Below are 283,994 nucleotides of genomic sequence, written 5' to 3' on the forward strand. Positions count from 1 at the left end.
ATTGGAAATTGAGTGAATGTCCTTCAATTGGGAAATGGCTCAGCAAACTGTGGTATATCTATGTCATGGAACACTGTTGTTCTATTAGAAACCAGGAGGAGGGGCGGCTATGTGGTGTAGTGGATAAAGCACTGGCCTTGGAGTCAGGAGTACCTGGGTTCAAATCCGGTCTCAGACACTTAATAATTACTTAGTTGTGTGGCCTTGGGCAAGCCACTTAACTCCATTTGCCTTGCAAAAACCTAAAAAAAAAAAAAAGAAACCAGGAGGGATGGAAATTCAAGGTAGCCTGGAGGGATTACTGATGCTGAGTGAGATGAACAGAACCACAAGAACATTGTACACCCTAACAGCAATATGGGGGTGATGATCAACCTTAATGGACTTGCTCATTCCATCAGTGCAACAATCAGGCACAATTTTGGGCAATCTGAAATGAAGAACACCATCTGTATCCAGAGAGACAATTGTGGGGTTTGAACAAAGACCAAAGACTATTACCTTTAATTAAAAAAAAAAACTTATGTAATTTTGCTATCTCTTATACTTTATTTTCCTTCCTTAAGGATATGATTTCTCTCCCATCACATTCAACTTACTTCAATGTATACCATGGAAACAATGTAAAGACTGACAGACTTCCTTCTGTGGGGGGTGAGGGGAGGGGAAGCAAGATTAGGGGGAAATTGTAAAATTCAAAATAAACAAAATATTTCTTTTATTAAAAAAAAAAGAAATTGTGTGTTACAAAACATCTCTGGAAAGATATACACTTCAAAATGATGAGATTATATTTCAAGGAGAAATTTGGGGTCTTCAAAAGCACTGTACAATTTCCCAAATGCAATTTAGCCCTATCTCTTTCCTCTACAATTGTCCATCCACATTGTATACTGAGATACCAATTGTATGGACAAACCATCCAACTGTATTTCATAATCTTAACAAATAGCCATCTTTCATCTAAAAAAGATCAGGAAAAGGGGCAGCTAGGTGGTGCAGTGGATACAGCACTGGCCTTGGAGTCAGGAGTACCTGAGTTCAAATCTGGCCTCAGACACTTAATAATTTCCTAGCTGTGTGGCCTTGGGCAAGCCACTTAAACCCATTGCCTTACAAAAAAAAAAATCCAGAAAAAAAGGGAAATGTTGTATTCCTTCCAGTCAGTTAATTAGTGGTCACGGAATCTAGGCTCTTGTCAAATGTAGGCACATGAAGTTTGAGAATATAATGGTAAGTAAGCCCAGGAAGAACCTATTTAGTATGATTCCCTAAATCCCCCTTTAACAAGGCTAAATATTAGATAAAGTGTATACTCTTGCCCGGAGTATTTGCCTTTCTCTCTTTTAATAGCACAAGAAGGATGATTTGTTTTACACTTGGGCTCCACCCTTGTACTTATTAAACTGGAGAGCTACAGGATGAGAGTACAAGAGAAATTAGAATTGAGGCCACAGAGAAAATGGCCAGTAACAGAAAGGAGAAGGGCAAAGAGGAAGGTTTGGAGAAGAAGCCTGAATAGCCTTAGAGAGCAGAATAGTGGAGTTTGGGGACTAAGGAGGAGGATCAAGGGACATAGAAGAACAAGGTTATGTAATTCAAAGTACTTATCCCTTCTTTGGGGGAATGGGACAGAGGGAATTCAATTCTAATCTATTTTATAAATCTAAAGGACTACATTGGCCCCTGGTGGGAAAGATCTATAAAAGAGGGAAGAATTATTATGGCTGTTTATGAGTTTGGTGCAATTCCTTCACCATCTGTTTATTGAGTTTAAAAAAATTGTGTTAGATTTGATGTTTTATTAGCCTGTCTTATGTGAGGGCTGGGTTTTACACCCTTAGAAAAAGAATCGCAGGGGATGGCTAGGTGGTGCAGTGGATAGAGCACTGACCCTGTAGTCAGGAGTACCTGAGTTCAAATCCAGCCTCAAACACTTAATAATTACCTAGCTCTGTGGCCTTGAGCAAGCCACTTCACCCCATTGCCTTGGAAAAAAAAAAAACAAAGAATCCCAGGATTTTTCCTCCTGTGTTTTCCTCTTCCTCATGGTCCATGATGCCAGCTGAGGTTGTAAGCACAATGAACCCAAACTGACAGGATGGTAGCAGATTATTCTGCCACTTTTCCAGATCTTTCAATTGAACATCAAATCTGGGGCTGTTTATGCTACACTTGTTTAATCTGCCTGTAAGGTTCACAACAATTTTTCCTGCTCTATGATCATCAATGATCTCAAATTGTCAATGTAACCATGCTTCATCATCACAGTTAAGAACCCCATGATTACTTTAGAGCATGGCCTAATGAGAACCTAGCGTTTTCCTCTCTTTTCTTCATTGTTGATGCTTTTGAGAGCTTCTGCCAGTATAATCATGCACACCGTGGTGGTGGCTCTGCAAGATAGTGGAAAGAGGGGTGACTAGGTGGTGCAGTGGATAGAGCACTAGTCCCAGAGTCAGGAGTACCTGAGTTCAAATCTGGTCTCAGACACTTGATAATTACCTAGCTGTGTGGCCTTGGGCAAGCCACTTAACCCCTTTTGCCTTGCAAAAACGAAAAAAAAAAAGATGGTGGAAAGAGCTGAGGGCTCCTTAAATTTTTTTTAATATTTTATTTGTTTTACAATTATATACAATAGTAGTTTCTGCCTATCATTTTATGTAAGGTTTTGAATTTTACAATTTCCCCCCCACCTTCCTTCCCTCCCCCATATCCCCACAGAAGGCAATCTGATAATCTTTACATTGTCTCCATGCTATACATTGATTGGGATTGAATGTGTTGAGAGAGAAATCATATCCTTGAGAAGAAAGTAAAATATTAGAGATAGCAAAATTATGTAGTACATAAGATACTTTTTTTTTTTTAAATGAAGGTAATATATACCTTGGTCTTTGTTTAAACTCCACAGTTCTTTCTCTGGATACAGATGGTATTCTCTGTTGCAGGTACTCTAAAATTGTCCCTGATTATTGCATTGATGGGGCTATTCAGGCTTCTCCAAACCCTCCTCTTTGCCCCTTTCTCCTCTCTATTACTGGCCATTTTTACTGTGGCTTCAATTCTAATTTCTCTTGTACTCTCATCCTGTAGCTCTCCATCAATGCAGTAAGCCCGTTAAGGTTGATCATCACCCCCAAATTGCTATTAGGTTGTACAATATTCCTCTGCCTCTGCTCATCTCCCAACTGGGGTTGTTCATACAAGCTGAGGCCTCTTTTTTTCCCAAATGGACATAGCTATGCCAAATCATTAATTCCCAGAAGAGCTGGTGAGACAGGAAAAGGTAGTGAATTTATTGTCCTACTAGGTGCCAGTCACTGGGCTAAAGGTTTGACAAATGTTATTTCATCTTACTCTCACAACAATCCTGGGAGGAAGGGGTCATTATTATCCATTTAACATTTGAGGAAACGGAGACAGACAGGTGATTTGCCCAGGGTCAAGATTATGAGGCAGGATTTGTCCTTGTTTTCCTCACTTCTGGAGGAAATGGGCAAAAAAAAAAATCTTAGTGAAAAAGACCGCAATATTAGGCCTCTGTATAAACACAGAATTTTGTTTTGGGGTCATAAATTATATAAGGAATGGAGTTAATTAAACAGCCTGTGCTCATGCAAAAAAGGGATGCTCAGTCAGAAACCTTGAGATAAGGCGCTGCCCTAGGAGCAAAAAATGCACTGAAGAACTACAATTCCCAGAAGGCAGTGCCCCACCCATCCGGAAGAACTCAGTCTCCCGGCGCCAAGCACTCCATCCCGCTAAGAGCCATGGGGATAAGTGTATAGAGAGGTGTGGGGAGGAGCCAGGGCCCGCTCGTGGCGCGCCCCGCGGCCGGAGTCTCCGGGGCCCGGGGGGAGGGCCGAGTCCCGGCCTCCCGCGTGACGGCACGGCGGCGGCGGAAGCCCGAGTGTGAATCTGCCGCGGTCCGGGGTCGCGTCTGCTCAGCGACGTTTCCTCCCGCGCGCGCTCGCCGGCCGAACTGGGTGGTCTGCCCTCGGAGCAGGGGAAAAATACCGCCGAGAGCTCCCTCCGCCGTCGCGCCAGCTATCGCGAGGGTACTCCGCCCCGCCTCCCTTTCCGCGGGGCCTGCTGGGAGCGCGGCGCGGCGGGGCGGGGCGGGCGGCTGCCGGGGGCGGCGGGGCTGGGCTCCGGCGGCCGCGCGCCGCGCTCTCGTCCGTCCTCCGGCTGACGTCGCCGGCCGACAGGTGCGGCGCTATGCGCCCCTCGCCCCGCATGCACCGGGGGCCCCTACTGGGTCGATGCCCCGGAGCCTCCGCCCTGCCACCCGCGGAGCCTCCTCGCCTTCTCCGGCTGGGTGCTCGTCGCCTTCGTCTTGGAAATCGGGTGAGCGGGAGGGGGAGGGGCGGGGCGCCTCGCGCACCCCGGGGTCAGGGGTCAGGGGTCAGGGCCCGGGCCGCCGGGGCTGTGGTGACTCGGCCCTGACCCGCGCCTCCTCTCCCCGCAGCCTGACCGAGGCCGCCGCCAGGGAGAAGCAGTCGGGTAGGTGAAGGGCCAGGGGCGCGGAGGTGGCCCCTGCCGGCCCTCCCTGGCCAGGACGGGCCAACGTGGGCCGGGGGGAGCAGGAGGGCGGGGCGCCCCCGGCAGGGCTGGGGGGAGGGAGAGCAGCCGTGCCCGGGGGGGGGGGTCTTTCTCCAGCCTTCACGCAGTGGAGCGGGCATTTTTCTCTTTTCCAGTGAGCACCTTGGTGTCCATGCCTTGCTGGTTGGTGGAGGATTTTGTGGTGGCCGAGGAGTGTGCCCCGTGTACTACCTTCCAGGCAGTGAGTGCCCCCCTTTATCTACGCAGGCACTCAGATCTCTCCCTCCCCCTCCCCTCTCTCTTTTGGAAGAAGTCATTCTGCCATCTTCCTGGGTATCTCCGAGCTTTAGGACTCAACAGCTGCCCCAAAGCCTTATTGACCCTTTTCCAGACTCATCTTAATTATTCCTTCTATTTATCCTTCCTTTCCACAGAAAACCACTCCTGAGTGCGGTACCACTGGCTTTGTAGAGAAGATCAGTTGTTCCCTGTCCAAGAGAGATGAGTTCAAAAGGTCAGTACTCCCTTACCTTCCCTTTGCCAAGGCCAGCTACTCGATTGGTGGCTGATTTGACAGATTGCTCTTCCTCTCCCTGTTCTTCCTCACCCCACTTTTCTCTTTTAATGGGTTTATTGGGATGGGAATAAAACTAAGAGGGGCTTAATCAAATATTGAGGATTGCACTACCGGCTGTGATAGACTGTTTCCCTGCTGTCTCAGCTGCCGCTCAGCAATGATGGAGCGACACCTGTTTTGGAAGTTTGAGGGGGCTGTGGTGGGAGTGGCTGCAGTCTTTGCCTGCCTGGTGATCCTTCGTCAGAGATCACTGGACCGAAAGGCCCTGGAAAAGGTTCGAAAACAGATTGAATCCATATAAACACCTTACCCTGACACTCAAGCCTTTTGCTCCAGGGGGGCCTGGTGGAGAAGGGTAACAGCTGGTCTGACTGGGGAGAAGGTTGTATGGGGTGACCCTGGCTCCTGGAACCCTATTCCTTCATCTTCTTCCCTTTGCCCTTCACCTTTTGTCTCCTTGATAATCAAAGAATAAAATAAAAACAACCCCACAACTATATTATTAGTTATGTTTTGCTTATTTGGGGGGGAGTGGGATCAGAATAAAGAAATAGATTGTGGGAAGCAGCTATGTCCCCAGTCTCCTTTCTCTCTATGGTTGGGGCCTGAATAAATTCATCTGTACACAAACTACCAGGAGATCCATAAAACCAAATAGAGGTTAAGTTTATAAATCAGAGATTTATTTTAAAGCAGCACTTCTTTCCTCTTACCCTTCCCCTTCCCCCCAAATTGCTCAGCTTAAAGGAGTTCAAATCCTTCACCTTGTTTGTGTATTATTATTTACACTGGGAGAATAATTTGCTGACTATATTATAGAACAGGAGAAGAGTACTACTTCACTTTCTCTAAAGCAACATCCTACTCCAGCCTGCTGCCATAGGGTTTGAAGACTGGTGGGGAGTAGTCAGGGGAATCTCAGACCTACAATTTGAATAATTTTTGTGGCAGCCTTCCAGGCCTTTTTCCAAATCTGCCTTACATCTCATCAGCATGCTGCACAATTCTCCCCTTCTCCCTGTGGCCCGGCTGTTTCCCACCCTCTTTAGGTACTGCCCCTGAGGAACCATTGGCACCCCTGTCTCCAGGCTGTGATACCAGGATCCTCAAGCTGTCAGGCACATCCCTATGAGTCAAGATGTTCCTGGAGATAACTGTGAAGAGTGAAGTAAAAGGTTAGGATGAGAATTTTCCTGGGCCCCATCCTGTTGCCCTTTGCTTGGCAAAGATGACCTTTCACCACCCACATTAATAGTTCCCACTGCACCTCACCTCCACTTGGCTTGTAAGTGTCAGGCCCAGTTGGCTGTTCCCTGTGAAAAGGGCTGAAGCTGGGAAAGATGATGAGGGTTAAGGAGAATATGAGGATCTAGCAAAAAAGAGAGACATTTAGTAAGCGGAGATCTGGCCTCAAAATGAGGGAGTAGAAGGAAGGAGAGGGGATGACAAATCTAGATGAATGGGGGGGGTGGCAAGAAGTGGGGGAGGGACCATTACCAGGACACAAGTGCTGGTCTGGGCAGCCTTGTTAGAGGTCTGAGCAATGAGTGCCTGTAGCTGTCGTAGTTGGGCCACTAAGGAGCTAGTAGGGGAGGAAAAAAGGCAGTATGTTTCTGGCCTCCAAGCATGGCAGGAATCACCTACATGCCCATGTTCTATCCCATGGGATCCCCACCACCACCTTTGTTCCACTCACACGTTGTGTCTCTCCAGTTCCTGCAGCTTTTTCTGCAGCTGCTGATTCTGCACTGAACAAGCAGCCACCCTGGGGTGAGGGGGAAAGAGACTTAGGAATGGGGATCACATAATACCAAACCAGGTGAGCAAGACATTGCACATTTCTTTAACTACATAATTAACAAAGTACTTAAGTTCCTTCCATTTACTAGGCATTGAAAATAGACAATACTGAAACAGTTCTTGCCCTCAAGGAACTTACATTCTTTGGGGAAAGAAAAGATCCCATATTAATATAAAGTAAAATACGAGGTGGTTTTGGAAGGGAGAGAACTATTTGGGGGAACCAGGAAGGACTGCTGGAAGTTAATGCTTGAGCTGAAATCTTTAAGGACATTAGTAATGCTAAGAGGCTGAGGTAAGGAGAATGGATTGTGTTCTACATTTAGCAGATAGTTCCAGTCTCTGCTTAGCTCTACCTTTCGAACTAAATGTCCCATGGGCATTTCAAACTCAGCACATCCAAAACAACTTTCTCCCAAACTCTCTCTCTGAACATACCCTGTTTTTGTCAGGCTTCACCAATAGTCTTTCAGGGCAGCTTTGAGTTAAATACAGGTGTAGGAATGAAGGCCATTGTGTCCTATATAGTGTAGAAAGGGGAAATATACAGCATACAGCAAAAAAGATAGGCTGGAACTAGGTTATAAGAGGCTAAAAATGCTGGAGGAGTTGTTTTCAATCCTAGAGGCTGTTGGAGCCATTTGCTTTCAGCTGTGGGGAACAGAGACTTGAGGCAGGGCCTAGGAGGCTGTTAGAAACATCCAGGTAAAAAGTTGAAGGTCCAGCATGAAGTGGTGTATAAGTGGATAAGGAGAAGTTAGCTGAGAAATGTGCAGAAACAAGGTCTGAGGAGTGGCTAGGTGGCGCAGTGGATAGAGCACTGGCCCTGGAGTCAGGAGTACCTGAGTTCAAATCTGGCCTCAGACACTTAATAATTGCCTAGCTGTGTGGCCTTGGGCAAGCCACTTAACCCCGTTTGCCTTGCAAAAAAAAAAAAGAAACAAGGTCTGACAACTGATGAGATTTGGGAGAAGGATGAGGAGTCATGGATGGATAATACCAAGATTATAAATCCAGGAGAATAAAAGAAAGATTATGCCTTTGACAGAAATAGGAAAGTTTGGAAGAGGGATTGGTTTGGAGAGAAGATGAAGAGTTCCGTTTTAATTATACTGAGTTTGAAATGTTTGTGGGACTTCCCTTTTAAAATGTCTGGTAGGCAGCAGATAGGGTGGGACTAGAGCTTGGGAGAGAGAGAGTAGAACTGGCTATATAGATGGAGGAGTCACCTGCACAGAGATGATAAACCCACAGTTCCCTAGTGAGAGAAAAACGAGCTTAGGGCATTGTCTTGGGATACACACATGATGAGAGGACACAATATGTATACTAACACAGCCAAAGGGTCTAAGGAATAGTCAGATATGAGAATGTAAATCTAGAGAAAATGGTATCCATGAGAAGGTGGCCAATGCTATCAACTGAGAGAGAAAGGATTAAGAGACCTTTACACGTGATAAATGAGAGATGACTGGTAATTGAGTAGAACACAATATGACTTGGCTCATATAATCTGTACCTTGGAACCAGGCTCACATTGGGATGTGACAAAATATCTACCTAGTCTCCAGACCATCTATGTATTCTTTCTTGCGTCTCCGGCTGTCCTGAGCAGACTGCTTGTTTCTGATTTTCCTCCGCACCTTCTTAAGGACTCTTTCCTCTGCCTGGGACCCAGAAAAACAGAACTTAATGCTGACTCTTAGCTCCAAAGTGTTCAGTAAAATGACTAGTACAGAGTGATAGGCCATTAATAATTGACTTAACAGGAGTTGAACCCTTACCTTTTCCCCACCATCCCCTGAGGTCCTGACTCCTCACGGGACATACTGAGGACTACACTGTCAAAGAAGTTACCTTGGTGAGGGGTAGGTGGTAGGGTAGAGATACCCCTTCCTGTCCCAACAGTCGCTTCTCCTCATCTGTCAAGAAAAGTGCTGGGCAGTGCAGCTAGTGGACAACAGAAGAGAGGGAGGAGTTGAGAAGGAGAATTTCCCCCAATAACATTCAGACTTTTTTACTTGCCCTTCCCCATCTGGAAATTCCAAACCAGAGGTAAAGGAAACAAAATTCAGAGTTTAGTGTGTGGGACTTGAGTAACATGGATCAGGAACTGGGGCCTAAATATTTGTAGTTCAGTTCATGTTAAAAGTCCTGGGAGTTCTCTGAACAATTCTCAAGACAAATCTTTCCAACAATTACCAAGGTACTGGGGGAGGAATAATATCTGGGAGGAGCATAGCTACTGAAATTATAGAGAAAGGGCAACAGAAAATGATAACGACTGAGGCAGACTCTAGACTCCAAATGCACTCCTTCTTTCCCAATGAGAAGGCAAGATGTCTCTTTTTTAGGGAACTTCCAATTCGGAGGCAATTTCAAGGTTCTTGAACTTGCAGTCGGGAGAAGTGAGTTTGAATCCTGCTTTTGAATAAATTGTGTGATTCTGGGCAAGTCCTTTAATTTTTCTGATTCTTAGTTTTCTCATCAACAAAATGGGGATATTTATCTTATTCTGTTTCATAGCCCTGGGAAGGACAGACTTATGGATGGTGACAGCTTCCAGGCAGTGGGAGGTGACAAGTATTGGGTCCAGAAAAGCTGTCTACCTCTAGTTCCTAGCTATAGCTATTCCTGAGGCAAAGACCTCCTTTACCATCTGGGATTTCCTTTATACTATATCTCAGTGAAAAGACTCTGGAGAAGGTATTAAGGGTCTTTTTGCCCAGGGTTTTCTGCAGCTATAGGCTCTGGAGAGAGGACCCTGAGCAGAGAAAATGAATGCTCCATTGCTCCCCAGGAAACCCCTTGATGGTGTCTTCCTGAAACTTAAGTGACTTTCCCAAGATCACCCCCATCAGGGGTGATGGGGCAGGATTTGAAGTCAAGGCTTCCTGAATGCAGGACCATTCCTCTAGTACTACTGATTTCTAAAATGCTTTAAAGGTTTACCATAGCCTTCTCTTCAAAGCAGCAGTGTGAAGTAAATGTGGTAAATATCCCCATTTTATTGATGAGAATCAAACAGTTTAATAAGTTAGAATCAGGATTCAAACCCAGTTCCCTCCTGACTACAAGTTCAAAGCCCTTGACAATATCTTTAAATTGGGAGTTCCCTAAGGGATGTACCATGTCTTGGTAAGGAGGTGGCATGCTGCTGGGGACTCCCCCAGGGCAGTCAGTAACTTTCATTATTGATTCTCAGTGGAACTTTGGGTAAGCCAATTAAACTCTTTCCTTATCTGTAAAATTAGAGATAATTGTATTTGCTCTGCTAATCTTATAATACTGTTGTAGAATTCAAATATCATAAGCCCTTTTGTAACATATAAAAATAAAGTGCAGTCCATTTACAAAATGTCATTCCTGGCTCTATTCCTATGGATCCAGAGGAACACTCAGACATTACCCCACATGCCTGGGCATCACTTTTCTGTGTCAGAGAAGGGAAAGTGGCCTGAGCTTTGGTCTCCTAAGTCGGTCTCTCCTTTAAGAAGGCAGGGGGACTTTATTATTTCTGTGGTGTCTGCCGGAAGCATTATCCTGCCTTACCCTTTACCTTTCCTAACCCCAGTTATGCTGGATCAATTCCCTGTTCAGTCCAGCTTGTTCTGGCAAGCATGATGGCTTTTCCTGAACTGACTGGGTAGGAGTCGGATCTCCTAACCATATCTCAGCCCAATCTCTTTCTCATCTTAAGTCAATCACTTCCACTATCTTATTTTTACAAACAGGTTTGGTCCTTGGTGCCTATCTTCAACCTCATTCCCCACACCTATCATACCTGACATCTACCTCATGTATCTCTTCTTTTTGCAGGTACCCAGTGTTTAAATGCTTTGTATTTGATATAGGGAGAGAGAAAGAAAACAGCCAAGAAGACTCACCAATGTCTCAGGAGGCACCAAGACTCCTGTTCCTATTCTGGGCTCTGGGTGGGCAGGGGGGCCAGCAGTAGGCTCACTGATGATGCAGCCATCAGGGATCAGCAAGGGGGGACTCCACTGACCTGAGCAAATGGACAAATAGAAGGCTAAGAGATGTGCAGACTTAGGGGAGTGGGGGAGAGATCTGTGAGGGAGAGGGAGGACCTGGGGCTAGAAGCAGACTTAGCTGTAAGAATTAAGAGAAGGGGCCTGGAGATATGCAGTCAGCTCTTTCTGGTATTGATTAGAGATGGGAAGGAAGGACCCAAGTTGGAGACCTAGAAATCTCTGTTGTACCCCACCACTGGCCAATTAATTAATCATAGTTATCAAGTGCCTTTTTTGAGTCAGGCACTAGAAGGTGCTGGGGATAAAAATAGAAAGAATAATGCAATGTCTGGTCAAAGACTTTACAATCTGATGGGGGAGCCAATGCTTTCATGAATAGATGGCTATATAATTAATACATTGTAGCTATATTAAGTAATTAAGCAGGAATAGCAGCAGCCATTGACAAGATGTAGGAAAAGCTTCTTAATAGGAGCTGTTGCTTGAGCTTCATCTTGAAGAAAGAATTTGAGGCAGAAGAGAGATGGGTCCATATAAAGATGTTGAGGGGAGGGACACAGTTTGCATTGTGCAGGAGAGAGGGTTAAGGTCAGGGTTTGATCAGTCTTAGTCAAGTCAGGAAGGGTGAGAGAGCACTAACCAAGCTGGATGGAGATGAGCCCAGAGCTGGCCTGCTCAGTTTCCCCTTGCAGTCCTTCCAGGGCCCCGGTCTCGTAGACAACCTCATAGAGGGCAGGAGGACTGAGAGCCATGGGGCCTGGGGGGCTGTCAGGACGACCAGGCTCCTCAGAGATACCACTGTCACTTCCTGGAGAAACTCTGGACTGGTAGACCTCATTGGGGTCAATGAGCAAGTTCAGGAAATCATCAGGTTCACTCTCCTGAAGGCCCTGGGACAGTGAAGGGGAGGCATACAGATGTAGAAATAAGAAATCTTTCTAAAGACTGCTCTGGATGCCTAATGTTACATTTTAGGGGGCTTTCTTCTGGAGATGGGGAGCAATAGGCCAATTCCTTCTTGGTCTGGAGAACCTACCTACCTGTGGGTCATTTTTGATGGGGGAGTTCTATTATGTTTTAACCTTTTCCTCTCTGGGCTGTACTACCCACTCCCATTTCCTGCTCCCCTTCCCAAACTATTTCTGTCCAGCCCTCATACTCACACAGCTGCTGCTCCCCTCTGGTTCCCAGCCTCCTGGTCTTGGATCATGCAGTCCAGCTCCCTCTGGCTCTTGGAATGAGGAAGGTCCTGCCAGCTCTGGGAAGGCCTGTATGCTTATATCTTCTGAAGGTTCCAACAAGATCTCCAGCAGTTCAGGGTCACTGAGTTCCATCCTCTTAATGTGGAGCAGTAGGAGAGAGGGTTAGAATCCTTTTCATCTGTTCTCTCCTTCTCCCCTCATCGCCCAGCCCTGGGGTGATTTCTCCCCTCCAGCCAGTCAACTTGTCCCCTTACCTGTTCACTTCTCTTGCCTCGTTTGCCTCTGGTGAAGCAGGACCCCTGAGCATTACCTCTTCTCTTCTGCTCCCTGGCAGGCCCCAACACTACTTTTTCTTTCATCCAGGATCTCACATCCTGGACCTGCCAACACCCAGCCCCGCCCCCCTCAGGAGCACGGGTAAGGGGGTGGTGGCCAGGAAAGAGATTCTCAGGACTGGGACCGGACGCTCAGAGGTGGCCTAATGCACGCACATCTTTTGGCCTCAGTTTCCTCTTCTGCCTCACAATCAGGACCTATCAAGCTGGGCGATACGATAGCTTCTGTTGTGTGTGTGCGTGTGTGTGGGGGGGCTCTCCTGATCCCCGGGGCAGGGAAATGCCTTCTCACCACCGGGAGGGAAGAGGAGGTTTCAGTGGGGTTTCAGCGTCCCACTTATTCTGGGATCCCTGTCCATCTTAAAAAGGTCGGTAGGCTTCCTGGTATCTCCTTTGGTTTCAAACAAACAAACAAACCACCACAAAAGCCACCTAGGACTTTGAGGGACGTCTTTCCCAGCCAATCGTGTCTCCCTACACTTACTTTTATTCACCCTTGTCTCCTCCGGGGTGACCAGAGGTAAACAGCCACGCCCCAGGAGGTTCTAATAGGCTTCTGGAAGGAGAACTCGGACCCAGGAGGTGGGAACACTTATTTGTCAGGAAGGAATTGGGTGCCGGGGAGGGAGAAGAGGCGGGGCCGGAGAAGCTGGAACGGAGCCCCGGAAAAGTTCGGGGGAGCCGGAGGAGGAGGAGGAGGAGGAGGGAAGGAGAAGAATCCTTCCCACGTGACCTAGTTTCAGCTATCCCTGGGGCAGAGGACTAACTTCTGTCTCGAGCCGCGGGACGTGCTGGGCTTGATCCGGGCACAACCTTACGCTCACTGGCCCGCTCCTCCTCCCGGGGAATCTGCGCTTTCTGCTTCTTAATAAACAAGAGGCTGGAACATAAATGTGGTCACTGGGTCGGGAACAGAGTTTTGGGAAATCCAAAATGGTAAATAATTCATTTATAAAGGGTTTGAGGAACATATTTCCATCTCTGATTTTTAATATGAGCGTTTCATGCTCGGCGGGATTCACTACAAGCATAAGAATGGATCCTTGCTGATTCAAGGATGGAAGTCATCCCCTTCCCCCGCTCTGAGACAAACAGTAGGTGGGAAGCTTGGGCTTTCCCCAAGGGTCTTTGAAAGTCTTTAAATAAGAAACAAACTCTCAGAGAATTTGTTTGGCAGGGAGAGGGTAGAAGGGCTGTCTAGAGCTTAAACTCATCAGTTTACATTCTGAAAATGATTCAGGAAGTGCTTTGGAAATCTTTGTGCTTTCTCATTTTCATGTGCTGCTCACCTTTAATACTCCAATTAAGGAATTTCTCAGATTGATGGAAAGCACCAAGTAGAGCTGCCATTCTGAAACGTTCCCTGGAGCCCTGGATGTGGTTCAGTGTTTCCATTTCAAAAGGGTAAAAGTGTAATTCCATTTAATAAGTATTTTGTGGCCCATATCCCAGATTTCACTCCTCCAGAAGAGGTGTGTCCAGAGAACTTGGCCACATATCTCCTCCCTGGAGGTACTCTTAGGAGTACCCATGAGGAGTCAAAGGGGATTCTGGAAAATCATGAGTTTAAGCCCAGCAATATATATGTACCTCCCTCTTTTCAGATTTGAAATTCATTTAAGATTTAAGTAGATTTTAGCAAGGGATATTTTCTAATGTACCTTATTTTAGTACAAAACATCTATAAGTCTGTCACATTCCCACAAAAACATAAAAGAGTCCATGGGGAAACTGAATTCAAGTCTAGAGAGAATGTTTGGCAGAGGCCATTCACAGCTGATGGTTGCTGAAGTCCCTCCCATTCTGGGAAGTCAAAGCCTAGGCTTCTCTTCACCCCACCCTGCTCCACACCCCCTCCCCTAACCATGGTTCTTCCTTAGGGTTGTGCCAGAGAGACAGGAACTCAGCTTCAGCCTCTGAACCCCTTCTTCATGTGTTTCATTTACAGATAATATCTGGAGCAGGGTTTCTGAACCTGGGGTCTAGAAACTTAAAAAAATGTATATTTTATGATTCCAAATAACTAATTTACTTTATAATACTATTAATTTTACAAAATTTAAAAACCTTATTATGAGATGGGGTCTATGGGCTTTACAAACTACCAAGAGTTCATATGTGGGTATGTTGGTAAATATTTTAACAATCTAGTTCTCTCAAAAATAAAGTTAATTTTTCATAAAAATTTCCCCATCATATTCTTAAATCTTGATAGCTCACAAAATGATAAACCATGCCCTAAGTTATAGCTCTTGATGATTTCTGAGGTGTAAATGCTAAGTAGAAATGCTCACACTAAAAAGTTAGCCATGAGCCCTTGGGAAATAGAGTTGGCTCCTGATATACCTCTGTCACCATAGCACAAACATGATTTAAGGATGCCTTTGCTAGGGCCTGGCCAATCTTTCGCAGAGTCCCAATCCAACTCACTCACTTTAAGAGTTAAGTAAGTAGTCAGCCTATCCTTTCAATTTACTATGGGGCCTACAGGTCTAAATTACTTGTGGTATTGGGTTTGTGGAGTACTTTTTTGTTTTGTTTTCTTTTTGCAATCTGGTGTTAAGTGGCTTGCCCAGGGTCATACATCTAGTGTCAGAGACCAAATGGGAATTCAGTCCTCAGGACTCCAGAGCCAGTCACCAAACTGCCCTGGATTAATTTACTTGTTAAAGATGGTATTCTAGGGGATAGGAAGTAAATATATACTTTAGATAAGACTTGGGATCTACTCTCAGAATTTACAACCCAGCTTGAGGAATACAGACAAATAAATAAAATTCAAATTAATCCTGAGAAGTGTGAAGTCTAAAGGAAGAAAAATTATTATAGACTTGGAAGGAGGAATAAGGGAGGCTTTGTAAAGGACAATGTATTTACTCTGGACTTTTAAAAATGGGGAAGGGCATCTCATTTGTATAGATAGCTTGGGCAAAGAAAGGGCAGGAAAAGGGAGGACTGCCTGGGAGATTAATATAAATATGAGGGAGTGACATATCAAGCAAACAAATAATTTAGCAAAATAAGATAAACTTGTCCATATATTCCCATAATTCTTCAGAGGATAGCTGCTTAATGTTTTATAGGTCTTATTCTTTGAATATATCATAGTTATCATTGTACCACTTAGGCAGGCTCAATTTTACAGGCTCATTCTTAATTTTCTGTTTATAAATGAATGGAAAAAACATTAAATGCTCAGCAAAGTATTTGTTACACACACACACACACACACACACACACACACACAAACACACAGACATATTTACCCCCTAGATATTGTCTAGGACAGTGGTGTCAAACTCAAATATAAACATAAATATAAACATATAAACTAAACCTAAAAAAGATTATTTTGTGGGCTGCATATTGTCTTAGAAAACTACATGTAGACATTATGTTTTATTGTATTTTTACTTATTTTAAGTATTTCCCAATTACATTTTTAATGTTAATTTATTTTTTCAATTGCATGCAAAGATAGTTTTCATTTTTTTTTTTTAGATTTTTTTTTGCAAGGCAATGGAGTTAAGTGTCTTGCCTAAGGCCATACAGCTAGGTATTTATTAAGTGTCTGAGGTCAGATTTGAACTCAGGTCCTCCTGATTCCAGGGCCGGTGCTCTATCCACTGTACCACCTAGCCACCCCCACAAAGATAGTTTTCAATATTCCTCCCCAATTACATTTTTTTGTTTGTTTTGGTAAGACAATGGGGTTAAGAGACTTTCCCAAGGTCATACATTAGTATCAAGTGACTGAAGCTGGTTTGGAACTCAGGTCCTCGTGATTTCAGGAATGGGGCTCTAACCATTGGACCATGTAACGGCCCTACAACATTTCCTAGTGCAGCCCCAACCAGATTAAAATGTAATGGGAGGGAGGGAGTTGGGCCATTCAGTGAATAGTATCACTAAAATGAACCCAGAACTAAGAATATAATTCAACAAATCACAAATTTGTGAAACCTAATAAATTTTTAGATAAAACTAATTCTAATTTGAATGAAAGGGAAAAGTATAAAGTTTGTAATCATTTGTTAGATGAAATAAATAGCCCAAGGGGCACTAGGTGGTACAGTGGATAGAGCACTGGCACTGGAGTCAGGAGGACCTGAGTTCAAATGTGACCTCAGACATTTAATAATTGCCTAGCTGTGTGACCATGTTAAGTCACTTAACCCCATTGCCCTAAATAAATAAATAAGAAGATTAAAAAAAAAAAAGAAAGAAATAGCACAGGAACAATCTATAAGATTTCCCATCTAAAAACATAAGATGTGGGGGCAGCTGTATTGGGTAGTGTTGCAAGCTGTATCTTTGACATTTCTACTCTAGGATATACTATTATGTCTGATGATTTGTAGGAAAATTTGGACATATTCTTTGCTTAATTACTTGTTTTATTGATATATCATTCCCTCATAATAAACTATCCATGCAGCTAGATGGCACAGTGAATAGGACCTGCTGGATTTAGTGTGGGGAAGACTAAGTTCAAATCTAGCCTTAAATACCTAGCTGTGTGACCCTTAAGACTTGAGACCCTATAGATATAAGTACTTTCTTCATTAACCTCATAGCCTTATCTATAAATTGAGGCTAATAATAGTACCTACCTCCCAGGGATGCTGTGAGCATCAAATGAGATTTTTTGTAAAACTCTGAGCAAACTATTGAAAACTGAAAAATAGGCTCAGAGGAGAAGGAATTAAGTATCTATGTGGGTTTGTTTTGGGTGAAGAAATCACCAACTCTGACTCAGAAGGGTAAGAAACTGCTTAAATTTAATTCACAGGTTATTGCAAAAGTGTACAAATACTACCAGAAGTGATCTTAGGCAAGTCACTTAACCCCATTGCCTTAAATAAATTAAAAAAAAAATAAATAGCCACAAGCTGAGCTTCAAGAACATCAAGGACAGCTAAGAGGGATGGAAGAATTTGAGTGATTATTTGAGGAATAACACTCCCCCAGAGCAAGCTAGCTTCACAGCAATACAAGCAGCATAAGTAGAAGACAAGATAAATAGTAGAGAAGGGTATAGAGAGGCAGGAGAGTTTGGGGGATGATGCTCCCATAGCAGGCTAGCCTACAAAGGCAGAGGAGCATCTCTACTGAAGAGGGAGCTGAGATTTTAAGGGAGATTTAGGGAGACAGGTGGGTGCTGGTAGCTCAGAGAAAAGAGATAAGGTAATAAGAAGTATGTAGATAAGAGGTGATAGATACCAGCTTGGAGGATAAAAATTCACTTTAAAAAATATAGAGACTCGGGTGGGGGTAGGGAAGTAAGATTGGAGGGAAAATTGTAAAACTCAAATAATATCTTTAATAAAAACAAAGTAACAGTCAAAAAAAATAGAGAGACTCTTCTGGGCAAAAAAAAAAAGTTTCTTTTGTCTTTTCTTGAGAGAAGGGCACATTCCAAGTCTCACAAAAGTACTAAAGATCAACAAGTTGACCTGAATTGACAATCAGGCAAAATTATATGGCATAATGCAATCCCTCCTCTTCCCTATCTTCCCTCTCTATTGACTCATTGGTTAGTCTTCAGAATTAAATTCTACTTGTGAAAATCTATTTGTGAAAACCCCAGCAACAAAGAAAAGAATGAAAGTTTTTCATGAAATATGTTACCTCACCATGCAGATGGTGAGAATAACCTTCAGGATTATAACTATCTTATTTTTTTTTTTTAGGGTTGTTTTTTTTTTTGCAAGGCAAATGGGGTTTAAGTGGCTTGCCCAAGGCCACACAGCTAGGTAATTATTAAGTGTCTGAAACCAGATTTGAACTCAGGTAGTCCTGACTCCAGGGCCAGTACTCTATCCACTGCACCACCTAGCCGCCCCTTGTAACTGTCTTATTGAATCAATGTAACTCCTCTTGGAACACAAGGTCCAGGAACAGTCTACTTATCATTAAACAAGAGGAGGCTTAGGAGCTTCTTTGGAATGCAAGGTTTTTCTCATGGGAAAAAATCTACTATCCTTCTAGTAATCAGCAAAAGTAGTCTTATCAAAAGTTAGGAGAGTGAGCCACCTTTTAGAATCTTAGGGACTTTCTTCTAGAAAGAGTTTAAGGATAATTGTTATTTTCTAAGATATAGAGAGAATTGAGTCATATTTTAAAAAAAAAGCCATTTCCCCAATTGACAAATGGTCAAAGGATATGCAAAAGAAATTTACACCTGAGGAGATCAAAGCAATCCATAGTAATATGAAAAATTGGTCTAAATCATTACTTATTAGAGAAATGCAAATTAAAGCTTCTCTGAGGTACCACCTCACACCTCTCAGACTGGCCAATATGATCAGAAAGGGTAATGATCGTTGGAAGTGTTGTGGGAAATCTGGGACACTTACATTCTTGCTGGAGCTGTGAACTCATCCAACCTTTCTGGAGAGAAATTTGGAACTATGCCCAAAGGGTAGCAAAAATGTGCATACCCTTTGATCCAGCAATACCACTACTGGGTCTATACCCTGAAGAGATGATGAAAAAGGGTAAAATTACTTGTACAAAAATATTCATAGTAACCCTGTTTGTGGTGACAAAGAATTGGAAATCAAGTAAATATCCTTCAATTGAGGAATGGCTTAGCAAACTGTGGTATATGTATGTCATGGAATACTATTGTTCTATTAGAAACCAGGAGGGATGGGAATTCAGGGAAACCTGGAGGGATTTGCATGAACTGATGCTGAGTGAGATGAGCAGGACCAGAAAAACACTGTACACTCTAACAGCAATATGAGGGCAGTGATCAACCTTGATGGACTTGCTCATTCCATCAATGCAACAATCAGGGACAATTTGGGGCTCTCTGCAATGGAGAATACCATCTATATCCAGAGAAACAACTGTGGAGTTTGAACAAAGACCAAGGACTATTAACTTTAATTTAGGGAAAAAACTGATATATTATTGTCTGATCTTGCTATCTCTTTTACTTTATGTTTCTTTCTTAAGGATATAATTTCTCTCTCATCACATTCAATTTGGATCAGTGTATACCATTGAAACAATAAAAAAACTGACAAATTGCCTTCTGTGGGGGGTGGGGGGAGGGAAGTAAGATTAGGGGAAAAATTGTAAAACCCAAAATAAATAAAATCTTTAAAAAAAAAGAATAATTGTTCTTTCTTTAATATTTCTTAACCCTAAGAAGATTTCACTAGGAATATTAAACCCTGAAATGGTTTTATTGGAAATATTCCACTCAATCCCTCTTCTTTCATATATATATATTGCATCTGAAGTCCTTTCACACTATCCTTGATACCCCTTCAGGTTTTATTCTCTCTTCCTGTCTACTTGGGACCCATCTTCTTGGAACCCCCGACCAAACAACCCATACACACAGATAGACACAATGGAGGAAGGTGAACTGGTCTGTTCTCTCTTTTCCCCTGGAAACATTCAATATCTTTCTGTATCTGCAGAGTCTATTCCAATCTCCAATTCAGACGATATGTTGAGATCTCCTCTTCTGTTTTAAACACAGTAGCTTATCTGATAGACTCATATTTTCATTATTAGATCATGAAATTCTAAAGCTATTAAATTCACATTTTGCCTTACTGTCACCTTGTTATACATTCTTTACTTTAACAAGAATACAACTTCATAACTGTTCACTTCATAAGTGAATGTGTTGAAAATTATCAATTAATTTGAGCTTATAACATTTACATTAGATGACCATCTTAGTACAAAGAGTGTCCAGCAAGTGTCATACAAATACCCTTAATCTCTTGCTCTTCATTAAAATAACTTAAGCACCCTTAACTAAAATAAATTCTTCTTTCTTCCCAAAAATGTTTCTTTTTTTTTAAAGGTTTTTGCAAGGCAAACGGGGTTAAGTGGATTGCTTAGGGCTATACAGCTAGGTAATTATTAAGTGTCTGAGGCTGGATTTGAACCTGGGTACTCCTGACTCCAGGGCCAGTGCTTTATCCACTATGCCACCTAGCCACTGCCCCCCAAATGTTTCTAACTAAACTTCTCCTGATGAAACAACTGACTTACATTCTCTTCTCAAAATAGAACTTCAAACTGCTACTGCACAGGAGTGTATCTTGAGATTATATAAACCTTCTTTATTCTTTTTACCCAAATATCCTTTTTTTTCTTAATAAATTCCCCTTTTGCTCCCATTTCCCTCCCAAGGTCGAGAGATAACAAATGGAAAAAAAAAACCCAAAGCCAGGCAAGTGCCCTGGAAAAAAGAAGCAGGGACAGGGAGGAGGGAGAGGAGGAGAAAGCATTCTGTCAACACAGAATCACAGTAAAGAAGCAGGAAAGAGAAAAAGTCAACAGCATTTTATCATTCTCTTCACTTTTCCCTTTTTACTTTGGATTTCTCCCCATTATTAAGTCTAGACCCTAGAGCTCTTAGCCTGCACTTCTGAACCCTTCTATCTTGTCCCTATGGCCTCTAACTGCTTGGACTTCTTTGGAATTTCTCTCTGTAAATTGTATTAAAATTGCTTGGGAGTATTTCTACCCCTGCCATTTTTTTGCTCCCATCAGACTCAATCTGCAGATTTGAGCTGTGTGAGAGCGACAAGGGTCAGGCCACCCAGGGTACACCTGGGCTTGTGTATACAACTTACAAACCGGTGGTGCCATCTGTGAATCTTCTTCTGTGGCAGGGTGTTTCCCTTTGTAGTGCTGCCTCCCGAGGTCCTTTGGCTTTCAATTTTGCTCAAACTAAGTCTCTCTTTGGGATTCTTCCCTCATTCCACAAGGGATCTGCCTGGGCACTAAATCACAGCTGCTGAGAATTTCCAGCATGGCACCCGCTTGTGTGTGTGTCCAAGAGAGCCTTAAGGAGGGGATTAATTTCCTGGCCAATGCACCAAACTGTGTGGGATAAAAATCCACTTAAAGAAATATAGAGACTCCTCTGAGCAAAAAAAAAAAAAAAAAGTTTATTTTGGCTTTTCTCAAAAGAAGGGCACACTCCAAGTCTCACAAAGGTAGTGAAGATCAAGGAGCTGCCCTGAATTGACAGTCAAGCAAGTTTATTGCAACTCTTCCCTATCTTCCCTTTCTGTCGACTCATTGTTAGTCTTCAGAGTTAAATTCTACTTGTAAAAACCCCAGCAACAAAGAAAAGAATGAATGGTTTTCATAAAATATATTACCTCACCATCCAGATGGTGAGAAGAATCTTCAGGATTATAACTATCTTATTGAAGCAATGTAACTCCTCTTGGAACACAAGGTCCAGGAACTGTCTACTTATCACACAAGAGGAGGCTTAGGAGCTTCTTTGGAATGCAAGGTTTTTCTCATGGGAAATGGAAAAAGTCTATTATCCTAGTAATCAGTAAAAGTAGTCTTATCAAAAGTTAGGAGAGTGAGCCACCTGTTTGGAATACAAGGGGCTTTCTTCTAGAAATAGTTTAAGAATAATTATTCTTTTTTTAATATTTCATAACCCTGAGAAGACTTCACTAGAAATATTAAACCCTGAAATGGTTTTATTGGGAATATTCCATTTACCAGTCTTAATCCTTTCAGGGTAAATTCAGGGGATCCATTGTTTTGTTGATAGAAGCTTGTTTTGTGCCTAGGAATAGGGATTTATGCCTAGTAGGGGTAAAGTACTTTACTAAAACAGTTTATGATCAGTGCTAAGGAAAACAGATAATAACTATAAAACATGTTTCTCTGTCTAAAATTTCCACTATTTTTTTTTTTTTGCAAGGCAAATGGGGTTAAGTGGCTTGCCCAAGGCCACAAGGCTAGGTAATTATAAAGTGTCTGAGGCGGGACTTGAACTCAGGTACTCCTGACTCCAGGGCCAATGCTCTATCCACTGCACCTAGCCACCCCTAAAATTTCCCCTATTTTAATAGGGTTCTGAAATCAGAAAATCCTCGGGAACTAAATTAGTCTGAATTAATCTTTTTGCCATGTCTTCACCTTAAATCATTATTTGACTTTTTTGAAAGATGTGCCCTAGGGGTGGCTAAGGTGTCAAAGTAGATAGAGCAACGGCCTTGTAGTCCAGAGTACCTGCGTTCAAATCTGATCTTAGACTCTTAATAATTACCTAGCCATGTGTCCTTGGGCAAGCCACTTAACCCCATCACCTTGAAAAAAAATCTAAAAAAAAAAAAAGATGGGCCCTGTTTGAGGCATGCTGAGATTATGGATCAAGTGTTCTTGTTGTAGTTACCTGCTTCAAATCAAACTGGATATTCCATAAGAAACTTTTTGGTTTTTTTGCAAGGCAATGGGGTTAAGTGACTTGTCCAAGGTCACACAGCTAGGTGATCATTAAGTGACTGAGGTAGTATTTGAACTCAGGTCCTCCCAACTGCAGGGTCAGTGATCTTTCTACTGTGTCACCTAGCTGCCCTGACCCATAAGAAACTTAAATGAAACATGTCCAAAAAAAGAACACATATTCCTCTTTCCTCTTCCAAACTTTCCTATTGCTTTCAAGGTTTTTTTGAATTTTTTTTTGAGGGGGGAGGGTTGGAGAAGCAGGTTAAGTGACTTGCCCAGGGTTATGCACCTAGTAAGTATAAAGTGTCTGAAGGCAATTTGAACTCAGATCCTTCTGACTCTGGAGCCACTGCTCTATCCATTGCTCCACCTGGCTGCTCCCTTTCCTATAATTGTTTACCCCATACCCTTTTTTGAAAAATTTGGGGTCTAAAAACAGTGTTTTATATACAATGGTTGTAGGTTTTTTTACTTGCATTTACCTCTTTTTGTGCTTGTTGTCTTTGTACTCATTGTTTCTCATGTTACAGGTATATTAGATTACATTTTTGACACATTTGGTCCACAAATGGCTCAGAAAAGATTTTTGTATAGTACTGAATTCAAGTTCAAAGTGATCCATTTTGTAAAAGTGAATTGAAATGATGCTGCTGAACATCACTTTGGTCCTCCTCCAACTGAGAAAACAATCTGAGACTGGCTACGGGAAGAAGAAAACCAACTGAAAATGCCCTGGCAGAAGACCATGAGAGGCAAGTCAGCCAAATGTCCTGATTTATAGAGGGAATTGAAGAGATGGATTGAAGAGCAAAGGACCATTGGAATTCTTGTGTCCACAAAGATTGTTCAGCATGAAGCCAGAAGAATTACTGATGAAAAAGACATGACTGATTTCAAAGGACAGAACTGGTGCTTCAGGTTCATGAAACAGAATGGACTAAGCATGTGTCCACACACCAGACTTGCCCAAAAGAAGCCCAAAAGCTTTAAGCAGAAGGTCCTTGAATTTCATGATGAATAAAACTTGAGTCCAATAACTTTATGTAATATATCTTTTCAAATTTCAGGCCCCCCCCCGAAAAAAACCAAAACCTAAAAAAAATAATAATAGGGGTGGCTAGGTGGCGTAGTGGATAAAGCACTGGCCCTGGAGTCAGGAGTACCCAGGTTCAAATCCAGTCTCAGACACTTAATAATTACCTAGCTATGTGGCCTTGGGGTCTTTTGCCTTGCAAAAAAAACCCCAAAAAAACAAAACCTCAAATTTCAGGCCCCCAAAATTAAGGTGCATCTTATACATCTTATATATGAGGAAATAGGGTACTTTCTTCTTTTTTTTTTTTTTGCAAGGCAATGGAATTAAGTGATTTGCCCAAGGTCAGACAGCTAGGTATTAAATGTTTGAGGTCTAATTTGAACTCAGGTCTTCCTAACTCTAGAGCTGTTTTTCTATCCTCTGTGCCACTAGCTGCCCCTCCCATTACTTTTTTTTTGCAAGACAATGGGGTTAAGTGACTTGACCAATGTCACACAGCTAAGGTAATTATTGTCTGAGGCAGATTTGAACTCAGGTCCTCTTGACTTTAGGACCAGTGCTCTATCCACTGGCCACCTAGCTGCACCCCACCCATTACTTTTTTTTTAAATAATTTTTTAAAAATTTTATTTAAGGCAATGAGTTCAAATGACTTGCCCAAGGTCACACAGCCAGGCAATTATTATATGTCTGAGGCCAGATTTGAACTTTGGTACTCCTGACTCTAGGGCCAGTGCTCTATAGCTGCACATCCCCACCCCATTCCTTTTTTTTTCTTTTTTAGATTTTTGCAAGGGAATGGTGTTAAGTGGCTTGCCCAAGGCCACACAGTCAGGTAATTATTAAGTGTCTGAGACTGGATTTGAACCTGGGTACTCCTGACTCCAGGGCCGAGTGCTTTATCCACTTCGCAGCCACCTAGCCGCCTCCCCCTGTTACCTTCTTTCTTTCTTTTTTTCCCTCCATTACTTTGAAAGGGAATTACCATCCTCCTGATCACTCAGGCTTAGAACCTCAACAACATTCAATTCTTTGTGAAATCTTGTGTGTACCTCCAAAATATTTCTCATATATCACCATCTCTTCCCTCACACAGCCATCAATCCATCAATCAACATTCTAGATCACAGCTAAGCAATTGGAATAAAAAGGCAAAAGAGAAGTCCCTCCTCAAGGAGCTCACAATCTAAAGGTTTTAAAGGTCAGTCTAATGCAGTCCTGGTACAGATAGATTCTCATCATCTCAAGCCTGGACTTTTACAATAGCTTTCTGATTGATTTTTCCACTTCAAATCATCCTTCACTGAGCTGCTGAAGTAAGTTTTCTAGAACAGGGTGACCACTGCACTCCACTATTCAATAAACTTCAGTAGCCTCCATTTATCAAATCTAAAATGCTGTTTGACTTTTAAATATTTTCACTGCTTGACCTCTTCTCATTTATCCAGTCTTCTTTCACTTTACTCCCTTACAACCTTATTCTGTAGTTCAGTCATGTCCGACTTTCTTTGTGACCCTGTTTAGGGTTTTCTTGGCAAAGATAGTGGATTGGTTAGCCAGTCCCTTCTTCATCTCATTTTCCAGATAAGGAAATGAGGCAAACAGGATTAATGACTTGCCCAGGGTCACATAGCTAGTAAGAGACTGAAGCCACATTTAGACTCAGGAAGATGTGGCTTCCTGATTTCAGCCCTGGGCTCTATCTACTTGCCCACATAAATTCTACAATCCAGCAATACTAGCCTTTCCCTTCTAGAAAAGGACATACCATCTCCTGACTCCACTTTTTCCTGATTGACCCTCATTCCAGAAATGCTCTCTCCCTCTTCAATTCTGCCTTTTGGCTTCTTTCAAATCTCTGTTCAAATCTTACTTTCTCAAGGGCAGGCCAGGTTCTTCCTTTCTACTGCTAGACCTTTCTCTATTAAGATAAGTATACCTTATCTTTTATGTAAATGTTAGGTAGCTCCTTAATAGTCAAACCCCCTAGACACTCACTAGTAGTTTGAAGGGGAGTGTTTCAATCTCTCTTATCTCACTCATTAGGTCATTTTAAACCTATGGTATGGTAATGGTAGGAAGGGAATTCAAACATGGGTTCAGACAGATTTACAGATTTTGCAAGCTAGTAAATCTTTCCGAGGAGGGGATTTCCTAACCTAGCTTTGCTTTTTCTCTGTGTCCCAAGACTTCTCGTGGTCAGGTCGTTTGACTAAAGACTTCCCTTTATTTTTCTGAGACCCACACTGATTTCTGAACTAGGCCTACCCAAAGAGTGCTTCCCACACGGAGGTGGGAAGATGGGGCTCTTGAATGAACAGTAATCTAGCAGTCTACTCCAAGCCTTCAATAAACGCTTGCTCTGTGTCTGGCAATTCTGCCAATCCCTCCTCCAAAAATAGGTCGAGTTGGGGTAGTGGAAGAGCACCACCTTTTCAGTAGGTCCTTTTAAAGAAAAAAAAAAGAGAACCGAACTTCCTCAGAGCTTCTGAGTGAGTAGTAAGGTGCGGAGACCTCCCAGGTGGAATATCAAGGGTCCCAGGAATCAATAAAGTAAGCTCCCAGGACTGTTTGGCCCCAGGTTTCTAGGTGGCTCCGCCCCCATCTCCCCCCCCCCGCTTAGCGGGTTTCTGATTGTTCCAGGGTAAAGTAACTCTTGGTCTTGCCCCGCCCCTGCCTCGCGCCCATTGGCCAGAGGAAGCCGAGTGCGGGGAAGTGGGGAGGGGGCGGGAATTCCCGGCTGGAGGCCGGAACGGAGCGGATACAATGTAGCGAGGCCCCTGCGAGGTGAGTGCTGGCTGCTTCAGGCCGTCCGGGCTCCCTGGAGCCCGCTGCCCCGGCTGCCCGCAGCCCCTCGGGAGAGGGATCTCGAGGCTCGCCCTCCCATTCTTCCTCTCTCCTCCGCTCGTCTCTCGCCTCCTCCCTCCCCCCACTCCCCACCCCCGGCCCAAGCCTGAGTCCCGGGACTCGCTTTAGCGGCCCCGAGCAGCTTCTCTGAGCTTCCAGGCCCCTCCCGCACTCTGGCCCACCCCACTGCTGGCCCCCTGGCAGTACCCTTGCGCTCTTCCTCCTTCCAACTCCTGTCACTCCCCCAACCCATCCTTTTCACTCAGACTCCCTAAGATGGGGAGAGGGAATCTGTCGATTCAGGATTTGGGGTGGTTGGGGGAAGCCTAACACCTAGATAAATTCTCCCCTACTTCGGGCTGACTGCTCTGTGGGACTACTCGCTTTCCCCCATCTCCATTCGTTTTCTTATCCCTGTTGTCCTCCAGGTTTTTGAACCTCTCTGTAGAGTGGACACTGGAGATAGGGCTTCTTTTGGGTTGTGACCTCTTTGTATGCTCCCTCTCATTTGGAAGCCCCAGGGGAAAGGGGATATAATTCCCTAGTGTGATGTTACATGTTTTGATCCCTTCCCCCATGCCTCAGTTTCCCCCTTTGCTGGGCCCCTGCAGAGGTCACGGGGAAGAATAAAGTCTAGGGGAGACAGGAATGTTCCTGGAAAAGGGGTGAGTCAGCTTGGTGTAGAGGTCAGGAAGGAACTGGGGTGGGGTGGGGTGGAGGGGTAGCACTCAGCTGACTTCCAGCTGCCCCTGTGCCTCTTCCAGTCTTCCTATTTCCACATATCTTTTACCAGGTCAAGGAATTTCACAGGTGTGGACAGGGATCTTAGGCACCCCCTGCTCTACAAATTACCCACTACCATGGTGCCCTGGGAAGAGCCAGAGCGACTGGTATGGCGCCCAGAAGCTGTGCCCGCTGTACCTGTGGGTCTAGAAGTAAAGATGGGTGCCTTGGTGGTGCTGCTGGTGCTTACCCTGTTTTGCAGCCTAGTGCCCATCTGTGTACTTCGGCGTCCCAGTGCCAACTTTGAGGCTTCAGGTAAGATTATTTCTCCGTCCTTCCCCCCAATGCCATGGCAGCCTTTAGGTTTAGTTTTGAGTGAAGGTGGATGGATTCTGGGAGCTACAAAAAGAGCGCTCTATGGTTCTAGGGTTCTTCTTGGTAGAAGATTGAGGGCTTGGAGGAGGGTATTGAGAGGGATAAGAACTTCTCTGGAGTGGCTGTGAGGATTCAAGTACTCTCAGAAATACAAGATTTCTGAGACTTTAGGCTAGGACTAGGTATATCAGCAATTGGAAAAAGACTTAAAAAATTGTTTCTCTCTGACCACCCTGACTCTTCCCTTAGCCTCCAGAAAGAAAATCCTGAGCCTGGTGAGCTGCTTTGCAGGTGGTGTTTTTCTGGCCACCTGTCTCTTGGACTTGCTTCCAGACTACCTGGCTGCCATAGATGAGGCCTTGAGTGCCCTTCGAATCACAGTGAGTACCCAGCACCAGGGGAAAGTGGTGATAGAGATGTGATTCTTGCTTTATGTTTTTGACCATATGAATTGCCCAAGTTTGTATGATCCTGTGACCTAATATAAAAACCCTGTCTCTAACATACATAAGACTTTTATATTTGTATTTGTTTAAAATCTTTGTTGTACACAGTTCCAGGAGTATAATATAATTATGACCTTTTGTGTATGTGACCCTTCAAGTTTGTAAATCATGCTTTTCTCTTTAGATGTCTTTATTACCTTTTCTACCAAAATGGCTAAGAGGACTGAGAAGGGAGAACTGAGGAAGGTTAGGAGGAGACCAGAAAGAAACTTCTAAGATATTAGGGGGTAAAGGGGGAAAAAAAAGCCCCAAACAGACAAAATCTAGGTTTGTGTCAAGGTGCGGAGGGGGAGGGGTGCAGAAAAAAATAGAAGACAAAAATCCTGTTATCCTTTCCTCTTACCTCCTCAGCAATCTGTCTTTTTAACTTATCTCTCCTTAGGCTTGTAAGCTTATTGCTACCCCCTTCCCCCTTTTCTTTCTTTCTTCCACAGCTTCAGTTCCCACTGCAGGAGTTCATTCTCGCCATGGGCTTTTTTCTGGTTCTGGTGATGGAGCAGATTGTGCTAGCCTACAAAGAGCAATCAGGGCCACTTCCGAGAGAAGAGACTAGAGCACTCCTGGGCACATCGGGCAGTACACCTCCTCACTGGCATGATGGACCCATGGCTGATGGAACTTCTACCCCTTCAGCCTTAAGGGCCTGTGTCCTGGTCTTCTCACTTTCCCTACACTCAGTATTTGAAGGGCTTGCTGTAGGGCTGCAGCGGGAGAGAGCCCGGGCAATGGAACTATGTCTGGCACTGCTCTTGCACAAAGGGGTACTAGCTGTCAGCTTGTCCCTTCGGCTGCTGCAGAGCCGACTTCGGGGTGGAGTGGTGGCCATTTGTGGGGTCCTTTTCTCCTGCATGACACCACTGGGTATTGGGCTGGGGGCTGCACTAGCTGAGTCAGCAGGACCTCTGCACCAGCTAGCACAGTCGGTGTTAGAAGGCATGGCAGCAGGTACCTTTCTTTATATCACTTTCCTGGAGATCTTGCCCCAGGAACTGGCTGCTTCTGAGCAAAGAATCCTCAAGGTCATCCTACTTCTGGCTGGTTTTGCCCTGCTCACTGGTCTGCTTTTTATTCGAGTTTAAATGACCTTTAAGGGATTGGGGGGGTGGGGGTGGATCAGATGCTCCCAGAGCAGCTTCAGAGAAGGGTAAATGGCAGCTTTGGGAGCTGAAAGTGCAATTGTTGGGGGGGAGGGGGGTAGAGTGCACTGGTGGGTCATTCTAGAGAATGACCAGTGGAATATGAGACAAAGAATGTGGGAGCTGTAGAGGGGAGAAAACCAGAAAAAACACTAGATAAGTCTACAAGACATGTGGACAGGTGATAGATACAAGTACTGAGACACTAAAGGGTAGAGTGGCTCATTAGGGAGTGAGGAGTGGAAAGGGAATCTGGAGCCCCTAGGGGTATATTGAGTCTATCCCATTCCTGTACTCTCCTGGAGAAGCCCTTTTTAATTTCTCCTGGCCCCTTCCCCTTCTCACTGATAGGGCACTGATGCCTGACCACCTCTACAGGTAAAGTTCCTTGCTCCTCCTATGAAGTGCCAAATTACCCCTTCCCCCCAGGCCTTTTCACAAAGCACATTGGTATTCAGCCTTGCCAGGCAGTTAAATGGGGACTTGCCGCCTGCTACTGATTTCCAGTGACCTTTCACCCTCCTTAAGTCTGGGGGTGAGTATCCAACTAACCTGGTGACCTTGCCCAGGCGCCAAAGGCTTAACTGCCTAAAACTCTTTTTGTACCAGAGAAACCCTGGAGACCTACTCCCAGGGGTATTTTTGGATGGGAGGGGAGGGAGGGATGGGATCAGGGGAGGGAGAGGGAAATGCTCTGTATAATCTATTTTACTAAACTGACGCTTCCGGGCTGAGCTTCCCGAATAAAAGGTGTTCCTAGAAGCCTGTCTTTGTGTCTTCCGTGGGGAAGGAGGGAGAGAGGGATGACCCCAAGACCAGCAAGCGCCGGAAGGGGGAAATGTAGAATCCACACTCCAGCGGTTTCCAGCTGTTACTCAACCCAAGTCTCTGGCCCCTGGATTGCTTTGGACCCCCTCCCTCCCACTCTCCATCCCGCCCCGCCTCCCTCCCGAGACCAGATTTTTCTTCCCTTATTCTTTCCTCCCCGTCCCCGCCCACATCCTCCCTTCTTCCCTCCTCTCGCCTTCCCCTCCCTTCCCCTTCCTTTCCCTTTTCCTCCTCCCCCTTCGCCTCTTCCCACTCTTTTGTGTAGGCTCGGAGCCAATTTAGAACTACCTTTCCCAGCATGCCCAGGGAAGAGGTGGGTTGGCGGGGAGAGCGATGAATCCAGGGCCCGGCGTCGCAGGTGCTTCTGGGAAATGAAGTCAGTCTCTGGCCTGCGCCTCCTGTCGCCAGCCGGGACACATCGCATAAACAAACTACTAGTCCCTGCGGCCCCCTCGCGGCGGGCAGGGGCGAGGCGGGGGTCGGGCTCGCGGTGCTCGCCGAGGAGACGGCGGTGGCGGCGGCGGCGGCGGCGGCGGCGGGAGGAGCCGGGCCCAGGGCCGGCGGCGGTGGCGGCTGAGATTGGGGGGGGGATCGGGGGGGGAGGGGGGAAGATGGCGGCATCGGGGGCGAATGGGCCCGGGCCGGGCTCGGGCTCAGGTTCAGGTTCGAGCTCGGCCTCGGCGGCGGCCTCGGCGGCCAACCCGCGCAAGTTCAGCGAGAAGATCGCGCTGCAGAAGCAGCGTCAGGCCGAAGAGACGGCGGCCTTCGAGGAGGTGATGATGGACATCGGCTCCACCCGGGTAAGGGGCGGCCGGCGGGCGGCCGGGCAAGCTGGGGCCGGATCCTAGGCGCGGATCTGGGGCGGGGGGGAGAGGAAACGGGGGGACAGCGAGGCCTGGGGATGCCGGGGAAGAGCCAAGCCCCGGGGTCCGTCCGACTGGGCATCTCCAGGGTGGGAAAGGAGGAAGTCCAGAGCAGGGCCGCCCGCGGGCACGGGGTGGGCACCGCGAGCCCGGGGTGGGCGCCGGGGAGGCTGGCCGGAGGAGTGGGGGTGGGCCCCACCAAGGGGGCCGATTGGAAGGCCGGGGCCCCCCGAGGCATCCCTTGAGTACTGGGGAGCCGCGGGAAGCGCGGACACCCCAGATCCCTCGGTGTCCGGCGGGTCAAAGGGCATGCACGGATAAAGTGGTCCTGCCGCCAGACTTGTCCGAGCATCTCCCTCACGAGTGGTCCCTCGGCCTGGCCCAGGTGACCACTAAAGCTTCCCATGGAGAAGTTCCCGAGGTGGGTGGTTTGGCTACCGAGGGACAGGAAGTCCCCTCCTCTGTCCCTTTGCTTCCTTTTTCAAATACTTCCTGTGGTTTCCCCGACTTGAAGGTGAGGTCCATCCATCGCTTAGGGGCTGGAGCTGAGTGTTCCATCCTCAGAGTCCTCAGGAGACTGAATCTTGGATGAGGGGAAAAGTTTGGCATGAGTGTCTGATGAGGCTTCAAGGTTTCTTGGATTTGGCCACCTCGTGAGACAAGAGATGGGTCTGTCCTGTAGGAAATCCAATCCCCAAATGGGTCAGAGAAAGGCTGGCCCCTCTGGGGAGGCTACTTCCTATTGGAATCTCTCAGGGTTCCTTGTTCCTGAGGGAAAGGTCTCAAGTGTGGGTTGTTTCAAGCCAGTGTATTATTCTACTTGGGGCACATTCTGAAATGTTCTGAAACATGAGGTGAGGACTTTGCATGACCTAATCGAGAAGTGGACAATGAGTTAGAGAGACAAAGGAAAGTCAGAAAATAAAAGCTCTACCTTTGTTAGCTTGCCTTTCTGTGTTTCTTTCCTATCTCTGAGCCTCTGGGGACCCTGTGGCCCTGGCCATGGAGAGTTGAGCTAGACAGAAGAAAGAACAGGCAAAGTAACTGGACCCTGTGAGGATTATAATCCTTAACTACACACCCTTCCGGGATCTGATCTCTGGATAATAGCATCAAGTGCTGTCCCCTGAACTGTGACCTCTGAGAAATGACAGAAGAATTGGGGGGGTAGATACTGCCCCAATAAACTCAGAGCTAAGTGTTTATTGCATCAGCTTGGTACCATAGCTTTCCATGTGGTCACTCTTTGAAAACCTTCACTTATCTTTCCACCAATAGGAACCCAAACCCTTACCAAGGTTTAGAGGGAATTGGTGGGCATTCAAGGGTAGAGTCTGGAATGGGAATACAAAACTCTCAGATTAAAGGGTTTAGAACTCAGCATGTTCTCTCAAAATCTGAGACAAGTTATGGAGAACAGCCCCAGCTGAGAGACTGGAGTACTTCTGTTTGGATAGCAAACACCACCTGGAGTCTTCTATAGCAGGGAGCTATGACCCAGAGAGAGGTCAGTGTAATCTCCACATATGGACTTCTGGATTTGGTGTGCTAAAAGAGGGGAGTAAAGTGAGGTTTGATGCTGCCTATCTTTTAGTGCCTGTGTATTTGGAGGAAGTTCCCAAGATCTTTTCCCCATTTCCTTCCTGGGCCATTCGTTCTATTTAGTCAGTGAGCAAAATACAGTAGTTGGCATCCCACAGTCTATTGAGAAGGGACATGAGGCAGAATTGTCTACTTTGCCTTTGGTATTGATATCAATAATTTCTAAGTAGACACGACTCATGCTAGAAATCCAGTCTTTGGGATCCTTGGGCACATCTTCAGAAGGTGGAAAAGCTGGGCTCATTGTTCTGCCCTAGGCTGACTGAAGACTGCCTTCCCCATTCCCACTTTCCAAGGCTAGGCCTCTCCTTGGCATTGTTCCAAAATTAGGGGCCTTAGGGCAGGCTTAGAGAGAGTCCCTTTAGTTTTATACTATTTTCCCAACCAAGAATGGATGCATAACAAATTTTAATTGAATTGCCCCAGACCTATGAGTTTAAGCTATATCTAGTATGCTCACAGATAGACAAGTGGCAGTATGGCCTTGCAGCTTTGACTCTCATCTGTGAGGAAGGACTGAGTCTGGTAGCACCATCTTTGTGCCATCTACTCTTGCCTGTCTCCCTTTCTGCCAATTAATCTTGGACTCATCTGGTTGGAAGAGCAGAGATGGCTAATGGGTCCCTTGGGGGCAGAGGGAGAGTCCATGTGACTAGCTTAGGGGCGCCTGGCATTCCTTTTGGGACTCATCTTGGGTTAATGCCAAATGGGGCAGGCCCTGCTGCAGACACTTAATACATGTTTATTTCCTCCCTCCCTTTCTTCCTCTCTTCCCCCCCACTTCCTTCCTCCCTCCCTCCCTTCTTTTCTTTCTTTCCCTTCTTTCTTCCTTCCCTCCTTATATTCTTCTGTCTGTCCATGTCTTCTTTCCTCTTTCCATTCTTTCCTTCATTCCTTCTCTTGTTCCTTCCTTCTTTCATTCTCTCCCTTTCTCCCTCCCATCCTCCTTCCTGGTGATGATTCTACGGATTAGTGCACTATGAAGAGTGATTGTTCTATAAAGTTATTAGGATAGGGAGGTGAGAGTTATAACTCTGTTGCCATTCTCTCCCAATTTTTTACCTCTAAACCATCCATCTGACAACTTAACCATATCAGTAAGATTTGGGACAGGGATAGTACTTGTAGGCCTTCTCTATAACTTCTAATAGTCCCATCTTTCTTTTATAGTTACAGGCACAGAAACTTCGATTAGCTCATACTCGAGGCCCCTATTATGGTGGCTCTCTGCCCAATGTTAATCAGATTGGCTGTAGCCTGGCAGAGTTCCAGGTGAGTGAGTGGGTACTAGGGTGAAAAGAGGGGAGGGGAAGAGCTAGGAATTACTGGAACAGAACAAGGAGAGGGAGCTGTGGTTTTCTTTTCCCACCCTTCCAGATCCCCTTTCCCTCACTACTATGTATATGTTGGCAGAACCCCCTCCATTCATCCTTGGATTCACGGAATACACGGCACCATGGTCTGGTGGAGAGGGTACAGCGGGATCCCCGAAGGATGATGTCTCCTTTACGCCGTTATGCCCGCCACATATCCTTTGGAGGATGGACAAGGGATGGGGTAGTAGCATGAGTTGGTTTTATAGAACTAGGGAAAAAACTTGATGTCAACTTGCCACTGTTCCCTTCTCATTCTCTTTAACTCTTGGGTAGTTCTTCATATCTAGTCTGCCTTTCCTACCACCAGCAATAGAGCATCAGTGTTTGTTCTACTTCATGCTAGAGGTCACTTAGTTCCTTCATCAGCTCAGCTAGATTCTCAGGCTGAAGGAACTTTGGGGAAAGAAGTGATCTCTTCCTAGCCCTTAACTATTCTTTCATTGTTTTCTTCGAGTTTGTCCTTCTGAAGGTCTATCTCTTTTCTCTCTGCAGTTTGATAGTTATCTCTTGTAGTGAAGAGGGCAGCATGTGCCCTTACTTTTTCCTTAACATGATGTTGTCCACATTGACAGTTCTCCTTATAGTCCAGCGTACTTATCTCCTCCTCCCGAATCCAGCTGGAGAAGGTGAATGTCCAGAGTGGGCTGAGCATAGGACCCATGTGGACTCCAAGCACCGACTCTACACTTCCACACCTGGGTCTGGAAAGGGCACAGGTTGGGGAGGAGAGGTCATTAGCATGTGCTGGATAAGAACTGGGACTGGAATTCTCCTGCTTTTAAAGAGGGGTTTGTGGGAGCTTGGTGGAGTGGGCGGGATCAGAGTCCAGTCTCACCCTTGTTGACACAAGAGTAGCAGAGTCTACCCCTCCTGCTGGGGTAGCACCAATGGGAGTGAGGGCCGTGCTGGGTGTGTGCTTGGGGGAGTGAGCAGATTTCCTGCCAAAGCCCGGGTCTTGCTAGATTCCTGCTCACTGTGCCCCCCACCTCCCAGTGACAGGTTGTTGGACTCTAGGTTATCCCCCAGTTTAACCTAGTACAGTGGATGACTCTCAGGCTTTCTTGGGACCTTTGGGGGTCAGATTATCGGAACAGATATGTTCTTTAGTGTCCCATCCACTCCCACGTCATCTTAACTGCCTCACACCCTCCAACCCCCTTTCCCTGCCCTCCTGACTGTTGTTTTTCCCTCTCAGAACAATGCCCTGGGGTAACTTCCCTGCTGAGAAGGGGCAGCTGTTCCGACTTCCATCTGCACTCAACAGGTGATGTCCCCGTTTCTCCCAATCTCTGTTTTGAGGCTCTGTCTTCTTCATTTCTACTTTTTTCCCTTCACCCCAGGGTCTTCCTCTCTGAACTGAGAGCCTTGACCTCAGATCCCTGTGGTTCTCTGGCCTAGCTCTTACCTCTGTCAGCCAGCTGGAGGGGTCCTGTCACCATGGGAACCATGCCAGCTTTAACCTGCTTCCCACAGGACAAGTTCAGACTCTGCCCTTCACACAAGTGTGATGAATCCCAATCCCCAGGACACATACCCAGGTCCCACACCGTCCACTGCCATGCCCAACCGCCGGGGTGGTAAGTGCCAGTGTCTTAGAGCAGGGGAAGCCTGAGAGTATGGGGATATGTTGAATGGAGGGATGGGAAAATAGATGGAAAAGACTTCATATCTAATGCTTTGGCCAACTGTAATCTCCTCCTTAACAGGTTTCCTAGATGGGGAAGCAGATTCAAAAGGTAAGTAGGCTTAATTTTACTTACTTCTATCGTATTTTTTTTATTTTAAAATCTTACATTATCAATTTCTTTTATTTTTACATCACCTTCATTTCCAAGGATCACTTCTTTTCTAGCTCTTCAAGTCACCTTTTATAAGAAAGACTAAAAAAGAAAAAGCAATTAAACAGACTTAACCAACTCGTTGAATTTGACAGTGAATGCAATATTCCATTTCCATAGTTTTCATTCTCTAAAGAGTTCATCTTCCCGACTGTCTTCCAGGGTCAAGCTTGCTCATTGTAATTGCAGAATGGCTCAGTTTCAATGGTTTGGTTCTTTCCATTGTATTTAATAATTTAATATTTTGTTATTTTTTTGGTTCTGCTTACTCCATATATTAGTTTAAATAAATCTTCTCATACTTTGAATTGATCTTAGCAATAATTTTTTTAATGATTAATTAGCATTCCATTTCTTTTTTTAAATTTTATTTATTTAAGGCAATGAGGTTAAGAGCGATTTGGCCAAGATCACACATCTAGTTGATTATTAAGTTTCTGAGGCCAGACTTGAATTCAGGTCTTCCTGACTCCAGGGCCAGTGCTCTATCCACTGCACCACCTAACTACTCCCAATAGTATTCCATTTCATTCATGTTTCACAATGTGACCATTCCCCAGTTAATGGTCACAGCTTTTTTTTTTTTTCTTAGTTCTTAACCTCTATAGAATATCTTGCTGTATGGTGAAGCTTTCTGTCTTTGACTTCTTTGGACATAGTAGAATCTCTGGTTCAAAGGTTATGGACATTTAAGTCATTTTTTATAGCACTATTCAGAATCATCTTCCAGGATAAAAGGACTAATTCACAGATTTCCCTAACAGTATTTTGGTGCTTTGTTCTTTCCAGAGCTGGGCATTGCAAATTAAAATGCTAAATTGAGGGGGGAGAATGTAAGATGTGGATCAAGTAAAGACCTTCCCTACCTGAGCCTCTTTCTTCCATGACTTCTTCCTTTCCCACTCTCCTCCCATCAGTCTTTGTCTTTCAAGTTCCTGCAGTCGAGGAGAACTTGTTGGATGACAAGCACTTGTTGAAGCCTTGGGATCCTAAGAAGGTAGGTATAGGATACACTGCTGCTGCTGCTTCCTTTCCTTCATTTGGGGCCATTATATCATAGAATCAAGTCCATATCCTGGTTCAGACATTTGCTACCTTGTTACTTGTGTTAGCCAGTCATTTCAACTCCATTTCCTCATCTCTAACATGGGCCTAATAAGTTGACTACCACATGGTAGTGTTGTGAGGAAAGCATTGAAAACCTCATGTAAATATGAGATGAATTGGACTGAATGTGAAGGTAAAAACTGGGCAGAGGACTCTAAAAAGGGCTTACCATATGTAGGTTCACCTCTTCTTTTCATGTTTCAATAGCTGTCTTCTTCCCGACCTCGATCCTGTGAAGTCCCTGGAATTAAGTAAGTGACTCTTCAGGGGTGTGCCTTCAAGAGATGGGAGGAAGAAGAGGAAGGTTCATAGTAATCTGTGACCACCCTCAGTTTGTCTTTTTTTCTTCTCCTAGCATCTTCCCATCCCCTGACCAGCCTGCCAATGTGCCCCTCCTGCCACCTACTCTAAATACTGGTGGCTCCCTTCCTGACCTCACCAATCTCCACTTTCCTTCACCACTGCCCACGCCTCTGGACCCAGAAGAGACAGCCTATCCCAGTCTGAGTGGGGGGAGCAGTACTTCCAACCTGACCCACACCATGACCCACCTGGGCATCAGTGGGGGCCTGGGTCTAGGCGTCAGCTGTGATGGGTCAGGTGAGTAATCACTCTTTTTCCTCCCACCCCTGCCTGCCAATTCTGGATAATACCAGGTCAGGGAATAGACCTGAGTATTCAGCCATGAGGGGCCAGTGTTTGGGGCACCTGGATACTGCTCAGTTTTAATCATCTAGACTGGCTTCGAAGTCGCTTCATCATGTGTGTCTCTGATTTGGTGAGACTTAGTGTGGCTCTATTCCTTAGAGCTTAACCCTTCTAATAGGAGTGGGACAAGGTGCTTGGTTCCCTACTAAGCAGGCACAGTTGGCAGAATGCCCTTTCACAATGTGGTCATTGTATTCTCACTTCCATTGTCTGATCACCTCCACTCATTCTGTATAGGGGCAGGGAGAAGGGGCTTGGTGCCCTTTGGTAATTTTGGCATCTCTGGTTTTTGTCTGTGCCCGCAGGACTTAATTCACCTCTCAACCACCCATCCCTGCAGTCTTCCCTTAGCAATCCCAACCTCCAGGCTTCCCTAAATAGTCCCCAGCCCCAGCTTCAGGGCTCCCATAGTCATCCCTCATTGCCTGCCTCCTCCTATGCCCGTCATAATATGCCTGCTACCTCCCTGGGCCACCCTTCACTCAGTGCCCCAGCCCTTTCCTCCACCTCATCTTCCTCTTCCCCTGCGCTGGGCGCCCCCCTGTACCCCACTCCCACCCCTGGGACCTCCCCCCGACACCGACGTGTGCCCCTCAGTCCCTTGAGCCTGCCCGTGGGTGGAGCTGATGCCAGACGGCCCCAGCAGCAGCTGCCCAAACAGTTCTCGCCAACAATGTCACCCACCTTGTCTTCCATCACTCAGGTATGCGTGGCTGCCTCCACCCTTCCCATCTTTGAGACTCCTGGGCTGGACTGCCCACCAGTCTCTTCCCTTCCTCCCCAGTCCTTTCTCCTTTCATATAGTATTTGCCTCCTACCCCTTTTTCCTTGTATACCTCTTGTATACCTGTCTACCATTTGCCTCGTATCTTTCTCTTTCAATTTACTCCCTCATCTGTTGTAGTTTCTATCCATTTCCCATCCCCCATCTCCTCCTTCAAACAATGCCTGTTTTCATTCCTGTCACTTTGCCCCTTCTCCTTTTCTCATACTCCTCTTACCTTTGCTACTCCTCTCTTGCTCTCATGTCATTCTTTTACTTTTTTCTTTACTATCCTGAGCCTCTTGTCTTTCCAGGCTGTATCTCTCTCTCTCCCTTTCCTATTCCATTTCTCTTCTTCCTTCTCCCTCTCTCCTTCCCTCCCTCATCCCCATTGCCTGGGCGGGGATGTGTGTGTGTCTGGTATGTGTGTTCCATGTTTCATCTCAACCCTGGCAGGGGATTAAGGGATAGATAATCCTTTCCTCTGCAGGCCCTTTGCCCTAGCACTCCCAAGGGCTTATTTCCCTCTGGGAAGGCAGTTTATATCTTCCCCCTTCCACAATTCTCTTGGTCCTTTCTGTACTCTGAGCTCCTTCCTGTAGAGAAGTCACTTGAAGGGTGACTCCCCTTCTTCTTTCTATTTAGGGTGTTCCCCTGGATACCAGTAAGCTGCCAGTTGACCAGCGACTACCCCCATATCCTTATAGCCCTCCTAGCCTACTTCTGCCTACCCAGCCACCAGTCACAAAGCCTCTACAGCAACAACCTCCACCTCCCCAGTCCTGTCCAGTCCAGTCACCAGGTGGACAAAGACATTATGGGGTACCATACCCACCTGTCTCCAGTGGGCAACAACCATATGCCCCGCCCACAGGAGACTTCAGCCTGGGGAATGTGAGTATCCTGACTTTTCTAGTTTGATAAGAGGAGGTTCAAGGGGTATCCTTTACACTATTAAGATTTCCAATCATTTCTGGGTGAATGGACCATATTAACTGTGCCTCCCCCTTCCCTTCCCACTCCCCTCTTGCTGATTAGCCACTTCTGTCAATTCCCCTCAGCTCTCTCTGCTCAGCTCACTCTTTGATGACTCCTGCTTTGACCAGTTTTCTTCCTGGCATGCACATTCTCTGTCTCAGCAGGTATGGTGCCTGGGTCCTATTCTGGTCCCATGCCCCCTGCCCTCACTCTGTTCTCTTGCTGTGTTCTCTGGCTCTGTATTTCCCCTGTGGACAGTTGGAATGATTGAGTAAATCTTTGGGAGTAGGGAGGGAGGAGGAGGAGCAGCCCCTTTCTGATAATATATTGTTGAGTGTCTCTGTCCATTTATCCCCCCAGCTAGAGCAATTCAGTATGGAGAGTCCATCAGGCAGCCTGACGCTGGACCCTTCTGGCTTCTCTGAGGGGCCAGGCTTCTCGGGGAATGATGAGCCAGGGGGTGGGGGGAGTGGCCCCCAAGACTCCCATGGCCTCAACCGCCAGAATCTCACCCATTGTGCCCGCCATGGTCCAGTGCCCAACATCATCCTCACAGGTGGGAGGATGATGGAGAAGACATAAGGGACTGGGTGGGACAAGGAATGGGCTGGGGTTGGTATGAAAGGTACCTGGAGAGGTCATAGTTCTGGCGTTCGGGGATGTCTAGCTTTCATCCTTCCTCTCCTCACAAGTGGTCCTGATTTTCACACCTCTGTCTGCTCAGGAGATTCCCCCCCTGGCTTCTCCAAGGAGATTGCAGCAGCTCTGGCAGGAGTACCTGGCTTTGAGGTGGCAGCAGCCGGATTAGGATTGGGGCTGGGGCTGGAAGATGACCTTCGAATGGAACCGCTGAGCCTTGATGGGCTGAACATGTTGAGCGACCCCTACGCTTTGCTGACTGACCCAGCTGTTGAGGACTCATTCCGAAGCGATCGATTACAGTGAGGGATATAGGACTGGGCACGGTGGCAGCACCCCACTTTTCTCCCATCTGCCCTCCTCCCGCTACCCTTTTCCCCCTCTCCCTGGCCAGTAGAGACTCCACTCTCTGCCCCCAGCCCTTTTTTCCCAATATGAATGAGACCAAGGGATCACAGGATTGTATACAGAGAAAGGGATGCCAGCTTCAATGCATGGCATCGGGGGCAGACCTGGAAGAGCACTAGGGAGGGCCTGAAGCACTTGTAACTTTGAACCGTCTTGTCTAGAGGTCAGAGCCTGTTGGATGTCAGGGGATGGAGGTGGGACTGGGTAGCAGGGCATGCCCAGGTGGTTGGGGAGGAGGTTGCAGTGCCGACCCCTTCCCACAATTTCCCCTTCCCCCTTTCAGGAGAGAGCCAGAGTGGATATTATTTTTTTTAAATATATTATATGTTAATTAAAAAAAACACATCAAAGCCATGGTGTATAACTGCTGTGGGGAGTGGGCAGAGCGCCTCTGAAATGGGTGGCGGGGCACGGGGTTAGTATAATCTCTCCTTTTGGCGCTTGTGTCGGGTTTGGGGACTTTGACTGGATATGGGCTCTAGGTCAGGATGCCACGGCCTGTGCTCACCCGGCCCGGCCGGCCCGGTTCCCTCTGCCCCGGGCGGCACGGGGGCCGGGCGGCACGGGGGGCCGGGCGGCACGGGGGGCCGGGCGGCACGGGGGCCCGGGCGGCACGGGGGCCGGGCGGCACGGGGGCCCGGGCGGCAGAGCTCCGGCCCGCCTCGGCCCGCAGGAGAAGACAAAGGCGCCGGTGTGCGCGGCCAGTCGGGGCCTGGGCCCGCCTGCGCGCCTTCTCCCCGAGGCCGCCTGATGGGGCCGGCGCGGGGCAGCGGGGCTGCGGGGCTCCCCGGGCCTCCCCGGGCCTCCCCCCGGGCGCCTCCTCGGCCCTCTGCAGCGCCGCTCCCCTCCTCCCTGCCCCTGCAGACCCGGGGGCGATGCCGGCGTTTCCCTCCATCTTTGGCTCTTCCTCTTTCCAGAAAAGGGAACTGAGATCCGCAGCCTGGGAGCAGGGTGGGGGCTGGGGCGCCCCGGGCGCCGGGCCCGGCCTGGCCGTCCTCCCGGCGGGGAGGCGGGGGCCGCGCGGCTGCAGGCGCCCTCCCAGCCGCCAGGGGGCGGGCTCCGGGCGGCCCGGCCGGGGGCGGGAGGAGCCTCGGGGTCAGCGCGTCTGCGGGGGGCGGCGCGGCGCGCGGGGGGTGTCGGCGGGCGGAGGGCGCGGGCGCGCGGAGCCGGGGCCGGAGCCGGGCAGCGGCGGGGCCGGGCCGAGGCCGGGCTGCGGGGTCACGCGGGCGGCCCGGGGGGAGCCCAGCTGTCGGCGCGCGATGTCCGGGGCCGGCTGAACATCCCCCCCGCGCCCGTCCTCCCGCCCCCTCCCCGCGGAGGGGGCGGGGAGGGGGGCCGGCCGCCCCCGGGAGCCCCGAGGCAGGTAGGTGGGAGGGGAGGGCGGGGAGGCGGCCCCCTGCCCCGCACATCTGGTTCCGCTTCCTCTCGCCTAGGGAAGTGAGAGTGGGAAGCCGGCCCGGCCCCTGCCCTCCCCTCGCAAGCACCTGCCCCCCGCTTCCCCCACTCGGGGACCCCCGTGCCCTCCCGGGCCGCTGGGGCGCAGCTCCTCATCACTCTCCTTTCCGGGGCTGGGGGTATGGGAACCGTGGGGGAGGGGGCCTGGATGGAGGAGGAGGGGGCGGGAGGAGAAGCGGGGTGCTGAGCAGGGGGTGCCCAGCCCCACTGCCCGGGCCACCTGAGGCCAGGCCTGCCGGGTGGTGAGAGGGTGAGGGAGCCAGCAGTGCCAGGTGGGAAGCTGAGCAGCTAAATTAGGATCCTGACGCTGCCAGCCTGTGGCCCCGCTTCCCAGGAGGGGGGCTGAGCTAAATTTAGCCATGGGGATGGGGGGAGCAGAGTAGCCGGGCCAGGTGACGAAGGAGCCAGGCAGGTCCTGTTTCTTTGACTCTGAGGTAAGGCTGGAGACAGATCTTCTGATGGGGGAGAAACACAGATGATGGAGGGTCAGCACTGCTGGAGCCTTGCTCACTGCCGGAATCACACTGTTCTGGGCCCCTCTGCAGTACTCCCTTCCCCCCAGCCCCCCCATATGTTGACTTCCGTCTGGCCCAGCTACAGCTTCCCCTTGGCTGTTTCAGGAAGTCACCTCCCTTCCCCTCTGATGCACCCCCCTCAGCCTGGCTATACTGCCACACTCTGAGCTACCATTCCCCAGGGCTCCCCAGGACCCCATCCGCTCTGCCAGGAACTCCTTCTCCCCTGGTACTGGGCTATGGAAACAGGTGAGTGGGACAGGCAAGGGACTCAGCCCGGGTGGGCCTGCTTCCAACCATGGACTTCGGGGGCAGAGGAAAAACCGAAACCCTCCTCGTGGTCCTCATGGGGCCTACAGAACCGAAAGGGATTTGGATGGGTTAGATAAGTAGAGTTAGCATGGGTTTTTGAGGAGGATGGAGTAGTCATTGTGATTTTGTAGCCCTGGTTCTTATGGGGAATTCAGAAGGGGGGGGTCACTTTGATAGCAGCACGTTAAAAGGATTGGAATACTGCCATGATATTAGTTAAGGTACCTTTAATAATTTTCCTGTGAAGTCAACATACTGCCGCAGCTACCCTGTATACCATCAGTGCTAAGCCCCAAAATAATCAAGGTTACTCTAATACCTGTGGTGGGGAGGCCCTTTAAGAAAGTATAAGATTACTTCTATACCAGGATGCCATAACCAGGGTTCGGGGGTGATGAGAGGAAATCAGGTATAGCGAGGGTAGCGGTGATGTCACTGTAATGTTACTTGAGGGGCTTGTTCCCCTTAAGGAGACTAGATAGGCTGTGAAGTCATGGTGATGTCATGAGTTGGAGAGTTCAGGATTGGTCAATCTACTGTGCTTCTCTGAGTGAGTATGGTAGGGGAATGAGAATGAGGATCATTTAGTTACCTCCTTCCTCGAATTCCATCCCTTACATCTCATACTCTTCCTTACTTTGTCCCTTCCAGATGTAGTAAGTGAAGGGGGGGCCATGGCAGAGGAGAGGCCCCCCCGGCTGGTGGATTACTTTGTGGTGGCTGGGCTGGCAGGGAGTGGAGGAGCAATACCTGAGGAAACCGGGGTCCCTGAGCCAGGGGGCCCCGTACGCCCCCCCCGTCCAGCAGAGCCCATCACAGATGTGGCCATCATTGCACAGGCTCTGGGAGAAAAGGTGCCCCAAGGCTATACTTGTATTCAAGCCTCAGCTAGTGGCCACCCCCTGGAACTCAGTGCTGGACTTCTAGGTGGCTCCCAGCCCACCATCTGCTATCGCAGAGGACGAGACAAACCTCCCCTTGTTGAGTTGGGGTGAGTAACCACTCTAGCCAGGAGCCTTGGAAGAGGGTAAATAGGGAGGTTGGGAATGGGGCATGACCAAAACAGTGTCTAAATGAAGTGACAGAGAAGAGTGAGGAGTGCAGTTTATGAGGGGAAAGGACAAAGGAAGGAAAGGATGGGGATGAAAGGTTTGAATGAGGAAGCAAGATGGATAGCAGAAGCAAATGGGATAGATGGAAGGGAGAGTGAGTTAAGAAAGATGGAGTCCACAGTTTGGTAGGTTAAGGGTATTGAAGATTCAGCAAGATTGGGGCATCTTTTTCCCTTTTCGTTTGCTGCTGATGGTTTTTTGTTGTTGTTTTTGGTTTTTTGGCAAGGCAGTAGGGTTAAGTGACTTGCCCAACGTCACACAGCCAGGTAATTATTAAGTGTCTGAGGTCAAATTTGAACTCAGGTCCTCCTGACTCCAGGGTCAATGCTCTATTCACTGAGCCACCTAGCTGCTCTAGCTGATGTTCTTTCTATTTAACTCACCAGGGTATTATATGAGGGGAAGGAACATCCTAAACCAGGTTTCCAGGTGCTGGAGACAACGCCCTATTGCCATTCTGCTAACCTGGCTCCTCCAGGCCCTGGGCATCCCCGCACCTACCTCACTTATCGACGGGCAGCTGAAGGGACAGGGCTGCATGCACTGGGGATCACTGATCTCTGTCTGATCCTGCCTAGCAAAGGCGAGGGAACTCCCCACACATACTGCCGCCTGCCTCGGAATCTCAATCCTGGCATGGTGAGTGGGGAGGGTAGAAACAACAGGTGGGCTAGGGTGGTAGAGCATGTCTTTAAGAGATGAAGACCCAGGTGGACTTGTGATGAGGTCGGGAGCTGAGGAGGCATCCTGACTTCTCAAGATCGGGGAATGAACATTTGAGAGCAGTTACCTTGGGGGCTAGAAATGTTGAGAACCAGAGAAATTGATAAATCTGGAGCAGGTTACAAGAGCCCCTTTCTCATCTGAAGTCTTCCTCTTGTCTGTCTTGTTCAGTGGGGCCCAGCTGTCTACTTGTGCTACAAGGTGGGCCTGGCAAAGGCTAATACTCTGGTCTATGAGGCAGGTTGGTAGCTAGTACTATTTTCATTCTCTCTACTCCCCTGTGTTCTCTTCTGCTCTTTTTTTTTTTGTGAAAGTCTGCGTACTGTTCCTGGGCCCTCTCCCTAAAACCAGGCTCTGCTTCCTCTCCCCCCACCCCCCCACCCCGCCACCCCATGTCTTTCCTCCACTGTGCCTGTAATGCTCATGTGTACTCTTCCCTGTTGGGACCTGGAAACACTTTTATGGATCTGACACTCTTTTTTTCTCATGTTTTACTTGGTACTCAGAGCTGCTAGGCCGGTACCCAGAGCAGGACAATGAGGCATTCCCACTGCCTGAGTCTGTGCCTGTCTTCTGCCTGCCTATGGGAGCCACTATTGAGTGTTGGCCTGCTCAAACCAAGTACCCAGTGCCCGTCTTTTCCACTTTTGTGCTCACAGGGGCTGCTGGTGACAAGGTAGGACAGAGGAGGAGGAGGAGAGGAGGGCACTGGGCTAGGGGTGACAAAGGGAGCTCCTCTGATGTTCTGCCCTCCCCCAAGGTGTATGGGGCAGCCCTGCAGTTCTATGAGGCGTTCCCACGGGCTCGGCTGTCAGAGTGGCAGGCGAAGGTTCTGGGACTGTTGAGTGCAGTGGATCGGGGCCGGGCACTGGGTGGCCGAGCTGTGCGAAGCCGCCGAGCTGTGGCGGTGCTGTCCCGATGGCCTGCCTTCTCTGCTTTCCATGCCTTCCTCACCTTCCTTTATCGATACTCTGTCTCTGGCCCCCACCGGTTACCCTTGGAAGCGTGAGTGCTGGCCCTCCTGGGGAGAGGGGTCAGAGGGAGGAGAGAAGGATGGGAGGGATTTGGGAAGTTAAAGGAGTTACTGAGCATGGGAAAGATATGTGGGGGAGGTGGATAATGGAAGTGGGAAAATAAAAGACAGGGAGGGAAAAGGAATATGAAAAAACTGGGAACCTAAGGGGAAATGGGTAGAGGGACTAGAGGATGGGATACAGATAAGGGAGATCCTGCTCCCTGACCTGCTCCCTTCTCCCCTCCACCTTTCCCAGGCACATCTCCCACTTCATGCACAATGTTCCCTTTCCCTCTCCTCAGAGACCCCGTATCCTGGTACAGGTGAGAGCTGGGGCTTGGCCTGGGGCAGGACAGTGGGGTTTTAATGGTTGCAGAATTCTCCCATCTGCTAATGGCTCTGTCTTCTGCACCCCCAGATGTCTCCCTATGACAACCTGCTCCTCTGTCAACCTGTTTCATCTCCCCTGCCTCTGAGGTATGAGCCCAAATGGGGAGAGAGTGGGTACTGGAATTCACATTGGGCACTACCCATTGGATAGGTAGACAGCACTGCAGACATCTCATTGCTATCCTTTCCTCCTGGGATTTGGCTGTTGTCTGAGGCTCTGGGGTGCTGTCCTTTTCTTGAAGCTGGTGTTAAGACATTTTTAGGGGATCTACTTGGTGACTTGCTGGGTTTGGGTTTTGGGCATTGCCTTGCAGTGGTGCCAGCTTCTTGCAACTGCTGCAAAGCCTGGGACCTGAGCTGGCAGTAACTCTGCTGATTGCTGTTCTTACTGAGCATAAACTTCTGGTTCATTCTCTTCGACCTGACCTGCTCACCAGTGTCTGTGAAGCCCTGGTCTCTGTGAGTCCCTTATCCTGCTTACCTTGGTCCCCAGAACTTTCCTTTGAACACTTCCTAGGATGCCTACTCTGGGGTTAAGTCATTCTGAGTCAAAACCTTCCCTTAAGCCATTGGACCCCTTTCAGGATTCCCCTCTGGTTTCCAACTCCCCTTCCTAAGACTTCACCCAGAGAACATATCCTCACTTGGCACCAATATCTATCAGATTCCTTGCCTGGATCCCTTCCCTCTACCTGGGACCCTGTTTCTAGAATTGTTTTCTCTCCCACTCCTTCAACCATTTTGGCCCTTTCCCTTGTTTGCCATTCTCTTTCCCTGGATCCCAGGGTTTACCCCTTCTCACCTCCTACCCCCCCCTGCCCCAGATGATCTTCCCATTGCACTGGCAGTGCCCCTACATCCCTCTCTGCCCACTGGTGCTGGCAGATGTGCTGAGTGCCCCTGTACCCTTCATCGTGGGCATCCACTCCAGCTACTTTGACCTGCATGACCCACCTGCTGATGTCATCTGCGTTGACCTTGACACCAACACGCTTTTCCAGTGAGAAGGATGGTGACTGTAACTTGAGGGTGGTGGGACTGGCAGATTAAAAGGTGCAGGCCTGGTGAGGGTGGGCTCAGAGCAGCTGATGTGAGGTGGGACCAACAAGGGCCCTGGCCCCCTTCCAGAAAATCAGCTTCAGCCACAGAGTTGGGGGCATTTTAGGAGAAGTAGTATGTGGATTCCATTCTCTTGTCTGCCATGTGCCTCACAGGACAGAAGAGAAGAAGCTTCTCTTGCCCAGGGCCCTTCCCCGCCGGCCATACAAAGTGCTGCTGAACACACTGACGACCCTCCACCAGCAGCTGGACCAGAGTGAGCATTACTGGGGACTTGCTACTGTTGTTGTTTGTGAGGCATGGTTATGGCTTAACATTTGAAAGGCTTGTGGAGGACTTGGAAATTATATGGGGATATTTAGGGAATCAAGAAATTGTCATGGAGGGAGTAAATAGACTTAAAAATTCATTTAGTAGGAGAGAGGATCAAAAACTAATAGAAGAGAATGTTTAAAAGTAACCAAATATGATGAAAAGATTGAGGGCATAGTTGGGGCAGTTAAAACTTTCATTTGAGGATAGTTTTCTATCCTGCTATTGGAGAGGAGGAGACTTAGTAGCTTGGACGTGGAAAGGTGGGAAGTGAGGCAGACATCCTGTTTTCCGTCCCTTCATTTCCTTGTCCCCCAGCATACACACGGCCCGAGGAGGAGGCCTCTCTGGAGTTTCTGCTGACTGACTATGAGGCAGTGTGTGGGAAACGGGCCCGGTTGGAGCGGGAAGTCCAAGGGGCCTTCCTTCGCTTTATGGCCTGCCTGCTTAAGGGCTATCGAACCTTCTTGCGACCACTCACCCAGGCACCCTCTGAGAGTGCTCGTGATGTTGACAACCTCTTCTTCCTGCAGGGTAAGAGTGCAGAGTTGTACCCACAGCAGCCCCTGGGGTTATTAGGGAAGGTGTCGGGGCTCAGAGATTAGAGATGGGCAGTGAGAGAGAAGCAGACAGGTAGTGGGGAGTGATAGGCTAATAGGGTATTTGGGAAGCTCCCAGTTTTGACTAGGGAGAAAAAACAACTTCTAAGAGTAAGAGAATAAGCCTAATGATCCATTTGCACAGAACTCTTGACCATCAGTACTGGTGTGATGGGAAATTAATGGGGAACAGAACATTTTGAGGAGCCTGAGGCTCACATTTGCACATTTGTATGAAATACTTTGCATTAAACTCATTTGAACTTCATAACAGCCCTGTGAAGTAGATGGTATTATTATCCCCATTTTATAGTTTAGAGAACCAAGGCTCGTACAACTAGTAAATGTTTGAAGCAGGATTTGAACCCAGGTCTTCCTTGTGGCAAGAGTACTGGATTTGGCATCAGTAGAGCCCTAGCTGGGTTCGAATCCTATCACCATCATAGGAGCTGGATAACTCTTGAGTAGTTCTTTTTTATCTGAGTTTCAACCCTTTTATCTACAAAGGGGGTATCCTAAAACCTGGCCTACTTACTTCACAGGATTGTTGTGAGGATCTAACTAGATCACCTTTGTAAAGGGCTTTGGAAACCTTCAAGTGCTACATAAATGTCAGCCGTCATTTAATCAATAAAGCATTTATTGCCATTAAAGCCTGCTATGTGCCAGAGGCCATGGTAGGCGCTGTAAGGGGAGTGGGGGAGGGAAATGGGAGGAGGGGAGGGAAGACAGTTTGAAGTCTATAGGAAGCAGATACAGGGTAATGTGGGACTGGGCAATGGTGCCAAGTTGCAAAGTAAATCCTTAGTCTTACTGTGCCAGGGAGGGGGTCCCAGATAGGCGTTAGTTGGGTAGAGCCAACGGAGAGTGCCCTTTGGAAATAGTTCCTGAAGTGTGGGCATCACTGAGTTACCTAATCACCTTCCTTTCCGCCCCTAGGCTTCCTAAAGTCCCGAGAACGCTCTAGTCACAAATTCTATGCTCAGCTACTCCACACGCAGATGTTCTCCCAGTTCATTGAGGAATGCTCCTTTGGCTCTTCCCGCCATGCTGCCTTGGAGTTCTTTGATTCATGTGTTGACAAGGTACCTCTCATCACTCCATCTGGATGTTTTCTCTTTGTGTCTGTGTATCCTCTTGTCCTCCAAGCTAGGTATTGCTCCACTTCCTCTTCAGTCTGTGGCTTTTTTGTTCCCAAGCTGTGTTTCTGCCCCTTCAATTTCCCCCAGACTTTTCCCAGTTCTTGTCTCTGTCTTCCTTGCCTTCTTCAACTTTATGTCCTCTTTCAGTGAGCCTTGTGTCCATCTCCATACCAATTCCCCTTTAGGTTCATCCAGAACAGGAGAAGCCAGAGCCTGTGCCCTTGGTGGAGTTGGAGGAGCCCTCAGGAAGTGAACTCACAGTCTTTATCACCCCTCCCGAGGAGCCTGTAGTGGCCGAGGGCACTGAATCTACTCCTTTATATTGGTAAGAGCCTTTTCTTCCTTTCCCCATCCCCACCCCTTCCTCCTTTAAATCCCCCTGCAAGCTTCCTTAGTCCCCATTGGCCATTCCCCACTCAAAGTGCTGTCCTTCCAGTTACGATGGGTTCCCTGAGCTTCGGGCTGAACTGTTTGAGTCCCCCCAAGAGCAACCTGGATTCTCTCCTGCCCCAGGGCCCTCTCGAAGTGCACCTAGTAGCCCTGCTCCACGGCGCACCAAACAGGTAAATGGTGTGTGTTAACTTGGGGGACCAGGGGCCAATCACTGACTCCCAGAAGCGTGTCTACTCTTCCCAATTCCTAGGTCAAATTAACCCTCTTCTGTGCTCTCCGCATTCCCTTCAACTTTTCTTTGGGATTCCAGATATTGTCTCTTCTCCCTGGGCAATCCAGTAACATCATCCATGTAGTCCCCAGCCTTTGGGAACTTGTCTGATCTGGAACTCTGACCAGGAACTCTAAGCAGGATGTTAAAGTGTCCTAGATCTCTGCACCCCATTGCTGATACTATTCTCATCCTGGTGCCCTGGCAGGAAATGAAGGTTGCCCAGAGAGTAGCCCAGAAGTCAGCAGCAGTGCCTGAGCTCTGGGCCCGATGTCTGCTGGGACACTGCTATGGGCTCTGGTTCCTGTGTTTACCTGCCTATGTTCAGTCTTCCTCTTCTCGAGTCCGGGCTCTCCATACTGCCTACCAGGTGCTTCGACAAATGGAAAGTCGAAAGGTGGTGTTGCCTGATGAGGTGGGCATCAGAAAAGGGGTATCAGGGCAGAGGGGAAAATGGCAGAGAGAAGAGAAAGAGGAACTGGGTTGACAAAGAATAGTGGGGGCCTATAGTGATGATAGGAAGAAATGGGGGGTGTACATGAGAGAGCAAAAGGAGGGTGACTCTGCTTAGGGGCACAGAAGACTCAGGCTTAGCACATGGTGGTAGGGAAAGGGAATTGGGAAAAGGAGAGGGCTGAGTGGGTTGATCTGAGACCCAGCTGAGGTTGGGCTGGCTGAGGCCTGGATTGGGCTTGAGTCGGGTCTCATCATCCTTTGTCCTACATGACTGTCCCCAGGTGTGTTACCGTGTCCTAATGCAGCTTTGCTCACACTATGGAGAACCTGTTCTGTCTGTACGTGTCATGCTAGACATGAGGAGGGCGGGCATTGTGCCCAACACTATCACCTATGGCTACTACAACAAGGTGCCTACTGCTGGGAATGAGGTCGGGGGGTTGGGGGAGACACAGACAGGCTAGGGAAGTCCATAAGCAGCTGCTGCCCTCAGCATCATGTTCTCTTCCATCCCCTGGAGGCTTTGCGTTCTCTCAAGAGGAGTCTGCTTGTTCATAGCTCTGCCCCACTTTGGGCAACAATACCCTAGACATGGGGTAGGGAAAGGATAGAATTTTCAATGTCATCCCAGACTGGCATGGTGGATATTTAGGGGCATGGAGGAGAGAGGGATCTGTCTCAGCATAATAGGGGCTTTGTCCTGCAGGCTGTACTAGAAAGCAAGTGGCCATCTGGCACTACAGGTGGCCGCCTCCGTTGGGCCAAGCTCCGGAATGTGGTCCTGGGAGCTGCGCAGTTTCGGCAGCCCCTTAGAGAGCGGAGGCAACAGGAACAGGCGTTGAGGAGGGCAAGAAGTTCACAGCCAGGTGGGTAGGGGGGCAGTAGTAAGGAGGGGAGACCAAAGGGGTCTGGGTAGGTCCAAGCTAGGGAAACTTGCATTTTGGCAGGAATCCATGGAAAGCTAGAAATCCTTGGTTTTGTTTGTGTGAGGGTTGGAAAGATTATTGCTTAGCAGGCACAATCATGAAAATGTATCTTCCCCATCTTAGGTCTGTGTGGTGGCAGTGATTGGGGGTGGGTGGCAGGGATCTTTGTCTTTCATCCTCAGACACTCTACCTACCTGAAGCTCTTTTGCAGAGCCCCGCCTGGAGCGGCCCTCCCCGACCCGTCCCCTTCATCGCCAGACCACCTGGGCAGGGCGAAGCTTTCGGGACCCAGCCTCTCCCACTGGGCGGCTGGTGAAGAGTGGTAGTCTGGGTAGTGCCCGAGGGGCACAGCCTTCTGTGGAGGCTGGTGTGGCACACAGTGAGTGCCAACATGTCCTTCTCACCCCACTTTGCTGATATTCCCTGCCTCAGGAGAAAGTAGGACCTTTTGTGGGTGGGAGGGTTAGTGCCAAATGGAATTTTGGGCATCATGGGTATTCATGTGCCCTAGGATTGTGTCTGTTCAGTGACAGGGACAACTTGGGGAGGGAACATCCCTCCCTTAGTAGTTTTGATGCTTAGAGGATGAGCACCATGCTCCCTGAACCCTTCTCTTTCCCTTAGTGATAGAGGCCCTGGGTGTCCTAGAGCCCCAGGGGTCCCCTTTGTCCTGGCATGATGGCAGCCTCTCTGATGTAAGCCTGGCAAGTGAAGATCCAACGCCTGGAGGCAGCCCTGGGGGATCAGGCATGGCTCTGAGTGCCCATTCAGCTGAGGCCCTAGATGGGCTGGGTGGGCAGGCACCCAAGGCTGGCAAACGGCAGGATGCAGTGGGTACTCCCCGGCGGGGAATAGGTGCCCGTCTACAGCAGCTGCTCACCCCCTCCCGTCGCAGCCCTGCCTCCCGTGCCCCTCCATCTGAGCTGCCCTCAGAGTTGGCCCTGCCAGCCCGTCGAAGTCCTATGGACAGTCTCCTGCGACCCCAGGAACGTCCAGGATCCACTGCCTCTGAGGTATCTATTCTCCAGGAAGGACCTGGGGGGAGAAGCCTTTGGGTTTGGGAAGAAGACCGCTTCCAGTAGTGTCTGAGGATGGGCCCTAAAGAACAGAACATCTTCTTGGGGCCACTAGCTGTGGCATAAGGAGATTCTGGCACCTCCTGGGGTGGGAAGATTGGGCCCTTAGTGTGTGGCTATCCTGAGGAGCCCTCCTACCAACCCCTGATTTTCTATGTAGAGCTCCACATCTCTGGGTAGTGAGTGGGATCTCTCCGAAAACTCCCTCAGCAGCCTCAGCATCCAGCGTTCCTCAGAGCGCCTTAGCGACACCCCTGCACTTTCACAGCCAGCCCCTGTTGAGGTAACATGCTGCAGGCAGGAGCAGCAGGTTTGGGAAATGGGAAGAATGGGAATCTTGAGGGGATCTGGGGCAGGAAATTAGGTTGGGGGGATTTGAGAAGGCAGGAAGGGGATGCTGAGGCCTGAAGATATTGATCAGGTGCCCTTTCATGTCCCCTGCAGATTCTTCTGTCTAGCTGTTCTCTATGCAGAGCTTGTGACTCCCTAGTGTATGATGAAGAGATCATGGCAGGCTGGGCCCCTGACGACTCCAATCTCAACACCACCTGCCCCTTCTGTTCGCGTCCTTTCGTGCCCTTGCTTAGTGTCCAGACCCTTGACTACAGGCCTCGGTATGTAAAGAGTCTAGGAGGATGGGGAGATGAATTGGGAGAGTTGGACAAGCCAGGAACTATTCTAAAATCCTTTTTATGTCTGCTTGGCAGTGACCTTCATAGTACACCCACCTCTGCAGGTGGCAGTAATAGAGATGCTCCCATCCCCGGGGGCCCTGGCCCTGTCCTCAGCAACCGACGACTCTGCCTTGCCCTAGATGACTCCTCTGTTTGTAATGGAGACACTGAGGTGAGGGTTGGGCTGGGGATAAGTCAGCGATAGGGGTGGACCCAGTGGGTAAGGGTTCATTTCTAAGTAGAAGAGGAAGTGAAACTGTGCTAGGGGACTTGGTTAAGGGATGGGTATGATGGCATTGTCTTTGAAAGCTTGCCAGAGAGAGGCATAATCCTAGGAGGAGGCACAGAGGTGACGATTTTTTTATTCCTCTTTGGGTCTGGTGGGCAGAGTGTTCCGAGGAAAGTGGAAGGTGGGGCATGGGCATACCTGAGTCCTCTGGTGCTACGCAAGGAGCTGGAGTCCCTGGTGGAGAATGAGGGCAGTGAGGTACTTGCATTACCCGAGCTTCCTGCCGCCCATCCCATCCTCTTCTGGAACTTGCTTTGGTACTTCCAACGGCTTCGACTGCCCAGCACCTTGCCTGGCCTCATTTTTGCTGCCTGTGATGGGCCTCCCCCAGCCCAGGTCAGTGCCCCTACAAGACCCTGAATTTCTGTCTCTTTGCCCCCTCCATTTTCTTGTCCTGTACTCTTTATCTTTTTCTTCCTTACTACCTAGTCTTCTGTCTCCCTATCATTTCATCTCACACCTTCAAACTACTGCCTACTCCTTTTGTTTCCCTGTTCCCCACCTCCCATCCCTCTGCCCCCTGTCTTCCAGGCCTGGCTCTAACCCTCCCCCCAACCCCCAGGCCCCGTCCCCTTGGCTGCCCTCAGAATCAGCTATGGTGCAGGTACGGCTGCTGTGGGATGTGCTGACTCCTGACCCTGACAGCTGTCCTCCCCTCTACGTCCTTTGGAGGGCTCATAGTGAGTTTGACGCCTGGGCAGGGTGTGGTATTTGGGAAATGAGGCATTATTGGGGGGGGAGGTCTTCTCCCCCTGCAGAAGGGCTTGGGATCCCAGTTTCCTTCTCTTCTTCTCCTGCTAGGCCAGATCCCTCATCGGGTGGCCTGGCCAGGCACAGCCCCTGCAGCTCTGAATCTTGCTCTGCTGGAGGCTGTGCTTCTCCATGTGGGATTCAATGAAGTACACAAAGCTGTTTCCCTTCTCCTGGACACGCTAGGCTCCCCTCCTGAGGGCCTGCATCTGCAGCGGTAACCCCCCCCCCATTTTTGTTGTAATGTCCATTAGGACATTCAGACAACCCTTCTTCAGATCCTCCCATTCTATCTCCCCCCAAGTCTTCTCCATCGCTAGATAGTCCCCCATAGACTCATGAACTCTAGAGCTGGAATGGCTCATCTGGTCCAGCCCTTTCATCTCCATACCTTGAGTGGTGAAGCATGACTAAGGTCACACAGGGAGGAGGCTGCTGAGCTCTCAGCCTGGGCTCCTCATTCCACAGAAATCAGCCTTATCTCACTACAGGCTTGCTCTTCCTGGGCAGCTTCCCCTACTTCCCTGCTCATTCACCTTTCACTTTTCTACCTCCAGAAGCATCTACCGAGAGATTCTATTCCTGACTATGGCTGCCCTGGGCAAGGACCATGTGGATATAGGTAATGGGGGAAGGGACAGAAGGAAAATAGGGAAAGGGAGCCAGGACATCTTGCATGGTTGAAAATTTCTGCACTGTGACGGTGCCTCAAAAGCTATCATGTTGGGATAAGTCAAATACCAGGTTCCAGACATACTGATGGGATATTTTGGGGATAGTATGAGGGCTTCAGTTTCCTGTCACCCTTAGGTATTTTGTTCACCTCTTCATATACCACCCTTCTCTCCTTTCCTCTGCTAGTGGCCTTTGACAAGAAGTACAAAGCAGCCTTCAATAAGCTGGCGAGCAGCTTGGGCAAAGAGGAGTTGCGGCGGCGGCGGGCACAGATGCCTACCCCAAAAGCCATCGACTGTCGCAAGTTTTTTGGGGCACCTTTGGAATGCTAGGACCTCTGGGTCTCCCATCCCAGCCTAAGGGATAGAGGAATCTCTGGGCAATGTGTTTCCTCTGCTCCCCAAGATTAGGGAGTATGCCAGGCAGAATGCCCAGTCTGTGGGCATCGTTTGGGGCAGGAGAGGTCACTGATACCAAAAGTCACAACTCCCCTTGTTTCTGACCCGCTTTTCTTGTGCTGTTGTGGGAGGAGAGTTGGCACAACTCTTCCTCTCCTGCCCTCCACAAATCCAGGTGCCTCCTTCCAAGGCATCCCTAGATCCATGTCCACCTGTCATTTTAGAAGTTTTTGTTTTAAAAAACAACTGGAAAGATTCAGAACTGCTGAGCCTCTGCCTTGGTCCTGGGGGTGTGTGTCACCTCCCCGCCCAGGTCAGAAATGCTCCCCTGGGCCCACCCCTGCCTTCTGCCACAATATTGATATTTTATTTTGTTATTTATTCTGGAGCCACATCAGCTGCCTCGATTTGGGGATCCCTGTTAAGATTGGAAAGGTGGGGAACTGAAACTTCTGGGCTTGTAATTGTATTCCCCTCCTCCTCTCCCTAAGGATGAGAACTCAGGGAGGCAGAAGCTTGGTTTCCCCATATACATTTTATGTCCCCACTTTGTCTCAGCTCCAGGAATTGGGGTGTTCTTCCCTCTTTTCCCTTCCTCCTCCCCTCCTTCCCGGGGCTGCTTTACCCACCCAGGGCCCTGATCTGTGCAATAACGATTGTCTTTGAGGTTTTGTTGGATGTAAATACAGTAAAAGCTGCTTCTCTCTTTTCTTTGCCGTCTATTCCTTCCTGTGTCCAGGGTTGGGGGAGAAGAGTTGGGGGTGACTACTTCCTGCAAGGTTCAGTTACCTGGTTATATTCTTAACAGGATTCCTGTCCTTGTCTTAAGTGCTAGTGAGCTTTGCTTCTTATGTCTTTCTTTACTAGAGGGAACCTCTCCTTTCTTGGGAACAGGGAAGGGAGTAAATCTAGCATTGCCCATGGTGGTGCCAGTCTGTGTGGCGCTTTCAATCCTTCCCACACAATCGCCCCCTTGTCACCTCCCCTCCCACTTCTTGTCCTACACAAAGGGACCATTCTCTTGGGTCCTTGAGCTCATCTCTATCCTCCTTTCCCCATTCCCACTTTATGTCCTCTCAACTTCCCTAGGACCTTCCCAGAAAGAATCCTTTTTCTGCTGCTATTCATTCTTGTATCTAGACTTTAGGAACAGTTCACCTCCTTTCCCTTCAAGCTTCCACCATCAAAGCACTGCAGTGGAAAGAAGGGAACCAGGGAAGAGCACACATGGATTCTGAATTTAGGCTCTCAAAAGAGCTGAAAATGAGACATCTATTATTTTCTGAATTTTTTGGGCCCATGTAGGAACCATCCTCCCTCCTTCCCCACGATAATGAAATCTGAAGCTAGAAGAGCCACAAAACCAGTTATTAAACTGAATTTGCCAACAAAACAAAGCAAAGTCTTTGGGGGGTAGTGGGGAGAAGTGTTAGGACATAACCACTTACAGAAGTCTCCAGACAGGAGAGAGTAAGCAGGATCTTCTAGAAACCAAGGGAGAAAACAAACCACCACTGAATATTGGGATCTTCTAAGTATGTCATCTTGACATCCTTTTCCAAATGTACTCTCCCATCCCCAAAGGGGCTTATTTCCTTGAATTTTTTTCTTCTTGCCAAGACAGAACTCCCATCTCTGAGGGAAGCCCTCACTATTAAAAAAAAAAATTCTTTCAAACTGTATACTTCAGCAACAAACATTACAAGTTTCCAAAAACTGGAGAATGCTGAACTTAGTTTTTTCAAAAGAAAAAAATGTTACAGTGGTAACAGAATTGCTATATCCCCTTCTGTACTTGTTGTTTTCTGGAATTTTAAACAATGCTTTGTTGATGCTTTTTCCATTGTTAATCACTATCCATTAAATGGCTTCTTTTTTTGTGGCAAGTCCTCCCTTCTACCCTTTACCTTTCTCCTAGGATCACTCCCCCAGCCAACCTCCCACATCCTGATCCTTTCTTCTTAGGACTTTTAGCTCCTCTTCCCACGGTATTCCCACAGAAACCACAGTGGTTAAGAGTGCCAGATCTGATGTTAGACACGAGTTCAAATCTTGCCTCACTAGCAAAAGACACAATATCCTAACCTCAGTTTCTTCATCTATAAAATTGGCATAAGAATAGCCCTACCTCAAAAAAAAATTATAAAAAAAAAAGAATAGCTCTCAGGTTTGTTGTGAGGATCAAATAAACTAGCATGTAAAGTACTATATAAACCATAATGTGCTGTATAAATGTTAGTAGTCATAGTGGCAGGATGATGGATATTGTTGTTCACCTCTATCTGAATCTTCATGACCCTCTTTGAGGTTTTCTTGACAAAGATATTGGAATGGTTTGCCTATTCCAGCTCATTTTACAGATAAGGAACTGAGGCAAACGGGCTAGTAAATATCTGAGATCAGTTTTGAACTCAGTCAAAATTAAGTCTGACTCCACTGTACCACCTAGCTGCCCTCCTATAAGGGATAGATCATTGAATTTGGTAGTTAAAAAATCTGCATTTAAGTCTTAGCTCTTAAGTGACCTTGAGCAAGTTCCAGTCTCCAGATCTTCATTTTACTCAACTGTAACATGTGAGAATTAAATGAGGTAATATAGCTAAAGAAGTTTTTAAGCTTTAAAGTACTATGGAAACGTGAACTATTTTAAAATTCAACAAATATTTACTGTATCCCTACTCTAACTAGTTCTGTGCTAGCTGCTAAGAGAATTCTAAAGACATTTTTCAGTTGAATCTGAGAGTCCATCACTTTGGATGATCCCCTCAATGTTGCAAATCACAGCTCTTCTGTGCCTTCTTGCCCTGTGTGACTATTGGCTGTTCCTTCCCAGAAGTTCACCACTAGGAATCCACTTAACAAAAGTTATGGCCTTATTTATTTTCTTATGATGTCATAAGGGTACCAGTGGAGTACACTGGCTGTCCACCTACACTGTCATCACTTGGCTCATCTTCCTTATTGTTTTGCTCTTCAAAATTCATTAGTTATATGTTGCAGTGTGCTCACTCTTGCCATGCAACTTTTCACTGCGTTACATGTGATTCTCGTTTTCACTTTTTTTTTTGGAGATGTAATCTCCCATGGTTTACATCCATATGACAACACTGGTAGAATGCTGGAACTAAAAAGAGGGCCTTCGTTTTTGGAAAGAAGCCAGTCACCAAAGAAGGTATATGACTGTCAGTCATATCATCAAGGAGTTTGCAAAATCTGCAAAATCTTCTAATTCTACTAATAATGATAATAATAATGGCATATCTGGTGTGCCAATAGCTATGCATACAACCTATAGCTGGTGTGTTTCTGGGACATCAAGAAACCTAGGAAACCAACAGACTATTATTCACTCATGTCTACAACCCTATAACCCCACAAGTAACTTCCATTTCCCAAACCATGAGGCCTATCAGTGAGCATTTGGAAAGGGAATTAGCAATCACTGAACCTGTATGGCTTCGTTAAGAACAGGTCATGCCAGACTAACCTCATTTCCTTTTTTGACAAGGTAATTAGACTGGTAGATCAGGAAAATGCTAAAGATAGAATATACATTGATTTATGTTTAAAATTATTTTTGTTTCATTAAATACTTCTCAATTACATGTAAAAAATTATAACAATTATTTTTTAAAATTTTGAGTTTCAAATTCTATCCTTACCCCCTTCCTTGAGAAGCTTTGATTCAGTTTATACTTGTGAGGTCATGCCAAAGATTCCTGTATTAGTCATGTTGTAAAAGAAAACACAAAAGAATAAAAGTACATTTTTTTAAAAGTATGCTTCAACGTATATTCAGACTTCACTAGTGTTCTTGCTAAAGGTGGATAGCATTTTATACCACAGGTCACTTGGAATTGTCTTAGATCTTTGTCTTGATCTGTATAGCTGTCTTTCACAGTTGATCATCTATATAATATTGCTATTACTATGTACAATGTTCTGATTCTGCTCACTTTTGTCCATTGTCCAAGAGTTCATATAAGTGTTCCCTTGTTTTCCTTGAAATCATTCTCATCATTTCTTATAGTACAGATTATATTCTATCATAATCATTTATGTATTCAACCATTCACAAATTGATAGGCATCTCCTCAATTTCCAGTTCTTTGCCACCACAAAAGGAGGTGCTACATAGTTTGTTGTAAAAACAGGTCCTTTTCCCTTTTTTGGTCCCTTGGAGATATAGTCCTGATACTATTGCTGGATTAAAGGGTATGTACAATTTTATAGCTTTTGGGCATCATTCCAAATTGTTCTCTAGTATGGACCACTTCACTAATCCACACACAGTGTCTTGATTTTTCTACATCTCTCCAATGTTTGTCATTTTCCTTCCTTCCATGTTAGCCAATCTGATAAGCATGAGACTGTATCTGAGTTTTCATTTGTATTTCACTAAAAAGTATTATTTTTTCATAAGACATAAGCTTTGATTTCTGAAAATTGCCTGTTTATATCCTCTGACCATTTATCAATTGCAGAATGGCTCTTATTTTTCTCAATTTGACTCAGTTCAATGTATATTTAAGAAATGAGGTTTTTATCAGAGAAATTTGTTGCAAAATTTTCCCCCAGCTTCCAGTTTTCCTTCTTATTTTGGTTGTATTAGCTTTGTGCAAAAGCTTTAATTTCCTGTACTCAGAATTATCTATTTTATTTTCTATAATTTCTAACTCTTATTTGGGTATAAACTCTAACTTTCCTTATAAATCTGAAAATTATATTTTTTCATGTTTCCTTAATTTATTTATGATATTACCCTTTATGCCTCATCTTGGTAGATAGTGTGGAATGCCGGTCTATGTCTAATTTCTGTCAAATTACTCTTCTTGGAGGGGCAGCTAGGTGGTACAGTGGATAGAGCACCAGCCCTGGAGTCAGGAGTACCTGAGTTCAAATCTGGCCTCAGACACTTAATAATTACCTAGCTGTGTGGCCTTGGGCAAGCCATTTAACCCATTGCCTTGCAAAAAACCTAAAAAAAAATTATTCTTCTTGGATCCTTGGGATAAGATTATTGTTATTATAGATTAGTATGGTAATTTACTATTGTCATACATTTATTTCAACAAGAGTATCTGATGTACTATTTCTCATGCTGTCCTTTTGGACAATAAGAAGAAAACATGGGCTAGATGCTAGTTACCAAGACTTGAAACTAGTTGAATAACCAGACAAAAAAAAGTAGTGATTAATAGAGAAGGGGTTCTTTAATGAATGACTCAGGAATCCTGTGCTTAACTCTTTTATCAGCGATTTGGATGAAGGCATGTTTTAGATTGGATTTGGTATGTGGTATGTTTATCAAATTTTCAGGTAACACACTGGAAGATAATAGGTTTCCAAAATAACCAAGGCTAGAATGGACAAAATTTAGTAAGATGAAATTTAAATCTTTCTTTTGGGTTTAAAGAAAAACAACACCCCCCCCCAAAAAAAACTTCATAAGTAAAAGGATGAAGATGGTATGACTAGACAATAGAATTGTGGAGAATCACAGATTTGAGAAGAACCTAAGAAGCCAGCTAGTCCTACCTATACCTGAACAATAATCCTTTTTGGCATATCTGACAGCCATAAATCTTTGCTTGAAGATTTCTTTAAGAGGGATCACACTATCTTCTGAAGCAACTCATTCCACTTTTGGATACAATTATAATTAGGAAGTTTTTTCTTACAGCAAAGCTTTATTTATTTCTGTATCTTTTACCTGTTTCTTATTCTATGATACTGAGGGTTATGTCTTATTTACTTCTCTCTCTTCACAGTCACTTTTTTAGTCCATTATCTCTCACCTAAACTATTCAGGTGTCCTCCTAACTGGGCTCCCTGTCTTGAGTCTCTTTATTCCAGCATATACTCCATATGCCTGCCCTGTAGTGATTTTTCCTCAAGTATACATTTGATCACATCATTCTTTACTCAATACCCTGGCTCCTTATTGCCTCTAGGAAATGATCTGCCTTTTTTGTGTTTGGCATTTAAAGTCTTTTACAACTTCATCCCAATTTATCTTTCTAGTCTCATTCTACCATCCTCTCTGTCCTTCTCACATTAGCACACTGTCTATCCCCCTATGCTCTGATGCTCTTCTACTTCCTGGCTTCCTTCATGACAACTCAAAGCCCACATCCTGGAAGAGGCCTTTCCTGATCCTTTACATCACTACTGTCTTCCTTCCTAGTTTCCCTTCCATTTACCTTGCATATGTTTTGTTTGCATGTTTACTGCATTATTAGAATGGAAGCTTTCTGGAATTTAATAAATTAACACGTGGGGATTGATTCTCATGGGTCATAATCTTCAGACCTTCACCTGCTTTGGATGTTCTTCAATTTATCAATGTTCTTCCTAAAATGTGATGCCTATAACTTTTTTTATTCTTTTTTCGGTTTTTGCAAGGCAAATGGGCTTAAGTGGCTTGCCCAAGGCCACACAGCTAGGTAATTGTTAAGTGTCTGAGATCAGATTTGAACCCAGGTACTCCTGACTCCAGGGCCGGTGCTTTATCCACTGCGCCACCTAGCCGCCCCATGATGCCTATAACTTGACTACATTATTCTAAATATGTTGTAACCTGAGCAGTCTACATCTGAACTAAGACTTGCTAGTGGTGGTGATGTTCAATCATTTTTAGTCGTGTTTGACTCTTCATGACCTCATTTGGGATTTTCTTGGCAAAGATACCGGAGTAGTTTGCCATTTGTTTCTCTGCCTCATTTTACAGGCAAAAAACTGAGGCAAAAAGTGTTAAGTGACTCACCCAGGAACATAACAGCTAGTAAATGTCTGAGGTTACATTTGAACACAGGAAGATGAGTCTTCCTGACTCCAGGATCATTACTCTATCTACTACTCTATCTATCTACTGTATCACCTGGAAGATAAAATTCCCATCAGTGAAGACTAAGCCAGAATTTGTATTTACTGGTGGCTAAATCATACTTTTGAATTCAGTCTTTTATAAACTCATGTCTTTCCCATCTGTGAAATTCATTTGAAGAAGATGGGAGGGGGACTTAATAACCTGGTAGCTGATAATGCAATCAAGGTTGAATTAAGAATGACAATATCCACTTAACCCCATTGCCTTGCAAAAAGAAAAAAAGAATGAAGATATCCACTTAACCCCATTGCCTTGCAAAAAAAAAAAAAGAATGACAATATCAAGTAAGAAGAGAAGTGATAATTCTGGTCTGACTGGCACCACATTCTGAAAGGACTTTGATAACCTTGAGAGCATGCAGAGGAGGGCAAAGAGCCTTGCCCAAGGCCACAAAACTAGGCAATTATTAAATGTCTGACACAGGATTGGTGCTCTATCCACTGCGCCACCTAGCTGCCCCTCAAATATGCTTTTTCCCCCCTGATACCATCACTACCGAGGTGCAGGCCCTCATCTCCCTTGCCTCTCCACTGCAATGTATCCATTTAAATCACTAAAGTGATTTTCCTAAAGCACAGGTCCCACCATGTCACACACCTCATTTCCTCTAATAAAAGTCACTTCCAGGATCAATTATGAATCCTCTATTGTATTCAAAACTTATCATGATACTGGGTACCTTCATGACCTTTTCATTCTCTTTACACTTTACTGGTTCCCTCTACAGTCCCCCAATCATTTTTTTTTTGCAGGGCAATGGAGTTAAGTGACTTATCCAAGGTCACACAGCTAGGTAATGATTAAGTGTCTGAGGCCAAATTTGAACTCAAGTCCTCCTGCCTCCAGGGCCAGTACTCTATCCACTGTGCCACCTAGCTGTGTCCCCCCCCCCCTTCCAATCATTTTTTTAGGTTTTTTTTTTTTTGCATCTCCCAATCATTTTTGATCTACTGCACTTTCTTTGCTGTTCTTGGAAGAACATACTCCATTTCCCCATTCTTTTTCTTCTTTCATTTAAAAAATATTTTTATCTCTTTATATATTTCTCACATGTAAAAAAATTTTAACATTTTTTAAAAATTTTGAGTTCTAAATTCTCTCCTTCCATATCCCCATCTTCTGACTCCAGGAATTTTCTCTGACTTTTCCCCTTTTCCAAAGAGGTTTTCCCTCCCTACATCTACCTCCCAGGGTAAAAATCTTGCCTTCAATAACAAACTAGTTTCAATTCCTCTTAATTTTACTACCCTCCCACAATCAATCAACATCTATTTATTTATTTTAGGTGAGGCAGCTGGGGTGGAGTGACTTGCCCAATATCACATAACTGGTAACTGTCAAGTGTCTGAAGCCAAATTTGAACTCTTGACTCTAGGACTGGTGCTTTATCCACCATGCCACCTTGCTGCCCATCAATTTTTACTATGTACAATCACCTCCTGGATGACATGGTCTTCAAGAGAAGACAAAAAACAAGTAGGTGTCTGGCTGGTTGTACCAAAGGCAGGGACAGCAAAAGGAGATAAAAAATAATCCCTATCCTTAAGGAGTTTGTAATCTAAAGGAAACTTCCCTTGGTTGATTATTGTGGATGTTCAGGTGTGTGTCCAACTCTTCATGAGCCTATTTGGAGTTTTCTTGACAAGAGATATTGAAATGGTTTGCCATTTCCTTCTCCAATTCATTTTACAAATGAAGAAACTGAGGCAAACAGCGTTTAGTGACTTGCCCAGGCTCTCACAGTAAGTGTCTGAGGCCAGATTTGAACTCAGAAAGAAACTTTCCTGACTTAAGGCCATATAATCTATTCACTATGCCACCTACCTACCTTAGTCTGTTGATTATTTCCTAATTACTATGTATGGAATATATGTGACATCTCATTAGATTGTGAACACCAAGATACCAGGGATTATTTTTTGCTTTTCTTTGTATCCCTTTGCATAGCACCTGAAGCATAGTAAACAATGTTTGAGTCTATTTCATTTTTTTTAGTTGTTTTTTTTGCAAGGCAGTGAGGTTAAGTGACTTGCCCAAGGCCACACAGCTAGGTCATTATTAAGTGTCTGAGGCCGGATTTGAACTCAGGTACTCCTGACTTCAGGGCTGGTGCTCTATCCATTGTGCCACCTAGCCACCCCAGTAAACAATGTTTGACTGAGACTTTTGGGGCAAAGGAACCTATGATATTTCTGAAGTGCTCTCTGGTGGATAGGATTAGAATTGTTCTGCTCTTCTTGAGAAGATTTTACTAGAAGCAATGAGGGGGAGCTAAAGAGAGGTTTGATACAAGGAAACACTTGTTCATAATTATAACTTTCTCAAAATGAAATGTTCTGCTTCAGGAGGTAGTGTGTTCCATCTCCAAGGTTCATCTTTGCATTTCAAGGAAGGTGCAGGATAGCTATTTGTCAGGAATGTCATAGACATCAGGTACTACTAGTTCAGGTACTAGTTGAAGTAGCTTAACTTTGAAGTAGGTTCTCTCAACTTTGATAAGCTTGAGTAGCATGTAGGATATTCAGCATTACCTTCTCATTAGTCACTTGCTTTCTTATATCCTTTCCTGCAGAACAGATTTGCTATTGAGCTATAGACCTACTGATATAAAGGTCTTCACTGACAGCACTTTTCATCATAATTTGTTTTTTTTTATCATGTTCTGATATAATTAGGTTTCCCTTACTTAAAGCAGAAGTTGTAATTGTTCAGTCATGTACAACTCTTTGTGATCCCATTTGGGGTTTTTCTTGGCAGAAATACTGGAATGGTTTGCTATTTCCTTCTCCAGCTCATTTTATAGATGAGGAAACAGGCAAATGGGGTTAGGTGACTTGCCCAGGATCACCCAGCTATTTAGTATTTGAGGCCAGATTCAGACTCTGCAAGATGAGTTTTCCTGACTCTAGACCCAGCACTCTATCCACTGTAACACCTAGCTGCAGCAGAGGACTCATCTACATTTATCTGAGAGGAAAAAGAATAGCTAAGAGGGGGGATTGACTATATAAGAAGGAATTTAATGGAATCAGGAGCAAATGTTAAAATTGGAACAATACTATTGGAAGTTAGGAATGAATGAGACTACTTTTGGGATAGATTTTGAATAAGAGTGCTTTGAGGAAAAGACAGGAACTCTTGGCAGGGTTATCTGTTTTAGGTAGCCCCTGGGGTAGGAATAGAGATTCCCTTTCCACATTCTATCTGTATTCTAGTTGTACAGATATTCATGAAGTATTAAAAAAACTTAGAGGAAGGCTTCCAGCACCATTTAGTTCCTTTATGGAGTGGAGCTAGGTGGCTCAGTAAGAGAGAGTTGCCAGGGCCTGAAATCAGAAAGATCTGGGTTCAAATTTGATCTTGGATACTTAATAGCTGAGTGAGTCACTTTTTTTGCCTCTTTCTTCTCATCTGTAAAAATGAGCCGGAGAAGGAGATGGCAAACCACTCTTGTATCTTTGCCAGGAAAACCCCACGGACTATATGGTCCACAGGTATGAAGAGTGACCGGAGTGAATTACTAAGCAATGACGACAACATGGAAGAATTGCATAAAATGTGTAGGTATGGGTGGGTTTCAATCTGGAAAAGATACCAACCACAATAAAACTCAAGCGTGGCAAAATGAAAAGGGTGTTGGATGTCGTGAGAGCCACATTTGAATCTGGATCCTGTCTTTGCCACTTACTACCCATGTGGTCTCCCAACAAATGAATCTCTCTGAGCATGCTTTCTCATCTTAAAAAGAAGCTTTAGCTGACCGGTTCGCTTCTTGAAGGTAGGGCCTGTTTTTTTTTTTTATTTAGTCTTTGCGTCCCCTGGCTTGTATACAGTAGGTGTCTATCACGTAACCGACGGTCGGGGTCTCTGCCGGCCTTGAACTCCACTTCACTAGACACAAATCCAAGTTGCGTTTTGGCTTGTTCCATTTAGATTTGCTCGTGATCCACTTCGGCTCCATTTCCTACCCAGTTCCGGCATTTAAAGCTGCCTCCCCTCTGCATCCCCAGCACCGGAGGCCAGTCATGGATGCTCATTACATCAGGGCTTTCCCGGGGTAGGGCCTGCGTGCCTTCCCTCTCATCCCGGGCTCCCCCCAGGCCGGGGCCCGGCCTGCTCCTCCGCACTGGGGGGAGAAGGCCCGCCGGTGGGGAGCCCCGCCGGGCGAGGGGCCGCTTCCTCCCGAGTCTCCCTCGCCCGGCCCACAAAGGGCGCAGCGGGGGGGCAGCGGCCTGGCCGAACACAAGAATAGCCAGGCGGCCGCGGCGGGAGGGGGAGCTGGCCACGCCCCGGTGGGGAAAGGGCCTGCTCCGGGGCCTAAAGGAAGCTCCGTCGGGGAGCGCCCGGCCGGCGTCGCGAGGGCCCCCCGCGTCGAAGCAACTCCCGGCTCCCCCGGGGCTCCGGGAACTTCCTCCGGCCTCGATCCTTACGGTGGGAAGAACGAAAGAGGGGGCAAAGGGGACCCCGGTTTTGGGGGAAACCAGCGTACGGCGGCTGCCTGGGGACCAAAAAGTCTCTGAGGGAAAGTTGCAGCCTGAAGCGATTTTTTGACCCCCGACACTTAATAGGCAGCAGAAGACCCGGATGTGTCTGGGGCTGGCTGAGGTACCCATTAACGCGCCCCCGCTAGACCATCCCCCTTTTCCACTTCTTATTAGACAAGATGTGCATCAATCACTATCAAGTTAGCCACTTACTGGCCGAGGGAGGGATCGGGGTCGGGGATCCTACCGTCCATTGGTATGCTCGAGAAGAGGAGGGCAGGACATTGGGTGCAGGTGGACCAATGGGCGTCGTGGCGTGTGGAGGAGGCGGGGTCGAAGCGCTTGGCAGCTGCCCAATCAGCGTCCTTGTTTGTGTGGTGCCGCCGCCGCCGCCGCCGGTGCCGCCGCCGCTGTCCCTGTCTGTACCGCAGTGTCTGCTCCGCCCGCCAGCCCGCCCCGGCCCGGCTCGGCCCGGCCCGCCCTCTCTTCTCCCCTTCCCCTCTCCCCGGCCTCGAACGCGGGGGCCTGGAGTCCATACTGCCGCCGCCTTTTCCTTTTTCGCCGCCTCCGTTGCCGCTCGAAGAGACGGACCGAGCCGGGAGTTCCGCCGCCACCGCCAGGTAAGGAGCCGCGGCCTAGGCCAGCCCGCCCGGGGGCGGTGAAGAGGGAGGGGAGGGAGGAAGGGAGGGAGGCAAGCGGAGGAGGGGGAGGGGTGAGGGATAGGTGGATGCGCTGGGGGAGGGGAGGCGGCCTCGAGCCGACGCCCGACCGCGCGCCCCCGCCTCGCGCCCCCTTTCTCCCACTCACCTCTCCCCGGCTCCCCCAGCCTCCTGGCCTCGCACCCCCGCTTCCCCGCGCTTCCTCGCCCCACCCCCTCCCCGCGCGCCCCCGTCTTTCACTTCATTCCCGCGCGTCCCCGGGCTCGCGCCCCCTCATTCCTTCTCCTCTTACTCCCCCTCCCCCCAACCTCGCGCCCCGTCTCTCCCTCCCCCTCCCCTGCTTCCCTCGGCGCCTCACGCCCGCCGCCCTCTTCCCCCTTTCCTGCCTCGCGCAGCCCCATTTTCAAAAAGCCTACCTAACCCCAGTCTTTCCCTGGGGGCAGGGGGGCGCCCCTCCTCTCGGTGCGCCGGGGGGATGGAGCCGGCGAGGCTCCTTGGAGGGTGGGGGTCACGGCCAATGGCTTATCTTCGCTTTTAGCGATTCCGAGAGGCCTCTGGGACCCCTTTCTTCATCTGTGTCACCCCCACCCCCACTCCGAAGCCGGGAGATCATCTGTTTCTTCTGTGCCAGCCGGGCCACCTTCCTGCACGGCCACCCAGGCCCAGGCACAGGGGGTCCCCACCCTTCCCATTTCTTGCGACCCCCCCCCCATTTTCCCCCCCTTCCCTCCTAAAGCAACCTGGATCCTCGTGGTACTTTTTTCTTTCCCCGTTCTTAATGAAACACACACATATATCATGTAATTGTGCACCCTTGGATGAGTATAGGTTCCTTGTGCTGTCTTACCGTGGGGCAGCCCTCCTTTTCCCTGGAGGTGCTGTAGCCTTTTGATCTCCCTCAGATACCAACTTCTCTCCAACCACAAGATGTCAGCTCTTAGGACTGGCACCGAGGTGAGGATGGAGGCGTTGATGGTGGGTGGCATGTGGAGGCTAGCTGAGCCATCCGCCTTTTCCTCTGCTGTCATCTCTGGGGAACCAGACAACCTCCTGAACATTTTCTGTCTTCCAGTAGAGGATCTTTTTCTTTCTTCTTTTTCCTTGAGGGATTCTGACTGGTTGTAGAACAACCTGAAGCAGAGGAGAAGACTAGTACACTGAGGGGGAAATGTACAGGAGGGATCTATAGTTGTTGGAAAAAGTTGTAACCTCAGTACACTAGTGTTCTAGGGGAGTGGGGGTGCTGATTACTTTTTTGATAGTATCTAATTGCAAATTATCTCTGACTCAGTTTTGACAGAAATAGTATTTGTGTAAGGGGGGTTGTAGCTAACCTGCTTAGAAGTTTGAGCTCAACTTTACTGTTCTTCTTGACGCTATGAATCCAGAACTTTTTCTAAGGTTTGACATTGATTTCGATTACTAAGGGAGATCATTGCTTTAAACTAGTACTTCAGTCATCTCAGGGATGAAAAAGAAGCTGCTTCTGAAGGTGTGCCCCCCAAATTACACTTAAAATGATATTTTTTTCTGTTGTGTGAACCCAGGCTACTATATATGCTGCCCAAGGATTAGTTTAGGGTATCAGTCCATAAACATTTTTTAAGCCCATTACTTTGGGCTAGGACTGTACTAAACTTTAGGTAGCTCATCTTGGACTTTTCAGTGTGGGCAGACAATGTTGTCAGTTGCATTAACCCAAAGGGGCCTCTTCATACCTGATGAATGGGGCATAGGTGTGTGTCCATCCGCACTTATAGTCTAGTAGCAATGATACTACTCTTGACACCATCAGTGAGAATGTTGTTTCTTGAGGACAGAAAGCCTTTGTTTTATCCCTAGTTTAACACTGTGTGGCATTTAAGTACTTTATATAATTATTGACTGACTGACTGCCTGGATAGAGGTGCTGAAGAGTAGGTATCAGAAGGCTGCCCCTGTGAGTTCAGTGACCCAGTTCCAAAGGAGGGAGGTGAGGTTGAAGGACCTTTGCCCTGCTCCAGACCTCTCCTGAAAACCCAGTCCGTAAGGAGAGAGTGACTCAAAGTTGACAACAGCATCCATCTTCATGACACTGTGGTATATATGTGGTGTGTGTTAACTTCCTGTTTAGAACTAGGCTGAATAAAATCTACATTCGAATACTTGTTTGGGAACAATGTTAATCAGACTTCTTGACCAATGATTTGGACCTGAGCTTTTAGCCTGAACTCAAGGTTCCATTTTGCCAGCTACCATGGTTGGGGGGTGGGGTGGGGTGGGGGCACAGCTGGAGGCTGGGGAGATGTGGGGAATTTGCTCTTCTGAACTTCTCAATCTTAAATCATACTTGGAAGCCTGTGTGCATTTTTTTTTCTTCTTGGCAAAGTTCCCGACATTTTTTGCCAGCGGATGGGCTGGGTATTCAGGTTGGATTTTGGTTCAAGAACAGCAGGACTGGAGAGGTGTTCTTAATAGTGTCAAATACTAGGGCTTCTAAGTTCATCTTGATGGGGGTGGGGGTGGGAGTGGGAATGGGGGGTGGGAGTGGGAAGGGATGGGATGCTAGCCTGCAGAGCTGTAGTAAGCCAGAGTTTCAGTTCAATTTACTGATATTCCCTTCCCCCAGAGGAATGTGTGTGTGTGTGTGTGTGTGTGTGTGTGTGTGTATTTGTGTAAGTGTATATATAGTTAGATATAGATATGTATACAGATTTCTCTCTGCATGTATATATGTGTGTATATATGTGTGTATGTGTATATATATATATGTATATGGAAGCAGCAGTTGTATTTTCCCTGGTTTCCAGACTCTGAAGCATATTCCATGTTAGCCACTCCATTGGGAGTCATACTGATGAGCAACCTTTTGCTCTCACACTCAGAAGGCTCTTGTTGCTTTGGCTTATTGAGAAAAGCCAAACCAGCTTAGGTTGATTATATCAGCTACTGGAGAAATACTGAGACTTGAGCCATAACTAAAACAGATTTTTTTCCCAGGTCCTTTGCAAGTACTGTACATCATTCCATATCAAAGCATAATAGCCAAACATTTTCTGAGATAGTTTGGAGGGAAAGGGAAAAAAATGAGACACACACCCAGATTGACTATAAATCTAGTTCCAGAGTAAAGCTGTCCACCTCTTACTCGGGAAAAATCCAACCTATCAGACAATGCCACACGAAGTTGCAGTTCCCCAGCTTTGGCTAAGCCTGGAAAAAAGATGCATAAGGAAGTTTTGCCCCTGCCTGCAAGGACTAGCTTTTGCAGGGAAATCTTCTGTGGATTATATTGGGAGGCAGTTAGTTCTTCAGGCTTCTATTTCACCTCCAGTTTATTCTCTGTGTTGTTTGCATGGTACTGATAATCAGGTTTTAATGACTTCCATGGAGCAAGTAGTTTCCCACTTTGGCCTAGTAGATAATGAGCTGCAAAAGAATCAGGTGTGCTTTAGAATTGCTCTCCTTTCTCTGTTCTTCACCTTCCATTCCTATCATAAAAACATTTCTACTTAGCCTAGATTCATCAGGTTTTTGTAAATGTGTTTTATCTTGCTAAGATCTGTTTCCTAGTACTCTCCCAATAATATTCTGATCCTTTTCTTCCCACTCCTGTCCCCTCCCCACAATAATTCTCTAATTCCCATCATTATTCTAGTCTTTTTCACCTGTTATCTCCTCAGACATTTTTATCTCTATATCCCTTATAGTTAGACCTTAATGGACTCTTTCCAGTTAAATTAACACCAAATGATTTAATGCTTTTAAGGGTTAAATTGCCAATCCTAAATCCTGAGGAAACTTGGTAATGTTTCTGTAACATTAGTCAAATAGTAACAGAGGAAACCATGAAAGCAAAGGATAGCACTATCTTCCTAACCCATTTCTTTCCTTTTCTTCAGATGAGTCAGTAGCTAGAATTCCATAGCTTTTGATTCTGTTTAGGTAACTATTGGATAGGTTATCTGACTAAGTTGCTCTAACAAGAGTGCTTTTAGTCCCTTAAGCAAAGCTTGTTGATTTCTACCTTTTTTGAAAAGAGAAAGTAGAACTTGTATTCTCCAAGGAAATGAGCTAAAATTGCCTCTGGATTTAGGTTAGACATCAGGATTATTTAAAACATAATGGGTTGAAATATGTTAATCTAGAGACAGGTTGTAGGTACTCTTGAACAGGACATATTTACGAAGAAGATGGTTGTCTATTTTAAAATGGGTTTTTATGTGGCTTATTGTGGAAATACAGAGATTTAGTTTATTATTTTCCAATCTGAAATAACTGAGATATATCAATATGCTTTGATGAACTCTCCTTCTTCTTTTGCATTAAACTGAACATTTCCCTCAAATCTGATCATAGCTTCTGCTCTACATAATTGATCAAATAATTGTCTTTTATGTATGAGGTGCTAGTGATACAAAGACAAAAATGAAATAATCCTGCCCTTAAGGAACTTAAATTCTATTGGAAGAGATGACACAAATATAATTAAGCATATATAAAATATATCCAAAATGAATACATGGTAATTTGGGGAAAGGAAAGATTAGCAGCTGGGGTGTTAAGAAAAGGCTTCATGTAGAAGATGGCACTTGATTTGAGTTTTGAAGGCGCCTAGGTTTTCAGAAACAAAGGTGAGGAGAAAAATACATTTTTAGGCATAAGGGACAGAGAGTCCATTCAAGGGAATGGAGATCAGTGATGACTGGGCAAATAATGAGGGGGGGGGAGGAATTGGAAGTATTGTTTTGGATGAACGCTAGGTTTTGGAGGACTGAGGCATAGAGAGATGATAATAGGTTATGATCAGATAAAGGATTTCAGAGTTCTTGAGCATAAAAGTAGAATACTTGGTGATTGTGAGATCAAGACTATGACCATCCCAATTTCTGGCTGAAGTAAAGTGGAAGAGAATAGGTAAGTAAGGTTCCTGTTCGCTTTTTCTTCTTTTTTGGTTCTTTTTTCTTTCTCTTTTTCCCTTAATTTCTCCTTTCATCACAGCCAGGGGTAGTCTTTTTAAAGACCTATTCTATCTATACCTATTTTGAGGTGTACTGTACCTCAGTCTTCTGTTGTATTTATCATATCATTATATGAAAAACATAATAAAATGTCAATCTAACAGACCAATTATAGAATACTATAATTTTACTTGTTCTTCAGGTTAGATTCTTAAATGTCCTGAAATGAGGGAACTGGCAATCTTTTGCAGATTGATTTTTTTTTTTTTTTAGGTTTTTTTGCCAGGCAAATGGGGTTAAGTGGCTCCCAAAGCCACACAGCTAGGTAATTATTAAGTGTCTGAGACTGGATTTGAACCCAGGTACTCCTGACTCCAGGGCTGGTGCTTTATCCACTGTGCCACCTAGCTGCCCAGCAGATTGATTTTCTAGAGTAACTTATGTATTGATGTTGAGACAGTTACCATCTTTAATTTAGAAGCTGTTTTGGGACCAGAGCTGCTATTTTGCCCCATGTATCTTTTGAGGGTATGTGGAGCGGCTTGGCTTTCCCTGGCCTCCATTCTTCATGAGTTCCCAGAGGACTAGCTGTAACTGAGCTTCTGCCCCACCTTCCTGCATCTGACACATTGGAGCCAGAGAATAAGGTTTCAACTTTGTGAGTGAACTTAGGAGCCTGAGCCAGGAACAACAAACCCTTCATTTCCGGAGACATGCTAGTGGCCCACTGTGAGGACTGAGAGCTACACTGCCCACCTGATAGTCTATATACCTTGAGGCAGACAGATCTGGGAATTGAGGGAAGGGGAGGTTTTAGATTTAACTTAAAATCCAAGATAATATAATTTTAAACAGAATCATCTATTATTTGTTGACATCTAATTTTGTTCATCTTTTAAAAGTTTTACATTTTATTTGCTGATGTTTGTCCCTAATTGTTAGCATCACTGTGACAGTTCTATAAGGAGGCACTGTAAACTTTTCTACCATAGGATAGAATGTAGTCCTTGAGCTCAGTTTTCTAACTATCTTGTTATTTCTGTGACTAGATTGCTGTGTGAATTGGAAGACATTGAACCCCCTTATTTTGTTACAGTCTATGGCACATGACAGGAGTTTCCTGGGATAGTAAAGCTACTTTGTGATGACAGTTTTATCTGGTTAGGGTGACTTCCCCGGTATTAACTGGTGTTTTGTATAATATTTCAATCACTGTATAATTCAGATAGTGGAGATTAATGTATAGAGATTTCATTAGACATTTTATTTATATTTTTAAAATATTTGTTGAGTTCCTCATTGAATTGAGGGCCAGATCCTATTTCTTTTCACTATATCAAATTAAATCAAAATATGTTTCTTGGATCATATTGAGATACAATAAATTTTATTCATCTGTGAATACCTTTTGACTGCTCCTTTGAGGAGAAAACAAAATGCTCGCTATTCATTAATATGGCTTGTATATGTGACTTTGGCTCAGATAATCCGAAGACTTCAGGAATATTGGGGAATTGAGTAAAGGTCCCATAGAAATGTATCCAATAAGCATAAATAATTGAGTTCAAATAGTCTTGAATGAGTTAGTCAACATTTGCTAAGCACCTGCTGTGTGATGGGGGTTGGTGATACAAAAAATGAAAAATAACTGTCCCTGACCTCAAGGAACTTACACTTTTTATAAGAAAACAAAATGTATACACAAAATAAATAGGTAGTTTCTAGAGGGTGATCAGGAAGGGCTTTTTAGGTATAAGGTGTTATCCCGTGAGCAGAACTTTGAAAGAATATGGAGATTTTAAGAGAAAGTTCAATCTAGCTATGAGAAATAGCCTCACTGTAAAATAGGGATAATATTACATAGTACTTCTCTACATCTTAGGGTTCTGAAGAATGTACTTTGTTAACCTTTAAAACATCATAGAGCGGCTAGATGGTGCAGTGGACAAAGCACCGTTCCTGGAGTCAGGAGTACCTGAGTTCAAATCTGGCCTCAGACACTTAATAATTACCTAGCTGTGTGGCCTTGGGCAAGCCACTTAGCCCCGTTGCCTTGCAAAAACTGTCAGTCATGCTCATGATTATTAACACTCTTGGAAAGCCTACTAGTCACTCTTATTTTGGGCCACCTGGCCAATGAATCCTCCCTCTCTTCACAAAAAAAATAAGGTTGAAGAATTTTGGAGGAGTAGTGGTAAAAGAATCAAAAGTCATTACTTCTAACAAAATGTTTCTTGATTGCCCTCCCTTTCCCCTCCCCAAGAGTAAAAGGATTGCTGCATGTAGAGGTATTACTTGCTGTGGATTGTGCTGATTATTTGGGAGGTTTCCTACTCCTTGAAGGTTGTCTCCTGTTGAATAGCACAGAATTCATGCCCTATTCAAAACAGACTATTTGGTGCAGAGGCCTCCAGTCACATGGGGCTGAGAACTGGGGCATTTGGGGCATCCATTGTTTCAATACTCCCATCTTTACTGGCTTTCTGAATATCCTTCCATATTCACACTAGAGGATAACATTAATTAGTTAAAGTCAACAAGCATTAAGCAAGTACTATGTGCCAGGCACTGTGCTAGGTGCTGAGGATGCAAAGAAAAGGAAAAAACAGGCCCTGTTCTTATGGAGCTGAAAAATCTAATGGAGGAGATTATGCAAAAGACTATGTACAAACCAGATATATATGGGAGGGAAGACCCTAAATTTAAGGAGCAGTGGGAAATGCTTCTTGTAGAAGAGGGAACTTTTGCTAAGATTTGAAGTAAACCAGGGAAGCTTTTTAGAGACTATCCAACTTGCAGTAGAAAATAAAGGACAAAGATCTGTAGTTTAAGTGTGAAGTCTGTACTCAATATAGTTTAGAGCCTTGAATACTCACTTTAAATCAGGATGGACATTTATGATTAATGGGAAAAAGGGAGGAAAAGGGGAGATGGGGAGGGGGAAGGAAGGAGAGATGGAAATTAGTAGTGGAACTATATTTATGGGCCTTGGTGCTTATCACTTCTGGATAAGTTAGAATGTTCTTATTTTTCACTGACACCTTTTAAAATAGAGACAATGAAAATAATAGCATCATAGTCTTAGAATTGGAAAGGAACCTTAGGTCATTCAATCAAGCCTATTACATGGATATCTGCAGCTTAATAATAGTTGTTCATATTTATATAATCCTTTAAGGTTTGCAAAGGCCTTTAACTTTTATCTTACTGGGTCCTCACAGCAATCCCATTGGATAAATGCTGTTATTATTACCCTTTTTTTACAGCTGAGAGCTCACAGAGGTTAAGTAATTTGCACAGACAATAAATTTCTGAGGTAGGATTTTGAAGGTAGCCCTTAAGTTTTGTGCTCTGTCCACTACTTCGACAGTTTATTATTCAATCTCTTCTTAAACAGTTAAAAGTGATGGGTAGCTTATCACTTTATGAGAGGTAATCAATACCATTTTTGTACTGATCATATTGTTAGATTTTTATTGTAATGAAATCTGTCTTCATTAGAATCGAATCTTATATATACTTTGCATCTTCAGACAACCAAAGTTTAATAATTAAACTTTTTTTCTCCCTTAGTCCCCCAAACCACATTATCTGAACTTTGAAATAAATATAATCAGAAGTATTTTGACACTTAGAAAATTAAAAAATTTTTAAAGGTAGTAATTTCTTTAGTTATAGAATCTATGATCCTTCTTGGGAAAGAAAAATTGAATTTGTGGTGACACTGCAGGTCAAGATAAATCTTGGGGTGGCTAGGTGGCGCAGTGGCCACTTAACGCCATTTGCCTTGCAAAACCCTTAAAAAAAACCCAAAACATCATAGAAGATAGATAAATCTTAAAGTTACTGTGGATGATTTGGTCTGGACACTGAAGGTTAATAGTCAATATTTTTATAGCTCTTAAAGGGAAGAAGGTGCTATTTTTGTTATTGTTATCATTATCTTCATATTAAAAGATGAGAAAATTGAAGCTGAACAGGGTTAAGTAACTCACAGTCACACAATTATTAAGTGGCTGAGACAGGAATTGAACTCATATCTTCCCTGATACTACAAGTCCTGAGTCCTTGTGTGATCTGGCTATTTGTTAGAATAGTGTAGAAAGAGGAGATAAAGGTTCTTAGAAGAGAGAATCAGGGTAAGCCTATGATCAGAAAGCCACTATACTCAAGAGACAGTCCTGAACCTAGGTTGTCTTGAATTCAAGACCAGTTTCTTTCTGGTTTTGAGCTTCCATTGAAGACTATCTTGTTGCCACATTATCCATTTCTTTTTAAGGAGTTTAAAATCTTCCATTGACTATCCAACTTTATGCTTGCAAAATTTTTAAACTTATTTTGAGAAATCTAATTATATATTTAATGAAAACTTCTGGGAATTTTACTTGTGATTTGTCATGTCCTGATGGACTTTTTTTTTTTTTTTTTAGGTTTTTTGCAAGGCAAATGGGGTTAAGTGGCTTGCCCAAGACCACACAGCTAGGTAATTATTAAGTGTCTCAGACTGGATTTGAACCCAGGTACTCCTGACTCCCAAGGCCGGTGCTCTATCCACTGCGCCGCCTAGCCTCCCCCTCTGATGGACTTTTTAAGAAAATCTTGCCCTCTCTTTTTCTCTGGGATACAACTCTCATCCTTTTTTCCTGCCCCAGAGATTTCAGTCTAGGAAATGTCAGTGATTCTCTGCAAATGTGGAAAACTTGAAAATCTTCTCATCCTTTGCTTGCTGGCAGAATTATTTTTTGAGTCATTATCACGTAGTAGAGAGTACACAGGACTGGGAATTAAAGCAAAATTTTGAATCTTGGCTCTACTAAGTTATCTATGTGACCTTGGAAAAATCACTTAAGTTAGTAGACCTCAGTTTACAAATTTTTTAAATGAGGAAGTTGGAACTAAAGTTCCTTTCCAGTACTAACATTCAGTAGTTGAGTGTATGAATGAGGCCAGTTAAATCCACAAGCAAGTTGCTGGGAAACTGAAATTGCTTGGCTAAGACTGGTTAGTTCATTTCTGGAATCCCTTTGTGCCCAGAAGATTTTTAAAGTAGGCTCTAACTAAGGATTTCAACAAAGCTTGGTCTTAAATCTTGACTTGATAAACCAAGATTCTTTTGCCTTGGCTACAGACTTTCAGTGGACAATGTCATTTACATCATGGAAATATTACCATTAGTAAGCTCTTTAAGCATCTATATATTACTGTGGTAATATCAAGTGAGAACTGAATCCTGATCAAAAAGTCCATAGCCTCATGGTGAAGATAAAACATAGACAGATAAATAGAACCAAATATTTAACACTTCTCAGATACTTTTATACTGAGCAAAGTTTAAGTGGAGTGAAGGTGAAGTTTTAATAAATAGATTAATGTTATATATTAGACTTAAATTTTTCTTAAACTGAGTTCTAAGCACCTGTTTAGCACCTTTTATAACTTGAATAGGTGAATCTCCTCTAAAGCACTCAGCCTTGCAAAGTCACATTCTCACAAATTCTAAAACGTTAATTACTGAAAGTCTAAGTTCTTTTTTTTAGGTTTTTTTTTTTTCAAGGCAAATGGGGTTAAGTGGCTTGCCCAAAACCACACAGCTTAAGTGTCTGAGACCGCATTTGAACCCAGGTACTCCTGACTTCAGGGCCAGTGCTTTATTCACTGCGCCACCTAGCCGTCCCAGGAAGTCTAAGTTCTACTAAATGTTTAAGGAAAATGTTATTACTATAAGAATAAGTTTCTGACCTGTGTGTGCAAATTTCTCGCTGGATGGCACCTTATCCTTTTAACTTAAACATGAAGGATTATACTTTTTCATTGAATTAATATATCATGCAATCTAGATTGGACATAGTTGATGGGACAGTAAGTTGGGTCCAACATTAAAATGGGAGAAAGACTAAGGACTAGATTGTATTTGGGAAATTGTACACTCTTTTTAATAATGCTGCTGTGTTCCCTGACATGAAAATCCACATTTTAAAAAATACTAATTGATTCATTTAGTCCTAGATGATTGGTTACAAATTTTGAAATATCAGTCTCCATAGAGTTAAAATTGTAAGTGACTGAAAGATCAGTATATGACTTTTTTGAGCAAGAAGGGATGAAAAAGGGATATCATTAAGAAAGAATGATTGGGGGGCCAACTAGGTGGTGCAGTGGATAGACCACCGGCCCTGGAGTCAGGAATACCTGAGTTCAAATCCAGCCTCAGACATTTAATAATTACCTAGCTGTGTGGACTTGGGCAAGCCACTTAACTCCAATGCCTTGCAAAAACCTTAAAAAGAAAAGGAATGATTGGAAAAAGAGGTGGGCCAGTCATGTTGTAAGATAATAGGGAAAACGGTTCAATGGTATCAGGAAATTTGAAAAAATACAGAGGAATGCTGTCAATTTACCGATTAGATCTTTTGTTGAATATCTGAAAAACATAGAGATAAAAACAAAATGGGAAGAAATAGATAGATTTTGATCTGATATTTAAAGAGCACAAATTGCTTGAAATATTGAAGTGGTCCAGAAAGCCATCACTTAAAGTTTAGTACTGCTTCTGAATTTGATGTTCTAGATGGCCTTGAATTTGAGGGTTGAAGTTGAAGTGAAGAGGAGGTAGCTTTCTGGTAATAGTTTCTGAAGTGAACTAATTTTTTTCAAACTTGAAATTGAGAAACTTACATGGCAGGTGATCAAACTTACCTAATTCTAGACAATCTCTATTGATTTCATTTACCATCTTTGCATTTAATTTCTAGAAATGAAATTACCAGATTGCCAGTTGTCAGATAGGCAGTATATCTATAGCCAGGTTTTTGGGAAGAGAGTATAAGCATCTAAAAACTTTTATTTTCAGATTTCCTTCTAAAATCACTAATCTAGCAAGTCAGTTCTTTGATTCTTGAATTTGCTTATATAAAAGGAATTTGACAGTTTTAGGGGGAACATCTGAACTCAGATTCTACTCTGTGGATTCAAAGACCAAAAAACCCCTAACCCAAAATGGTTCTTAACCTCAAGGAGATTATATTTCATTGAGGGAAATCTAGCAATAAATACAGATGAATAAATACAAAATTCAGTGATTTGGACAGACAATGAGAGACTCAATAGCTGGAGATGGCTTGTAAACTGAGCTTTTTTCTTTTTACAATTTTTTTTTTTGATCTTTTCTGTCTCTTACATCATCATGATTATCCCTAGTGTACTTTCCTCTCCCTTCCTGAAAACCTTCCCAATAGCCTTCCCAGTATAACGAGTCAGTCAGCACAAGTCATCCATACATTAAAAAAGCCTGAAAATATGTGTACTGTGTAGCTCCTGGGGGTTCTCTCACCTCCACAAAAGGAGGAGTTGGGAGTAACTTCTCATATCTCTTACAGTTAGGCTTGATCTTCATAATTTTGTTACATTTATTAAGCTGAATTTTCTAAGGGGCTAAGAATTCCAAGGAGGAGAAAGCATCTAGTGACTTAATGGTGAATTAGTTACAATTTTAGAAAGCAGGAGAGAAATAAAAATCCCTGGGATGTAATCTGCAATCTGTTTTCCTGTCACTGAATGAAATAGCAGCTTTATTAGGAAATAAAGAGGGGAGATACTTCTCAAAGAACCAGAAAATGATGACAGGGCTCTGTTTTAAATTAGAAAAATGACTTTGTTTGAACAATATTGCGGTGTTGTATTGTACTACAATGAACTAGGACTGGATTGGTAAATTCATAGTTAGCTTCCTAGTGAGGCGATTTCCTCTACCCATGAAGATTGACATCTTCTCTGCAGCATAAAGTCTTCCAGAGTTGACTGCAGTATTGAGAAATTAAAGTGCTTGTCCAGGATCACACAGCCAGAGGTGGAACTTGAACTCAGATCATTGTAGCAACAAAGCTCCTTGTCTGACCAATGTTGTTTTCTGTAATCTTACATGGCCAGTCATGTTAAATTCTTTACCTTAAGTTTATTTGTCCATCAAATGCCACCTTTTTTTTTTTTATAGTTTGTCATGTCATATCTTTTCAGAATTTGATAATCTGAGCATACTGCTAACGGTGAGAGAAAGCAAAGGGTAGGAGAATTGTACTCACAGCTAAAAACATATTCTTATTGTATTTAGCTCATTGGTAATTCTTATCTTCCTATTGTTGAAAATCACTGAAATTCCAAAGGTCTAGGAACTAGATACTGCTTGCTCTGTAATAGGTAGTGAGGACTCAGTTGCTGATTTAAGGAACAGGGCCTAGAGACTTTGTCCTGATGATGACCTTCTACTTCATTGTTTTGTTTTGTTTTCCTTCCCATTCCCTTTATATGTTCTTACTTTGATGAAGAATAAAGATGATTTACTTTAAATACTGAAACTTTTCACTGGTGGGTTTTCATTCATATTCCTCAGAGATAGCAAAATTTACTGTTTTGAATCAAGTAAAATGAACTTAAGATTTTGTTCTGATCCGTAAGGAGTAACTAGTCATTTATAAAAGGAGAGATAGATAAAAGCAAAGTTGAGTTGTTCCTTCTTTTGAAATTATAACAGCATTGGGTAGCTTTTACCATCATAGGAACTTGGAGTGGAGAAGGACTTTAGAGATCATGTAGTCCTACCCACTACTTTTTACAGATGGCAAAGCTGGAAAAACTCGCGCTTCCATTTCCCTGATCAGTGCTTTTGGTGCTTGATTACAGCACTGCCTCCATTTTATTTTTTGTTGGTTTTCGGGTTTGACTCTTGAATATTGTCAATTTGCTTCATAGTCAAGAAAACTTTGTCCTTCTGTGCTTATCTCAGCTCTCTAAAAGCTTTGGCTTACTTTGGTATTTCCTCCTGCACATTGGTCTAAAGATTTGCTACAGTGATGACCTTTATCTCTTCATGACTAGTTGACACAGATTTTTGGAAATGAAAAAGACTGAAAAATAATGACTATACCATCAAATTATATCTGGTAACTTGAAATAAATAAGACCTATGCTGAGTAAGGAAAGTACGGAAATGTTGAGAAGATCTGATTAAAAACCATAATGAACTTCAGAGTTCTGGTGTTTGTGATAAAAGTTTTTACTGATATTTTCTTACCTCATTTTGACTTAATAAAAAAAATGACTGCTAAACTTTTATGAAAAAGTGGTTAGATGGCACAGTGGATAAAGCACCAGCCCTGGAGTCAGGAGTACCTGAGTTCAAATTCCGCCTCTGACACAATAATTACCAAGCTTTGTGGCCTTGGGCAAGTCACTTTAACCCCATTTGCCTTGCAAAAACCTTAAAAAAAAAGAAGGCTAAGTCTCTTTCCCACTCCCATTATTGACATTTCCCCCAACTGTCCTGTTGAAATTACTTTTTTTTTTTTTTTTAAGATTTTGCAAGGCAGTGGGGTTAAGTGGCTTGCCCAAGGCCACAGGGCTAGGTAATTATTAAGTGTCTGAGGTCAGATTTGAATCCAGGTACTCCTGACTCCAAGGCCGGTGCTCTATCCACTGTACCACCTAGCTGCCCCGAAATTACTTTTCAATAGTAAATTATGGTTAGGTTTAATGTTAGTTTGTTCATAGTAAGCAGAGGAGGATATAATACCAATGATAGAAGAGAATCAACCTTAACAGGTTTTAATCCAGTTTTAATGGGAATTCTGATTGGTTAAATATACCATTATTTGGTATATTTATTACAAGCTACATGTAGTCACTATTGATAGTTGTGTTTTTTGAAAGGAAATTTTAGCTGATAAAATCAAATCAGCCAGATTCTGATTTTTTCAGGGGAATTTGAATTGTTGCTTATTCCCTTGTCAAAGAAGTTCAAATCAATAATTGGGAATTGTAACTGGAAAAAAATTTTGAAACAAGTTTCTCTGATAAAGGTCTCATTTCTCAAATATAGAGAAAAATAAGAGCCATTCCTCAATTGATACATGATCAAAAGATAGTAACAGTTTTCACATGAGATTATCAACGCTAGCTTAGCCAATTTAAAAAAGATGTTCTAATTTACTATAGATTGGAGAAGTGCAATTTTTTATACCTTATACCTATTAGATTAGCCAATAGGGCAGAAGAGGAAATGACAAATGTTGAAGGGGATCCAGGGAAAATGAGACATTAATGTATTATTGTTGGTGGAGTTGTGAACCTATTAAACCATTCTGTTGAGCAATTTGGAACTATGCCCAAAGGGCTATATAGAACCTTTAACCTAGCAATGCTGTTATTAGGTCTGTATTCCAAAAGAAATGAAAAACATAAAAGGAAAAGGACCTATATGTACAAAGATATTTATTGCAGCTCTTTTCTGGTGTCAAGGAATTGAAAGTTGAAATGCCCATCAGTTGGGGATTGAATGAATAAATTATGTGATTATGATGAAATGCTATTCTGTTATAAGAAATGATGAGCAGGATGCCTTCAGGAAAAACCTGGAAAGACATGAGCTAATGCAAAGTGAAATGTACTGTATACAGAGTGATAGCATATTGCGAGATGATCAACTGATCAACTGTTGGGGTGGCTAGGTGGTGCAGTGGATAACACCGGCCCTGGAGTCAGGAGTACCTGAGTTCAAATCCGGCCTCAGACACTTAATAATTACCTAGCTGTTTGGCCTTGGGCAAGCCACTTAAGCCCATTGCCTTGCAAAAACCTTAAAAAAAAAAAGATGATTAACTGTAAATAACTTAGCTTTTCTGAGCAATACAATGACCGAAGACAATTCTGGAGGACATATGATAAAGAATGCTATCCATCACCAAAGTACTGGTTGGAATACAGATTGAAGCATACTTTTTTAAAAATTTATTTTTATTGAAGATTCTTTTTGGGGGGAGGTAGAGGGGGTCTATGTTTTCTTACATAACAGGACTATTCTGGAAATGAATTGCATGGCTACAGATTTATAACCTGTATCAAATTCCCTGTTTTTTAAATGAAATGGGTGTGAGGCAGGAGGGAGAGAATTTGGAACTCAAAGTTTCATTTATTTTTTTTTTTTACAGGCACTTAACTATTTTATTTATTTATTTCTCCATCTACATGCAATGGTAGTTTTACAAATTTTTTTTCCCCAAAGTTTTGAGTTGCACATTTTTCTCCTTTCCCTCCCCTCTCCACCTGACAGAAAGCAATCTGATTTAGGATGTACTTTTATAACCATGTTAAACAATAGTTCCATATTGATTATGAACTCAAAATTTTAAAAATGAATCTTAAAAATCAACTTTTACATGTAACCAGGGAAAAATAAAATACCAAAAAAAAAATTTAAAAAAATCAAAGAAGTCCAAATCTAATTCTTTCTCTCTCCCTCCTCTATGTGAAGTACTCTTTTGCTTGTTATTAAAGTTCCTAATTCTAATTTAATGTTGGAAACTTGACAATTAAATACCTACTAGAGCAGTATGAATCCAAAATGGCAGTAGCTTATTTTTTCTTACTTCACAACAGTTTTCCACAAACTAATAACTGTACATAGAAATGGGATATTTAAATACACTGTTACTAAAATATCTTCTGATTTGAATTCAAGGACATCTATTTCAATAGTCTTTCTTGAATTTTTTCATGTATTAATTAGGCTAATGGTTAGGGTTTAGCCCTGGTTACTGGATCCAAACAGGAATGAAGATTTGTATTTATTGTAATGCAGTTGCCATTTTAAAAAAAGACATAAATACTGAATTTCTTTACAAGGAAAGTTCTTTTTTTTTTTGTATGTGGGGAAGATTAGAGGAATCTGGGCCAGTGATTTCAAAGAGGCAGGAAATTTCTGAAATAGAAACTAATACTGTCAGTTTTAGTGATGGTTACTCTGGGAGGTTGTGTCTTGCCTAGGGTCCCATGTGTCTGTTAGCCAGACTTGAAACCAGATCTACCTTACTCCAACATGGACTGCAGACCAAGCTCATTTTATAGATGAGGAAGCTAAGGCTAAGAGAAGTTGTGACTTACCAAGTTAATCAGTTAATGATTTGAGTACTTACCATGAGCTAGGTGCACTGTTCTAAGGACTAAAGGATACAAAGAAAGTTAAAAACCATCCCTGCCCTCATGGAGCTCACATTATAACGGGGGAGACAACAAGTTAACAACTATGTACAAGATGTGTACAGGGTATATATTTCAGAGGGAATGTACTAGTAATGAGGAAGAACCCGGAAAGACTTCTTGGGGAAGGTGAATTTTACCCAAGACTTGAAGAAAGCCAGAGAATTCAAGAGGCAGAGACAAGAAGGGAGAACATTCATGATGGACAATCACTGAAAATGCAGGGTCAGGAGATGGTTCAAGCAGGAGAGGTAGTGTCACTGGACTATAGTGAACATGGATGAGAGCAAGGTCTTAGAAGACTGAAATGGTCATTTTACTGGTCATTTACTTGGTCATGGTCACACCTATGTGTTAGGAAATAATTGCTTTGGTAACTGAGAGAACTTGAGGCATGGAGACCACCCAGAAAGCTCTTGAAAAATAATACAGGTATTAGATTGTTGAGGGCCTGCATCCCTGCATCATGATGATAGCAATTTCAGGGAGAGAAAGGGAGCTTTTATAGGAGGTGTTTTGGGAAGATAGAGTTGATAGAACTTGGAAATAGATTGTATATGGAAGGGTAAGGGTGAGAGTGAGAAGTTGAGAATGACACCCAAGTTTCAGCAAGGAAATTAAGATTAGAGGCTTTAAGATGAGCTTATTTTTGGACATATTGAGTTTAAGATGTCTACAGGAACATCCAGTTTGAGATGTTCAGAGTCATATAGGTAATAGCATATTGCAAGTTTTTAACTGTTGTACCAAGCTGCCTCCACCTTATTCTTAAGCAGAAACTTTCGCTTCACAGCTTTTTTTTTTTTTAAGAAAAATGTTGAATTTGCAGTTTCTTTGCAAGTATGTACTGCTCTTTTTGCTTCTATCCCTTTTGGTGAAATTAAGAGCAAAGAGGCAAATAATTTAGTAATCTGATATGCATTGCCTCCCTACTTTCCTTTCTACTGCCATCTTTCCTTTTTATTATTGGAGGCCGCTAGGTGGCACAGAGAGCTATATTCAGGAAGACCAGAGTTCCAGACTGGCCTCAGATACTTAATATCTGTGTGATTCTGGAAAAGTTATTTAACCTCTGGTTAACTGTAAAATGAGGATAATAATAGCACCTACTTCAAAGGGTTGTGAGGTTCAAATGTATTTTTTTTAGGTTTTTTTTTTTTTTTTTTTTTGCGAGGCAAATGGGGTTAAGTGGTTTGCCCAGGGCCACACAGCTAGGTAATTATTAAGTGTCTGAGACCGGATTTGAACCCAGGTACTCCTGACTCCAGGGCTGGTGCTTTATCTACTACGCCACCTAGCCGCCCCCCTCAAATGTATTCTTAAAGCTCTTAGCGCAGTGCCTGGCACATAGTAGATGCTACATAAATGATTATTCCTTTATTCAGTGAATGTTCAAGAAAGAATGAAATTATTTGAACCATCTTTAAAGCTACTGAAATTATGACTTAGACAAATAGTTCTTCAAAGAAAGCTCTTTAATCAACTACTAGCATATATGTATATTTAAAGAGCTAGTTTAGAAGGTCTCTTCTATAAAGACCTTTTAGCTAAGTTGCCTTAATAAGATTACCATGTTTATTAAAAATAATGAATGTAAACTATATAAAGGCATATTTCCTTAGACTCATAGACATGCCTAAGCAGGAGGTGATTAACATCTAAAAGCCATTGTATTTCATATCTAACCTGGATTATGTGAATATCTTTCTTCTTCCCCAAATCTTTGGCATTCCAGTATGAAGTTGCTTCAAACTACCATGACCCAGTTTTCTTGTTTTCCTATTGTTCTGGTTCATTCTCTTATCTCAGCTCTTATTGTAAAGACTGAAGAATCTAGAGCTTGTATGTATTTCATATCTCTTCTCATGTTAGGTACTCAGATACTTTTTTCTTTGTAGCTTGAGGACTTCTGAAGGACCTTATCTTGAGTCAAAGGTATGAAAGTGTCAAAGAAAGGGACCTTTAGGGACAACTAGGTGGTGCAGAGGATAGAGAGTCAGGAGTACCTGAGTTCAAATCTCACCTCAGACACTTAATTACCTAGCTGTGTGACCTTGGGCAAGTCACTTAACCCCAAAGAAAGGGACCTTTAGCAGATCCCTAATTGTGACCATTAAAACCAGTCCTTAGAAGAGTTTACAGACTAAAGACTAAATTTTCGGTGTATTATTAGACCTAGGGATACTATAAATATAAAATTGAAGGACTTTCTTTCATGTGTATTAAGATAGGTAAGAATTGTCCGTATTGTCACAGAGCTATACTTTAGTAGAATAGACAGACATGTAGACAAATGGATTCTTTTTTTTGGTTTTTAAGTGCACAACATTCTGCATTAAGTGCAGCATTCTATTTTAGAATATAAGCTCTTGTTTCATTTTATTGTCTCTTTGTTCCTAGCATGGTTCTTGGAACACTTTAGGCACTTAATAGATGCTTATTGATTATTAGTAGTTCATAAAAGGGAGGAGTGATTGCTTCTGGCTGATATTATCAGGGAAAGAGTTATGGAGTTCATAGAATTATTTAGAGCAGGGGTTCTTACCCTTTTTGGGTCTTGGTCCCCTTTTAAGAGTCTGGTAAAACCTAGGGACCATTTTTCAAATGAATACTATAAAACATAAAGGAATTCAAAGGAAACTAATTACAATGAAATACAATTAAAATATTTTTAATATAAAAGTTCAAAGAGCCTTCTTTATGTTATAATGACCTAATCAAATGTCTCTGAGTTTTGGCTGATAGGTAATTTCTTTTGACTGAGCTTAGGATTCTGGAAATTTTTATCAATGTGTACATAGATATTTCAGGTTTTTTTCTTGTTGAGGTGAAGAGAATTTAATGTTAGTAATGAGAACACATATTTTAGGGGGAAAAATTGAATTTTAATAAATCTTAAAGAATAGGTTTTAACTCCAGCAATTTTATGTGTGTGCATATGTATGTATGTTTGGATGTGTGTGTGTGTATATGAAAACTCAGATATTCCACATATCTTTCTCCCTTCCCAAATCATCATCACTTTATTTTTTTTTTTCTGCACTTTTCTCAGTAATGATTCATTTACAGGTATCTAAAGGATTGGTAACTGGAGGTCCTGTGACTTGATCTAAGATTGTCACATTTTGATGAAGTGAATCATGAACTTGTGCAGTCAGCAATTGTATTTCAGGTTGATGTCTCTTATCTCATTCACTGGATCTCAGTATAACCTGTTGAGAGCAGAAATCCATTGGGGTTATCTTAATCAAAGGGAAGCTTTATTGGGAGAATGAATTAGGATCATGAAAGGCCTTTGTTTTTTCCTGCTTCCTACCTTCTTACTTAGTAATGGGATTGAGTCTTTCAAGTATTGAATAGGACATGATTTTAGATAGGTGGTCCAAATGGGAGAGGTATATGACTTTACAGTGACCAGAGAAGAGTGTCCTTCAAATAGAAGTAGAAGATGCACTTAGGAGGGAGTAAATATTTATAGAGCACCTACACAGATATTGTACTAAGTACTTGACAAATATTGTCCCTTTTGATCCTCATAACAATCCTGTAGAATGGGTGCTGTTATTATCTCCATTTAATAATTGAGAAAACAAATAATTGAGCAAACAGGTCAAGTGAATTTCTCAGGGTCACACAACTAGTATATGTCTGAGGATGGATTTGAACTCAGGTCTTCCTGACTACAAAGAATCATTAACTCCAATTACCCCTTCCCCCAGTTTGTTTCTGGTAATGCAGAAAAGTATATTTTTAAAAAGATTAATTTTTATGTTCTGTAGTATCTCAAGCATTTTAGTTAATGGTTAATTTTATGTGAGGTTCCCTCTTCATCTTTTAGATTAGTTGTCATTGTAATTCTTTGGAAAATTAGCTCTGTTCTTAGTTCTGCTTTTGCATGTCTTTTGTCTTTCATAGGGAACCTTGGATGCAATTGATGAATGATAAAACATTTAAGTGTGCCTAGAATTGCAGTGAGCATTAAGAATACATATACCAGGAAGTAAGCCAGTCAAGTCCCTGCCCTCTAAGTGCTTACATTCTCTTGGGGGGAGATGGAGGAGACAACATATAAATAGGGGGAAGGAATGGGATCTTTCTGTTAGTAGTGTCTGAAAGAATTAATTTCCTGCCATTGCATTTTATACTTAGTTGATATTCCACTTGGTGCTAAGATTGGCCAGAGTAGATTGCCAACATAATCATGACTATCCTGGTGGATTACTCTGTGTATTTTCTTTTTTTCTTCTTCTAAAACATTGTTTAAATCATAGTGTGAAATATTTGGGATCCTAGAAGGCATCAGAACTTTTATTACATGCAGTAGGATTCCTCAGTTTTCTTTTGAGTTTCTGTACTTGAATTGACTCATGACATAACTGCATGATATAGAGACCATAGCTATAGCTGTTTCTTTACAAGGTATAGATTTAAAAAAGTTCAGCAGCCTGTTAGCTTGCTGAGATGATCTCTGACACTACATGCTGATGACATGTCAGTTTACTGTGAGAACTAGATTTTGTAGTGATTTAAAACTATATTAAGGGGCGGCTAGGTGGCGCAGTGGATAGAGCACCGGCCCTGGAGTCAGGAGTACCTGGGTCCAAATCCAGTCTCAGACACTTAATGATTACCTAGCTGTGTGACCTTGGGCAAACCACTTAACCCCATTTGTCTTGCAAAAACCTAAAAAAGAAACAAAAAAACGATATTAACCCCTCTAATATTAAAATACTTGGAAAAGCTTATTCTTGACAAATCATGTTGTCTTAATTATATCTAAGCATTTTATTTTAAAGGTTGTGTGAAAAGTGATTAATATTCAAAAACAGTACAACATTTAGTGTGCTTACACTGGCTAATGTGTTTGTGAATGTACTCTCTGGAATGGACCATGCATCCTTTACTTCGGTCAAACATGGAAACAAGTTTGGGTGAAAAGATTGCAAATAGAATTCTTTTGGAAATGTTGATGGGTGAAGACTGAAGGAAGAGGAGAGTAATTCCTTTTTCTTCAGAGATATTAATGTTTTTGTTATTTGATAACATGGCATTAGTTCTAGATTTAGAGATCTCTGAGAGTCTCATTAAGTGCCATTTTCTCTGACTGTTGTCATCACATTTACCACTCAAAGCTCAGCTTGGTGGTTGTAGATGCAAACTTTTTATTGCAGTTCAGTTTGAATTAATTTGCCACTGCCTAGTACTGGCTATTTTAAATATGTTCAGTGCCATTCTGTTTCTTTTTGTTTTTGTTTTTTAGGTTTTTGCAAGGCAAATCGGGTTAAGTGACTTGCCCAAGGCCACACAGCTAGGTAATCATTAAGTATCTGAGGCTGGATTTGAACTCAGGTACTCCTGACTCCAGGGCCGGTGCTCTATCCACTGCGCCACCTAGCCACCCCTCCACTGCACCACCTAGCCTCCTCCATTCTGTTTCTTACAGACCATTTTCTATAACATACTAGAGATAAATATTTTTCATGTGCAAACTTAAGTTTCCTTGAGGTGTATGGAATGTTGATTGTTTTCCTTACTTCCATGACCAAAAGACTATTTGGGAGAAAAACAAGGTATTTTCTTAGATATTTTGACTGGTACAGTGCTTTCTGAAGTTAAAGATAGTTGAGGAAGCTATATAATGTAGTACATTGGGTAGTAGAGAGCCTGGTCCCTGGAGCCAGGAAGACCTGACTCCAAATACAGTCTTAGCCACTTATTGGCTAAGTTTCCTAAACTGTAAAATAGAGATAATAATAGTACCCACCTCTCAGGCTTGTTGTGAGGATCAAATGTGAAATTTGTAAAACATTTATCTGTCACATAATATATATTGCTGTAGTTCATTAAGAGATCTTAGGAATTGTTGATTTCACCTTAATAAAATAAAACATTTTACAAAACCTAAGTTTTGTAAAGGTTTTGTTTCTTTTGGTAATAATGCAGGCTCTTGTAAAGTAAGGTGTTTCATATGGACTGAGATCTTTGCAAGGGCTTTCCAAAGCTGCTAGTAGATATCATAGACATAATGTTAAATGTTTAGGGTTCATCAAGTTTTAACCTTTACCTGAATCATGGATTCCCTTCTGCAAGAGGCTTTCATTTAACTCATACCTGAAAACCTCCAGAGAGCAGCAATTCATACTTTTTTTTTTTTGTATTTTGAACTGAAATCTTGTCTCCATGTAATTTGATCCTTTGGTACTAATTCTGCCTTCTCTAGCCAAATAGAATTTCATCCTTCTTGCACATAATATAGTCCTTAAGTTTGTCACAAACTCCAGAGACTTTTTCTTTTTCTTCAGGTTAAACTTGGTTCCTTCAGGAGATCTTTATATGAATGATAGAATTTTATCCCTTTACCATAATTCTTAGTTATCCTGCTGGACACACTTTAGCTTGTCAATCATCCTACTAATATATGGTTGCTAGAACTTAATATAATTATATGTATAACCCAGTATTATAGATATTATCTAACAAGAACAGAGTTCACTGGCAATGTAACTTCCCTTGGTCTGGAGACCATACTTTTATCACTGCAGCCCAAGATCACACTAGTTTTTCTGTCTGACATATGTAGTGTTGACATCTATTACTGAAAATCCCAAGATATTTTTTGTGTATCTGTTTAGCAGTGTTTACTATCTTATATTGGAGAAAGGATTTACATTTAATTCCTATTAAATTTCATCAAATCTTTACCTGGTTAATTTTTGGATCAGTTTTTGTTGCTTTATATAACTTTCCACACAGCCTGTCTTATGTGGTTTGTCAGCCAGAATTCCCAGCTCTGAGAGGAACATTGCTAGAATTATCTCCCACACCACTGAATTTGCAGTTAGGGACTCTCTCTACTCATCTACTTTTTAGTAAGCTTCAGGTTTCAGAGAGGGAAAAATATTTCCTCCTCACCTGAAGGTTTGGAGCTTTTGTCCTAGAGCATAAGGTAGAAAAATTAAGCTGAAAATAATTTCAAGACTAAGTCCCTCCAGAGAGCTCTGACCCTACTTCTAATAGATGAGTCCACTTGGGATCTGTATGTCTAGTGAGACGTATTTTCCTTGCCGTTTTGTAAAAAGATGATAGGAGGGTGTGAACTGTGGGAATGATTCAAGAAGAGGGACTGAGTTGAAATTTTTGCAGAGAAGGGATCTATTGTGATTACCTTGCTGAGAAAAAAAAATACCATTATAAAGTGACAAGTCATCAATACACTTATACAAGATTGGGGTACAGTCACCCAGAGTAGCATTGAGGGACAGGAAATAGCTGCCCAATAGGGCTTAGAATCTGTGGGGAATTCATCTTCTGAACATCAGTTATCCTAGCTAGCTGTGACTTTTCTCTCCAGTTCTTGGTAATCAGTAATAAAAGAAGAGGCTAGCTGGTCTCATGATTTTGGAATCATTGGTATTGCAAATACCTCTTGACCTTTGACTGTGGGAACTAAATAGTTAAAACACCATCCTTAGAAGGAAATCACTGGTCATGAATGAAGGCAAAGTTTGGCAAGATGCCAAAATAGACTGAGAGAAGTAGAGGGGGGTGGTGGCTAACTGACTTTTATACCACAAATGACTTTAAAAATTAAGAGATAATTCCTTGTCCTGAGGTTATAAACCGGCTGCAACTGGTTTTTCTCTCCTCCCCCCCCCTTGCCCCTGCTAGGCATCATGGGTAAAAGTAAGCATCCCCTGTTCCTTTTGTTTAATATAACAGTACGGCATGTGATTGGCAGGGCAGTGCCCGCTTGGAGACCGGGTTTGTTCAGGTCTCTCAAGGGGGCTGGCACACATGGGGCTACCCCAGTGCTACAGAGAGGGTTCCACATGCAAAAGAAAAGAGGGAGAAAAAGGAACTCCCCCCCCAAATAAACCAAACTCCTCTTTTCCCCACTCTTTTTTTTGGTTGATATTCCCTTATTTCTCAATTTTTCTGACTACTAGAGGAGGCGGCAGGAAAATGTGTACCTGTAAGTATTTTCAACTGTCCATTTTTTCTTTTTTCTTTTTTTTAAATAAAAAGCTGAAAATGAAGTCTCTAGTTATCCACAGCCCTATTCCTGCTATTAGTAGAGTGTGATGTATTGGGGTCTCTGAATAGGATTCAGAAATTAACACTATTGCTTTTGAAAATTTTCTGGCGGACTGATTTGTTTCCTCTACAAAGATCTTCTCTTTGCTTCAGCTCCTTGCCCCTCCCAGCTTCCTTTCAGTGTTTTGGTAGGGGTCCCTAGCTCCCAGTCTTCTTAAGCTGAAGCTTCCAAGAGAAGGCTGATACTAAGGGTTTTTTTTTTTTATATATTTCTTTTGTCTGTAGCAATGATGGGTTTTAGCTCCCCCCCATCCTCCCTCCCCCACCTTTTCTTTCTATGTCAGCTCCAACCCCTCTCTGTGAATGGAGTCAACCAGCTGACGAGGGTGAGTGCTGGCATGATGCCAGGGGCTGCAAAACGATGTGTATGCGCGTGTGTAAGTGTATACAGAGCACAAAGGGAAAGGCCTGCAGTCTAGGAAATCACGGGCTATTATATAAGGAAGCCTGCGTCATCTATGCTTGCTTGGACTGATGGTCGAGGGGAGAGGGAGGAGGATTGGAGCAAGCAAAACACTTTTTGCACCCCTCCTTTCCATCCCTTCTTAAAAAAAATTTCTGTTCAAGTTGAAAATGGCTTCTCTGACTGGGTGGTAGAGGTCATGTTCCCCATGGAAGTTAGCCTAGGGGATAGGGTGGGGAGGAGGACTAGGAGAGGTATAGGCAGCATGGCTTGTGAGTCTCTTCTTCCTGTTGTGTTAAGAGGTATATGTGCTCTGAAAAGAAGGCAGTGCCCTAAAGAGAATGCCTCCTAGATTTAACCAGCTGTAATTCATTAAGGAGGTTTTTTATTATTTTAACAGCAAACTGTTTCTAATAATTCAGCATTGTCAAAGCAGGAAGGAAAAACTTTAAGGAGAAGCAAAATACCAGATAGTAGAGAAAATAGTATCTATAGTTTTTCCTTCTTGTTAAAAATTATTTTTATTTTTATTTTTCAGTTTTTCCTTTTTAACCACCCCCCCTTTTTTTTTTGTTCTGTTGGGTATGGATATATAGAATTGCATTTTTTTTCAATGCCATCTGTTCTACAGAAAATTAGATTTGTACAAAAGGAAATTCAAATAACACTTGGCAGAAGAAAATTCAGAGGTTGCTCTGAACTTCTAGGCAATAGATCTGCTATATTTTGGGATTCTTGTTGGGCTGGTCATGCATGTCTTTAAAGTCCTGAAAGCATTTTCTGTTCCACCATGGTTAAGAATTGTTTTGTACCAGCATCCTATCACATCATTTGGAAGTTATAATTCTACCCAATTTACCATGATGCCTTTTTTTCTTCACTTCTCTTTATTTCCTAGATGGATATATGTGGAGTTTGTCGGGTGGAAATGAGAATTAAAGCGTGTTAATGAATAGAGGGGTCGTAACTTTACAGTTGGCTTTATGTGAGTACTCATTTTTATTTGGATCTGATCATTCAGAGCCATAGAACTAATTTGGGCTGGGAGTGGAGAAATAACTGTCAGTGGGAATGTGCTGAAATGACTTAGATTTATATTGTTTTTTTTTGCAAGGCAAATGGGGTTAAGTGGCTTGCCCAAGGCCACACAGCTAGGTAATTATTAAGTGTCTGAGGTTGGTTTTGAACTCAGGTACTCCTGACTCCAGGGCTGGTTGCTCCACCTAGCCACCCCATTTTTCAAGATGGAACTTACACTTTTTGAGTCTTTTTTTCACTAGAAAAGCACAATAGGAAGAACTGTCTTGGTTTAAACAACTTTTTATAAATGTATCTGATTTTTACTTCCTTCCTTGTTGAAGGGACCCTTTCAGATGTCTCTACTTGTTTGTTGCCTTTTGTTTAAAAATGCATTTAGGGTTACGCTTTCTTTAAAGATTGTAGGATTAGACCTGCCAGAGCTGCAGGCCTATTCTTCCCAAGCTGCCTGAACTTGTTTCCCATTCCTGTGCAGCAAAAGCCCACTCTTCCAAGTTACCTTTACAAATAAATTAAGTTGTTTCCCAGTCACTTGAATTCCATACTTTAGCAGGAAATGGCCAAACTGAAGAAAAATCTCTGCCAGAGTTGAGTAGCTGAGATTAAATAGCTTGGTATTCTCATAGAGCTGCATTGGTACTTCCCTCACTGTTAGAAGCCATAATTACCTTTTTGGGTTGATATTATCCTTTTATAGTATTGCATGGAAATGCTCTCAGTGGGAGCCAGCCATTTTGTATGTGCTTTGCTGAATCAAATTTTAATATTTATGTTGGTGTGTTTTCAATGTAAATGGAACAGAAGAGATGCTTATTTCATTCTTTCCAGTTTCTTTACTTTAATATTGTTCCCCCATACTGTTTTTGTTGTAGACTAGTGAGTTTAGAGGAACAAGTTCACTTTACAAACTTGATTTTGAATTTTTGTCCTCTTCCTATTTTTAATCAAGAATGGAGTTTTAGATGGTAGGTACTATTCAGAGACATGAGGAAAGACAGCTTTCTTTACTTATTCCATGTAAGGTTATTCCATGAAATTTACTGATAGCCATAGAATTTAAGAATTGTAAGAGACCTTGGAGGGTCCATACACAAATAAATCCCTACTTTAACATACCCAGCCAAGTGGCATTCACTATTACATCCCCAGGGAGGAGTAATGCATGAAGCAAACCATTCCTTTTTTGGATAGCTCTGATTGGCAGGAACTTTATCCTGACATCAAACCTAAATTGACCTATTTGCAAAATTTTATATTTATGCATTTTGAATATCATCATAATGGAAATCAGTCCACTACTCTAATTGGGGTTTCTTAACTTAGGATATTAACTTTTTTTTTTTTTAATAACTGTTGGGGTAGCTAGATGGCGCTGTGGATAGAGCACCAGTCCTGAAGACCTGAGTTCAAACGAAGTCTCAGACACTTAATAACTGTGATTCAGGGCAAGTAGGTCAGTCCCTACAAAAAAAGAAATAATATTTCAATATAATTGATTTTCTTTGTAATCATATGTGTTTTATGCATTTAAAAACCTTATTTTGAGCCTGGGTCCATAGACTTCATTTGACTCTCAAAGTAAAGCCTATGTCATTTAATCTCAATCTCTCTTTCTCCCTCTTCCTCCTCCCTTTCTCCACCCACCTCTGTTTTCTTTCAAGGTTCTTTCCAACTCTAAGTCTGTAATATTGTAGTCTAAGATTTGTAATTGTTGGTGGCTTATGGCAAGGCCTGCTCAATATGGGAAATGTGACCAAAGGATTTGTTGTATTGGGAGAACATAGTCTGAGTTTGAGAAAACAAAAATCAAAGGATTTCATCTGTTTTGCACATATAGACACTGGAACCAATAGAAATTAAGGCTTTCCCAAGAGTCTCACAAGTAATAAATAGAGATGACATTTGAATACAGATTCTTTGATTCCAAATCCAACATCCTTTCACCGTATCACAGTAAAATAGAGAAACAAAAGGACATGTCTCTTGTGCTGGTTTTTCTGTTTCAATGTTTTCCTTGTAATTTCCTTGAGCTAATCTCAGTATATGTTACTGGTTTTGATTTTGACTTTTCTACTTCTTTGTTAGAGAATTCAAGATTGTTTGTAAACCTTAAAATGCTATATAAAACTCATTTATATATAAAACCTGGGGGAAGTCAGGGTTTTTTATTTCTGTTTATTAAACCAAATATTTTATTGATATCTATTGTCTTTATATTCTTCTCATTCTTGGGATGGAGGTGGGACTCCTAAACTCTCTGAAACTTTCTTGTGATAAAGCAAAACCAGCAAAAACATCTGATACAATGACAGAATCTCAAAATATATACAAAATTCTAGTAGACTTCTGTTTCTACCATGATGAAGGAGCTATAGTTCATGAACTCTCACTGGTTTTCTGGTTATTCAGAGTTTGATGGACTTTAATTAATACATTGTAATAAATGCAATATTCTTTTGGTGTTGTTTAATTGAGTCAGTATCATTTCATACAAGTCTTTCCTTATTTCTTTTCAATTGTCATGCTTATCATTTCTTAATATACAGTAACATTCCATTCCATATACCAGAGTTTCTCAGCCATTCATCAATCAGTGCCCTATTTTATTTCCAGATCATTTCTGCTACAAAAAAAGTGTTAAAATGAATGTTTTGATATTTCCAAGCTGGTATCTAACACAATTGGACTAAATCACAACTTTGCCAAAAGTGTATTAATTTTCTTGTGTTCCCTCTTGACTCTTGCTTTATTTGTCCTCTCTACCATTTTATAGGGTATGAAGTGAAATCTAAGATTTTTTAAAAATGCATTTTTTAGTAAATTTTGGAGTATGTTATATGGTCATTAGTAACTTGAAATTTTTTTGAAAACTGTTCATATCTTATCTCATAACTTACCTCTTATGGTCTTTTCACTATACCCTAGCTGCCTTATAAATTGGATTAGGTTAAAATGAATCAGAGGAATTTGATCTACCTGGAGCGCCTGTGCTCCTGGGAAACCTGAGGAATGGGAATAAAGTTTTTGGTATATTCCCTGACAATTCCCATAGGTTGTGAAGATTTAAACATCTTTTTTGTGTAGATTTCTGTATGAGAACTATTGTTATAGTTCAGTTGTTCATTCATGTCAGAGTTTTTTTGGCAAAGATAGTTTTGCTATTTCCTTCTCCAATGGATTAAGAGGTTAAATGACTTACTTGCTGAGAGTCACATAACTAGTAAATGTTGCAGGTTGGATTTGCAGTTTGATTATCTTGACTTCAGGCCCAATCTTCCTGCCTTTTTGTAAAATACCTATGGATAGTAAGAGAGTAAGTTACATCAGTGTTCTTAAATAACTTTCAGTCTGTGTAGAAAGAAAAAACACAAGAGTAACAACATAGGGAGGTCTTAAAGAGCAAAATGAACAAGTGGGGTTAGAGTTAGATTTTTTTTTTTGGTAAGGCAAATGGGGTTAAGTGGCTTGCTCAAGGCCACACAGCTAGGTAATCATTAAGTGTCTGAGACCGGATTTGAACCCAGGTACTCCTGACTCCAAGGCCGGCGCTTTATCCACTACGCCACCTAGCTGCCTAGAGTTAGATTTTAGTAGTATTTTATTTTTTCCAATTACAAAAGCTAAAAATAGTTTCCAGCATTCATTTTTTTAAGATTTTCAGTTCCAAATTTTTCTCCTTCTCTGTCTTCCCTCACCCCTTTTCAAGACAGCAAACAATCTGATATGAATTACACATATTACACAAATATGTTAAATATATTTCCACATTAGTTATGATGTGAAAGGAAAATCAGAACAAAAGAAGAAAACCAGGAGAAAGAAAAAACAAACAAATGAAAATGGTATGCTTTGATTTGCCTTTAGACTTTATAGTTCTTTCTCTGAAAGTGGATAGCATTTTTCTACCATGAGTCGTTTGGAATTTTTAGAGCTAGATTTTAGAAGCAAGGGACATGAATTGATAGAAAGTGAAGGAGTTTAGGGAATGGGATGCTGCATATTGAGAAGATGGTGACATACATAAAAAAGGAGGAGAAAATAGAAAAGTTGCATGTAAAAGTGTGCAGATTTGGTTGCCTAGAACAAATGACAAATGAAGTTCTGGGAATGGAAGAGTTTGAAGGCCAGATTGAGTTTATATTTGATTCAACAGACAATAATGATCCACTGTACAAACTTTAAAAATTTTAAGCAACTGCGTAGGATAAGTAGTTGTAGAATAGGTCCGGCTGAAAAAGGAGGGTTCTAGAACTCCCATCTTCAGTACCTAGTTATGGACCTTGTAGATAAGCGATGGGTGGGGAACATCAGCTCTGCCACATGATAGTCTGCTGTTTCCATAGTAACTGAAGGTGGGATCAAAATTTAATAAATCTAGGAATTTTTTTTAGTATTTTTTTTTTTTTGTAGGTTTTTGCAAGGCAAATGGGGTTAAGTGGCTTGCCCAAGGCCACACAGCTAGGTAATTATTTAAGTGTTTGAGACTGGATTTGAACCCAGGTACTCCTGACTCCAGGGCTGGTGCTTTATCCACTGCACCATCTAGCCGCCCCTTAACTTTGGCTCTTAAAGGTGGGATGTTTGTTTAGAATCTTGGGCCCCCAAACAATAATATCTGAACAGTATACACTATATAATTTCTTTCATCAGTCATTAGTTTTTCATTTGGACAGGAAAAATTCTGATTGAAAAGAGATAAATCAAAGTAAATTTGTATTAAACCCTGACCCTAGCTCCTTTCTCTTGCAGTCTAGGAAGCTTTGGGGCAGCTTTGCCAATTTTTTGTCACTAGTTAGATATTAGGATTTTTGTTTCCAATGGAGTAGGGTGGTATTGCTTGTTTGTTTTTTAGATTTTTACCTGCTTATTTTCTCCTTTCCTTTATGGCTGAAGCACCCTGAGATCATAGGGACCCATCTTTCTGCCTTATAATGAAGAAGATAAATTTTTCCCCTTGATGATGCCATGTGCATTTCTTCCTTGTGCATAAGTCATTAATGTGATATGACTGAGGGAACTAGATACACTCCTCCCTCTTTTTTATATTTTTCACTCAGCAAATCACAAACCAATCTCTTGATTCCAAATAATGTTACTTCTAATACTCTATGGAAGCAGCCTCTAAAGTTTTATCCCCCAAAAGGTTGCAGTGAAAATGAATTGAAATATGTTTTATAGCGATTTGCTTTTCCTTAAGAGGACTTTGCCAGCATTGGAGGATTTTATTTCTCATTTTGAGGATATGGTATGTATGTGAAATGGAGAGGTTTGTTTTGTTTAAAAGTTGAGAGTGATGATGGGAGTGAAGAGGGGATGGTAGGAAATAAAACATTAGGTAGCAGGAAAGGAGGCTGAATCATATGGTTTAATTTTTATTTATTTAAGGCAATGGGGCTAAGTGCCTTGCCCAAAATCACACAGCTAGGTAATTATTAAGTGTCTGAGGTTGGGTTCGAACTCAGGACCTCCTGACTCCAGGGCCAATGTTCAATCCACTGCACCACCTTAGCTGCTTCATATGGTTTAGAAAGGATGCATGCTACATGAGACCACTGTATTATGATCTATACCTTGGACCTTATATTGTCAGCTATTTTTAGGGTGCCCCCTTTTTTTTTCAAGGGGTTGAAAGATGGAGTGGGAATAGGGAGGGAGTGGAATACAAGAATAGTTTTTAGGCCATCATGAGCAAGCACTAGCAGTCAGTGGTGCTTCTGTAAGCCAATTGTTTTTGTTCTCTTCCCCTCTCTCTGTCCCCCTCCCCAGGTGAGGAAGTTTTGATTTCAACTTGAGAAACTTAATAAGCTGTGTTATCCAGGCAAGTCACTTAACTTCTAGCTGTCTTATTAGTTTCCTATTCTATAAAACGGGGACAATAGCATCTACCTGGCATGGTGGTTGTTGGATCAAATGAGAAATTTGTAAGGCATTTTGCAAACCATAAAGTACTATTTAATGTTAATTGTTATTATTTATTAGATAATACGACTGAGACGGGGATTATTTTGGTAGGTGTATTTGTACATTAGAATGTATATTTGTAAAATTTTCATTAGGCTATCTGACTGTATCAATGAGAATCTTAACTGGACTCCCACTGAATTGATTGTTCCCATAGCAGGCCCTCTTCTGTAACATGGCTTTATTAAGTTGAGTGACTTGAGCTATGTGTATTTTTCTGACAGAATTCTACCATGACGTGTTTTTTTTAATTGATATTTTATTTTTCAAATTATATGCTTGTTTTTCATCATTCATCTGTTTACAGATTTGTAAGTTAAACATTTTTCTATCACCCTCTTTTCTCTCCCCCCACCTCCACGAACATTATGGTAAAAGTTGTACATGTACATTTGTGTTCAGCATATTTACATATTAGTCATTTTGTGCAAGAGGAATTAAGACTAAGGGAAAAGAAAGGAAACCATGATATAGAAAGGAAAAATATAAGAGAAGCTTTAGAAAAATGAACAATAGCATACATTCAGATTCTGTGGTATTTTTTTTTTTCCTTCTGAATGTGGATGGTATTGTCCATAACAGGTCTTCTAGGGTTGTCCTAGGTCTCTGAATTACTGAGAGGAGCTGCACTTATCATAATTGATAATCTCACAAAGTTGTTGTTAATATATATACAATATTCTCTTGGTTCTATTCCCTTTGCTCAGCATTAATTCATGCAATTCTTTCCATGTTTCTCTGAAGTCCAGCCACTCATGGTTTCTTATAGAACAATAGTACTCCGTAACATTCATATACCAAAACTTGTTCAGGCATTCCCCAATTGATGGGCATCCCTTGAATTTCTAATTCTTTGCCACTACAAAAAGAGCTGCTATGATTTTTTTTTTGAACATGTGTGACTTTTCTCAATTTTTATGATTACCTTTATTTTTTTTTTTTATTTTTTTGCAAGGCAAATGGGGTTAAGTGGCTTGCCCAAGGCCACATAGCTAGGTAATTATTAAGTGTCTGAGGTCAGATTTGAACTCAGGTACTCCTGACTCCAAGTCTGGTGCTTTATCCACTATGCCACCTAGGTGCCCTAATTTTTATGATTTCTTTTGAATGTATGCCTAGTATTGGTATTGCTGGGTCAAAGCATATAACCAGTTTTATTGCTCTTTGAGCATAATTCCAGATTGTTCTCAAGCGCACTATACAGTGTTAAAGAAATTTTCTGATGTCAGACAGCTAGACTTGTTCAGTGGTACTACAATTTCATCTCCCCCCAAAACCACAGTTTCTACTCTCAAAGTACAAAAAGCAATAGTTATCTACCAGAATACTCAGAGGTGGTTTACTTCTGTTTCCTATTTCAGGACAGCATTCTCTCTTCAAGTTGTTTCTAAACTCCAAAGTCTAGTGAATGCATCTTTGGTATAGAGGGTTTTTTATCTTAGAAGTAGAGTTGTAATAGACATCAGAGTTAAAAAATTATCTAGTCATTCCCCCCCCCCCCCCCCCCCCCCAGTATTTGTGCATGAAATTCATCTGCAGAATACTGGGACAATACCATGCTTTTAAATGAAGGACTGCTCTTATCTTTCAAAAAACTGTTGCTGCTAATGTTCTGACATAAAGGTCTTTGATAAGCATGTAATAAGCCCCTCTCAGCCTGTGGCTTGCTCTCTGTTGACAGGATCTAAAGGAAGAATAATAAATGTATACAATATACTCTTCCCTCTCAGAAGTTGTAGAAGCATCTGTCTCTTGGGAAAGTGTATGATAGAAAAATGTAGCTTATGTCAACATATACTTGCTATACAGACCTCTTATTTGCCTTAATACTTGAGTTATCCCAGAAAAGTTTTAAGGGCAAATGAAAACTTACTTAGCATTTAGTAGATTTTACCCGATAGGCAAAAAATCAGCCTATATTTCCTTAGAGGAAAATTAAAATAATCTTGTACCAATGTAATGACTTGAATTTTTTTAGCCAAAGGAAGGAAGGTTCTTGCAAATTGGAAATCTGATTTCTAGGAGCTCCAGCAAGCATGTCAGAACTAAGTTTTTGTATGTATGAAAGGCTAATTTGGAGGTTAGGTTCTTTAGGTTCTTTAAACTAAAGGACTATTTGATAATAGAGTGGAGATCCAGATTTTCAGAGCACTAATAAAATATGTGTGTTTTTTATATCATTATGTGACTTCTTACCAGTGAAGCAGGATAAGACCTGGTGAGACAAAGTAGTAATCACCAGGTCCTTCCTGTTTCCTTGATCATCTGGGATTTCAATTGATACTCATTCAATTCTATCCAAGTTTACCAGGGACTCACTATAAAAATTTTTTTAACCTAAATTCAAGACCACAAACTTGTGCCTCCCTACCTTTCCAACTTTTGTCTCACATTATTGTGGCTCACATTTATTTTATTCCTATCTCTGTGTTTTTTGCTCACACAATTCTGTGTGTATCTGGAGTGTTGTTTCTTTACTATTCCCTTTTCCCCCTTCAGCCCTCCCCCGCCCCAAAATCCTGCTGATCATTTAAGGTCATGATGAAAAGTGAAACTTTTCTCTAATCCCTTTGGTTGGAAATGATTTTTTTCTTCCTCAGACTTCACGTAGCACTTTGCCTTTATTTTATCATGTTCTATTTTAATATGTAATTAAATTGCATATTTATTGCATATTCTGAGATTGTAAGTTTTTGTATTTCCTTCAGCAGTTGAATATTGCTTTGTACCTAATAGTTATTGAATGTTCTTTCCACAGTGAAACAGCTTCTTTTGATCTCCCTCATTTGTTGCTAATAGAGGAGGGCAACTTATATATATTGTACTATATCTAATATACAGAAAATTAATATGATTGACAATTTCCAAAAGTCACTTTATATAAATCTATCCTTTCTCAGTAGTTCTGGGAAAGCTGTCATGTCGTACTTCTTGGAGAAATTTATGTTTTTTAAAAAAAATTTTGGGCGGAGCCAAGATGGCAGCATTTCCCAGGAACTTCTTTCCCCCAAAACTCCAAAAGCCATCAAATTATGACTCTAGGCAAAATTTAGAGGGGCAGAACCCACAGAAAGACTGAGTGATACATTTTCCCAGTCCAAGATAACTTAAGAAGTTAGAACACACTGTGGAAAAGGTGTGTTTCACCAGGACTGGGAGTTGGAATAGGCCCTAGTAGCAGCAGTGCAGCCTAAGAACAGCTTGAAGGGGTGGTGAGGGAATTCTGCCACACCAGAATGAGTGTGGAGTGAGGAGCACAGGTCACAGAACCTACAGTGATAATTGGGAGAAACCAGCCTGCACCTGCAGAGCACAGCCCACAAATGGTAAGGGGGTGGGGTTGGGGAATCTGCAGAAATTTCTCTGCTTCCTGGGGGCAGGACTCTGCTGTTTGCCCACACTCAGATCCAGGTTGCAGTTTGGGCTCCTCCTTACAGCTCCAGGGCAGAGGAGAGTGCTGTGGTCATCTACATATCAAAGCACAGGCAAGAGGGCATAAGACCTTGGAGGAATAAAGGTCCCAGTGGGGTGTCCAAAAAAAACCCCAGAGCCTTGGAAGTGCTGTAAATTAGTCTTGGGCGGAGGAAATGATTAAGCAACAGAAAAAGAAGAATCTGACAATAGAGAATTACTTTATTCCCATGGAAGATCAAAACACATACTCAGATGATGACAAAATTGAAGCTTCCATATCCAGAACCTCCAAGGGAAATAGAAAATGAGCTCAGACTATGGATGAGCTCAAAAAAGACTTTGAAAAGCAATTAAGGGAGATGGAGGAAAAATTGGGAGGAGAAATGAGAGCAATGTGGAAAAATCATGAAAACCAAATCAACAGCTTGGTGAAAGATATACAGAAAAATACTGAAGAAAATAATATGTTAAAAACCAGTTTAGGCTAAATGGTAGAAAGTGAAACAAAAGGCAAAGGAAGAGAAGAATGCCTTATAAAGCAGAATTGGCCAGCGGGAAAAGGAGATAAAAAAGCTTTCTGAAGAAAATTTCCTTCAATTGCAGAATGGAACTGAAGGAAGCTGATGACTTTGCAAGAAATCAGGAAGAAATAAAAATCTTCCAAAAAACCCCCCAAATTAGAAGAAAATGTGAAATATCTCATTGGAAAAACAACTGACCTCAAAACAGATCCAAAAGAAATAATTTAAAAATTATTGGGCTACCTGAAAGTCATGACCAGGAAAAGAGCCTAGACTTCACTTTTCAAGAAACAGCAAAATTGCCCTGAGATCCTAGAAGCAGAGCGTAAAATAGAAATCGAGGGAATTCATCAGTCATCTCCTGAAAGAGATCTCAAATGAAAAACTTCTAGGAACATTATAACCAAATTCCAAAATTCCCAAATCAAATGGAAAATTCTAAAAGCTGCCAGAAACAGTTCAACTACCAAGGCTCCATAGTCAGGATTACATGGGATCTGGCAGCATCTACATTAATGGCTCATAGGGATTGGAATATGATATTCTGTAAGGCAAAAGATCTTGGTTTACCACCAAGAATCAACTACCCAGCAAAACTGAACATCCTCTTTCAGGGGAAAAGATGGACTTTCAATGATACAGGGGACTTTCAGACTTTCCTATTGAAACAACCAGAGCTGAACAGAAAGTTTGATCTCCAAGTATAGGACTCTAGTGAACCATAGAGGAGGTGGACAAGAAGGACTAATTATAAGGAACTTAGTGATGTTGAACTGTTTGTCTTCCTGCATGGGAAGAAGATATTGATAACTCATATGAACTTTCTTATTTATAACAGCTGTTAGAAGGAGCAGACATAGGATATAGGAAGGAGCGGAATATAATGATATAATATAGAAAAAGATGGAGTCAATGGATGATAAAGAAAAGTACTGGGAGGAAGGGAAAGGAGAGGAAGAAGTTAAGAAATTACACATAAGTCAAGAAAAAGTTTTTTCAATGGAGTGAAAAGGCAGAAGGCAAGGGGGAATGAGTGAGCCTTCATTCTCATCAGAAATGGCTTAGAGAGGAAATAACATACTACACACTTAATAGGGTATAGAAATCTATCTTACCCTAGAGAAAAATGAGAAGAAAGGGGTGGGATAAGGGGGAATGGGGGGGAGAGAAGGGGGGAATAGGTGATAGAAGAGAGGGAAGATTGTGGGGGAGGGTACTCAGAACACACTTTTGGACACAGCCAGGATGAAAGGAGAGAGAATAAAATAAATGAAATTGGGAAGGAATGGAGTGGAGGGAAATACAGCTAGTAATAGCAACTGTGGGAAAAATATTGAAGCAACTTCTCTGGTGAACTTATAATAAAGAAAGCAACTCACCGCAGAGATAGAGCCATTGGAATCTGAACACAGGCTGAAGTACATTTTTTTTTTCTTTCACTATTCTTGAGATTTCTCATCTTCTTGGGAGGGGGGAGGAGGGTTTGTTTGCTCTTATAACAAAATTACAGATCCTTCACTGAAATTTTTTTTATTTAAGGCAGTGGGTTTAAGTGACTTTCTCCAAGGTCACACAACTAGGCAATTAATAAGTGTCTGAGGCTGAATTTGAAATCAGGTTCTCCTGATTCCAGGGCTGGTACTCTACTGTGTCCACCTAGCTGCCCCTCCTTGCAGAGATTTCCAAGAGAATCCACTTACTAAAACTGAAAATGAAGATAAGTGTAACTGTATACTCTCACCTCAGATAATTGGTTTTGAAGGAGGCAGTTATGTAGCTCTGTCTGCATAGACATCAATAGCACCTTATTTCCACCTATCTTGCCACCTAACCTCACCCAGATAAGAGAATATAAATCAAGCAAATTGGGTCAGCCTTGGGGTTTATTGTAGATCCTCTCTCAAAATCTTGAGTCCTCCCATAACATCTCAGGTACTATTCATCATTTTGCTTTCAATACTTACTGATTTTCCTATTCTTCTAGGTTCTAAAGTCCAGGACTGGGATTATTAATCTTTAGTTTATGAATAGGTTTTAGGAAGTCAGTGAAAATGGATGGGGAAAAATCTTTATTTTCACTAATTTCTAATTGAAGTTTAGCATTTCTTTCAATTATGAATGTAGGCAACATGATGTAGCAGTACCTAGTATGATAGTTATATTTCAATATGATTGGGTTCCTTTTTAATCTCATGTATTTTATTTTATATGTTTAAAAACATTTTTAGATGGATCCATAGGCTTCATGAGACCACCAGGAGTCTATGACACACAAAAAGTTAAGAGCCCTATCCTTCTTCCCTAAAGTCCTGTTCCAGTGATGTTAATGTGGAAGTATTCTTAATATTTGGTTCTAAAATATAAGCTCTAGTATATTTTTAAAAATAGATGTTATTGATTTTTTAAAGCACATCATAATACTTTCCGCTAATATTCCTCTTTCCTTTCCCCTCTACCTCCTAGAGAACCATGTACTATAACAAATAATATTTTTAAATACAAAAAGAAATAAAGGAAAAGAAAAAGAATCAGTATAACTTCTAATACATTAAAAAAGTCTGAAAATGTATTCAGTGTACAACAAACAGCTGCAAAGGAAAGAGTTGGGAACATCTTTTCATATCTTTCAGATATTTCAAGTTTGTTCTTTATAATTTTGCATTATTCTCTTGTTTTTTGTATATGTAGTTATTTTCATTTGCATTGTTGTAATTAACTGTTTTTATATTCTTGGTTTTGCTTACTTCATTCCATATCAGTTCATGTTGACTTTTTTCCATGTTTTCTGTATAATGCCATATTGCTTATAGTACAGTAATAATCCATTACATTCATGTACCACACTTTGTTTTGCCATTCCCCAATTGAAGGGCATGTATTTTGTTTCCACTTTTTTGCTGGAATGAAGAACTTTTCATGAATAGTAATTCTTTGTAATTCTTCAGATTCTTTTTCTCTCACAGATATGCCCATATCTCCCCAAGTCTCTAGCAAAATTTCTTTATTTCACCTATTGTTCTTTCTTTCTTTTTTTTAATTTATTTTTTATTCTCATTTTGTACAAATTTTTTTTACATTAATAAAATATACTTGTTTACAAGTAAACAAAATACCCCTCCCCCATGAATATAGATAGACTTGCTTGGGCGAAAAAAGTAAAGGGGAGAGAAAAAAAATTAAAATAAAAAAAAATAATAGTAATAATTGTAGGTATGGCCAGGTGGTGCAATGGACAAAGCACCAGCCCTGGAGCCACGAGCACCCGAGTCCATATCCAGCCTTGTAAACCCAGTAATCACCCAGCCATGTGACATGCAAGCCACTGGATCCCCACTGCCCTGCAAAAACCAAAAAGAAGAAAAAAAAAGACCCAAAATAAAATAAAATAGTAATAATAGTAGGGGTGGCTGGGTGGCAGCCAGAGCATTGGCCCTTGAGCCAGGAGCACCTGGGTTCGAATCCGGCCCCAGACACCCAAAGATCACTCTGCTATGTGGCCCCAGGCAGGCCACCCACCCCCACTTGCCCTGCACCCTCCCCCAAATAATAATAACAAAAAATGTGCTTCAGTTCCAACACCATCAACTCTGTCGTGAGTGGATCACATTCTTTATGATAAGTCCATCACAAAAGTTACTTCCATATTTTTCCAAAGTTGCCATTGCTGATTGCAACTCCCTCCTTTCTTCTTTCTCCACTACCATGTATTATATTTTCTCTCTCCTTTCACTCTGACTCTGCTGTAGGGTCGCTGAGTGGCGCAGCAGACAGATCCCTGGTCCTGGGGCCAAGAAGCCCTGAGCCCCCATACCACCCCTTAGGCCCAGAATCCACCTGACGCTATGGTCCTGGGCAGGCCATCCAATCCCAGCCCCTTGCAAGAAGTAAAAAAGAAAATGTGTTATATTTGACTACTGTCCCCCCATGGTCTATCCTCTCCTCCTTTATTCACATCCCCACCCCTTCCCCCTGCTCCCCCCTCCTTCTTACTCCAGTTGTCTATACCCTATTGAGTATATATGCTGTTTCCTCTCCTAGCCATCTCTGATGAGAGCAAAGGTTCCCTCATTCCCCCTTGCCTCCCCTCTTCCATATCATTGCAATAGCTCATTGTAATAAAAAGAAATCTTATTATGTGAAATATCTTGGATTATTCCCTGCTCCTTTTTCTTTCTCCCATTCCATTTCCCTTTTTTTCCTATTGACTCCATTTTTACACGATATTTTATCTTCGAATTCAGCTTTCTCCTGTGCTTTAACTATAAAAGCTCCCTCTACCTGCTCTATTAACTGAGATGGTTCATATGAATATTATCAGTATCATTTTTCTATACATGCAGTTCATCCTCATTAAGTCCCTCATATTTCCCCCCTCTCCTCCAATCTTCATGCTTCACCTGAGTCCTGTATCTGAAGATCAAACCTTCTGTTCAGCTCTGGCCATTCCAAAAGGAACCTTTGAAATTCCCCTGGTTCATTGAAAGTCCATCTTTTTCCCTGGAAGAGGACATTCAGACTTGCTGGGTAGTTCATTCTTGGCTGTGTTCTAAGCTCTTTTGCCTTCCGGTATTGTATTCCAAGCCCTACGGGCTTCCAATGTAGTTGGTGCTAAGTCCTGTGTGATCCTGACTGCAGCTCCACGATATTTGAACTGTGTCCTTCTGGCTGCTTGTAATATTTTCTTTTTGACTTGGGATTTCTGGAACTTGGCTATAATATTCCTGGGGGTTGGTTTTTTGGGATCTCTTTCTCGGGGCGGGGGGGATCAGTGGATTCTCTCCATTTCTATCTTGCCCTCTGCCTCTAGAATATCAGGGCAATTTTCCTGTAGTAATTCTTTGAAAATGATGTCAAGGCTCTTTTCCTGATCATGACTTTCAGGTATTCCAATAATTTTCAAATTATCTTTCCTATGTCTGTTTTCCATATCAGTTGTTTTTTCAGTGAGATATTTCACATTTTTCATTTTTTTGGTTTTGAAGTATTGATTCCTGATTTCTGGTAAATTCATCAATCTCCCTGAATTCTATTCTTTGTCTGAAGGATTTGTTCTCCTCAGAGTTTTCTTATCTCTTTTTCCATCTGGCCAATTTTGCTTTTTAAAGCATTCTTCTCCTCAATAACTTTTTGAACTATTTTATCCATTTGACCTAAGCTGGTTTTTAGCATGCTATTTTCTTCAGCATTTTTTTGGATTTCCTTGACTAAGCTGCTGACTTCATTTTCATGTTTTTCCTGCATCTCTCTCCTTTTTTTTTCCCAGTTTTTCTTCCAACTCCCTCATTTGATTTTCAAAGTCTTTTTTGAGCTCTGTCATAGCCTGAGCCCAATTTCTGTTTTTCTTGGAGTCTTTAGATGCAGGAGCTTGTACTTCCTCATCTTCAGACTGAGTATTTTGATCCTTCTTGGGCTCATTTGCAAAATATTTCTCAATAGTCTTCCTTTTGTTTCTTTGCTTGCTCATTTTCCCAGCCTGGGCCTGGTTTTGGGGTGCTTCCTGAGTTTTTGGGACACTCCCACAAGGGTCTCAGTGTGTGAGGCTCTGTCCTCCCTCCTGGTCTGTGAATGACCATAAGCACCTCCCTCTGCTATGGGGCTGAAGTGGAGGGGGCCCTGCTGTTCTATGGGGGGGCCTAGACTGGGATCAGGATCTGAATGTGGTCAGAGACCCAGAGTCCTATTCCAGGGGCAGAGGACCAAGTTCACAGTCTCTCTTCACTCCCCTCCCTCAGCTTCAAGTGTTCTCTCTGGCAGAGGTCCCCCGCTGTTCCCCCACTTTGTGCCTGGTGCTCCTCGGGGTGCAGCTCAGGAGACTCCCCCCGCTGCTGTGAGCTGGGGCTCCCAGCGCCCTGGGGCTGCTTCCAGGAGGCTGAAGTTCTTTGGCTCTGGCGGGCCGCCCCTCTGATCCCGGGGAGCAGAGCCTTTCTGCTCTTTTCCAGGTTACCTTGAGTAGGAGACCTGCCTCAATGGGTCCCTTTGTGGGTTCTGTCTCTTGAAAGTTTAGTTAGAGTCCTTAGTTTATGAGTTTTTATCAGAGAGCTCCTAAGACTAGATCCCTTCATGTTGCCATCTTGGCTCCGCCCCCCCATTGTTCTTTCAAGTTAACTAATTTACTTATGGCTCAACAATACATCCTTAAATTTATATAATACAATTTAGTTATTTTGTCTGGCTTATGGGAGCATAATTTTATTTTCAATTTTTTTCCAATCACAAAAAAGTGCTTCAAATTTTGAGATCTATTTGTGAACTTTGTCACTTTTGTCTCCTTGAAGTTTCTGCTTACTAGTGAGATCTGAGTTTATTTTCCTTATCTTAATGTTGTTCATTTTTTTATTGTATTTTTATTTTGTTCCAATTAGTTTTGAAAATTTTTATTTATTTATGTCAGTGGGGTTAGATGACTTCCCCAGGGTCACACAGCTAGGCAAATATTAAGTGTCTGGGGCCTGATTTGAATTCAGGTCCTCCTGACTCCAGGGCTGGTGGTCTACCTACTGCAGTACTTATCTGCTCTCCTCCCATTACATTTTAATCTGGTTCAGAAAGGACTTTGGAGTCTTTACCAGAAGGCACAGGGTGGGACCTTGAGTTTGATACCTCCCCTATAGTAGACATAGAATGTTGGAGGCAGAAAGGAACTTATAGAATCTCCAACTAAGCCTCCAAAATTTACTGAGGAGGAAGCTGATGTCTAGAGTGCTGATAGGTTCTGCTCAAACATGTGAAAGTCAATCAATGGCACAACTGTGCTTAATACCCAAGAAATTCAAATTCCTTCTGAATTCTGGAGTAAGGAAATCTGGGTTCAAAAGTGACCTCTGACACTACCTGCCTTATCTTGGGCAAGTGATTTAATTTCCCTGAGCCTCAATTTATAATTGTTTTAAAAGTTGAACAATTTTATGACTTCTCTCACATAATTCCAAATTGATTTCCACAGTGTACAAACCCTCTTTCTTCTTGATTCTGTATTCAGTCTCATGATGATCAGTAAGCTCACATGGATTCATCTTATCTTCTCTGTGCAATATTTCTCTTGAGGTCTCATCATCATGCTTTTAATCACTTTGTATCATACCAAGGATGGTTTCTGGAGTTATAATTGACCCTTCCTTCTCCATCATACACCATACCTCAGTTCGTTATCATATCCTGTTGATTCTATCTCCATAAAATCTTTTTTTTTAGTTTTTTTTGGCAAGGCAAATGGGGTTTAGTGGTTTGCCCAAGGCCACACAGCTAGGTTATTATTAAATGTCTGAGGTCGGATTTGAACTCAGGTACTCCTGACTCCAGGGCTGGTGCTCTATCCACTGCGCCACCTAGCGGCCCTCCATAAAATCTTTTAAATCAATTATCCATGATTTTATTTTAGTTCAAGGCTTCATCATTTCTTACCTGGACTTTTTATTAAATAATTTTAAAATCAGTGAGCTTCTGCCCTTGCTTCCTCCCACTTCCATCTTACCCTAAAGAGAAAGCAAAACAAACAAAAAACCCTGTTACAAAATCATTTATAACTGAGCCAAACAAATTAACACATTGGCCATGTCCAAAAAAAAATCTCAATCTGGTCTTTGCATTACCTGTCTGGATGTTTCCACATGAGGCTTCTGAAATTGTGGTTGGACATTTCATTGTTTAGAGTTTTTAAGTCCATCACATTCATATACCACAAAATTGTTCAGCCATTCTTCAATTGATGGGTATCCCTCTGTTTTCAAACCTTTGTTACCATAAAAACAATGCTATTAACAAAAAACTGCATACCCCTTGATCTAACCATACCACTATGGGTCTATATCCTGAAGAGGATATGTAAAAGGATAAAAATTTCACATGTACAAAAATTTTCATGGCAGCTCTTTTTGTAGTGGCAAAGAATTGAAAATTGTGATGTCCATCATTTGGGGAATGGCTGAACAAATTGTGGTATATGGATGTGATGGAACACTATATTGTGTGGGATTTCAGAAAAACCTGGAAAGATTTGCATGAATTGATGCTGAGTGAAATGAGCAGAACCAGAACATTATACCATACTAACAGCAACATGGGGTGATGATCAACCTTGATGAACTTGTTCATTTCAACAGTACAGTAATCAAAGACAATTTTAAAAGACTTGTGATGAAAAACTCTATCCATAGCCAGAGAAAGATCTGTGGAATTTAAATGAAAACCAAAGCTGATCATCTTAAGTTTTTAAAGGTTATCTTATGCAATATACCCCCCCCCCCAATGTTTTCATTCTTCTGTTTGGATTTAATTCATCTCTCACAACATGATCAATATGGATCTGTTATTTAGCATGGTTGTAAATGTAAAGCCTATATTAGATTGCTTTCTGTGAGGGAGAGGAAGGACAAAAAATGTAAAACTCAAAACATAGCGGAAAAAAATGATTGATAAAAACTACTGTTGCATGTAGTTGGAAAAACCAAATAAAATATTGGAACTTTATTTTTTATTTTAATTTTTTTAGGATTTTGCAAGGCAAATGGGGTTAAGTGGCTTACCCAAGGCTACATAGCTAGGTTAATTATTAAGTGTCTGAGGCTGGATTTGAATTCAGTACTCCTGACTCGAGGGCTGGTGCTTTATCCACTACGCCACCTAGCTGCCCCTATATTGAAACTTTAATAAAGCTACTTTAAATATTTTTGTACAGGTGATCTTTTCATCTTTCTTTGATCTTTTTGGGATATAACTCTAGTCCTGAGTCAAAGGTTATATATAGTTTAATAGCTTTTTAGACATAGTACCAAATTGCTTACAAAGTGGTTCGACCAGTTCACAGTGCCACCAAAAGTACATTGATATATCTATTTCTCCACAACCCCTTTTTATAAAAATAATTTCTGCTAGTTTAATAGATAAGAGATAGAACCTTGAGAATTTTAATTTGCACTTGTCTATTAAGTTTTAGGGCATTTTTTTAAAAATATGAGTACTGATAACCTGGAATTTTATCTCTGAAAATTACCTGTTCATAGCCTCTGACCAATGGAGAATGACTCTTATTCTTGTAAATTTGAATTCATTCCTTATATAGCTGTAAAAAAACAAAAACTTTATCAGAGAAGCATAATACAAAAAAGCCCCCCCCACCACTTTCCTTCTAATTTTAGCTGCATTAGTTTTATTTCTTTAGTAACTTTTATGTAATCAAAATTATCCATTTTATCTCTTGTGATCCTTTCTAGCTCTTGTCATTTTTTCCTTTTCTTGGTCATGTTGTTGCTTTCTATATCTTAAGTCATGTGCCCATTTGGGGCTTATTTTCCATATAATGTGAGGTGTTGATGTTTATCTAGTTTCTGTTAAACTGCTTTTCAATTTTCCAGAAGTTCTTGTTGAAATGTGAGTTCTTCTACACCCAAAGGACAACAAAAATGTGCATACCTTTGATCCATCAATACCACTACTGGATCTATACCCTGAAGAGATGATGAAAAAGGGTAAAAACATCACTTGTACAAAAATATTCATAGCAGCCCTGTTTGTGGTGGCAAAGAATTGGAAATCAAGTGAATGTTCTTCAATTGGGGAATGACTTAATAAACTGTGGTATATATATGTCATGGAACACTATTGTTCTATTAGAGACCAGGAGGGATGGGACTTCAGGGAAGCCTGGAAAAATTTGCATGAACTGATGCTGAATGAGATGAGCAGAACCATAAAAACACTGTATACCGTAACAGCAACATGGGGGCGATGATCAACCTTGATGGACTCGCTCATTCCATCAGTGCAACAATCAGGGACAATTTGGGGCTCTTCTGCAATGGAGAATACCATCTTTATCCATAGAAAGAACTGTGGAGTGTGAACAAAGACCAAGGACTATTACCTTTAATTTAGGGGAAATAAACTTACCTCATTGTCTGATCTTGCTATCTCTTATGCTTTGTGTTTCTTCCTTAAGGATATGATTTTTCTTTCATCACACTCAATGTAAAGACTGGCAAATTGCCTTCTGTGGGGGTTGCGGGGAGGGAAGTAAGATTGGGGAAAAATTATAAAACTCAAAAATCAAAATAAATAAAGTCTTTAATAATAAAAAAAAAGAAATGTGAGTTCTTACCCATTAGTTGGAATCTCTGGATTTATCAAACATCAAGTTTCTTTTGTTTTTATATATTATGTATGAAATCTATTCCACTGATAACCCTTTCTAATTTTTTTACTAGTACCAAATTGTTATTTCTTAAATTCTGTTTTATTTTTCATATCCAAATACTCTCCTATTTACCCTTTGCTCCAATGGAAAATAAAACAAAAACAAAAAGTCACAAGTCTGTCTATATACTGAGTCTTTCATCTTTCCATCTTGAGTTAAGTAGGATATTTCATTGTGAGTCTTCTGAGGAATTGTGATTGATCATTATGTTAAATCAGAGATCCCAAGTCCTTCAGACTTCTTTGTCTTTACATATTGTTGCTACTGTGTGTGTGTGTTTGTGTGTGTGTATGTATGTGTGTATATAGTTCTCCAGGTTCTGCTATTTACTTTTTTGTATTCATTCATATGTCTTCCTGAGTTTCTCTGAATCTGTCCGCCTTCATCATGTCTTACAGCACAGTAGTATTTCATCACATTCCTATACCATAATTTGTTTAGCCATTCCTCTTTTAACCCTCAAATTTTCAAATTTTTGTGCTTTAAATATTTTTTATATATATGGGTCCTTTTCCTCTTTCTTTGACCTCTTCAAAGTAGACATATTGCTGATTTTTTTTAATGATTTCAAATTGCTGTTTTCTGAGAGCCTCTCCAGCATTTATCATTTGCCTTTTTAAAAATATTTAAAACATTATATCCAATATGATACATTTGAGGTGGTATAGCAAATTGTTTTAGTGATTATTGCTGTATAGCATAATTTGAAATCTTCTACTGCTAGCTTGTTTTCCTGCTCACTCTCTTTTGAATTATTTCCCTTGAGATTCTTGATCATTTGTCCTTTCAAATGAATTTGGTTATTATTTTTTCTAACTATAAACCAGCCCTTTTGTAGTTTGATTAGTATGTCACTGAATAAAATAATTTGGGTACTGTTATGATTATTCTATTGGTTCCAGCCTACCCATAAACAATTTGTTTTGCCATTTAGAGCCATCTTTGTTTTGTAGTTGTATTTATAATAGTTGTTTTGTGTGTCTTGGCAAATGGTGTATTTTTTACTTTCTGTAGTTCTTTAAATGGAATTTCTATCTTCCAGCTGGATTTTTTTTGGTCCTATAGAATAATGCTGATAATTTATGTAGGTTTATTTTTATATTCTGCAACTTGTGGAAAGTATTATTTTAGTTTTTAGTTAACTCTAGGGCTTTCTCAGTGAAACATCAAATTGTCTGCAAAAAACAATAATTTTGTTTCTTCTTTCCTAGTCTTATTCCTTCAATTTCTTTTTGTGTTGTTAATAGCTCACATATCTAGCACTATATTGAATAGTAATGGTGAGGATAGTTTACTCCTTGTTTTACCCCTGTTCTTTTTGGAAAGACCTCTAAATTTATCTGCATTTCTGGATTATGTTGGTTCTTGGTTTTAGATAGCCATATCTAATATTATGTAAAAACCCTTTTATTCCTGTTTGTAATAGGAATGAATGTTGTATCTTATCAAAAAGCTTTTTCTGCATCTGTTTAATAATCATATAAGTATTTTTGGTTTTGTTATTAATATGGGCAATTATGTTTATAATTATATATATAATATATATAATATATAATTTCATACCCCCATTCAGTAAGTGAGCTTTGAATTCCTACTATAAATCCAATTGTTGTGTTGCTATAGTCTCTTTGCTAATATTTTATTTACAATTTTGCATTAATATTAATTAGGGATATTATTGTATAGTGTTCTTTATTTTGTTTTGCCTGGACTATTGCATTTGGATTCCCAGCTTTCCTTCTTTTCTGATACATTTTCCTTCTGGCTGCCAAAACGTTGACCTTTTTATTACAACCTTCCCACCCACGAAATCTTTAGTGACTCCATTTTGTTCTATGATAATGCAGATCCTCATTTTGGCTTTAAAATTTTCCAAACTCTTGCCCTTTAGCTTTTTTTCATATTCCTTCACATATTGTCCAACCTAATCAAACTGGCCAGGTTACTTTTTCATATATAAAAAATGCCTTTTTTCATCTCTGTACCTTTGTAAGTTACTTTGTCCTATCTGAAAAGTTTCTGTTCCCTTCCTCTCTAGTAGACCTCATAGGTTATTCCCCATATTCTACATGAAACCTTTCCTGATCCCCCCCCATTTAGTGCTTCTTTCATTTGAAATGCTTTTATATTAATCCGTATTTATTTATTTGCATCCATATTATATTTCTACTCTTATCCCCAATAGAATGCATTGTCTCTTGAGGGCAAATATTATTTTCTCTTTGTCTTTAGCCCTTTTACCCTGCATAGTTCAAGAACTGGGGAGAATCTTATATGATGAAATCACAGATCCTTGAAGCATAAAGTATATATTTTTTGCTATATGTAGAGGGTGACATCTTAAGAGCTTTATACCTAAAATCAAAATCGGTAAGTATTTGTGTATAATCTCTTGGCTTTCCTTTCACTCATCAGACCACATCTTTTCAGTTTCTTTTCTTCATTTAGGTCATATTCTCTAGTTGTAGGTATCGAGCAAGGCTCTATCTGTCCTTAGCCCCCCTTTTTTCTTCCATCCTATTTTACTTGTTAATCTCTTTAACTTCCATGGATTTAATTATCTCTATGCTGATGATTCTCAGATCTCCCTATCTCTGTTAGCTTCCAGTCTCACTTTTTTTTTAAGGTTTTTGCAAGGCAAATGGATTTAAGTGGCTTGCCCATGGTCACACAGCTAGGTAATTATTAAGTGTCTGAGGTCACATTTGAACTCAGGTACTCCTGACTGCAGGGCTGGTGCTCTATCCACTGCACCACTTAGCTGCCCCCCAGTCCTCACTTCTTTAACTGCCTTTCAGATATCTTGAACTAAATGTCTAGTAAAACAATACTGAACTCGTTATCTTTCTCCTTAAATCTACTCTACCTTCTAACTTTTCTATTAATGTAGAGTGCAATTCCCTCAATCCCTTAGACTCAAAAAAATCTAGCTGTTATCCTTTCTCACTGTATCTTAGCTTCCTTATCCAATCTTTTGCCAAGACAGCAATTTCACCTTGTAACATTTCTCACATATATCTCCTTTTCTCCTCTTGATACTGCCATCACTCTGGCATAGGCCTCATCATTGCATATAGAAACTATTGTAAATAGCTTGCTGATGGATCTGCCTGCCTTAAGTCTTATTCCCACTTCATTCAACCACCAAAGTGATTTTCCTAAAGTGCATTTCCCAGCATTTCATACCCCCTATTCAGTAAGCTCCAGTGATTCCCTATTGTTTCCAGTATCAAATATGGAATCCTGTGCTTGGCATACAAAGCCCTTCATAACATTGCCCTCTCCTACCTTTCCAGTTTTCTTACACTTATTTATCACCATGCACTCTTCAATCCAGTGACACTAACCTGGCTGTTTCATGGACACCGTGCTTTCTCACTACCATGATTTGTTTCAGTTTCTAACAAAAATGTCATCTATAGCATGTTTTTCCCAAACCCTCTGAATTCTAAAGTCTTCCCTATTTATTCCATATTTAGCTTGTTTGTATATATTTGCTTTCTTCAAGACCTAAATAAAATCCCATCTTTTACAAGAAGTTTTTTCTGACCCCTTATAATTCTTCTGTTAATTAACTCTATTTGTCCTAAAGTAGCTAACATTTACATAGTGTTTACTGTGTGCCAAACTTTCTGCTAAGTGCTTTCCAATTTATACACATTTGGTTGTTTGTTGTCTCCCCTATTAGATTGTGAGGTCCTTTAAGGCAGATACTGTCTGTTGGCTCTTTTTGTATCCCTTGTGCTTAGCTTAATAATCGCTATTGACTCACTGAGTTTAATATGTACATCTTGGAAACCAAACCTTTCTCAGAGATTTTTGGCACAAAACCTTTTTTTCCCCCTGTTAGACTACTTCTTTATCATAGGTGCATTAATTTTGTTTGTGCAGAAGCTTTTCAATTTCATGTAATAGGTTATCTATTTTGCTTCTTGTAATAATAACCTCTATCTTTTGTTTGGTTAGAACTACTTCTGCCCATTGTTGTGAAAGATATATGATCTTTTCTTTTTTTTTTAATGATAGGATCTTTATTGTGGGATAAAAGAATCAGTCTAATCTAAATTGCAGCCAGACTTTTCCAGTTTTTGTTGAATAGCTTTTTCCTAATTGATATTTTCTTATGTATTGAAATACTAGGTAATTGAGATATTATTTATGATTCTCATTTATCTTATTTTAGATTTATATTTATTTTCTAACCAGTCCCAAATGTTTTGATGACTGCTGCTTTATAATATAGTGGGAGCTATTGTGAGAAAAGTAGACTAATTGTGCATTGAGATGAGAATTATTAGTATTTGAAAGCAATTTTAAAGTACACACATAAAATGAATAAGATGTCCATAGCTTTGGATTCAGAAATTCTACTATTAAGGTACCCCAAGGAGGACTTTGATTAAAAAAATATATATATATTGCCAGAATAACCACACTTCTTGTTATAGCCCAGAATTGAAACAAAGTAGATGCCCATCAATTGGAAAATGACTAGGCAAATTGTGGTACATGAATGTAATATGGAATACTATTGTGTTTTAAGTGGAGAATACCAAAAGCCTGGAAAGACTTATGAACTGATGCAGAGTGGAGCTAAGAAAACAATATGCACAGTGACTAAAATAATCCAAATGGAACTTAGAAATAACAACACAATCAAATGAATAATGTCCCGAAATTACAAAAACAGATCTAACTTCAGAGAAGAGTTTTACCTTCATCCCCAGCTTTTGCAAAGCTAGTGTGGTATATTTCACCTATTTTCAGCCTTACAGTGTTTATTCTTTGGCCTTTTTTTACATGACATTATGTCCCAACAGTATTATTATTAATAAATCTCATTAACCTGTAAGCCAGTCTTGAAACTCTTATTTTATCAGTACTCTCTGCTCTGCAATTGGAAGGCAGACAAGCTGCAGAACTTCTATTGGTATGGTCCTCAGAACACTCCTTATTTCCCACCAGGTGCATTGCTTTGGGACTTCTTTATGTCCCCAGATCTTCCCTCCCATCTTTTCTTTTAAAGCTTCCCCCCCCCTTTTTTCTTTTTTTTACACGACACTATTTATTTATTTTTGTACAAACGATGTTTTTTTTATACATTACTAAAATATTTTTATTTAAGAGTAAACATAATACCCCCTTCCCCCTAAGGCTTTATTTTGTATGTACTCTGCTTATTATCTTGAAGCTATCTCCTTGTAGACTGCAACTGTGTGCTTTTTTAATTTGTGTTTGTATCACCATTGTGCATAGTACATAGTAGGCATTTAAAATTTTTTTTTATTATTGATCAGTTTTACTAATATTCTTTTTTATTTAAAAAAATATTTTTTGTTATGTAGGATAGTCCTGGAGAGTAAGGGAAGAATACTGGAGGAAGTTTATAAAAAGCAAGTTCTGTAAAATCTTAAGAATTTTAAAGTTATTTTAATGATTCAGTTTTGGAAATGAAGAACTAAGCTAGGTTGTTGGTATCTGTGAGAATGGAAAGAAGGGTGTATGTACAAGAAGATGTTGTAAAGGTAGAAATGATGATTTTATAACTGATTGTATATGTAGGGTGAGCAGGAGTGAGAAGTTGAGGATAGTGACACTTAGACTTCCAGCCTAGGAGACTTAGAGGATAATAAGGATCTCAGCAGTAATAGGGAAGTTCAGAAGAGGGAAGCATTTTGAGGAAAAGATAATGATCTAAATTTAGAACATGTTGAATTTGAGATGCCTATGGAGCATCCAGTTTGAGATGTCCTAAAAGGCAGTTATAGATGCAGATCTGGGACCTGGAGAGAACTTCCTCTGGGAATCACCTGCATAGAGATGATAATTGAACCCGTGGGATATGATGAAGTAAGATAAAATTAAAAGGAGAAGAGGTTCTAGGACTGAGCCTTGAAGGACCTAATCAAGATGAAGCGGGTATGACATGGAGGAAAAAACCTACAAAGGAAACTGAGAAGTAGCAGTCAGACATGTAGAAAGAACAACCAGGATAACGTGATCAGCAGAATCAAATAATGTAGAGAGGTCAAACAAGAATAATAAAAGTGAGGAAAATCCTTTTAGATTAAGCCATTAAGAGAATAATATCCTTAACTTCAGCAAGAACAATTTTTATTGGATGATGAAGTGGCAAGATAGATTGAAGAATGTTTTTAAAAGTGTGAGAGAAGCAGAAGGGGAGGCATTAAGTGTGTAGAGGATTTTCTCAAGAGTTTAGTTGAGAAAAGGAAGAAAGATAGGAAGAATAAGTAACAGGAATGATAGAAACTTCTGTCTCCAAAGTTGCCAGTGATCTCTTAATTCCCAATTCTTATGGCCTTTTCTTTATCTTCATTCTTGACCTCTCCAGCCTTTGGCTGGCAAACACCCTCTTCTTGATATTCTGTTCTCTAGGTTTTCATAGTATTCCTTTCACCAGCATTTACCTCTATCTGACCTTACCCCCTCAGCCTCCTTGAATCTTTTTAAACAATATTATTAAATACTTTAAAATTTTTAAAAATTTGTTAATCACTTTTAACATTCTTTTTTAAATTTAAATTTTAAGTTTTTAATTTTAAATTTTAAGTTCCAGATTCTCTCCCCTGCCTCACCCACTGAGAAGGCAAGCATTATTGTATCAGTTACACATATGAAAGCATGTAAAACATTATACTTTTAGCCATATTATTAAAGAAAAGAAAGGGGCAGCTAGGTGGTGCAATGAATAGAGTACCAATCCTTAAGTCAGGAGGACCTGAGTTCAAATAGGAGTTCAGAATTAATACTTTCTTAACTCTGTGACCTTGGGCAAGTCATTTAACCCCATTGCCTTGCCCCCCCCCCCAAAAAAAAAGTAAAGAAAATGAGAAAATTATACTTAAGTTTGTACCCAGAATTGATCAGTTCTCTCTCTGGAAGTAGATAGCATTTTTTTCCATCATGAGTCCTTTGGATCATTGATCAAAGTAATCTCATTGTTACAACATTGCTGTTATTATACACAATGATCTCTCACTTCTTCTCACTTTGTATCAGTTCATATATATTTTGCCATGTCTTTCTGAAACCCCCCCCCTTTGTCATTTCTTATAGTATAATAGTACTCCATCACAATCATTCCACAACTTATTTAACTATTTTCAAATAAGGAGCATTCCCTTAATCTCAAGTCTTTGCTACCACAAAAAGCTGCTATAAATATTTTTTTGTACATATAAATCCTTTCCTTTTTTAAAAAACTCTTTTTTTTGGAAATAGATCTGGTAGTGCTATTGCTGGGTCAGAGGGTATATACAGTTTTGTACAATCCTTTGCACGTAGTTCCCAAAATTGATCTTTAGAATAGTTGGGCTAGTTTGATATACCACATATACCACAGGTCATTAGTGTATCTAGTTTTCATCCTCTTCTCCAGAATTTGTCCTTTATAGTTATGAGGTAGTATCTCATAATTATTTCAATTTGCCTTTCTTTAATCAATAGTGATTTAGTGCATTTTTTATATGACTATAGATTGCTTTGATTTCTTCTGAAAATTGCCTGTTTAAATCCTTTGATCATTTATCAATTGGGGAATGGCTTATATTTTTATAAATTGACTCTGTTCTAATCTTTATTTGAAAAATTAAGCCTTTGTTGGGAAAACTTAATTGTCCATAATACTTGTTAGCAAAATGCAGTTTCCCTAATTATCTCTTTTAAGTAGGTCTATTTTTGCATTTGCTTTGAGATTATGATCGCTTATTTTACTGCTGAAACATTGGATTCTTTTCCAGCCCTTTATTTTAACTTTTTTGTTTTTCTTTTTTCTTTTGTATATATTTTGCTGAATTCTGATTTCTTTTAATTTTTTTAATTTTTTTTTAGTTTTACAATTCCCCCCAATCTCGCTTCCTTCCCCCCAACCCTCCACAGAATGCTGTCTGAGAGTCTTTACATTGTTTCCATGATATACATTGATCAAAATTTTAATGTGTTGAGGGAGTAATCATATCCTTAAGTAAAAAATAAAATATGAGAGATAGCAAAATTACATAATAAAGATAGGGCGGCTAGGTGGCGCAGTGGATAGAGCACTGGCCTTGGAGTCAGGAGTACCTGGGTTCAAATCTGGCCTCAGACACTTAATAATAATTACCTAGCTGTGTGGCCTTGGGCAATCCACTTAACCCCATTTGCCTTGCAAAAACCTAAAAAAAAAAAATTAAAGATAATAGTCTTTGGTCCATAATTCTTTCTTTGAATACAGATGGTATTCTCCAGCGCACATACCTAAAATTGTTGTCCTGATGAAATGAGCAAATTCATTAAGGCTGATCATCAATCCCATGTTGCTGTTAGGGTATACAGTGTTCTGGTTCTGCTCATTTCACTCAGCATCAGTTTAGCAAATCCTTCCAGGCTTCTCTAAATTCCCATCCCTCCAATACCCCCTCCCCCCATAAATATAGACTTGCTTGAGCGATAAAGTAAAGGGGAGAGAAAAAAATTAAAATTAAAAAAAATAATAGTAATAATTGTAGGTATGGCCAGGTGGCACAGTGGGCGAAGCACCAGCCCTGGAGCCACTAGCCCCCGAGCCCACATCCAGCCCCATAGACCCAACAATCACCCAGCCGTGTGACATGCAAGCCACCCAATCCCCACTGCCCTGCAAAAACCAAAAAGAAGGAAAAAAAAGACCCAAAATAAAATAAAATAGTAATAATAGTAGGGGTGGCTGGGTGGTGGACAGAGCATTGTCCTTGAGCCAGGAGCACCTGTGTCCAAATCCGGCCTCAGACAACCAGCGATCACCCTGCCATGCGTCTCCAGGCAGGCCACCCAGCCCCATTTGCCCTGCACCCTCCCCCAAATAATAATAATAAAAAATGTGCTTCAGTCTTTGTTCCAACACCAACAACTCTGTCATGGGTGGATCACAGTCTTTATGGTAAGTCCATCGCAAAAGTTATTTCCATATTTTGCCACTGTTGCTATTGCTGATTGCAACTCCCTCCTTTCTTCTTTCTCTACTACCATGTACTATATTTTCTCTCTCCTTTCACTCTGACTCTGCTGTAGGGCAGCTGAGTGGTGCGTGCAGCAGACAGATCCCTGGTCCTGGGACCAAGAGGCCCTGAGCCCCCATACCACCCCTTAGGCCTAGCATCCACCTGGCCCTATGGTCCTGGACAGGCCATCCAATCCCAGCCCCTTGCAAGAAGTAAAAAAAGAAAATGTGTTATATCTGACTACTCTCTCCCCCATAGTCCATCCTCTCCTCCTTTATTCACATCCCCACCCCTTCCCCCTGCTCCCCCCTCCTTCTTACTCCACATGCCTATACCCCATTGAGTATATATGCTGTTTCCTAGCCACCTCTGATGAGAGCAAAGGTTCCTTCATTCCCCCTTGCCTCCCCACTTTCATATCATTGCAATAGCTCATTGTAATAAAGAAAAATCTTATTATATGAAATATCTTGGACTATTCCCCCTCTCCTTTTTCTTTCTCCCATTACATTTCCCTTTTTTCTATTGACTCCATTTTTACATCATATTTTATCTTCGAATTCAGCTTTCTCCTGTGCTTCAACTATAAAAGCCCCCTCTACCTGCTCTATTAACTGAGAAGGTTCATATGAGTATTATCAGTGTCATTTTTCTATGCAGGAATACATGCAGTTCATCATCATTAAGTCCCTCATATTTTCCCCTTCTCCTCCAATCTCTATGCTTCACCTGAGTCCTGTACCTGAAGATCAAACCTTCTGTTCAGCTCTGGCCATTCCAACAGGAACATTTGAAATTCCCCTGGTTCATTGAAAGTCCATCTTTTTCCCCTAGAAGAGGACATTCAAGTTTTTCTGGGTAGTTGATTCTTGGTTGCATTCCAAGCTCTTTTGCATTCCAGTATATTATATTCCAAGCCCTATAAGCTTTTAATGTAGTTGGTGCTAAGTCCTGTGTGATCCTGACTGCAGCTCCACGATATTTGAATTGTGTCCTTCTGGCTGCTTGTAATATTTTCTCTTTGACTTGGGAGTTCTGGAACTTGGCTATAATATTCCTAGGGGTTGGTTGTTTGGGATCTCTTTCTCGGGGGGATCGGTGGATTCTCTTCATTTCTATTTTGCCCTCTGTTTCTAGAATATCAGGGCAATTTTCCTGTAGTAATTCTTTGAAAATGATGTCAAGGCTCTTTTCCTGATCATGACTTTCAGGTATTCCAATAATTTTTAAATTATCTTTCCTAAGTCTATTTTCCATATCAGTTGTTTTTTCAGTGAGTTATTTCACATTTTCTTCTAATTTTTCATTTTTTTGGTTTTGAAGTATTGATTCCTGATTTCTGGTAAATTCAGCAATCTCCCTGAGTTCTATTCTTTGTCTGAATGATTTGTTTTCCTCAGAGAGCTTTCTTATCTCTTTTTTCCATCTGGCCAATTCTGCTTTTTAAAGCATTCTTCACCTCAATAACTTTTTGAACTGTTTGTCCATTTGACCTAAGCTGGTTTTTTGCATGCTATTTTCTTCAGCATTTTTTTGGATTTCCTTGACTAAGTTGCTGGCTTCATTTTCATATTTTTCCTGCATCTCTCTCCTTTTTTTTCCCCCAGTTTTTCTTCTAACTCCCTCATTTTATTTTCAAAGTCTTTTTTGAGCTCTGTCATAGCCTGAGCCCAATTTCTGTTTTTCTTGGAGTCTTTAGATGCAGGAGCTTGTGCTTCCTCATCTTCAGACTGAGTATTTTGATCCTTCTTGGGCTCATTTGCAAAATATTTCTCAATGGTGTTCCTCTTATTTCTCTGCTTGCTCATTTTCCCAGCCTGGGCCTGGTTTTGGGGTGCTTCCTGAGCTTTTGGGACACTCCCACAAGGATCTTAGTGTGTGAGTCTCTCTCCTCCCTCCTGGTCTGTGAATGACCATAAGCACCGCACTCTGACACGGGGCTGAAGTGGAGGGGGCCCTGCTGTTCTATGGGGGGGGGCTAGACTGTGATCAGGATCTGAATGTGGTCATAGCCCCAGAGTCCTGTTCCAGAGGCAGAGGATAGAGCTTTGCAGTCTCTCTTCATTCCCCTCTCTCAGCTCGTTGGGCTCGTGTCCTGGGGGCTCCTGCTTACTGGCTCTGCCTGCTTCTGTTTCTGGATCTGGGCTGCAGAAAGACCACGCTGCTGGCTGTGTGCCCTGAGGGCTGCTTGCTCTGGCAGAGGTCCCCTGCTGTTCCCCCACTTTGTGCCCAGTGCTCCCCGGAGTGTAGCTCCAGAGACTCCCCCGCTACTGTGAGCTGCGGCTGCCAGCGCCCTGGGGCTGCCTCTGGGAGGCTGAAGTTCTTTTGCTCTGGTGGGCTGCTCCTCCAGCCCCGGGGAGCAGAGCCTTTCTGCTCTTTTCCAGGTTACCTTGAGTAGGAGAACTGCCTCACTGGGTCCCTCTGTGGGTTCTGTCTCTTGAAAGTTTAGTTAGAGTCCTTAGTTTATAAGTTTTATCAGAGAGTGCCTAAGTCTTGATCCTTTCTTGTCGCCATCTTGGCTCTGCCCCCCCCTCCTGGTTTCTAATAGAACAATAGTGTTCCATAACATACCTAAAGCACAATTTGTTCAGCCATTCCTCAATTGATAGACATTCATTCAGTTTCCAATTCTTTGCCACCACAAACAGGGCTGCTATGAATATTTTTATATAAGTGATGTTTTTACCCTTTTTCATGATCTCTTATCATGGGAATAGATCCAGTAGTGGTATTGCTGGATCAAAGGGTATATGCACATTTTTATTGTCCTTTGGGCTTATGAATTCTGGTTTCTGATCCATTTTTCTGTCTACCATTTTGTGGTGGAGCTCATCGCATTCCCATTTACCATTATGATTACTAACTGTGTATTTCCCTCCATCTCCTTTTGTTCTTTTCTATCTTCAGCCTGTCCCTTATCAACAGTCTATTTTGCCTTCATTAATTCACCCTCCCTTCTGTCAACCCCATCTCCCTGCCCCTTTTATCCTTATCCTCTTCTCTTTCCCTATTGGGTAAGTTAAATTTCTATACATATCTGAGTATACACACACACACACACACACACACACAAAATATATATGGTATTCTCTCTTTGAACCATTTCTAACAAGAGTGAGGTTCCCATATTACCCACCATCCCCCACTCCATTTTCTCTTCCACTGTAAAAGTTCTTTCTTGAGTGCCACTTTTATGTGAGAAAATTGTCCCCATTCTCTCCTTCTCCCCTTTTCTTAGGTGCATCTCTCTCACTCCTTTATTTTTTTAAGATCATTCCAACAAAATTGACTCATACTCTCTCCATAAAAAAATTTATTTAGCATTTTTTCCTCCATTCATATGTAAAAGCAATTTTTAATAATTTGTTTTTAAAATTCTGAGTTCCAAATTAGCTCCTTTCCTCCCTCTCTACTCCCCTTTATTGAGAGGGCAATTAATTTGTTATAGGTTGTACACATGCAAAACATTTCCATATTAGTCATATTGTGAAAGGACACATCCAATTTATTCTTTCATTCCCCAGTTGATAGGCCATCTTCTCAATTTCCATCTCCCTGCTACCAGGGACTTGTACTTGATGTTGAACTAGATGTGGGTCCTTTTCTTTTTTTGTACATAAACTCCTTTAAACTATCCTAATAGTGATAAAGTTCTTAGAAGTTAAATATATCATCTTCCCATATAGGTGTATAAACAGTTTAACTTTTTTAAAATCCCTTATGTTTACTCTTTCATGTTTACAGTTTTATTTTCTCTTCTGTCTTCTCTTGGAATGTCAGATTTTCTATTTGGCCTTGGGTGTTTTCACCAGGAATAGTTGAAAGTCCTCTGTTTCATTAAATAATCCATTTTCTTTTCCCTTGAAGGAGATTACATGTAGTTTTACTGGGTAGGTTATTCTTAGTTACTCCTTTGCTTTCTGGAATATCATATTTCAAGCCCTTCACTCCTTTAATGTGGAAGTTGCTAAATCTTGTATGATTCTGACTGTGACTGCACAATATTTGAATTGTTTCTTTCTGGCTGTATAAAGTAGTTTTTTTCTTTCAGCTTTTTGTTTATTTGATTATTATTACAATATTGGGAAAGTAAACATAACTCCCCCCCCCCATAAAAAACATAGAGAAACCTCAAGAGAAAGGAAGGGGGTGAAGTGTACTTCAGTTTGTGTTCAGATTCTATTGACTCTGTCTCCAAGTTGCCTTCTTTATTATAAGTCCATCAGAGAAGTGGCTACAATATTTTTTCCCACAGTTGCTAGTACTAGCTGTATTTCCCTGCATTGACTTCCTCCCCACTCCCATTTATTCTGTTCTCTCTCCTTTCATCCTATCCTTTCTCAGAAGTGTTGCATCTGACTACCCTCTCCTGTGGTCTTCCCCCCTCTTCTGTCACCTACTCCCCCCCCCCCCTTCCCTGCCCCCTTTTTCCCATCCCTTTTTTCTCTTTTTTTCTCTAGGGTAAAATAGATTTGTATGAAATAGTTTTTCTTTGACTTGGAAGCTCTAGAATTTGACTATAATAATTACTGGGAGTTTTAATTTCCTGATCTCTTTTTAGTAGGTGAGTGGTAGATTCTTTCAATTTACATTTTACCCTCTAGTTCTAATAGATTGCCACAATTTTCCTTTACAGTTTCTTGAAATTTAATGTCTAGGTGGTGTAGTGGATAAAGCACCGGCCTTGTAGTCAGGAGTACCCGGGTTCAAATCCAGTCTCAGACACTTACTAATTGCCTAACTGTGTGGCCTTGGGCAAGCCACTTAACCCCATTTGCCTTGCAAAAACCTAAAAAAAAAAAAGAATAAAATAAAAGAAATATAATGTCTAGGTTCTTTTAATGTGACCCTTAAGTAGACCAGTAATTATTCTAATTCATTTTGAACTTAAATATAAAAAGAATGTTTCCATGTATACAGCTCAACATAGAGGATTCAATTTAAACCATGAATTTCCATTTTATATTGTTTATTCAAAAAACTCAGCTATGTAATAATACTACACATTGTTTTCAAAGTTACCTGCTTTTCTGTGCTTCTAATAATTCTTTTGTTCTCTATGTGTTTTTTTTCTCCCTCCTTCCTTACCCTGCCCCTTAAGAACTCTACAATTACATACAGAGAGAGAGAGAGAGAGAGAGAGAGAGAGAGAGAGAGAGAGTGATTGTTTGTGTGTTTGTTTGTGTGTGTGTATGTGTGTGTGTGACAGAGAGAGAAACCATGCTATACATACTCCTTTTTATTCTTTCTCTGGAAGAGAGTAATATCTGCATTAGGTCTTTTGAAGTTGCTTTGAATATTTAAGATACTCAAGATTAATGAGTCAATCAGAGTGTTCATATAGTTCTTAGGACAATATTTCTTATTCATATAGTTCATAGGACAATATTTCTGTTAACTGTGTACAATATTCTCTTGGTACTGCTCATTTTTACTTTTCATTATTTTATGGGTTTCCTTGATTTTCTCAAGTGAACCAACTCCTTTTTAATAACACAAGAATGTTCTCTTGCAGTATTCTGTAACACAACTTAATGTTTAGTCAGTCCCCAATTGAAAGGGTTTTTTTTAGTCAATCTGATAGTGTAAAATGGTATCTCAAAATTGTTTTGATTTTCATTCCTCTAATCAGTAATGATTTAGAGCATTTAAAAAAAAATTTTTTGCCAGTTACATGTTTTTTGTTTAGTTTTTGTAAGGCAATAAGGTTAAGTGGCTTGGCTAAGGCCACACAGCTAGGCAATTAGTAAGTGTCTGAGGCCGGATTTGAACTCGGGTACTCCTGACTCCAGGGCTGGTTCTCTATCCACTGTGCCACCTAGCCACCCCCCCACATGTTTTTTTTTTTTAATCAATCATTATTCCAACTCCATCCATAGATGGTTGTCAGCATTCGTTTTTCTGGTAAGATTTTTAGTTCTATATCTCTCCCTTCTTTATAATAGGTTATACAAATATAACTATGTTAAACATATTTCCATTTTAATCATGTTGTGAAAGAATAGTCAGAATAAAATCTCCATTTACATATTTTTTTTCTTTTGCAAGGCAGTGGGGTTAAGTGACTTGTTCAGGGTCACATAGGTAATTAAAGTGTCTTAGGTCAAATTTGAACTCGGGTCCCCCTGACTCCAGGGTCTGTGATCTTTCCATTGTGCCACCTAGCACCCCCAATTACATATGAAAACAATTTTTACCATTTTTAAAAAAGTTTTTGACTTCCGAATTATATTCCTTTCTCTTCTACTCCCCTCTCCTTAAGATGCTAAGCAGTTTGAATAGTTTATACTTGTGTAATCTTGTAAAACATTTCCATATTAGTCATTTTGTACAAGAAGACTCAAAAAACGAAAGGACATAGTAAAGAAACTGAAAAAACAGTTCATTTCAGTCTGTTCAGATAATAACAGTTCTTTCTCTAAAGGTGGTTAGCATTGTTATTATCATGAGTCCTTTGGGATTGTCTTAGAACATTGTATTGCTGAGAATAGCTAAGTCATTCAAACTTCATTATATAATATTGTGGTTAATGTGTACACTGCTCTCTTGGTTCTGCTCAATTCACTTTGCATCAGCTCTTGTAATCTTTTTTTCAGATTTTTCTGAAATCATCCTGCTTGTCTTTTTTAATATCACAATAATAATCCATCACAATCATATTCCCCAACTTGTTTAGCCATATCCCAATTGATGGACATACCCTCATTTTCCAATTCTTTGTCACCACAAAAAGAACTGCTATAAAAACTTTTGTACAAGCAGGTCTTTTCCTCTTTCCCCCTCATCCCTTTTTAAAAATGTCTTTTGGATACAAACCTCACAGTGTTATTGCTGGGTCAAAGGGTGTGCAGTTTTGTAGGCCTTTGGATATAGTTTCAAATTGTTCCTCAGAATGGTTGGATCAGTTCACAGCTACACTAATAGTGTGTTAATGTCCCCTTCAAATTTTTCCACATTCCCTCCAAAATTTTTCATTTTTTCTTTTCTTATGGGTATGAAGCAGTACCTTGGTTGTTTTAATTTATATTTCTCTAGTCAAAAGAGATTTAGAACATTTTTTATATGATAATATATAGCTTTGATTTCTTCCTCTGAAATCTGCCTGTTCATGTCTTTTGACCACTAATCAATTGGAGAATGGCTTCTGTTTTTATAAATTTGACTCACTTCTCTATATATTTGAAAAATGAGACTTTATCAGAGAAATTTAACCATAAAGTTATTTTCCCAGTATTCTGTTTTTCTTCCAATTTTAGTTGCATTGGTTTTGCTTGTATAAAAACAAGGACATTCTGTATACTCACAATTACTTATTTTACATATTGTAATGCCCTCCGTATCATGTTTGACCCTGCTCTTTTCCATAGCTCTAACAGGTAAACCATTCCATATTTTGCTAATTTACTTATAGTATCACCATAATTCATATTCATATTCATTCTAATTCATATAACCTATTTTGACCATATCTTGGTATATAGTATAAGATGTTGGTCTGTACCTCGTTCCTGCCATATTTTTTTCTAGTTTTCCCCTGGTTTTTGTCCTCAAAGCTTGAATCTTTGGATTTATCATACACTAGATTACTATGGTCATTTACTACAATTTATTGTGTACCCATTCTATTCCATTGATCCACTATTCTGTTTCTTAGCCAGTACCCAAATGTTTTGATAATTACTGCTTTGTAATACAATTTGAGTTCTGGTACAGCTAGATACCTTATTTTACATTTTGTTTCAGGAAAGCCATAAGTAGACTTGACAAGATTAATAACAAAACCAAAAAAAATTAATTACAATTGCAATAGATAAAAATAATTCTTTTGACAAAATACAATACCAATTCCTTTTTTTGAATTATAAAGATTGTATTTGAGTCTTACAAATTTCCCCCAATCTTACTTCCCCCCACCCCCTGCAGAAGGCAATTTGCCAGTCTTTACATTGTTTCCATACTATACATTGATCTAAGTTGAATGTGTTGAGACAGAAATCATATCCTTAAGGAAAAAAAAATAAAATATAAGAAATAATAAAATTACATAGTAAGATTACTTTTTTTTCAAATTAAAGGTAATATCTTTGGTTTTCATTCAAACTCCACAATTCTTAACTCTGAATACAGATGTTATTCTCCAATGGAGATATCCCAAAATTGTCCCTGATTGTTGCACTTGTTGGAATGAGCAAGTCAGCTAAGATTGATCATCAACCCCATGTTGTTAATTATGGTGTGCAGCAGTGTTGTTCTGGTTCTGCTTATCTCACTCAGCATCAGTTCATGCAAATTCCTCCAGGCTTCTCTGAATTCTCATCCCTCCTGATTTCTAATAGAACAGTAGTGTTCCATAATGTATATATATACCATAGTTTGTTCAGTCATTCCTTACTTGATGTACATTCACTCAATTTCCAATTCTTTGCCACCACAAACAGCTGCTATGAATATTTTTGTACAAGTGATGTTTTTACCCTTTTTCATGATCTCATCAGGGTATATATCCACTAGTGGTATTGCTGGATCAAAGGGTATGCACATTTTTATTGCCCTTTGGGAGTACTTCTAAATTGCCCTCTAGAAACACTGGATGAGTTCATAGCTCCACCACCAACAATGTATTAGTGTCCCAGATTTCCCACATCCCTTCCAACATTGATCATTGCCCTTTCTGGTTATATTGGCCAGTCTGAGAGGTATGAGGTGGCATCTCAGAGCTGCTTCAATTTAATAATTAGTGATTTAGAGCAATTTTTTATATGACTATAGATTGCTTTGATATCCTCATCTATAAATTGCCTCTGCATATCCTTTGACTTTGTCAGTTGGGGAATGGCTTGTTTTTATGTACAAATTTGACTCTGTTTTCTATATTATAAATTAATCCTTTGTTCAGAAATACTAGTTGTAAAAATTGTTCCCAATTTACTGCATTTCTTTTGATCTTGGTTACAATGGTTTTGTCTGTGCAAAAGCTTTTTAATTTAATGTAATCACTCTTCGGTTGTCTGTAAGGTGCTTGGTTCTTTGGAAGCTAAGGCCACTTTGAGGTGAATTCACTTCAAACAAGTCTCCTCATCCATCTCCCAAAATGGCCTTCTCTGAACTCGCTTGCATCTATTCCTCCCTCATGCTTCACAGTGATGAAGTTGTGGTCATGGAAGATAAAATTAATGCCCTCATTAAAGCAGCAGGTGTGAATGTTGAACCATTCTGGCCTGGATTATTTGCAAAGACTCTGTCCAATGTCAATATTGGAAGTCTCATCTATCATGTAGGAGTTGGTGGACCTGCCCCAGCAGCTGGTGGTGCTGCCCCTATAGGAGTTGGTGGACCTGCCCCAGCAGCTGGAGGTGCTGCTCCAGCTGAAGAGAAGAAGAAAGAGGAAGCAAAAAAACAAGAATCTGAGGAGTTTTGGTCTCTTTGACTAAATATTTTTTGTAACATTAAATAAAAAGCTCAATTCAACTAAAAAAATTTAATGTAATCAAAATTATCTAGTTTATTTTATTTTTTAAAAAGATTTTATTTATTTTTCCCCTAATTTTACTTCCCTCCCCATGCCCCCCATCTAGTTTATTTTTATTTTTTTTAGATTTTTGTGAGGCAAATGGGGTTAAGTGGCTTCATCTAGTTTATTTTTAATGATGTTCTCCATCTCTTCCTTGGTCATAAACTGCTTCCCTTTCCATAGAACTGACAGGTAAACTATTCCTTCATCTCCTGGTTTGCTTACAATATTGTCTTTTATGTTTAAATCCTGTATCCATTTTGATCTTATCTTGGTATAGGGTGTGAGATATTGGTCTAATCCAAGTTTCTGCCATACTAACTTCCAATTTTCCCAACAGTTTTTATCAAAGAGAGAGTTTTTATTCCAAAAGCTGGACTCTTTGGGTTTATCAAACAGCAAATTACTATAATCATTTCCTGCTATTGCATCTAGTCTATTCCACTGATCCACAACTCTAGTTCTTAGCCAATACCAGACAGTTTTGATGACTGATGCTTAATTTTAGATCTGATAGGGCTAAGGGAATGTTTTAAGGATTTACCTAGATTGTTGACTGTAATCTTTCATCTTGGTTCCATCCCTTCCTTTGTTGAATCTTTAGCTAGATCACACACATCAGATAGGTGATCCCCATGATGCCCTCTCGGGTCTTCTTTTCTTCTCTTTCTATGTTATTTCACTTGGTGATCTCATCAGCTCACATATATTCAAGTATCATTTCTGTATCCTCTCTCTTGATCTCCATTCCTTTTTAACCAGTTGCCTCTTAGGTACTTCAAACTTGATGTCTGCCCAGTAGATATCTTAAACTTAGTATGTCCAAAACTGAACTCATTTCTTTCCCCCCAAAACTTTCCCCTCTTCCTAACTTCCTTTTACTATTGACATCACCATTCTCCTAGTTAATCAGGTTTGCAACCATGCTGTATTATTCTCAACCCCTCATTCTGTGTCATCCTTCATATCCATCCAGTAAGTTGTCAGATTCTATCATTTCTACCTTCATAACATTTCTCATGTACATACCCTTCTCTCCTATGATAACTGTCACCATCCTATTGTAGGCTTTTATAACCTAATGCCTGGAGTGATTGGTATTCCTGTTTGTCCATGCCTTTACTATCCATTCTCCACTGAAATATCAAGTTGATTTTCCTAAAGTACACATATGACCAGCTTTCCTCCATATTAAATAGATCTAATGGTTTCCTATCACCTCCATGATCAAATATGAAATCTTCTAACTTTTATAGCTGTTTATAAACTAATCCCTTCCTTACCTTTATAGTCTTTTACATTCCTTGATACTCTTCCATCCAGGGAAACTACCCTCCTTGTTCCTCAGACATCTCCCAATTCCTATCATTTTCACTGGTTCTGTTACGCCTGTAATAATTTTTTTTCTCCATCTCAGCTAAATTCCCATTTTTTTTATAAGAAGCCTTTTTCGAACCTTAATATTCGTGTTTTCCTTTTAAGATTATTTCTAAATTTCCATATATGTATCTTGTTGGTACAAAGATGTTTCCATATTTCTCCTCTAATAGGATGTGTGCCCTTTAGATCTGAAATTTTTTCTTACTTAAGTAAGCCCAACCATTAACATAGTGTCTGACACATAGGAAACAATAAATATTTTTTGACTTGTAGATGGTATTAAGTTGATGTATGTAGAGATAGTTTAGCCTTGCCATGGAGGAGAGTCACCTTTTCGCCTGTGACCTGATTGAAAAAGGAAATAGTAGCAGGAATGTGTCACATATGACATGAGAAAGAAGCAATAAAAAAATAGTTCAGTAAGTAGACAGACAGGCCTAGAGCCCAGAAAACTCATCTTTGTAAGTTTAAATTTGGCCTCAGAAACTTACTATCTATGTGATCCTGGGCAAGTCCTTTAACCCTGTTTGCCTCAGTTTCCTCATTTATAAAAATGAGCTGGAGAAGGAAATGGCAAACCACTCTAGTATCATTGCCACAAAAACTCCAGGTGGGGTCATGGAAGAGTTGGACATAAGTGAAATAATTGAACAGTAAACAGCAATTTGGCAAATTACTTCACTGTATTTAACCACCAGAAACTGTACAAGATAAATTAAATGCTTATTACCAATTAGAGCTCAAGGTCACAGAGGCAGGAACCCAAGTATAGAGTAACATTGCCATCTTGTGGCCTTTAAGACTCCTGTAGGCAAAGAGCTTTAAAATCATGTATTTTCACAACTCTAAGATATAAACATGATGGTAATAACTTACATTTGTTTGTGTTTAAAAGTTTGTGAATTAATTTCCTCGAAGTCATCCTATGATCTTAGAAGTATAAATATTGTAATTCCAACTTTACATATAAGGAAATTGAGGTTTAGAGATTAATTTACTTTCCTGTGGTTACAAAATCTAGTATTCTGATTCAATACACTAACAAGAGTATTGGATATAAAGTCAGGACCTGGGTTTAGATTTCAGCTGTTAATAAACTTGGGTAAGTTAACTTCTCTGAGCATCATTTTCCTTAACTATAAAATAAGATTGGGGAGTCAAGATGTTGGCGTGAAGGCAGAAATTCCCAGAGACTTGTTCCCAAAAAACACCTAAAGCTGTCAAATTATGACTCTAGCCAAAATTTAGAGGGGCAGAACCCACAGAAAGACTGAGTGATTTAATTTCCCAGTCCAAGACAACTTAGAAGATCTCTGGGACAGGTCTGTTCCACTGGGACTAGAGGTTGGAAAGAGCCACAGCACAGCCAGGCCAGGTGCCTGGGTCTCTGGCAGAGGGGGCAGTTTTATCATCAGGAAAAGCTGAAAGGGGTGGTGAGAACTCTGATGGCACCAGAGTGAATGCAGAGCAGAGCTCCAGCCTCAGAGCAGTCCTTTGGTGAGAACCTGCAGTGGGGGTTGGCAGAGTCACCTAGCACATCCAGAGCTCTCAACCCATAGATGGTAAGGGGTGGGTCAGGGGAGACTGCAGAGTTCTCTCTGCTTTCCCTGGGGCACAGGACTCAGTTGTTTACCCACACTCAGATCCAGGTTGCAGTCTGGGCCCCCACAATACCACCATAGCCAAGTAGGGAACCTTCTCACAGTTCCAGGATGGAGGGGAGGGCCTGAACACAGGCAGGAGAGCACTCAGAGCCTCTCATAAGACCTTGGAGGAATTAAGGTCCCCTTAAACCCTCCAAAACCTTGGAAGTGCAGTAAATCAGTTATAGGCTGAGGAAATGGGCCAACAACAGAAAAAGAAAAATCAGGGGGGCAGCTAGGTGGCGTAGTGGATAAAGCACCAGCCTTGGAGTCAGGAGTACCTGGGTTCGAATCTGGTCTCAGACACTTAAAAAAAAATTACCTAGCTGTGTGGCCTTGGGCAAGCCACTTAACCCCATTTGCCTTGCAAAAGAAAAAGAAAAATCAGACCACAGAAAATTACTTTGGTTCTGTGGAGGATCAAAATACATACTCAGGTGATGACAAAATCGAAGCTTCTGTATCCAAAGCCTCCAAGAGAAATAGAAACTGGGCTTAGGCCATGGATGAACTTAAAAAAGACTTTGAAAAGCAATTAAGGGAGGTAGAGGAGAAAGGAGAGCAATGCAGATAAATCATGAAAACCAAGTCAGCAACTTGGTTAAAGAAATATAAAAAAATACTGAAGAAAATAACATTAAAAACCAGGTTAGGCCAAATGGAAAAAGCAACACAAAAAAGGCAAATGAAGAGAAGAATATCTTAAAAAGCAGAATTAGCCAGTTGGAAAAGGAGATTAAAAAAAGCTCTCCGAAGAAAATAACTCCTTCAAATGCAGAATGAGACCAAGGGAAGCTGATGACTTTGTGAGAACTCAGGAAGACATAAAGCTATACCAAAAAGAAAAAACAGACCAAAACAGAAATTAGAGGAAAATGTGAAATATCTCATTGGAAAAACAACTGACCTCGAAAATAGATCCAGGAGAGGTCATTTAAAGATTATTGGATCACCTGAAAGTCATGACCAGGAAAAGAGCCTAGACTCCATTTTTTCAAGAAATAATACAGCAAAATTGCCCTGAGATCCTAGAAGCAAAGGATAAAATAGAAATTGAGGGAATTCACCGATCACCCCCCTGAAAGAGATCCCAAAAGAAAAACTTTCAGTAACATTATAGCCAAGCTCCCAAACTCTCAAGTCAAAGAGAACTGCCAGAAAAAATCAATTCAACTACCGTGGCTCTATGGTCAGGATTACACAAGATCTGGCAGCATTTACATTAAGGGCTTGTAGGACTTGGAATATGATATTCTGGAAGACAAAAGATCTTGGTTTACAACCGAGAATCAACTACCCAGAAAAACTGAACATCCTCTTTCAGGGGAAAAGGTTCACAACGGAGAATCAACTTCTCAGCAAAACTGATCCTTTTTCAGGGGAAAAGATAGACTTTCAATGAAATGGGGGACTTTTCAAACTTTACTATTGAAGCAACCAGAGCTGAACAGAAAATTTTATCTCCAAGTACAGTACTTAAGTGAACCATAGAGGGGATAGATAAGGATGACTGATTATGAGGAACTTAATGATGTTGAACTGCTTGTCTTCCTGCATGGGAAGAAGATATTGATAACTCATATGAACTTTCTCATTTATAAGAGCTGTTAGAAGGAGCATATATAGACAGGACATAGGAAGGAGCGGAATATAATGGTATAATATAGTAAAAAGATGGAGTCAATGGGTGATAAAGGAAAGTACTGGGAGGAAGGGAAAGGAGATGAAGAAACAGCTAAGAAATTTCACATAAGAGTCAAGAAAAAGCTTTTTTCAATGGAGTGAAAAGGGGGGAATGAGTGAGCCTTCATTCTCATCAGAAATGGCTCAGAGAGGAAATAATATACACACTTTATAGGATGAGGAAATCTATCTTACCCTAGAGAAAAATGAGAGTAAAGGGATGGGATAAGGGAGAATGGGAGGAGAGAGATGGGGAGGGAGTAGGTGATAGAGGAGAGGGAAGATCATGGGAGAGGGTTCTCAAATACAACACACTTCTGAACAGGGACAGGATGAAAGGAGAGAGAGTGAATGGAATAGATGAGATTGGGGAGGAATAGAGTGGAGGGCAAATACAACTAGTGAAAGCAGCTGTGGGAAAAATATTGAAGCGACTTCTCTGGTGGCTATGATGGGGAAGGCAACTCATCCTAGAGACAGAGTCTTTGGAATTTGAACACAGACTGAAATACACTTTTTTTTCCCCCTCTCACTATTTTTTTTAAGGTTTTTGCAAGGCATTGGGGTTAAGTGGCTTGCCCAAGGCCACACAACTAGGTAATTATTACGTGTCTGAGTCTGGATTTGAACTCAGATTCTCCTGACACCAGGACTGCCACCTAGCAGCCTCCCCCCACTTCATCTTTTTTTGGGGGAGGTAGGTTCATGATTACTCTCACAACAAGATTATTGTAGTAATATAAATTTAAAAAAAGAAAATAAGATTGGACTAGATGACTTTGAACAACCCTTTGAGATCAATTCTGTATTCTCTTGGTTCCAGGCACCTTTTTTGTTTTTTCACTGAGGACACATGGTTCCCCACCTCTGTCCAGTAGATAAGATTTTATCATTTTTGTAGTTCTGTACGAAACCAGAAACTGGATGGTAGTGCACACTTATAATCCCTGCAATTTATGGAAGCTGATGTTGGATTGCTTGAGTTTTTGAGCAGTAGTAGAGCCAAGGCTAATTAAGTGTCTGAACATTGCACCAGTGCTGTGAGGCCTTGAGAGGCAGGTGGCAGGGCACCAGGCTGCTTAAGGAAAAGCTTACCAGACCAGATTAGAAACAGAGCAGTGGGGTTGGGCCTATAAGTGGCTACTGTACTTCTAGCCCAGGCCAAATAGAAAGATATACCCCACTCTTCCTCATTCCACCTCCTTAAACCTCTCTTCCTCACCCCATTTTGTGTGGTCAGCTTCATTCAGCACAGATTCTGTGCTGGTCCCCAGGTCATTCTCCCTTTTTTCTCAAACATGTTCATACTCTTCTCTGTCTAACATTCTACTAGGAGATTTATCATGCATCTTGATTTCTTAAATACTTTATTTCTTAATCTCTAATCCATTGAACTATTCATTCATTCTCCCTTTTCCACCCAGAAGAAAGGACATAACCTTGATCTCATCATGTCTTAACAGAGTTCTATTTCCAAGTGGAAGAATTTTGAATCTACTATTATTTCTTCTTTCCCTATGTCTTATTCCTCTTAAATCAATTCTTCATCCAAACCATGACTCCTAGTCTCTAACTCTGCTCTGACTTCACTTTCCTTTTTTCTTTTCTTTTTTTAAGGTTTTTGCAAGGCAAATGGGTTTAAGTGGCTTGCCCAGGGCCACACAGCTAGGTAATTATTAGGTGTCTGAGACTGGATTTGAACCCAGGTACTCCTGACTCCAAGGCCTGTGCTTTATCCACTACGCCACCTAAGCCACCCCTCCTTTTTATCTTAGTGACTATCTTCTATTCTTGAATGTCTTAACCCATTGTCTTATCTTCTTATTTCTTAGACTTTTCCAAATTCCAACCCTGATTATTCCCTCCATCTGCTCTCTCTTCTGCTTAATCACTGAACAATATCATGAAATCATACCAACTGGGTCACTTCAAACTTCTTATCCTTTACTGCAACAAGACAGTGCTTTTATTCTTCTCTAACCATATCCAGTACTCTCCCCACAAAAGCTGTCCCTCCTTAAGTGTTCCCTTCCATCCACTCCCTTTCCCTTACCTAACACTTTACTGGAAAAATAGAGGCCATTCAGTGCCCTATGTGCCATCTTATGTTCTCATGATATTATTCCTACTTTTCTCTTCCCTTTATTCCAATCTCTGTTGAAGAGGTAACAATCCCTCTACTTTTGTACCCTTGATCCTATACCCTTCTCAGCTCTTCTAATTGTAAGATTGCCCTCATAATCCTCACCTCACACTTCTCTCTTTTCTTTCATCTTCTTTTTACTTCCTTATTGTTTGCTCCCTACAAACTTGCCCAGGTCCCCCATCATTTTACTATGTGTAAAGAACCATGCTAAGCACTGGAGATACTAAAAGAGGCAAAAAATAATTTAAAGGTGCTCACAGTCTTGGGATGGGAACAAACAAAAATATGGAACTTTCCTCAATTGATAAATAGTCAAAGGATAGAACAAATAGTTTTCAGATGAAGAAATCAAAGCTATCTATAGGTAAATGAAGAAGTGATCTAAATTACTTTTTTTTTTTTTTTTTAGGTTTTTGCAAGGCAAATGGTGTTAAGTGGCTTGCCCAAGGCCACACAGTTAGGTAATTACTAAGTGTCTGAGACTGGATTTGAACCCAGGTACTCCTGACTTCAGGGCCAGTGCTTTATCCACTAGTCACCTAGCTGCCCCTTCTAAATTACTTTTGATTAGAGAAATGCAAATAAAAACAACTGAGGTATTGCCTCAGATCGGCTAATATAACAAAAAAAGGAAAATGAAAACTGTTGGAGAAGATAGGGGGTGGGGGAATGGGACACTAACTCACTGTTGGTGGAGTTGTGAACTAATTCAACTATTCTGAAGAGTAATTTCAAACTATGTCCAAAGAACAACCAAATTGTTCATACCCTTTGATTTAGCTATATCCCATTAGGTCTATATCCCCAAGACATCATAAAAAAGGGCAAAGGACCGATGTGTGCAAAAATATTTATAGCAACCCTTTTCATGTTGGCAAAATATTGAGAAATAATGGAACAAGCTGTGGTATGTGAATGGAATGGAATATTGTGCAGTAAGAAATGGCAAACAGGCTGAGTTTAGAAAAACCTGGAGAGTCTCATACAAACTTTTGCAAAGTGAAAAGAGTAAAACCAGGAAAACATTGTATACAGTATTAGCAAAATTGTGTGATGATCAACCATGGATGACATGACTCCTCTCAGCAACACAATGACCTAAGACAAGCACAAAGGACTCACAAAAGAAAATACTATACATATCCAGATAAAGAACTGATGGAGTCTAAATGCATATTAAGGCATATTCTTTTTACTTTCTTCTCTTTCATTTTCTCCCCCTTTTGATCTGTTTCTTTCACAACTGTGACTCACATGGAAATTTGTTTTACATGATAGCACATGCATAACCTATATCAAATTGCCTGCCATTTTAGGGAGGGAGAAAAATTTGAAACTCAAAATTTTGTGAAAATGAATGTTAAAAATTGTCTTGATATGATACTGGGAAAAAATAAAATACATGGGGGCAGCTAGGTTGCGCAGTGGATAAAGCATGGGTCCTGGAGTCAGGAATACCTGAGTTTAAGTCAAGCCTCAGACACTTGTTGATTACCTAGCTGTGTGGCCTTGGGCATGCCACTTAACTCCATTTGCCTTGCAAAAATGAAAAATAAAAAATAAATACAATACAAACATGGATAAATGGGAAATAATTAACAGAGGGTAGGCATTCTAATTAAGAGTGGTTGGGAATGACTTTTGGTAGAAGGTAGGGGGTTTAGGTGGGATTTGAGGGAAGCCAGGAGGGTGAGATGAGGTGGTGATGGTGCTAGTTTTCTTTGGGGGTTTTCTTGGCAAAGATAGTGCTGTAGTTTGTCATTTCCTTCTCTTCTTCATTTTACAGAGGAACTGAGGCAAATGTGGTTAAGTGACTCGCCCAAGGTCGCACAGCTAGTGTCCGAGATTGGTTTTGAAGAGGGTAGCAAAATAGAAAGTAAAATCCAATAACATGTTGTTTATAAGATATATATTTATATACTCATTTCATGTAGAAGTAAAATGAGGCCTGCCTTTGTTCAAATCTGACCTCCGGACACTTCGTAGCTGTATGACACAGGACAAGTTATTTTCTCTCTCTCTCTCTACCTCAGTTTTATTCATCTGTAAAATGGGGACTTATAATAGCATTCCCAGGGTTGTTATGAGGATCAAACGAAAGAATTGTAAAATACTTAGGACAACGTCTAGCACATGTTAAGGGCTACATAAATGCCAGCTATTGTTTTTATTAGTATCCTCTATTATACTTCATCTGGACTCACTGAAGCATAAGTAATAGTCATTCAGCAATCATTTATTAAGCACTTAACTATGCTAGATCCTATGCTAAATGTTAATGATACAACAAAAGGAACAATAACAGTGCTTACTCTTAAGGAACTCTGGCTAATGGGGTTGATATAATCTAATATAAGAAAACAACAAAACCAGACTTGATTAAGAGATAGAAATAAAAAATGCTGAAAGAAGTACCAGAGAATTAATATCAATTGAATTAGTATCAATACTTAACATGTATGTACTGAACTGAACATTTAAAAAACTGAAAAAGTTGCAGGGGAAAATAGACTACAAAATTGTAACAGTAGGGGGCACCTCAATATAGCCCTGTCAGTTCTCCCAGATCCCCCATTTAAAAAGGATTCCCATCTTTTCATTTTTGTATGGCTACATTCCTCTGGATTTCATCATGTCTCCTTTCTGGCTACTTTTTTTTTTCTTTTTTGCAAGACAATGGGGTTAAGTGGCTTCCTCAAGGCCACACAGCTAAGTATATGTCCCCTTTCTGGGTAACACATCTTTTCTCTCTCCCCTTGGGCCCCCCCCCAACTTCCTTTTATGTATTATCTTTTATTAGATTGTGAGTTGCTTGAGGGTAGGATTTTCTTTTACCTTTCTTTGTATTTCTAGTGCTTTAGCACAGTGCCTGATACATTGTTGTTATTATTCACTCATTTTCTTTCATATCCCATTCTTCTGTGACCTCCTTTGGAGTTTTCTTGGCAAAGATTCTAGAGTGATTTGCCATTTCCTTCTCCAGCTCATTTTATAGACCAGGAAATTGAAGCAGTCTAGCACATAATTGGTGCTAAATAAATAAATATTTATTGACTTACTTGGTAACCTGAACAAATCTAATTTTTAAAAAAGACTATTAAACAGTTAAGAAGTTATGGTCCTAAAGAGAAATTTCAAGAAGTTAAGTACAAAAAAAAAGTTAGATATAATGGTTCTATGGTATTTACTTGATGATAGTGCAAAGGAAAACACATCTTGTTTAAAAAAATTTGCCTTGTATAAGGATCTAAAAACCTTTCAGATATAGAAAATCAGAATTTACTCTTTCCTTTACTCTTTTTTTTTAAGGGTTTTGCAAGGCAAATGAGGTTAAGTGGGTTTGCCCAAGGCCACACAGCTAGGTATTAAGTGTTCTGGGTTCGGATTTGAACCCAGGTACTCCTGACTCCAAGGCTGTTGCTTTATCCACTATGCCACCTAGCCGCCCCTCTTTCCTTTATTCTTGCTATGATGAAGTTGTTTTTATTCAGTAAAGAACCATTGAAGAAAGGATTAAAAATTAATTAGAAACTTAAGCCTGAGGAATCAGTGGGTCAAAAAATGAATTACAGAAGAATTATAGAAGCAATAGGTGATTTTATCAAAGAAAATTACAATAATGAGCTGGCATACTGAAATTTATGGGTAACAGGCAAAGCATTCTTTTTTTGGGGGGGGGGAGTCACAAGGCAGTGGGGTTAAATGATTTGTCCAAGGTAAAACAGCTAAGTATTAGGTGTCTGAGTCATATTTGAACTCAGATCCTCCTAATTCCAACGCTGATTATCTACTGCACTGCCTAGCTAATCCCAAAGTATTCTTTATAGGTGAACAACAGATCAATTAATGTAGTATTCAAACATCTTTTACAAACCTTAGAAACCCCCCCCCCAAAAAAATTAAAAATAACAAACACTAAAGTAGACATTCTGTTGGTTAAAGAAGAGAATAAAGAAACTGGGGGGGGGGGCAGCCATTGAATTGTAAAGGTACAATTACTCTTTGACAAAAATAATGTAATAGAGGAATCTGATTTTAAAAAGAGAAAGGAAAACCAAACTGCCAGTATCAAAAAATTAAGAAGCAAAACTCAAAAGAAATATTAATTAAAAGAACTGTTAAAATCAGTTTGCCTCAGTATAAGCCAATGAAACTAATAGCATAAATGAAATAGAAGAATATTTAGAAAAAGGTGAGGCATCAACATTAATAGAATAGAGAATTTAAGTAACCCATTCTCAGAAAAAAATTAAATAATCCATAAATTAATTCCCAAAGGAATCCCATGAATTTACAAGCTAATTTTGTCACATTCCCCCCAAAAGCTAATGCATTATTAAATATTACTTTTTATATTATAATTCTCTCTATATTATACTTTAATAGTAAATATTACTTAAATATTTTCAAAAGTGATGAAAAGAAATCCTATTAAGTTCCTTCTATGATGCAAATATGGTCTTGATATCTAAAGTAAAGAGAATTAAAACAAAACCATAGACTAGTAGTATCTCTGGTGAATAAACACACTTATTTTTTGTGCTTCAGCCTATATTCAGATACCAGCAGCTCTGTTTTTAGGAAGGATAGCATTCCTTATCATAAGCCCATCAGAGAAATTGCTTCAATATTTTTTTTCCCCACAGTTGCTATTGCTAGCTGTATTTCCCTCCATTCTATTTCCCCTAACCCCTATTTATTCTATTCTTTCTCTCCCCTTTCCTTTCACCCTGTCCCTCCTCAAAATTGTGCTGTATCTGACTACCCTCTCCCATGACCTTCCCTCTCTTCCAGCAACCACCCACCTCCCCCATTTCGTTTTTCCTATCTCTTTCCCCTCCTGTTTTCCTCTAGGGTACCCTAAAGTTAGATTTCTATATCCAATTGAGTGTGCGCGATATTCCTCTCTGAGCCACTTCCGATGAGAGCGAAGGCTTACTCACTCTCCCTCAATTTCCCCTTCTTCCACTCCATTGCAAAAGCTTTTTCTTGTCTCTTTTATGCAAAATAACTTAGCCCATTCTACCTCTCCTTTAACTTTCTCCCAGTACATTCCTTTTACACCTATTAACTCCATTTTTCTAATATATTAAACTTCAAATTCAGCTCTCTCCTGTGCCTTGTCTATCTATGCTCCCTCTAAGTACCCTAATAAAAATGAGAACTTTCATATGAGTTATTATCATCTTCCCATGCAGAAATACAAGCAATTCTACATCAAGTCACTCATAATTTGCCCTTCCTGTCCTCCCTCTCCATGTTTCACCTGAGTCCTGTACTTGAATATCAAACTTTCTGTTCAGCTCTGGTTATTTCATCAGGAAAGTTTAAACATCCCCTATTTCTTTGAATGTCAATCTTTTCCCCGAAAAGAGGATGTTCAATTTTGCTGGATGATTGATTCTCCATTGTAATCCATTTTCTTTTGCCTTTAGGAATATCATGTTCCAAAAAAAACTCCTAAAAAAAATAGATAAAAGGGGCGGCTAGGTGGCGTAGTGGATAAAGCACCGGCCTTGGAGTCAGGAGTACCTGGGTTCAAATCTGGCGTCAGACACTTAATAATTACTTAGCTGTGTGGCAGTGGGCAAGCCACTTAACCCCATTTGCCTTGCAAAAAAACCCCTAAAAAAATAAATAAATAAAAGGAATATCATATTCCTAACCCTACAAGCCCTTAATATAACCATTGCTAAATCCTGTGTTATCCCAACTGTGGCTCCACAGTATTTGAATTGTTTCTTTCTTGCTGCTTGTAATATTTTCTCCTTGACTTGGGAGTTCTGGAATTTAACTGTACTATTCCTGAGAGTTATTATTTTGGGACCTCTTTCAGGAGGTCAATTCCTTCAATTTCTGTTTTACTCCCTGCTCTAGGATATCAGAAACTTAACTTTTTTATATTCTGAGTATTTTGATCCTGCATAGGCCAAAGTAATTGTCTATGGTTGGATTTTTTTTTCTTTCGTTGTTTACTCATTTCCCCAGCCTATGACAGGATTTGAACTCTTTGCATCCTCCACCCTGGAAGCATTGCCCCACCTTAACACTGTCCCAAAGTTTTGAGGGTTTTTGTAGCTGTTTTCTGGTGATACCCTCCGGAGATCTCAATTCTAGCAGAGACTGACTGCTTTCCTGGCTTGTTCTCTGTTTTGTTGATGACCACAAACATTTTCCTCCTAGAATTGTGAGGAGGGTCCCTGCTCCTCTTATGGCAGTGAAGGGTACCTATCTTATGTTTTTACCCATTGACATCTGTTCTTCCATATAACTTGCCCTGTTTGACTGTTGGCTGTCTTGTGTGCCTCTTTCTCTTATTTTGAAACAATTTCTTTTAACTTTTACTTTAATTGTATTGGTTTTATTTGTGGAAAAACTTAATTTTATTTAATAAAAACAGTCCTTTTAATCATATATTTATGGAATGTATATGGAACTTTATATATATATATTGTGAAGTTTCAGTCTGAATTTAATTTGTGACACAATGCTTTTCCCAGAATTTTTTGTAATTGAATATTTATCCCACCTTGGAATTTATTGAGCACTACTTTAGGTCTTATTTGTTTCTGCAAATTATATGACTAATCTGCTGACTCATTTTCTGGATTTTATTGTTTTTGTTAACAAGAACCAAAAAGTTTTGATAATCACAGACTTTTGATATTAGTTTGAAAGCTGCTACTGCTAAGGTCCCTTTTCCCCCACCAACTCTTCTCCAATACTGTTCTTGATATTTATGACCTTTTTGTTCTTCCAGATGGGTTTTTTTTTTCCATATAAATGAATGCTTTGGTAGTTCAATTGGTATGGTATTGAATAAGTAAACTTTAGGTATCACAGGGCAAAAGGACTGTTGGATTGTGGCAAGGAGTATTCCAGTCCTCAAGGATTAAGGGCTGAAACCAAGCACCAGAAAGAGATCCTAGAGGATTCCTGAACAATCCCTGAGTGTTGAAACAAATACTATCTCACTGCTTAGTCACCCTGGACTCAGTGCTAGATCATAGATCCAAGGTGGAGAGGCATGAAATAAGTATGGGCCCTGACTGTGAAACTATGTGGCTCTGCATCCAGTAGCAAAACAGGGGAGTTGGTAGTTCACTTGCACTGAATTTGGAGAGTGTTCCAACAGGCCAATAGTGGATGTGTCTAGTAGTAGGCTTCTGAAACTCTGAACCAGAAGCAAGCCAATAGAAGTGAACCTTAGTCAAGAAATTGCTAAACTCAGACTAGGAGGGGCAATGAACAGATTTTTCCCCTGAGTTTTACACAGTTTGGGAGCACTGAATGCTTGCAGGCCACCAAGTCAAAGATGTGAAAGCAATAGGACGTAAGATAATAGATGTCTGACCAGACATTTCTCAACAACCCCCTTTCCACTCCCAGCATTAAGTCCAAAGTCAAGAAATAATCTGAAAGAATAAACAAACAAAAAATAATCTAACCATAAAGAGTTATGACAACAGGAAGAGAATGACTTGAAAAATTTTATAAGCAAAACCTCAGAGACAGTCCAGAAAGAATTTCTAAAGAATAAGAATTTAAGGAGCTAAAAATATTTGTAAATACTTAAAGGAGAGCATTAGAGGGAAGAATGGGAAAAGAGAAAAGAGCTAGGAAAGAAAAACATGAATAGGGAATTAACACTTTAGAAAAACTTTCCTGAAGAAAATGACTCTTTGAAAATTAAAGCTGTTCAAATAGAAACTTATAACTATGAAATATTAAGAAATAATAAAACAAAGTGAAAGACTGGAGGGGGAAATAAAAGACAATATGGAATACTTCATAAGAAAAACAACTGACCTGGAAGATTGAGTAAGGAGGGATAAAATTAACAATCAGCTGTCTACCTCGAAAGCCATAAACACAAAAAGACCCTAGAGATCATAGTTCAAGAAATATCCAAAGAAAACTGTCCAGATATCTTGGAACCATCAATTTCTAAAAGAAACCGCAAAATGAAAATTCCCAGGAATATTATTGCCAAAATCCAAGGGTGGTCCCAGGTCAAGGAGAAAATAATGCAGGTAGTCATTAAAAAAAGAACTCAAAGGAGTACAATAGGATCACAAAAGATTCATCAGCCACCCAACCTAAAGGAGTAAAGAACTTGGAACATGATTTTTCAGAAGGTAAAAGTTACAATTAAAAATAACTTACCACCAAAGCTGAGTATAATTCTACAGGAGTGAATTGACTTTTAATGAAATGGAAGATTCCAAGGAATTTTGATGAAAAGACCAAAGCTAAGTAGAGAATATGACCTGGAAACACTGGAGTTAAGAGAACTATAAATAGGTAAATGTGAGTGAGAAATTATAATGGACTAAACAAGGTTAAACTATTTACATTCTTATATAGTAATACATGTAATCCATCAGAACTTTTTTCTCCCTCGCCAAGGTTTATAGAGAATTTAATTAGAACCTCTGGGTATGATTCTCCAAATTAGACTGGAATGAATGGATTAGAAAAATGTACTAGGAGAGGGAGAAAAGAGAAATGAAGAATGATGAAAATTATCTCACAAAATGGGTGTGCAAAAAAAAAGTTTGTACTGCTACAAGAAGGGGACAGTGGAGGACACTGAAACCTTACTTTAGGGACAGCTAGGTGGTGCAGTGGATAGAGCACTGGCCCTGGAGTCAGGAGTACCTGAGTTCAAATCCGACCTCAGACACTTAATAATACCTAGCTGTGTGGCCTTGGGCAAGCCACTTAACTCCCTTTGCCTTGCAAAAAAACCCCAAAACAACAACAACAACAACAACAACAACAACAACAACAAAAAAGAAACCTTACTTTAATCTGCTTGAAAGAGAAGTAAAATATACATATACATACAGTTGAATATAAAAATATAACTTAATCAAGAAAATAAGTGCATACAAATCTCATTACACTTTACTTTATTGTACAATGTAGATGTTTTTGACAAATTGAAAATTTGTGGCAACACTGTCAAGCAAGTCTTAGCAGTGCTATTTTTCCAACAGCATATGTTCATATCCTGTCTGTATCAAATTTTGTTGGTTCTCACAAAATTTCATACATTTTCATTATTATTGCTGTTATTATATTATCTATTATAGTGATCAGTGATCACTATTATATTAGCTTTGGAATACCATAAACCACACCACTATAAGATGGCAAACTTAATAGATAAAACATTGTTTATGTTCAGACTACTCCATCAGCCTGTTGTTCCCCTATTTCCCTCTCCTCAGGCATCCCTAATCCTCAAGACAATATTGAAACTAAGCCAGTCAATAACCCTACAATGGCCTTAAGAGTTCAAGTGAAAGGAAGAGTTCAATAGGTGAAGCAAATATTACAGTAATCTTATTTTAATAAATTGCCATAGCTACCCCGACCTCTCGAAACCACCAGCCTGACCAGTCAGTAGTTATCAACATTAAGGTAGTACCCTTTACCAACTTGCTTCTATACTTTTTAACATGTTATTTTCAGCCATATTATTAAATGCCTTCAACAAAAATGAACATGGCCTCAAGGTCAGCTACAGCAAGGCTGCAATCCAAGACCAAAGTGAGGGAGTGTTGGTGCATGATCATCACTTTGCAGATTAATGTGCACTCGGTGAAGCCTATGAAGCTGAGATGCAAGAAGTATGGATCATTTCTCTGCTGCTTGTGCTCATATTGGTGTAACAATTAACAAGAAAACACAAGTGCTCCATCAGCCAACACCACACCATCTATATGCGGAACCATCGATTACGACAAATGGAGAAGTTTTGAGTATTGTGGACAACTTCACTTACCTTGGCAGTGTCCTTTCCATGGAGGTACACATTGATAATGATGTTGAACCTTGCATTGCCAGAGTGAGCTCAGTATTTGGAAGGCTCCAAAAGAAAGTATGGGAGAGTTAAGGTATTAGATTAACTACCAAACTGAAGGTCTACAGTGCCATGTGCTGATGTCATTGCTATGTAGCTGCAAAACCTGGACACTCTACCACTGCAATGTCAGGAAACTGAATTGTTTCCATTTAAATTATCTTAGGAAGGTTCTGAAGATTACCAGGCAGAAGATACCAGACACTGAGGGTGCTTTCTCAAGCTAAACTGCCAGCATTCCAACATTACTACAGAGAATGCAACTACAATGGTCTGTGCATAGCACATTGTTAGAATGCCAGATGTATGCTTGCCAAAAAAACTGTTTTATGGAGAAGTCACACAGGGCAAGTGCTCAGAAAGGGGGTCAGAAGAAGCACTACTGAGACACCCTGGAGGTCTCATTGAAGAACTTTAGAATAGAATTGATTGTACAGCCTGGGAGACACTGGCATAGGACAACTGAGTATGGTGTGCCTGCATCAGTGAGGGTGCTGCACTCTGAAGAAGGCAGAATTGAAGCTGCTCAAAGAAAACATGACATACCTAAGTTTAGAGTACCCACCCCAGGTGTTCACGTGGACCATTTGTGCCAAACCTTGTGGTAGTGCATTCCAAGCTCATATTGGTCTGATCAGCCACAGTCGGACACACTGTAATTTGTCTCAAACATACTGATGTCATTTTGGTCTTCTTCAATAATGAAAGACAAAAACCGAAACTCCAGATCAGCTATAAAATCATGACTTGCTGAAAGCTCGGGTGATAGTTAGCATTTTTAAGCAATGAAATATTTTAAAATTAAATATTGTACATTTTTAAAGAAATGACACCATTGTACACTTAAAAGGCTATGGTATAGTGTAAACATAGCTTTTTATATGGAATAGAAAATCAAAAAGTGTGATTTGCTCATTGCAGAGTTCTGGAACTGAACCTGCAGCATCTCCAAGTTATGCCTGTGGGAGGGGAAAAGATTTAAGGAAAATAAAAGGGAGGCTAGATTAAGGGAAGAACCAATAAGAAGCAATACAGACTCTCAAGGGGGAGGGTGAAAGGAGAATAAGTATAAAAAAAAGATATAGGGAAGTACACAGTAATCAGAACGCAATGTGAGTGGAATGAACCCATCCATAAAAAAAAAGAGAATATCAGAATAGATTAAAAGCTGAAATCCATCAAATTTTTTTTTAACAAGAAATAGAACTTTGACAAAAAGCTTTTGCAATGGAGTGGAAGGGGGGGGAAGGTGAGGAGCAATGAGTGAGCCTTCATCCTCATCAGAAATCACTTAAATAGGAAATAAGATACACACTCAATAGGATAAAGAAATTTGTCTTATCTTAAATCTGGCTGTGGGAGAGGGGGGGTGTAAGCTGATAGAAGAAAGGAAAGATCATGGGAGAGGGTAATTAGATACAATGTATTTTTGAGGATGGACAAAGTGAAAGGAGAGGGAATAGAATAAATGGGAGTGGGGAGGAATAGAGTGGAAGGAAATAGGGTTAGCAATAGCAACTGTGGGGGGAAAAATATTGAAGCAACTTCTCTGATAGACTTTGGATAAAGAATTCGATTCATCCCAAAGAGAGAGTTGATGGTATCTGGACATTGACTAAAGTACATTTTTTTCTTTTTCTCTTGCTTTTTTTATTCCTAAGGTTTCTCTAGCTTTGTGGGAGAAGGGGATATTGTTTATTTTTATAACAATACTACTGAAGTAATATGAAAATAAATATTTAAAAAAACAAGAAATACACTTTGAAAGGGATATATAAAGACTTAAAATAATGGGCTTAAGTAAAATTTATTATGCTTCAACTAAGGTTAAAAAAACAGCTAGGACCCATAATCTCAAAAAAAGCTCAGGCAGCCTTATTTTGCTAAATCATACCACAGATTATGAGTTAATATCTATGCTTAATGCACTTGCCCAAGGTCACACAGCTAGGTAACTAATAAGTGTCTGAGGTCATATTTGAACTCAGGTCCTCCTGACTCTGGGGCCAGTACTCTATCCACTACACCACCTAGCTGCCCCTGGATCAAAATTCTTAAAGAAAAAGTTAAACAAGTTACAAGAAGAAATAATAAAACTATTATTGTTGGGAACCCCAAATTATTCCTGTCAGATCTAGTTAAATTGATTTACCTCCCAAAAATAAATAAGAAGGAAGTTAAGGACCTGAATAAAACAGAATTTAGAAAAGTTAGATCTAATAGACTTCTGTAGAATGTTGAATGGGAATAGAAGAGTATAGTTATTTCTTAGATGTCTGTTTGACATATTCACAAAAATTGACCATCTATTAGGGCCTAAAAATCTCACAGACAAATGCAGAAGTATTAAATCCATTTTTTACTTACCATAAAATTACATTTAATAAAAGACTTTTAAAGCATAGATTAAAAATTATTTGGAAATTAAATAACTTAATCTTATACAATGGGTTAGACATAGACAAATAAGAGAAACAATCAGCAATTTCACAGAAAATAATGACATTGAGACATCAAAAATTTATGGAATGTAGACAAAACAGTATTTAATAGAATAGTGAGAGAGCAGATAAATGTATTGAGTGTACAAATAGAAAAAACAGAAAACCAGCAAATTAAAAAGTCCTATTTAAGCACCAAAATAAGAATCCTGAAAGTCAAAGGAGAGATTAATAAAATTAAAGGTAAAAACAAAAACAAAACATTGAGTTAATAAATAAAAATAGCTATTTTTTCCAAAACCCAATAAAAATAGGTAAGGCATTAGTTAATTTGATTGAGAAAAAACAAATCCAAATTAATAGTATCAAAAATGAAAAAGGTAAATTCTTAATAAAGAAAAAATAAAAGCAATTATTAGGAGTTATTTCATCCAACTATAGGCAATAAAACTGACAAGCTAAATGAAATTGAAGAATATATTTAAAAATATAAATTACCTAGATTAACAAAACAAATAGAATACTTAACCCTCTTTTAGAATAAGCTAAACACATCGTAATGAATTCATAAAAGCTAAAAAAGAATCCTCATTCAGATGGATTTACAAGGGAATTTAAATAAAGTATTAGCAAGAAGGCTACAAGAGCATATCCCAAAGATCATATTCTATGACCAGACTGGATGCAGGGCTGGATCAATATGTGAACAGCTATAAGCATGCAATTATTAATATATTGTTATTAATATAAAATAACTACAAAAATTGTAATTATTTCAGTAGATGCAGGAAAAATTCAAAATACAAAAGTCTTTCCCATTAAAAGCACTAGAAAACAGAAATATAAATGAAACTATTCTTAAAATAATAAATAGTATCTAAAACCACAAACAAATATCTGTAATGGGGATAAATTAGATGCTTTTTCATTAAGATCAGAAGTAAAGTATACAAAAATATTCATAGCAGCCCTGTTTGTGGTGGCAAAGAATTTGGAAATTAAGTGAATGTCTTTTAATTGAGGAATGGCTTAACAAACTGTGGTATATGTATGTGATGGAACACTATTGTTTTATTAGAAACCAGGAGGGATGGGATTTCAAAGAAGCCTGGAAGGTTTTGTATGAGCTGATGCTGAGCAAGATGAGCAGAAACAGAAGAACATTGTACACCCGAACAGCACTATAAGGGTGATGGTCAACTTTAATGGACTTGTTCATTCTATCAGTGCAACAATCAGGCACAATTTGGGGTTATCTGTGGTGGAGAACACTCATCTGTATCCAGAGAAACACTTTTAGTTTTAATCTATCTTATTAACAATTTTTCCATAACTTTTTTTTTTAAAGTCTAGACATTCAAAACAATAAATGAAACCCTGGTTTAAAGCAAAAAAAAAAAGATCAGAAGTGAGGGAAAGATGTCCATTATTAACATTACTTTTCAGTATTACAGTAGAATTGTTAAACACATACCCAAAATAAAGGAATAGCCATAGGCAACAAGTTTTGAAACAAAACTTTTTTTCAGGTACTCATCATTTTACAGAAACTAGAGAGAATTGGAAAATAATATTTCAGAAACTAAATATAGACCAACATCTCATAACCTGCATACAAATCACTGTAAGTTCAAAATGGATACTTGGTTTAGACATAGAGAATAACTTTATAACATTAGAGAAGCTTGGGAAAAATAATTAACTATCCAGATCTATGGATAGGGAAAGATTTCATGATCAGACTAGACAGGTTCACAGGAGGTAAAATGGATAATTTTGATTGTATAAAAGTAGAAAGTTTTACTCAATTTGGATCAACATACAACATGGAAACAAAGTAAAGACTGACAAATTGCTTTCTGTGTGGGGGTGGGGGAGGGAAGTAAGATGGGGAAAAATTGTAAAACTCAAAATCTTTAATAGTAGTGGGAAAAAACAGTAAAAAGTTTTTGAACAGATAAAACTAGCATAGCTAAAGTTAGAAGAGAAGCAGAAAACTGAGTTTCTCTAATGTAGGTCTTATTTCTTAGATATATGAGGAACTTGGTCATCTGTACAAGAAAAAGTCATTCCCTAATTGAGAAATGAGCAAAGGATATGAATGAACATGCTATCAAAAATTATATTTTAAAATGCTCAAATATCACTAATTAGAGAAATGCATATTATATCTATCCCATACCTTTCAGATTGACTAAGATGACACAAAAAGAAAATGACAAAATTCTAGAGAGGTTATAGCAAAATGGGAATAATATGTACTGTTGGTGGAGTTATGAACTTGTCTAACCATTCTGAATGTTTATGCAGAACTGTGTCCAAAAACTATTAAACCTTTTGATCCAGCAGTACTGCTGCTACAAGATTTTAAACCCCAAAGAGATCAGAAAAGAATCCTTATGTACAAGTTTATGTATAACAGCTCTTTATGATGGCAAGAATTGGAAACAAAGTAGATGCTCATCAATTTGTGGAATCATTCACTAAGTTATGGAATGTAATAGGATACTGTTGTAGCATAAAAAATGATCAAGGAATGTTTTGTGGAAACATGGAAAGACTTGTTTAAACTGATGCAAAATGAAGTGAACAGAACTCGAAGAATAGTTTTTGGATGAACATCATAAAGACAACTCTGAAAGACTAGGAATTCTGATCAGCACAATAATCAGTCAGGTTTCCAAAGGTCCTATGATGAAACATACTAACTACTGCCAGATAAGAGAACTGATGGACAACCACCACAAAAAAAAAAACTTGACCTCAAAGAATGTTTAATAAGAAAACACCACCTATTCCTTTGAAGAGTTAAGAGTTCCAGAGCTGTGAAAAATAGTCATATTGAATATTGTATATATTGTCAAATTTTTTTTTTAGCTTACTGTTTGGTTTTGATAATTTTTTTATATTTTTTTCTTTAAGCAACATAAAAACAAGTATCATTGAATTTTTTAGAAAATAAGAATATGAATAGATTTTGTTTATTGACAAATTTTATTTTGTTTTTAGTAAGCAAAAGTCTGACCTCTCCTTATCCTTATCCCTTATCCTCCCGTTTTATTCCTATAAAAATTAAAGGACATTTGAGAATTAAAATAAAGAGAAACAAAAAAAATCCTTGTTGAAGCAAGGCAAATTTCTGCATTGGCCATCTCTTTTCCTTCCCCATCTCCCCCATGTTGTTCTCCCCTATGTCTTCATTAGTCACCTGAAATCATGGATGGTTATTACATTGATCAAAGTTCTGTCATTCAAAGTTGTCTTTATAATATTGCTATATATACATTTTTCTTCTAGTTTTCATCAGTTCATATATGTCTACCTAGTTGGGTTTTTTTTTGAAGCTATCCCCATTATCAATTCTTATGACACAATAGTATTCTTTTACAATTATATCCCATAAGTTGTGGCTATTCCCAATTTGATGGATAGCCCCTCATTTTGCAAATATTTGCCACTGCAAAAAAAAAGGTTAGAAATATTTTTAGTTTGTTTTGCTTAATACTAGTCCCCCCCCCATCTACCTTCCCTCAAATTCTCCCTTCCCTCAAATTCTCCCTTCTCCAATTTCTCTCTTATCTCTCTGCCCTTGTAGGGGGTTGTTTTTACTAAACTTTAACCAATTCAGATGACTGTATGGTTCAAGTGTTAACCACTCTCACTTGTGTAGTCTACTTTCTCACCTTAATTATGAGATAATTTTCCCTAACATTCTTCTCCCTCCCCTCCCCCACCACAAGTTTTTTCCTATACCCCCCTTTCCATTCTTTTAAGATCAAGACTTATAGAACCTTCCCAATTTTTTTATCTAGACTCCTTTTCCTCAATGATATTCAGAATGTAAGAAATTTATCCTTGTTTAGATCCTTATGATTGTCTTTTTATTTTTCTCTTCTTTGTACTTCTCAGTTTCTGATAGTTGTTTTTTGTGTTTTCACCACAGATACTTGAAAGACCTTTATTTCATTAAAGACCCATCCCCCCCATAAGATTAAACTCAGTTTTGCTGAGTAAGTTATTCTTGGCTTTAAACTTATATACTTTGCCTTTTAGGATACTATATTCCAATCTTTCCTTCATACTAAATTATGCATGATCCTAATTGACTTTTCAGTACTTGAATTTTATTTTTCTGTTTATAGTAATTATTCTTTGGTCCTGATTTTGGATATAATCATGGAACTTTTCATTTGGGGATTTTTATTTATTTTTTTAGGTTTTTGCAAGACAAATGGGGTTAAGTGGTTTGCCCAAGGCCACACAGCTAGGTAATTATTAAGTGTCTGAGACCGGATTTGAACCCAGGTACTCCTGACTCCAGGGCCAGTGCTTTATCCACTATGCCACCTAGCCACCCTATTTGGGGATTTCTCTCAGGAGATGGAACAGAATTCTTTCTAAATATACTTTGCCCTCTGGTTCTAAGAGAAATCGGCACTTTTCTAAAGATTTGAAATGTGTCTAGGTTTTTTTATTTTTTTTTGCAGGAAAGTGGTGTTGGTTTATTGCAGTCCTCATATTTTCTCACAGTATGTGTTCAGGTCAGTTTTGGGGTTTGGGGTTGATTATGAAATACCTTACATTTTCTTTTTTTTTCCCTCCAGTATTTTGTTTTAATATTGCCTGTTTTCTAATGGAATCTAGCTTTTATTTGATCCATTCCAATTTTCAGGGAGTTTTTTGCTTGGACAATATTTGTTTATTTGATTTCTGATCCTTGCTCCTGTGGCTCTCATTTCTTTTCCAGTTTTCCCTTTGGTGCTCTCATTTCATTGATAAAAAAAAAAAATATTAACTCATTTTTAAAACTCTTGCTTCATCTCTAGGAATTTTAGTTGAATTTGTATATAACCTGTATTTTTCTTTGAGCTTTTGCTTATAAATTTTTTTTGTCACTCTTTTCTTCTGGATTTGTGTTAAATGACTCTATCACTTTAATCATTTTTTTGGTTATATTCTAATTTTGTTTCCTTCTTTATTTGTTGTTTTGTTTTTTTTTAGTTTTTGCAAGGCAGTGGGGTTAAGTGATTTGCTCAAGATCACACAGCTAGGTAATTTATTGAGCTTTGAGGCCTGATTTGAACTCAGGTCCTCCTGACCCCAGGGCCAGTTCTCAATCCACCTAGCTGCTCCTGTTTCCTTCTTCAGACTTAATGTTGCACTTATAAAAATATTTTGTTTTTCCAACTATATGTAAGTAGTTTTAACCAATCTTTTTTTTAGGGTTTTTTTTTTGTTTTTGTTTTTGTTTTTTAGCAAGGCAAATGGTTTTAAGTGGCTTGCCCAAGGCCACACAGCTAGGTAATTATTAAATGTCTGAGGCCGGATTTGAACTCAGGTGCTCCTGACTCCAGGGCCGGTGCTCTATCTACTGTGTCACCTAGCTGCCCCATTAACCATTCATTTTTTTTGAAAGGTTTTGAGTTATACGTTTTTCTTCCTTCCCTCCCTCCGACAGAAAACAGTTTGATCATTTATAACCATGCTAAACATGATTTAGATTCATGTTGATCATGTTGTGAAAGAAGAATCAGATCCAAATGGAAGAAAACATTAAAGAGGAAAAAAAATGACAATATAAAAGACAACTTTTAAAAATTAAAGATAATAAGCTACAGTCTTCATTTAAAACTCCACAGTTCTTTCTCAGGATATGAATGGTATTTTCCATCACAAGGCTTTTAAAATTGTCTGATTATTGTATTGCTGAAATGAACAAGTCCATCATGGTTGGTCATCACCCAGTGTTGTTAGTATTCTTCTGATTCTGCTGATTCCACTCAGCACCAATTCATGCAAGTCTTTCCAAACTTTTCTGAAATCCATCCTTCATGATTTCTTATAGAATAGTAGTGTTCCATTATATCCACATACCACAATTTGTTTAGTCATTCCTCAGTTGATGGGCATCCCTTCAATTGCCAATTCTTTGACACTACAAAAAGAGCAGCTCCCTTTCTCATGATCTCTTCAGATACAGATTCAGAAGTAGTATTGCTGTATAAAAGGGTATGAACATTTTTATTGTCCTTTGGGCATAATTTCAAATTGCTCTCCAGAAAGGTTGGATTGGTTCACAAATCCATCAGCAAACAATACATTAGTGTTCCAGTTTTCCCATATTCCCTCCAACATTGATCGTTTACCTTTCTAGTCATATTGACTAATTTGAGAGGTATGAGGTGGTACCTTAGAGATGTTTTAATTTGCATTTCTTGAATCAATAATGATTTATAGCAGGGCTGTCTAACTTTACTTTTAAAAGTTTTTATTGAAACAGTAGACAGTATATTTTGATTTGCCATTTTAGTGAGAGCTCTGTGGTAGCTTGATGTAGTTTACTAAAGCATTTAGTAAACCCACAGGGACCATATACAGTTGCACTATGGCAACATATGACCTACAGGTGCATTTTGGACAGCCCTGATTTTAGAGCATTAATGTTGTAGTACTTTCTTTTGTTTTAATATTTTGTTTATTTGTTTTTTCAATTAATGTTGTACTTCTAATGAGAATGTCTGGACTGGTTCTATTGCTAATTTCTTGGAATGTTGAGAATTCTATTATTCTGGTATCTCAGGAAGTGCTCTCATTCTGGATAAAGTCTGATCATAGACCTCCTTGATCTGAACTCTACAAGTACCTGACCTGAATTTGTTCTAAGTAATAGGTGTGTGGGCTTGTCCTATTTGGAGTTCCAGTAGACAGTTGCTAAATTCAAACACTAATATCCAGTTAGAAAACTATTGGTTCAGAATGATAGACCTGTAGGTTTTGGTCTGAGATTCCTATCCTGTAACTACTGACTACATACTATCAGTTGGAACTGACACCCTTCTCCACTTGTGGAGTCTGAGTCACATGGTTGCTGCTTGCTTCTGAATTTGCTTTTGCTTGGTTACTTGACCTAAAGCTTGTGACCTTTCCTTATCCTTGGTTGAAGGTCCCTTCAGTTTGCCCTGTATCTGTGACTCAAAACTAAATGACAAAGTTCCCATTTGGTACCTGTTCCTGTACCTATATAAATATAGTCTGAATATAGGACCATCACTTTCCACCATACATAGCTTTACACTGACCTGGAATGTTCCAAACACTGCATCCTGTCTGGACCCTACCCATTGTCCTAAGATTTCTCTTAACCAGGGCTAGAAAACTGTCACTGATTTCCCCCATCCACCCACCCTAATCAGAATTAGATTTGGAACATTTTCTAGGTCTCTTTGGAGGAATTTTATTGTTAGATTTCTCCTTGCTGCTTCACTATTTTGGTCCACCACTTAATATGCCATAATAAAACAACTTTGAGGTTCCACTTCATCCCTCCATAAAATTGGCAAAGATAGCAAAAAAGGTAAATTGCTGTAGGGACTACAGGGAAATAGGCACAGGATTGTATTCATGATGGATCTGTGTAGTCTTAAGGTATCCTGGAAAGCAGTTTGGAACTATGTCCAAGAAGCCAATATTAACTATCCAAAGCCTATGATACAACAACACTAATAGACATACCCCAAAGAGATCAAAGAGAAAGGTATAGGTATACTAATATTTTTAGCAGCTCTTTTCTAGTAACAATGAAGTAAGGTGCTCATTATTTGGGAATTAGCTACTGAAAAAATTCTAATATAGGAATAGAATAAAATACTATTGTTTGATAAGAAATGACAGAAAAAAATGATGGTTTCTGGGAAATCTAGGAAGACTTTTATGAATGGAGAGTAAAGAGAGGTAAATTGAAAGAATAATTTATACAATAAGTAACATTGTATAATTTATTCAATAACATTGTAAAGACAGAAAACTTTGAAAGACTTAGGAACTCTAATCAGTGCAATGACAAACCATGATTCCAAAGTATTGATGGTAAAACATGCTACCACCTTCTGACAGAGAAGTTGTAGATTCAGTATGTTGAATGAGATTTAATTTTGAAACATAATTAACATGAGATTTTGTTTTCCTTGGCTGCATATTGGTTACAGCGGATTTGCTTTTTCCTTTTCCTATTGTTTTTTTTTTTTCCTTTCACATCTTGAGGGGAACATTTGGGAGAAAAAGAAAATACTTTCCTTCAGTAAAGTATGAATGCAGGCTCTCTATTCAAGAAAGAGGTGCTTTTGTCTGCTTGAAAAGAGAGAAGTGAGAATTTGGAACAGCTGCTGTGGAAAGTGGAATAGTGAATCAATTAGGAAATAATAAAATGTTTGCATTGCTGTGTTGACAGCCCAGTTGAGATTAGATAACATAAATTTGTAGTCATCCTTGACTCCTTACTCTCTCCCTGCATATCCAATCAGTTGCCATGTCTACTTTCACTTCTCTTTTATACATCCCCTTCCTTTCCACTCAATCAGCAAGTCCTTGTCACCTCACACTTGGACTGTTGCTATATAGTGTTCTGATTGATCTTCCTTCAATTTCTACCCAGTCTGATCCATCTTCTGCTTAGCTGTCACAACAGTCTTCTTTGGTGTATATTTTTTCATACCATTCAATATCCTATTTGGTTTTTCAAAACCCTTCATAACCTGATCCCTTCCTACCTTTCTAGTCATTAAATCCATGCAACACTGACTTTATTGCTGTTTCTTTGATATAGCATTCCACTTCCCAATTCCATACTTTCCCCTCCTTGCCTCCACACTTTGACTTTCTTTAGGACAGATTGGCAGCTAGTTGGGCACAGTGGATAGAGCACTGGCCCCAGAGTCAGGAGGACCTGAGTTCAAATGTGGCCTCAGACACTTAATAAATGACTAGTTATGTGACCTTGAGTAAGTCACTTAACTACATTGCCTTAAATAATTTTTTTAAAAAAAGACAGATTGGATACTACCTGAGTTAGGGTTTAATGCATAGTGAAAAGCTTGTATGACAAAAGATACAAAGGAATTTCTGAGTTCGTGAATATAGAAATGGAACACCTATGGGTGATGGCAAAGTCGAGGATATGGTGATCACTATATTTAGCTGAGTTAGAGTGGAGGAGGGAGTAAGTCATAGAAGTAGTTAAAGTAGAGGACTAAGTGATATTAGTATTTGATTTGATTGAGGAACTGAGAAGTTGGAATATTTGAGAAATTAATGTGTAAAATGAATTCATTGAAAAAGGAAGGAAAATGTCCTGGAAATTGGTAGATTATAGTCACCAGGATCTGGATTCATTGGTAAATTTGGACAGCATGAGCCTCAAGAGAAGGAGAAATTGCTTAGTGAACATGATAGTAGGTGAGTCTAGAAGTAGCTGTGCAAGGAAGTATTCTATTTGCCTCAATATGATCAATGACAACAAGAGGGTATGAGAAGTGTTTGCCAGTACAATATTAAAGTCTCTCTAGTTAGCCTTACCTGTTATCAGGAGGGAGCTAATTCTCATTTATTGCTAACACATGGAAGGGGCAAGAAAGGGAGAGATTTAATATCAAAAGAAGTTTATTGATTTTTAGAGCAGTCATTACAAAAGAGCATATTGGAAAGGGATGATTGTGATCTAGAATAGGATTTTGAAGGACTAGAATTGAAGTAGTCGATAAGACTATGGAAATAACTAGTTGGACTGATTATTGTTCCCCCAAACACAATCTGTGCTTTTTGTACTTTGTGACTGCTGAATTTGTTCCATATCCTTAGTATGTCCTTCATTAATATGGCCCTCCTTATTTTTATCTGCTCAATTCATAGTCCATTTTATCTTCTTAAAGCTCAAATCTATCACCTCTAAAATTTACTTATATACTCTTCTTTGTATCTTTGTATATGTTATCTATTTGTAAGCTCTGTGAAGGTGAGAGACAATGTCTTAAGCAAATTCTTGGTTTCCTTGGTTTAGTTCATTATCAGTGTATACTGAAGATGCTTCTGTTAATTGAATGAAAAAATGTTAGAAGTCCCTCAAAGCTCTCTGATTCTTCAGTGAACCACTATCTCTGTAAACCAAATAAGAGATAGATGACTAGCTTGTTTTCTGTTTCTTATACCAGACATTCTATTTTCTATCTCTCTGTGTCTTTATTACTCCCATATTTCCCAGGCCTGAAATTATTTCTTCCTTGTCTCTACTTGTTAGAAGCTCCAGACTCATTTAAGGCAGTATTCAAGGCCTTTTTTTTTTTTTTAAAGGATTTTGCAAGGCAAATGGGGTTAAGTGGCTTGCCCAAGGCCACACAGCTAGGTAATTATTAAGTATCTGAGACCAGATTTGAACCCAAGTAACTCCTGACTCCAGGACCCGTGCTTTATCCACTGGGCTACCTAGCCGCCCAATATTCAAGGCCATTTTGCATAGGACAGAGAGAGCTACTGTAGGATCATCTAGGTGCTTATCCTAGCTCCAATACATGTTTTCTTTGTGACCCTGAACATATTATTTAACTTATAGTGCTCTAGGCAACTAAATCAAAGGTTCTATAGGTTAAGATTAGGTTTCTAGGTATATGTGGGATTGGATGGGGGGGGAATTACATCTTTATTTTTATTAATCTTTGTTTTTAAAAGATTGAAAATTGATAGTGAATTTTTTTTAAAATAGATCTATAGGTTTCAACCAGAATGCCAAAGGGAATATGAAACCTGTTTTAAGACTCTTAAGTTGAAGAAAAGATGCTAGACATTTGCTAGTAGAGTAATTTCTTCATCAGTGTACTTCAATATTTCCTGAATTCCTAGACCTAGGCCCTGTCCCTATCTTTAGATTTCTGTGGACTTGTTTCTTTCTGATAAAGGTAAACTACTAGAAGGTTGGTATTTCATTTTTATCTTTATATCTTCAGTGCTTAGTGTATGCCCTTAATGATACAGGGCACTTTAAAGCTTGTAGAATGAATGATGAATGATTACAGAGTTTGAGCTGAAAAAAGTTTCAGCAGCTAAAATGTATGTAGCCCATTGGAATTTTAGACAATTCCAATTACTAGGAAGTTTTTCTGTACATCATGCCTTTCAGCAACTTCTATCCATTGCTCCCAAACAAAGCTAATGTTCTTTTTTGATGATACTTTAGATACTCAACTGTCATATTTCCCCTGTATCTACTTAAGATGTGATCTAACCAGAAGGGTAAAATACAATACTGCATCACTTCCCTAGTCATGGCAACTGTACTTTTTGCAGTGTAACTGAAGGTAGCATTAGTTTTCTCTGACTACCATACATATATACTACCATACATGTTGTTGACTCATGCTGAACTTGAATTTTCCTAAAAAAACAAAATATTTTTCAAATGAATTATGTTCTTTCCCATCTTATACTTCTGAAATTGATTTCTTGAACCAAACATAAAGCTTTACATTTATTTCTCTTATTCCTATTTCTGGTTCCTGATCCTATCTTCCAAAATGTTACACAAATTTGATCAATGCATTGTTGTGACCTTATCAGTAAGTACAAAACCCCCTATGGGAGACCATTGACCTCAGCATCAAACTATAACTACTTTTCTGAACTGGCCAGTTTATACTCTCTTTGACTGTACTATAATCTAGCTTCGATTTCTATCTTTTCTGTAAGAATAGCATACTTTTTACTTTTTTTTAAATCTGTATTTTCTTTCACACCATGACAAATATGGAAAGGTTTTTGCATGGATTACAGTTTTATAGTTTATCTAGATCTTTATGTTTTTGCAAGGCAAATGGAGTTAAGTGGCTTGCCCAAGGCCACACAGCTAGGTAATTATTAAGTGTCTGAGACTGGATTTGAACCCAGGTACTCCTGACTCCAGGGCCGGTGCTTTATCCACTGCGCCACCTAGCTGCCCCATTTATCTAGATCTTAACAAAGCATTTGACAAAATTTGTCATGCAATCTTTTTTTCAGATTTATTCATTTATATGTGTATTACATATATGTATACACACCTATCAAATTACTTGCCATCTCAGTGAAGAATGTTAAGAACTTTTTATATGTAATTGGAAAAACAATAAAGGCCATGTCTGATAACATAAGTTTTAGCACCAATGAAACCCTTTTTTACAGGATTGGGTCATGGTTTTATATGCATTTTCTATTATCCATACATGTATTATAGTTGTCTTTAAAAAAAAAATAAGTCCATTGATTAGTTCATTAGTCATTAACAATATTGAAGTCTCTCTAGTTAGCCTTACCTTATTCTTCCTTAACAGAATAAGTTTTTTGTCTTTCAGTTTGATTTTTAAGAGTTTCCTCTTAGGTCATCACATCTTATTTATATATAATTTGGTTTCATGGGATCCTACCTCTTTTCTTTAAATTTTTTGAGATTTGTTCTCCCAAAGTCCAAGATTCATGTCAAACTATACCCAACTTTATTCTTGTCACCAATCTCTTTGTCTTATTTACTAACTACAGTATTCTAATTACCAGCTTTTACACTGCCCTTATCCTTTATTTTATTTCTCTGCATAGGATGGACAGAATGACAGAAGATGCTCTTCGCCTGAATCTGTTGAAGCGAAGCCTGGACCAGGCAGATGAACGTGATGATGTCCTGGCAAAGAGACTCAAGATGGAAGGACATGAGGCCATGGAGCGATTAAAAATGTTAGCACTGCTCAAAAGGAAGGACCTGGCAGGCATTGAGATGTCCCATGAATTACCTACCAAACAGGATGGTGGCGGAGGTGGCAAGGGCTATGAGGAGAAACTTAATGGGAACCTGAGGCCACATGGTGATAATAGGACTGCTGGACGGCCAGGCAAGGAGAACATCAATGATGAGCCTGTGGACATGAGTGCTAGGAGAAGGTAGGGCTCAGTCTAACTTTTTCTAGCAAAGAGTTTATCCTATCAGAGGTTTTACAAAAGGATAAGTGTAGTTCATAGAGAAAAGAGGGTATTTTTTCATTCCAATCAAGGCAGGAATTTTTTTGCTACTTTTGCTTATTAGTCACTTGAGGGATAGAGAGAAATGTATATTACCTACACCTATACATGAAGTACTTTATCCTCCCAATAAGTTTTAAAGCAGTGATCTTGTGTTATAGCTAATAGACCTGTCTTGATTCTACTCTTGTTTGGTGATGAGATCAAAGGGAATTAAATCTTGAGTTACTCCTAAACACCTGTAGTCCAGTGCTAATTTATGAGACTTCCTTTTAAGATTTCCAAACTAAGCATATGACTTATTCAACCAGATAATTTAGCTAAAGTGAAATCTTCACTTGCGTCAGTTTTAAGTTGTGCATGTAGAGTTCTGCCAACTCACCAAGAAGGTTAGGACTAGCTAGCTAGTCCTAGCTTTTCTTAGGACTTCTAGGAAGTTATCTTCATGAGGTAATTTCCTCCTTTTCTCTAGCTAGTCATTCAAGAGAAAGTACAAGAAGAATGGCGTGTACATTAGGGACTTTGGGCTATATTTAGAATATAAAAGAATTGGCATAGGGAAGATGCTAGTTGAAGAGTAGCTAAGACTAGTTTGATGAGTGTAATCCTTATAAGAAATGTCCAAATCTTTATTTTAGCTGGAAGGATGGTTACTGTTAGCTCCCAACTTTCCTTTACTATGAGCAGTTGATAGCTCTTAACTAGGGCAGTGCTAGACTGTTGTGAGAATTGAACCAAACTGGTTGTTTGCTGTGGTTCTTGCTGTCAGGAGAGGAAACATACATAGTGTATAGATGGCCTCTGAAGTCCTTCCCAACTCTAAAAGCAGAAGAGGTATTTGCAATGTAATCATTTCCTAATTATATTTGAAAATCATCAAGTAAGAAAGCTATATGATTGTGATTTTTGTTTAGAAAAGCCTTCTCAGATCTAGAGAGTCTTTCATTCTCCTTAGAATTCTGGGGGAAATGGCAGTTGCTTCTGCTTAGTTTCTCTCACTTGAGGATTAAAATTAATAACATCTGCCAGACTGAGTCACATTAGATGTCAGTAAAGAGTAAAGGCCTTGATGATATGTCTCCATTGAGTAGTACGACTTTGAACTTAAGACATAATCTTTCAAAAACCCTCTGTTTGGGAAGGAACAAAATAGCTGATAGAAGGTTAATAAAAGAGGCTAGAATTTAAAAGGCTGAAAAAACATCAGCAGGGAGATAACATGTTAGTTAGCCAGTTCCACATTTATGTGCTTTATCTTTTACTAATAGATTTCTCGTGGCCCCCATTCCCTTGAATATTATGGGATTAATTGGGGCCGGAAATGGAATTGCATTTGAGATTGTTCCTCAAACACGACTTTCTTGTACATGTTAGCTGAACTCAAAAGTTTCTAGCTAGTCCTCTGCCTTGAACAGGCAGCTAGATGGCATAGTTGTCTAGTACTGGTCTTAGAATCAGGAAATACCACAGTTAAAATCTTGTCTGACTAACTCCTTGTGTGATTCTGTTTAAGTCACTTTAACCTCAATTGTCTCTTGAATAAAAATGGAGATAATATAGTACCTATCCTCCCAGGGTGGTTGTGAGAATCAATAAGATAATATATGCAAAATACTTTGAAAACTTTAAAGCATTAGATAAATTTTAATTACTGTACCACAGACTAGACGTATCTCTTCCTAATTTGGTGCTAGTGCACTTGCCATCTAGCCAGTATAACACAGTTTTGGCTATAGAGAACATCTTCTTGCCTGAATATTAACAAAGCAGGATAACTTTTTATGGTATATGTATTCAACCAAAATCATAATGAGAGACGGAACCATGAAAAGAGCTTCTGACTTAAAGAGGTAATACCAGTGAATCAAAAAGAATCCACAGGGTAACCCATCCAAGACCTCCAAATGTCCAATCCACATTAGTTTAAATAAACTAAAAAACATAAAAAGAAAATCAAATTCCTTTTTAGATTTTCCAACTCATCTTGACATCTGTCCAGTTTAGCTTTTCCTGGGTCCTTCTCCTCAGTTACTGTCTTTGCTTGGTGAATTCCTAAATATCTTTTCACTTTACTCTTTCCCAGTATTCTTATGTCTTTGGTAGATCTTGGTTAATAGACAATAGAATAGAAAGAGAGGTTGAAGTCCTGTTTCAGATGTCAGAAGAGCAGTATTCAAAGAATATTTTTGTCGGTCCTACCAATGAGAAGTGAAGTCCTGAAGATAGTGCCATCCTAGGACTAGATTAACATAAGGCAGACGAACATACATATGTCCCACACCTACCAATTAGATGACACAGGGCCTGGAATCAGAAAGACCAGAGTTTGGGGCAGTAGATGTTGCAGTGGATAGAGCACTTGGTCCTGGAGTCAGGAGGGCCTGAGTTCAAATTTGGCCTCAGGTTTTGTTTTTTTTTTTTTTAGATTTTTGCAAGGCAAATGGGGTTAAGTGGCTTGCCCAAGGCCACACAGCTAGGTAATGATTAAGTGTCTGAGGCCGGATTTGAATCCAGGTACTCCTGACTCCAGGGCCGGTGCTTTATCCACTACACCACCTAGCCACCCCGTGGCCTCAGATATTTAATAATTACCTAGCTGTGTGACCATGGGCAAGTCACTTAACCTGATGGCCTTACCAAAAAAAAAAAACCCCAGAAAGACCAGAATTCAAAAACAGCTTTAGAGTCTTAATAACTGTGACCTTGAACAAGTCATTTAACCCACTGTCTTCCTCAGTTAACTTGATTATAAAATGGGAATTATATTAGCACCTTCCTCCCAGGGTGGTTGTGAGAACCAAATGAGATATTTGTAAAGGGTTTTATTCTAGTGAATGACTCATAGTTGGTGTTTAATAAATACTTGTTCCTTCCCTTTTTATCATTTCTTGAATTGAAAACCTTAGGGAAAATGAAACCCAGGACAGTATTTTTTGGTGGAGAGAATGAAGCTAGTCTTTCATGTGAAATCTGAATATTAAAGTCCTTTTTTACTCCTAAGGCTTATTTCAGGCAGTGGGCCTTTTACAACGTCTTGGAGAAAACAGAAGGATTTTCTCAGATACAGTAGTACATAGTGAATGAAGAAATCTTAAAATGGAGAGTCATCTAATTCCCAGATTAGAGTTATCTCAATACTTAATGGGAGAGACTTGAGCCTGGAATTGAAAGTTATGTCTGGACAATTTCCTTCCAAGGAAGGAGGATGTTCTGTATAGAACCTTTGGCAAAGAAATGAGATTTCTTCATGTTTGTGACTGGAATTTATACCCTCCTCAGGAAACTAAAAGTTTTATTAGGCTGATCATTTATACATTGTCCTCGTGATTCCTCGGGTTCTGGCAGTTATAACACCATCTTTAACTCCCTGAGCTCTCAGGGTTTTTTCTTCCCTTGTTTGGCAGAGCAGAAATCTTTGGCTATCTCTGAATTTGAAATGAGAGAATTATTACAGAGCTTCTTACATCATAGTCCAGTCAGCATCCATTTCTTTTGACTGTCCTTTTTACTTCCGTAGTCTCTTAGAGATTTGGTCTAGGGACAATCTCTAAAATATTGTTAAGCTCTACATTATGTAGTTCTAAAATAGTCTTCGGTTTTAATTATGGTTGTCTGTTATGTGTATTAGGTTTCCTTCACATGTTACTGATTAGGGAACTGATTGATGGAACACTTGACACTTCCTAATCAGTTATCATTTCCTATAATAGTTTTTTTAATGCCAGTTTACCCCAGAATTAAGGTTTGGGAAACTATTTGAAAGAATTTTATTTAAAAATCATATAGTAAAAGCACTTACCTCCTTTTCCTGCTACTAAAACTAATACTTTTTAACTAAGAATTTTAAAATGGAAGAGGACTTTGGTATGAGGAGGGGGGAGATGGTTAGGATATTTCAACTGAGCCCCTGATATCATTTCTGTGGCAGGTAACTGGCCTCATTTTACCTCTTAATGGTTTCAGTTTTCTAGTACTTGGTTGTCAATACTTTTCCTGTAGGTGGTGCAAGATAGACAACAATCCCTCACACCAAAATTCTCTTGGGTTTCTCTCCATTCAGTGCTGATGGGAAATTTTTCAGCTTCCCTGTGCGCCTTCATTGTTGGGGGTACCTTGATCTTCAACCCCCTGGCCTTTTCTTGTCTTGTTTTGTATAGCGAGCCAGACCGGGGACGGCTGACTCCTTCCCCTGACATCATTGTCCTTTCTGACAATGAGGCCTCCAGTCCTCGTTCTAGTTCCCGTATGGAAGAGAGACTAAAAGCAGCCAACTTGGAGATGTTTAAGGTAAAAAAAATACCTCTTTCCACATTCCTCTCTTTTTTCCCCACTTTTTATCAGATATCCTTAGATGATTGATGACATTGTAGCAATATTTTGACTCTTTATTGGACTTAGTGTGTCCAAAATACTGCTGGCTAGTATGAACTTGAGTTCATAGTGTTACTTTTGGCCCTTTGATTTACTTTTTCTTATTTAAATATGCTTTCTTCCCTGAATTACTGTGGTAATCCATGAACTGGGAATACAGTGAGTAAAAGTTTCAAAATAAAGTAAGTCTGAGTTGTTATCCAGGTAAGGAGTCTGATCAAACTGCCAGGACTGATTGTTTCCATCTTTCCTCAGGGGAAAGGTATTGAAGAACGGCAGCAACTTATTAAGCAGCTGAGGGATGAGCTACGTCTAGAGGAAGCCAGACTGGTACTGTTGAAGAAACTAAGGCAGAGTCAGTTACAGAAAGAGAATGTGGTTCAGAAGGTAATGTATCTTTTGGGAAGAGGAATTGGGACATGCTAAGAGAGATAGCTTGTTTATTGGAGAGGATGATAAAGCAGCATGGTTCTCTTGACAGTACAGTAACTTCAGCCTAGTATATGGGTTCAAGTCCTCACTCTGCCACTTTACCAATTGTGTGATTCAGGGTAACTCTTATAACCTCTCAGTATCAGCTTTAAATAGAGGGAATTAAACTAGATTGCCTCAAGTTCTAAGTTAGTAATTTTAAAGTGAACTATTTACCCTGGTAGAGCTTCAAGTATATTCACTCATCTTTCCTATGATCTCTTTTGTGAGTAGAACAATAAGTCAGCTGAATGTCATACTATGTTAAAGTGCTTGGGCCTGGAATTAGGAATATCTGAATTCCAATCTAGCATCAGACACTTATTAGCTGGGTAACCCTGTGCATGTCATGTAACCTCTGTCTTTCTTCATATCTGAAATGAGGAATCATAATAACACCTTTTTCCCAGTTTGTTGTAAGGATCAAATAAGATTTATTTTTTAGCACAGTGCCTAGCTTAATAAATTCTTGTTTCTTTCCTAATTTCCAATGAATTAGAAAAAGTATCCAATAACCAACTTTCTACCTCTCTAGTTCCTGGCTCTTTCTACAATTGTGTTTTCTTTCCTTTTCCTTTCTTAGACCCCAGTTGTGCAAAATGCAGCATCAATTGTCCAGCCATCTCCTGCTCATGTAGGACAGCAGGGCCTGTCCAAGCTCCCTTCCAGGCCTGGTGCTCAGGGGGTGGAGCCTCAAAACCTGAGAACATTGCAGGTATATGGGTATAGCAGCATATTTGGATGCAAGAGACAAGGTCCCATCAGAAATTACAGGCTTGTGAAAAGATTAATGTACCCAGATTGGGACATTACCACAGTGGAAAGTTGTGTTGGTACCTTTAGAATCATAGGAATTGGACTGATGGGGCAGCTAGGTGGCGCAGTGGATAGAGCACCAGCCCTGGAGTCAGGAGTAGCTGAGTTCAAATCCAGACTCAGACACTTAATAATTTCCTAGCTGTGTGACCTTGGGCAAGCCACTTAACCCCATTGCCTTGAAAAAAAAAAGAAGAAAAAAGGAATTGGGCTGGTAAGTGCTTGCTCTTTACTAGACAATAGGACTTTCAGGCTAGCTGATCCCTAAATAGGGTGGAGACAGTCTTATGTTGAGCAGATCAAGCAAATTCCAGTGATGAAAAGGCAAGATTTTTCAAAAGTAGCATGTCACACTGTTTCCCTGGGGTGGGGGGTGGGGAGAATGTAGGATGTAGGAAAAATATGTATATAACAATACTTCTCCCAGGCTTTCCTTCAGCTACACCTAAGGATCATTTTATGGGTTGCTTCCTGTCTCAAATTCTCAGTTCTTTGATTTTTGTCTTCTTTAGGGTCACAGTGTCATTCGCTCAGCCACCAATACAACCCTTCCACACATGCTGATGTCACAGCGAGTTATTGCACCAAACCCTGCCCAACTGCAGGGTCAGCGAGGGCCACCCAAACCTGGCCTTGTACGCACCACCACACCCAACATGAACCCCGCCATCAACTACCAGCCGGTAAGGGTACTAACAGGACAGGAGGAGACACTGTTGTTTGTGGTGGCTAAACAGAAGACTTTACATTTTTTATCAATAAGAGGTAATTTGGACCGAAATTGGAGGACATTACAGAGAAGACTTCTAGGTTCAGCCATAGTTTTTGATAGTGAAATAGATATCAGGGAGAAAAGAGACGAAACAACTTCAGAAAATAGTAACCCACCTAGCAAAGCTTTGAGCTAAACCTTCCTGAGAAGTGTAGGGAAATAATATCTAGATATCTGACCTGAAGAAGCCAGACATTCTACTTCGTGCAGATATTTTTCTGCATATTCCTTTAAACAGGTCTGGTGCCAACTTTAACCAGTCTCTATTATTCTCCCATTTTCCTTGTACCCAGTTTAGTTCCTGATCAGCCTTGGTCATGGTAAGAAATCATGTTCTGCAGGGAAGAGTAACAATAAGAACTGAAATTCCTTTCTTTCATGTCACTAACCTATCTTCTCATTCCTTTCTAGCAGTCAAGTTCTTCTGTCCCTTGCCAGCGCACAACATCCTCCGCCATCTATATGAACCTTGCCTCTCATATCCAGCCAGGGACTGTTAACAGAGTGTCTTCACCACTCCCCAGCCCCAGCGCCATGACTGATGCAGCCAATTCACAGGCAGCAGCTAAGTTGGCCCTTCGTAAGCAGCTGGAAAAGACACTGCTGGAGATCCCACCCCCTAAGCCACCTGCCCCTCTGCTCCACTTCCTGCCCAGTGCAGCCAACAGCGAGTTCATCTATATGGTGGGATTGGAGGAAGTGGTACAGAGTGTCATTGACAGCCAAGGTAAGGTTATCAAACTTCTTTCTTCTCTTTCTATGAGACTTCCAAATCTGGCAATTTTGTATTGCAGTTTGTGTCAGGGGTAAGGATACTAGCCAGCACTGTGGTTTAGTGGAGTTTAAGAACCTTTTTCCTCCTCCTATAGGGGAAGGAAATACAGTGGGCCAGGCTTTACTAAATATTATTTCATTTGATTTTCACAACAGTTCTGCATGGTAGAAACTATTATTATTCCCATTTTACAGTTGATAAAACTGGAGCAAACAGAGGTTAAGTGACTTTCCCAGAGCCACATAGCTAGTATCTGGAGCTAGGTTTGAATGCAAGTCTTCTGACTTTCAGACCCAATCTCTAAACCACTGAATACCTAATTTGCCTCAAAATATACCATTCTAATACGGAGATGTGGAGGGAAAGAGAGCAGACATATATTAAGCACTTATTATGCCAGGGACTGTGATAATCACTTTACAAATATTATGCCATTTGATCTATTTGAATAATGTGATCATTGATCATCTTCAAAAGTCATTGATACAAATCTATGCCTATTTTAAATATTTTTATTCAATTTATATGTGTATTCCACATATATGCATATATGTCTTTTAAGTTAATAAACCTTATACATATAGGGACCTAGAGCTACATCATTCTTTTTATTACAGTGCACATAAGTACCTAGACATTTCAGTGCTTAACATGGATTTTTTTTTTTTGTGATATGTATTTGCTACTGTGTCAGAAGGGATTTAAAGATACCATATGACTCTAGTGAAGTGATCTTTAGGTGTCCTTCATAGCTGGGGAATCCACACTGGAATTCAATAGTTTTATATGTAATTTTAAAAAATGGATCATTGGGCAGGCAGATAAGAGACACAATGGATAGAGCATTAGCCCTAAAGTCAGGAGGGCCTGAGTTAAAATTCAGCTTCAAAAACTTACTGGCTAGGGGCAGCTAGGTGGTATAGTGGATAAAGTACTGGCCCTGGAGTTAAGGATCTGAGTTCAAATCCAGCCTCAGACATTTAATAATTACCCAGCCGGGTGACTTTGGGCAAGTCACTTAACCCCATTGCCCTGACAAAAAATAAATTACTAGTTTTGTAACTCTGGGCAAGTCACTTACCCCTAATTGCCTCACCCCACCCCCATCCCTCAAAAAATTGGAGTTCAGTCTATAGGCCAAAGTGCTCACCTTGTTAAATAGGCTTCACTTAACTGACTGGTACAGAAGCTTCTTTTCTTTGCCTATTCCAGAGTTTAAATAATGCTGGAAATTAATAAGTAAGCATTTTATTAAGCACCTTTTATATACCAAGCACTGTATTAGGTGCTGAGAACACCAGGGAAAAAAATCAAAGAATATTTACCCTGAGCAAATTTCAGTTCTATTGGAAGAGACAATATGTATGTAAATAAGTCACCAAAATACATTTAAGGTAAATTTCAGTGGGAGGAAAAGGGGAGGAGAATCAGAAAAGGTTTCATGAAGAATATATGTCTAAGCAAGGTTTCGATGAAAATTAGGAATTCTAAAAGTTAGGGATGAGGTAGGAAAGAGTACATTTCAAGCATTGAAGGGAAAACCAGTGCAAAGGAAAAAAGAAGATGGGAAATTGGATGCTGTAGATGAAAGAAAGCAAAAGAGTCAGTTTGGCTGGACCCGAGAGTTTAGAAAAAGAAGCAAGTCTATAAGGTGGAGCCAGGTTGTGAAGGATTTTAGAAATGAGAAAAGCTTGTATTTGATCCTAAAAGCAGGAAGGAACAAATGGAGCTTCTTCAGCAAAGGAGAAACATGTTCATACTTAAGCTTTAATAATATAAACCCATCAGTGATACAGAGACAAGGAAAGAAGGTGTTTGCATGGAGACCAGTTAGAAAAATGTATGATAAGGGGTGGCTAGGTGGCACAATGGATAGAGCACCGGCCCTGGAGTCAGGATTACCTGAATTCAAATCCGGCCTCAGACACTTAATAATAATTACCTAGCTGTGTGGCCTTGGGCAAGCCACTTAACCCCACTGCCTTGCAGAAATCTTAAAAAAAAAAAAAAAAAAAGGAAGAAAAATGTATGATAGTCCAGGTGAGAAATTGAGTTCCTGAATGAAAATGGTGTCCATGTGAGAAAGAGGGGCAGTGAGAGATATGATGGGAAATGACAGTTTGACAGGAACAGAAAGAGCAAGAGGGCAGGGAGAGTGGGTGATCCTGCTTACTACTCTCCTGGATGCCATCTAGGCAAAGGGTGTGCCTCCCTCCTGCGGGTGGAGCCATTTGTATGTGCTCAGTGCCGCACAGACTTTACCCCACACTGGAAGCAAGAGAAAAATGGCAAGATTCTGTGTGAGCAGTGCATGACCTCCAATCAGAAGAAGGCCCTAAAGGCTGAGCATACTAACCGATTGAAGAATGCCTTTGTCAAAGCCCTACAACAGGAACAGGTAAGGGACTTTCTCTAGTTTAGCAGCCTAGAATCTTCTCTTATCATAATCTACCACTAATTATGGTAAACACAAATTTTTCAGAGGAGGGGAGGCTATAACTCCAGTAGTTTAGAGAGTCATTCATGTTTTTCTCACAGTTTTCAGAGAACTTCAAGTTTTGGGGTGGGGTTTTGGGGGGAAGAGGAATTGGCTTTTTATCTTCCCCAGCCCCATTTATTCTGAATGTTTCTGACTGTGAGGTAGTAATGGGAAGTAATGTTTGGAGCTTAGAAAGTATGAGGCTTTCTCTTCTTTGACTTTGACTCTCCTTGTAACCTAAATAAATCTCTTCTACTCTGCCTCATTTTCCTCTTTAGGAGAGATTTCCATATTTTTCTTCAGGATGAAGAAAAGTGGGGCATATGCTTTGATTCATAAATGTTTTTCTTCAGAAGTGGTCATTTATAAGTCATCATAGGTGGGAGGGATGATAAGGGAAAATCTGGTCATGAGCCAGTGGCCTTTAGAGAGGTCTTAAGATTTGTGAAAGACATTTCAGGCTCAATTCAAAGCTGAGAAGTTCAGCACATCATAGAGTTTGGAGTCATGCTTCCTTTTCCACCTATATTATTTGGAATTCAGTAAACGAATGTCAAGAAGACCAAGGAAAATAAACAAAAGTATCAAAGACCAGTCTTTTTTCCCCCTTTCTTTAGATTCTTTTACTTTGGGTGCTCTCTGATGTGCTAGTACATCTGAGAAGGGCAGCATAGGGTTTTGACTTTCCTAATTAGGAGATTATGTTCTTCTCTTAAGTTGATGTGTTGACTCCTGGCAGGAAATTGAACAGCGACTACAGCAGCAGGCAGCCCTCTCCCCGACTACGGCTCCAACCGTGTCCAGTGTCAGTAAACAGGAGACCATCATGAGACATCATACACTCCGGCAGGTAAGAAACTATTTATCTCTGTTTTCTCATACTACCTATCCTCCCCCTTCTGTTTGCTACCTATATATCAAATGTTATAATCACTCCTGTAATATAGAATTGATAATACCAAAGATTCCCAACTATGACCTTATTTTTAATCCCTAGCCAATATGGGAAGATGTATCTTTTCTTTCCAGAGAGCTTGGATGTTTGGTTGCTTTTTCTCTTGGAAGTATGTATTCTTGACTTAGGACTCCACCTTTAACACCACAGAAGGATCAGGGGATGAGATACTTATCCTTATGCTTGAATATATTCTATCCTTGTGAAGGTAGTCTTCAACCATAATGTTAACTCTAGCAGCCCCCGCCCTCCCCATCTGTTTTACTCCATCATCCATTGTCTCTTTATCCCCACAGGCTCCACAGCCCCAGAGCACTCTCCAGCGTGGCATTCCCACATCTGCCCGCTCCATGCTTTCCAATTTTGCACAGGCACCTCAGCTGTCTGTGGCAGGAGGCCTCCTTGGCATGCCAGGTAAGGGAAAGAAAAATAGAAGATATTGTTCTGAGATTTGCCTGGGATTTTGTCTGGGGAGCACCCAACGCCATTGGGGTCTAGGTAGCCCCGTGACAAAAATGTTCTCTTTTGTATCTGCTGTTTCATCTTAAAACAGAATTCATGGACAAGAGGAGGACCTGGATGGTTCAGTGATACCCCCCCACAGTCCAAGATCCAAAATCAAGATAGAACTGACCAAATGTCTATATCTTTTCAGCATTTTTCACTACCAGTTTCCCAAGTAGCTATCTCATTGTTTCTAGGATTTTGTTCACTCTCCCAAGATACAGATTTTAAAAGTCATTGCACCTGAAGAGGAAGGCAGTTACTAAAATAAAATTGGACAAGTCTAGATTGGCATCAGGCAGACCACCATTGAACCCCAAAGACTGGGTAGGGGGAGGAGGGGAGAGGTGGAAGAAGACGTGCTCCCTCATCCCTTAATATACCTGTCCTCCTTTTGTCTCTTGGGTTTAGGTGTTAATATTGCTTACTTGAACACTGGCATCGGGGGACACAAAGCACCCAGCCTGGCAGACCGACAGCGGGAGTACCTTTTAGACATGATCCCACCCCGATCTATATCGCAGTCCATCAGTGGACAGAAATAACGCCTATTCCACCTGCCCCAACCCTGAACCCTCTGTTCCCTCCCTCTCTCCCTTTGCCCCAACTTCCGTCGCATGCAGTGCCTGTACTGGTGCCTACCATACACGGAAAACTAAACAAAACAAAAAAAAACAGAAGACAAAAAAAAGAAACCAACAAGAAAACATACTCATGCCCCTCCCTGCCACCTCCCCTCTTTCCACACTGCAGCGATCTGTTCCTCTGCCGCTCTTTTCTTCTCTCTTCAGTTTTCTATGATAGTGAGAGGTGGATCTGCACCCCACTAGAGGTCAGAGTGAGGTCCCAGGGAGAATCTGTGTCCTCTGACATATGTTTCTGAAGCTTGTTTTTATGCTATAATTATTATTATTTTTAATGATGTCTTGTGTCCTCCCTTTTTGTTCAATGGACGGTTAAATCCTTTTCTTTCCTTTTTTTTTCCTTTCTATTTTTAACAAAGATATCCACTTAAGTGATAGGAGCATTGCAGTGGTTTTCTTCATGGGGGGGGAGGGGGCTCCAGCCAAAAGGCTCATATGAAGTGACTAAGGCTGGTTAAGGGCTGAATACATTTAATCAGTGGAATTTAGTGGCAACACAGGAGGAAGAATAGCACCCCCTAAGCTCTGAGGCATAGGATTATAGCTGGGTTCTGGGAATGAGGGTCAGGTGCATTAGAAGGGAGAAGCTTTAAAACACAGCACCCATAGTACTTACTCACAGTTCTAGAGAAGGTGGGAGAGTATGAGCATGATTTTGAACCAGGAAGGACTTATGAGCAGATCCTGACCCCTGAACAATAAAAATCAGGAGTGAGGGTAATCTTTGGCTCCATTGGAAAGATAGTAGTCTATTTGAGGGTAGGTGACCCAACTTAAGCAGATTTGGTGAAGTCATCCTGATCTGTCCCTTCTGCCTGTAGTACCAGCCACACTAAAGGTGAAAGAAAGGCATTATCTGACCCCCAAGCAGACTTTGATTGGGGGACCTGGAAGTTGAAATGGGAGTGAGTAAATTGGGAAGGGGAGGAATAGCCATGGAGGAAGGAAGAAGAAACAAAAGGGGTTTTCTCCATGAAGGTAAGGTTGATTCACTTTGCTGTCTAATTTCCTCTCCCCTTTACCTCGTAAATATAGAGAGGAAGGGAAGGAAAGGTTTCTTGCCCAAGTGGGAGCCCCAGCCTGATCATACCCTTGGCAAATTATTACTGCACCAAGCCAAATGTCTCACTTCAAAACCAGCTTCAGAGGCTGCTTCTGAGATCTAAAGTTGGTTTTTCAAGTATTTTCAGAATTTTATTAGTTTTGTTTTTGTTTTTGTTTTGTTTGGGAATTGCTACTAATGTAGAAGATGAATTAAATTGTGCAATGTCATTCTGGGAATGGGGGGAGGAAATGAACAACCAGTCTGCCCACCTTTTGGATTGAGGGGGTAGGGAAGGTACCAGGCCTTCTTTGAGGTGTGCTGCCCTCAGACAGATACCCTTCCAGCTCTGATAAACTGCCAGAGGTCCCCAAAACCAGCCAGGATTCTCCCCTCCCTCCAAAAAAAAAAGGCACTTTTTAAAGTTAAAGAAAAGACTATACATTTCCTCAAAAGGCTTTTGGTGTTTCGAATAGGGATAAAGGAGCTGGGACTAGACTTTGGTCTTATCTCAACTCCTGACACCCCTGGGCCATTTCGGGTGATTGTACTGGCCCCACGGGCCTTCCCCAATTTTTTTTTCTTCCTCCCTTCTCCCCAAAATCCATTGAGCACTTAATAGAGGGGCAAAGATACAGCCTGTGTCTGGACTCCCTGGTGGTGAAAGGATCTGGAAGCTAGAAGCTAGTAACCGGTAGTGATGGGGTTGTTGTTGCGAGTGTTGTCTGATGGGGTGTGTGGTGCCCCCTGACTGTAAATGGGGTGGGGGTGGGGGGAATAGTGATGGGTGGGCTCTGGGATTATTTTAAAATTCTATATATATATATAAATATATATTCTTACATCTTTTCTTTGCTCTCTGTGCTTTGAAAGCACTGGATGAATAGTTTGGTTTTGTTTTTCCTCTTCCACAAAATTGGAAGTTTTTGGGTTTTTTTTTTTTTTTTAATGTTTTTCTTATGTCATCTTGCCTTGTGGCATGTCTCTCTAGCCTCTCCTTCCCCTCTCCACCTTCTACCCCAATACACAGACACATGATAAAGTGCCATTTCTGTCATATATTCAACTCCCCCAGCCCAGAAGTACAAGGTGTCCCAGGTGTGTCATTTGAGATTAAAAATAAGGAAAAAAAAGAATGTGCAATACCATGTGGCTGGCAGCAACCCCAGCCTTGAGTTTAGCTCCTCACTGTAGGAACCAGCTACCAGTGTATTGACCTTGGAAATGTGCTTATAAGGGGATTTTGCATGAAGGCAGACCTGTAGTCTAGTACCTACTTTCAGGGAGAGGGAAGTGATGTGATGTGGTAGAGGGAGAAAATGTACCATGTCTTCCCTACTTTTCTCTCCAAGATCAAGCTACAGATGCTGCTTGTTGATCATAGAGATCTGTGATCCTCTGCTTATTAGTGGAGGTTTGGTTCTTGTTCCACTGGTCCCTACTTCCCTTCCTACCCCCCATTCCTTCAGAGGTTAGTATTGGATGGATTGGCCAATATGGTCTTCTGAATCATGGTAAAGTGTTAGTCCTCTATCTCTTCTCTCCTCCCTTTCTGCCCAAATTCTCCCTTTCATCATCCCTTTTGTCTCCACTCTCCCCTTTCAAGATTCCTTATAAGCTTCCATCATCATGTCTTTTAAGTCCTGAGTATCTAAGGTCTTCTGTGACCCTACACTTGGTGGACATTGAGCTAAGGTCCTCAGGTAGGGCATCCCTTATCTTAAGGAAGAAAATACCCCCTTTTCTGGGAGTCTTTAATGTTGAAACCTGGAGCTCTACATGGAGGTAGTATGAGGGGTGCAACAGTCCTGCATGGCTTTTCCCAACACTAATCTTCAGAGGTTTCTGGGGAAAAGTGGGACCAGCAGATCATAGACAGTGCTAGGGATGGAGCTGGGGCAAAAGGCCTCCAATGGAAAGTAAAAAGTGAAAACTGAGGTCCCATTTTTATTTTGTCATTGACCATAGCATCCAGTCCCCCATCTCTTCCTGGAGTAAGTATTTTTTTCCACATTTTTGGATGTAATGTGTGGTAGAAATTTCTTCTTTTCTCTCTTCCCTGCTTTGCTCTTTTATTATATTTTCTTCTCTTTAATTTTTTCCTCTTTCCCTTCTCTTATCCTTTTCCTCTTCCTCCTATTTTTCTTAATCTTTTTTTTTTTAAGATGCAGATTAAGTGTTTTCCTGCTTTGGTTTCCTTTCCTTTCCCTTTTTAAAGGAATTAGCTGTAGAACTGCTTTGTAAAGATGCTTCTTGATATTTTACTTTTGATCCCTCTTTCCCATCCTCCCTAATCCTAAAAGCATAACCTTTCTCCCCTCCCCACTCCTACCCTCTTCCCCAAAGCCCTGATTCCCTCTCCCAATGAGATCTTCATTAGCTTATGATATTTGCTGCCGAGATGTTATAACAAGGACTCATTCGTGTATATAAGCTATTTCTTGATCCATTTAAAAAGGAAGAATTGTACATTGTGTAGAAAAAAAAACATGAAAAAAGTGGAAAAAAAAAGCCCTAGCCATGGATATTGTGAAACTGTGTTACGTCATTTTGTACTGTGCCCGTTTGTGTATGATCCGTGCAAAAGGGTTTCTGGGGGTTAGGAGGCAGGGCTGTGGATGATGGGGCAAGGGGATAGGCCAGTTTGGCAGCTGGCTCCCCTGAGTCCCCACCCCGCTTTGGAGATGCCCCCCCTCCCCCCCAACTGTGCCTTGCCTCCCCACCCTGGAGCAGCCCCTCCAGGTCACCAGCACTGCCTTGGCAGAGCCCTCCCCCTACCCCAGCTGCCCCACCTCCTTTCCCAGCATTAGGTTGACACTCTGGGGGAAGTGGGGGATGCTGGGGGACTGGGAGGTAGCTGAGGAACGGAACAGTTCCCAGGGGGCATTGAAACCAAGTATTATGAACTGTAATTGTATTTGCACTGTTTTTTTTTCCTCTGATTGCATCAGCATATATACAATATACCTACTATATAACAAACCACAGTGTCAGATTTTCTTAAACCAGAGATCTCTCCCACACCCCACATCCTACAAACTTTATCCAGAGAAAAGAACCTGGATTAATTGTCTTAGGGAGATTGGTAGGGGAGGAAATGTGGGTTAAGTAGGAAGAAACTTCTAGTTGTCATCCTGAGAAGGTTTTGTATAATGCAGTACCACATTCAGTCTAACACCCATGATCAGTATAAATTGGAAATGAAGGCCTCAGCCAAGCTGGGAAGCTCATGGCTCTTGCTGAGGTGGGGATGGGTGAGGCAGAGTTAAGAGAGACCCCCAGATCGAGGAGGGAGTCAAGAAATGAGTTCTAATCTTGTTTTGTCCTGGGTAACTTTGGACAAAATTAAACTAGATTAATAAGACTAGATTAATTCCTAAGATGTATCTTGCCCCTCCCCAAACACCATCTACAGAAGGAGAGGGAGGACCAAGTTAGAACAAATCTGGAAGGAAGAATCTGGGGGTATCCAATGGTCCTTTCAATTTGGCATCTCTTTAGATTGTCAGTAGTGTTGTGTCTGGGAGATGGCTAGAATAGTGATGATCTCTTTGATGTGAGTCTTGAGTACCCAATGAGACACAATCATCCATGGTTCTCCCCTTCCCTCCCCTGTCCCCCACCCCCAAGTTTATTGGGCCAGCTTTGGGGATGGGTGCAAATGCCTTTAGGTTGTAATTAGGATGGCTGTAGCAGAGACTCACCACTATCTTTGAAGACCCCAGGACCTTGGATGCAGACTCCTTGTTAGAGGAGAATTAGGTACATCTTTTCTTCCTGCTTCACCCCTTAGATGACAAAGGTTCCCCCATCCCACCCCCAACATTGCATACTGATGTGCCCACCATCAGCTTCCTCCGAGTTCTTGATTAGATGATGTCTGGAGGCCGTGGGTGGGACATAATGGGGGGGGGGGTTGAGGGATGAGGAAATGCCCTTATTTGGGGACAGGCAGGAGGGGGGAGCAAGACCCTTTTGCACAACTCTAAGTTTCCTTATTTTGCCTCTTCATTTTTATTTTCTGCATTGTGTTTTGGGAAAGAAAAAAGACTAAGACCAATAGAAACTGGTTTTCAAAAGGACAAATACACCCCCATCTGTTTCAGATACTGCCAAGCGCTTCTGCAGTGACAGATTCAAATAATAAGCTAATTTTTGGAGAAAGGATTAAAAGAAAAAAAAAACTTTGTAATATTTATCACTTGCAAGCTATGTTTAATAAAGAAAGGAATGGTTTCTAAAATTTACTGTGATTGATGGTTTGGGCATGGGGATTGGGATGGGAAGGATGGGAAAAGAGTTAGATACCCTCCAGTAGCATGAGGGAATAAACTGGCTAATTTTGTCTAGCTTTGTGTCCCTACATTGTATTCTGCTGTCTGGTAAGCAATGGTGAAAATCATCTGCTGTACTTCACCACCTACACCTGGCCTATTTGCCCAACACCATCTCATACTGCTCTTTGAGTAACTTGCTTTTTGTAAGAATACTTTGATTAGATCAATAACACACATAGAAAGGAATTGCAATAGTAAAACAAGTCTCAGTGACAGGTTAGTGGGAGAATCCAGTACAATCCTACAATCCAATAGCCCTTTAAATCAAAAGCTCTTGCTCTGAGAAAGAAGATACACTCTCTGTGGGTGACTACTTCCAGTTGCTCCCAAAATTAAAGAACTTGCTGCCACACAAAATAATTATAGTAGTACCTTATTCCCTACTCAATTTTAAAAATCCTGACAACTGCAAAATGTTCTATTTTGCCTTTGAACATAAAGCTCAACTCCTAATTGTGTTGTTCATTTCGGCTTTTTATTTCCAACAAAGTTGTAGCACCAGGCTACTCTGGGAGTGGGTTCCTTCTCCACAAGGTTTGAGTGTTGGCTGTTCTTAATCACTGTTCCAGTTTGCCTCCACACTATTCTTGGATCAAGCTGCTTCTGCTCCAGTGTTGGAGGGTGTGTGGAGTGGCTTAGAGTTCCTGGGATTCAGTTTGTTGGAAGCTTTTCATTGGTACTAGCATCACTCAGCAAGAAAAAAAAAATATGAGCGCAAGGTTTGGCTAGGGTACACTTAAACTCTGGACATCCTCCCACTATCCATTCTCCCCAGGATTTTTTGGTATGATACTGGGAGGGTGTAGAAAAGTGGGTAAAGGGCTGGGCTTAAAATGTGGAAGCTTTGGCTTTGGGGTCAAGAAAAATGTTTAGGATAGGAATAAGCTATAAAGATTCCTCTATGCCAACAAATTTGGCACCGATGGGGCAAGAAGGGGAAAATATTTGTTTTCCCCTAGGAGGAGCTGTCTATAGTCCCTGCGCATAGTCTACTAAGGGTTTATGCCTGCCAAAAAAAGAAACAAAAAAAAAACATGCCTGGTTCAAACTAAATTCTCTGCTTTCAAAAATAGAAATCAAATGGGATAGAAGGAAGATAAGGGCCTTAAGAGAAGACCACTGCTTTGGATTATGAGGCAGGATAATACCTTTAACCCCTCCCCCCAACTCAACTTTCATTAAGGGTTTGGCATCTTTTCAGTTGCTCAGAGATGTGCCTGAGATATGTGGGCATGTGTACCCCACAATGACTAGGCTCTGGGAGAAGTCAGGAGGCCAGGCACCTTGGAACACAGGCTGAGATGCCTGCATGTCCTGGTCACAATACTGACTCCTGAATTTAATCAGAGGAGGAGAGCAAAGTTGGGTTAAGAGTGAAAAGGACATGGCTGTGGAATAGAGGAATATGGCGAGGGAGCCCCTTGCCCCTCTCATTTTGGGATGAACCCTTAAAGCTATACATCTTTGGATAGAGTCATTTTTGGATTAGGGAAGAGAGATCTGAACAAAAGTTCGCTGGAGAGGATGGGAGGGGGGGAGGTGAGATATACCTCTCACCTAAGAGTAGTTTGGTTTGAAAATATTTGGTGTGGTCAGGGGGAGACATAACCTGGCCCCCAGAATTCCCATTATTGTGGGGGGGAGCACTATAAATGAAATGATAGTGAGAAAACTTTCTCCCCTTCCTCTCCCCAGGGGTTGAGGTAGTTTTGGTTCTGTCCTGACTCTGGAAAGATTGTGGAGGTAGATTCTTTGGTGGTTCTGGAGTTTTTCAGGCTGGACAGGGGAAGGCCTCTAGGCTGCACACTGTTGCTCCACAATGACCTAGAGAGGAAGATAAGGAGGGAAGGATGCAAAGCATCAAGGCTTCTGTCCTGGATGACCCATACCATTACCTACTCCACAGGGTTGTAGGGATCAAATGAGACATTTGTATAGTTCTGGCACATACAGACACTTAAGTGCTTATTCCATTTCATCCTGTTGTCTCTTCTTGAGCTACCAACCACCTCCTACCCATTTACCTGGGAAATTAGCTCAATTCTCTCTCCAGGTTTTCCTCCACTCTCCAGCTGGCCTATCGAGGCCCTGTCAGCAGAGCCTGAGGCAGGTACCGTCCAGTGCTCCCCGGAACCTTTCCTACACAGGAAACTGAAGACCCAGTGGAGAGAAGATTAACTGCAGCCTCACCCCAGGAACTTCTCACTGCCCCCCATCCCACCTTTCTCCCAATGCTACAAGAACAAAAAGTGCCTTGGTTCATCCCTTCAACTTGTGGTTGTCCCAATAGGACATTGTTCCCCCACATACACTCAAAGCCCACAGGAACACAGAACATTTACAAAGTATTTTCCTCCTCTTCACAGAGCCCTCCCAAATTAGCTAGTGCAAATATTTTTTTGCTTATGAAGAAACTAATTCCCAGAGCAGTTGTAAATTGCCCACTAGTGGGTGCTGGAACCAGATTGGGACCCCCATCTGGTGATTTCAGGTCTAGTGTTGTTTCCATCAAAACACTCCACCTATCAATACCTGAAACTTTGAAAGTGATTTAGCTTTACATGAATCATCTCCCCACCAGTCCCACTTTTCCTTACCTATGACGCCAGCCCAGGAGGAGGCAGAGGAGACAGATGATGAGAGCAGCAAAGCCCACATGGATGCCCACAAACACCCCTGGCATGGGGGAGTTCCCCATGAATGTGGTTTCCCCTTCTTGGCTACAGGGACATCCAGCCTTGGAATCTGTAATACAAGGTAGCTATCAGGGTGCCTGATATATATGGAGTGGACCTCCTTTCTGCTCCCCCATCCCCTTACCAACCTCACCAAAAGAAGTCTTACAAGAACTTTTTTTGCAATCCCCAAAGAATACAGGGAGAGAAGCCTGGCTGTAGTGCCCTTTCCACAGAGACAAAAGCAACTCCTTTCTTATAACAATGCTCCATCCCCCTGGTTTCCCTGGGCCCACATACCTGTGTCTGATGTCTCAGCATCCTGCAAGGAGACAAAACGGGCTGTGCTGTTTCCATCCCCATTTCCATTGAAGGCCTGAAGCTTAATCTCATACAGGGCAGTGGGCTCTAGAGGAAAAGAAATGTTAGCAATGAGAGGAGAGAGGAATAGATCAGCTGGGGAAAACAGGAAATTTCATCTTTCAGCGGGGCAAGGATGATACACTGTTGAATCACAACACAGCCAAGGACTTGGTGCCCATGAGTTAAGTCTCACCTAGGTCTGTGTAGAGGAAGGAGTTGGTGGTGCTGGCTAGAAGGAGGGGTCCCTCAAAATGGGCAGCTGGCAGCTTTCTGTGGAAAAGCTTGAAGCCTTGAATGAGCCCAGGCTGGGAAGGCAGCTCCCAGGAGGCCTGAACTGAGGTAGCATTGAGCACTTTGGTGTGGAAACCAAGGGCTGCAGGAGCTGCAAGACAGGTAGGCTGAACAGAGGCAGGAACAGAACTCATCAAACTGGGGAAGGAGGAGAAGAAGCTGGGACTGAGGTGACAAATGGGGAGAAAAGCGGGGTCTGAATTTACTTACCATTGCTCATGGTGGTGATGTGTACAGGAGGGGAGTCATGGCTAGCACCCTCAGCAGAATATGCTCTGAGACGGATGGAATAGGTAGTTGCCGGATCCAGGTTGGTAAAAACATGTTCAAAGGTCCCTTTGCTCACTGTTTCCTGCAATTCCCTGCCAGGTGGCTCTGAGAGGGATAAAGAAGGAGTAACTGGACACCTGGGTCCATACTTCAGCTTTATGTGCCCCTCCATCACTTCTGTTCCCTCGCTTTGAATATAGATAATTCCCAAAACTGTCCTCAGTTTTTTGCCTTCTTGCCACACTTTTTCAAAATCTTGGCAATTTTATCCAGTTAAGTATGAAGGTGACACCTTGGGATAAATATCCAGTCAAATTTATTAAAAATTCCAGACATCTCCAAATTGCCTCCTGGATATCTTTTGAATGTCCTACTGGTACCTCAAATTTACCAAATAGAACTCATCTTTCCTTCTCTTCCCATTCCCGCCCAAGAAAAAACCTTATCCCTCTCCTCTAATTTATTTTTCTGATTGTCCTACCAACCAATAAATAAGTCATACAGGCTTGAAATCTTTAAATCATCTTTGACATTTTTCTCCCTCATATCACCTGTTAATTCTACCTCCACCTTCACACTGGCCATTCTCAGCTCTCTTCCACTGAATTCTGAATTCTGCCCCTTGGGCCTTACACTCAGCAAAATCTTGTCTGAAACTGGATTTCTATGTTACTTCTCAGCCAATTCCAAACCAGGCCCCATGGCAGTCCCTCTTCTAGTTCCCCCATTAGAATGTTAGCTGCTTAAGGGCAGATGTTGACTTGCTTGGTTTTACTTGTAAACCTGATGGTTAGCATGGTGGCTAGCTAAATAAATGCTATAATTTCATTCATCCATTTATCTTCATTTTCATTCATACCCTACTTCAGCTTTTCATCACCTCTGCTAAACTTCATTCCAATTTCTCTCCTTTGAGGACTCTGTGGCAATGGATAATGTTGTCCTGGGACTCAGGAAAAAGATTCAAATCTTGTCTCAGATATTTACTGAATTGCATGAACAGTGTCTAAGTCTTTTTCCTCATCTATATTTTTTATAGGGTTTTTTTTTTACAAGGGAACGAGGTTAAGTGGCTTGCCCAAGGCCACACAGCTAGGTAATTATTAAGTGTCTGAGGCTGGATTTGAACTCACTGACTCCAGGGCCAGTGCTCTATCCACTGTACCACCTAGCTGCCCCTTTCCTCATCTATAAAATGGAGCTGATAATATTTTGTATTGCTTACTTCCTTTGACTTCAAGAGAAAAATACCTTGTACATTCCTAAAGCACTCTTGTAGAAGGTTAGGTTACTTTTGTTTTCTTGTAATTCTTCCTTCTGAGCTGCCACAATTCTTTTCCTAATGACTGATTCCCCTTCTTAAAAACCTCCAGTGGCTTTATTGAACCACAAGAAAATAAACTACACACTCCTTAATTTGATACTTCAGACCCTCTAGAATAGACTCCAACCTACCTTTTCATCTATGTTTCAGACTGATTTCCTTAAGAAATTTTACATCCTTGGCAGTCTGGATCATTTTTTTTTTTTTTGTTCAAAGGTGCAATCATAAATTTAGATCTTGAGGAGACTTTAGAAATTAGCTTCTCCAAGCTCCCCATTTTAGAGTCATGGCAAGGGGGGTGGAATGGAGTGGAAGAAGTAAATTGTTCAAGGTCACTAAGTCCTAAATAGGGGAACCAGGATTCAAATGTGGGTTATCTGACTAAAAGTTCAATACTGATAAAGAGTCAACAAAGTGTCCTGCACTTTCTTTTCTTGCATAAATTTAAACAGACTGTTCCCCTGTACAAGAATATACTCTCTATCTGTTGAAATTTTCTTCCTTCAAGGTCCAGGTCAAAGTGTTACTTTCTTCCTGTTTCCCATTCCCCACTCGGGCTAGAAATTATCCTCTCTTCAAGTTTTCCTAGAGAATTTTGTTTAGATTTCTCCCCCCCCCCTTTTTTTGGAGGGGTGTGGGGAAAAATCCTCATATCTACCATGCACCTAAATAAAGTTGGTTGAATTTCAGAAAAGCAGAGTAGCATAGTGGATAAAGGAGATGGATATATAAAAAAAGGACTTCAAATGAACACCAAGGCTCATTATATTTGTTATAAGTATCTAGTGAGTGGTATGTTTGAGAGAAGCCTTAAGAACTAAGTCTAGAAACAATTGATTTTGGGTCAGATTATAAAGGGTCTTAAATGGTGTACTAAGGAGTTTGGACTTTGTTCTAAATACCCAGTGAAAATCATCCTCATCCTTCCTGACCACTGCAGCATTTGATACTGTGAACCACCCTTTCCCCCCTGGATATCTCGCTCTCTCTGTCTCTGTCACTCTGTGACTCTTGTCTCCTGTCTCCCTCTCTCTGTTTTTATGACACTACTCTCTTGGTTCTTCTCAAATAAGTCTGACTGTTCCTTCTCAGTCTCCTTTGCTGGATCATCACCCATACCACATGCTCTTACCGTTGGTGAATCCCAAGGCTTTGTTCTAAACTCTTTTCTTTCCTCTACAACAAAGATTCTTAACCTGAAGTTTGTGAATTTAAAAAAAAAAACAACAACCTAGCAACATTGTGATAGCTGTATTTCTATATAATATTTCTTTTACAACCCTATGGATTTTATTTCATATATTTAAAAACATATTTTGAGAAGGGGTCCAAAAACTTCTTTACCAGACAGCTCAAGGAATCCATGATCCTAAAAAGGTTGATTCCTCTACTCTACACTCTTTTTGTGATCTCGTCAACATACAGGTTTATTAATGATTATCTCTATACTGATGACTCTTAGAGGTCTAGTTCCAATTCTAGCCTTTGTTCCTAACCTCTACTCCTACATTATAAACTATGATGAATTCAACAAGTCTGGAACATCATCACATGTTCTCTTTCTCCCCAGATCCGCCCTCTTTCAAATTTCCCTTTCTATCAAGGTCATCACCAGTCTCTAGCTTCATCCACCTGGATTTTCATCCTTAACCCCTCACTCCACAAATCTAATCCACTTCCCAAACTTGTCATTTTAACCTCTACAATATTTGTAGTTTTGCATTCCATCCTTTCCTTCACCCAGAGAGTCATCACCCTGGTTCTGGTACCTTCTCCTCCATCTCCTTGGTCTCCCTGCCTCAGGTCTCTTCCTTTTCTGATTTCCACTCTCTTCTGCTTTGTAAGGGCTTTAACTCAGGTCTGGAATACATTCTGTCCTTACTTTTGCCTCTGTGAATCCTTAGCTTCTCTCAAATCTTAATTCCAGGACCACCTTCTACAGGAAGTCTGTCCTGATCCCCATGGCTGCTAGTGTCTTTCCCCCCTACACACACACACACGCACACACGCACACACACACACACACACACACACACACACAACACACGTTATCTTCAATCTATACAAAACCAGATTGTGTCTGGGACTGTTTCCCTTTTATCTGTTTAGCCCCAATAATTAATTAGCACAGTATCTGACACCAAGGCACTGTATTTTAACGAATTCTTTTTGATTGGTTGTATATAAAAGTGATACAGAATTTTTGAAATAGGACCTTAGAGATTATCTATCACAACCCCTTTTAGAGATGGGGGAAACTGAGACCCAGAAAGAGAACTCACTGAATTTCAGAACTTAAGAGGATCTGAGAGAGGCTATCTGGATCAACCTGCATTAGAACCTCCATTACCCCAGACAAGTGATATCCAGCCTTTCTTTGAAAGCCTCCAGGTAAGGAGAGCCCATACCTTCTGGAGGAGCCTATTTGTTATTTAGGACAACCCTAATGGTTCTCCCACTTATTCCTGTCCTGATGGTCTCTGATCAGGTCAAAGTACCACAGGACTATCATTTTTTGATTCTTGGAAACTATGACTCTAGATTCAGTCCAAAAATATGACACGGATAATAAGTCCCTACTTCTTAGCATAGCAAAGCCAGGACTAGAACCCAGGTCTTTTGATTTCCAATCTTACTGCTGTTTCCACTGAACTTGTTTCCTCCCCCTACCACCCTTGCCCTACAACCCCTGCCCACCTCCCTCAGGCTGGAGATGTAGCACATAACCGATGACACTGGGGTTGTCGTCAGGAGGAGGTTCCCAGGAGACTCGAACAGTGGAGGTGGAGAGGGCAGAGACTCGAAGGCCTCGGGGAGCAGGGGGTGGCTCCGGGGCTCCAGTTACAGCCAGGCGGGCACTGGCCTGGTTGGAGCCTGCACTGTTCTCTGCTACACACTGGTAGATAGCCTCATCCTCTGCTGCGACACCAGCCAACATCAATGTGCTAAGGGAGAGATACAGAGAGAGTGACAACTCATTGTCTCTATTCAGGGACAAGAATCCTCCTGCCTGTCTCCTCTTTTAAGAGGCCCCTTCTCTGACTCTGTTTTTAGAGGGGTCAGGGAAGGAAAGGAAGTTTTTTTCCCTGAGGTTGTATGGGTTGTCTGTATGTGTTTGGGAAGGTTGGGTTACCTGAGGTTGGTGTGGTTTCCATTGTGTTCACTGTGGTTAATGTGTGTGAAGATACCTGTGGTTCTATGTATTTGTATGTCTTGGGAACAGTTATTGGTAGTTGTGTAGATATAGGTTGTGGGGTGATTAGCTATGGTGGTATGAATATAGGCTGATGGGAAGGCACATTAACCTGTTGTTGTGGGTGAGCTTGACCTTATCTCCAGGACTCAGGACCTTTCCATTCTTCAGCCAGACCAGCCTGGGTTCAGGAACACCATGGGCCACACATGTGAAGATGGCACTGCTACCAGGGGGTTTTGACACAGACTGTGGCCACTGTACAAACTCTGGAGGGGCTGGAAGGGAGAGGAGATATGAGAGGCTAATAACCCATGCCTAACCCTTCCTGCCTCTTTTCTTTTTCCCCCCTCCCCAGGCAGCCTTGGAGTGAGGGATCAGAAATTCTGCTCAGGGACCACCAGGGGTCTGGGACTGTGTTCTGACCAGAGGAAGGCCCAGCTGTCGCTCCAGCCGATGTCCCGCCCCACCCAGGCTGTGGGAACTGACTGGAGCTCCAGCTGCTGCATTCAGGGCGGAGGGTTGTATCTCATTGCCCCGGGCACCCATCCATCATTTTTGCAGCAGGACCGTCAGGCTGTTCTGAGAGGTCGGGGGAGCCAAGAGCTCTACAGGGGCCTCCCCCACCTCTCTGCCTCTGCCCTGCTTCTCCCGCCAAGGGCAGGCCATCAAGTGAGCAAATGAGCCACAAGCAAGAGGTTGTGAGACCCAGAGGTTTGGGCAGCTGACTCAGCTGAGGTCACATAGCTGCAGAAAAATAACCAATGTTATTTCATGTGTCTGGTCCCCTTTAAGGTTCATGACAGCCCAATTTAGTAGTACTGTGGGTATCAGCATCCTCATATTAAAGATGGGGAAACAGAAGCTAAAGGAGGTTTAAGTGACTTCCCCTAAGTCATACTAAGTGTCAGAGCCCTGCCATGAGACCAGGTCTCCTGACTTTGCTCTGCACCACTAACCTTTTCTGAGCTGTCTCTTTTCTCTGCCTCTACACTCCTCTCCCCCAGCCCCTTGGTTCCTACTGCTCACCCTGCACCAGAAGGACCCCCTGGGCTGTTCGCCGGACCCTGGTGCCTGGCCGGTTTGCAGCACAGACATAGACACCAGAGTGCTGGACAGATACATCTGAGATCATCAGGTTCCCAGTCCCCAGGACCTGGATTCCTTCCACCCCAATGGATCGACCATCTAGAAGAAAAGGGATGGGAGTCAAGGTCACCATGACAACGTATAACCCCCTTCCCTATGGGGCAAAGGAGTGGAGACAAATCAAAAGAGAAGGAATATGTCTGGGAGAGGGGTGGGGAAGGTATAAAGGTGGAAGAAGGGGGATATTGAAAAAAGGGGTCCTGTAGGAGTGATTCTGTGCCCCTACCCCTAATCATCTTCTCATCCCCCAACTCCAGCTTCCCAATGTTACCCAGGCGACTCCAGGAGACCAGGGGTCGTGGATGGCCCGTAGCAATGCATTCCAGCACCGCAGTTTGGTGCACGGTGAGGGTCAGGTTCTGAGGCCCCGACAGAATCTCCGGTTCCTGAAGCAGCCTTGGGGGAGACACTGCCAGGGGCCAAGAGAAAGAGGGATGGAGTGAGGGAGGAGGACCTTTTTTACCCCATCCCTTTCCCATAGCCCCCCTCCAATTAAGGGCATCTTTACTCCCTGCCCTGATCCCCAATTCCCCAATATTTTTCAGACCTTCCTAAAGCTATTTCCCATTATCCAAGCTGTGTTGTATCTCATCCATCTCAAAGCCAGGGAAATGTGGGGAGAAAGCAGGGAGATAAAAGGGAGTGCTGGAAACCTCAGAAACTTTGAACCTCTAAGCCAAGAGAAGATAGTGCAGTTTACAATGGGAACCAGCATACTGAACCCATAAGGGGGATTCCAGCCTGATATAGGAAGAAGCCCTAACCCTGTGTTCTACCCCTAGGACAATGAAGTATGGTATGGCTGCAGCTCCCTTCTAGGTCAGGGCTAAATGATGGCCCCTGCTTTACTTCCAGTTCCTTTCCTAGGATTGAATGTAGCCTCATTTACTTGCTAACCGTGTAAAGAAAGTCACATAAATTTTCTTGGATTGGTAACTTTCTAAGGATATTTTATACCAGGGAAATCAATCCTCATGGTAATGAACCTTCTTGAAGACACCTAGCATTTTGTTGGCCCTTAGTAGTGGAAAAGAGCATTTATTCAGGGAATAATCTAAAATGAATCTTGGATCCTCTTCCTGGGTCATCACTGATCCCTCCAGAATCTGCTCAGCCTGTTTAGTTAAGGATGTTTATATATATATATATATATATATATATATATATATATATATATACACACATATATATATCACCTTGTACTTGCTCATAAAGTGAAAACTCATCTGCCACTCTCCTACCCACTCACAAAGTCTCTTGAGATCTTACAGAGATTTTTGCCTGCCATTTTACTAGGAGAGTTTAATGTCAATCTGTCGGTTTCACTGCGTATTCTCTTCCCAAGATAATATAGAAAAATGCTTTGTAGAAAGAAGTTCTGGCATCATCCCTAAGGAGCCTCCTTCTGTAACTCTTCTCCATACAGAGACATGTCCATTTATTCCTACACATTTTTTTGTATCTCAGTTTCCTATTCAAGACAAAAAAGTTTTTTCTTTTTCGTTCCCCCCGCCCCAAGAAAGATCCTATAGGAACTCAATTTTTTGAATACCCTTTGGAGTAGATTCATGTCAAGGGCTTTTTGAAAATCTAAATAGATTATATCCACTGGCTTTCCTTTATTCACATGCATATTTAGCTCGTTGAAGAATTCTAATAGATTAGTTAGGCATGATTTCCCTTTAGAGAAAACTGGTTGCCCTTTCTCCAGTAGAATGTGAATAAGACTTATTCAATGATTCTATCCTTCATTATAGATTCCATCAGTTTGCCTGATATGGAATTGTTGGGTGAGGATGAAGGGAACCCCAGCACAGGGGAAATTAGGAATCTGCTTTGGTAAGAGGATCTCCACCTCTGAAGCTTGAGGGCTCTGATGCAGTAGTATCTGCCCCCTGATTTCAACTCTATTTCTTATCCACAGCATTCTCCTTTTACCAGTCTCCCTAAATCCTCATCTACATCTCTCTTTTGAGGAGTCTTCTCCAGTTAACAGGCCCTCCAACCTCCAGCTCAGAGAAAAGTACCATACAAACACCCTCAGAAACAGTTCCATGTACCATAATTTCTCTTAGTCAGTCGTAATTGCATACTCACAATCAGTCACATCTCTAAGATGAGAAAATTGAATTAAATGCCTTCTGAGGTCCTTTCCAGCTCAGAGGACTACATGCAATTATAACCACACATCCAGAACCTCACACAGAAAGATCCAACTCTCTGCTCATCTCTGCCTTGGCTGGGTGGCTGCGGGAGGGCACCACCCTAGGTTTTCATTCTGTCTTCTGTCCTGAGTCCTTACCACTAAGTGCAAGCTGGGCCTCCTGGCTGTATCGAGTACCGGCTATATTGCTTGCCACACATCGGTAGGTCCCTACGTCAGACTGCCCAACACTTGTGATCTGTAGAATGCCTGCGGGTAGCAAGGTGAATCTGCCAGAAGGGATGGAGAGATTATTCGGTTTCCCTCCAGATCCTGACCCTCTCCCCACAGAATCCTCCCAACTCTAGGTTCTTCCTTTTCACCTGTGGTTGGTAGGGCTCAAGGCAGTGCGATTGTGTTCCCAGGAGATAGCTGGCTCAGGTACTCCTCGAATCAGGCACTGGAAACGGGCAACACCTCCCTGTTCTACCACCATAGACTCAGGGTGTTGGTGAAATCGAGATAGACCTAGGAAGACAAAAATTCAGGACATCTGAACCTCATCCTCCAGAGTCCCTAGCCTCAAGCCACTAATCCCAATTGATCCCATGGTCCTACCCCATCTCCAGCTATTCAGAAATCATACCACCCCCCATTTTCCTACTTTCTACCTACCTCTGATTCTAGAACATAGAAAGAGCCTCTTCGATCCTTCCTCTATGACTCTACATTTCCAGGTCTACCCTTTCCAGCCATATAACCCCTTTCAATTGCATTGCTTATATCCCTAAAGGTATTCCTTGTGGCCCAGTGTCTATCCTAGACACTCCAGATCACTCACTTGCCAGTTGCACCCGTGCCCTCCGGCTCACCAACCGTCCATAACGGTTTTGAGCCACACAGTTATATTCATGGACACTGGAAGAAAGTAAGGATGAAGCCTGAGGGGCGCGACGGTTGGGGAAACCTCCAAGGTGCAGAGATCCGTCTGGCATCAGGGTGGCACCACTGTTGTTTCCCAGAGGTATTCCATCCCGCTGCCAGGAGATGGTGATGGGTGGCTCTCCTTCCACCTGGCACCTCAGCAGCAGAGGATGTTCCCTCAGTGCCACCACATCCACTGGCTCCTGCACAAAGGCCAGCTCAGAGCCTCCAGATTCACCTGTAGAGAGGGGGCAGGTTCAGTGAGTGGTGCCAGGATCTCAGTGACCCCCTCAGCCCCTTCCCTTCTTCCCATGTAGTCCCATCTCTCTTCAATATGAAGCTAGGGTCATTAGGCCTGGAGAAAGGTCTTGGCTTTTGCCTTAGTTCTTCCTCTCCTACAGCCTTGACCCCTGAGAAGACAATGAGATAGAGGCTAAAAAAGGAAAAGGAACTGAAAAATTATGTTTTAGAAGGAGCAGTGGGGCAGAGATATAAGTTTAAAGCAGAGTTAAACTTGGAAATTCATAACTGGGGAAAGACTGAAGTAGAATTGAAAGAAATGGAGGAATAGTAAAACTGAAAGCCGGAGGAAAGAACTGAGGTTAGGGGTTTGAGGAGTCTGGACTCTAGGTGTAGATGTGGGTGTGGTTTGAATTGAAGATGGGGAAATAGAGGGGAGCTGGGGTTGGGGCTAAGGCTGGCTGAGACAGAGCCCTGTGGCTGGAGCTGAGACTTAGGACAGAGTGGGGAACTGGGGTTGGGCCTGGGACTGACTGGGATGGGGGCCTGAGCTGGGGCTAGGCAGGTCTTGATTGATGGCCTCTTTCAGTCGGGTCCTGGCAACGGAGAGGGGGTGGGGCGGGCACAATGACAGGGTCAGGGGCCGAGCCATGGGCATTGTGCTCCCCCCACCGGGGACAATGGGGTAGTCCCTCTCCCTCCCCTGCCTGCCCATCTGCCTGTCTGCCCACAAGGTCAGCTTCCCAGGACTCCCTTGACTCCCCTCCTTGTCCCCCACCCCCACCCCTTTAGAGGCAAGGCAGGGCAAGGGCACATTTAAGGAAACAAATGTACATACACACATACCGGCAACTAAACACACACAGAAAAACACCTATCTAAATGGGAACACAAATATGCAGACTCAAGGCACATCCACAAATACAAACTATAATCCCAGTTATCTACTGATATACACTCAATTCATACATACCTACAGATATGCATAAAAAAGCCAGCAAATCACATCTAAAGAGTCACTCATGTACATACATTCAATTCAATTCACATACAATTTAATAAGCACCAACTGTATGCAGAACACTGTGCTAGGCTCTAGAGGAGATACAAAGTTTAGATAAGTAACTTTGCCCTCGTGGAGTTATATTCTCACATCTATCCACAAAAATGCAAACAGAAGCAGAGGTGTTCCTGACCCACACTTGGATTCACAGTTAGCTACTCACACAAAGACTTGCATATAAATGGAAGAGGCAGGGCAACCCTTAAAGTTTAGGAATAAATCATGAAATTAGACTTGAAAGTCTTGTTTCAGCCAGTCCCAGACTCCCATCCTTCTTTTTCCTACAGAGATCTTTCCCTCTGTGCAATTTGATCTCTGGGAACAGAGACCAGGAATCCTAGATCTATAAAATGAAAATCTTTGTATTCTTCTAGCTAGCCTTCCCTGGCTCTTCCCAAACTCTTGAGCTACCCCTGAAGCTATTATCCCTCCTCTTTCCACTCCTGAACCCCTCAATCTGGTTCCCATTTCTCTCCCCTTTACTCACCCACCCATTCCTCACTCCCCTTCTTTCTATTCCTCCTCCTGAGCTATTATTGTCCTCCAAGTACATTTCCCTGCTTCCCTTCTGCCTTTTACCCTGCTCACCGGATTGTGCTACCTGCCCTGTGTTCCCATTAGATTTTCTCTTTTCTTTTTATCCTGATTTTTCTTTTAACCTCAACCTGTCTCTTCCTTCCTTTCCTTCACCCCGCTTATACTATGCTCTCTAGCTTTCTTCTTCTGTCATTCTCTCATTCTCTAATCTTCTTCCTCAAATCTTTCCTTTTGCTGGTCTCTTTTTCTGGTAACAATAATGATAATGTCTGCAAAATATTAAATATAAAAGAATAATAGCAAGATAGCATCTTAGCCCCAGATTGTTTCTATTTGAACTACACTGAACCAGATGAGTACAAGATAATACTTTTTGTTATTATGTTATAATTACAAAAAGCAATTATTTTATCCACCTGCTCAATAATCAAAAGAACATTAAGAAAGAATAGTCAGATAACAACTTGTCCTAGAACTGTTACCATCAGAACTTCATGAGAATGATATTACTATTAGTAGTAATAATAATAATAATAATAATAACAACACATATTCAACCATCAGCAAATATTTGTTGAGTAATGACTACGATCAGCATACTTGTTGGGAGGGTAGTATATAACCTTTAGATAAGGCAGTTATTTATTCCTCATCTTTCTTCCTAGCTTTCTCCATTCCCTTTTCTCATCCTCTTCTAGTCTCTTTTCCGTTTTTTCTTTTCATGTTTTTTTCTTCTTTGCCCCATTTTTTTCTCCTCATACTTATCTCTCACCTTCAATCTTATCTTTCCTCCCATATCTCTCCCCTCCTCCCCCTCTTTCTCCCGTTTCCTTATCTCTAATCACCTCCTTCATTTTCTCCATACTTCCCCTCATCATCCCATTTCTTTCTGTGTCTTCTGACCATTTCTGTTTTCATTATGCCTATCTGTTCTCTGATTCTTCCTCTTACCCCAGTCCTGCAGGAGCAGCAGTCCAAGTAGCCACAGCCCCATGATCCTGGCCCTGCTTCGGCCCCCCTCCTAGTCCCCAGGCAGCCACTGTCTCCCCCTTCCAGCCCTGGTTCTGCTGCCTTCAGCCTCGAGAACCCTGGACCTGCACTTAGGAGGCACCAGGCGATCGGGGAGCTTCTGATCTTGCTTCTAGGGGACCTGGGGTATGGAGGGGGGCCGAGTTTTAGAGGATGGGGCTAGAGGCTCCTAGCCTTCCGTTAGTCCTCTCAGTGTCTGTCTCTGCCTTTGGTCTCGTGCCTTCTTCTTCTCCCCCCTCCTTCAATCCCCTGTCCCCTCCCCCCAGAGCTGGGACCCAGACAGAGACAATTGGGTTGGGAGGGAAGAAAGGGGAGGGGGCCAATGGGAAAAGGGTAAAGTTGGGGGTTCAGACCCGCCTCTTTCTCAGCTTCAGGAACCCTACCCTCCATCCTTCCTAGACCCGCCCCCAACACCCTTGAAGTTTTGACAAATTCGAAGTAAAGCAGTGACAGCTGGTAACTCCTGGGGTCCCCAAGACTATCCCTCTGCTGTTTATAAAAAGCAGGAGGGGTTAAAAGTTTTATTGGGGGGAGTCCCTGGTAAAGTGGGGCTCTTAGATTCCCTCCCCCTCCAGTCAGAGTTGCTGTCCCGGGTGCTGAGTTGGGTGATTGAGGTGGAAGACCAGGAGTTGATCCATCAGTCTCGTAGTAGCCTGACTGCCTTTCCACCCTCTACCCCTTCCACACACTCATAGTATCACTCTCCAAAGCTGTTCTTTCCATTCTTGTCAGGACAATGGGCCGGGGCCAAGTAGGGGGCCGAGAGGCGGTTGCTAGCAAGCTTAGGAAGGAGAGGCTTCTTGCAGCATAGCCCCCTGCTTCCCTTCCCCCTACCGCTACTCCCAGGGAGGAGAAAAGGCGGAAGGAGCACCCAGCTTGCCCAAACCTTCACCCCAAAAATCTTGTGGAGGAAAGAGCAATATTGGGATTCAGGTTAGGAATATTAATAGTTCAGGCTCAGAAAAAGTGTTAACTCTCTATAGGACCCATCACCACAACTCAGTCAAATATTTCTTTTCCTGTCTTCTTCCTCCCCCATTCCCCCCCCCCCTTATCTATCCCATGTCCTAAAGGATAGGACTAGAAGAGATAGAGACCTCAATAAATCAAGTGAAGTCTATAACAGTATGCAAGAAGAGTGGTCTGGACATGTGATGGAGCAAAGAGAGAAAGCACAGGAGTTTGCTTATTAGGGGAAAGATGAGTATAAAGGAGTCAGAAATCCTGTCTCCTTATCCCCTAAATCATTTGATTTCCCATCCACTTAGAATCTCTTTCCTCTTCTCTGGGTTTGGTTTTGTGGACCCTTTTTTCATCTGGTTGGCCCTGGTTTAACTTCTTTTTTCTTGGTTCCTCTTCCCAACCTCCCCTTATATCTTCCTCAGATTTGTTCAATTTTTTCCTCAGTAACTCTCCCTCTCTCTGCTTCGAACTTCTCTGTTCATCCACTTGCTTTCCTTGATCTCTTCCCCATGTATCATCTTGTTCTTTTCATCCTTTTAAAAAACCTCTTGCTGTTCCTTTTTTTTTTTTTAAGGTTTTTGCAAGGCAAATGGAGTTAAGTGGCTTGCCCAAGGCCACACAGCTAGGTAATTATTAAGTGTCTGAGATCGGATTTGAACCCAGGTACTCCTGACTCCAAGGCCAGTGCTTTATCCATTATGCTACCTAGCCACCCCCATCCTGTTCCTTTTTCTTATATTCCATCTCTCCTTTCTCCTTGCCTCAGATTGTTTTCCTCTATTCCTCAGTCTCTTCCTTCTGTGTCTAGTCTTCCTTTATCTTTCTCCTTCCTACCCTAGAAAAATCCTCTTCCCAATTTACTCTTCAGGAAAAAACCCCAATAATTTCTTTCCCTTGAAAGCTTGGACTCAATCTCGGCTACATATTCCTATGAAATCACTCAATGTGATCTTTGTTTTCTTCTGTTACTTTTAGATATGTTTGTTTCTACAAAAGTTCTTTAGTAAATCTTTAGATAATTATTTGCTACTTTCCTTGACCAGATCCACCTCACAATGTAGTGGTTCCCATGATTATCTTGGATTCAGGAAAACCTGGGTTAAAAATGAGCTTTTGATACTTACTAGCTGTATAACTGGGCAAATCACTTCATCTCTCTGAACCTCAATTTTTCCATTTGTAAAGTAGTTATATCTGCAGCATTTATCTCACAGGATTGTTGTGACAATCAAATGAGATAATATATGTAAAATGCTTTGAAAACTTTAACTTGCTATATAAATACCAACAATTATAGTGAGTTTAAAGTAATGTAAAATACTTTACAAATTTGAAAGTAATACATAAATGTCAACCATTATTTTCACCTCCCGTCTGGATTACAGTCTCTCTTTCTTTAAAACTGAATTGCATGGCACCACTATACTCATTTTCCTTAAAGCTACTGCTTTTCACTTTTTGTGTTAGTATAGAGCTGGAAACACAATAGATGAGAGGAGCAGCTAGGTGGCACAGTGAATAGAGCAAAGTCCCTGGAGTCAGAAGATCTGATTTCAAATCTTCAGATCCTGGGCAAGTCACTTAGCCTCAATTGCCTCTCCAAAAAATTATTTTAAAAATGAAAACCCTAGATTGGAGAATGACAAAGCAAAGTGTAATACATTAATGCATAGGAAATGATGCTTGTGATAAATATAGAAAGGCATGGGAAGATATACATGAACTGATATAAAAGGAAGTAAGAAAACAATTTATACAAAAATTGTAACAATGTAAAAAGAAGCAACTCACAAAAAAAAAATCAAAAGTGAATGAGGCTTAATAATTGCCTAGCTGTATGACCTTGGGCAAGTCACTTAACCCTATTGCCTTAAATAAATAAAAAATATAATTTAAAAAAAACGAAGGATGCAAAATTAAAAAGAAGCATGGTTCCAAAAAAGAGATAAGGAAAAAAACATTCCCAATTGTTTGTAGGTTTGGGAGGTCCCCAAATATTGTACAATGCACATTTTTTCAGAGTTTTTTCCTTTTAATGTATTAATTGGTTATGCTTTTTTAATTTAAAATATTTTTATGGACTGATTTTCTGGGATGAGGGAAATATGGTGATATTAAAAATGACTACAAACTGATTTTCTAAGTTATTACTTTCACATTATTTCTTTGCTTAAAAACCTTTCATTTTACAGCATCAAGGAATCATCCTCACCTTGACTTTGAAGACCTTCTACAATTTACAGTATTATCTACAGTAGTGACTTCCTGTTGAAGCCTCTAGAGTCACATTTCCAAAGAACCACCAGACACTTTTAACTTTGCCTATCAGTGGCATTTCAAATTCAATGTCGAAAACTGAACTTATTCTCACTATCTCCTCACTAGACTATTTTTCAATAATGCCTTCATTGACTTTCCTGTCTCAAATCTCTCCCCATTCTAATCCATCCTCTGCACAGTGGTAAAAAATTTTCCTAAAAATGTGGATCTGACCATGCACTGTCTCTGCTGAATAAACTAAATATTTGTTACCTCTTGGATTAAAAATAAAATCCTCTTTTTGGCATTTAAAACTGTTCATGATCGGGCCCCTTTCTACTTTCCAGTCAACTACACCCTTATTCATGAACTCTATGATCCAGCTATGTTGGCCTCTGCACTGGCTGACTCCCAGACTTTTCCTGTGTCTCTCAGTAAAGGTCAATTATATATAGTTTTATTTTCATTAACTTTTTTTTTTTTTTTTTTTTTTTTTTTTTTAGTTTTTGCAAGGCAGTGGGGTTAAGTGGCTTGCCCAAGGCCACACAGCTAGGTAATTATTATGTGTCTGAGGTTGGATTTGAACTCAGGTCCTCCTGACTCCAGGGCTGGTGCTCTCTATCCACTGCGACACCTAGCTGCCCCTTCATTAACTTCTGATTGAAATTTATCATTTCTTTTAGTTATTGAAAAACATTATTCTGAGAAGGGGTTCACAGACTATACCAGATGACCAAAGAGGTCCATGACAAAAATTAAAACTCCCTGCATTAGAGACCCTAAGGGTAGACAGCTGTCAGAAGTTGGCTTATTTTCCACCCTATTCCTTCTAACCTCAATTGACCCGATTTTGGTTTGATTGTTTCTTTTCCCTCCTCTCTCTCTCTCTCTTTGTCTCTATCTCTGTTTCTCTCTCTCTCTCTCTCTCTCTCTCTCTCTCTCTCTATTTCTCTCTGTCTCTGTCTGTCTCTGTCTCTTTCTCTGTCTCTGTCTCTCTGTTTCTCTCTGTCTCTATTTCTCTGTCTCTGTCTCTGTCCTTCTCTCCGTCTCTGTCTCACTGTCTCTCTCTCTGTCTGTCTCTCTCTTTCTCTGTCTCTCTCCGTCTGTCTCTGTCCCTCTCTCCATCTCTGTCTCTCTCTATTTCTCTCTGTGTCTGTCTCTGTCCCTCTCTCCGTCTGTCTCTCTCTCTGTGTCCCTCTCTCTCTCTCTCTATTTCTTTCTGTCTCTGTCTGTCTCTGTCCCTCTCTCCGTCTCTGTCCCTGTCTGTGTCTCTCTCTCTCTCTGTCTCTGTCTCTCTCCATCTCTGTCTCTCTGTCTCTATTTCTCTCTGTCTGTCTCTCTATTTCTGTCTCTCTGTCTCTGTCCCTCTCTCCGTCTGTCTCTGTCCCTCTCTCCATCTCTGTCTCTCTCTATTTCTCTCTGTCTCTGTCTGTCTGTCTCTGTCCCTCTCTCCATCTCTGTCTCTGTCTCTCTATTTCTGTCTGTCTCTGTCTCTCTCTCTCTGTCTCTCTCTGTCTCTGTCCCTCTCTCCATCTCTCTCTCTGTCCCTCTCTCCATCTCTGTCTCTGCCTCTATTTCTGTTTCTGTCCCTCTCTCCATCTCTGTCTCTCTCTCTCTGTCCCTCTCTCTGTCTCTGTCTCTCTCTCTCTCTGTCTCTCTCTATTTCTCTCTGTGTCTATTTCTCTCTGTCCCTCTCTCCATCTGTCTCTGTCTCTCTCTGTCTGTCTCTGTCCCTCTCTCCGTCTCTGTCTCTCTCTATTTCTCTCTGTCTCTGCCTGTCTCTGTCTCTATTTCTCTCTGTCTCTGTCTGTCTCTGTCCTTCTCTCTGTCTCTGTCTCTGTCTCTATTTCTGTCTGTCTCTGTGTCTCTCTCTGTCTCTGTCTCTGTCCCTCTCTCCGTCTCTCTCTCTCTGTGTCTCTCTCTCTCTCTGTCCCTCTCTCCATCTCTGTCTCTGCCTCTCTCTATTTCTCTGTCTCTGTCCCTCTCTCTGTCTCTCTCTCTCTCTCTGTGTCTCTCTGTGTGTCTTTGTCCCTCTCTCCGTCTCTGTCTTTCTCTCTCTGTCTCTGTCCCTCTCTCCATCTCGGTCACTCTCTCTCTCTCTCTGTGTCTCTCTCTCTGTCTGTCTGTCTCTGTCCCTCTCTCCATCTCTGTCTCTATTTCTCTCTGTCCCTCTCTCCATCTCTGTCTCTCTCTATTTCTCTCTGTCTCTGTCTCTCTCTCTGTCTCCGTCTCTGTCTCTCTGTCTCTGTCCCTCTCTCCGTTTCTGTCTCTCTCTCTATTTCTCTCTGTCTCTGTCCCTCTCTGTCTCTCTCTCTCTGTCTGTCTCTGTCCCTCTCTCCATCTCTGTCTCTATTTCTCTCTGTCTGTCTCTGTCTCTCTCTATTTCTCTCTGTCCCTCTCTCTGTCTCTGTCCGTCTCTCTCTCTCTCTGGGTCTCTCTCTGTCTGTTTCTGTCCCTCTCTCCATCTCTGTCTCTATTTCTCTCTGTCTCTGTGTCTCTCTCTCCGTCTCTGTCGCTGTCTCTGTCTCTCTATATTTCTCTGTCTCTGTCTGTCTCTGTCCCTCTCTCTGTCTCTGTCTCTATTTATCTCTGTCTCTGTCTGTCTGTCTCTGTCTCTCTCTCTCTGTCTCTGTGTCTCTTTTTCTCTGTCTGTCTGTCTCTGTCCTCTCTGTCTCTATTTCTCTGTCTCTGTCTCTCTCTGCCTCTATTTCTCTCTGTCTCTGTCTCTATTTCTCTCTATTTCTCTCTGTCTCTGTCCCTCTCTGTCTCTGTCTCTCTTTATTTCTGTCTCTGTCCCTCTCTCTGTCTCCATCTCTGTCTCTCTCTGTCTCTGTCCCTCTCTCTGTTTCATCTGTCTCTGTCTCTCTGTCTTTCTCTGTATGTCTCTCTCTGTTTCTCTCTCTCTCTGTCCCTTTGTCTGTCCCTCTCTCAGTCTCTGTCTCTGTGTGTCTCGCTCTGTATGTCTCTGTCCCTCTCTCCGTCTCTGTCTCTATTTCTCTCTGTCTCTGTCCCTCTCTCCATCTGTCTCTGTCTCTCTGTCTTTCTCTGTATGTCTCTCTCTGTTTCTCTCTGTCCCTCTCTCTTTCTCTCTCTGTCTCTGTCCCTCTCTCCGTCTCTGTCTCTCTCTCTGTCTCTGTCTCTCTCTCTGTGTCTCTTTTTCTCTGTCTGTCTGTCTCTGTCCTTCTCTCTGTCTCTGTCTCTATTTCTCTGTCTCTGTCTCTGTCTGCCTCTATTTCTCTCTGTCTCTATCCCTCTCTCCATCTGTCTCTGTCTCTCTGTCTTTCTCTGTATGTCTCTCTCTGTTTCTCTCTGTCCCTCTCTCTTTCTCTCTCTGTCTGTCTCTGTCCCTCCCTCCCTCTCTCTCTCTCTCTCTCTCTCTCTCTCTCTCTCTCTCTCTCTCTCTCTTTCTCTCGTTCTCTGTCTGTCTCTGTCCCCTCTCTCCGTCTGTCTCTCTCTGTCTTTCTCTCTCTGTTTCTCTCTGTCCCTCTCTCTGTCTCTGTCTGTCTCTGTCCCTCTCTCCGTCTCTGTCTCTCTCTATTTCTCTCTGTCTCTGTCTGTCCGTCTCTGTCTCTCTCTCTGTGTCTCTTTTTCTCTGTCTGTCTGTCTCTGTCCTTCTCTCTGTCTCTGTCTCTCTCTCTGTCTCTGTCTCTCTCTGCCTCTATTTCTCTCTGTCTCTGTCTCTATTTCTCTCTGTCTCTGTCTGTCTCTGCCCCTCTCTCCGTCTCTGTCTCTCTCTCTCTGTCTGTCTGTCTCTGTCCCTCTCTCCATTTCTGTCTGTCTCTGTCCCTCTCTCCGTCTCTGTCTCTATTTCTCTGTCTCTGTCCCTCTCTCTGTCTCCATCTCTGTCTCTCTCTGTCTCTCTCTCTGTCTCTCTCTGTTTCTGTTTCTGTCTCTGTCTCTCTCTATTTCTCTGTCTCTGTCCCTCTCTCTGTCTCTCTCTATTTCTCTCTGTCTCTGTCTGTCTCTGTCTCTATTTCTCTCTGTCTCTGTCTGTCTCTGTCCCTCTCTCCATCTCTATCTGTCTCTCTCTCTCTGTGTGTCTCTCTCTCCATCTGTCTCTATTTCTCTCTGTCTCTGTGTCTCTCTCTGCGTGTCTCTGTCTGTCTCTGTCTCTGTCCCTCTCTCTGTCTCTCTCTCTCTGTCTCTCTCTGTCTCTGTCCCTCTCTCCATCTCTGTCGTCTCTGTCTCTCTCTATTTCTCTGTCTCTGTCCCTCTCTCTGTCTCTCTCTATTTCTCTGTCTCTTTGTCTGTCCCTCTCTCAGTCTCTGTCTCTGTGTGTGTGTCTCGCTCTGTATGTCTCTGTCCCTCTCTCCGTCTCTGTCTCTATTTCTCTCTGTCTCTGTCCCTCTCTCCATCTGTCTCTGTCTCTCTCTGTCTTTCTCTGTATGTCTCTCTCTGTTTCTCTCTGTCCCTCTCTCTTTCTCTCTCTGTCTCTGTCCCTCTCTCCGTCTCTGTCTCTCTCTATTTCTCTCTGTCTCTCTCTCTGTGTCTCTTTTTCTCTGTCTGTCTGTCTCTGTCCTTCTCTCTGTCTCTGTCTCTATTTCTCTGTCTCTGTCTCTGTCTGCCTCTATTTCTCTCTGTCTCTATCCCTCTCTCCATCTGTCTCTGTCTCTCTGTCTTTCTCTGTATGTCTCTCTCTGTTTCTCTCTGTCCCTCTCTCTTTCTCTCTCTGTCTGTCTCTGTCCCTCCCTCCCTCTCTCTCTCTCTCTCTCTCTCTCTCTCTCTCTCTCTTTCTCTCGTTCTCTGTCTGTCTCTGTCCCCTCTCTCCGTCTGTCTCTCTCTGTCTTTCTCTCTCTGTTTCTCTCTGTCCCTCTCTCTGTCTCTGTCTGTCTCTGTCCCTCTCTCCGTCTCTGTCTCTATTTCTCTCTGTCTCTGTCTGTCCGTCTCTGTCTCTCTCTGTGTGTCTCTTTTTCTCTGTCTGTCTGTCTCTGTCCTTCTCTCTGTCTCTGTCTCTATTTCTCTGTCTCTGTCTCTCTCTGCCTCTATTTCTCTCTGTCTCTGTCTCTATTTCTCTCTGTCTCTGTCTGTCTCTGCCCCTCTCTCCGTCTCTGTCTCTCTCTCTCTGTCTGTCTGTCTCTGTCCCTCTCTCCATTTCTGTCTGTCTCTATTTCTCTCTGTCTCTGTCCCTCTCTCCGTCTCTGTCTCTATTTCTCTGTCTCTGTCCCTCTCTCTGTCTCCATCTCTGTCTCTCTCTGTCTCTCTCTCTGTCTCTGTCCCTCTCTCTGTTTCTGTCTCTGTCTCTCTCTATTTCTCTGTCTCTGTCCCTCTCTCTGTCGCTGTCTCTCTCTATTTCTCTCTGTCTGTCTCTGTCTCTATTTCTCTCTGTCTCTGTCTGTCTCTGTCCCTCTCTCCATCTCTATCTGTCTCTCTCTCTCTGTGTGTCTCTCTCTCCATCTGTCTCTATTTCTCTCTGTCTCTGTGTCTCTCTCTGCGTGTCTCTGTCCCTCTCTCCGTCTCTCTCTCTGTCTGTCTCTGTCCCTCTCTCCATCTCTGTCGCTGTCTCTCTCTATTTCTCTGTCTCTGTCCCTCTCTCTGTCTCTCTCTATTTCTCTGTCTCTTTGTCTGTCCCTCTCTCAGTCTCTGTCTCTGTGTGTGTGTCTCGCTCTGTATGTCTCTGTCCCTCTCTCCGTCTCTGTCTCTATTTCTCTCTGTCTCTGTCCCTCTCTCCATCTGTCTCTGTCTCTCTCTGTCTTTCTCTGTATGTCTCTCTCTGTTTCTCTCTCCCTCCCTCTCTCTTTCTCTCTCTGTCTCTGTCCCTCTCTCTGTCTCTGTCTCTCTCTCTCTCTCTCTCTCTCTGTGTCTCTTTTTCTCTGTCTGTCTGTCTCTGTCCTTCTCTCTGTCTCTGTCTCTATTTCTCTGTCTCTGTCTCTGTCTGCCTCTATTTCTCTCTGTCTCTATCCCTCTCTCCATCTGTCTCTGTCTCTCTGTCTTTCTCTGTATGTCTCTCTCTGTTTCTCTCTGTCCCTCTCTCTTTCTCTCTCTGTCTGTCTCTGTCCCTCCCTCCCTCTCTCTCTCTCTCTCTCTCTCTCTCTCTCTCTCTCTCTTTCTCTCGTTCTCTGTCTGTCTCTGTCCCCTCTCTCCGTCTGTCTCTCTCTGTCTTTCTCTCTCTGTTTCTCTCTGTCCCTCTCTCTGTCTCTGTCTGTCTCTGTCCCTCTCTCTGTCTCTGTCTCTCTCTGTCTCTCTCTATTTCTGTCTCTGTCTGTCTCTGTCCCTCTCTCCGTCTCTGTCTCTGTCTCTCTGTCCCTCTCTTTCTCTCTCTCTGTCTTTGTCTCTCTCTCTCTATTTCTCTCGGTCTCTGTCTCTGTCCCTCTCTCCATCTCTGTCTCTCTCTGTATGTCTCTCTCTGTCTCTCTCTATTTCTCTCAGTCTCTGTCTGTCTCTGTCCCTCTCTCCATCTGTCTCTCCATCTATCTCTCTCTCTGTTTCTCTCTGTCCCTGTCTCTCCTCTGTCTCTCTCTCTGTCTGTCTCTGTCTCTCTGTCTCTGTCCCTCTCTCCATCTCTCTCTCTCTCTATCTCTCTCTGTCTGTCTCTGTCCCTCTCTCCATCTCTGTCTCTTTATTTTTCTCTGTCTTTCTCTGTCTCTGTCCCTCTCTCCGTCTCTCTCTCTCTCTATTTCTCTCGGTCTGTCTGTCTCCGTCCCTCTCTCCGTCTCTCTCTGTTTCTCTCTATTTCTCTTGGTCTGTCTGTCTCTGTCCCTCTCTCCGTGTCTGTCTCTCTCTATTTCTCTCGGTCTCTGTCTGTCTCTGTCCCTCTCTCCATCTCTGTCTCTCTCTCCGTCTCTCTCTATATCTCTGTCTCTGTCCCTCTCTCCGTCTGTCTCTCTCTCTCTGTTTCTCTCTGTCCCTCTCTCTCTGTCTGCCTCTCTGTCTTTCTGTCTCTCTCTGTCTGTCTCTGTCCCTCTCTCCGTCTCTATCTCTCTGTCTGTCTCTGTCTCTCTCTATTTCTCTCGGTCTCTGTCTGTCTCTGTCCCTCTCTGTATGTCTCTCTCTGTCTCTCTGTCCCTCTCTCCGTCTCTACCTCTCTCTATTTCTCTCGGTCTCTGTCTCTGTCCCTCTCTCCGTCTTTGTCTCTCTCTCCGTCTCTCTCTATATCTCTGTCTCTGTCCCTCTCTCCGTCTGTCTCTCTCTCTCTGTCCCTCTCTCTCTGTCTCTCCTCTGTCTCTCTCTCTCTGTCTGCCTCTCTGTCTTTCTGTCTCTCTCTGTCTGTCTCTGTCCCTCTCTCCGTCTCTATCTCTCTCTATTTCTCTCGGTCTCTGTCTCTGTCCCTCTCTCCGTCTCTGTCTCTCTCTATTTCTCTGTCTGTCTGTCTCTGTCCCTCTCTCTGTCTCTGTTTCTCTCTATTTCTCTCTGTCTCTGTCTCTCTCTGTCCCTCTCTTTCTCTCTCTCTGTTTCTCTCTGTATATCTCTCTGTCTCTATTTCTCTCTGTCTGTCTCTGTCCCTCCCTCTATCTCTGTCTCTCTCTGTCTCTCTCTATTTCTCTCTGTCTCTGTCCCTCTCCATCTCTCTCTCTCTCTGTGTCTCTCTGTCTGTCTCTGTCCCTCTCTCCGTCTCTGTCTCTATTTCTCTCGATCTCTGTCTCTGTCCCTCTCTCCGTCTGTTTCTGTCTCTCCTCTGTCTCTCTCTCTCTATCTGCCTCTGTCTCTGTCCCTCTCTCCGTCTCTGTCTCTCTCTATTTCTCTCTGTCTGTCTCTGTCCCTCTCTCCATCTCTGTCTCTATTTCTCTCTGTCTGTCTGTCTCTGTACCTCTCTGTCCCTCTCTTTCTCTCTCTCTGTGTCTCTCCTCTGTCTCTCTCTGTCTGCCTGTCTGTCTTTCTCTGTCTCTCCATCTCTGTCTCTCTCTATTTCTCTCAGTCTCTGTCTGTCTCTGTCCCTCTCTCCGTCTCTGTTTCTCTCTGTATATCTCTCTGTCTTTATTTCTCTCTGTCTGTCTCTGTCCCTCTCTCCATCTCTGTCTCTATTTCTCTCGGTCTCTGTCTGTCTCTGTCCCTCTCTCCGTCTCTCTCTATTTCTCTGTCTCTGTCCCTCTCTCCGTCTGTCTCTCTCTCTCTGTTTCTCTCTGTCTCTCCTCTGTCTCTCTCTCTCTCTGTCTGCCTCTCTGTCTTTCTGTCTCTCTCTCTCTGTCTGTCTCTGTCCCTCTCTCCGTCTCTCTGTCCCTCTCTCCATCTCTGTCTCTCTCTATTTCTCTCTGTCTGTCTCTGTCCCTCTCTGTCCCTCTTTCTCTCTCTCTGTGTCTCTCCTCTGTCTCTCTCTTTGTCTGCCTCTCTGTCTTTCTCTGTCTCTCTCTGTCTCTATCCCTCTCTCCATATCTGTCTCTCTCTATTTCTCTCAGTCTCTGTCTGTCTCTGTCCCTCTCTCCGTCTCTGTCTCTCTCTGTATATCTCTGTCTCTCTCTATTTCTCTCGGTCTCTGTCTCTCTCTGTATATCTCTCTCTGTCTTTATTTCTCTCTGTCTGTCTCTGTCCCTCTCTCCATCTCTGTCTCTATTTCTCTCGGTCTCTGTCTGTCTCTGTCCCTCTCTCCGTCTCTGTCTCTCTCTATTTCTCTGTCTCTGTCCCTCTCTCCGTCTGTCTCTCTCTCTCTGTTTTTCTCTGTATCTCCTCTGTCTCTCTCTCTCTCTGTCTGCCTCTCTGTCTTTCTGTCTCTCTCTCTCTGTCTGTCTCTGTCCCTCTCTCCGTCTCTGTCTCTCTCTATTTCTGTCTGTCTCTGTCCCTCTCTCCATCTCTGTCTCTCTCTATTTCTCTCTGTCTGTCTCTGTCCCTCTCTCCATCTCTGTCTGTCTCTCTCTCTGTCTGCCTCTCTGTCTTTCTCTGTCTCTCTCTGTCTCTATCCCTCTCTCCATCTCTGTCTCTCTCTATTTCTCTCAGTCTCTGTCTGTCTCTGTCCCTCTCTCCGTCTCTCTCTGTATATCTCTCTCTGTCTCTCTCTATTTCTCTTGGTCTCTGTCTCTGTCCCTCTCTCTGTCTCTTTCTCTCTCTGTATATCTCTCTCTGTCTCTCTATTTCTCTCTGTCTCTGTCCCTCTCTCCATTTCTGTCTCTCTATTTCTCTGTCTGTCTGTCTCTGTCCCTCTCTTTCTCTCTCTCTGTGTCTCTCCTCTGTCTCTCTCTTTGTCTGCCTCTCTGTCTTTCTCTGTCTCTGTCTCTATCCCTCTCTCCATATCTGTCTCTCTCTATTTCTCTCAGTCTCTGTCTGTCTCTGTCCCTCTCTCCGTCTCTGTCTCTCTCTGTATATCTCTCTCTGTCTCTATTTCTCTCGGTCTCTGTCTGTCTCTGTCCCTCTCTCCGTCTCTGTCTCTATTTCTCTCTGTCTCTGTCTCTGTCTGTCTCTCTCTTTCTGTCTCTGTCCCTCTCTCCATCTCTGTCTGTGTGTGTGTCTCTGTCTGTCTCTGTCTCTCTATTTCTCTCTGTCTCTGTCCCTCTCTCCGTCTCTGTCTCTGTGTGTGTGTGTCTCTCTCTCTCTGTCTGTCTGTCTCTGTCCCTCTCTCCGTCTCTGTCTCTATTTCTCTCTGTCTCTGTCTGTTTCTGTCTGTGTCTCTCTCTCTCTGTCCCTGTCTCTCTGTCTGTCTCTCTCTCTGTCCCTGTCTCTCTGTCTGTCTGTCTCTGTCTCTCTGCCTGTTTCTCTGTCTGTCTGTCTCTCTCTCTCTGTCTGTCTCTGTCTCTTTCTCTGTCTCTGTCTGTTTCTGTCTGTCTGTCTCTCTCTGTCCCTGTCTCTCTGTCTGTCTCTGTCTCTCTCTGTTTCTCTGTCTGTCTGTCTCTGTCTCTCTCTGCCTGTTTCTCTGTCTGTCTGTCTCTCTCTCTGTCCCTGTCTCTCTCTCTGTCTGTCTCTGTCTCTATTTCTCTCGGTCTCTGTCTCTGTCCCTCTCTCCATCTCTGTCTCTCTCTCTGTGTGTCTCTCTCTGTTTCTCTCTGTCCCTGTCTCTCTCTCTCTATCTGTCTCTGTCCCTCTCTCTATTTCTCTGTCTGTCTGTCTCTGTCCCTCTCTCCGTCTGTGTCTCTATTTCTCTCTGTCTCTGTCTGTCTGTCCCTCTCTCCGTCTCTGTCTCTCTCTATTTCTCTCTGTCTGTCTCTGTCCCTCTCTGTCCCTCTCTTTCTCTCTCTGTGTCTCTCCTCTGTCTCTCTCTCTCTGTCTGCCTCTCTGTCTTTCTCTGTCTCTCTCTCTGTCTCTATCCCTCTCTCCATCTCTGTCTCTCTCTATTTCTCTCAGTCTCTGTCTGTCTCTGTCCCTCTCTCCATCTCTGTCTCTCTGTATATCTCTCTCTGTCTCTCTCTATTTCTCTCGGTCTCTGTCTCTGGCTCTCTCTCTGGCTCTCTGTATGTCTCTCTCTGTCTCTATTTCTCTCAGTCTCTGTCTCTCTCTATTTCTCTCTGTCTCTGTCCCTCTCTCCGTCTCTGTCTCTGTCCCTCTCTCCATCTCTGTCTCTGTGTGTGTGTGTCTCTGTCTGTCTCTGTCTCTCTTTCTGTCTCTGTCCCTCTCTCCGTCTGTCTCTCTCTCTGTCTGTCTGTCTCTGTCCCTCTCTGTCTCTGTCCCTCTCTCCGTCTCTGTCTCTCTGTCTCTATTTCTCTCTGTCTCTGTCTGTTTCTGTGTCTCTCTCTCTGTCCCTGTCTCTCTCTCTGTCTGTCTCTCTCTCTGTCCCTGTCTCTCTGTCTGTCTCTGTCTCTCTCTGCCTGTTTCTCTGTCTGTCTGTCTCTCTCTCTCTCTGTCTGTCTCTCTCTCTGTCTGTCTCTCTCTCTGTCCCTGTCTCTCTGTCTGTCCCTGTCTCTCTCTGCCTGTTTCTCTGTCTGTCTGTCTCTCTCTCTGTCTGTCTCTGTCTCTCTCTCTCTGTTTCTCTGTCTGTTCTGTCTCTGTCTCTCTGTGTCTCCCCCCAGTGCCACCTCCCCACACGCCCCTGGCAGGCTGGGCCGCGCCCCGGGCAGCCGCTCACGTGCGCGGGCCCTTCACGCGGAACACAAGCCCCCTCAGACTTGGGGTCCAGAAGCTGAGGGCTCAGGCTCGACTGCAGACACCCGTAACTGGGCCTGGGGGAGCCGCTGGGCCGCCCGGTGGGCGCCGGGTGCAGGCCGGGCCCGTAATACAAGTTGAACAGAAGGTCGCGTCGCCGGACCCAGCTAAGGCGGCGGCAGGCGCTAGTACGCAGGCGCCTTACTACGGTTGGGCGGGGCTGCAGCGGGCCGCCCCTCTCTGAGTGGGCCAATGGAAAGAGATAACGTCCGCCTGGGCGGTGTCTTCCCGCCCTTCCGGCCGGGGCCCCGCCCCGCTCCGGCCGGTGCGTCTGGAGTCTCCAGCGGCGCCGGCCCCATGGTTTCACTGCGCAGGCGCGCGCCCTCCCACGCATGCGCGGGGCCGTGGTACCCGAATTTTGCCTTGGCTGAAAAGAACAGAAGGGGAGAGGCCGCTGTAGCCCCGCGCTCTCTTCCCCTGCCACGTCCTTGTGACCGTTTCCCGCTCCGGACCTAATTTTGGGTTTATTCCCCTCCCCCACCACGCCTCCCGGGGCGGGGCTGGCGCTTTATTCCCCATTGCGCGCGGGGCGGGGCCACACCCTCACCACGCCCCCCAGCCACACCCCGCCACGTGGATCCCAGAGGCGAGAACCCGAGGGCTCCCGGGGCGCATGGAGACAGAGAGGCCCCCGGTCTTGACAGTCGATAAATGGGCCGCGCCCGGGGCGGGAGGTGCCAGTCTGATCCCCGTATCCCGCCGCCCCCAGAGCTAGCGGCCACATGACGGCCCCGGGGCCCTGAGCCGCTACCGCAAGGCCAGTGAGGGAAAGCCAGACCGGGGCCACTTAGGTGATGTTGGGGGACGGAGCCCGTGCTTGCACGGCGGCGCCGAAGAGGCGGCGCACCCGGGCCCTGACCTCTGACGGCAAGCACACTGGCGCTACCTCTGTGGCCCTGGGCGAGTCACCTCACCGGGTTGCCCTTGCCTCAGAGCCTCCTCAGTATAATGAGCTGCAGGAGGAGGAAGTGGTGAAGCCCTCCAGAATCATGCCAACATAGCCCCAAAGAGGGCGGCCAGGTGGCGCAGAGGATAGAGCCCCGGCCCTGGAGTCAGGAGGACCGGGGTTCAAATGTGACCTCAGACACTTGTAATTCCCTAGCTGTGTGGCCTTGGGCGAGCTGCTTAACCCCATTGCCTAGCAAAAACTAAAAAGCTAAGAAATAATAATAAAAAAAGAAAGCCCCAAATAGGATCACGAAGAACCCAAAAAAGAGTGAAGAATGTCAACGGAATGAATGAAAAAAGAAATGCAGAGGAAGCTAGCCCAGCCATACTAGCTCTGAAATTATATTATCAAGCATCAGGTATCAAAACTCTGTTTACTGGCTACGAAACAGAGCAAGTGAATCAGTGGACTAGATTAGGTGAAAAAGAAACAGTAGTCTATGACTAGAGTAATGAGAGATTTGATAAACCAAAGACTCCAGCTTCTGGGTTAAAAACTGCTGGAAAAACTGGAAGCTAAACTCATTCAACCCTTCTGGAGAGAAATCTGGAACTACGCCCAAAGGGCAACTAAAATGTGCATACTCTTTGATCCAGTAATACCACTATTGGGTCTGTACCCTGAAGAGATGATGAAAAAAGAGTAAAAGCATCACTTGCACAAAAACATTCATAGCAGCCCTATTTGTGGTGGCAAAGAATTGGAAATTAAGTGAATGTCCTTCAGTTGGGGAATGGCTTAGCAAACTGTGGTATATGTATGTCATGGAACACTATTGTTCTATTAGAAAGGGGGGGGTGCAGCTAGGTGGCGCAGTGGATAAAGCATCTGCCCTGGAGTCAGTAGTGCCTGGGTTCAAAGACACTTAATTACCTAGCTGTGTGGCCTTGGACAAGCCACTTAACCCCATTTGCCTTGCAAAAACCTTAAAAAAAAAAGAAAGAAACCAGGAGGGACAGGAATTAAGGAAAGTCTGGAAGGATTTGCATGAACTGATGCTGAGTGAGATGAGCAGAACCAGAAAAACACCATACACCCTAACAGCAACGTGGGGGTGATGATCAACCTTGATCGACTCTCATTCCATCAGTGCAACAATCAGGGACAATTTTGGGCTGTCTGCAATGGAGAGTGCTATCTGTATCCAGAGAAACAACTGTGGAGTTTGAACAAAGACCAAGGACTATTAACTTTAATTTAGGAAAAAAAAACCTGATATCTTATTGTCTCAACTTGCTATATTTATACTTTATGTTTCTTCCTTAAGGATATGATTTCTCTCTCATCACATTCAATTTGGATCAATGTATACCATGGAAACAATGTAAAGACTGGCAAATTGCTTTCTGTGGGGGGCGGGTAGGGGTAGGGAGTAAGATTAGGGGAAAATTATAAAACTCAAAATAAATAAAATCTTAAAAAAAAACTGGAAGCTAACATGGCAGAAAGTAGATATAGGGCGGCTAGGTGGCATAGTGGATAAAGCACCGGCCCTGGAGTCAGGAGTACCTGGGTTCAAATCCTGTGGCCTTGGTCAAGCCACTTAACCCTGTAAGGTTGTGATGTGCCTAAGGTCATACAAGAAGTAACTCAGCAGTAGAATTTGAACCCAGATGATCTGGCTACAGCCCTACTTTTTTCCACTGTTCTTTAGCTAAAAAAAAGGAAAATCACGTAAGTTCACAGTTTCTTATTCCACAATATCTTTTGTCCTGTTCTTCTTTATGTCTTGAAATGTTTCTATGATTAAGTTTACAATTTTAAAAGTTAATTTTTTGGGGTGGGGTTTGCAAGGCAATGGAATTAAGTGACTTCGCCCAAGGTCACACAGCTAGGTAATTATTAAGCATCTGAGGTCATATTTGAACTCAAGTCCTTCTGTCTCCAGGGCCGGTGCTCTAGCCACTGCGCAACCTAGCTACCCCTTAAGTTAGTTAATTTTTAAAAAAATCTCTTACACAAAGTCAAAGACATTACGGAGTTACCACTCCTTCATTGACACCTTCCTTGGAGTTATTTCTAGATGTGGCCACTGGGGGGCAGCAGATTGATATCTCTGCCCCATGGGTCATTTCCTCCAGGTTTTTACATCCTCGGATCTAGTTTCCCTCCCAACCCTGAAAGCAGCAGTTTCCATCTTCAGTGAAGAAATGGGACAAAAGGATGCACCCAGGTAAGCAATCACTAGGAGTTATGAGGATGAGTCACATGGGGTCATCACAGTTGAGCTCTGGTAAATAGGGCTTTCAAGATTCATGGGCAGCCACATGGAACCCACAGCCAGTGGTTACAGATAGGCAGAAGTGACTTGGGGGGGTGGTTACAAAAAGTAAAGGTGTATGCATACCAGAGACAGACAAATAACAGGGCACCTTATAAAATAGGAAAAGAACTCGATTTTGTTTATGCAACAAAAAAAATGCGGCCAAGATTGCTGAGGAAACTGGTTTGTGAATGAAGGTTATATTATTATTATTATTATATTATTATATATTTTATATTATATATTATATTATTATTATTATGTAGTAATAATATGAATGAATGGTTATATTATTATTATTATGTAGTAAGGAGTAATGATGGAAGAATTCAGAGAAATCGGGAAAGAAGGGGATGAATTGATGAAGAGTAAAACAAGAAGAGGGATGACTAGATGATTTAATGAATATAATACTGAACTTGTAATCAAGAAGAGCGGAGTTCAAATCCAACCTCAGACACTTAATAGCTGTGTAATCCTGGGCAAATCACTTATCCCCCCCCCCCCCCCCGCCCCATCCACTGAAGAAGGAAATGGCAAACTACTAGTATTTTTGCTGAGAAAATCTCATAAACAGTATGAAGGCTGACATGACTGAATAACAACAAAAACAAGCAGAAACAGAAAATTTTACATTAAAGTTTGTAAATGAAAAAATTTAAAAGCAAGTTAAATTGAGTAATTGTAAAAACCAGCATTAGTTCTGAAGAATGGATAAGTGTAACAGATCTCCCAATCAGTAGAGATGTATGTTTGTGTGTCTGTGTGTGTGTGTGTGTGTGTGTGTGAGGGCAGTGGGGTATGGGAACTACTGGGGCAGAATGTTTTATAGATTGAAAGTCACTATATTCATTGTTTTTCTTCAACTTTTTTTGGTAAGAAGAAAGGATCTAATTGTGCATTGAGGGAATATTTATTGGTAGAAATGGCTGATGTGAAAGCAAAAGGCATCAAAAAATATTTTAATTTTTAAAAAGCCCTGCATGTAGGATCAGAATACCTAAGTTTGAAACTTGGTTCTGTTTTCTGCTAGTTTTATTACCTCAGGCAAATTATTTTATGTCTTTGGGCTTAAATTTCATCATTAACATGAGGAGGTTGAATTCGCTAATTTAATGATCGAATCTGCTTTTAAATTCTATAACACCATTATAGATGGAGACATAAAGACAGAAGACCAAATAATTCTCAACTCCATTTATTATAAAATACTGATTAAAAACCCAGTGTAAAAAAAGAAACCCCCCCAAGGCCCTAGACCATTCTCCTTTCTTCTTCCTCCACACTCTTCTTCAGGCCTTCCTGTATAGTGGGGCACTTAGATACGAACTTGTTCAGCCAGGAGGGCATCATACCAGGCTGGTGTGAGGGGCACATAGGCACCTGCTGTCTGGTCCAATACATACAGTGGCACATGCACTGTGCTTGGGTTGAAGCCCTCTCCTGCCAACCGAACCTTCTGCTGTTTGAAGGTCTCTGTGGTGTCCAAAGACTCCTGGAGGAAGGAGAGAAGAGGAACAGTTCAACAATTTGTATGGAAGTTGATAGTTCCCCAGACTAACATCATGAGGCTAGCTAATTTTGAACAGGTGTTGATCAGTCACTAATATACAGAAGAAACAAAAAAATGATCAAATTATTACAACTCAGTCATGAGCTAGATTCTGTACCTCAGAAACTGGATTCAGAAAGAACTGACTTAAGTTATAGGGAGAGAGGCAGGGATGAGGGAAGGTTATACAGTAAGCCATGTACAAAGAAACAGGAAGATATAAGACACAATGTGTCTGTTGTTTTAGGGCTGAGAGAAGAAAGATGAGAATGGAGAAAGAGAATTCTGAGTGACATGAAACAGAATCCTTTTCTAGAAACTAGGGCCATTGAAGGGAATACTGGAAGGAGCAGAGGGAGAACCAGTACCTGGATCCGAAGGAATCGAGGCTGAGCATAGGGAGGCAGAAACTCAGCTATGTGGGCATACAGTCTGTTGAGGTCCAAGGTGTGGTGTGGGCGCAGAACCAAGGCTGCCATGCCTGCTCTTCCTTCATGCCCTAGATGGATGGGAGAAGCAGGTTGAACCATGTCATTTGGTAGGAGCTACTAAAGCCCTCATAAATCCTGCTCCAAATACCTGACCTTTTTATAACTCTTGAAATTTCATGTTTTTTGGTTCCAGATCCATTCTGTTCCTCCCCAACTTCTGCTACCCACCTGGGACAGTGACGCCATAGACATTCAGATCCTGCAGAAAATCTAGTGCTCCTAGGACCTTGGCCACTTCAGTTGTGGCCACATTTTCCCCTTTCCACCTACAGAAGAATAGAGAACCAGATGTTCAAGGTCTGAGGGCAAGCTTATAGGAAAAACAGAAGGTAGATTAAACAACTGGGGGTCAAAGGTTAAGGCACCAGAATATTACAGGAATTCGTGGGTCAAAAGGTCAAGGGATTACGGGATTTTCAGGTTATGTTTTAAGGATTTGAGGCTTAAGAGTTGGGTTGGAAGAGAGATCAGGGTCTATACAGGTCAGATACCTGAAAGTGTCCCCAGTGCGGTCATGGAAGTATAGGAAGCCATGGGCATCACAGACCAGCAAATCCCCAGTGTTAAAGAAAACATCACCAGGACGGAAGACATCCTGCAACAGCTTCCCCTGTGACAGCTCAGGGCTTCCTGCATATCCTAGAAATGGGGCTCCCTGGTTCACTGGAGCCACCATCAGCCCTGCCTCACCTGGGGAAGTTATAGGGGTGAGGAATGGTGGCTACTCAACAAACCCCAATGCTCCTCATCCTGCTCCCAACCCCACAACTTTCTTCCCCCGTTCCAATGGCTCACCAGTAGTCACAGGGACACAGAGTCCCTGGTCATCCCGTACTGGTTCCCTTGAAGCCACATCATATCGAATCAAGGAGAAGGGTGAAAATAACTAGGGGAAAGGGATGACAGACAAGTTGGCATAGAAACCCTCTAGAAGACATTCTTCCATTTTTTTCCCTACATGTTCCCCATAGCATTTTTCCCTTCCCCCCACCAAGAGGCCAGTACAGAACTCCATCCCTCACCTTGTACAGCCAGGATGACCTCCCTACAGCACCTGGGTATCCAACATAGTTAAATGTGGCTACATTGCCCTCTGTTAAGCCATATGTCTCCAGTACCCGTAAGGGCCCAAATCGCTGTACAAAACGGTTCCAGATGTCTGGTCGTAGCCCACTGCCGACTGCCAGACGTACCCCATGGTTGTGTTCCTTCTCACTCTGTAACAGGCAAAGGAAAGAATGTGTATATTCTTGACCCCATATACCCTTCACACCTTTCTCCTTGGGTTCCTCTGACTCTACCCCCAAAACAACATTGTTCAATACCCCAAGTCCAGAGCCTTCCCACTCTTACCTTCCCAGCTAGGACTTCTGATACCTCTCCTTCTCACCACCAATCCTCCTGTTTCTCCCCAATCTCTATTCTTATTCTAGCCCTATAGCATCTCCATACCCCTTTTTCCTATGACCAGCAAGAAGCCCCCCCCCCTTCCGGGCCCAATGCACCCCAAAGCCCCTCAGCACCGGTGGCTGGTTGATGAGGTATCGACACAATTCTCCAATGTACTGGAATACTGTCACTCCATGTTCCTGACAGTCCTCCCAGAACTGGCTAGCAGAGAACTTGGTCTTCAGCACCACAGTGGCCCCTAGTCCGGGAAAAGGTTGGACTAAGAAACTGTGATTCTCTTCTTTCTGCCTTCCATTCCAACCCTGAAAGCAGAAGCTATCCCAAAAGGAACCCCCACCCAATATTCCAATTCATTTCTGTCCTCCCGGGCACTACTGTCCTGGCTTTCCCAACACTCGGGGTATAGTGGGCTTCCTGGAAAGGGAACTCTGGGGAAGACTTCAATGAAGCTTTTCCTTTCTTTGATCTTACTATGGGTAGATCTCTGCCTCAGTCACAGCTCCAGCCAAGAATCTTTCCTTCTCTTATTACTCTACATTTGAACTTCCCTTCAAAATTTTCCCCTCCTTTTCCTGCCCCTATTTCCTTACCTTGAAGATCTAAAAGGGTTACTTAGTTGGTTAGCCTTGGCTCTCTGCCTATGTCCTAGGGGTATCATATTTCTGCCTTCCCAAATCAGTGTTCCCTAAAGCCAGTCTCTATCACCCTTTATGGAATCAGGCTCTCTCTACCCTTTCTTGACAAGCAACCAGGACGGAAGTTTATTAAATGGTGGGGAAAGAATAAGGAAGTCGTCCCCCCCCCCCAGGAATAACAGACCAATGCCTAGGCAGCCAACGATGCCCAGAAGAGAGCCTGACATATGGTAGAGTGGCAGGGTGAGGTAGATCACATCGTTTTGGTGGACATCACATAGTTGGTAGAACCCCTGGCACTGCAGCACCTTCAAGTGACTGATTCGGGCAGCCTTGGGGAGTCCTGAAGGGGAGAAATCACCAGGAGAGACTAAGCTCCTGACTGTTCTGTCTTCTCCGCCATAAAGAGCCTGGCGTCAGATGAAGATCCTAGCTCTTGAGTCCTAGGACCCCTTTGTTGAGGACCTTCAGGTTGAGTGACTTGCTCAGTGTCAAATAACTATTAAGTGTCAGCCCCAGGCCTTGTGCGCCCAAGGCCAGCGCTTGATCTGAGTTATGCGGCGACCCAGGACAAGCACAGGAACTGGATCTGAGCCAGGGGGACTACGTTGGGTTTACAGCCTCACTTTCTCCACCAGAGCCATCGGGGCCAGACAGGAATCAGGGCTGGGGAAGGTTGAATGACTTGCCCGAGGTCACACCGCTAGGGGAGTCCCGCGCCCGCCCGAGGCTGGGCTCCCTCTGGTCTCTATCTACTGCCCCACCCAGCTGCCCTGATACAAATAAAAAAAGGAGAAACTCCATTTTGTGTGTGGGGAATGGGAGGGAGAGGACCCAGGCCATGCAGAGGCAGGGGGCGGCGGGGCTCCACAGCTCGCGGCACCCCCGGCGCCTGGAAGTCGGGGTGCGGCAGCCAGGGGGTGGGGCCTCACCGGTGGTCCCCGAGGTGAAGATGTACAGGCAGGTGTCCAGGATGTCGGCGGGGGCCGACAGGTAGCCGGGCAGCGGGCCCTCCGCTTCGGTGGCAGCCTGGGCCAGCAGGTCGCTGAAGCCCCGGGGGCGGGGGCCGGGGCCGGCGGCCCACAGAGTCAGCCGCAGCTGCTCCAGCTCGGGCAGGTCGGGCTCCAGGGACTCCAGGAACTCTGCGGGGTCGCACGGGACTTTAGGACACCGGGGCTCCCGGTGGCCGCGGCTCCGAGCTGGGAGCAGGGAAGCGCGGCCTGGCGGGCGCCCCCTCCCGCCGCCCCGGCCCCGGCCCCGGCCCCGGCCCCGGCCGCTCACCCGGCGCCACCACCAGCGCCCGCGCGCCGCAGGTCCGCAGGCAGTGCAGCAGGGAGCCGCGCCGCAGGGCGCTGGGCACGAAGGCCGCCCGCAGCCCCGCCTTGGCCAGCCCGAACCAGAGCCACAGGAACTCGGGGCCGGCGGGGAGCAGCAGCGCCACCACGGAGCCCGGCTCCAGCGCCGCCCCGCCGGGGCCCGCCGCGCCCCCGGGCCCCCCGGCCGCCTCGGCCCAGCCCCGGGCGCGCAGGAAGGCGCGCGCCACCCGGTTGCTCTCGCGCTCGGCCCGCGCGTAGCTGTAGCGGCGGCCGCGGTGCACCAGGAAGGTGCGGCCGGGGCACTCGCGGACCAGCTGCGCCAGGCGCCAGGCCAGGCTGCAGCCGGCCTCGGGGCCCCGCGGGTCGGCGGCGGCGGCGGCGGCGGCCCGGGCACGCAGGGCCCGCCGGCAGCGCAGGGCGCGCAGGGCGAAGGCCAGGTCCGCCAGCAGCCAGCGGAGCCGGGGCCTGCGCAGGAGCCGCAGCAGCAGCAGCAGCGCGGGCAGCAGCAGCGCCGCCATGGCCCCCGCCCCGGCCCCCCGGGGCCCGCGCCCTCCCCCGGCGCAGCCGCAGCCCGGGCCCCCCATCCTGGCGGACCTCCGCGCCGCCGCCCCCAGGCTCCTCCCAGCTGCCAACATCTGCAGCCCCCGGGCCGGGCGGAGCCTCCGGCACAAAGTAGGGGAAAGGTGGCGGCGAGCGGGCCGGGCCCGGGCCCGGGGCCGCCCAGGACCCGAGCTGGGGCCAGCCCGGGGCAGCCGCGGCCACCGGCCGCCCCAGTGTCCTTAAAGCTTAGAGAAGCAGCGGAGGGCGCGCCCCGGGGCGGCCCACCTCCACGTAACCCCCGAAGGGCCAGTCTGGCCCAGACCGCGCATCTCAGCCCAGCTAGCGCCAGGGGCGCCCGGGCGCGGTGCCCACACGGCCAGGATCGGGGACAGGAACCCGGGGCACCCCCAAAGGGCCAAGGAACCCGCTCTCTGGGGGGAAGGGGGGCAGCTGGGGGCGGCGGCTTTTGTACAAAACAGGTTCCCATTTGCTTTATTGTCATTTAAAAACACCTTTAAAAACACTAATGTCTCTGGCCGAGGTTGGGGGAGGGACGGGAGAAGGGATAAGAGAAACCACGGAGGAAGGGGCCCATTCTTCCCCAGTCCTCCCAGAGGCGCCCGAGTTACCCCCAGAGGCCTCTGGAGTTCTGCGGGCACCTCCACCGGCGGCAGCTCGCCTCACAGCGGTGGGCAGCGGGCCTCTCCCTCGGAACTCCCAGGGGCCCAGCAGAGCAGGGCACAGGGGCTCTCCTGGATGACAAAGCCCGGGGGTCTTTGAGGCCAGGACACAGTGCTCGGTGCTCCAGGGCAGCCACGTTCACAGAGCAAACACTCATTTCATTCTGACACAAGAGTAGGAAAATCTGCCTGCCTCTGGCACAACATGCTTGAATAGGGGAACACTCAAACTCTCCATTTTGGTCTTCTGTCTTTAGGCAGTCACTTTTTTTTCTGCTAAAACAGCTTTGCAGGAAGCCAGGGACTCTTTCACAACATATCACTGATTTGAGTGGATTATGGCCTCAGCAGGGACCCAGATGTCCACGTGGGAGGGCCAGATGCCCAACCTAGAGGCCCTGGGGGGGAGTGGGGTAGACAAGGGATTGCTACTGTCCTGAGGGGCGGGTGGGCTCTGCAAGGAAGCAAGGGGCAGCAGCTGTTTGGGCTGAACTAGATCAAAAAGGTTCCCCCCCCCACCTTCTCCCAACATGAAAATTGGGGAGAGGGCAGCTAAGACCCCCCCCCAAGCTCCTTATTAACCTTTGACTCTCCAGGAGGGGAAAGAGGGAGGGCAGCCCTAATAAGTCCTGGGGGAGGGGAGGATGGAGGGCAGGCAGGCCTCAGTCACTATCTGAGCCCACTGCGGACGATCCCTTCCTTTTCCTCTTGGTAGGCTTGGGTTTTGTGTCCTCTTCCTCCTGGAAAACAATGCAAAGACATGGGATGGGGAAGAGGAAGAGGGAAGCTTTGTGAGACTGGACACCACCAGCTCCATACTGTATCCATCTCTGCAAGCATGGCACCAGCCCCTCGGTCCTGGGTAGAGGTCACTGGGAGGGTAGAGGGGGGCGGCTCACCGAGGCGCTGCTGGAGCCTGACTCCTCCTCTGCATTGGGAGGCTGTGTAGCATTCTTTCGGCTTCGGGGGCTAGACAGGGCAGCCTTTCGGCGGCTCTTGGGAGGCTTGGTAGAAGAGTCCTCATATTCCTCAGCCAAGGAAAAGAGATCACTGAACCTGGGAGAGAACAAAGGGCTCAGAACTCCAAGGGTGGGTGGAGGAGTCCAGATGACCTGTCCACACTGCTCTGGCTCATCCACTTTCATTTACTGCCTCCACTTTACCCCTCAACCACTTGACAGTTCTTTTCCTATTTTGTCCACCAGCTAACTGACATGTTCTCCTTGCCCACCAGAGAATAAGGAACCTTACTTCATCTTGTGTGCCTCGTCACAGCTGGCCTGAACGTGCTGCAGAGCCTGCAGGATTGGGGTCTGGCTGAAAACTGCAAGAGCAGACAATGGGGAGAAACAAAGCAGGACAACTGAACAGAAGCACAAGAATCCTGATGTTTGTCCCAACCCTCCCCTCTCTCAAACCAAACAATGTCTGGCTTTGATGAGGAACATGACTCTCCCTGCCCAACACCCAACTCAGAGCTAAGGGGATGGGGATGCTGGGGGTGCTACAGAGGGGGTTTGGAAGGAATCCAGAATCCCAGTAATGAGGGAAGATAGAGAAGCTCAACGTACAGTTTTGTTTGGTGTTGGTCAGATTGAGCCGGAGGTTATCCAAATGCTCCAGGATCTGCTCCAGGGTCAGTTGGGCCAACTTGCTGCTAGAACTTCTCAAGCTAGGAGGTTAACCAGCAATGGGACAGAGAGATGCTACATTAGTATATCATAGGAAGAGATGTGGACTAAGCTTCAGGGAGAGTCTCTTTTAAAACACGTAAAAGAAGGGAAATAACAAAGACAGTGGCCATGGCAGTGAACTCCAGGTGAAGGGTACTACTCTGAATGTCATGTGACTGAAGACCACTAGAGGTCGCCCACAAACCAGAATAGGGGGATGGGAAAGCTAAAAGCTTCATAACTGAATTTACCGCTGGAAGAAACCTCGAAGGCATCCTGAGGCAGGGCCCTGCCTGGAGTGAGATTAGGCCAGGGAGAGGCTTGGGAGAATCTGGGGTGGGGGTGGGGGGGAGGCTTGTGAGAAGGGTTGGTGGGTCGTCCAACCCACCTCTGTCTTTTTCGGGGGAGGCTGTTGTTCTTGATAAGCAGAGATTTGATGTGTTCTGCCAGCAGCTCATCATGCTTGATGCACCAGTGCCTGAGGATGCTGGTGGTGAACTGGTCATCTGGGTGGCAAGGCCGACTCAGGACCATCTTTACCATCTCCTCACTAGGCCTGAGGGAGGTGAGGAAAGAAGGGGTTGTCAGAATACAAACTTAGGAAACACCAGCACCTTCCTTAGTAATCCTCTCATTTTCAAGAGTCATAATGATAAAATATAATTATATAAAAGAGCCATCATAATATTCCAGTGGGATAAACCCTGGGATTTGGGAGTCAAAAGCCATGGATTTGAATCCTAGCTCTTAGACCCTGAACAAATTTCTTAGTCTCAATTTCCTCATCTGCAAAACAGGCAATGATGGAGGGATCAAAGGATCTGCAAGTTCGGAGGGAGCTGTTGAGATGGTCAACTCTAATACTTTATTTTACAGTTATGGAAGCTGGCTTCAGAAAGGTTAAGAACCTTGACTCTGAGCTACAGATGCAGGAAGGCCAGAGCTTTTGACCTCAAGCTCATGCTCTCTAGGCTCTGACACTTGAAAATACACTTTCCCCATTATTTTCCTCCTTCAACACCCTTCCTAGAGATCCTCTTTGGGCTTAAGGTTGTACCTTGGGCTAGGGCTGTACCTGTGGAAGAAGCCCCGAGGAGCAGTGGGACTCCAAGTCCCCATGGTGGGATGTAGAGGAGACTCACAGAGTCGCCCCTAGGATCCTAGGCCCACTATACTAAGGAAGGGGACAGGAGGGGAGGTGTAGAATGGCACCCCCCCAATTCACCACCTGAGGCCATTTCCTTCAGAATTCCCTGTACCATCTCATCTCTCTGTGTAGAGGAAAAGAGAAGGTGGAAGGAAGGAAGGAAATGCTGATTAGAGCTGATGCCCCCTTTATCCGGCTCCTAAAATGGGGGGGCTTGAAGCTGGTTAGAGAGGCCTCATGACCTGAAAGGAGCATCCTGACCACTACCCTACCCTCCTGCCAGCATGGGACAGTGGGCATGGGGAGTTGTACAGGTATTTGGGAGGGTAAGAGAGAGGAGTACAGGAGGCACTGATAAAGAATGACACTTCATCCTGACCCTTCTTCCCTTTGGATTAGCCATGTGGCAGGGAGACAGAGAGAGGGGAAGCTACCAATGATTAGAACTGCTGTGGTAGCAGGAAACAGGGATGTCCGGTCTCCACCTCCCAGGGCAGCCTCTGGTGGGCAGGGGACAAGAGAAGAGAGGAAACCAGAGTCCCAGGGGAACTTGCCTGTTTATAAGCCATTTTGGGGGAAGGGGAGAAAAAAAGTCACCCCTCACAGATGGAGGAAGTAAACACGCCAAAAGGACTGAATAGGAACCCTCCCCCTTTAATCATTGTTCCCCATTGTATTTCCAAGGTATAGATGAAAAAAATTCTCAATCCCTTTTTCCTTGGACAGGTTATCCCAGATACCAAAGAGATGGAGGTATGAAATAAATAAGAGAATGTAATTTTGGTGTACGAGACTTACTTCTCTCTCCGGAGCTGAAGCAGCAGGCAGGATAGAGCCTCAGGGTGTTCTGCATAAGAAAAGTTAGATATTGTTAGAAGAATTGGGGAGGGGGGGAGGATGGGTAAGAGGAAAGAACCCATCCATCTCAAACTAAGTGTATCCAACAGTAATGATTGTGAAAAAGTAGGGGAGTTCTTAGAATGGGAAAAAAAAAAGACCCTAGATTTTCTATCCAATTTCCTTTTCAATGTCAACTTGGACTCATGGTCTTTATTCTGACAACCACTCCACTATGTTGTTTCTGCCCACCCCCACCATCCCAATCCTCAGGAAAAATGAGAATCACCTGAAAAGGAAACTGAGCCTGACTGTGGTGGGCATTTAAAGGAGAGCAAGTAGCCCTGTCCCATGACCCTGCAAGTGTCACACAAGATCCTAAACCCTGAGGATATGTCTGGATTGTTCTAGTCCCAGTCTCTTTACCCTATACTCACCCTTATATTTGAGATGCTGCAAAATGGGGATGATGGTCTCTAAGGGGATGTTGTGAGCCAAGAAGAGCTGCCAAGCACAATACTGCTCAAAGGTTTCCCAGTCTAGGCTCTGGACTGGAGAAAAGTAGAAAATTGTGTATGTAAGTGTGTGTGTGTGTGTGTGTGTGTGTGTGTGTGCGCGCGCGAGAGAGAGAGAGAGAGAGAGAGAGAGAGAGAGAGAGAGAAAGAGAGAGATTGAGATTGATTTTCCTTTAGTTACAACCCACTAACTGGAGAGACAAAGCTTGCAGTACTGATAAACTGATTGCTTGCATTCCCTAACGATTTTCTTTCCAAGCTCTTACTACTGGATGAAGTATTGATAGACCCAGTGACAAGCCTAAGGTAGCTTCTCTCTACCTCTTTCCAATATCAAAATACTTTCAGGAAATTGCCATCTTGCCAAAATCCCAATTTTCAGCTCCCAAAGATACTTACTGAGGATGTTGAGGACAGAGTCTTTTCGAAACATGACCAGATTCCCCATCATCACGTGGCAGACTAATTCCTGTAACTGGGGTGGGGTGGTGGTAGAGATAAGGGGCATCATTAGCAGCAGTCTCACCAGGGAAGGGGAGGGAAGAAGGGCAAGCCAGGAGTTCAAAGAGAAGGAGGTGGTATATGACAAAGACAATCCAAAATACAGCAGAAGAATGTTGGGGAAAGGAGGATGGTTGGGGAGAAAGGAACTGTTCCTGAGGGACCCCTATTGTTTTTAACAATCACCCTCCTAGAGAAGCAGAACTGAGTAGGTGATAGCTCTTCAGTACTGAGAATCTGGGTAATGGTATCACCTTGTTAGGGTCTAGGATTAGCCAGGTGTGGTCACTTACTGAGGATGTTGAAAACAGACTGCTTGTGAAACCTGACCCCATTCATGGGAATGGGGAGTTCATTCTTGGGGAACCCAACCTGTGGAACTAAGGCTAATCTGGCCTTATGTCTGGGCCAACATGGAAGAGTAGGGTGATGCATGGTGTGGGTGGACAGAATAGCTAGTAGGTGTTAAGGACAAAAGGAAGAATGCCCCAGGAGGGGCTAGCTAATAGATGCAACATTAGTCCAAGTTTACTGGACACTATCATGCCTCTTTGTGATCTTAGTGTACATAAAGTAATAATAGGGACAAGGACTAACTTTCTCCAATCCAACCTCAACTAAGAGAGAGGGGCAGATTCAAAACCCTTCACTTAGAGGGGATGGAGGGGTCAGATGCTGTTGAGACTTCCTTGGTGGTGTCCTATCACTTCCTCGATACAGAAGTCCCCACCACATTGAGTCCTCTGTTAGGTAGTATTCCCAAAGGGGAAGAGAAAAGGTGGTGTGCCTATTTGTTTAGGAGGGTATGTGACTAGCATTTCATCCCAAGAAAGTCAGGAAAACTAGACTTACTTGGGCTGAGTCAATCACAGCCACAATCATATTGAGGAGCTCCCCACTTCTCAAGGTTTCATCTGGAAACTGAGGGGAAAAAAAGAAGAGTCAGTCAGGTGTTCACAGAGATGTTCTCTTTCCCATTCTTCATTTTAGTACAAACATGTCTGATACAAATATTCCCAGTAATTGTGGTCTTATCCTGGGAGAGTTCAACCTTTGAAATTACTATGAGAGGATGGAGAGAGGCTGGGTGAGTGAGATGGGAGGATGGGGAGATAAGGAGATGGAAGAAGGAATAACATGACTTGGGGTCTTTCTATGCTCTAGGAGGAGTCAAATATGGGGGTAGAGGGAATTCCAAATCAGACCCTGTTTCCCCTTCATCTCTAGACCAAGCTGGAACAGGGTGTGCAAGGACTCTCCTAAAGATGCTTGTCTTCTATGAGGAATCTGGAAGAAGGGTGTGACCCATCTAAGACTCCGGATCTCTGTCTGTTCTCTAAATCTTGGCTGAGCTTACATCTTCCCCACACCCTATGCCCTTTTCCCTGTTCCAGGGAATTTTCACCAAGAACCAATATTTTCTCTCATATCCTAGTTCCCCAAGATTTTGGATGAGCCCAGCGCTTCCTAGTCTACTGGGGGCACTGAGCCAATGGAGGCATGCTGGAAAAATGTAACTCCTACATCAAGGCTCATAATTCATGGATTGGCAGCTCTGTCCAGTCCTGGAGCTGGAAGGCGGGCAATGGGATGTGATCCAGGGGTGAGGCCCAGGACAGGGTCGAAGAAGAAAACCATGTAAACTCATGGCATAACCTGAATTTAGAAAGGCTGGTAGATGAGAACCCTGGACCCAAAATGCCTATCCATTGCTGGTAACTTAAGACTCTATCCTCAACTTTCGGTACCTAGTGGTAGTTAAAGACCACTGTAGTAAACAAGTACATGGAGCACAGATGACATTTGTGGAGGCTGAGGATTGGGGATATTTGGCACAATTCTCGGGTACAGGGGAGAAGAGAATGGATTTGCGTATAAACCTCGAGGACAGTAGAGGGATAAGAAACAGGCAGAGAGAAAAACCAAAGAGAGGAGCGCCAAAGGGCATGAAAGCCTCAACCCCCAACTCCCCTGAACTTGGAGGTTCTGAGCCAAGGAAGCCAGAAGGTGGTACCTCTGTATAGATGGAAGGAGTGAGATGGCAGAGCAGTCTAACATCATCTTCCTGACAGGCCTTCATGTCCATCATCAGACAGGTGTGAAGGTCACCCAACTGTGTGGCTTGGGCGAATGACTCATAGAGGTTCATCTTCCCTGCAGCTGCTTTACTGTAATACCGACAGGGATTGAGCCATGAGAGCCTGGACAGAACCTTGGCCATTCTAGATTCAACAATGGCTGAGTACACTTTACCTCCCTCCCAGCTTTCCCACCCCCCACTTTCACTCCCCTCTGAATTGATGTCCTTGATCCACATTATACTCCTCTTTTATCTCTCTTATTCCTCCCTTTCTCAGCCTGACAGTTGCCAAGGGCAGGAAGTGAGTCTGGCCCCCTGCAGGACAGAGCTCAGAACATTATCAATGAAACAGACTGCTCAGGGTCAAAGCTCTTTGGTCTTCTACACTCCGCCCCCTCCTCCCCTATGAGATACTAGCACATGACAGAGGAGAAAGTAAGACAAATAACAGGGATCTAGACTACGGGAAGGGGGAGATGAAGCCCCTTAAGTCTTCCTCCCACCTCACCCCCCCACACCTGGCCCTCAGGTAGTAGAGTAGGTGGTAGCCAATCTTGGGTTGTTTCTGGTAGAGCTCAGACAGGAGATCCAGGAGCAGAGAGAAGCTGCTGTTGTCCTCCTGCATCTGGCACAAGTTCCTGGTGGGAAGGGGAAAAGAGATCTAAGGTGAATAACACTTACCAAAGGTCTCCTGGGAGCTGTTGTTCGGGGGAATTTGGGAAATCCCTTCTGTCCCATTCCTTGCTCCTTCCCCACAAGGATCTCATTGCTTCAGTGCTGAAACAAGGGCCCACCTGGATAAGGAGTGTTGTGGTGGGGTGAGAGGACTAGGGAGCTAGCATACAGAGGAAGGTCCCCCAAGAACTAGAAACTTACCTAAATATTAGGTAAAGGGGCTTCCCCACTGATTCTTCCAGAGACCTAGAGAGGTGGGATTAAAGATCAGAGAATATGTGGGAAGTAAGGGAGAAATAGAAGGTTCCATTAGCCCTTCCCCCATGCCAGCAACAGCAGATTGTGAGGAAATTTTACTGGAGATGAGGTTTCTGATCCCACTTCTCTTTCTGCCTGTAATCTCATCAGATTCAAAAATCTCCTGGGGAAGGGAGAACACCCCCAATCATGAAACCACCACAAAGGAGAGCCTTAAAGTCCTCCCCCCATCCCGGGGGGTGGGGGTGTAAAAGGTAGAACTACTCAAGTCAGGTTCAAACAGTTTTTTTTCCTAGATGGGTCAGGCCACCTGACAAAAACCAGGGGCTAGGAACACTGAGATGAGACTTTGGTGTCTCCTAAACCCTGGCTGAGCATGAAGCAGCCCCTTAATATGAATGCTTTCTGATTAGGCAAATTAGGTGCAAAGCCAACACATTGAGACTGCTTTCCTTCCCTTCCACCCCCCTCTACCCACCCAGTGGGGGCACTTACTCTTCAGTGACCTCCTCAGGCAGCACCTCGCCTCGGAAGTGGGCCTTGAAGAGCTCCTGGAGGCAGGAGGCCAGTACGGACAGCTGCTCTGAGTCAAAGTCTTCCTGAGGAAGGAACAAGGAGAAAGGCATTACTGTCAGCTCAAGTTGCCTCTCCGCTGTTCCATAGTCTTAGATCAGAGTCCACTAACTAGGGGACATAACCTCTGCCTCCAAAGGATGGGGTGAAGAACAGAGGCCTGGACTGCATGGAACAGGAGGGAAGAGTTGTGAAGTCAGTTCTTGAGGAGGGGCTCTGGGAGTTCTGCTCAGCTGAGAAGGGGTTGCCCTCCCCCAGGGATGGCATAACTACTTACCTCTAGGACCTGGTCCACTATTTCCTGCATGACTTCACATTGGGCCTCTGTGTCACTATAATACAGAAAGAAGAGGAAACCCAGGGACATGAGAGACAGAGGGAAGGGTCACCCAGAGAGAAATGCATATGCACAGATACACTTAGAAAGCGAAATAGCTTTTGGTGTAAACTCTAAGGAGCTTCAGGGGTCAGAGGTGAGGGATATTCATGTCCCACAGCCCCCTAAATCCAGGATCATTCATAAAAGGGTCCTTCTCTGAAGAAACTTCATATAATAAAGGGGGGAAACCTAGTGATTGAGACCCTTAACTCCCCAAAATGGTCACTAGAGTGCAGATGGTCCTGCCAACAGGGCTTCGATGGTCTTCCCCCATTCTCCACCACACACATTCCTCAAGGCTGAAAGAAAGTTCCTCCACCTCCCCCCCATCACTTCCCATGTGGGCCTTGAGTCTCCTACCTCCCCTTCTGCAGGAGGAGAACTTTGTCTTTCAGAGACTCATCCAACTGATCCAGGTAAGGGGTAATGTCAATTGGCTCCTCCACTACTGCCTCTTTGATGGGGTGGAAACGAAATTCTCTCTTCTTGCCTGGTGGGGGGGGGGAAAGTCAGTTTCTATCCTTTAAGAACCAAGTACTAACCACAAAGGGGTAAGGGAAATCTTAGAAACCACCACCTTCTGACTTCCATTCCACCTGTCCTCAGTTTAAATCTTATCCCGTTGTGATTATATGAGTGTGTATATGATTTCCCTTCTTTGTGTCTTCCCTCTCCAGATATTTCCAATACACAGTTCACAAAACAAGTCACACATCACACTGCAACCAAAATGCCTTCTTGCTGGTCCTTATAAGTCACTCTCCATCCTTCCACCTGGTAGAATTCTTAGTTTCCTTTAAAGTCCCCCAACCCCCTTTAAGATGCATGTACTGACACACTTTCTCCCCATCCCCTTTGTTAATACTCTTCTCTCAGAATTTACTGTGTAAACGTTTTGTACTTTGTTTTAATGGACATATTATTTCCCTTCAGTAGAATTGACACCCTGCTGCCTTTATTCAGCTATCTGAGGTCAGACAGCATCTTTTTGTCTCACTCCCCAGTACCCAGGACAGAAGAGGTGCCCAAAACAGAACAGCAAACACTGATGAAGGGCAATAGACTCAGCCTCTTCCTGCTGCAGGCCCAGCACTCTGCTTGATACAATGGGTTCTTAGTCAAGAACACAAACCCTTCAGAAGAATGACAATGGGAAAGGAGAGGCAGCTACCAAGGAGGCTCTAAGCACTGAGGAGAATTTGGATGAAAAAGAGCAAACATAGCTAAACCCCACCTTTGCTGTTGAGGTCTTCCTCATCATCACTGAAGGCCGCTTCGGCGTTGTCATAGCAACTGTCATCCTTGTCTGACATGTGATTATCCATCTCCATGGAAATTGGTTCTTCGATTTTAACTTGGGGGTGGAAAACAAAAAGTACCTCAAGAGTCTTAAAGGCTTTCTAGGGACCTTAATGGGCCCCCTGGTCTCCACAACTCATAAGAATCTGTAGTAGGGATGGCCTGTTCTGATCAAGTAGGCTTCAGTTCTCTTTGAGAAGACATTTTATTGATCCCACCCACCAGGGTCCACAGGCAGACCAGGCAAGGTGGGTGACAAGAGATTTTGCCAGAAAAAGGCAAGCATGGAACATGATACTTAGGTGTCTGGCTCAGGTTTTACTAGGTGGCCCTTAGGAGGCAAGAAGCATGAAACAGATGTGAAACAGTCTGGGCATGCTTCCTCCATGCAGGCCTTCACCCAAAAAAGACTAGGGGCAGGGGAAATATGCCCTCTGACTGAGTCTAAGATCAGGTCCTACAGACTCCTCATAAGGTGGCCATTTTCCTGATGCCAGGGCCAGGGAAGGAAGGAGAAACAGGCAAAATTAAGCAAACTGACACACTTCAATCTTTAATGATGGAAAAATGTGCACACACTGTGAATAGAGGCTCAACAAGGAAAAGACAAGAGTATACAAACACAATGTAAACAAAATGAGGAAACTAAAGAAAGCAAAACAATAAAATAGACTGGGGTGGGAGGTAGGTGAAGGGAAGAGAAAGATTGAAGAAAAATAATTCAATCAAAACAGAAAACAGGGTATCTCTAGAAGAGAAATTTTGGTATCTGGATTTTCTCTATTCTGTAGGTGGGAGGAAGGGGACATGTCCACAGGGAATGGCCATACCTTCCACAGGTGGGGAGGGTGAGCTGCAAAACTCAGGGAACTTCTCTCTCAACATAGCACGAAGCTCCTTATCCAGCTTAGGATTATCAAACAGGGGAGCCAAGTGCCTGATGGGACAAGAGTGAAGACTGGTAGATCAAGATGGCTCTTTATCTACCTCCCCCCCCAAAACAAACAAAAACATCCAAATCACATATTAAACTGTGAAGATAAAATGAGTTCATTCTACAGCTTGGTGGCAATGACTACAATCCAGAGGATCTAGGAGGTGCACCCTGATAACTAGAGGGGAAGGAGAGGGGAGCAGGTGACAGCACCACAGCTGAGGGAAGGAAAGCTTCTACCATTTACACTGCTATAAACTGATACATCTGGAACTTTGAGCTCTTCTTTTACAGGGTTCTGGTAGTCCAGGCACATCCTTGGTCTGCCAGGGTATGATTCCACCCAGCTGGTGACTGCCCTCCCCACATCACCTCCCAATTCTGTCACCAAGTCTCTTACGCTAGGACCCGCTTCTCCACAATGTGATTGAGAGAAGAGAAGACACCCTGTCGGACGTGGCCTTCCAATGGAGGATAGAAGTTGGGAATGATCTAGTTGGAAAGAGCAGAGCAGAAAGCACTTAACAACAGGATTGTCAAGGATCCTCTTCCAATTCTGCTCTATGCGCCCCAAGAATCTGGGACAGAGGATCCAACCAAGGTCCCAAATGTCTTTTTAGGAGTAGTTTTTTGCTGATCCAGATTTTACAAGTTTTGACTTCCAGGGTTACCGGGATATATGGCTATGGAAAACATAGGAGGCTCCCTGGGCAAACTGTCAGTTACTAAGTAGTTAGAATAGGGAAGCTTTCATTTTGAAATAATTTGGATTGGAAGTGCTAAAGGTCCCTCTCCTCCACCTTGGTGTTGAGAAGTCAACTGGGGCAGCTGGGAACATGAAGACATTTGTTTGAGTTCATGTTTGGGAGAGGGCTCATTCATCCTGGAAAGAAAACTCCAGAGCCCCTACTTGTCTGAGAGCTGAGGGGGCCCTGGGAGAGGGTCTTGAATGTTCTTACTCTTTTCCTCACACAAGGGGAAGAATAGAGAAGCGTTTCCTTACCCGGCACATGAAGTCCAGGAGTGTGGCAGTGATGGCTGGGTGGGGCTTCATGGAGTGATGCATGACCAGAATGGCTGGTTCTAGAGAGGGAAAGAAAGAGTTCCAACCCCACAGTCCCAAGTCAGATAGCAATAAATTTCTCAAACTAATGACCCCTATCTGAGAAATTGAGGTTTGACAAATGCAGAACCCAAGTCCCTCCAGTTCCTTAAACTTCATCCCACTTCCCTCCCCCTCTTCCTAGTATATGAGTTAAAATGGGAGGGAGTGGGGGCAGGAAAGTTGTTTATGGCTCAATGATTTTCCTCTTTACTCTCTCTACCCCAGGACTGGGGTTTGAAGCTGTTTGGAGAGATGGAGGGGGAGAAAGGCAGGGTATGACAAGTCAGCTGGATCAAAGGCATTCATAATCAGTCAAGGGAAAGTTGATAAGGGATAAGGAACTGGAAATTGCTTTTAGATAAGTTGTATGCTCTCTTCCCCAACATCCCAAAACATGCTAAGATAACATGGCACATACCTATGTTCATGATGCTGTCCTTGTCTGGACTAAAGAAGAGCCAGTCGTAAAAAAGAGCCAATTTGGCATTGGAAGCAGCAACATTGGACTGGAGGAGAGAATGGGGGAGAGTGTGACTCCCTCTTTTCCCCACTTCCAGTAAGTAACAGACTGTTTGGGATCAGGGTCCAGATCCCACAACATGAAGAAATAGAAGAGAGGCCCTGCATACATGTGTAGACACATATGCAGTAAAACATGATTATCTGTGGACCTGCCAGGACCATAGGTCAAAGTCTTCCACAAGTCCTGTAAGCAAATTCACCCTAGTCCCGACTCTCCAGCAGAATCTCGGCAGGGAAAGGAAGGGCAGCTGGGTGTTAGAGCTTCCCCAGGGGGTGTACACACTGTATGTTCTTCGATGGATTCTCCTAGTCATGTTTTCCACCTTAAGCCTTTGGCTTCCAAGGGGAACTGTCTTTGAGGAAGGCTTGATCAAGAGAAGTGACCACTCTCAAGAAGTTCATGAGGAGGTCTCACCAAAAAGGGTCATTGTGGTTGGGAGAGTAGCAACAAAATCAGCATGACTCTATCCTTACATCAAGAGACTCAGGGAGGAAGATGGGAAGGAGATGACCTCCACTTGGGAATCCCTGGGTTTGGGGAGAGGAATGAAGAGGACAGAAGAGATGAGGAGAGGTGCTTAGGCTCTAAGAGGACTGGAAAGAAGATGACTCATATCTGAAACAGGAGGAAGCCTTAAGGAACAGGTCATAAGGGAATCAGGAAACTCAATCAGAAAAAGGTGCAACTACTCAAAAAATCCTCAGGAGGGACTGTGGGATAATGACAGAAGGGGAAGTTGGAATATCCTATTCCCAAATGTATCTGTAAAGAATGAAAGGCAAGCAAATATTCAGAGCGACAGAATTAAAGGAAGGAACCTGGGTAGAAAAGACAGGATCAGAGACGGAGACCAACTGAATGATAGAGACAATCTAGGAAACAAATGTGAGACAGAGCCAAAGGAAGGAACAAAGAACAAAGACAAAGAATTTGGGGGGGGGGGGGTTGAAGAGAAAATAGGTTAAAGTAGGAGCCAGGATGTGAAGAGGACAAAGGAAGAAGCAAAGGAATAGAGACTGACACATGAAGCTTAAAAAGCCATGGGACCATTTGGCCAATAAGCTGAGGCCTCTGGAGCACAAAGTGAAAAGATCCTGGGACACTCAACTTTACCAACCTGGTTAGCCCACACCAATCCCAGGCTCTCCCAGTTCCTCACCGTGCATGTAGTCAGGAGCCAGCCAATGATAGCCCAACGAGGCAAGATATCTGAGCTCAGCACTTCATTGGATGGGTGGACCACCCCACAGATGTAGCGAATAAGATCACAGCGCAGAGACTGACTATCAGGGGTGGACAGATATTGCCGCTGAAACCAATCCTGATACCGCTTTTGTTGGCCAAACCGTACCTAGGGAGGGAAAAGAGGAACACGCAATGCAGGGCAAATTTCATGGGGTGAGGATGGATAGACCAAGTTGGAATGTGCTTAGGTCCTGCTACAAATCTTCAGCTACCTTTCACAACTTTAAATTCATCCAACTGTTCTTAAAATTCTTCTTCCTTTTGAGACTGAGTTATACCTTGAAAGTTTCTCTATTTTCTCTTTAAATGCCAGTGTCTTTATCCTTCCTTGCCTTTGACTGAAGACTACATTTATTATTTATTATGATTCAGGCACCATGATGAAGCAGCACAGAGCAGAACAAAAATCACTGGAGTCAAAATTTCTGAGTCCTATCTGTCATGGTGGTGGGACTGTAGATTCTATATGAAGCACTGAGAAACTGGGGATGTTTAGCCTAAGAGAACATTTGGGAGGGAGGATAAGACACTGTCTTCTACTAGTTGAAGGGCAGTCACAGGGAAAGGAATCAAATTAGTTCGTGGCCCTGGGGCAAAAGAATCTGGAGTTCTTTTATCAAATAATGTTTTAAATTTATTTTATTTGATTATTTTAGTAATTCATAATTTATTATATTTATTATATTATAATTTAATAATTAATAACTCAATAAGATTAAGTACAGAAAGGAGGCAGGCCAGCCCCAGCAAGACACTCCTATTCAGACAAGAGCTGGCCTGAGTGGGCCTTGAGACACCTTCCAATTTAGATTTGATGATTTTGCTAAAGTCACAAAATTTCTCCAAATGAGGAAAAGAGTATTTGTAGTTGCCTCCTTCCTAGGATGACTGTAAGGATCAAATGAAAGTTTAAGTGCTTATTACATTGCCCCTGAGGTTTCCACTTAACCCTTGGCTATCCTTTTTTTTTGACTCTCTGCTTTTACTTTAACACAAAGGACACTTTCTTTCTTTCTTTTTTTTTTGGATTTTTCAAGGCAATGGGGTTAAGTGGCTTGCCCAAGGCCACACGGCTAGGTAATTATTAAGTGTCTGAGGTCGGATTTGAACCCAGGTACTCCTGACTCCAAGGCTGGTGTTCTATTCACTGTGCCACCTAGCCGCCCCACAAAGGACACTTTCTTTGCTTTGTCTGTGTCAACACCGAACATACTAAGAGATCCCAGGGGTCATGTCCAACAACAATCAAGACTTTTTTCTGATCCTGAATTGAGTTCAGTACTGTACAGATGAAAGTATTGGATGTTCAAATATTTATGGTGTCCTCCAAGTGATGGATAAACCTCTAAATCATCCCTGCCTCAACCCTCAACTACTTTCCCTCTAAATGGTGCCCAAGAACCACAAAATTCTGTCTTCTTGCTTCCTAACTGCAGGTGATAAAAGGATCACCCCAAAGGAAAGTAGACTAGAGGAAGAGAAGGAAAATAGGGTCTCCGGATGCTTTAATCCCTGGGATTGGTTACAGCTCTATGGAATTCCTCTTGAGAATTCATATTCATCCAGGCCTCAGTGCCTCTTTCTGGTGATCCTCATCTTGGTGGGACCTCTGGCCCCCTGCTCTATCTAGACTGCACTTGAGTCTGATGGGTGCCTCATAGAAAAAGACAAGGAGGGTCAGCTCTTCCAGGACAGCTCAACATACCCGGGATGTCATGAAGAGGAGTTTAGTCTCCATATCAGGGGTGAGGCGGCAGGCCAGGAACTTTCTAGATGTTCTTGACTGGAGAAGCTGTAGGACACCTGCATCAAGGGAAACACACACACAAAGATCTGAGGGCCAAAGAGAGTGGAAGGAAAATTCATTTGCCTGGGCCAGGGTCCCAAAGCAAGCAGCACTACTGTTAAGGAAGATTTAGGCTAGAGAAGGGACCAAGTAAGGTCTCTGTGCTCGCTGGCATGCCATGTCCTCCTGTTTCTAAGCAAAGACTATCTCTGAGTAAAGCAAAGTCAGCACATTCCACAAGGCCAAGCAGTGTCAACTCCAAGGAAAAGAATGAGGGGAGGGGGGAAATGGAGGAGTGCCTGGAGAAGGGAGGTTAGGAGCATATATTTGGGGGGAGCTTAACTAACATCTATGGATGACTATGCATTGTAAGGAAACTTCTCCATACATATACTAGCAATTTCTCTCCAGCCCTTCTATAGCCCAGACTGAGCCCATATGGGGAGCTCAGAGATTGAAGGAGATCAGATCACTTCATCTTTGCTCTTGGAGGGTCAGCTCTCAGTGCTGGTCTAACAGCACTAAACATTTAGGATTAAGGATGTATACCGGTGCTCCTGCCTCTTATGATTTCCTAGGTCTCTGAACAGTGGCCTAATATTAGATAGAGAAGGAGGAAATTATCAACTAAAAGTTCCAAGCCCTACTTGGCTCTCTCTTTTGCTCAGGGAGTAACCTGGGACCCTGGAGACTGGGAAGGAAAGGGAACAAGGCTAGGTCCATGCCTGATCTGGGAGAAGCAAACAGAGTCTCTTCCTTCCCCCAAAGAGATTACTGGGCAGTCTAGGCCCCTGGGATTGAAGACAATATTGCTGAAAGAGAGGGCCTCCTCTTGAAGACCTTGCCAAGACAGCCCCTCTACTGACTCAGCCTCATGTGCTGACCTCCAAACTCCTGTGTCAGCCAGAGAAGGAATTTGGGAACAAGCCAGTAGCTTACCTCCTGAGCCAAAGACTTGCTGGGAAAGGAGTAACTGCCCTACCTTTTTCCCCTTGGTAAAATTAACAACTAGTAACCAGAGCCTTAGACTAAGAGTATCACCCCCTCCTCTCCCTCTTCCCCAACCATGTGAAGTGTTCTTCTTCTTTTGGGATTCTACAACTTGGCTGGGCTTCATCAAAGATTTGCTTATTTTAAGTTGTCCATCTGACTGACAGGTTTTTCCCATCCATCAACTCACTACCTTCTCCACCCCAACTTCTCTGATTTTTTATCAATGGGTTCCTCACCTCTCCACCTCTCACTGAGAACATGTCCCAATTGCTATTTACCTGTGAACTGGGGGCTCAAGGCTTGAGGGTTATGGACAATATCTTTCCATAGCAGTTCAAACTCTGGTATCCTAGCAACATTCTGCAGGAGGCGCACCAGGTCCCGGCCAATCATGAAGCAGTCCATGAACTTGGGGGGGAAAGGGAAAAGAAGGCGGGGGAAGAGAACATAGATTGTTTACCTGTTAGAGGGAAGAAGGAACAGCATGTTCCAGGGAGAGAAAGAGGAAGGGAGGGTAGTAAAGCTGGATAATTCTAGTTAGTTTCTGGATTCTGGTTCCTAAACTCTTCTATAAAGAGAGTTGGGGTTTGAGATTGAGGCTCAAGAGGTCTCTGGCTACTGAAAAAGTCTTTCCCAGCTTTTGCTTAAGACAGATTCCCAGTTAAATTACCCTGATGGAGCCAGATCCTTCTTCCTTTTCCTTGTAGATGGGGTGAGGGTTGGGGGTAGAGGAGGCATGGGTGTCTCTATGTGCAAAGACCTTTCCCTGAGCTAACAGCTCTCTTACCCGCTCCCGAAGCAGTGAGATGCAGAAGTCCACCTCCTTTTGCCGAAGAGCCTGGAGCTGTGCAGTGCTATGGTGGTCTACGATGAGCCTCAGATAGGTGTACACCGCCATGGCAATGAGAATGCTGCTCTTCAGTACCCACTCTCTGCAGGGAGGCAGGAAGGCAGGCAGGACAATGGCACTTCTGCCCTAGCCATATATGCCCACACTCCACAATATAAGTCAAGTATGGCAGTTTTGCTTTAGGATATTCTCCTGAATAATCATTACCAGGAACTTTTCATAACTCCCACCCATAGTGACCAGGGCTTCCTAATTCATTGTCTGGTACCCAATGAAGAGAAATGCTGGATGAAAACTGGTCTCTTTAACCCATAACTATTATTTTATAGCTGACTGTATGTTGCTTTCTAAGTTATTTTCATGCCTCCCAAACTAGATGACAAGTTTCTCAATGGCCAAGAGTGTGTCTACTAATTTTTTCCCCATTATATTTTTCTAGTCAAGTCCTCTATCCACAGCTGAGATGGTTTCTGAGGGCAAGAAAGGAAGAAGCTAAGATAGGAGTCTAGGGGTCTTAGCAGTATGAGGTGCTCCTGGAATTTTTTCTAGTAAGTACTCAGCTTGAGAGCTTAGATACCAGTTCTGGGATTAGGTTACCCATATTAGGTTACCTAGAAGCAGAAAGGATTCAGAACAAAATAGTGTGGGGTGAATCAAAGATAGTGTTCACCCAAACTTAGAGATCCACACCTGATTTTCTCCATAATTCTGTGGCTAAAATAGAATATGGCAAGGACAAGCTGTCCGGGGTTCTCTGGGAAGCCAGGCAGCACCCCATTGGGCCTGGAACATGCTGTGCCAGTCTGGTGTCCCCATCCATCATCTCTGTCTTGGGTAGCACTTGCTCTAGACCATAAAGGCCATCAATCCCATACCCCCAGACAGTGAGTCATTAGCCCTAAATCACCAGCTGAAACGAGGAATATGAGCTTGATGGCCAAGCCCCACTTTCCCAGGAGTTAGGGCATTTCCCTAGGGGGGGGGGGGGAAATGAAAGAATTGGCTGAGTGCTGGTGTTCAATGAGGAGAGTAGGGGAGGAAGAGAGGCTAGGGCATTCTTGCACAAGGGATCAGACAGAAGACTTTAAGGTCCTAACTTTTAATAACTGCTTACTAAAGATTCTCTGGGTAACTCCCGACACTCTTAAATCTCAATACAGAAAATGGGAAAAAAATCTAGGAGAAAATTCCATGACAGGAGAAACAGGACTTTAAAGCAGTCAAGCAATACTCTGATAGCAGAGAAATATACTGGAACTGTTTTGGTTGTTTCCTAAAGAATATAAGCACCAGCAATGACACCAGGGTACCCATTCCTCATAACTGGCACCTTTGATACCATAGGTTCAACAGATCTTGCAAGGGAAATAAGCAGGACGAAAATGCTGGATAATGGTCTGAAGATTTTCTGTCAGTTCTTGTGATCTACATAATTAATTTGAGGGCCAACGTTATCAGAGTGGAAAGTCTATTAGACCAGAACCCAAGACACAAATAGTCACCAGAAAGAAGGGGAGAGAAGAGATCCAGGCAGAACCTGTCTGAGTCTCCCACACCTAGGGGTCCTCTCATGGATCCAGTCAGAGGGAGGTCCAAGGGGCTGCCTACACTGACTCTGGGCACCAGGGGGCACTGCACTGCAGCCTGGACACCAGCAACCTTATGCCTAGATTGGTCATTAAAAAAGCTGTTTCCCATCTCCCTGTGTATGAACTCTATCCCAAACAGCAGGGAGAATGGACATCTAAGGAAGGGAGAATTTAAAAGGCATCTGTCCTTCCCATTTCCACCTCTTAATCCTTTGCTATCATGGCTTCCACACACAGCTCAGGAAAGAGAAGCCAGGGAGTCGACCTCTGACCCCAGGACTGGAATAAATAAAGATGTGCATAAATACATGGGGTCAGCTACACAGACAAACATCCCTTGTGCAGAGAAGAGCCTGGAATGCTCCTGTGCCTTCTCCTGACAAGGTCTTCACTAAATCTTCTGGGATCTGGATCCTTTCAAATAAGTAGGAAAAAAGGGACTAGATCTGATTGCATGGGCACAAAAAACAAATTCTAGCTAAGGAAGGTCAGCACCTTCTCTTGACTTATATTTATCAAGAGTGACACACTTGGGTCACAGAGACAGTGTAGATCAGGCAAAACTTGAACCCAGGCCTTCTGGGTTCTTTGTTGACTACTCCATGGCAGTTTTACAAACAGTCCTGCAGGGTCTCTCGTGCAGGTGAGGGGTTTTGGGAGGGGCTCTCTTTTACTCCCTAACTTCCCTCATGTTGCTCTAGAAGCCATGGGGTGGACAACAGGCTCAGTACCTGCCAGGTCTGGCTGTTATGGCTGGCACTCAAATAAATTCCTTCCCCCTCCCCGCTAAAGACAAACATTCCAAGGAGGTTTGCATCAAAAATAAACCCTTATCAGATTAAGCTGGTTTTCTTTGGGCTTAGGGGTATTTTGGCAAGGACAGTGATTCCTGCTCCCTTCAACCCTGCTACTAGCCCCATCAATTGCCCCCTCTACACCAGTACCAGTTATGTTCTCTAGCTCAACTTAATCCTACAAGTAAAATCCCTATCTCCCCCTCCCCCGAATTCCTTAGGTTGGACCTCACCTCTGCTCTGTCAGGATCTCCAGGACATTTTCTGCCAGCCAAATGTTTTTTGCAGTCACATCTCCGCCTAATCCCAAAGGAGAGAGAGAAGATGGAGACCCAGAAAAGGACCAAACATTGTGAGACTATGGCTTGGTGAACACAATCCTCTCTTTCAACTCTTCTTCTGATCCCAGAATCCCCATCCTAGAACTTGCTTCCCAAGGGTTAGCCCTAGACAAGCACCCAAGGAGGGACCAAGTGCTGGAATGGAATGCACTTGATGGATGGGAACACCAGACTGGCAGAGTTGGGTTGGCAAGCAGACACAAGACAGCAGAAAGGGATTGTGCCAGCTGTAGACTGGAGGGTGTGGAGGAGGTCCTGTGTCTAGTCTTATGACCAGCCCCAGAAAACAGAATAGCCATCAAAGACACTCTAGACCTTATTATAAGCCCCCCCCAAAAAACAAAGGTTCAGTCTTCAAAAAAGTTCAAAAACCTTTCTGTTGACACAAGCCAAGGACATCCAAAATATCCACCACACGGCAAGAGAATCCCCCACTGGAAGTTCGGCTTTCCAGGTCTTGCCTGGGTGAATGGCTAGAGTAGACCTTACAACTCTGGGCCTGTATACCTCATTCCACTCTAGGGAACTGGCACAGATGGTACAGAAACTGACAACAACATATAAATCTAAATGTCAAGGTCTGTTTGGTGCCAAGGAGACATGGCTGGTTCCCTTCCATCAGATGTCACTGCGGGATGGAGTCACCTTCCTATTTTCCTGTCTTGGCTACCAAGAAACCTGGGGAAAAGTTTGGCTCTAGTGAACAATTAATCTCCTTTTGGGTCTCAAATGGAGCAGAGGAAGGAAAACTGAGGCAGAAACTAACTTTAGGAGTTCCCTGAGATTTTAAGGCAACCCTTTATCACTATCTAGCTCCACAGGGATGCCTGAATCACAGGAAGGTGACTAATGATTCTCCAGGGACGTCCTCAATCATGCCCATCTCCTCACTTTCCTGAGTTTCTTCCACTCTGCCTTTCTCCTTTCAGTTCCCCACAAAAACGCACCTGCAATCTGTTTCATGAATGTCATGCAAACACCATCAGCTCCGAGAACTCCACTTTTCACCAATTCCCGGACCAACCACACCAACTACAAGAAAGAAAATGATCACTGGAAAGTGAATCCTGGAATGATGGGAAAAGGCTGATCTTGAGGCTACTGAGGTGAGGACTGTGCCCTCCTAACTCCTTCCCCAGACTCCTTCAAAGGCCCTCTTTCTGGCCATCCCCCTCAGCCTCACCTGGGTACGGCAGGTATCTTGCAGCTTCAAATACTTTTCCATAAGGATTTGATTGATCTTGTTGAGGACAATGTTCATGCCATCTCGACTGACTAGTGCCAAATCTCGGTAACACTGTGAAGTGAGAGTGTGATAGTTGATGTAGAGGATCAAACAAGCAGAGGGCAAGCCTTTCATCTTCCCAGGATCTCCCCAACACCCCACAAGAGGTCCTCGAAGGGCCAAAAAGAAGGTCCCCATTCTAGAGTTTTCTTATGCTTGGTCCCTGCCTTTTCATGGAGGATAGTGGATGGGAGCTATTGGCTTAATGAAGTTCGGCTGGGACAGGGGGCATGAGCTAGCCATTTAAAAGGCAGGAAAACTTGCTGAATAGAACTCCATTTCTGCCCCTCACCAATCATTTTCAGGAAGTACTATTCTATTGAATGAAGAGCAAAGCCAGGCAGGGGCCACCTGTTTTTCATGTGCTACTCAAAGGTCACAGTGGAACCTTATGATGCTCTGAGCACAAACAAGATCCTAATGAAGACTGTTGGAACTGAGTCAAATACATAAAGTTCTGGGAGATGGGCAGAGACAGGGGCCGCTGGGACAAGAGAGAGAGCATCACCCTGTGTCAGAGACATAATCCATGTTTCGCTATCTCTTGTCCATCTAGATGGTCTTTGGGGGAAAGGCTCCCTGAAGAGGCCTCTATTTTACCACCAGAAAAGGGAGGTTGCCTATGTCAGATCCACTCTTAGTTAGAAACTCAAGAGACTGGCTGTGTGTCCCTCTTTCCCGGACTCTATGTTTATCATTTCATCTCAGCTTGGGAAGTTCTACCTGTAGAACAGCACAGTAGAGAACCATGATCGTGGGTAGGGCTGGGGGCACCTAGCCTTCTAAGTGGCATAAGAAGAGAAAGAAAAAGATGGCTATGTTTTTTTTGTTAGCAGGCCAGTGAGAGACATGCTGACTAGGAGATACCCCACTAGTTTCCCAGATAGTCAGAAGAAAGGCTTTCAAGATTAGGCAGGGAAGGAAAAGAAGTTGCTGATGGTGGGGTGCAGGGAGAACATATGGAAAAGGGAAGAGTAGGTGAATCAATTTCTTTTTGGTCCCCACATTTCCAAACCCCTTTCTCTGCTATATAGGCCCTCCCCACAATGTCAGAATCTGGTTGCTCCATTCAGCTTTCTCAGAAAAAAACTAGAAGTTCAGCAAAGAATTACATCTGATTGTTCTAATCTTCCCCTGCCCCCATCCCAGTCACAGATGATCTGAGCAAACAGCAAATACTTGGGAAGCCTCAATTTTTTCCTCCTGCCTCAGGATAGCAAATGATCTGAGCAAGTATAAGACACTCAGAGATCCTTAAGCTGATTTTGTGCCATGACTCCTTCCTACACCAAAAGTCTGATTTTTCTTTGCCCTTGTGTAATACAAGGGAACGGGGAATTTATGGCTGCAAACAAGGCAACAAGGATGTGTTAAAAGATATCATGAGGTGGCTGCTGCCAACCTGCAAATATCTGAGGAACCACTGCAGCATTCTGTGCCATGAGCAAGTCAGAGAATGAATGAGGAGGCCAAGAACAGGTGGGCAGGAGCCTGGCTGGAGACAGAGATAGATGGAGTGAAAATGTACTTTCAATTGATAATGAAAACACAGCATCCTCAAGCCAGGAAGACTGATGTCAAGGGTAGGAGAGATGTTCAGAAGCTCAGGGGTGTCAGAGGACAAAATGGTGCTGCTTTGAGAATTTGGCTTCAGCAGAAGGTATAGGATCCCATACTTTCAACACTGGTACCAGATGGCAACTGGATAGGATGACTACCACCCTCTTCATGTTGCCAGTCATCTTGACAACCTGTGTGCCAGGCTCAGCAGCTGGCCTGGGAGAGAAGCAGATGAAGGAGAACTTTGGGTGGGATGGGAAGAAGGCAGGTAAAAAGGAGGAAAAAAGGTGGCAGGGGACAGGAAGACAGAGGGGATGATTTTGGGCCTATGCTTCAATAGCTCCAGAGAAAAGACAAGAAACTGTCCCCCTGAGATGGACATTAGTCTTTACCCGATGCCAAGAGATCTAGCTGCCTTCATGCAACTCTAGAGCCAACAGAGAATATAGGCTAAAGCTGGACACCATTCCCTCTATCAATATCAAGAGTTCCTGAATCCTAGCAGCATCTACCACTGTGTCTGATTAAAGTAGGACACAGGGCAAGAAACAGACCCAGAGGGTATAAAGCTTCATGAGGTGGTTAGGCAACCCTTTGGATATAGTGCAGGACCTGGAGGGAAGGGAACAAACAAGGATTTATTAAGCAAGGAACTATGCTAAACACTCTACAAATTTCACAACAACCCTGAAAGGTACTTGCTATTCTTTTCTTCATTTTGTGGATAAAGAAACTGAGACAAACAGTGATTAAGTGATCAAACAGCCACTATCTGAGATCCATTGCTCTATCCATTTCACCAGCTAGCTGCCTTCATAAAGCCCGTCTCATATACTTACTGGCTGTATGATCTTGGGCAGGTGTCACTTAATCACTGTGTGACTCAGTTTCCTCATCTGTAAAATGGGGATAACAAGAGCATCTTTCTCTATAAGGTGTTGTGAGCATAAAATGAGATGATAATAAAGCACTTTGCAATACTTCAAGTGCTGTATAATATTACCATTATTACTGACTGCTAGTTCAGAGTGCTAAATGCCTATAACCTACTTCATTCCCTTTCTCTTAATCACTGCTATCTTTTCTTCCTTCTGAGGAAGACCATCACTGAAGCCAAATACCTCTCCTTCTTCTATTCTATCCTTGATAGCTTGTGTATCTACAAGGTCAGCTTCAGGGCCTCATGATTCTGCTTGCCAGCAATGACTAGAGCTTAGTCTCTGGCTTTCTTGAGGCAGGTTTCTAGTGAATTCCAGATTCACTCTCCTCTGACACCAACCAGCCCACTAAGTCTTTAGCCAATGAAGATTCACAGAGTAGATTCTTAAATCAGTCCTGAGGTTTCACTGACATTCCAAAGACAGGGTTAAATCCAAATAAGTCCTTGGAAACAGTCTCTCAGCTCTAATCTGCAGCCTAACACCATCATTTTAGTTTAAGCAACATTCCCTACTCTAACCTCCCTCCCTCCCCCGAGAAGAAAAACAATAACAATAAAAACAACCTGTGGGAGGAGGAGGAGATGTTTTAAAAAAAATGGTCACTCTTTCTGGGGAAAGATTAGAGCCCTAAGGAGATGAAACACTGACTTTTCAACCAAACCCTGATGTAGTTCAAGGTCCCTAATGAGTCACACTGTCTTCCGGCACCCCTCCCTCAGCCCTGCCTATGTTTTCCACACTCCCCTAAAGATTCCTCTCCAACTAGCCTTCAGTCTCCACCTCCCCATATCCAAGAGGTCAGATCTGAGACTGTGCCTAGAGACTGAATCAGGGTGCTTGCTTCAGCAGCACATATACTAAAATTGGAACATGTGGAGATTAGTGAGACTGAATCAGGACACAGAGGGCTCTCAGCTAAAAACCCCTGGTCTCTGAGTTTGAATTCTGGTCCTGTTGCCAACCCATTGTTCAACCTAGAGTTTCAGATATCTAATCACTCTGAGGCTTTGTTTCTTTATATGTGCCATAGAAACAGGGCTCGCTCCTTTTGAAGGGATAGGAGACATGCTGGTCTCCTGGGAAAGCTGGAGCACCACATAAGCATTTGCTGTGCCAGCTCTGTATGCTCCAATGCGCCAAGTGCAGAGAAAATCTGGGAGCACTCCCATCATCAAGGCCTATTTATTTGCAATTACTTGGTATGATTCACATCTCAGCTTTGAAAAAATTATTCACTTTCCAAAGGCAAAAACTAATTACAAATGTAACTAAATTAGATGTCAAATGCAATTTTAAAAAACAACAGAAAAGCAGACCTTAATCCCCTCTCTAAAACATCATGACTTCACTCATCCCCATTTTGTCTTCCAGTTTGCTAACAAATCTGAGTGAAATGAGAGAGACTAGACTTGATCATGGCATGGCTTTTAAACACCAAACGGGTCAAGCATTCATCTGCAGCACTCCGGATGACATATTTAGGTTTGAAATGAAGCTCAAGTCATGGGATAGCCTGGCTAGCCTTGGGAATTCAAAGGAAGTCTGGAACTGAACAATAATCTCCCTTCTTCCAAGACCTTACTTTAACTGGCATCCCTGTTGAATATAATGCAAACACATCTGTTTCTTTTCTTCACCTTCAGGTCCTCAACTCAGGTCTGCAGAGTCCACAGGCACTTTGTCCTTGATTCTAACAGCTAGGTGGATATTGAACAGAGAGCTAGACTTGTGATCAGGAAGATCAAAATTGAAATCCTGCCTCAGACATATGCTAAATCCTGAACAAGCCATTTAACTTTTCTCAGCCTCAGTTTCCTCATCTGTAAAATGGGTTTAATAATAGTACCTATCTTAGAGAGTATTTATGGGGATTAAATGAGATAACATATAAAGTTTTGAAAATGTCAAAAGCAAAATAAATGCTAGGGATAGGCTCTATGCTTCCTTCCTTTTGGGGGGGGGAAGGGAAGAGAAAAATGCATTTAATTTTTTTTTTTTTGGTATGTACAACTCCTGAGAACACAGACAGAAAGATATGAGGAGAAGATGACACTTCATGGAAAAATTACAGGTCTAAGGTACTCTGAAGGGTCGTTTTTTTCCTATTTCCAAGCCTCCCAAGACTCCATTTAAACCATGTCTCAGAGAATCTCTGAATAAGCCCCAGAGAATTCACATTCTCAAACACCCTACATTCTTTAACAGCTCATCTAAACTTGATCTTAAACTGCCTTGGGGAGAGACTAAATCTACTGGTCACTCTCCTTTCCTGACTTAGTAACTCTTACTGAGTTTCTGCTTTGCTTTCTTGGCCCTAAACAATCCCAGTCTAGCTTTCCTCTTGGTTCCTGATTTTCCAACCATCTTACTGCCTTTTGGCTTCTTTGCAATCTTCTTGACCCTCTTTAGCCCTGGAATCTAGAGCTAGGGGTGAGACCCTAAGCAGAGGCTGACCAGTAAGAATAACAGGAGAATGAGTACACTTACAAAATGAGGAGATGGTAGGGAGAAAGTAATGAACAACCAAATGTGGTAGAAAGATAGGAGGCTGAGAGGAAGGGGAAAAAAAGAGCTTTACCTATTCTCTTCCTTGCCTGTCACAAAACTATATACAAAACAGGAAACTCCCCAGCCTATCTCTATAAGGTAAGTTCCCCAAGTCAAGATCACATCTGGAAAGAACAGAGTTGCCAGTGGGAATATTACCTTTTGGGCTTGACTGGGTTCTGTAAGAACAAGGGTAAAGAGTCCCAGGCAGATCTCTTCATGCTGGGGAGGCCCTTTGCACACCTGGATAGGAGGAAAGAAGGAACAGTTGTCAGTCACAGGCCAGTCAATTTCAGAAACAAATCCAAACCTTGTGACTCCAGGAGAACTTGGGACTAGAAATCTTTCTCCCTATGTTGGATGTAGACCTCTCCCTTTCAGTCTGGTGGACAGGAATCATGGATCAGTCAAAGAAAAGTAGGGGCCTTCCCAGGGACTTATCTTGCCTTTGTTCAACTTTCATATGGTAGAAAAAGAGTTTGAACTTGTTACCCCTTTCCCTGTTCCATATTCTTGGATCTATTTCCCAACAACCACAGGTCCAAGGTTAATGACTCACATGGGCGTTGAGGGCATCATTGGCCTCTCTTTCAGAAACACCACTGGTCATCGATGTCACGATGCTCATGCACCTTTCCAAACGCTGCAGAGAGGTGGAAGAAAAGAGAGTGTGAGGGGGTATGAAAAACTGACTTGAGGGAAAACAATATACCAAACCAAACACCACAAAGGGTTCTACCTAGACCTAGATGTACAGCCTCTACTCCATAGCAAATCTAGTATGCTGTTAGCACTGGGAACACTTTAGCTATTGTTCCCTAACCTTGAAAAGCTTTGATTTTTCTACCATAGCTAATAGCAACAAATTTCAATAAATATAGCAAAGATCCTGAGTGAAGTACAGGAACTTTGCCTTTCCTACCACTCTAATCAGTTTGGGTTTTTTTTGTCATTGCCTTGGAAGTTAAGCCCAAGTCTGTTTTGAGAATGGTTTTTCATTGTTTGTGCTATCATTGTTAGAAGAGGATGAAACCCAAAAGAGTTTTACTAGATTTACTTCCATCTTCAGTTAGATTTTATGTTTCCACAAAGCATTTTTGTCCAGAGCTGGTTCAGGAGTACCTACAAGGGAATAACCAATTCAGCAACAGGGACATATGGGTAAGATCAAAATGGTCAGCACCTTATTTTAACCACTGCTCCTCCCCCAACAAGCCCTTGATCTATCCCTGTTCAGCATGAACAATTAGGAAGGAGCTCCCACAGCTTCAAAACTCCAAGGAGAGGCCCAAAACATGATCCCAGAATCATTCAGATGAGTTTAAGAGTTATCTACCTCCAACCCTGAAGCCTAACTACACCCCTAAGTAGGTCAGACCAGAGTGTGCCAAGTAAGAATAAATTTCACTTGCATAGGTGTAAGAAGGGTAAAGTGTGAAATCAGATGCAAGTCAAACTGTGATTCCCACTCCAACCCCCAGGCTACCACCAGCTAGCTCCAACACTTTGTGGAGAAGGGGGAAGGGGAGAAAAAGCAAAGCTCTCACTGATGAACACCCAAATGAATATGCCTCTCTTTATATATCATCCCTCTCCATCCATAAACCTCCTCAATTTCTGTAATAACAGTTCAGGCCCCAAAGGAAGTAAAGTTGTTCAATGCTGAAAAGCCACCAGCCTTTCTCTACAGAGGAAAAGCAACAAGCAAAGTGAAAGTGGGCAAGATTTCAGAATAGGCAGCAGGCCTCCTGGGAATCAAGTATGCCTTTCCAAGAGGTAATCCTTATAGAACCAAAGGAGCTAAGGAAGAAAGGTAAATAACAATACCTGGACATCTTCATACATTCACAGGTTGATTTGGAAAGATGAAAGACCTTCCAGAATTGAACCCAAGAAGGCCTAGAAGAACCTTACACAAACAGTGCTTCTAATAACAGCCATTTCCCAAATGAAGCCCCAAACTGTAAGGCACAGACAAGCTGAACTCCCTGATCTTGATAGAGTAGCCAGGGTCTCCCACCTGCTTTCCCACTGCAAATTTCCCACTGCAGAAGAGATGGGGGGATATGATAAAGGATGGTCCTATAATAAAGTTTTAGCTAAGCAAGGTCCTAAGCCATAGATAATTTGGTCTGCAAATATAATTGGAAACATTAAGACCTTGAGCAAGGTCTCATTCCTACACTTTGAAGGGCAAAGTCAATTGTACAAGTTAATGCCTGGGAAAGGAGGAAGGGAGGAAGGGAGGAAGGGAATGGCTCCTTGGAAGGGAAGGATAAGAAATCTGATAGGATGGACAAGGACATCAGGAAATAGACTCCCCTCAAAGTGTCTATATTCAGTGAATCAAAATCAACCAGTGCTATCTCCCCAAGTTGAGGAAATTCTTTTTAAATCAGAAAATGTTTCAGGGAGATGGGAAAGCTAGGTACTCTCTTAGATGAAAAGAGCAGTGGACAGGCACACCAATGTAGCATTCCCTCCCTGATCTCTTACCTCACCCCAATTTTAAGGCATCCAATCATAACCTCTGACCTGTACTGCTGCAGTAAACTCAGAGTGAGTCTTTTATGACAATCCCTCAGAGGGCTGAGTAAATATTTACTATCTCCAGGAGCTTCTAATCTGATTTTTCTAGCACTAAGTACTAGTGGACTGTGGTTTCCATAACAGCCATAATGGATAGGATTTGGGACGTATGACTCCTCTACAGAACTGAGATACTCAGTTCATTCATTTGGAAGAGGCCTCTCTACTTTCATCCTTCCTGGTCACTCAGTTAAGTTCGGAGCATAGGGCCAGAGAGGATGTCCTGGTGCAACTGTGTATATTGTTTCCTTGAGGGAGACAGCAATAAGAGTCTCAGGGGAAACCCATGGCCCTGAAGAACCAAATTCCACTGCCATGGAGAGATCAAAGAACATACAGAGCAGAGCCTCACCATGACAGCGGAGCTTAAATATGCCTTATTCATAAACCATTTGCCAAAGAAAGTATATTTTTAAATGAAATAGAAAGCTGAAAAATATCAAAACTCTTATTTCCCAGGGCTTCTCATAACTAAGATGAATTCTCACTGAGGATCCTCCCCTCCTGGTACTTTGCCCTACCTCCACCTACTTCTCCCCAAATTCTGCCCAGAATCTTGCTCATGGTCTAAAGGGTTCTTTTTTGGAACCACAAATTCCCAACTCTTGCACTACTTACCCCAGTCCCCCAATGGGCTGACTCCTCCCTCAGTTAGTAATGAGGAAAGCTGATCAGGAATAGAGATGGCTCCTAAGAATTGGAGCCAGAGTATCAAAATTCCTAGGGATGGAGGGAAATTCACATTCTCTGAGCCTGGGGTATTCTTACCTACTGTTCCAAACCTGAGAACTCTAAAAGACCCTTCCCTCTAATCACATCAGAATCTGAATCTTCCTAACAACCCTTATGTGTAGAGCTCATTCTGGCTGCATTGATACATTTGGTTCTTAACTTTTCCAGGGCTTTTTTTGTGGATACATGTTGTCTCTGCCATTGACTTAACTCCTCTGGGGTTGACAGTGGGTCTCTTTCCTTACTATCTTCCTTCAGGGCCTAATTCGAGTGTTCAAAAACACTGACTGATTTTATGGAAAGCTACCCCTGCGTTCCTGGGTAGCAGATGAGATCATACAGGGCAAAAAAGCTACAGCCACAAAGAGCAGCAGTGGGTCATCATGCACTCACTAAACCCAGGGCCCTGTGGAAGGGCAGCGTTGTGAGACAGAGAGAGGGAGGAGAAGCCACAACCCTTGCCCTGGGCGAAGAAGCAATGAAACTGGCTTTGGTGGGATGTAAAAGTAGAAAGAGCAAGGAGGGGATAAGGATGCTTGAGACATGGTGGGGGAAAAACCTTCAGATTAGGAAAACAGAGATCACTTGCTAAAAAGTCATGAGAATTCTAGGTAATCACAAAGAACAAGAACAATAAATACTTCCTCCCCTGGCCATCCATATTGCATCTACAAGCAAATGTATCATTTGATTCCCTCCAGTGAGATTCAACTGAGGAAAATGGGAGGCTGCCCCAGGTGTAGGCCAGGATGTATGGAGACTGGTTCTACCTTAGTCTGTAGCTGGGGGCTCTTCATCTATTTTTTCTTTTTATATTTTGAAACCTATATTTCAATGTAATTGATTTCCTTGGTAATCCTACTTAGTTTTATGCCCTTAAAAACATGATTCTGTAGCAGGGATCTGTGGGCTTCTTAACCAGACTGCCAGAAGGGTCCACAACAAAGAAAAGATTAAGGACCCTTGGGCTAGAGGATAATTTCATCAGGGTCTAGGTCTGGGGGAAAAATCACAGATTCTCACCAAAATCTCAGAAACCTTTCTTTAACTGGATAAAACTAGATAATTCTCAATTGTCCACAGAAAAGAAAAAGAACAGTACTAGGTTTGTAATAGGTAATACTGTGAAGCATCACAATATGATCGGTAAGATCCTTAGTCAGTCAGAAGGACTTGGATCAGAGGCCTAGATTTAATTCCTCTTGATTGTGCAAATCTGGACAAGTCATTTTAACCTCTCTGAATCCCACCTATAAAACAGGGAGAGCAACACTTGCACTCTCTCTACTTCAAAGATTTAATGTCAAATAGATCACTTTGTAAACTTCATAATGCTATATAATTGTAAGAGATAGCTGACAGAGCAGTGGCCATGTTTAAATCAAAGACAATTCCAAATATGGATCAATGCCAAAGTGATTTTTTTACTTAGTTTGGGAATGAATCAACCTATTTTTAAAAGCATATTTACTTTCCAAATTCTGTCCGCTGTATCTACTACATAGACTGATGATGGGGAAGGGGGAGGATTAGTTTAGAAGCATGGTAAATGCTTCTAAAGCATTTAGAAGGGAAGGTCAATTAACACGAAAAATTTTGTTGTGGATTATTGAGTTACCAGTCTTTAGTCATTTTCAGTTAAACTTAAACCTCATTTCATTTTTTTAGGTTTTTGCAAGGCAAATGGGGTTAAGTGGCTTGCCCAAGGCCACACAGCTAGGTAATTATTAAGTGTCTGAGGCCGGATTTGAACTCAGGTACTCCTGACTCTAGGGCTGGTGCTCATTCCACTGTGCCACCTAGCCACCCCAAGACTTTTTTTCTAGTTGTGCTACCATTAATTAATTAGCAGCTATAGGAAAGAATGTAGGGCAATGGATGAATTTGGAAGAAACTTTAGAAATTATCTAGTTCAGCTCTCATTTGATGGATGTAGAAATAGAGGTACAAGAGGTTTTGACCCAAGGAGCCAAAGCCAGATCTTCCATCTCCAAATCAAATCCAAGATGATCTCTGATGAGAAAATGTTGAATTAGGATAAACAAAAGAGGTGGAAATGGTGGGTTAAAATGAGGTTTAAGGGGTGGCTAGGTGGCACAGTGGATAAAGCACCGGCTTTATCAGGACTCAGGAGTACCTGGGTTCAAATCCAGTCTCAGACACTTAATAATTACCTAGCTGTGTGGCCTTGGGCAAGCCACTTAACCCCATTTGCCTTGCAAAAACCTAAAAAAAAAAAGTCTTAATGACATAACATTCTGTGCCTGGATGATTATACTGGAAGAGTTTGAAGCTCAACTACCCAAATCCAGGCCTGAGAATTAAGTCCTTAGGTGGTGACTGGGTGGGAAAGATCAACTATTCTTCATATGTCCTGAATGACCATCTGCCTGATATGTCCAAAGCCTCTCTACAATAAGTTCAATCAAGATCCTTTCTTGGTAGCTTCCCACATCCCTTCTTATAATTCTGAAATTCCTCTGCACCAAACCTTCTATTCTTCCATCTCTCCTTCACTCCTAATCCTTCATTCTTCCCATGTCCTTCAACACTCTACCTCTCCCAGTACAGTACCCCTGTTCTGGCTTCCTTTTTGTCCCTTAGTAAACCTAATCCTGCATCATATACCTTGAATCCTTGTCCCATTGCCTTGCATACTTAGCCAAATCCCAATTATGTATTACCCCATCATCCACCTTGACCCCCTCAAATCATTTGGACCTCCTCAGCAAATGTCCATCTCCTGTTCTATAGAAAACCAGTCTGTCATGAGCTCCCCCTTTTCTTATTTTGTATTCATATATCATGCACTCATTTCTTTCTCCATTGCTTCAAAGGCCTAACCTCCTGATTCATGTCTTTGATCCTAGCTCCTGCTGTATTTTCTGGGAGTTTGCCTTTTCCATCATTTTTTTCTCTTCCCCTATCTTCAATCGAGAGATGTACAGTCTGCTGGCCCCCATCCTTTAAGCAAACAACTTACCCTAAGTTATGTCTCTCTTTTTCCTTTCACAGACAACTTAGGAAAAGCCATTTATACTCACTGCCTCTATTTCCTCACCTCCCAATCATTTTTCAATCATTTCTAAATCACTTCTAACTCCTTACAATCTGGTTTTCTGCCCTATCACCTGAAAAAAGCCACTCTCTCCGAAGTTACTAATGGGTTCTCATTGTTAAATCTGATGTCCTTTTCTGTCTTCATCTTCTTGACCTATCTGCAGTTTTGGAGACCAAGACCATTCCCTCGTCCTCTATCCTGTGTTCTCTCTAGGTTTTCCAGATACTCTTCTGGTTTGTTCCCCCCCCCTCACATTTTTGTGGTGTCCTCATCTTTGTTTCATTCATTAAGCATAGGTGCCCTCCCAAAGTTCTTCTAGACTCCCCCCCTTCTCTCTCACTCTATCCATTGGGTGATCTCATTAATTCCATGGGATTAATTATCTTTATGTAGATGATTATATGTAATCATTTTTCTATTTTTTTAGGGTTTTTTTTTTTTGCAAGGCAATGGGGTTGGTTAAGTGGCTTGCCCAAGGCCACACAGCTAGGTAATCATTAAGTGTCTGAGGCCAGATTTGAACTCGGGTACTCCTGACTCCAGGGCCAGTGCTCTATCCACTGTGCCACCCAGTCATTTCCCCAATCACTTTTCTAAACTTCAGTTTCCCATTACCAAAATGAAAAACAACTCTACTTATCTATCCCATAGGGGCCTCAACGTCAATATATCCAAAATGGAACTGTTTTGTTCCCCCAAGCTCATCCCTCCTCAAAATTCCTATTTTTGTTGAAGAAACCATTCTTCTAATCATTCAAGGCTGGAAAATGATAATTATCTTAGACTTTACATTTTCCTTCTATACCCAAGTCTTGTCAATTTTAACTCCTCTCTCTCATGTCTGTACCCTTATCTTGCCTCATAGAGCTACTACCCTAGCTTAGGTTTTCATCATCTTTCACCTGGATCACTGCAGTAGTTTGCTAATTCATCTCCCTTTTTCCAACCCTTCCCTCATCAATTCATCTTCTACAAAGCTGCCAATAGTTTTATTATTGTACAGTCCTAGCCAAATCACTCTGCTGAAGCTTTAAGGGTTTTCTATCGCCTCTAGGATAAAATATAAAATCCTTAGCATGGTATTTAAACCCCCTTTATGACTTGGCCCAAGTCCATCTTTTTAGGCTTTATTTCATGATACCCCATCACAGACTGTGTTCTAGGCTAACTGCTATTCCTTGAACCCAATCCAGTCAAAAGGGCCTCCCTGCTTATTTGTAGGTATTTCATTTTCACTCTCTGTGCTTTTGCATAAGTCTTTGGCAAGGCTGGATGGCACTTGGTCCTCACCCATACCTTTTCTATTCCTTAGCTTCCTTCAAAACTCCTTTTAGCTGCCACTTCAAAGTCGTTCCAAATTACATAGTGCACTCTCTCTTTCAAATAATATTTTACATACTTATCTGCATAAAATGTAGCTCCCACTTGAATGTCATCTCTGGAGGGAAGGGGGCAGGGACTTTTCCATCCCTTTTTTTGTTGTAACACTAAGAACCCAGCTTAGTGCCTTGCATATAATAGGGGCTTAATAAATACTGGTTTAAGTGAATTGAAAATGACTTCTTGTGCTTGAGTGTGATACCAAAGGGCACTGGGGGGAGACTTTTAAGTTCCAATCCTTCATTCCATTTGAGACAGAGCAAAAGCAAATAGACATCATAGCTTTCTCTGGGTGCCCAAACCCATTCTAAATGTCTTATTGGCATCACCTAGTAACCAGGCCACCAGAGTGCAGTCAATGGTGTGCTTAATGGGAGGGTCCAAGAACCGAAGCAGGTGTTCCATTAGACCCTAGCTATCTATTGGGTTTGGATCATGTACCCCTAGTTCACTTCCTAGAGCAGTTTGAAAGGCCTAGGTCTTAAACAAATAAGCCCTGGGAACTGCCAAGGTGGGCGGAAAAGTCAACAAATTTGGGTGGCTTAGGAGATGCTCAATAGGTCTCTCACCTCCACCCCCATATCAATGTTGACTATGGTTACTATGGCAACCAGCCCCAGAAAGTTGGTCCACACTTCCTCCTCCTGGGATAGGAAATTTGGAGCAGTCTGGGTTGCCCTAGAAGAAAATGGAGGAAAGGTCCCTTTGCCCCCCCTTCAAGTGCCCCCTGCCCCCACATCCGCTCCAGTCCCCCTCTTCACCCCAATCTCTCAGCTCCCCACACCTACCTCCTCTAACTCATCCTTGGCATCCAAACTGGTGGACAGTAGCAGCCTCCCCCCTCCTGGGGCTCCTGCTCCCGCTCCTCCACCTCCCGCTGCCGTTCCCGAAGCAGCTGCTGCTGCTCCCCCCTTTCCCTTCTGTATCTCCATGGCTGGAGCCGGGAGAAGTGGGGGGACAGGGGAAGGGGGGAGAAGTCCTACACGCGGGAACTGGGGGAGATGCTGGAGGACCACGGAAGGAGGGGAGGGAGGAGACAGTGGAGTGGGGAAGGGTCCCTGCCCCCCCCACCCCCTCCTCTGGCAGAGGTTGCCCCTGGGGTGGGGGGGAGAAAGGGGCAGCTCCCCCGGGTCCTGCCCCTGAGGCGGGGAGGGGGGACCCCGTTAGCTCGTCCCCCTGAGGTTAGGGAGAGAGGGCAAGGGGAGCGTTCTGTCCCCGCAGGGGAGGGGGCGACTGGCCGGGCTCCTGCCCCTGGGGGGTAGAAGAAGCTCCAAGTTTCTGCCCCCTAAGCTGGGAGTGGGCAGCAGTCCTGCCCGAGTCCTTCTGGCTCCTGCCCCCGGGGCGCGGGGACTGGGACCCCTCCGGCTCCGGCCCCGAGGGGGCTGGGGGGGGCTGTGAGCGCTACAAGGGGGCACGGGGAACCTGCTGCTCCTTACAGCACACAGAGGCGGCCATGGTGGAAGGGGAGGGGGAAGGAGAGGGGCACAGGCGGGCGGGCGGGGGAGAGAGGAGGGAAGGAGCCGCGGAGCCCCACCGGAAGTGCCCGGTCGCAGTCCCGCAGCTCGGCCAATCGGCGCCGCCGCAAGCATTCGGCGATTCGGGCGAGTTGGCGAAGGCTAGGGGGTCGGTCCTTTCCCTGGCCGCCAATTGGAGTAAAGAGGGGGGAAAGGAAGGTAGATGGGCATCCCACTAGGCCAATCGCGTTCTTAGATTCTATCTGGAGAGGCGGGGCTGGAGGGGGAGGGGAAGGAAACCAGGAAGGGGAGAAGGAGCGCCTGCGTTGCGCCTGCGCGAAGTGGGTCTCACGCTTCCTCCTTTCTCTGTGCTTTTGGGCCTGGGACGGATCTCCCCCTGGCACCTCCGCCCTGGGCTTGCTCCCGGGCCGCGCGGCTCTCAGATGCGGAAGGGCGGACGGCCAGGGAGGCCCCCCGGCCTTCTCCGGGATACAGACGCGCAGGCGGGCCGGGCCCCTGCCTTGTGCGTCGGCAGGGAACGCTCCGGTGGCGCACGTGCCCTCTCCGTGCCGCACCTCCCTGCCCAAAGGGGCTGTGTGCCAAGGAGGTGGGGAGGTTCCCCAGGCCCCGGATCATGGCCTCAATTAAGTGGCTGAAAAATGTCGAGAGATAGAGGCCCCATTCCAAGCCCATCAGCGGATTGTTCCGCGGCCTTTCCCCTAGCTGTGGCTGTGCAGGGGCCCCAAAACCCAGGGTCTCCCCTTAGGACAGCGAGGGGTTAGGAACTGGGGCGAGAGACTGCTTTAAGACGGATTTTAGTAGCATTTTACTTGAAATGCAAATTAAGTACCCATTTTAGGGAAGCGAATGTTTAGAATGCTCACCAGTATTTACATTTTTGACATGCTAGTCAATTAAGAAGATTTATTAGGTAAAGCACTATTTGAGGCTCAGAGGAATACAAAGACAAGTTAAATAGTCTAAAGTAGCTTATATGAAACTTGGGGAAACAGTATGTTCATGGATAAATGAAAAAAACGTAAGATCTCAAAAGACTTGGATAGATTTTGGCTGTTAAACCTTTTTGCGGGGCGGCTAGGTGGCGCAGTGGATAGAGCACCGGTCCTGGAGTGAGGAGTACCTGAATTCAAATTAGCCCTCAGACACATAATAATTACCTAGCTGTGTGACCTTGGGCAAGCCACTTAACCCCATTTGCCTTGCAAAAAACCTAAAAAAAAACCCAATTGATTTTCTTTGTAATCCTTTGTGGTTTTTTTACTTTTAAAAAAATTCTGAAAAGGGATTCATAGGCTTCACTATTGCTCAAGGAATCTGCTTTAAAAGAACTTTTCAAGGGTTCCGCGAGGCAGAGGGAAAGAAACAGAGAATATTAGGTATATCTGTGCAAAGGAAAGGAAATGAGCCCTATAGAGGGCTCAGCAATTTAGACAGTATAGTTGGAATGTAAAGATGTATTGGAGAAGGGAGAGACTGGTGGCAGGGAGAGCAGAAAACTTTTTTCTTTTTAAAGTCTAGGTAAGAGGTAATGAGGATCTGAATTAGGGTGGTATCTGTATAATTGCAACAACAACAGAGCTATGTGTGAGATGCTATAGAGTTAAAAAAAAATGACAAAATTTAGAAGTTGATGGAATAAGTGTGAGGGAGAGAAAAGTGTTGAAAATGCCTCCCAGGGTGCAAACCTGGGTTACTAGATAGTGTTGCCTTGATAGACATAAGGAAGTTAGCAATAGGATTGCATGTAGACAAAAAGATGATTTCTGCTTGGATATGTTTGAGCCTGGGATGCCAATAGAACATCCAGGTGAAAATATCCAGCAGGCAGCAGGTAGTTGAGCTCAGGAGAAAGATAAAGACTAGAAAATTGAGATAATCATCTGTATTGGGAGAGAGTTGAGTTGAAATTAGAAGAGATAAAAAGAGAGAGTTTATAGAGAAAGAAAAGAAAATTAAAGGCAGAACTCTAGGGTACACTCACATAGCAAGGACATTACATCTCCTAACTCCAGGTATTTTCATGGGATGTCCTTGTCTGGGATGCTCTCCCTCCTCATCTCTGCCTCCTGACTTCCCTGACTTTCAAGTCTCACCTAATGTCTTCTAGAGGAAACCTTTCTGATTCCTCTTCATTCTAGTGCTTTCTCTCTTCTAATTTATCATGTATGTAACATATTTGCATGCTGTTTCTCCCATTAGATTGTAAGCTTCTTGAGAGCAGAAACAATATTTTGCTTTTCATTGATTCTCTAGCATAAATATTTGAGTGCCTGTTATCTAACAGGTGCTTAAAATGTTTTATTAACTGACATGTGTGATGAATCAGCAAAGAAGACTGAGAAAAGACTGTGAAACAGGCATTAAGAGAACCAGTAGGGAGCAACATGGAAAAAAATAAAACTAGGGTTATTTTGTTCTCAACTATTCAGGAGAAAGGGTGAGGATCAAGAAAGAGGAGGTTTGAGGAAAAGCAATTCAGAGGTCTTCTTGTCTATTTTTATATCAATTGCTATTCACTAAACATATATTACATGTTTACTATGTGTGCTAAATATTAAGATGGTTAGAGAGAGAAATGAGTTTCCAGGTTTGTTTCAAACTTAAAATATATCCTTTAAATGGTTATATGTATTAGTGAGCCAGTTTCTAATTCAGGTTTTCTCTTCCTTAACACTTCCCATTTTCTAGTAGGTCTTAAAATTTATTATTTTCTGTAGCATCAGATTTAGGATTCTTGTTATGGAGTACTATTGTTCTGTAAAATATCCCTAGAAGGAAGCCTAGAAAGACTTGCATGAACTGATGCTTAAATGATGCAATCAGAAGTAGAACATTGTACACATTAATGGCATCATTGTGAGATGGATCAAATATATTGGACAAGGCTCCTCTTAGCAGTTCAGTCATCAAAGACAATTCTGAGAGACCTGTTATAGAAAAATGATATCCTCATCCAGGAAAAAACCCCAAAACAGTATGGAGTCTGAATGCAGAGCAAAACGTATATGTTCACTTTTAAAAATTTCTTTTGTTTTTCTTTCTCATGTTTGCTTTTCCCCTTAGTTCTAATTCCTCTTTTACCATATGACTAATATGAAAATGTGTTAAACACAATTGAACATATACAACTTTTAGCAGACTTTTTGCTACCATGGTGGGGGGGGAGGAAGAGAGAGTGGTAGATAAATGTGGAATTCATAAACTTGCAGAGGTATGAATGTAGAAAACTACCTTTACATGTAAATGAAAAAAATTAAAAAAGGACTTACTATTCTCTATATCTTTACCATCTATTTTTATTATTGAGCTTCATTAAAATCCTGCTTTGATGCCTCATCCTAGAGTGGGTTCTTGAAAAGAATGGCAAGGAAGCAAGTTTTAGAGAGTCCTACCAAACCAGCCTTTACCAAATGTTGAGAGGCCATTACCAGAAGGTTGATAACCAGGTGATTAATATTTTTGACTGCAGTAATTCATTAAAGGACCTATAAAGGCATGGAGTCATTGCGATCTGCATAGATGGAAGGTATAATCATACTAATAAAGTCATACAGATTCTTAAATTATAATAAGGGAAGTAAGATAGTATTGAGGTCAGCTAGCATTGTTAACATTTCAATTAAATTTTTTAAAAATATATTAGCTTTTGGGGGCAGCTAGGTGGCACAGTGGATAGAGTACCAGCCCTAGAATTGGGAGGACCTGCATTCAAATCTGTCCTCAGACACTTAATAATTAACCTAGCTGTGGGATTTTGGGCAAGTCACAACTCCATTGCCTTAAATTAAAAAAAAATAAAATGGGGGCAGCTAGGTGGCAGAGTGGATAGAGCACCAGCCCTGGAGTCAGGAGTACCTGAGTTCAAATCCGGCCTCAGAGACTTAATAATTACCTAGCTGTGTGGCCTTGGGCAAGCCACTTAACCCCATTTACCTTGCAAAAATCTTAAAAAAATATATAAATAAATTGAATTTTAAAAATGTATTAGCTTTTAATGTTACATCACTTTTATTTTCATTTTATACATCCCCATACCCAAAGAAAAATCATCCTTTCCCAATTGACAAATGGTCAAAGGATATGCAAAGGCAATACACAAATGAAGAAATCAAAGTCATCTACAGTCATATAAAAACTGCTCTAAATCATTACTGATTAGAGAAATGCAAATCAAAACAGCTCTGAGGTACCATCGCACATCTATCAGATTGGCCAATATGACCATAAAGGACAATATTCAATATTGAAAGGGATATGGGAAATCTGGGACATTAATACATTGTTGGTGGAGCTGTGAACTCATCCAACCTTTTTTTTTTTTTTTTAGGTTTTTGCAAGGCAAATGGGGTTAAGTGGCTTGCCCAAGGTCACACAGCTAGGTAATTATTAAGTGAGACTGGATTTGAACCCAGGTACTCCTGACTCCAGGGCCAGTGCTTTATCTGTTGTACCACCTAGCTGCCCCTCATCCAACCTTTCTTGAAAGCAATCTGGAATTATGCCCAAAGGACAATAAAAATGTGCATACCCTTTGATCTAGCAATACCACTACTGGGTCTATACCCCGAAAAGAACATGAAAAAGGTAAAAACATCATTTGTACAAAAATATTCATAGCAGCCCTGTTTGTGGTAGCAAAGAATTGGAAATTGAGTGAAAGTCCATCAATTGGGGAATGGTTGAACAAATTGTGGTATATGTATGATATAGAAGCCTATTGTTCTATTAGAAACCAGGAGGGAGAAGATGGCAACAGGAGAAGAGCCTCTCCTAGGTGTTCTCTCCATAATATTTCACATATCTTAAAATTATGATTCAAACTAAATTTTTGAGAGACAGAAGCTGCAGAAAGATCCAGTGAGGCAATTCTCTAGACCAAGGTAACCTGGAAAATAGTGGAAAGGCTTCGCTTCATGAGGTTAGAGGGGCGGCCTGCCAGAGTGAAGAAACTTCAGCCTCCTGGAGGCAGCCCCAAGGCACCTGGGGGCCATGACTCACAGCAGCAGGGGGCAGTTTCCTGATCCACACCCTGGGGAGCACAGGGCACAAATTGGAGGATCAGCGGAGGGGACCTCTGTCAGAGCTAGTGCACAAAGCCCAGGCCCTCAGGGCAGTTGCCTCACTCAGTGGGGCAGCCTACATCTAGGAAATGGAAGTAGGCATGGAAGGCTTGGAATCAGTAAGCAGGAGCCCCCAGGCAACTGAGCCTTAAGTGCTCAGCCCACCAAAGGCAGGGGAGTGGAGAGAGACTTCCAAGACTTCCTCTGTACCTAGAACAGGACTCTGGGGATCTGACCATATTCAGATCCTGATTGAAGTCTAGTCATATAGAACAAGCCCCTCCCCCCACCTCAGCCCCATGACAGAGGGGTGTGCTTGTGGTCACTCACAGACCAGGAGGGAAGTCAGAGCTTCACACACTGAGATCCTTGTGTGTGTGGGGGGTCCCAATAATACTCAAAAGCTCAGGAAGCACCCCAAAACTAGGCACAGGCTGGAGAAATGAGTAAACAGAGAAAAAAAGAGGAATACCATTGAGAAATACATGTCTATGATCCCAAGAAGGATCAAAACACTCAATTTGAAGATGAGGAAGTCCACACTCTTGCATCTAAAGACTCTAAGGAAAACAGAAGTTGGGCTCAGGCCATGACGGAGCTCAAAAAAAAATTTGAAAATCAAGTAAGGGAGATAGAAGAAAAATTGGGAAAAGAAATGAGAGGGAGATGCAGGAAAAACATGAAAAAGAAGTCAGCAGCTTAGTCAAGGAGGTCCAAAAAAATGCTGAAGAAAATAACATGTTAAAAACCAGCATAGGTCAAATGGATAAAACAGTTCAAAAAGTTATTGAGGAAAAGAATGCTTTAAAAAGCAGAATTGGCCAGATGGAAAAGGAGATAAGAAAGCTCTCTGAGGAAAATAAATCCTTCAGATGTAGAATGGAGCTAAAGGAAGCTGATGACTTTACGAGAAGTCAAGACAATACTTCAACACCAAAAGAATGAAAAATTAGAAGAAAATGTGAAACACCTTTTTGAAAAAAACAGCTAATGTGGAAAACAAATTCAGGAAAGATAATTTAAAAATTATTGGGATACATGAAAGTCATGATCAGGAAAAGAGCCTTGACCTCATTTTTAAAGAATTCCTACAGGAAAATTACCCAGATATCCTAGAAGAGAAGGCAAAATAGAAATTGAGAGAATCCACCAATCTCCCCCCAGAAAGAGAAAAAAAATCCCCAGAAATATTATAGCCAAGTTCCAGAACTCCCAAGTCAAAGAAAAAATATTACAAGCAGCCTGAAGGACACAATGCAAATACAATGGAGCTGCAGTCAGGATCACACAGGACTTAGCAGCAACTACATTCAGGGCTCGTAGGGCTTGGAATATAATATTCTGGAAGGCAAAAGAGCTTGGAATGCAACCGAGAATCAACTTCCCAGCAAAACTGAACATCCTCTTCCAGGAGGAAAAGATGGACTTTCAATGAACCAGGGGAATTTCACTTTTTCCTGTTGAAACAACCAGAGTTGAACAGAAAGTTTGACCATCAAATATAGGACTCAGGTGAAGCACAGAGAGTGGAGAAGAAGGGTAAAATATGAGGGACTTAATGATGATGAACTGCATATATTCCTGCATAGAAAAATGATACTGATAATATTCACATAAAACTTCTCATTTAATAGAGCAAGTATAAGGAGCTTTTATAGATGAAGCATGGGAGAGAGCTGAATTTGAAGATTAATATATTGCAGAAATGGAGTCAATGGCTAAAAGGGAAAGGTAATGGGAGTAAGAGAAAGGAGAGGTGGAATAGGCTAAGATATTTCATAAAATAAAATTTTTTTATTGCAATGGGATAAAGAAGGGGGGAAGTGAGAGGGAATGAGGGAACCTTTGCTCTCATCAGAGGGGGCTTGGCGAGGAAACAGCATATACACTCAATGGGGTATAGACATCTAGAGTAAAAAGGAGAGAAGGGGGAAAGGGGAAAGGAAGGGGGGATGTGAGTGATGGAGGGGAGGGTGGATCTTGGGGGAGAGTGGTCAGATATAACACATTTTCTTTTTTACTTCTTGCAAGAACTGGGATTGGGTGGCCTGTCCAGGACCATGGGGCTGGGCGGTTGCTGGGCCTTAAGAGTGGTATGTGTACTCAAGGCCTTTTGACCCCAGAGCAGGTGATCAGTCTGCTGAGCCACTCAGCTACCCTACAGCATATTTTAGAAGAGGGACAGAGTGAAAGAAGAGAGAAAATGTAGTATATGGTAATGGGGAGGTATGAATGGAGGGAGTTACAATCAGCAATGGCAATGGTGAAAAAAATATGGAAGTAGCTTTTGTGATGGATTTATCATAAAGATTGATTTATTTGAGACAGAGTTGGTGGTGTTGGAACACAGACTGAAACACATTTTTTTCTCTTTCCTTTACTTTATTTCTCATGAGGGTCCATATTTTTTGGGTGGAGGGGGTATTATGTTTACTCTTAAATAAGAATATTTTAGTAATGTATTAAAAATCATTTGTACAAAAAGAAAAATAAATTTAAAAAAAGAAAAAAGAAACCAGGAGGGATGGGAATTCAGAGAAGCCTAGAAAGACTTGCATGAACTGATGTTAGGCAGAAGGAATAGAACCAGAAGAACATTGTACACCCTAACAGCAACATGGGGGGTGATGATCAACCTTAATGGACTTGCTCATTTCATCAATGCAATAATCAGGGACAATTTTAAAGTACCTGTGATGGAGAATACCATCTGTATCCAGAGAAAGAACTGTGGAGTTTAAACAAAGACCAAAGTCTTCAATTTTTTTAAAAAGTATCATATTTACTACATAATTTTGCTATCTCTAATATTTTATTTTCTCCTCAAGGATATGATTTCTCTTTCAACACATTCAATTTTGATCAATGTATAGCATGGAAACAATGTAAAGATTATCAGACTGTCTTCTGTAAGGGGTGGGGGGAGGAAAGGGAAGGGGGAAGTGCAAAATTCAAAAGCTTACAAAAAATGATAGGTAGAATCTACTATCGTATATAATTAGAAAACAAATAAAATATTTTTTTTAAAAAAAGAAAAATCATCCCTTGTAGCAATTTTTTTTTTTTTAGTTTTTGCAAGGCAATGGGGTTAAGTGGCTTGCCCAAGGCTACACAGCTAGGTAATTATTAAGTGTCTAAGGCCGGATTTGAACTCAGGTACTCCTGACTCCAGGGCTGGTGCTCTATCCACTGTGCCACCTAGCCACCCTGTAACAATTTTTTTGAAAGAAATGGAGAAAAAAGCAAGAAAAAAAAGCAATTCAGCAAAATTAATTGATACATCAACTGACAGTTATATATATGTATATAGTTCTCTATCCATAATCTCACACTCCAGGAAAGAAGGGGGAGAAGCACATATTTTCATTTCTCCTTGGGATCAAGTTTAGTCATTATTATTACCTAATGTTTAAGTGTTATTTTGTTTTTGTTCTTTCCATTTACTTTATTATAGATATATGGCTTTCCCTACTTTTGCTTGCTTCACTTTGCTTGAGTTCATAGAGGAAGGAATTAGCATTTTTTATGCTCCTACCTTGTGCTAGGAACTTTACAAATGTCTCCTTTACAAAAAGAGAACTCTGTGAGATAGGCAATACTATTGTTGTTTGACCTTCATATTCAAAGAGTACCAATGATAACACAATGTTAGGGTCAAGGTACAATGTGTTTGACTGTACCTGATCAAACCAATACAATCTTGGAAGGTTATATCACAGATTGGGTACAAATAGTCTGTACATTTGGGATGGGCACACCATGCTAAGTGATCCTTTGCCAGCATCTTCTAGGTCTCACAAAACTAAAGTTCTTCAGAGAGACCTTGAGAGTATTCTGGTATCGTTTCTTCTGACCTCCCTGTGACTGCTTGCCTTATGTGAGTTCTCTTTAAAATTGTCTTTTAAGTAAACATACCTTTGGCATTTGGACTACATAGCCAGCTCATTGGAGTTTCTTCTCTGAAGCAGAGTTTCTTGAGCTGTCTTTATTGTCATGTGCCTGTGAAATCCATACATGCCAGAAAATTGAACCACTTCTCTCTGTATTACCTTAGAAAGATTCTGAAGTTCACTTGGTCAAGATAAGGTACCTGACACTGAGATCCTCTCTTAAGCTGAGCTGCCAAACTGTCAAACTACTGCAGAGAGCACAACTCACGTGGTTTTTTTTTTGTTGGTTTTTTTTTTAACAAGGCAATGGGGTTAAGTGGCTTGCCCAAGGTCACACAACTAGGTAATTATTAAATGTCTGAGACTGGATTTGAACTCAGGTCTTCCTGACTCTATGGCCAATGCTCTTTTCACTGCACCACCTAGCTACTCCTCACAATTCACATTTTATAGTTAATGTGAGTGCTCTATCTACTATGTCACCTTGCTACCTCTAGTTAGGGTAAAAGAAGTCTCTTTCCTACTTTAATCCATTCTCCAGCAACCAAAGTGATTTAACATGGGTCCAATCATGCATGTCTCTCCCCTCTTAATAAACTCTGATGGTTCTCTTTCATTTTCAAGTTTTGGCATTCAAAACCCTTCATAATCAGCCCCCTCCTTCATTGCTAGTCTTAGTCATTATTCCCTATCACATGATTTTTATTCCACAGACACTGACTACCTTTGCTATCCTATCAGCGAAACATTCCATCGCTTGGCTCCAGACATTTTCTCTGACTGTCTATGCCAAGTTTTCCTTCTTTACCTCCACTTACTTGTTCCCTAGATTCCATTAAGTCCCAACTAACATTTCATTTTCTCCAGCAGCCTTTCTCAACACATCTTAATTCTAGTGTCTTCCCTTAATTATTTCCTATTTATCCTTTGTATAGCTTATTTGGACATAATTTTTGCTTATTTCCCCTATTAAATTGTTAGTTCTACCAGGGCAGGGATGAACCCCTGTAGATTAATACTGTGCCTGGCTCTTAGTCAGTGCCCAATAATTTTATTGACTGACTAGCTTCATCTCCAGACTCCAAGCATTTTTACTGGTTGTTACCCAAACCTGGAATAGTCTCCCCCTTCATTTTATCTTGTGGTTTCCTTCAAATTCCAGCTAAAATTCCATCTTCTGAGAAGTCTTTTCTGATCCCCCATGAGCCTAGTGTTCTTCCTTTTTTGATTATTTCAAATTCTCATATATGTACATATTGGATAATTTATTTCCAGTTATCATACATACATATATCTTTTTTGTGTATTTGTTTTTTACAAGGCAGTAGGGTTAAGTGACTTGACCAAAGTCACACAGCTAGGTAATTATTAAGTGTCTGAGGTCGGATTTAAACTCAGGTCTTCCTGACTCCAGGGCTGGTGCTCTATCCACTGTGCCTGTAGGAGAAGATACCAAACACTGAGGTCCTTTCTCTAGCTAAACTACCTAGCTTTCCTTTATTACAGAGAAAGCAACTTCAATGGTCTGGACACATTGTTAGAATGCCAGATGTATGCTTGCCAAAAAACCATTTTATGAAGAACTCACACAGGGCAAGTGATCACAGGAGATCAGAAGCAGCAATTCTGAAACATCCTGATGGTCTCATTGAAAAACTTTAGAATTGACTGTGCATCATGGGAGACACTGGCACAGGACCACCCAGCATGGTGTGCCCTTGTCAGTGAGGACTGCGCTCTATGAGGAAGGCAGAATTGAAGCAGCTCAAAGGAAACATGATATCCAAAAGTTTAGAGTACCCACCCCAGGTGTTCATGTGGACTATTTGTGCCCAACCTGTGGTGGAACGTTCTGAACTTGTATTGGGCTGATCAGCCACAGTTGGATACACTGTAATTTGTCTCAAACATAGTCATGTCATTTGATCTTATATATAAATATACATATACATACATACATACATATATATATACACACCATATAATGCAATATAGACACATATAGCTGCTTGCTTGTTATCTATCCCATTAGATTGTGAGCTCCAAGGGGCAGCTAGGTGGAACAGTGGATAGAGCACCAGCCCTGGAGTCAGGAAGACCTGAGTTCAAATCCAGACTCAGACACTTAATAATTGCCTAGTTGTGAGACCTTGGGCAAGTCACTTCACCCCATTGCCTTAAATTAAAAAAAATTTTTTAAAAAGATTGTGAGCTCCTTCAGAGTGGGCCCCAGCACCTAGAATCTGGCCTGTAGTTGGTACTTGATTAGGGCTTACTGAGGCAGCTGGATGTTGATGGATAGAGTGCCAGGTTTGAAGTTGGAAATATTTATCTTTGTTGTATGACCATGAGCAAGTCACCAATCTATTTGCCTATTAAATGATCTGGAGAAAGAACTTGCAAACCATTCCAATATCTTTGCTAAAAAAACAAAACAAAACCCCCAATGAAGAGTTGGAAGAGATTGAACAAAATGTTTGACTAAATGGTTCATTGGAATTGTAAACTCACCATGACCAAAACTTAACTGTTTCATTTTCCCCAAAGCTTATTCCTACTTCCAGTTTTACTACTTTCATCCCAGGCATCACTATTCACCCAGTTTTCCAATTTTTATAAAACTTGGTAATAAAATAACTCACATAGAGCACTTTAACGTTATTTTACAGTTACGGAAACTGAAGTTCAGAGAGATTTAAGTGATTTGTGTAGAATCAGACAATTAGAATGTGCCAGGGGATTCAATCCCAGTATTCCTGTGATTTCTGGTCTAACATTACACTTCATCCTTTACCCTTCCTTCTCCCTAATTTTTTATCAGGTACTAAATAGTTAATTCTATCCTTGTAGAATCTCTTGTACTCATCTTTTCCCTTCATTTCCATTGCTACTGCCCTAGTATTCTTTTTTTTTCTTGGAATGTTTTTTATATTGTCTATTGTTTCAATAAAACTCTTTTTTAATTAAAGATTTTATTTATTTTGAGTTTTACAATTTCCCCCTAATCTTACTTCCCTCCTCCTCACCCCCCACAGAAGGCAATTTGTCAGTCTTTACATTGTCTCCATGATATATATTGATCCAAATTGAGTGTGATGAGAGAGAAATCATATCCTTAAGGAAGAAACATAAGGTATAAGAGATAGCAAGATGAGACAATAAGATATCAACTTTTTTTCCCTAAATTTAAGGTAACAGTCCTTGGTCTTTGTTCAAACTCCACAGTTCTTTCTCTGGATACAGATGGTATTCTCCATCGCAGACAGCCCCATATTGTCCCTGACTGTTACACTGATGCAATGAGCAAGTCCATCAAGGTTGATCATCTTCCCCATGTTGCTGTTAGGGTGTACAGTGTTTTTCTGGTTCTGCTCGTCTCACTCAGCATCAGTTCATACAAATCCCTTGAGGCTTCCCTGAAATCCCATCCCTCCTGGTTTCTAATAGAACACTAGTGTTCCATGTCATACATATACCACAGTTTGCTAAGCCATTCCCCAATTGAAGGACATTTACTTGATTTCCAATTCTTTACCACCACAAACAGGGTTGCTATGAATATTTTTGTACAAGTGATGTTTTTATCCTTTTACATCATGTCTTCAGGGTATAGACCCAGTAGTGGTATTGCTGGATCAAAGGATATGCACATTTTTGTTGCCCTTTGGGCGTAGTTCCAAATTTCTCTCCAGAAAGGTTGGATGAGTTCACAGCTCCACCAACAATGTAATAGTATCCCAGATTTCCCACAGTCCTTCCAACAATGATCATTATCCTTTCTGGTCATATTGCTCTAGTATTCTTATTACCACTTCCTGAAAGACCACAGCAATGTCTTTCTTTAAAATAAAACCTCTTTTTTAAAATTAGGAACTTTAACACACAAATATAAACATTTCAACATACAAAGAAAAGAAAAGGGAAATTTTACATGAAACAAATTGAATATCTACTAATAAAGTTTGTAAGTAGATATTAAATTTGACATATGGTAACAGAACTGTCTTCCTTTCTTTTACTTTCAGAATTCCCCTCGTCTTCTTTGCATAAAAAAAGTTTCTTTAATGCTCCTTTTTTGCATCACTATAACTACTTATTAATGCAACCTCTCTTCATCTCCCCTTTTCAGAAGCCCTACCTGAGACAATTAAGTATAGTTAAATAAAATAAGTTCACATATCAGGTACATCTGAGTGCAAAAGTCTTAATAGATGTTTCCATTCTCTTAATCTTTCAGCCCCTTCTTCATGCCAGAGTAATCTCTTTTTCATAGACCTGTTAGTGTTTTTATGTTTCTTTTTTAGGTTTTTTTTTTTTTTTGCAAGGCAAATGGGGTTAAGTGGCTTGCCCAAGGCCACACAGCTAGGTAATTATTAAGTGTCTGAGACCAGATTTGAACCCAGGTACTCCTGACTCCAAGGCCAGTGCTTTATCCATTATGCCACCTAGCTGCGCCCCGTGTTTTTATGATGTTGATGGTGACTGGGTGGGGGAGTCATAAGTGTGGATATACAGAATGATCAAATATCACTTGATGCTAGTCTGGAAACAATGACAAAATATACACTCAGGGTCAACCCTACCATCCCCAACAAATTCAACTGCTAGTTAATTTCTTTCCACCCTTGAGTTTAATTGAAGAAAATCTCCAAAATGGTATTCAGGTATCATTTGTACCTAGGTTTTTCCAAATGTAAGCAATAGTTTCCCAGCTCCCAGAGTAACCCTCAAGATACCAAATACAAACTATATAGAGAATGATATCTGTTTCGCCCCATAGAAAAAGTCTAAAGACTCAAAGGACCCACAAATTGATACAGAAAATACATTAGTCACTTACAGGCCTCACATGGGATCATAAAGAAATGCAAAAAATGAATAAAACACTCAAAATTCCATTGAACTTACCTCCCCACCCTCCCAGGCAATTCTATCTTGTGGCTGCTAAATCAGCAAAAACCTGCCATTGGGCCTGCAAGGGCCTACTTGCTATAATAGCAAGTGTGACAAGGTCTAGTACTCCTGCTGCCCCCTCCCTCATATCATGACTTTGTGATTCCTTACAAAAGATTTGTTCCCCAAGTGATTACTCCTGTGTCATGGCTTGATTCTTCAAGCTATAGGACCCATGAGATGCTCTTCTTTCTCTAAGAAACATGCTGCACCAGGAAATTTCCTTTTCTCAATGAGAAGTACAATTCCTGAACTCTCAAATTTAGAAACTGTAGCCATTAGACAATGACAAGGTTGGCATGGTCCATGAGTCCCACTATAGGGTTGAATGAACAAGCTCATTTCTTCTTCTGTTATGTGCTTCTGTAGAAATATTCCATTTCAACTGGGGCTTCCCCAGACCATTCCAAATATCTTTAAATAATGTCTCTAGGGAGCAGTGAGGTGGCCCAGAGGAGAGAGCACAGGCCTTGGAGTCTGGAGGACCTGAGTTCAAATATGAACTCAGACACTTAATAATTACCTAGCTTCCTTGCAAAAACAAAAAAGAATAATAAACAAACAAACAAATGGACAACTGGATAAATAAATAAGCAAATAAATAAACAAGCAAACAGACAGACAAACAAAGGAATGAATGAATAAACAAATAAACGAGCAAATAAATAAATAAATAGACACTCAAATAAATAAATAAATAATGACTCTAGTCAAATTCTAGCATGGTGGAACCCACAGAAAGACTGATAAAAACAATTTTCCAGCCCAAGACAATGTGGAAGAAGCTTGGGAAGGGTCTATTAACCTAGGGTTAGAAAGGGCCACAGTGCAGCCCAGGCTTTGCTGGAGCAAACTGACTCCAACCATCTAGGAACAGCCCACCCAATTCATGGGTCCCTAGGGGCACCTGAATTGTGGCAGCAGTGGCAATTTCCAGAACTCTCAGCCCAGGAATGGCCAAGGACAGCTTGGAAGGTCAGCAGAAAAATTATGCTGTGCCAGACTGAAAGTGGAGCCCAGTCTAGTGCAGGCTTCAGTGCAGACCCAGCCCCAGGGGTCTAGGAACAGCCAGGGGAGTCGCCTGGTAGCTGCTTCCAGAGCAGGTAAGATGGTAAGGGGGATCAAGGGAGATTGCAGAGGTCTCTTTTCTCTCCATGAGGCAGGACTCTTTGTCTATTAAGTCCGAAACAGTCTGGGGCCCCAGTCTCAGGAAAAGGAGCTTTACTGCCTTAGTTGAGCAGGGACCTTCCTCACCGTTCCAGGGCAGGGGCAGCATTTGTGATCATCCACAGACCAGAGTACAGGCCAGGAGAGCAGTCAGCCTCTCATCATAAGACCGAGAAGGAATTGAGGTCTCTGGAGGGTATCCCTGAACACAGCTGTAACCTTTACTCTGGAAGCAGAGCCCTACCTTAACAAAGATTTAAAATCTAGTCATAGGTTAAGGAAATGAGCAAACAACAAAAGAAAAAATCCAATCATAGACAATTACTTTGGTCCTAGGGAGAATCAAAATACACACTCAGAATATATAACAAACTCAAAGTTTCTGTAGCCAAAGCCTCCACGAAAAACAGGAATTGATCTCAGGTTGTAGAAGAGTTCAAAAAAGTAAGGGAGGTAGAGGAAAAACTGGGAAGAGAAATGAGAGCAGTGTGGGAAAATCATGAAAGCCAAGTTAGTAGCTTGGTGAAGGAGATACCAAAAAATACTGAAGAAAATATCTTTTTTTTTTTTTTTTTTTTTTTTTAGTTTTTGCAAGGCAATGGGGTTAAGTGGCTTGCCCAAAGCTACACAGCTAGGTAATTATTAAGTGTCTGAGACCGGATTTGAATCCAGGTACTCCTGACTCCAAGGCCTGTGCTTTATCCACTACACCACCTAGCCGCCCCAAAAATATCTTCTTTTTATTTTTATTTTTTGCAAGGCAAATGGGGTTAAGTGGCTTGCCCAAGGCCACACAGCTAGGTAATTATTAAGTGTCTGAGACCAGATTTGAACCCAGGTACTCCTGAATCCAGGGCTGGTGTTCTATCCACTGCGCCACCTAGCAGCCCCCAGAAAATATCTTCTTAAAAAACCAGTTTGGGTCAAATGGAAAAAGCACTCCAAAAGGTCAATGAGGAGAAGAATGCCTTAAAAAGCAGAAATGGCCAGGTGGAAAAGGAGATAGAAAATCTCTCTGAAGAAAATAATTCCTTCCAATGTAGAATGGAGCTAAGGGAAGCAGATGATTTTGTGAGAAATCAAGAAACAATAAAGCAAAGTCAAAAGAATTAAAAATCAGAAAAAAAAATGTGAACTATCTCATGGGAAAAACAACTGACCTGAAAAACAGGTCAGATAATTTGAAAATTATTGAACTACCTGAAAGTCTTGACCAGGAAAAGAGCCTAGATTTCATTTTTCAAGAAATAACCCAAGTAAACTTCTCTGATATTCTAAAAATGGAAAGAAATCCACCAATCACTCCTGAAAAAGATTTCAAAATAAAAAACAGGAAGAGTATAGCCAAATTCCAGAACTCCCAAATCAAAGAGAAAATATTACAAGCAGCCAAAAACAATTCAAATATTGTGAAACTACAGCCAGGATTACACAGAATTTATCAGTTTCTACATTAAGGGCTCAAAGGGCTTGGAAAATGATATTTTGAAAAGTAAATACAACTGAGAATCAAGTATCCAGCAAAACTGAGCATCCTCTTTCAGGGGAAAAGATGGGCATTCAATGAAATAAGAGATGTTCAAACTTTCCTGATGAAATAACCAGAGCTGAATAGAAAGTTTAATCTTCAAGTACAGGACTCAGGTGAAGCAGAGAGAAGGTGAACAGGAAGGGCAAATTTAATGATGCTTGAATTCCTTCATGCAAAGATGATACTGATAACTCATAGGAACTCATTTATTGGGGCAGTTAGAAGGAGCTTTTATAGACAAGGTACAGGAGGGAGATGAATTTGAATGTTTAATATTAAAAGGCTGGAGTTAATGGGCAAGAAACGAATGTACTCTGAAAGAAAGAAGTGGAATGGGCTATGTTATTTCACATAAAAGAGGCAAGAAAAAGTTTTTTGGAAGAGGAGGAAGAAGGTGAGGGGGCGTTAGCCTTTACTCTTATCGGAAGTGACTCAGAGAGGAACTAGCATACACATTCAACTGGGTATAGAAATCTATTTTGCCCTTGAGGAGGGACAAAGTGAAAGGAAAGAGAAAATAAAATAAATGCTTGAGATTTCTCTTTCTTTTGGCTAGGGGGGGAGTTATATTTACTTTTACAACATGACTATTATAGTAATATGTTTCATGGCTACTCATTTTTAATTTACACCAAATTACTTGCTTTCTCAATGGAGGGAATGGGGTGGGGGAATAGGAAGGAAAGGAGAGAATTTGGAACTCAAGGTTTTGGAAGTACATGTTGAAATTTGAAAAAAAAAGTAGACTGCTTCTAAAGCTCAGAACCAGTTCATTAAAATTTAATTGCTGCTAACAAACAAGCAAAGATTATTGAAAACTACCATTGCATGTAGTTGGAAAAATAAATAAATAATAAAATGTTAAAAAAATTAAAAATTACAAAAAATATTCCATCTCCTCCTGTGGCTTCTTTCCCATTATAAGAACAATATGAACTACAATGGCAATTACAGAGTCCCTTAAGATTTGCAAAGTGCATTCTTTATAGATGTGCCACCTGTGATGAGTGGAGCTGACTCTAGTCCAGACTTCACCTATTTGGTGATGTTTTTGAACTTGGCTTTTTATTTTTGGAAACTTCCTGAAGATGATTCTAATTGCTTGTCCCACATATGAAGAAGTTGAAGGCAGGGTCAAGAAGCTTTTGGAATGAAGTGGCTAGGTGGTGCAGTGGATAAAGCACTGGCCCTGGAGTCAGGAGTATCTGGGTTCAAATCCAGTCTCAGATACTTAATAATTACCTAACCATGTGGCCTTTGGCAAGCCACTTAACCCTATTTGCCTTGCAAAAAAAAAAGAATGAAAGAAAGAAAGAAGCTTTTGGAAGCCCACTGCTTTTCAGTATAACCCTGAGAGCTCCTGTCATGGATGCTGAGATTCAGAAGTTGGGGTGAACTTTTCTATATGGAGGGAACAGCTGGGTGCTATTGGTGAATTTATGGAGTAGCCAGAGAGAGCTTTGTTTTTTGCCTTTTAAAGGGTGATTAGCTCAAAGTTCACATTTCTTTAAAACTGGTGGATGATTTCTTTCTGGGAGACAACTGGGCTTGGAAAGAAACCAATTTTACACACAGGTAGTTCAAATAATTCCCTATAAGGACAGGGGTAATGAGTTCCAAAACTCCTACTATCCTCTCCCCAATGTCATGGCTTTGTGCTTTCTTTTTCTTTCTTTCTTTTTTTTTTGCAAGACTGTGGGGTTAAAGGACTTGCCCAAGATCACACAGCTAGGTAATTATTAAGTGTCTGAGGCTGGATTTTAACTTAGGTCTTCCTGACTCCGGGCTGGTGCTCTAACCATTATGCCACCTAGATTCTCTATCTTTGTGCTTTCTTTACAAAAGATTTGTTTTCCAATTGCTTACTATTATTCTTATTCTATGAACTTATTTTTATCCTTTAGGTAAAAGAAAAATAAGCTACTATTGAATCTTTATGTGGTAAATGATGATTCTAGGTAGAAGTGTGCGAAGAGGTTTGGGTGCTCATAGAGGGACAAGGGACATAGTCTCACTTCCTCAGGCTAGGGTACTAGATGGAGGAGGAGGATTTGTCACTGATTAACTGATTTCCTTTGTAAGTCTCATAAACAAAGGAAGCATACTGATATCATACCCCTAGATAGATGTAAGTATCCAAAAACAGGAGGACCTTTAAGCAGAGAGAGAATGAGCTATTATTTATACATATTCCCAGACTGAGCAGAGATTAATTATTAAGGGGGAAAAAAGCTATATAAACCAGAGAAGAGAAAGATTATGCTACATTTGAAGCAACTACTCTTTATACTTTCCACTAAAGGTAAACATTCCTTAAATTCCTTACATTCCCAGGAAATAAGGAGGGGGCCTATACCTAGAGCAGGTGCTTCAGTTCTCAACCCTGTTCTTCCTGCCTGTCATCCCCTCATCCAAATTATAGGTGGGGTCCCCTTAAAAGACACATATTCCTGTTTAATGCCTTTTATTTCTTAAAGAGGAATCCTCTTTTTCTTCAAATGATATAAGTGGGAGGCTCTCTGTTAAAAGAAAAAGTCTTTCTGTTCTATGAGGTATCAATATTCTCACAGATTAAGATACTGAAATATGACATTAGAGAGATTAAGAACCTTGCCCAGGTTTACCCAACTAATTATTGTCAGAAGGGTTATTTCAGCCCGAGTCTTCATTACTCATCCCAGGTTTTCCTGACTCCAGGTCCATTATACCATGTTTCTACTTTACCTTGAATAGAGTGATGCCTTTGAGCCTGGAGGACTTGAGTTTGAATCTGGGCTGTATGAACATATAATTCCTACTCATAGCTCAAATGGGATCATGTTCTATGCAGTATTTTGCTATATGAAGGTTAATTATTACTATTACAGATCATTCCTTCTCTCATCTTCAGTCTCTTCCTATCATCTGTTTGTGACTTTCTCACTACATACACACACATGGCCAGATGTCTTTCATTTTGAAAAAAATTCACTTGGCCCTTTTATTCCCATCTACTACCCTCCCCCAACTATCATTCTATAGATATCCTCCTTTTCCCTGCCCAACTCCCCAAAAGAGCAGTCTGTCTCACTCTCTGCCCTCACATTTTTATTCATTTCTCAATTGCTTGCAACTTCTCACCTCATCACTCTATGGAAACTGCTCTCTCAAGGTATGTGAAAAATGAAGCTATTTTTTTCATCTTCCCCCCAAACTTCTTCTTTTCTCTATTTCCTATTTTTATCAAGGGTATCATCATTTCTTAGCCATCTGGCTTCCCTGGATTGTTCTGGTTGTTCATCTGAATCCTGACAGTATCTTTCACATACGTTGCCTCTTTCTACTTGCTTGGTCATTGCCCTAGCTGAGGCTCTTATGGGCTCCAAACTTGGATTGTTATAATTGCTTCTTTCCTAATTGGTTCCCTGTTGCCTTTAGAATAAAACACAAAATCTGCAGCATGGTATTTACATCTGCACAGGGTCCCATATTCCAGTTTGACCTCATGTGATTCTTCTTTCTTACTCTACATTCCAAGCAAACAGGACTATTCATTCTTCCCCAAAATCCACATTCCATCTCCTGCCTTTGTGTATTCACATACAAGCCAGGAATGTACTCCCTTCTCCTTCTGCCTTTCAGAATCTTTATCTTCCTTAAAGGCTCTGTTCAAGTGACCATGCAAGTGAAGCCTTTTTTTGATTCTCCTTTCCATGCCTCTTTCTGCACTTTTTTCCCTGTCTCTCTTTAAATCACATTGAATTTCTTTGTGTGTGTACTGCAAGCTCCTCTAGGTTAGGGACTGTTTTCATTTTTGTCTTTGTGTAGTATCTATGGGCTTTGCTCATTCATAGGCGTCCCTTCAGATAAGCTACAATGAATTCAAGGTCCCCCAGTTTCTGCATCCACTGGAAATACCTTACTCCTCATAAAAGCATCCCAAGCCAAACACCAATGTGTTTACTTTTATTAATCAATCAGATGACATGATTAGTTCAAAGAAAAGGCATTTAATTAAATAGTATAATAAGATAGAGGGTAAGAAAGCTTTTCTCAACTAAACCCAAGACATAGTTTATATACCTAGGAAACAAAAGTGGAGAGATATATTCATAGCCTGAACACAATGGCCACAATGAACATTGTGGAAAAGCAATTCAAGTCTTCAATGCTATAGGATCTCTAGCAATCTATTGTTTGAAAAACCCAAAGACATCAGCTTCTGGGATAAGAACTCACTATTTGACAAAAATTTGGGGGAAAACTGGAAAATAGATGACAAAAACTAGGCATAGACCCACATCTCACACCCCATAACAAAATAAGGTCAAAATGGGTACAGAATTTAGTCATAAAGGACAACACCATAGATAAATTAATAGACCACAAAGTACTCTATCAGATCTATGGAAAGGGGACAAATTTATGATCAAACAAGAATTAGAGTACATCATAAAATGCAAAATGAATGATTTTTGACTATATTAAATTAAAAAGGTTTTGCATTAATAAAATCAATGCTGACAAAATTAGAAGGAAAGCAAAAAGCTGGGAAACAATCTTCACAGCTAGGAGTTCTGATAAAAGGTCTCATTTCTAAAATATATAGAGAATTGCATCAGATTTATAAGGTTAATAAGCCATTCCCCAATTGATAAATGGTCAAAGGATATGAATAGACAGTTTTCAAATGAAGAAATTCAAACTATATATAATCATATAAAAAAATGCTCCAAATCATTATTGATTAGAGAACTGCAAATAAAAACAATGAGGTATCACCTCACACCTATCAGATTGGCCAAGATGAGGAAAAGGAAAAATGATCAAAGTTGGAGAGGTTGTGGGAGGATTAGGACATTGAAGCATTGCTGGAGATCAATAGGGAACTGTGCCCAAAGAACAATAAAAATTGTTCATTCCCTTTGATCCAGAAATTCCAATTCTAGGCCTATATCCAGAAGAAATCATAAAAAAATGGGAAAAGTCCCACATGTTCCCAAATATTTCTAGCAGTTCTTTTTGTAGTGGCAAAGAATTGGAAATTGAGGGGATGCCCATCAATTGAGTAATGGTTAAACAAGTTATGGTACATGAATACTATAGAAATAAGAAGCCATAAATGGTCAGACTCTAGAGAAGCATGGAATGACTTACAGGATCCAATGTTGAGTGAAGGGAGCAGAACCAAGAGAACAACAACAACATTATGAGATGATTAACCTTGAGGGAAGCAATTCCTCTTAGCAGTTCAGAGAGCTAGGACAACTGTATTAGACCAGCTATGAAACAATGTTATCCCCACCCAGAGGAAGAAAAACAAAACAAAACAGAAAAACCCTTCAGAATCTGATGAACACTTTATAAAAATTATCTATTATGTATCTCTTTCTCTTAATCCTAATTTCTCACTGAAAATGAATAATCTGTGAACATGTTTATCAAAAATATGTATGAACAATGCTAACCTGGCTGTAGGAAGGGAGGGTAGAAGGAAATTTTGTAACTTAAAACTGTACATTGGCATATGAATGAAAAAATAAATTGAAAAATGTTATATGATCTCTAATTTCTTCTGGGGGGGGGGATCATTGTAAAGGTGCCATTGGGCCTATTCCCTATTGACTTGCCAAGCATTCTGTCCCTTTTGGGTGTAGATATGACCTCTAAACTCTTCCAGGAATCTGCTGGATTTAAAAATCTGCCATTGAATAGTGTTCTGCTGTGGCCATGGTTTCAAGTCAGAGGAACATATTATTGAAGAACTTCTATTTCTATATTCTAGCATTTGCTGTAGAACTCTGCTAGGATGCTACCTCTAAAACTGAAGAGGGAAGGGAGTGGGCTTTTCGATGTCTCTTTTAGTGTAGAGATCAAAGTTTTCAATTTCTTCTTTTTGGGGACTTGGTTCTTTCAGTGGTCCAGTATCAGATTGGTTTGGGAGGAAACTTTAGCTGCTTTCTCATACAGAAGAGGTTCTATCTTGTATTCTTGTCTGGGTTTTCATTAGTTTTTCCTCTCCAAATGGAGAGTCCTCAAGCATCCACAACATTAAGATTTTTTTTAATCTCAACTTCCTGAATATCAGGGGCAGGGTCTCTGGCCCAAACTTCTGACTTCTAATTATAACATCTTTATGACTGCTGCCTCAACTAATGGCCCCATAGCTAGAGAGGCCAACTGGAGTCAGAAAAATCATTCTCCTGAGTTCAAATTTGACCTCAGACACTTACTAGCTGCATGACCTTGGAAAAGTCACTTAACTCTGCTCCTTGTTTCTTCATTTGTAAAATGATCTGGAAAAGGAAATGGCAAACCATTCCAATGTCTTCACCAAGAAGACTCCAAATGGGGGCAAAGTGTGACATAACTGAACAACAAATTCCTTGTAGACAACATGTCCCCCAAACCCATTTTGGGAGGGCACCAAAGAAACCCCACAGAATTTATTAGTCTGTGAGGACATCTCCCTGTCCCATCTCCATCTCTCCCATCCTTCAGGGAGATTTGAGCTAGCAGGAAAATCAAGCCTCAGAGGCCAGGTCACAGTCTTCTTTCTGCCTGTCTGCATTCCTGGTTTTATTTAGATACATGCAGCAGGCAATAAATCAACAAACCGTCACCCCATGGACCCTCAGAGCCCCTCCTTTCTGCCACAGGCTTCCACAATTAGGCTTGCCCCGTTTAACATAATGTCTTACATATAGAAAGAGCTTAGTAAATGTTTACTGATTGATTGGCAGACTTACTTTTCTGATTCGTCGAACTGATTATCTGTCATATAGATATTCCCTCCATATTGTAATGCTTTCTTGTCTCCTTGTCCCATATGATTCAGGTCAGTTATCTGCCTTGGGTTCACTTAACATACTGGGAACATCCTTCAGGATCTTCTGCCAATATCCAGGTACCAGAAGGAACTCTTGGTTTGTCCTTAGTCAGTCAATCAACATTTATTAAGCACCTGCTGTGTGCCCAGGGACTGTGCTAATAAGCATTGGAGATACAAAAAGAGGCTAAAGGTGGCAGCTAGGTGGCATGATGGAGGGAGAGAGCACCTGCCCTGAAATCAGGAGGCCCTGAGTTCATATCTAACCTTAGACATGCATTAACTATGTGACTCTGAGCAAGTTTCTTTTTTTAAAATTCAATTTTTTTTAACTTTAGAAAGGTTTTATTTATTTTGAGTTTACAAATGTTCCCCCAATCTTGCTTCCCTCCCTCCCCCTGCCCACAAGACAGCTTGTTAGTCTTTACAACATTCCCACAGTATGCATTGATCTAAGTTGAATGTAATGAGAGAGAGAAATCATATCCTTAAGGAAGAAACATATAGATTTTTTTTTTTTGGTAAGGCAAATGGGGTTAAGTGGCTTGCCCAAGGCCACACAGCTAGGTAATTATTAAGTGTTTGAGGTAAGATTTGAACTCAGGTACTCCTGACTCTAGGGCTGGTGCCCTATGCACTGTGCCACCTAGCCGCCCTGGAAGAAACATATAGTATGAGATATAGCAGAATTGCATAATAAGACAATTTAAAAAAAAATTAAATTAAAGGTACATAGAAAGACTTTGGTCTTAGTTCAAACTCTGCAACTCATTCTCAGGATACAGTTGGTATTCTCCATCACAGATAGCCCAAAATTGGGTCCGATTGTTGCACTGAAGGAATGAGCAAGTCCATTATGGCGGATCATCACTCCCATGTTGCTGTTCGGGTGTACAACGTTCTTCGGGTTCTGCTCATCTTGCTCAACATCAGTTCATGCAAATCCTTCCAGGCTTCTCTGAAATCCCACCCTTCCTAGTTTCTAATAGAACAATAGTGTTCCATCACATACATATACCATAGTTTGTTAAGCCATTCCCCAATTGATGGACATTCTCTTAGTTTCCATTTCTTTGCCGCCACAAACAGAGCTGCTATGAACATTTTTGTACAGATGATGTTTTTACCCTTTTTCATAATCTCTTCAGGGTATAGACCCAGTAGTGGTATTGCTGGATCAAAGAGTAGGCACATTTTTGTTGTCTTTTGGGTATAATTCCAAATTGCTCTCCAGAAAGGATGGATGAGTTCACAGCTCCACTAACAATGCATCAGTGTCCCAGATTTCCCACATCCTTTTCAACACTGGTCATTGTTCTTTCTGGTCATATAGGCCAGTCTGAGAGGTGTGAGGTAGTATCTCAGAGATGTTTTAATTTGCATTTCTCTAATAATTAGTGATTTAGAGCAATTTTTCATATGACTATAGATTGCTTTGATTTCTTCATCTGTAAATTGCCTTTGCATATCCTTTGACCATGTGTCAATTGGGGAATGGCTTGTCTTTTTTTTTTAATTTGACTCAGGTCTCTGTATATTTTAGAGATGAGTCCTTTGTCAGAAACACTAGTCGTAAAAAAATGTTTCCCAATTTGCTACATTTCTTTTGATCTTGGTTACAGTGGTTTTGTCTCTGCAAAAGCTTTTTAATTTAATGTAATCAAAATTATCTAGTTTATTTTTAATGATGTTCTCCATCTCTTCCTTGGTCATAAACTGCTTCCCTTTCCATAGATCTGACAGGTAAACTATTCCTTGATCTTCTAGTTTGCTTATAATATTGTTTGTTTATGTCTAGATCCTGTATCCATTTTCATCTTATCTTGGTATAAGGTGTGAGGTATTGGTCTAATTTAAATTTCTTCCATACTAACTTCCAGTTTTCCCAAGTTTTTTTTATCTAAGCAAGAGTTTTTATCCCAATATCTGGACTCTTTGGGTTTATCAAACAGCAGATTACTATAATCATTTCCTGCTATTGCACCTAGTCTATTCCACTGATCCATCACTCTATTTCTTAGCCAATACCAGACAGTTTTGATGACTGGTGCTTTATAATATAATTTTAGATCTGGTAGGGCTAAGTCACCTTCTTTTGCACTTTTTTTCATTAAATCTCTGGAGATTCTTGACTTTTTATTTCTCCTTATGAATTTACTTACAATTTTTTCTAACTCATTAAAGTAATTTTTTGGAATTTTGATTGGTAGGGCACTAAACAAAGTTGTTTAATTTTGATAGAATTGTCATTTTTATTATATTTGCTCAGCCTATCCATGAGTAGTTGATATTTGCCCAGTTATTTAAGTCTGATTTTATTTGTGTGAGAAGTGTTTTGTAATTGTATTCAAAAAGTTTCTGAGTCTGCCTTGACAGATAGACTCCCAGGTATTTTATATTGTCTGAAATTACTTTGAATGGGATTTCTCCCTCTAGCTCTTTCTGCTGCATCTTGCTAGTCATATATAGAAATGCTGAGGATTTATGAGGGTATATTTTATATCCTGCAACTTTGCTAAAGTTGCTAATTATTTCTAGTAGCTTTTTTAGATAATTTTTTTTATATTCTCTAGGTATACTATCATGTCATCTGCAAAGAGGGAGAGTTTTGTCTCTTCCTTCCCTATTCTAATTCCTTTGATTTCTTTTTCTTCTCTTGTTTGCTGAAGCTAGCAGTTTTAATACAATATTGAATAGTAGTGGTGATCCTTGTTTCACCCCTGATCTTATTGGGAATGCCTCTAGCCTATCTCCATTGTATATAATGTTCATTGATGGTTTAAGATAGATATTGTTTATTATTCTAAGGAACAATTCATTTATTCCTATGCTCTCTTGTGTTTTTAGTAGGAAGGGGTGCTGTATTTTGTCAAAAGTTTTTTCAGCATCTATTGATATAATCATATGATTTCTGATAGGTCTGCTTTTGATATAATTAATTATACTGCAGTTTTCCTAATATTGAACCAACCCTGCATTCCTGGGATAAATCCTACTTGGTCATAATGTATTATCCTAGTGATAACTTATAGTCATTTTACTAAGATTTTATTTAATATTTTTGCATCTATATTTGTCAGGGAGATAGGTCTATAATTTTATTTCTCTGTTTTAACTCTCCCTGGTTAAGGTATCAGCACCATATTGGTGTCATAGAAAGAGTTAGGCAGAGTTCCATCTTCACTTATTTTTCCAAAGAGTTTATAAAGATTTGGAACTAGTTATTCCTTAATTGTTTAAAAGAATTCACTTGTGAATCCATCTGGACCTGGAGATTTTTTCTTAGGGAATTCAATAATGGTTTGTTGAATTTCTTTTTTCTGAGATGGGCTTATTTAGGTATTTAATTTCCTCTTCATTTAAACTGGGCAATTTATAGTTTTGTAAATATTCATTCATTTCACTTAGATTATCAAATTTATTGGCATAGAGTTGGGCAAAATAATTTTGAATTATTACTTTAATTTCCTCCTCACTGGTGGCGAGTTCACCTTTTTCATTTATGATTCTAGCAATTTTGTTTTCTTCTTTCTTTTTTTTTAATCAAATTGACCAGAGGTTCATCAATTTTATTGTTTTTTTTTCATGAAATCAGCTCTTGGTTTTATTTATTAATTCTTGCTTTTGATTTTATTAATTTCTCATTTAATTTTTAGAATTTCTAATTTGGTATTTAACTGGGGATTTTTAATTCGTTCTTTCTCTAACTTTTTAGTTGCATATTTAAAGTTCATTGATTTTCTCTTTCTCTAATTTATTCATATAAGCATTTAAAGATATAATATAACCCCCTGACAGCTGTCTTGAGTGTACTCCATAGATTTTGGTATGTTGTTTCATTATTGTCATTATCTAAGATAAAATAATTAATTCTTTCTATAATTTGTTGTTTGATTCATTCATTCTTTAAAATGAGGTTATTCAGTTTCCAGTTTTGGGTCTTTATCTCCCTGGCCCAATATTGCATATGATTTTTATTGTATTATTATCTGAGAAAGATGTAGTCACTATTTCTGCCTTTCTGCAATTGATTATTAGGTTTTCATGGCTTAGTATGTGGTCAATTTTTGTGTAAGTGCCATGTATTGAAGAAAAGAAAGTATAGGAGCAGCTAGGTGGCACAGTGGATAGAGCACCGGCCCTGGAGTCAGGAGTACCTGAGTTCAAATGTGACCTCAAACATTTAATAATTACCTAACTGTGTGGCCTTGGGCAAGCCACTTAACCCCATTTGCCTTGTAAAAACCTTAAAAAAAAAGAAAGTATATTCCTTTCTATCCCCATTCAATTTCTTCCATAAGTCTATCATGTTTAGGTTTTCTAACACTCTATTTACCTCCTTAACTTCTTTCTTGTTTATTATATAGTTAGATTTATCTAAATCTAAGAGCAGGAGGTTGAGGTCTCCCACTAGTAAAATTTGGCAGTCTATTTCTTCCTGTAA

The 283,994-nt window shown here is 42.3% G+C and overlaps 9 protein-coding genes and 1 pseudogene across 19 annotated transcripts; 5 read left to right on the top strand and 5 right to left on the bottom strand.

The window, feature by feature from the left end:
- Window positions 1-1,976: 1,976 nt before the first annotated feature.
- Window positions 1,977-2,377, bottom strand: LOC141512019 (small ribosomal subunit protein uS8-like; annotated as a pseudogene).
- A 1,771-nt stretch (window positions 2,378-4,148) lies between these two features.
- Window positions 4,149-5,619, top strand: JTB (jumping translocation breakpoint). The gene is given in 6 exon segments (XM_074223444.1): window positions 4,149-4,248; window positions 4,250-4,350; window positions 4,472-4,506; window positions 4,701-4,786; window positions 4,980-5,059; window positions 5,267-5,619. Coding segments are annotated over 6 exon segments (486 nt in total). The 5' UTR covers window positions 4,149-4,221; the 3' UTR covers window positions 5,424-5,619.
- Window positions 5,620-5,788: 169 nt separating this feature from the next.
- Window positions 5,789-21,220, bottom strand: CREB3L4 (cAMP responsive element binding protein 3 like 4). Of its 3 annotated transcripts, none has more exons than XM_074223440.1 (10): window positions 21,067-21,220; window positions 12,081-12,254; window positions 11,558-11,807; window positions 10,810-10,931; window positions 8,780-8,872; window positions 8,483-8,589; window positions 6,819-6,887; window positions 6,620-6,704; window positions 6,395-6,491; window positions 5,789-6,276 (listed from the first exon to the last, which is right to left on the bottom strand). In XM_074223440.1, the coding sequence occupies exons 2-10, from the start codon at window positions 12,249-12,251 to the stop codon at window positions 6,101-6,103; spliced, it is 1,170 nt and encodes a 389-aa protein (XP_074079541.1). In that variant the 5' UTR covers window positions 12,252-12,254; window positions 21,067-21,220; the 3' UTR covers window positions 5,789-6,100. The 3 variants fall into 3 exon arrangements, with proteins under 3 accessions (XP_074079541.1, XP_074079540.1, XP_074079539.1); XM_074223439.1 differs by lacking the exon at window positions 21,067-21,220 and adding an exon at window positions 12,374-13,041 and having other exon boundaries at window positions 11,558-11,798; XM_074223438.1 differs by lacking the exon at window positions 21,067-21,220 and adding an exon at window positions 12,374-13,034.
- Window positions 21,221-26,439: 5,219 nt separating this feature from the next.
- SLC39A1 (solute carrier family 39 member 1) lies at window positions 26,440-29,973 on the top strand. Of its 2 annotated transcripts, none has more exons than XM_074223442.1 (4): window positions 26,440-26,516; window positions 27,370-27,614; window positions 27,924-28,054; window positions 28,615-29,973. In XM_074223442.1, exons 2-4 carry the CDS (start codon window positions 27,437-27,439, stop codon window positions 29,257-29,259), a joined length of 954 nt encoding a protein of 317 aa, XP_074079543.1. In that variant the 5' UTR covers window positions 26,440-26,516; window positions 27,370-27,436; the 3' UTR covers window positions 29,260-29,973. The 2 variants fall into 2 exon arrangements, with proteins under 2 accessions (XP_074079543.1, XP_074079542.1); XM_074223441.1 differs by lacking the exon at window positions 26,440-26,516 and adding an exon at window positions 26,650-27,241.
- Window positions 29,974-30,755: 782 nt separating this feature from the next.
- On the top strand, window positions 30,756-40,776 carry CRTC2 (CREB regulated transcription coactivator 2). 2 transcript variants are annotated; one of them, XM_074223436.1, is made up of 14 exons: window positions 30,756-30,944; window positions 33,780-33,881; window positions 34,023-34,132; window positions 34,546-34,611; window positions 35,181-35,249; window positions 35,459-35,562; window positions 35,692-35,721; window positions 36,741-36,820; window positions 37,138-37,181; window positions 37,286-37,530; window positions 37,944-38,341; window positions 39,047-39,295; window positions 39,740-39,935; window positions 40,104-40,776. In XM_074223436.1, the coding sequence occupies exons 1-14, from the start codon at window positions 30,756-30,758 to the stop codon at window positions 40,322-40,324; spliced, it is 2,103 nt and encodes a 700-aa protein (XP_074079537.1). In that variant the 3' UTR covers window positions 40,325-40,776. The 2 variants fall into 2 exon arrangements, with proteins under 2 accessions (XP_074079537.1, XP_074079538.1); XM_074223437.1 differs by having other exon boundaries at window positions 36,756-36,820.
- Window positions 40,777-41,615: 839 nt separating this feature from the next.
- Window positions 41,616-59,597, top strand: DENND4B (DENN domain containing 4B). Of its 3 annotated transcripts, none has more exons than XM_074223447.1 (28): window positions 41,616-41,789; window positions 43,360-43,699; window positions 44,207-44,459; window positions 44,715-44,784; window positions 45,050-45,219; window positions 45,304-45,548; window positions 45,815-45,881; window positions 45,977-46,035; window positions 46,263-46,407; window positions 46,773-46,948; window positions 47,163-47,263; window positions 47,638-47,853; window positions 48,858-49,003; window positions 49,246-49,385; window positions 49,497-49,623; window positions 49,933-50,139; window positions 50,462-50,590; window positions 50,887-51,046; window positions 51,319-51,486; window positions 51,732-52,120; window positions 52,344-52,466; window positions 52,628-52,797; window positions 52,891-53,029; window positions 53,246-53,482; window positions 53,709-53,826; window positions 53,948-54,113; window positions 54,454-54,518; window positions 54,758-59,597. In XM_074223447.1, the coding sequence occupies exons 2-28, from the start codon at window positions 43,383-43,385 to the stop codon at window positions 54,901-54,903; spliced, it is 4,449 nt and encodes a 1,482-aa protein (XP_074079548.1). In that variant the 5' UTR covers window positions 41,616-41,789; window positions 43,360-43,382; the 3' UTR covers window positions 54,904-59,597. The 3 variants fall into 3 exon arrangements, with proteins under 3 accessions (XP_074079548.1, XP_074079547.1, XP_074079549.1); XM_074223446.1 differs by lacking the exon at window positions 41,616-41,789 and adding an exon at window positions 42,073-42,645; XM_074223448.1 differs by lacking the exons at window positions 41,616-41,789; window positions 53,948-54,113; window positions 54,454-54,518; window positions 54,758-59,597 and adding an exon at window positions 42,073-42,645 and having other exon boundaries at window positions 53,678-53,728.
- A 7,110-nt stretch (window positions 59,598-66,707) lies between these two features.
- On the top strand, window positions 66,708-177,647 carry GATAD2B (GATA zinc finger domain containing 2B). Of its 3 annotated transcripts, XM_074223453.1 has the most exons (12): window positions 66,873-66,962; window positions 93,364-93,450; window positions 163,635-163,973; window positions 168,209-168,338; window positions 168,678-168,809; window positions 169,477-169,608; window positions 170,222-170,392; window positions 170,893-171,208; window positions 173,452-173,654; window positions 174,475-174,585; window positions 174,987-175,104; window positions 175,606-177,647. In XM_074223453.1, coding segments are annotated over exons 2-12 (1,788 nt in total). In that variant the 5' UTR covers window positions 66,873-66,962; window positions 93,364-93,448; the 3' UTR covers window positions 175,740-177,647. The 3 variants fall into 3 exon arrangements, with proteins under 3 accessions (XP_074079552.1, XP_074079553.1, XP_074079554.1); XM_074223451.1 differs by lacking the exon at window positions 93,364-93,450 and having other exon boundaries at window positions 66,708-66,962; XM_074223452.1 differs by lacking the exon at window positions 93,364-93,450 and having other exon boundaries at window positions 66,708-66,962; window positions 170,896-171,208.
- A 3,420-nt stretch (window positions 177,648-181,067) lies between these two features.
- Window positions 181,068-196,608, bottom strand: LOC141513527 (immunoglobulin superfamily DCC subclass member 3-like). 2 transcript variants are annotated; one of them, XM_074223449.1, is made up of 14 exons: window positions 194,324-194,475; window positions 193,467-193,787; window positions 193,009-193,153; window positions 192,785-192,915; window positions 190,754-190,891; window positions 190,363-190,521; window positions 189,446-189,611; window positions 188,838-189,085; window positions 184,757-184,921; window positions 184,449-184,637; window positions 184,193-184,300; window positions 183,815-183,962; window positions 183,242-183,368; window positions 181,068-183,041 (listed from the first exon to the last, which is right to left on the bottom strand). In XM_074223449.1, exons 1-14 carry the CDS (start codon window positions 194,445-194,447, stop codon window positions 183,012-183,014), a joined length of 2,199 nt encoding a protein of 732 aa, XP_074079550.1. In that variant the 5' UTR covers window positions 194,448-194,475; the 3' UTR covers window positions 181,068-183,011. The 2 variants fall into 2 exon arrangements, with proteins under 2 accessions (XP_074079550.1, XP_074079551.1); XM_074223450.1 differs by lacking the exon at window positions 194,324-194,475 and adding an exon at window positions 196,341-196,608 and having other exon boundaries at window positions 181,070-183,041.
- Window positions 196,609-215,038: 18,430 nt separating this feature from the next.
- SLC27A3 (solute carrier family 27 member 3) lies at window positions 215,039-219,787 on the bottom strand. Its single transcript, XM_074223456.1, has 10 exons — window positions 219,220-219,787; window positions 218,871-219,080; window positions 218,123-218,281; window positions 217,417-217,541; window positions 216,916-217,110; window positions 216,689-216,779; window positions 216,385-216,583; window positions 216,062-216,159; window positions 215,771-215,901; window positions 215,039-215,345 (listed from the first exon to the last, which is right to left on the bottom strand). Exons 1-10 carry the CDS (start codon window positions 219,770-219,772, stop codon window positions 215,169-215,171), a joined length of 1,938 nt encoding a protein of 645 aa, XP_074079557.1. The 5' UTR covers window positions 219,773-219,787; the 3' UTR covers window positions 215,039-215,168.
- A 281-nt stretch (window positions 219,788-220,068) lies between these two features.
- On the bottom strand, window positions 220,069-256,175 carry INTS3 (integrator complex subunit 3). 2 transcript variants are annotated; one of them, XM_074223454.1, is made up of 30 exons: window positions 255,455-256,175; window positions 247,464-247,547; window positions 247,064-247,147; window positions 241,755-241,868; window positions 241,519-241,603; window positions 240,464-240,530; window positions 237,785-237,929; window positions 237,276-237,405; window positions 235,924-236,021; window positions 234,133-234,324; window positions 232,869-232,956; window positions 232,349-232,428; window positions 231,746-231,837; window positions 231,242-231,348; window positions 230,347-230,466; window positions 229,473-229,602; window positions 229,011-229,065; window positions 228,656-228,759; window positions 228,104-228,148; window positions 227,746-227,865; window positions 227,162-227,315; window positions 226,000-226,068; window positions 225,046-225,121; window positions 224,569-224,682; window positions 224,093-224,141; window positions 222,536-222,703; window positions 222,046-222,146; window positions 221,726-221,798; window positions 221,374-221,530; window positions 220,069-221,214 (listed from the first exon to the last, which is right to left on the bottom strand). In XM_074223454.1, the coding sequence occupies exons 1-30, from the start codon at window positions 255,596-255,598 to the stop codon at window positions 221,137-221,139; spliced, it is 3,123 nt and encodes a 1,040-aa protein (XP_074079555.1). In that variant the 5' UTR covers window positions 255,599-256,175; the 3' UTR covers window positions 220,069-221,136. The 2 variants fall into 2 exon arrangements, with proteins under 2 accessions (XP_074079555.1, XP_074079556.1); XM_074223455.1 differs by lacking the exon at window positions 255,455-256,175 and adding an exon at window positions 248,732-251,864.
- Window positions 256,176-283,994: the final 27,819 nt, after the last annotated feature.

This window comes from Macrotis lagotis, chromosome 2 (genome assembly GCF_037893015.1).
Source record: "Macrotis lagotis isolate mMagLag1 chromosome 2, bilby.v1.9.chrom.fasta, whole genome shotgun sequence".
Lineage (NCBI taxonomy): Eukaryota > Metazoa > Chordata > Mammalia > Peramelemorphia > Peramelidae > Macrotis > Macrotis lagotis.

Excerpts from the sequence above, each read along its gene's own strand:
- SLC39A1 (XM_074223441.1), top strand. Across the intron at positions 27,615-27,923 it reads TGCCAACTTTGAGGCTTCAG|CCTCCAGAAAGAAAATCCTG; the intron begins GTAAGATTATTT and ends CTCTTCCCTTAG. Across the intron at positions 28,055-28,614 it reads TGAGTGCCCTTCGAATCACA|CTTCAGTTCCCACTGCAGGA; the intron begins GTGAGTACCCAG and ends TTTCTTCCACAG.
- INTS3 (XM_074223454.1), bottom strand. The coding sequence starts at position 255,598 with ATGGAGATACAGAAGGGAAAGGGGGGAGCAGCAGCAGCTGCTTCGGGA. Across the intron at positions 229,603-230,346 it reads GGAAGACCTCAACAGCAAAG|GCAAGAAGAGAGAATTTCGT; the intron begins GTGGGGTTTAGC and ends CCCCCCCACCAG. Across the intron at positions 222,147-222,535 it reads CTCCCCCGAAAAAGACAGAG|CTTGAGAAGTTCTAGCAGCA; the intron begins GTGGGTTGGACG and ends TTAACCTCCTAG.
- GATAD2B (XM_074223453.1), top strand. Across the intron at positions 169,609-170,221 it reads AAAACCTGAGAACATTGCAG|GGTCACAGTGTCATTCGCTC; the intron begins GTATATGGGTAT and ends TGTCTTCTTTAG. Across the intron at positions 171,209-173,451 it reads GAGTGTCATTGACAGCCAAG|GCAAAGGGTGTGCCTCCCTC; the intron begins GTAAGGTTATCA and ends GATGCCATCTAG.
- LOC141513527 (XM_074223449.1), bottom strand. The coding sequence starts at position 194,447 with ATGCCCATGGCTCGGCCCCTGACCCTGTCATTGTGCCCGCCCCACCCC. Across the intron at positions 189,086-189,445 it reads AAGCTCACCCACAACAACAG|CACATTGATGTTGGCTGGTG; the intron begins GTTAATGTGCCT and ends TCTCTCCCTTAG. Across the intron at positions 183,963-184,192 it reads TGCTGAGACATCAGACACAG|ATTCCAAGGCTGGATGTCCC; the intron begins GTATGTGGGCCC and ends CTTGTATTACAG.
- CREB3L4 (XM_074223438.1), bottom strand. The coding sequence starts at position 12,478 with ATGAAAGAAAAAGTAGTGTTGGGGCCTGCCAGGGAGCAGAAGAGAAGA. Across the intron at positions 6,705-6,818 it reads GAACTGGAGAGACACAACGT|CTCCTTAGTGGCCCAACTAC; the intron begins GTGAGTGGAACA and ends CTCCCCTACTAG. Across the intron at positions 6,277-6,394 it reads CACTTACAAGCCAAGTGGAG|TTATCTCCAGGAACATCTTG; the intron begins GTGAGGTGCAGT and ends CACTCTTCACAG.
- SLC27A3 (XM_074223456.1), bottom strand. The coding sequence starts at position 219,772 with ATGGCGGCGCTGCTGCTGCCCGCGCTGCTGCTGCTGCTGCGGCTCCTG. Across the intron at positions 217,111-217,416 it reads ACCTCATCAACCAGCCACCG|AGTGAGAAGGAACACAACCA; the intron begins GTGCTGAGGGGC and ends TGCCTGTTACAG. Across the intron at positions 216,160-216,384 it reads CGCACTGGGGACACTTTCAG|GTGGAAAGGGGAAAATGTGG; the intron begins GTATCTGACCTG and ends ATTCTTCTGTAG.
- CRTC2 (XM_074223436.1), top strand. The coding sequence starts at position 30,756 with ATGGCGGCATCGGGGGCGAATGGGCCCGGGCCGGGCTCGGGCTCAGGT. Across the intron at positions 33,882-34,022 it reads GTAGCCTGGCAGAGTTCCAG|AACCCCCTCCATTCATCCTT; the intron begins GTGAGTGAGTGG and ends ATATGTTGGCAG. Across the intron at positions 38,342-39,046 it reads CCTTGTCTTCCATCACTCAG|GGTGTTCCCCTGGATACCAG; the intron begins GTATGCGTGGCT and ends CTTTCTATTTAG.
- DENND4B (XM_074223446.1), top strand. Across the intron at positions 44,460-44,714 it reads GGAATCTCAATCCTGGCATG|TGGGGCCCAGCTGTCTACTT; the intron begins GTGAGTGGGGAG and ends TGTCTTGTTCAG. Across the intron at positions 54,114-54,453 it reads GAGGGCCTGCATCTGCAGCG|AAGCATCTACCGAGAGATTC; the intron begins GTAACCCCCCCC and ends TTCTACCTCCAG.